This window comes from Alligator mississippiensis, chromosome 12 (assembly GCF_030867095.1).
Source record: "Alligator mississippiensis isolate rAllMis1 chromosome 12, rAllMis1, whole genome shotgun sequence".
Lineage (NCBI taxonomy): Eukaryota > Metazoa > Chordata > Crocodylia > Alligatoridae > Alligator > Alligator mississippiensis.
In genome coordinates, this window is record NC_081835.1 from 9227062 (window position 1) to 9515419 (window position 288358).

Below are 288358 nucleotides of genomic sequence, written 5' to 3' on the forward strand. Positions count from 1 at the left end.
TCAGATTGTGGCTACCTGTGACAGTAATATATTTTTGCCTATAGGCTGACAGTGCCCGAGGAAGGATACCGTCACATGCTTCCCTTTATCTACGCCCAGCTCAGTATGAGTTGTTTTCATCTTACATTTTATACCCTATAAAAGAGCAATGAGCTAGCAGTCAGAATTTAATTTCATAAAATAGCTTTCACTTCTTGAGGCTGGTACAGTGCTCCTGAGCTACTTCGCAATTCCACTGACTCCAACCCAGTATTCAGAGTTGGCTAAATTCCTCATGCACCTAATGGCCATTTTCTATATAGAAAATGACTGGTATAATGATGTTGTGTCATAAGCACATACTTACATGCAGCCTGTGGTCTTCTAGAGCATTTAAAATACTATTTCTTGTCAAATTAGCTGCCCTAAGCGCCAGGGATTCTGCTCCTCCTTTGCTTAGCTATTTCCTCACTAGCGTTTTTGCAGAACGCCAGCCGAATGCCAGGTGGTTCACAGAATGCAATACCTCTTCCCCAGTGATCTTACAAACTATCTAAGCAAATTATGAGTACAGGAATGGAGAGGGGGCACTATTAGTGGCAGCATATGCAATCATCCATAGAGATATGCCCCAGTTTCCTTAAAATGCATGTATTAGAGATCTTTCCTATTTGAGATCAACATTATTTTGCACCTACACCCTAAGGCCAGGATCCAACCAACTTGTTAGCAGAAACAGTGCCATCACAACAGATGGGTAGGAGTGACAGTAGCATAGGGAAAATCCATGTGTATCAAGTGTATTTACTGTGGATGGATTTCCCACTGGGAATGTCCCAGCAGCTGCCATCCTTAACTTGCGTGCCTCTAGTTAAAGGGATACAACATCACTAATCCAACTCTCAAATGTATTATGTCTCAAGAATGAAAATCTACCTTCTACCACCACTGGACATCAGTGATAAAGAATGAGCCTGGTCGGTTCCTAAAAATATTAACAGGTTTCAGTCAGCAAGAGATAACGTTATTATATTCTTCCTAGATGCCAACTTCACTATCCTGACTACACAATTTATATCTCAGTTTCCAAATCATATGCATTATTTATTCGTGTTATTTGATCTGAAGCACAGTGCAACTACAGAATAAGATGGAGGAGAGGTGTGTTCTCGACAGTTTTCACTTCAACAATATTTTAATAATCAGGAAAGTCACTCATGTATGGTTATGATAAATTGCCTTGCTACAGGGTAATATAAACGTTAACAAGTAAGATAAATATTTCTGCTTGGCCAAGAAAACTGAAATTGTGGAACCTGTTTAAATATGTGCATCAGAATGAATGAAGATGAAAAAGCAGGAACTCTATTTCGAAAGAAACTGTGCTTTTATACATTAAAACACTGGCTGGTTTTGTAGGAAAAGAGTTCAAAACCCTAACTTTCAAAAGGAAAAAAAGTGATACCTATATCCTGACCATCAGAGGTCAAGATTTTAAAATGTGATTTGTGACTTTGGGGTGTCTCAAATTTCAGGGTTAAGCTTGAAATACCCTATAGCACTGATCACAATGTGAAAATCTAGCCCTCTTAAGAAGCCTCCAGTTCAAGCCAATCCCAAATCACCTCAAAATTAAAGCATCCCAAATGACTGGGTCCATGTGAAAAATATCAGCCAGAGTAATTGCACTTAAAGAAAGAACATGGCAAAAAAATGTGTATCCGGGTCTCCCCCTCATTCATACTAAAGAGCAAAGTAAGAGGATAATTAGGTCTGCTTATAGCATTCTACCTTTAATCAGAAGGGTAACTCAGGTATAACAGATTTTCAAAAGTCTAACTAGATGTTAATCATCAAGATTATGGATGCATAAAAAACTGTGATAAATGGAATATTCAGTTCATTTAAAAAAAAAAATGTAAGTTCTGAAATCAATAGCAGTTTTGGTACCAAACCAAAAATTGGAGTTATTTATAAAATTGCTTCTCAGCCTTCTAGATTGATATTTTTGATAAGCTAAAGGACAATGCAGTGATTTGCCTGAAGCAGACTGTGCTGTTAAGCTCAGAGCCAGTCCCCATATTGCTCCTTTTCTGAGATGTACCGGGGACTATAGCCAGGTAGGTCAAGATGTTTTAAGCAATCTGAGGGGGTTAGCTGCTCAGTGAGTGCATATACACAATAGTTTGCTGACGAATCTAATGCGCAGTAAAGTGTCACCATCGACCATCTACCATCTTCTGTGCAGAAAATTCAGGTGCATTAACTGCATGTGTAGACATGCCCAGCTCCCATAAATTGTCAATAGGAACTGGGACCCTAACGCAACGGGGCCCTGAGGCATGATGGGAGCCTCAAAGGCCGACAAAATACATAGAATACATAACAACTGCTCTAGGTCTCTTTCTCCTAGCCATGATATCATTGCAGATGGGATAAATACTGGACACATGCCAAGCTGATCCTATGTACATGAAGCCGTGTTTCTTATGCACTTCTGCCCATATTGAAGGCTGTCTGTCCATCAGTCTCTAACTACTCATGTCCCAAGTCTTTGCACAACTTCAGAGCCCCGTTCTGATTCAGATGACCTCTGTGTAGCTGGACACCCAGTACCTAATTGTGGTGGTTTGCCTCGTTCACCTCTCAGCCCTTTGTTTATGAAGCCTTTCTATCAAAACTATTTTAATCCAGAGATTTTTATTATATTAGGGTTTTAGCCTCCATTTCGGACAGACCCCTCTCTGTCTGTCGCTGCAGATCCCTCTCTTGGATTTCAGTTTGGATTCCTGTCTTTCTCTTACTTTTGTGGTGGGTTTTCTTGCCGTTAGTGTTTTTACTCTCCCCATGACCTTTCCCTGCCTGTCCCTCTCTACCCTCCAACCATGTCTCAACAGGAGCAAAAGGCCTCATCGAGGGAAATCTGATGGGGTTTTACAGCTACACCATGAGAGTCAAATGTCATGGAAACAGGTACACAATGGCACTCTGGCAAAAGTATGAAACTTCACCATTGGAGACGATTATGAGGATCAAGTATAACAAAGATGTATAGTTCCAAATGTAGTCCTGGATAAGGGCAGCATAATTCAGTCTGTCACTGCTACAGGAAGAGCTGGATATTTGGAATTGACCTTTTGATCTTCAGACAGTAAGTTTAAAATAAAATCTCACAGAGCTTCTCTTTTAGCTTTGTTCTGTATCTATGTATATAGGCTGTGATGTATAGCTATAACCTCTGGGGCTTTATTTCACCCTGGAGAATGGCAGCATTTTGTCCTGCTAGCAGTTGTTTCATTTGTACATTACTACATTTCCATCTGTGACTCTCTCTTTCTCTGCCTTTTCAGCTGTGCTGAATCTTTTAATTAATTTTTGATGTTTTTAAACAAAAAGTGTCTTCCTAGAAGCAGGTACCATGCTCTCAACAGTCTGCATTAATTCCTGCACGACTGCAGTGCTTTTTTATATCAGGCATTTCAAAATAGAGAAACAAGATCTCAACGGATGAAAAATAAGGCATGGTTTGTGTGTCGAGATGCACCTTGTCAATTATGTGAGCAAGTGTCTAGACTATGTGTGTCAACTTGAATGTATAAGTGTATTTGGGGTACAGGCTGCTAAATTGAATTTGTTACGGAGATTGGCTTATTTAGAGTATATAGAAAGGCACATTCAGGAATAAGAGGTAAAATAAAACCATTCAAATAAAATATGTCATTTCCCTGACTCCTTCTGAATCCCGATAATGTACAAACTGAACGTGATTCCCAGAGGTCCCAGAGAAGTGATCAGAGCTCTTATGAAGTTGTGTGTTTATATCTCCCTTCATCTGTTAACATGATTTTTTCCCCTGGATGTTTTGATCCTGGGGCAAAGGGTCAAATTATACCTCAGTTCATTTTAGGGCAGTCTCAAGGCTCCCATAGATAATAATGACTGAAACAGATAATCTGGTCAGGGTCACACAGCAGTGTTGTGTCCTGTTCCTGCCCATGCTGCCCCAAGCCACTGAGATACCCCAAACTCTCCCACTTTCCCCCTCCACATCTAGGATGCTCTGTATCCTGGTTTGGTGGATGAATCTGGAGCTGCTGCTTTAAAACAGTTTTATGAATTGGTAGCAGTCTAAAGGGAATTGCCCCTCTGCCTCTCTGTGTTGTGAGGTCAACCTAAATGACCATAAATGTCCTTTTTGGTCTTAAAATCCATGAATCTATATATTTTGCTCCATGAACAAGTTATTAAATTCACCCATTTCAAACTGAAACAAAGACCAGCCTATTGCTTCTTTCGAGAGACTGGTTTGTCACAAGTCGTACCAGTGGTTTTAAAGCTTGAAACAACCCCTTTGTTAATACTTTGAACAATGAAACTTTCCATCATGTTCTTTCTTAGTCTGTTTTGGCCAAATGATTTCCAAAATATCCTTCCCAGCCACCATCCCTTTGAATACTGCTGTTTGAGAAACCACTCATATCTTGCATTTAGCCCTTTGAGATATGCACACAGTAGATCCTTCTTACAGGTAAGGAGGAAGAATTGGGATTAATTTGTTGTTGCAGTTGCACATGGATTCTCCTATCATTCAGAGAGATCTCACTGGTAGAATTAAGATAATTATCCTGAGTGAAGTAACATTCATTTTCTTTTTTTCTTTTCATGTCATTCAGTCACCCATTCACATGAAACCTGCCCGCACACCATCATTATTATGTGTATTGCAGTAGCAATTAATTCCAGATAGCTGTTGAGCTAGGCGTTGTATAAGGAGGGTTCCTGCCCCAGAGAGCTTACAAGCTCAATGGAAAATGCTGAGAAAGGGTGAAAGCAGAAACAGAGGCCTAAAGAGCCTGCCTGAAACCACACAGTGGGTGCATCTACATGCAATGCCACGTCATGGTAGTGACATGCTATGGCGATATAGCATCCACAGGTATTTACACGTGACTAGCAGCTTCTTCACTATAGTGATGCACTCCCCTGTTATAGCGTGCTGCTTCAGCAAAGTATTTGGTAAAAATAACCATGCACCATGCAGTATGGGTGGCTATTGTGTCTGCTTTAGTACTTCCTTTTGGAAGTACTAAAGCACAGTGCAGCAACAACATCACAGGGCAACATGTAGACGCACCTAGTAGGTCAGTGAAATCCTGGAAATAGAAGCCAGGAAGCCAGAGTTCTTAGTCTTGCACCTTCTCCATTGTGTCACAGTGCCCCTCCAACCCACTGAAACACAGAACATTATATATATCATCACCGTATATAATGATCTGTGTTACAATGGGTTGGAGGGGTAAAGTGACACAGCGGAGAGGCGGAAGGAGTAGGGATTCTGGCAACCTGTCCTCTGTTTCTAGGACTTCACTGATAGATAGATAGATAGATAGATAGATAGATAGATAGATAGATAGATAGAGCTATATCTATATAGCTATATAAATATATAGATACACACACACACACACACACACACTGTGTTCAAAATAATGCTCTGCCTAGACAGTTTTTCAGGATGTTACTTTAGAGGTTACTATTAGTGAACAGCTGGGAGATAAATAAAAGAAATCTTCACATGCACAATAAAAGGAAACAGAGAGACACATAGATTGGATGCTTGGGAAAGGTGTTCACAAAGCTCTTTTCTCATTTCTCTGAATAGTGCTGTCCCTCTTGAAGCCTGGCTAGGTAAAATCCCACAATGCAAACCCAGATTAAAAGAAAGCTTTCTTTTTTTAACCCTACCATTTATTTGGGTATTTGAAAGCTTTACAGTCAACGGAGGTTTACTGTGCCACATTTACATAAGCTCCTTATGTCAGAATATACCATTGTTAATTTCTGCACACAATCTATGGGGTTTTTTTCTTTGTTTAAATTTGGATTCACATTTGGGGGCGATAAAAAGGTTCAAAATTAAGCCATTACTATGTTAAATACAGTACCTTGTTTCAATTAGGCAGTTAGGCTTTAGAATAATCCCTAATTCAAAGCTATTCTACTATGTAAATGAGTGATTATAGGCAAGAATATTCCAGTACAAGATCACTACTCTTCAATAATGATTTATCCTCTCTCTGTTTTCATATAATGCCCCTCAATCTATTTGCACCAAGCTCCATTTTACCCTGTATGTATCCCCCAGAGGTAACACTGATGAAATCAAGGTTAGCCATGAATTTTTCCATGCAATTTTTTCTCAGTTAAACGTGAGCTATTGTTCCCATCCTCAACAAAACCAGAGGTATGAAAATCAATATAATGAACTGGTTAGGGCATGATTTAGAAAGAGCTGTTAAGGCTGTGTTAGGCAGTTCCACATGATTATCTTCTATTTATTCAGTATTTTGGAAATGTGTGTGTGGAGAATACAACCAGTAACTCTACCTTGAATGGGAAAACTGTATATATATTAACACTGATTACCAATTTTGGTCTCACACTGATTAATAACTTTCCATAAATATTAATTTTAATGTGAGGACTTGTCATTCATTGTCTTATGGGCCAATGTGGTAGCAAGTAGTAGTGTCTTCTTCTTGGTTAGAAGCAATTCCTTGATGGTGTTGTTTTTTAACTCATATTAGAGTATGAGTCTCTCTGCTTTTACTGGTTGCCTCACATAAAAAATTATATACTGCTCCCAGCTATAAGAGTTAGTCCTTTAGATCAAACAGCAGCAGCTCATGTTGGCTGGTGATGACAATAGGTTCAAATCCTGATCTTGCCCTAAGCAGGGTCAGTTATATGATTACCCATTTTGTGCCCCTGATTGTTCTCATGGGGAATAGGTTAGGGGCCCCAGGGAGCTGCTGTGAACAAGAACATGGGTATAGTAAGCACACGTATCTCAATAGAGAAAGGGTATCAGTAACTGTATTAAGTACTGAACCTCCATCTCAGGAGTGTAACTAAGGGGTGGTGACCAGGGCACTAATCCTGGGCATTAACTTGGGGCAGGAGGACAAAAATAGCAGCCACCGTGCTGTTGGCCTGGCCACTGCCCAACTACGGCTGCTGCCCTACTTGCCACCAAGTGCACAGTGCAGAGCTGCCCATCTCCATCTCCATCTCCACTCCACCTAATGGCTTCTTAGTTCCTTAGGCTTTTGCATCATCCAATTGAATCTCACTTCTTTCTGCATCTGGAGAAAAGCTGACATTAAATTAAGGCAGCCTGAAAAAAGAGGTGACTCAAGAGGCATTGAATGAGGAAACTAAGGAATGAGATGTGACTTCCTTGATAGACAACAGAGGACACAAAACCTATTTTTCACATTGGTTCTAGCCAAGTTATGGATATATTCAAAGTTTCTCACAGCCCAGTATATCTTTAAAATAAATAGACAACTATAAAGTAATACACTGTGCATTTAAAAAATATAACATCCACCCCCAGCTGACTCTGCTTTCTCTTTCTGTTTTGCTCTTTTTCACAGTACCTATTAGTCTCAGCTCAGCTTATTTTAATTCATTCCCTTCCCCAAGACACCAGCAGTTGAAAACTGATTTCTACAATTAGTGCAATCTTGCTCTTGCATGGTAATCTTTTCTCCAAGGTGCCAGCTGCTCTGTGAAATTGGCTTTCAACATAACTGATCCTCCAGTTCAATTCAGATTAATTTAAGACAGTGCAGCTTTTCAGGAGCAAACACAGGACTTCACTGCTGGAAAAAGCAGTCAGGTTTTCTTTTTTAGAAAAGAGAAAAAAAACCTGCAAAAAACAAAAGAACTGGAAAAAAGGGCAGATTTGAAAATATTTGATTCCACTGATCCTGCACCAACATTCAATTCTTGTTATTACGGATTGGCAATAAAACACTATCTTTGAGTTCTGTACTGTCATCCATCACCCTGGTATCTTTCAGTGCTTCTACCTAAATTAAACAGTGATAGTGGAGTTCCTAGTGGACTTTATGAAAACTCTGGTTCTTCTCTGCTGTGGCTAAAAACTCCCACCGGGGCAGGGTCTTATTTTTAAGATGTTATTAATTTCCTCTTTTTTGTAGGAAGGGGAGCTTCTAAGATTGGAAGAGACATCTGTCGTGAGTGTTCATCCCTATGATGAAAAGGTTTTGTCCATGTTTACTTTTATTCACCAGCTTTCTGTAGCTACCTGGCCTTTTTTGCAATCACTAAAACAATGCTCTGCATCCAATAGTTAACAAACCTGGGGCTGATACATCTCTAAGATCCCTACATCTGGAGTTTCCTGACTTGCAATAGAAGCTGGTACCTGCGTAGTCTGTGATGAGCTGAACTGTGAACCCCATGTTGATGGGGACTCCCTGCCTCATTACAAATGGGGCTTGGTAACAGAAAGTAGTCTCTTTGGATGCAAAGTCCCCTTTCATCCCTCAATGCAGGCTTACCTAACATAGAGATAAGTGGATATTATGAATTAAAGAGCTGTCTAAAATTATGTACATTAAATAGTTTTCAAACAAAAGCCAGCCTAGAATACTTTTAGGGGCACCATTTGTTTAAATTCAAGTGTTGCTGTATCTGGAGATTGATCATGCACAATGCTAAGTGCGTTTTCTGTCACTGGAGCAATATTAAAGGCTTCTAAATAGTAGCTGCCTATGCCTCCAGCATAAATGGGTTTCTAGGTAAGGCTGACACAGGTAGACATGATCATTAGCTCCTGGGCTCCACAGGTGGAGGCATGATCATGGTTATCTGGGGCCAAGAAAGATGGACTAGAAACCCTGAGTTTGCTCCAGTGGACACCCTTGCAAGTAGGGGTACATGATGAAAAAATGGTAGAAAATTACCATTTTCTCAGTGCAGATATTCTGCCCCCCCCCCCTAGACTTTACACACAAGTTTCTGAGGATCTAAACATTTTATTATTATTATTATTATTATTACCAGCCATAGCTCCCCAATGCCCTCTGTGAATTGGAATCTTCCTTAGCAGACAAGTGTTCATATAACACCACCATCCCCAGAGTTAGTACTAATTGGCATGTTGATTAGCAGTTTCAGCAAAGAAGCTGAGGATTTAATTGGTACGGAGGCTGAACTACAGGCAATCTCATTTTACTAAAAAAGGTGTGAGGCTCATTAACAGTATGGTGCTGGAAACCTTGTCCTGCTTCTCTTATCAGACTGCGGCCACAGAAATTGAATGGAGATGGCTTAATTCCCGTGCTTAAATATCTGAATACTATTTATAAAGAGTGGGATATTTCTGAGCTGATTCTGCAGCTGAATCTGAGTGCAATGAGGTAACCAATGTTTATTGTGGAAGATTTGGGAGGAGCTTTGGTTCTCTTCTGCAGGCGACCCACAGAGAAGGCCATTTGTCCTGAGCACATAGCTGGGGTCTAAGAAACCATCCTTATAGACTCCACTGCAACCCTTGGAGTAAATAAGCTTGCTGGAGATTTCACATGAGTCTAGTCTGCCTTCTGCACATTTTGTGCAAAAGGGATAGTGACTTATCACTAAATGAGAGCTCCTGAGTATCTGGCTTAGCATCCCATTGGTTCTAAAAAAAAGCCCTGGAGGTCCAGGCCCAAATTTGATTGGATGGGACACGCTGGCTTACGTGATGTGCCTCATCCAAGGTGAAATGATACACTTGTAATCCTTCCTAGTGGTACAAGCAGCAGAAATGATAACCATGAGCCAACTGCAGAAGCTTTTCAAGACTTTCACCTGTCTGTAGTGACAGTGTGCAGACTATGCCCTCTTATGGAGCCCACTCCACCATCAAATCTGTGTTACTGGGAACATCGGGGCTTGTTTAATTGTGAAATATATTGGTTTTGCCTTATTGAGCCTTTGGCCAGTCCTTCTCTTTCCTGCTGATGAACGTCACACTCCCCACTGCCCATTCCTCTCCTTTTCTCCATTTCAGTCTTTCTCTTTCCAACCTCCGTCAGCCTTCATGACTCTACTTCAACCAGCCCTTTGTCCCTTGGACCTTGTGCACCTGCCCACTAAAGAAGATGGTCAAAATGACCCATTAGAGCAGCATGAGTACAAACAACAAGATATGAAAATGGATTAAAAAAAGACCTGGATCTATTAAGGCACGTGCCTGCATCTTCCTGATGCCTTTGTGTGTTGTAAACTTCCCACCCCTTCACTCCCTGCTCTCTCTTTAATTTTTGAGTTTTTAGATTATAAACTCTTAGAAGCAAGGGCTGTATTTCCCCCCAGACAAAGGGAGCCCTGTTTGCTCATAACCATTGCATACACATAACAATAAGAAGAAGAAGTAATACATTATTCTGTGGTAAAATTAAATCTCCTGTAAATTGGCCCTGCAAAAATCGGATCTCTTTCTAAGCAGATGTAATTTAAAGTAATATCATTATCATTTTGGTTTTCTTGGAGCAAAACTGATTTGTTCATTTAAGCGGCAAACACAGGTTTAATTCTGATCATGTGAACTGCAGTTTTGCACTGACATAATCCCACTGGCTTCATTGGAGTTGCCCCTGCTTTACACCTGTGTATGTAGGGTCAGATTTAGGCACAGCTTGCTTCTTTTTTTAATTTAATTCGAACTTGACTTTATCTTTTTGGGGGATATCTAATTCCTAGAGGTCTTTTATAAAGTACAGGTGAAAAGGGGACTGTTAATTAAGGACCATTATTCACTGTCACTCCTCAATGGGATAAAGAAAGTGCCATTAGAACAATTAATCTTATTTGCTCCCTAGGTCACAATCTAAGCTACTAACCTCCTCAGAATAAACACCCATAATAATTTCTTATCCACTTTATCACAGTCCAAGCCATATTTTGATTTCACTTGCCTTTCAGTGGCATGCACTTTGAATATACTGCATGAATTTCCTCACTCCACTGCAAAACTTACCACACTGGCTCCCATACATCTCAGCTGACAAGCAGTTTTGTTAATCTAGACACCTCCTGTAAATTTATGACCTCTCACTATTCTAGCGGATAACCTTATCTTCTTTTGCAGACTGAAGGTAACATTTTCTTGGGCACACTTAGAGTAATATTGTCTTGGAGATGGTCAGTTAACATACAACTATGATGTGGGTCCCCCTAGGCCTGAATATTTTCCACCAAACAAATATAAGGAGAAGTGTGATGTTGTTCAATTTGTATAAATGCCTGGGAATAATGTTACAGCTTCTGCAATCCAACAATAGACCTTCTGAAGATCTTTTAATGAGGCAACAGCTTCTATATGTAATCATTCTATTTCTCTTATCCTTTGAATCAATCAATACTTTATTAATTATTATAAAGGCTTATTAAAACTAACGTATTTGAACTTGAATCAGAAAAGAGATATTGAAAATCATCTTTGCTGAGACTCATAGACCATCTGGTGGTAGTCATCATTAGTAGTTCATTTGAACTTTCCTGTGTCCTCTAAGTGGTTGTCAATGCTTTTGTTTTTTGGTTTTTTTTTGAAACTCATTTCTCTTGTTTGGTGTCCCTACATAATCTGAAGCAACTTTTGCTGCTATATTTTATAGAGAAATGAAGTCCCCTGGCAAAAATATATATATTTGGGTGAACACATACAATATTTCCAATGTGGTTACTACTAGTACCACACTGAAATCCAGTGAAGCGAAGCAAAGAACTTCAAGTAAACCAATATGATACACTTCCAATGGACTCCCAGTATGGGTTATATGTTTCCAGTGGAACCCTTTTGAACTTGAGGACCTAAGAACCAGTTCTGATATGCCTTTGCTATCCTTTTTCTCGTTTGAACTCAGAAGCATTGGGAGATCTTTCCTACTCAATACCAAATAACCATATGTGTTTGATGAGCTGCTATCCTTGGCTATTAAAATGTATAAATCCCATCTAGAAATATTTTAATAATCAACACCAATGCTAATCTGCAAATCTAATTTAAATCTCATTGTTCATTTATCTATCAGCTTGATTTGTATGCAAATGAAATCAAATGTGCAATCAAGATACCCATGGACATATGAACATATGCACATGCAGATTACATTACAAAATACATACTTACATTGATATATGTCACAATAACTAACATGAAATGGAACATGAAACCTAAGTTTGTCTGATCTAACACCTATACATTTATATTGGTCTCTTATGGCTGGATCAAAAGACTTGAAGGTAAAACTCTAAGACTAGGACAGAAATTACACATACCCTGGTATAAGTGATCAAAAAACAGTTCAAATCTCTAACACAACAGAAGTTCAGTGCACATAAACTACTTGCAAAGTGGCTGAAACTGGTTTAAGATAAACCAGGATGGATATAGTATCAGACTTACCTGATTTACGTTAAATTGGTTTATTGAACTTCTGTCCCAGATCCCCTCCAGATTCAACTTAACTCATAGTGTCCCAGCATCCCAGGATACTTTGTTTCTCCCCTGCAAATGTCCCCCTCGGGTGGGCAGGCTAGCCTTGGCCCAAGCTGTCTGCTCCAACTGAGCAGGAAGGCATGCTGTAGTGCCTTCCAGCTTCTGGCCTGGGCCACTGCAGGGATGTGGCTGCATTTCTGGAATCAAAAGTGAAAATGTCTTTTCACTTGCTTATTGGTTCAATCTATGCAGCTTAGACGATCTTGCAGAGACTGCATTGATTTAGGCCTTGGGCTTTTTGACTGTCCTTATTTAGCCTAAGTGACATTAATTAGGCTTTACATAGGGTAAAATGATCTTTTTCACTAATACCTGACTGACCTATGGGGACAGATATTAGCTAGTGTATAGATCTTGCATTAACTTTAAAGCAGTCCTGTGCAGGTACAAGGTTCAATAAAGATGCTACAGCTGCCGGATAAGGGCTTTAGGTATACCTACTCCTACGCAAAGCCCCACAGACTCCAGCTTCCTCTTCTTGACTGTAGCGAAACCCAGAGGATTCATTTTCAATTGACAGCCCTAATTTCTCTTATTCAGAATATATTTAGTTTAAGTTAACAATGGAAATTTCCCTGCTTGCATGGACATCCAAACTTTGGCAAAGGCAGAAACTTAGATCTGTTGCATTTTTATATATTGCAGACTTTCCTTTCCACTATCTCACCATCCCTATCACCTCTTCCTTTGGCTAAACAGGTTATCTCATGGAGATTTTGGTTTTAATTACTTGAACTTATTTCTGTTTGGCTCATTCTAGCTGCAGTTGCCACATTTTTCAGTCTTTCCTCTGTATTTGCACTTAAATCCAATCTCTTGGGAATCAGGGTTGAAAACAAAGTCATCCATCTTCAACAAATATACAAGATTACATCTACTCACTGCAACAGGGAGAGAAATTGCAATGCCGTCTGCAAACTTGGGGGTAATTTAACCACCAAATCCAGTAGAGATTTATTTATTTTGGAAAGCGATCTGGTCATGTTGGGGAAGGAAACAAAATACTTAATGATTCTGTATTTTATTTATGCTCTGAAACCATTTTAACCTCCTTTCTCTGACTCTCCTCTCCCCTAGCACACACCTAAACATTTTAGCATATTTAGCATACTGTGGCAAGATGATAATACAACATTTGCAAAGGAAAATGATTCCAATAAAGGTAAAAGTCAAAAATAAAAGGTAAGACTCTCCACTGTTTTGTACATGAGGCTGAGTGTAACCTATCTCTAGACAATTCCTTTTAGAAATGTTCCCTTTTTATGTTGGTGATCACTGTCATCAGGGCAGAGTTACGGCTTGCTTGCATTCCTTCCCAGAGTCTGAATGTTGGCATGGGGATTCCTTTCTTTATTGGTCATATAATGGATGTGTGCAATTCTTCAAGTGCACAGCATATGCTAGGCTGTGTTCACAGACCTTGTAAGAGGTTGGTTTTCTAAGCAAGCACAATGAATGCTTGCAAAAGAAACTCGCACCAGAATGTAGACATATCATTTCTTTTTGCCCATGTATCTTTATTCATTTTATATGAAATGTGTTTAACGTAGAAATGAAGTGAGAGATTTTTGAAGGATACAGTAGTGAATAATGCAATGGAACCCAATACATTTTACAAAGGCCTGTCACAGTAGTATGTATGAACACAGCAAGAAAGCACATGGCAGGAGGAAGAACTTTCAGTGAAACTAGAGGAGCTGTTGGAAAAGGTACATTGCAACAGTATATAGAAGAAATCCCTAGCTGGTATCAATCGTCATCTCTGCATTGACTGTGAGGACAATGCAGTGGGCCTAAGAGACCTTCTTCAACCTACAAATAAAACATCCTCGGTATACATAAGGAAGGCCGCTGCCATGCACCGGACTTAGATTGCGTAAACAGGAAGAGGAAGTCAATCAGGGGAGTGCAGACCAGAATAAAGGTGGGCTATTATAGATAAAGTCACCCCTTGGGATCCAAGCTGACCCAACCTCTGAAGACTTATATTTGCTGAATGGAGGAACTGAAGTAGGGGTCTTGTCACCTCGGGGTTTCCCCTCCTGGACGCATTTTGCAAGGGAACATGTTTTCGTTAATGTGGTTTTTTTGCTTCCCTAAACCTAATCATTGCCTTCATAGCACTAGTGCAACAAATCTGCTGTCAGTGTGATCATCTAGTCTGAACTTCTGCATGAGGCAGGGTATAGGATGTCCCCAAATGAAGTCCTGCTTGAGCCTTGGCAGGTCTTATATAAAAGTTCCAGTCTTGATTGTAAAACTTATGATGAAAAAAAATCCACCAAAGCCCTTGGTAAGTGTTAAGCTTTTGAACCTTATTTTTCTACCAATATTTCTCCAAGTACCATTCCAGCCATTAGATCTTGTACTACATTTGTCGGTTAATAAATAGAAGAAGTCTTTTTTTATCACATTTCTGTTCCTCATATGGGTACACAGAGATGGTCAATAAGACACTGTCACCTTTGCTATGATAACCAGGTACCCTAAGCCCTCCAAGTCTCTCACCATAACATCTGTTTTCCAGCCCTTTAGTCATTCTCGGGGTTCTCCCCTGAACTCTGGTCAGTTTTTGAGCATCCCTCCTGAGTTACAGATATCAGATTTAGAGCAAACCCAGATCAGTCATACCAGTGCCAAAACGAGAGGTAATATAAGCTATCTATGCCTACTTGATATTCCCTTGCTTACACACCCAAGGATCACCTGACGTCTTTGGGAGTTCAGGTTCATCTTCCCTAGCTCCAGTCCTTTTCAGACTTCTGTCCCACTCAAGTTAGATCACTGTCCTATAAGCATGATCTGTATTCTTTGTTCCTGTGTACATAGCTATTGATATGCTGAATTATGTGAGGGAGAAATGTAATGCTTAATTTGAATGCTGCCAGTTTCTCGAGTCTCATGCTTTTCTATAGCTTTGCCAATCAAGTCTTCTTTGAAAGCAGTCTAAAATATAATTGAAAGGATGCATTTTTCTATATAGTGGTTAGAAGAAAATTCTCTGGGCTGAAATTGGTAATGCTGTTGACATGCCAACTCCTCCAGAACACAGTGACCAGATTAAGTCAAGCGGTGACTGTAAGAGCTTCAAATGGTTCAGTCAACATGCTATCTATTTTCATCCAAAGTGGAATATAGGCATTTTTTAACAAATCTATGAGTGGGTGGACATAGAAAGCTAAATGGTGCAAGTAATAGCCTCTTCCACAGTTTATGCAATCCATGGGGTTGTTTCTTTTCCCACAGGGAATACAAACAAAATACAAAGAAACAGGAAACCTGCAATTACCTTGTTCAGATGATTTGCAGAGCCGCCCTGGTAATTCCAACCGATATGACTATTTTGAAGAACGTGTCCCTGCTCAGCAGTGACAGTGATAGCTGAAATCGCTTTTTTATATTAATTTTATGATATGCACCACACTCATTTAATACAGAAAGGGAAAAGTGTACAGTGACCTTTTCTCACAGTCATGCAATATGAGTGGGTGGCTGTGGAAAGTTAGATGTTAATATTGTCTGATGTAGGGCTGATCTTTTAGATCATCTGTGGTGTGTGAATTATTCTTGCTGTAGAGCAACTGGGGTCATTTGGTTTGTTGATCTGGAATGAGAGAATTTGGGTTAGCTGGTAAAAGAAAAATCTTGTCTTTCTGGGGTCTTATCTTCAATTCTCTTTCCCTGCTGGGTATGCCTATAACTTTTGGGAGCTTTCTTGTTCTCAAGATCAATTCCTTGTATGACTCAGAAATAATGATTCAAGTAGAGAAGTCTTTTACCTATGTTAGAAATCCTGGACTGACTCCAACTTTTCTTAACATTTACGTCCAGTACTTTCACTTGATCCTATCAGAGGTCTCATCCACACTGAGAAATAAAACTATAGTTTAAATATATGATTTTTTTTTTAAGTAGCTAAAGGAATTAGGCCTCCAAATACTAAGAAAAATAGAGCCTAATTCCCCTAAGCCCGTTTGAAAACTTTAGCCGAACTAGCTAACTGTTCTATCCCTTCATTTAAATATATTTCATATGTTATCCTTAGCAAGCCTTTGTTCTGTAACTCCCATCTGGACACCACATAACTAAACAGTGGAGTACCCTCAGTGAATGCTGTCCCTAATATTTTGACCGGTGTGCTACCTTTCATGTGCAGGAAAAGATGGGCTGTAAATCTTCTCCATGATGCCCTTTTTATCTTTCTTTATAGATGAGTGAGATCAATCCCATACTTGTGGCATAAGACAAGATTATATTTTTCAAAATGTCCTTGATCACTCCCCTCTCTCCTCCCTCCCCCAGATTACTGCCAGCTGTCCTTCAAATGATTTAGAAAAGACAGCTGGAAAGGCATTCACATGTGCAGTTTTCTTGATTTCAGTCTGGGTTCAGCTTATTCAGGCTCCAGGAATGGTTTAGACCTGTTGAGTAGGTGCACCTGGTCCTGGTAGCATATGTCAGCCAATGTAATGTTCTTTCGTGAAGCTCCATAAGGTGTAAGTTAACGGTGCTCTTCATGAAACCGCTAAGTGATAAGAAATAGTTGGATGCTTGAATCATGCTGGTTTGAAATAGATTTAGTTCATAACTAAGCTGGAAGACTAGGTAACAGTGCTCTCATTGCAAGTGGGGGCATAAGGACTGACCATAGCTGGACCATGTCACCTGTCCAAATTTTACAAACTAGCTCACTTTTGAATTAGGTCATTAGTTGGATGGATATTTAGAGAAAACTCAGGTTCTGAGGGAGGTGGAGTTGAAGATATAATGGATATACTGAACTGATGACTCAATGTGGTACTAACTTTGGATAAGACTCTTTTGGTTCTGACTTTACAGAGCTATGGTATATCTAGTGGGATTTTTGCAAGACTAAGAGCTCCAACAGCTTTGCCAAATTTTCATTTGATTATTTTTTTTTTTGCCTCTATAAGATTTCCCAGTTAATTTCTAACCTTACTAACACAAGACAAAAAGTGAAGAGTCATAAGAGTACCTTTTTTTCTTTAGAGATGGTTGCAGTTTTCAGTAGCTGAAGAAGCAGCATTTTATTTTGGCTAGGGTTCATATTCATACAGAAGGTTTGCAAAGCTCTTAGAAGTCCATCTGGATGCCAGGTACTTCAGATATGGCCATTCTTTCAGTTGCACAGCAGGAAAAAATCAGTTAATGGTTCTGCTATATTTGTATTTAGCGTATAGGAACTTTATTTTAAGTTTCAAGTATGAAGCATTTTAATATAGTTCCTTTCTGCTACGTTTATTTCAGAAAAATAGAACTGATTTCATATAGAACCTGTTTCTATTAAAGTGTGAGGTTTTTTTCCACCTAGCTCACTATTGGTTGAATCAGGTCCCTTGAATATGCCATCCGATATTAATAGTCAACATTAAATGTAGACTTTTATCAATCTCTGCATCATCGTCTAACACATTAGATTTATAACAGTCATACTTATGCCTTTGAAATCAGCATAGCTTTTCCACAAAGAGTTGAATAGCTTACCAAATTCATGGCTATGACTCTCTGTGTTGCCGTTTTGCAAAATCCTAAAATGAAGCCACAACGTTCAAAATAAGAAAGCAGGCTAGTTCTTTTGTGTCTGTTCCTATCAACATAGTATAGTACCTTGCATTTTAAGTTTTAATATAATGCCTTCTGTAATATTATTTAACCTTACTTTGCTTTCAAATCCTCATTTTGAAATATTCTGCATTCTAACCACCATGGAGTGAATTAAAAATCATTTCCATGCTCTGTTCCTACCACATAATGATAGTAAAATTTGGATCTGAACGTAGCATTCCCAAACCAATCCAACTGGCCTGACCACTCTATTGGCAGGTGGAGTCAGTATCTATTTGATATGAAGTAGTAAAACATGCAAATATAATCCTAACATTCTGTACAATATTTGTGTGAATAAAACACGGTAGCAAAGTACTTGTTTCAGTACTGAGATCATCAATACGACAGTAGTACTTACCCATCACGTTTATATATTTTGCATTTTATTCTCCTGCTTCATACTGCAGTGTTGGCAGGGGCATCAAAGCCTTTTTTGGGGTCTCTAATTTGGCAGTGTAAATTGGCTTTGGAATAAAGCTACATAGGATGCAATATTGAGGTGATTTTTTTTTTTTTTTGCCTGTAAATGTCTTTAAAAAAAAAATCTGCCTGACTCCTTTTAAGTTACAAAACACAAGAGAGAAATGGCAGCTTTTTAGAACTTGTGTCTGTGTTGTCCTTGTGTTTATGCCATACTGGCTTTTCTTTATAAAGGGAACCTGGCCCATTCTGAAGCACGTGCATGGACACACTCTGCTTTGGCACGCGGGCCTGAGTATTTCCATTTTGGTCTCATGGTACTCTCGTTGCATGCTCAGAGCTGGCAAATGTCAACTAGAGGACTGGGCAATGCACCAAAAGGGGAAGGTGACTAGATAGGAGTGACTAACTCCACTGAGCCAGCAAGTCTGTCCTTTCTGCACATGCATGGACTTGGAGCCCATGCTGCGGAGTCACTCTACCGTACAGCTCTGCTGCGAAGCGTTTTGTGGGGGACGTTGCTGCTGTTCAGTACCAACCTCCTCCTGACAAAAACATAACACAGAGATGTTAAAGGTTTTGCATACCTCTCCTCAAAAGTAATGGATTGGGCAGAAAGCTATGAATTGTAACTCTTGGATTAAAGCAGAAAGGAGATCTTCAGACAAGTTACCAGGATTTTGACACAATCATGAATTTGGTCAGAACTTGCATGAAAACTATAAGCAACCCTTGAAGCTGAGAGCAGGATTTTTTCCCTTCCCATGAGTGCCAGGACCACTAGGCTACAATGGCGTTTTTGTAAGTAATGGTAGGGTGAGATACTTCTTCCGTTTAGCACAGTGCATCTTGAAATCTTTCCGCCACAGTGAAATAGCTTTTAACAAGAAGCAGCAAGAAGTTCCCAGCCCCACAACAACCTGGTGGGCTGGGCACTGTGCTGGAGGGAAGGAGATGGAGGTTTGATCCCTTTTGGCAGATGGGGGAATAGAATATAGGTTTCCCACATTTTAAGTATGCGTCCTAGCTACAAATCTATTGCAGACAAGCAAGCGAATCTTCTGGCTGGGTTTCAAAAGAAAAGCAGGAGAACTGCTTCCCTTTGGAAGGAAGCAATGTGCTTTTACCTTCAGGACTGGATTTTGGATCCCAAGCGGAGAAAGATGCCCAAGTCCACCAAAGGATGGGGCTGAAGACACACCGCCCACCCCTTGTCTTTACTATTTTATAGGTTGGATACTTCCTTAGCTGCTCTCCTCAAGCACCAGTTATGACAGTTTAGGGAGCTTTCATAGATGGTAAGGCTGGAAGGGACCTTGAAGATCATCGGGTCCAGGCCCCTGTACCAAGCAGGAAAGACAACTGGGGTCAGGTGACCCCAGCAAGGTACTGGATCCCAGCAAAATCCAGGGTCTGGATCCCACCCTTGAGGCAGGTTTCTGAGTCCCATTTTTGGGATCCAGCTTTTGGTGTTTTCTTTTGTCTTAGGTGGGAAAAAAAAGACGTATTTCATGAGGATATGTGGGGAAGCGCTTCTTATTTTAAAAGTAGAAAATATTGCAAATTGGCAACTATAGTCAGGTATAGGTGATACCACTCTCAAAATAACTTTTTTAACCCAGTTTTTAAATGAAAAAGAGTTCAAGTTAATGGCATTTTTGTAAGTAATGGTAGGATAAGAACTTCAGGTTTTAGCTTCGGGAGGCCCGCCATTTTTGTCAAGCCAAATCAGACCACTGCTATACCTACAGTAGCAAAACCCTGAGTAATGCACCTAGTCAATTGTGAAATGGTTTATTCAGTGGTTAAAAAAAAAAAAAAATCATTCACAACCCCCTCAAGCAATCAATTTATGCCCTGAAGCATGAGATTTGATTACACTTGTTATTATCTTAGCTTGCATGGTTACAAATGTTATTAGCAGTCATAAAATTGCCCATCCTTTAAAAACAATGGTAGTTTTAAAAAGCCACAAAATTTGACTCTGTGACCTCACAAGACGCAATTCCAAAGGTTAATGCTAACTGCCTAAAGTGGTATTTCCTTCTATTTGTCCTAAATTTGCTGCCTTTAATTCCCTTGGCTTCACTCACATTCTCGTTATAAAGCAGTAAAATAAATATTTTTCACTGTCTTATTGTAATTTTCTTTTAGTCCTAAAATCAAGGCCCTTCTTTCTCCTTTAAAATCTAAAGATTAATGTTTTATACTTGTCCACATTTGCTTAAACAAGGAACTAATAAGATGTGCATCACCCCGTCCATTTGCTTAACGTTGTAGATCCTGTCCTCTTCCTTCATCTGTGGTTCTTTCCCTTTAAGGATAAATACTTTTCCTATGACTACTAAACAGTTGCTACCATAATTAGGCATTTCTATAATATTAAAAAAAGCAATAATATTCATACAAATTGCAATGGATGGGCCATTGTAATGAAACTATTTTCTGCACATCAGTGGCTGCTTGCCAGATTTGCATATTCCAGTAGATACTCTGAAATGCTGAGCTGAAATACCATTTTCAAAACTACTGTTGTTGCTGTGAAACATTTGTTTCGGGCATGATGTCACTTAACCATGCCATTTAACTTCTCTAACACTGTGATTCTCAGTAATGTTTTTACATAGGACATTACTTCTGGGATGATATCAAATTGTGTTTCTATCCAGCTGGTACCCAAGTGCATTCCACTCACTCTATACCTATATACAACCATGCCCAAATGTCTCTGAAGTTATTTGCACTGAGAAAATACATAACTTTCTATACCAACTATATATGGCAGTTGCATATATATTGACAATTATGAACAAAATGTTTCTTTCTCCAAAGGACCCATTCCCTAGAAGTTCTTTTGTCTCAAGGACCTAGCACTCGCATTGTCTATCCTTTCCATAAGACTTAGAAAATGAACTTTTTGCAATAAGCTAGCTGTTAAAATAGCCAGATCTATCTATATCTTTGAGAACTCTCAGATTCATTGGTGAAAACCTGAAATAAATTACCCTTTATTCTGCAGTTGACTGGGGGTGATAATATGCATTTAATGTGTGGTTTTTGTATGTAATTAATTTTGTCAGAAAGCCAATTGTCCAGTTTTATTTAGGTGCTTCCTATGAAATGAAGACCCCAGATTTAAGTGTCCACTTAAAGCACACACTTCATGTTAAAGCACATACTTTAATTTTCAGTGGAGAACTTCACAGGAGGAAGAGTCAATTGTGTAGAGCTATTCATATTACTGTTTTCCTTCCATATGAGGAGTGACTTGAGTGCATGTAACACATGTTCAGTGTCATTCTCCAATGAAGTCTGAAGCATGATGGCATGCACCACTTCTCAAGGATATATTGGCTTTGAGAAATAAAGGTAGTCGCTTGTGTTATATCTTCTTATTTATGATATTTTTGTTTTGGAATTGGAAAACGAATATTTAGCTGAAGCATGCATGTTACTTTCCATCTGTTTTTTTACACAAAGGAAAAATACTATATATAAAGGCCATGCAACAATATTAAAGCATCTTTCTGTTTTCCGTATTAACGCCTGAAGAAGCGATCAAATGGCCCTTCTCAAGGAAACTGAGTAAGCACAGCAGGCCTAACCAGCCTAGGTGCAGGATCCACACACTTCTGGTTACTTCTGCATTTGTGAGGACAGGTCTGGGTAACAGGCATAGTCAGCTATCTGCCCCCCAGGCTGATATGAGTAAAAATGGATTCACCACCTTATTAGAGGAGATTCTTTTACTGGTACCGCCTTTCACATTAGTTTACATATGGAAATGGAGGTCCATTATCTGAGCTCCAAGCTGCTTTGGAAAGCACCATGCTGTAAATACAGCACTTTTACTGCCGTTAGACAGAATACACTACCAAACAGCAAGCTGACATAGAAGTCTTTCCAGAGGATCAGTGTCTGCCCCCTCCTCCTCTCTTCCATTTACAGTCTATTTCCTTCTGTGAGCTAGGTCATAACTGAATACAAATCCAGACACTCAGCTTCCTGATTTTTTTCCAAGCAAACATCATTCCATTCCCTTGCACAATAAATAGGTTTCTACCCCCATCCCCCTTCTGCATACGGTGAAATTTAGGCCACCATGTAGCCACCAGTTGGCTGGCTGAGTGGCGGCGATAAGTGCGAAGTGCTTAGCTGTTTGTGTTTAGTGAATACAATATCACTCGTAACTCTCAAGTAGTGAAGATTTTTGCATTCAACTCCTTTGCATAGGGGGGGAAATAAAATTAAAAAAAAGAAAAATCAGACTATCAATTTGTAACATCTTTTCCTGAAGTTTACTTTATTCACTTTATGTCCAAAACTAATCTTGCCTACCAACCTTTGCCTGAGGTGGGGACAGCCTGGGTTTGCTAATATATCTACATCTTTTCATTATATCTATGCTAAAATCTTTTGGCCCCAATGGTAATAATCCCCATGAGTACCACTACTGATACTTTTGTACCCCCAAACTTGCAAAGAACAATTTCCCCAACTATTTAGTCGGTGTAATAAAAGATATCACATTTACCTAAAGAACCTTGTCGTTCTACTACCGACTCCGTATGTTGTAGCTTTATCAGTCAATGTCTGTGAATAGCTTTTTTATTATTATTGCTCATTTAATTAGACAAAGCTGGGGTGGGGGGCTGGAAACATGGGAAGGTCAGCAGCAAAATACAACATTAAAATGAGAGGTCAAATCATTCAGCAAACTCTTTTTTCTTCCTTTTTTTTATTTTCCTGGGTAGAGTCTTTAACAAGGTGGTTGACAGATGTGTGATCGGCAGGATGGTGGAGCCATACATAAACACCGGGGGAAAACAGCACCTACAATAAATGGAGGTATTAAAAGCAAACATACAGGCATCAAAGCTGACAGCTCAAAGAGACTTAATTTGACTTTGTGGGTGTCTCTGTCAACCTGAAACGGAGCAGGTAGAACAAAGAGGCCGGGAGGGGGAAAAAAAGTGACATAAAGAGAAAAAAAAAGAGTGTAGGGAACCTCAAACGAAGTTGGAGTTAATTTATTTCTCAGAAGATTTTCAAAGACTCAAGCTAATTTAAATCACTTTAGGAGTGATGGGGTGGAGCTGTGTCGGGTGGGCATCCAGTTGGGTGTGATCATACAAAATGAGGGTGGAAAGGGACCTCAGGAGGTCAGGTAGTCCAGTGGTTCTCAACCTTTTTTGGACCAGGACCTGTCTGTAAACATCGATGGCCAGTCCCGACCCAGTGCCCCTCGCTCCCCACCTGCTGCCCCTTACTCCCAGGCCCTCAGTTTATGGGGCAAGGCGGGACCCAAGCAACCCCTTGCAGGCTAAAACTCTGCCCACTTGCAAGGGCAAACCCAGGGTTTCCCACATTTTTCTTCTTTAAAGGAGAATCCATTTTTTAAGTTTGCTGAAGAAACCCTGCTTGATCTGTGCAACAAAGAGCACCCTCTCAAAGCCACCTCTCACAGACCCAGAGGGACAGCTTCTGCTTCCTCCCTGCAAAACAGAAGTTTCTTTCCTACTTATCAGGACTTTTTACCACCTTTAACCCGATGATGGGCGTGTGAGCTTGAAAGCTCGCAGAAAAAGATCTTTTTTTTTTGCAATTTCTCCGTCGGTCTAATCAAAGGTGTCCTTTCTGAACCACGAGTTCTAGATTTTGGCATTTCTTTAAAGTTTGCCAATTCATTTTTTTTGCAACCCTTTCATATATTGTGACCTTTGCATTGCAACCCCAAGGTTTGCCAAACAGTGATGCAGTGCAACCCGCTGCTCAAAGCAAGACCGGCCCCAACTCTCTCACCTCAGCCAGGACTTTATCTCCCCCGGGGGGCTTAAACCCCTGCGAGGTTGGAGAGCCCGCCTGCTCCCACTGGGGAGCCTCTTCCAGGGCTTTTCTACCCTCCTCACCGGGGAGTTTGTCCCCTGCTGCAACCGGAGCCGGCGGTGCCCCTTGTCGCGTCCCCTGCCCTCACTGACAGCACTCCAGCTCCTTGCTTTTTGGAGGGGAAGGAGTTTGCTTTCGGGGAGGGGTAAAGCCTGGTTCATTTTGTTCTGCCTGCCCCGGTTTCAGAGCCGTGGGCAGGGGACTGAAGCGGGGAGGCTGTGCAGGCAGGAGCCGGGCAGGGCAGGGCAGGGCAGGGCAGGGCGGTGCGGTGCGGTGCGGTGCGCCCGGGGCCGCGGGACGTGCCGGGACCGGCCCCACGCGCGCGCGGGCGGGCGGGACCGGGCGGCACCGGGCGGGCGGGGGGGATTTGGGAGGTCGGGGGGCGCGTTGCCATGGCTCCCGGGAAGCTCCGCCGGAGGAGATCTTGATGCCAGTCACGGAGCGCCCCTTCCTCCTCCTCCTCCTCCTCCTGCTCCTGCTCCCGCTCCTCCCGCTCCCGCTCCTGCTCCAGCTCCCGCTCCCGCTCCGCGCCGCGCCGACGGGAGCCGCCGCCGCCGGCCCCGCTCCTGCCCCGCAGCCAGGTACGGGCGTGCGCGCGTGTCACTGCGTGTGCATATCGGTGCGTGTGTGTGTGTGTGTGTGTATGGGGGGCGTGTAGGAGTGCGTGTGTGTGTAAGTGGATGTGCATCTAGGGGCTTGCCAGTGCATGAGTGCGTGTATAGGTACGGGGGTGTGCACATATGTGTGTGTAGAGGGGTGGCTGTGTAAGCGGGTGTGCATATGGGTGTGTATGTGTGAGTGTCAGTGTGTGTGTATAGGGGTGTGTGGAAGGGGGTGCATGTAAGCATGTGTGTGTATAGGGGGTGTGTGTAAGCGGGTGTGCATATGGGAGGTGTGTAAGTGGGTGTCAGTGTGTGTGTATAGGGGTGTGTGCAAGTGGGTGTGTGTATAGGTGTGTGTGGGAGGGCATTTGGTGTGTGTGCAAGTTGTGTGTGGAAGTGGGTGTGCATTTGGTGTGTGTGGAAGTGGGTGCACGCAAGCGTGTGTGTATAGGGGGTGTGTGTAAGCGGGTGTGCATATGGGGGTGTAAGTGGGCGTCAGTGTGTGTGTATAGGGTGTGTGTGTGCAAGTGGGTGTGTGTATAAGTGTGTGGAAGTGGGAGTGCACTTGGTGTGTGTGGAAATGGGTGTGTGTATAGGCATGTGTGGAAGTGGGTGTGCATTTGGTGTGTGTGTAAGTGGGTGTGCAAGTGGGTGTGTATATAGGTGTGTGTGGAAGTGGGTGTACATGTGGTGTGTGTGGAAGTGGGTGTGTGTATAGGCGTGTGTGGAAGTAGGTGTGCATTTGGTGTGGAAGTGAGTGTGTAAGTGTGTGTGTGCAAGTGAGTGTGTGTATAGGGTGTGCATTTGGGGGTGTAGAGGGGTGTGTGTGAGTCTAGGGATGTGTGTAGGGGTGTATGGTTGTGTAAGTGGGTGTGCATATAGGGATGTATATGCATAGGGTGTGTGTGAATGTGTGTGTGCATATAGGTGTGTGTGTAAGGGGGTGGGTGTGTATGTAGAGGGGGTGTTTGAATGTGTCGGGGGTGTGTGTGTGTGTGTCCATCTGCACAGCAGGGAGTGAAAGTGTGTGCGCATGGCAGAGGGGGTGTGTGTGTGTAAGTGGGGGTGGGGGTAGGTGTGAGTAGGTGGCTGGGTGGGTCCCCCCGCGCTTGCGGCAGTGGATCGGTGTGTGGCAGGCAGGGCAGCCCGTGGCTGCGGGCAGGGCAAGGGGGGAGGCAATGCGATGGGGGAGCTGGGGCAGGGGCGTGGATCAGGTGTGTGCCCCCCTCCCCTTGCAGCTCACCCCCCCTGCCCGGTTGGGGGAGGAGGGGTAGATCGATGCGGGCAAGCGCTCAGATGGCAAAGTAAGGAGGGAAGTCTCCTGGGCTGCGCTGGGCAGGTCTCAGCCGGGCTCTGCAATGAGCTCAGAGGGGAGAAGCTCCTAAAGGGCTTGGGCACAGGGAGCAAAGGGGCGTGGGGCGCTGGGGAGCGAGGGGCACAGCCTTGGCACTACCGGCAGCCCCCGTCCCCTCTGCCTTCCAGCCTCTCTGTGCCACACGGGAGACTGGGCAGGACTCAGCCCTGGGATGCATGGCTGTCCTGACGTGTGTCACAGTGCCAGGCAGTGCTCCCAACCCAGGGATTTGTGCCCACCTTGTCACAGTTGCGGTGGCTCTGGGGCACCTTTGCATTTGATACTGCGCTGGTGCTCGCCATGGTGCAGACAGGACACTGTTGCCCAGGCACAGCTGGCAGCACCAGGTGCAGGGAGTTCCTGAGGGACAAAGCAGAGCAGGTAAAGGGGGGATCTGCTTCTGCTGGCAGGCACTCAGCGTGGAGAGGCTTTTGGCTGCTTCTCTTGAGTGCCAGGCTGCTGTGTGCCAGTCTGAAGTTGGCAAGTCTTCGTTTCTTTTGGATGTGAGGGGTGGGGGGGCGGGAAGAGGGTCCTCTTCCTTCTCTGATCCTTTTGGGTAGTGGTTTCATCCTTCTCCCCCTTCCCCATAGCCATATTCTTTCCTTATCTGCCTTCAGCAGCTTGGGTGCCCATTCAGTGTGGCATTGAAGAGAAAGGATTCCCCCCAAGTACAAGCATCTCTGGGGATCCTGCAAACATAGACAACGAGGGTGGGAAGGGACCTCAGTCCAACCCCCTTGCTCAAAGCAGGACCATCCCCAATTAGATCATCCCAGGGTCATAGCGTGGTGTCACCATTCAGTACCCATCCCACTGGATGTCTCAGGAGAGGGACCTCTTGCTTCTGCCAGTTTTAACCAGGGTGCCATAGTTGTCCCGGTGAAGCGGTTCTCTGCTTCCAAAAGAAAAGCCAGCTCTAAAACACACACGCCAAAGAAACAGAAGTCGCCTTCTCTTTTTTGACACATGACTGGCTGCTAACAGGTTTCCCTCCACGGTTTTGGTTAAGCAGGTAGACGGCTCCCCTAGGATCTGTCTGAAAAGGCTTCACACCTTTCCTAGAGTATCCTTCATCGCTGCAAAGTCCACTGTTCTGGTCTCAGTGCTGCTGTCTAGAAGTAGTTTAATTAGCTGCGTTTTGTTGGAATAGCTTCTCAAGGGATTGGATGTCTTATTTTTTTGTTGTTTTATTGACTGGCAGGTGTTATTTTATCTGACACGGTCAAATTAGGCTACAGAATCTGGTATTAAAGCATAAAATCTGGGTGACTGGCATAAGCAGCACTGCTACATGGATACGTTGAATTCAAGCGTAGAAGGGGAGATTTCTTTCCTTTTTTTTTAAACCTTCATAAAAAGTCATTCTGTTTCTTTAAAAAAAAAAAAGTGCCTGCATTTTGAAGCATTTTTGTCATAGCTTTATTGGTATTTATTCTCATTTATTTTGCATATTTTTTCCCATGAGTCTTTGCTTGGAGGTTTTACTGACTTAATAAAATATGGTTAATGTGATCTATAATTGCTGGTGTTATATCATAACCTCTTGTGCTTTTTTTTTTTTTTAATGAATGATTTGCATTCAGAAAGGGGGATTTAAAAGGCCTGAGTCCAGTTTCTGCATTATTTACTCAGGCAAGGCTTCTTTTGTTGTCAATGGGAGTTTTGCTTGAATAAGAACTATGAGGCAAAATAATTAATGTGGGAGGTGCAGTAGAGAGGGGAAAAAATGGCACTATTTGCATGCAAATCCTGTTAAATAGCCATAGCCAAAAATGTAAGCAAACTGGGCGTATAAAAGTTTTAGCATAAACATAACTGGAGCTTTACATTAACAACAGCTTGTTTAAAACGCTGTACTGCATCATCAATTTTAGTCAAAATATGTGTAGCTGAATTCTGCATAGAGGTTGGAATAAGACAATGAGGATACTGTAATTTCAATTATGTGCATTTTGATTACACTTAACTCAGTGGCTCTGAATGTAAAGAGAATGTAATTATTATGGCCATTTAGTATGTGTTGCATTTGTAATTAAACTTAATGAGTGAAAACAATAAGAGTCCATCTCTTTGTTCCAGAAAGGAGGTAAGTATTCCTTTAAATGAAAGATTGTATTATTCACAGCATTTGATGCCTACCTAGAATAATTTGGATTGCAGCCATTTTGTTTGCCATTAAAAGTGTAATGTTTTAAATATTATTGGAGGTGGTGGGGGTTGAATTAACAAAAGCTGGCAGTAAATTACAACCAGTGGGGTTTTTTGGGTTGCTTTTTTTTTTGGAACAATTGTTTGCGTGATAAGGAAGCATCCCCCTTCATTTTCCCAGTGGGAGAGGACAGTGACTACTTTAAACAGTACTAATTACTCCAGTTTATCTTGCATGTGTTACAATGGTGTAGTTAGTTAATTATAGCTTTTCCCATTAGCAGTATGTTAGAATAATGAATTAACATATCACACGCATCAAAAGAACATCTACTAAGTTTATCTTCTAAGAATGAAAGTGTTATTGTGTTGCAGGAAGTCACAGTGGTTTTCCCAAGGCGCAAATTTGTTGGAATTCCTTAGCCTGGTGCTTCAGAGCCTGATGAATGACTTGAATTGATCACAAACAAGTGACACTGGAACTATTGGTTGCCTAGCAACCCAACATGATTCCACAATTTCTTCTGGTATATTTGTCCAGTAAACTAGAAAATTCTGGTTTGTTAAAGAACATTTCTTTGCCAGTGCAAAAGCCACACCATAGCTAATTCAGTTTATATGTTGCTGAAAACGATGTGCCTAATTCTGGTTTTCAATCTGGGTAGCAGAATGTGTATGAGAGAGGGGGAAAATAATTGTAACAAATGTTACTTGGAAACCACCATTCGATATTAACACGCTCTCAGTGTTTTACAATCAGTTGGAATTAAATATTTGTCCTTTCGCAGTGAGACATCTGTTGAAAGGAAAATCATCAGTGGGAAGAATAATCCCAACAAAGACTCATCTAACTGAACGCTTTTTGAAAAGTTTCTCTCATGCTGGTTTGAAATGTGAGGTCCTTCGAGGTCATGTTGAGTTACATCATGCTTCATTATGAGTAAATGGAACATAACATGGAACAAGCAGTTTGAAGATTGTCTGAATTATCTCGGGGCAGTTTGGCACATCCTGTAGTTCAGATGACTGGGGACCTTTTGCTAGGTACTTCTCGGGAGCAGAAATTGGTTTCTTAACAGACTCATTTTTGTGTATTGCTTAGTTCAAAGGAAATAACACTTAGCACTCAAGGAAGCACAAGAGAGGGAAATATCAGTGTTTTTTGGTCAGGTATGGCTTCAGCCATTTCCTTTAACCATTCTGCTCAACATCCTACAGGTCTGACTCGTATAAAAATAGTTCTTATGGAGTACATTGGGGTGAGGCTCAAGGGCCAGCATGATGTTTTTCCTTTGATTGCTGGTTTTAGGCGTGGGGGTGCTTAGATTGCTGGCTTCCTATTTGGAGTTTGTAGAGCACCTAATACACGATTTGGGTCTGGTCTGTTCCACGCCCTCCTGTCTAACAGCGCGATATTGAGATCCTGAGCGTTGGCCTGACCCCAGGGCAACAACTTTTCTAAGACTATCTTCTCTGTTATATCTAATGAGCAGTTAAAGAATGTGGTTGTTCCAAGTGCCTGCATAAGTGAGTCATTATATGTCCTTCTTAGGACTGTGGTTTGATAAGATACTTAAGACCATTCATGCCTAATAACTTCAGTGGTTTTGCTTGCAACCTAAGGGCTAGACTTGTGCTTAACTATCCAAGACCAAGGTCCAGACCTACCACAGGACTTAGCTAGGGCAATGCCTCACCATACCAAACTTTTGGGCAATCAACTCCAGAAGTGGAATTTGAAGATTCAAGTAATCAAGGGTGTATTTGGTCTAATAAAAGGTATAATTTTGGAGCCAAGAGTTCTAGTTTTTTGTAAGATCCAAGTAAGGTACCTAAGTTTCCTGTATAGTGAATAGGTAAACTTAGCTGGCTAAAGAGAGCCATGTAAAATTTGGGTCAGATTTCAACACCAATGAGATAATGAGGATGTGGCATGCAAGTGGGCAGCTGAGAAGCAGGCTCTTGCCAAACCTAGAAATGAAGCCACAAAGCCAGTGTGGGGTTGCCCTCTGCTGCTGTTCTTGAGCTCATTGTCTCTGATGTGTTTGAGACAGGTGGCAGGTTTACCTTAGCATGGTTATTTTCAGGTTTGGCTGATGTGGAGTTGATAAGAGTGGATGGGTCCATGCCTCCTGGCAGCTCATTCAGGAGATCTGGGGAAGCAGATAGATGTATCCTGGGATTCACAGCTTAAAAGCCCTTCCTGCACTTAGGCTGGGCTTAACCTTTTAAAACATGGCTGGTGATGGCAGTGGATCACTTGCTTGGACTTATGCCTAAAGGCTGGCTAAGTTGCATGATAGGTGCTTAAGACCTATTTTGGAGCTGACCTCAATTTGTTTTTCATTAGCTTTGTTTTACCTCACTTCAGATCTCTCGAGTAGCAAGCTGGTTTTAGGAACATGTCATTAGAGGGATATGGCCTTAAGGGCACATATACCCATTGCCCTACAGCGATGTAGTGACATGTTACATTGCCGTATGGCGCGCTACGGTGATGTAGTGATCATGTGGGTCCCCGCTGTCTGGTATAGTGTGCTACTATGGCGATTTAGTGGCAAAATCTAACTGTGCACAGCATACATGGCATGGTAGGGGTGGCTAGGGGCTGTAGCGTGGTGCCGTAGTAACATCGCCATACAGCAAACATGCAGATGTGCCCTAAAAGTCTTAAATTTGATCTGGTACTTGTCCCAATTAGGTTTAATTGGGTCTTCTCTGTCAAGATGCTCTTCTGCCACTAAAAATAGTCTACTACCTGTACTCAGCAGACTTATCGCGTGACAGTGTCACTGAAATGTCTCACATGCTTAGCTATTTTCAGTTTTTAGTTATGGGCAGATAGGAAAAAATGTACCTTGATATTTATTCTGATTCTTATCAGATTGCTCTAGAAGTAGCAGGTCATTGCAAACCATATGACTTCTCTCACAACGTACTTTGTTTGTCAGTGAAGTCAGTGGCCAAACTCCCACTGACCTCCGAAGAGGCCAATGTTCTCCATGAGTGGTGACAACAGTCATTTGTTGAAAAATAAATGTAATGGCTGGTATGAATCATTGTGATTATAAATCAATTTAAGTTGATTGAGTTACAGTGGCTTACACCATCTGGGAATCTGGACAGTTAGGTCATTTATTCCTTGTGGTCTCATCACATCAGTAAGCTTTTCCTTAAAGGCTACATTGGTCACTGCAGACAATGACATCATTTTTTTAAATGGTCTCATGCCCGCATCGTATCTTGACAGACAATAACTAACCGGGTAAGAATAAGGTTCATTTCTGTTTACTGACTCATAGGAGTAGCTACAATACAGCTATCTGTGACTTATAAAAATGGCACTGGTTAAAGGAGTCTACAGTGATACCACAAACCACAAGTCATTCCTGTTAAATCCTGTGCACACAGGGCACCATTGAAATCAGTGGTATTTCCATAGATAGAGGGTTTCCTGTGAAAGTGAAATCATATTACCAGCCACTGACTAAAATCCCAGATTTAAGCAAAATTGGAGATACAACTGACTTAGTTTGCCTGATTTATTCTCATGAATTCCAACATCCCTGCAGCTTGTATCTGCATAACATACTACCAGAGATCTTATATGCCCTGCTGTCAGGTGCTTTTAGGATAATACCTGCCCCAAACCATGCATACCTGCTGGGAGGAACTGTAATTGGAATTTGAGCTTCAGTTCCTGTTACAGGAACCCCAGTGGACTGCTGGCAATCAAAATCAATTTAAGTTATAATAGAGTTTAAGTTATCATACTGTTTTAATAAAGAAGGGCAACTATGGCACATGTTATCAAGAACAGAAAGAAACATATAATAACGTCTTGTCCTGGAGCTGCTGATGTCAAGGAATCTCTGTTTTTACTACAATAACACCAGGATCTGACCACTATAATCCTTTTACCTAATTATCTTTCTGGTGCAGCAAGTTTTTTGTTGTCAGCGTTTAGTCTGATTCATCATTGCTGTGTAGTTAAACCTCACATAATTCCACATCAAAATGAAAATGTAATCTTCTGTGCATCATACAGAGGTCTGGATGTATTTGGTGAGGGGGTGGGGTGAAAACAGGAAATAAATGTTACGGGTTCAATTCTGTTCTTCAAATCTGATCCCGTGTATTACCATAAACTGGACTTGTCTATGTATTCTTATGGGTTATGTTTCTTATCCTTTGTGCTTCCTGGAACAAACAATATTTGCAGACTTCATTTCTCTAGGCAAGAGCGCATAGTTAAGTCAGTTTTATACATATTTTAGCCACTGCATCTGGTGTTTCCCTGGGGGAGGGGGCACTCCCCGGAAGATTTTGGGTCCTCAAACCTGCATTCCAGGCAAATTTAAAAGGTACAGTGGCAAACTTTGAGGTTTTTTTTTTTCTGTGGGATATTGCTTTAATAAGTGAACTGTAATTTCAATATGGGTACATAGTGTAAGCCATGTCATTGTCTGGGTGTGGGGCTATATTTGGTTTGATCCAGACTTTTACATCGTTTATATATTACATTCATAGAATCATGGAAAATTAGGGTTGAAAGGGACATCAGGAGGTCACATCTAGGCCAACCCCCTGCTCAAAGCAAGGACCATCCCCAGCTAGATTATCTCAGCCAAGGCTTTGTCTAGCTGGGCCTTAAAAACCTCCAAGGATGGAGAGTCCACAGCCTCTGGTCACCTCTTCCAGTGCTTTACTATTCTCCTCTGACAAAGTGTTTCCTAATATCTAACTTAAACTCCCCTTGCTGCAACTTGAGCCCATTGCTCCTTATTCTGCCATCTGCCACCACTGAGAACAGTCCAGCTCCATCCTCTTTTGCACCCCGCTTCAGGTAGCTGAAGGCTGCTATTAAATCCCCTCAGTCTTTTCTCCAGACTAAATAAGACCAGTTAACTCAGCCCCTCCTCATTAGCCATGTCCCCTAGCCCACAAACCATTTTTGTTGCCCTCCGCTGGACTGGCTCCAACTTGTCCACATCCTTTCTGTAGTGGGGGGACCAAACTGGCCACAGTACTCCAGATGTGACCTCACCAGTGCCGAATAGAGGGGAAGAATCACTTCCCTTGACCTGCTGGCAATGCTCCTACCAGTGCAGCCGAGTATGCTGTTAGCCTTCTTTGCAACAAGGGCACACTGTTGGATCATAATTTGGCTAATTTAGAGTTGCTGATAGTGGGTTTGGTCTGTTTGATTGTAGTGGCCATGTGATTAGGCCCATGCTCTGAGTGTTTGCTGAAGCAGGGAGGTGGAAAGGGAGTGTTGCCTATGGCCACATCTGTGCCTTCCCTACAAGAGGGCAGAGCTAGCTTAGGTAAAGAAGAGCATAAAAAGGAAATCCTGAGTGACTGGTGGAGAGCAAAGTGGCAGCACTGGCCAGAAGCAAAGCTCACAGAGAAATCTCCTTGAGGGGTACACAGTGAAGGGGAGAGTTTTCAAGGTGAGTCACTCTTATAATTAAGAGTAGCCAATTTGGATATCAAGCCAAAGCAATTTTCAACTTAAAACTTAGAGTTCAGACCTTAGGTTTTAAATTAGACTTCATAAATCCTTAGTTTGTTTAGCCGGTAAACAGGACAGAGAGTTGTAATCATAGAGGCAGTGTAAAAGCATCATGAGAGCTACCCAGTTTATTGCACTGGGTGCAGCATGCAAGATTATCAGGCTAGGGAGGCAGAGTTCACACGTATGCATCTGTTGCAAGGGGCTTTGGACCCTAAATGGATGGGTATGTACTCTTGAGGATAGGGTGGTCCAGTGGAGCAGCTAACAGAACCAGAAGGGTTGGTAGACACACTTTTAGAGATGTAGTAGAGCAGCCCCCCTCTATTATAGCAGGCCCTGTGCTGTTGAGGAGAACAAAAGTCTTGGGAAAGACAGGCATCAAGCTGAGGAGGAGGGAAATGATCCTTTTGGTGAGACCTACCATCCAGATGCCACACTATCCTAGGTGATAGTAATGGGAGATTTGATATTTTAGACATATAGCTGGATTTGTGATATCTGGGAAGACCATGTGTTGACTTGTCTGCCAGGTGCAATGGTAGTGAACTTCATGAGAGGTGTACATAAGCTGCTAGGGGATGCTGGGAAGTAGCTCATGATCATGGTCCATGTTGGCACCATGGGAGATATAGGGAGAGAAATCCAGAAGCCTTAATTTAGGCTGTGGGTAGAAGGTTGAAGTGTAGGACTTGAAGGGTAGCATTCTCCCAAATACTTTCCACATGCAAAGCAAGAAACAGGCAGATCTCTAAATTAGACAGTGCTGCACAGAGGAGGGGTTTTGGTTTATTAGGAACTGGGAAAACTTTTGGGACAGGAGGAGCCAGGAGGATGGGCTCTACCTGAACCAAAATGGAACTAGACTACTGGCACTAAATATTAAAAAGACTGTAGAGAAGTTTTTAAACTAAGACCTGGGGGAAAGCTGGTAGGTGCAGAAGAGAACATGGTTTTCATTGATGCAACCCTTTAGAGGGATATTATACAACTTTTATGTCTTCTAGGAAAGGATCGGAGGGAAGTAGTGCACAGGACTTGATTCAAGAGGTATCTGTAGATGAGCTGCTCTGTAATAGTGACCATAATATAATCACATTCAACATTTTAACAGGAGGGAGCAAGCCAGAGCTTCCACCACTCCAACATTTGACTTCAAGGAGGGAAATTACAAAGATGAGGAAGTTAATTAGAAATACATTTAAAAGGAGCAGTCACAAATGTCAAGGGCTTACAGACAGCTTGAAAACTACTTAAAAACTATTAGAGGCTTAGGAAAAGCACAACTCTAAAAAGATACCATCATGGTATAACAGCAGAGTGAAACAAACTGTTGAAGGCAAAAATGCGTTGTTCAAAAAAAATGGAAAGCATGCCTAAACGAGAAAATGGAAAAGTCTGATTTTACATTTGACTTTGCCAGAGTTTGCACAATAAGGCAGTCAAAAAAAGGGTTTAATAAGTGTTTTGTAAAAGTTGTTAAGGTTTAATAACTGCATTTTAAAGAAATACATCAGAAGCAAGAAGCCAGCTAGAGTGTGGGTGGACCATTGGATGACCAGTGCGGTCATGAAAACAGTGCCATAGCAGAGGAGGTAAATGAGTTCTGTGCATCAGTCTTTACTACAGAGGATATTGGGAAGATAATAACAGCAGATCAATTCTTAGCAGATAAATTGGGTCCAGATGGTATTCACCCGAGAGTTTTGAAGGAACTCAAATGTGAAATTGCAAAACTGTTGGTAATAGTATATAACCTATCATTACAAATGGCCTCTATGCCAGAGGAATGGCAGGTTGCCAATGTAATGCCTATCTTCAGAAAGGGTGCCAGAGGTGATCCTGAGAAGTACTGACCAGTGAATTTCACTTCTTCTACTCTTTATAATAGATTTTATCAATCTGCTAAAAACATCAGCGGTCACTGATATTCTGGGGAAGAGCATGGTTCTTGTAAAGGGAAATCCTGTTTTACCAGGCTGCTGGAGTTCTTTGAGGGTGTTAACAAATGTGGACAGAGAAAATCAAATTGATGTAGCATATTTAGATTTTTCTTAAAGCTTTTGACAAGGTCCCTCACCAAAGACTCTTAAAAATGGATTGCCCTGGGGTTTGAAGGAAGGAACGTTCATGGATTGAAAACTGGTTAAAAGACAGGAAACCAGGGGTTGGGCTAAATGGTTGTTTTTCAGAACAGAGGAAGGTCAAACGTGGGGTCCTGCAGGAAGCTGTGCTTGGACTAATTCTGTTCAATATTTTCATAAATGTCCTGGAAAAGGGAGTACAGATGATACTAAATTATTCCAGGTAGTCAAATCCTAAGCTGACAGTGAAGAGCTGCAGAAGGATCTCATAAACCTGAGTGAGTGGACAAATGGGGGCAGAAGAATTTCAATGTTGACAAGTACCAGGTAATGCACCTGGGGGAAAATAGCCTCAACTATGTGTAATAATAACAATAACAATTTACATTTATATCCCTCCTGTGTAGAAAGGCTCAGAGTTGCTATACAGTGCTGAGCTCTGAGCTACCTGTTAAGATTCAGGAAGGAGATTTTGGAATCACTGTAGATGGTTCTCTGAACATATCAGCTCAATGTGCAGGGAGGACTAAAAAAACCAAAAACCCAGCAAGGAGACTAAAAGCACAAATGGAAAACATCATTATGCTACTGTATAAATTCATGGCATACCACATCTTGAATAGAGCGTACAGTTCTGGTCTCCACATCTCTAAAAGGATGTAGTGGAATCAGAGACAGAACGGAGAAGGAAAAACAAAGATGGTGAGGGGGATGGAGCAGCTGCTGTGTGAGAAGCTGCTGAAAAGGCTAGGACTTTTCACTTCGGAAAGAGAAGACTGAGAAAAGAGAAGACTGAGGGGGGATATAATAGAGGTCTATAACATTGTGAAGAGTGGGGATAAAACGAATAGGCAATTATTATCCACCAAGTGCCAGACCACAAGGACTAGGAGGCACCCCCTTAAATTAGCAGGAGCATAGTTTGAAACAGCACGAAGTACTCTTCTTACGCAGTGCATTGTCAACTTGTGGAATTTGTTACCAAAGGAAATGATAGAGGCAGATAAGATAGGATGAAGGGGAATAAATAAAAAGGGACTAGACAAAGTCTTAGGCCGTGTGTAAACGAAATGAGGGGCATGTGTGCATGACACTTTAAAGTGGGTTAAATGCTTTTGCACCACTTTAATGGTATTGGTGTTTGCACGCATCGGCGGCGTATTGCTCAGTAATTCCAGCCGCTGTAGCAAATTCAGTGATGTAATGTGCCTTAAATGACTAAGGGTGGAGCAAACTAAAACTCCTCCAAGGAGTTTTATTTTGCCACCCTACAGCCACAGAGCAAAGCACTGGACTCCATGCAGCTCAGGGGCTCTGCAGGAGGCCCATGTAGGCAGCCTGGCTGCAGCCCGGGAAGGCAGGCTCTGCCCAAGAAAAGTGGTAAGCCTGATCTTTTTTTTTCCCATGGAGCCTGCTGCCTGCGGGCGGGTGCTACCTGGGAGAGGGGGAGGAGGGGGCACCGCTAGCATGGAGAGAAGCACCAACCCCCACCTCTGCAGCCTAGGGACTGCTCCGCCCACCGGCAGCATGCCCTCCTCTCCCCGCCTCCGGAGAGGCAACTAAGTTTGGGTGTGTGCATGACATGGGGGTTTAAAGGGACCTAAATTGAAGCGATGTTTTTAAAAGCCCACTGCTTCAGATTAAGGCCCTCATTTCATCTACACACACCTGCATTGCCGCTTCTCCCTGCCCACCCCTGTCCCCTCTTTACGCGTCCCCCCCACAGCTCTGTTGCTCCCAGCACAGCTCCCCACCAGCAGGAAGCTGCATCTGTGCTGCAGCTGTGGAGGGAGGGGGAGAGACGCAGTGTAGGCACAGTTTGCAGATGCTTGACCCACTGGCTGGAAGCTGCACCTGTTCCACAGCCAGGGAGGGGGGACTGGAGGAAGTGATTTCATAGATTCATAGACACTAGGGCTGGAAGGGACCTCGGAAGATCATCGAGTCCAGTCCCCTGCCTCAGGGGCAGGAAGTCAGCTGGGGTCATAGGATCCCAGTAAGAAAATCATCCAGATTTCTCTTGAAGGTGTTCAAAGTAAGTGCTTGAACCACCTCTGGTGGCAGGCTATTCCAGACCTTGGGGGCTCTCACAGTGAAGAAGTTCTTCCTTATGTCCAGCCTGAAATGGTCTTGCAGTACTTTATAACCATTTGACCTCATCATCCTTTGGGGTGCTCTGGTGAACAAACGTTCCCCCAGATCCTGGTAAGCACCCTGATAAACTTATAGGTGGCCACCAGATCACCCCTGAGCCTGAGCTTTTCCAGGCTGAAGAGGCCCATGGCTCTCAGCCTCTCGTTGTAAGGTCTGTTTTCCTGACCTCTGATCATGCGCGTGGCTCTCCTCTTGACTCTCTCAAGCTTCTCCACGTCCTTTTTGAATTGTGGAGCCCAAAATTGGACGCAGTACTCCAGCTGCGGCCTCACCAAGGATGAGTACAACGGGAGAATGACGTCCCGGGTTTTGCTTGAGAAGCATCTATGGGTGCAAGCCAGCGTTTTGCTCGCTCTACTAGCTGCAGCATCACATTGAAGGCTCATGTTCATTTTTTGGTCAATCCTGACCCCCAAGTCCCTCTTGTCTATAGTACTAGCCAGCGTAGCACTACCAGGCCTATAAACATGCTGCAGGTGTTTCCTCCCAAGGTAGAGAACCTTGCGTTTTTCGGTGTTAAATACCATCAGGTTCTCATCCGCCCATTTCCTGAGCCTGTCAAGGTCAGCCTGGATTGCCCCCCTGTCCTCAGGTGTGGATGCTTTACCCCAAAGTTTGGTGTCATTGGCAAACTTGGCCAGTCCACTTCTGATGCCAATGTCCACATCATTAATGAAGATGTTGAACAATATAGGTCCAAGGACAGAGCCTTGAGGGACACCACTTCTGGTAGAGTGGGCACAGTTCCCAGCTGCCTGTCCCAAACTGGGCACAGGGAAAGCTGCCTGCTGCTGATGCACACTGAAACCACCCAGCCCATATCAGACTGGAGCTGGGAGGGTGGAGAGAAGCAGCAGCAGTGTGGGCACAGTAGGAAGCTGCCTGGCCCTGGCATGGGCATGAATGCAGGCATGGGCGTGGGCACAGGCAAAGCACCTCTAGCTCTGTTGATTGGATCTAGTGGCTCCATGGGTTGGGTCCAGCCAATGGGTCTTTTATCATGAACCCCTGACTTAGACACCGTGAGTATTGGCACCAGTCTGTTACTGGTGTATTTGTTAGGACTTTTACCACAAATTTCCTTAGGGCAATGCTGAGTCCTGCTCAAACAACACTAGAATTTATACTGAGATCAGCTGTCAGATACAGGTTCTGATGGCTTGCCTGTATTTGCTAATGCTCCTAGCTGTCAGGGTATAGCCTCTGCAATTAGTATTTACTCTTGGAAGCACTTTGGCAAGAATTGCCAAGGGACCGGTGCTTAGAAAGATAAAAATGGTGGTGGGAGGAGGAGAAGTCGGTGTTGAAAAGAATAATATATGCTTGTAAGGGGGTGGGGGCAGCAATCCCTGTTCAGTATTTTGGAAAGAAGCAGCTTGATTTTTATTGTGTGTCTGAGGATGATGATGCACTTCTGAAATCATTGGGTAAACTAAGGAAAACGTTGGACTACGTCTTTTAGAGATAAGCACTTTAAAGTAGCAGAATCAAATAAATTGCATTCAAGAATTTTAAAAGAGTTAGCTGAGAAGATCTTTGTTTTTTTAATATTAAGTTGTAGCAATTCTTGGCATACCAGAGCAATTTCAGGAACTGGAAGGCTGCTAATGGGCCATTATTCAAAAAGAGCAACTGGGATGATCTGGGCAACTATAGTCTGTGAATCGCAGGCAGATCAATGGCAGAGCTGATAGAAGGGTTACTTTAATTAGGAACTGAAGAAGGAGATGACTATAAGTAATGTCAGTCAACGTGGCATTATTTGACAAGTTTTGTTTTTAAATGTACTGGTTGCTATTCTTGAATGAGAATACAAATTTAGTAGATTGAAGTAATTGGCCTGATGCAATAGACTTGAACTTTTAATAGGTGTTTGACTTATTATCAACTAACCTCCTGATTAACAAAACAAAAAGGGCACTATGTAGTGCCAGTAGAGTACATGTAAAGTGGATTTGGAACTTGCTGAATAAAAGATTTCAAGGGTAATTTTCATTTGGGAATCTTCATTAGATGGGGGTATTTCTTAAGGAGTTTCATTGGGATTAAGTCCAGTCCAGTGCTAATCAACATTTCTTCTTATTAGTAGTAATAGTAGCAGTAGTAGTAGTAGTGATCTGGAAACAAATATAACATTTCTGCTGATAAATGTTATGGACAAAGGTTGGTGGAGTGGGAGATAAGCATGAGGACAGAACAAACTGAACAGCTTGAAAAACCTTGGCTCAGTCAAAGAGTGTGCATTTTAATAAGGGAAAAGCAAAGTTAAACATTTAGGAACAAGGAATGCAGGACGCCTGGAAAGCAGTGACTTGGAAAAGGATTTAGGGGTCAGTCATAGCAAACAACTAAAGATAAGCTCCCAGTGTGGCATCCTGATAAATAGAGCTAAGATGATCCTAGAGCACAAATGGGAAGTAATTAGAAGTTGTGAGATTATGTTAAAAGCATATTAGGAGAAAAACTGATATGGATGCCAAAACGAGACATGATATTTGAGTATCAATCTCACCAACCCCATGTACAAAGGAAAAATAGAGTGAGTAAAGAAAAGAACTATGAATCTCATTGGAAGGGTGGAGAAAATAATTTACAGTGTGAAATGTAGATACTCCCATATGTTTAGTTTATTGAAAAGAAGACTAAGAGGGGACTTGAGTACAGGGACACGTATTTTAATGGGGAAAATACCTAATTTTTCAATCTTTATGGAATGCTTAATAAGAATTGTTGGATGACACCAAGTTGTGAAGTAGTAGGTACGCTGGAGGGTAGGGCTAGTATACAGAGTGACCTAAACAGATTGGAAGATTAGACCAAAAGAAATCTCCTGAGGTTCAGCAAGGACAAGTGCAAAGTCCTGCATTTAGGACAGAGCAATCCCATGCACCAGTACAGGCTGGGGGTGACTGGCTGGGCAGCAGCTCTGCGGAGAAAGACCTGGGGGTTAGAGTAGACAATAAGCTGAATATGAGCCAGCAGTGTGCCCTTGTTGCCAAGAAGACTAACGGCATCTGGGAGTGCATTGGTAGGTGTGTTGCCAGTAGGTCAAGGGAAGTGATTCTTCCCCTCTATTCAGCACTGGTGAGGCCACATCTGGAGTCGTGTGTCCAGTTTTAGGCCCCCCGCTACAGAAAGGATGTGGACAAATTGGAGAGAGTCCAGTGGAGGGCAACAGAAAGGGTGAGGGGGCGGTGGACAGGGCTTATGAGGAAAGATTGAGGGAACTGGGTTTATTTAGTCTAGAGATGAGGAGATTGAGGGGGGATTTACTAGCAGCCTTCAACTACCTGCAGGGGGGTTATAAAGAGGATGGAGCTGGACTGTTTTCAGTGGTGGTAGGTGGCAGAACAAGGAGCAATGGGCTCAAGTTGCAGCAAGGGAAGTTTAGGTTAGATATTAGGAAGAATTTTCTCAGTAGGAAGGTAGTAAAACACTGGAGCAGGTCACCCAGAGAGGTGGTAGAAGCTCCATCCTTGGATGTTTTCAAAACCCAGCTAGACAAAGCTTTGGCTGAGATGATGTAGTTGGGGCTGGTCGTACTTTGAGCAGAGGTTGGACTAGATGTGACCTCCCAAGGTCCCTTCCCACCCTCATTTTCTATGAGTCTATGAAATGGAAAAGGACTGGAGCTGAACCAGCACCTCCTGCCTACAGAAAGTGATTCCTTCAGAAAAGTGTCTTGTGGCCTTGGGATGCATCAGGAGTGTTGGTACAATCTGAATCACCTGCAAAAACACTGGAAGAGTTTGGGATTCTGTTAGTGACAAGAGACAATACCCCACATCGGCTTCCCACACAGATTTCAGAAATCCCTTTAAATAAAGCATGCTGTTGCTTTGTAACTGTGCTCTGTCACATGTGAGAGAAGACAGCACAATGAAAACTGATGGCACATTACAAAAGGGAAGGGTGGCAGTGCTGTAGGACATGACATGCTTCTCGCTGAAGTGAAGGGCACGTCATGCATTGCTTAGGATATGTCATACTTTACCTTTTCAGCGGTGGACTGTGATTGTGGACTCTGGCATACCTTTCACTTTATTAGCATAAATGCGGCATGCCACAGCTCCCCTAAGCTCTTTCCGACTGTAACTTTTTGATGTTACTAGGAAGAAATTGTGGGGAAACCAGGATAGAAATGCATTCAGTTCAATCAGTTCTTAGCGTATAGCAAGTGTGGTACAGGTTTACCCAAGTTACATCAGCAAATAAGTCCATGTGTCCAGCAAGGCCCATGCTGTGGGTCTTTACTGTTTGTTTGTCTGTTTTGCTTTCTGCAGAAGCATAGTTGCTTAACGGGGTGATCATTATTTTTTAAATTACTATATAGCTGTTCCTGCCTGGAAGGCCAGCGGGGCTGGAACATGTTCTTTTCTTGCAATCTTAGGGCAAAACCAGGGTACAGGGGTATCCATCAGTCAAAGCCTGTTTATGACTTTCAGCCATAGGTCTGTACACTGTTCCTACTGCTGGTTGTAGGGAAAATAACACAGATTTCTCAAGAGGCTTACATAATTTTGCTAGCATAGATTGAGACAGGGATATTTTAGAAGTACAGGCATTTTTTTTTTCTGCAGTGGAGGAGAGCATAATTGCAAATGCCTATTTCTTCTTAAAGTAGCTTTGCAGAGAGGAATAACTAGCACATTTCATTTCGTACGTATCTTAAATACAGCAATTACCACTATCTTTAGTTGGTTAAAGACATTTCTTTTTTTTTTTAATGCTGGAGAGGGGAATTATTTCAGGATTTCTATTATGGAAATAACTTACACATTTCATGCAAGCCACTTACCAAAATGGCATGTAATAATGTGTTGCATTCTTTGTGATCAAGTAATATATAGAGTGTGCTGGAATTTGATGGGAGGTGCATGTCATAGGCCCAACGTGGGCACATTGGTTTTGTCCCCAGAACAATACTGGAGCTCAGATTCATGATAACGATACTCAGTTGCAGTATTACAGGAGTGCCACATTATTGGGTGTAATGGTCTTTGAAAGAAGCATGCCAGTGTCCTGACTATCCCAAGTATCTGAACAATTGGAAAGTAAATACGCTGCGCTACGTTCTGAAGTGGATTGAATCCTTCCAGCATTCCCTTCTCTATATACAGGCTCTAGCAGGTGACGGTCCCTTAGCCCTCATGAAAGTTAATGCTGGGCACAAAGCTGAATGCCCTTTATTTAACTCAATATGCTGTGAAGTACTTTAGGAACACAGGGAGGTGGGAATTACAGCATTAGATCCAACTAACAGTCCATTTAACCAGTTGTCTTTCCTTCGGTAGTAATCAATATCATCTGAGCGAAAGCAAGGTGTAAAGCTGCCATAATGGACAATTCTGCAATAACGTGCCTATAATGGAAGTTTCTTCCTCACTCTAGGCACTTAGCGCTTGGCGTGCGTCCTGAAACATAAGGGTCAATAACCCTTATAAATTCTAGTCTGTGCTTGTGAGGGTATTTTATTAACTACTGGATTGTCTGATTATGCCCTTTGCCTTCACAATGTTTGCAGCAGTGATATTTGCATATTGTGATTTTTTTCTTATTGTCCTGTCTCTCAATTTTACTGTGTAAACACAGTGCCCCATTCACCTTGTCCACAGCATTCATCATTTTATAATGCCTTACCATGACTCCTCTTCAGGCATTTCCTTTCTCAACTGACTGGCCTAATTCTTTTTATAACCTATTCACGAAATCGTTCCATATTTTTATTATTTGCTATCCTCTCATTTCTGTATTCTTTGGAGATTAGGTCAGGCTACCCAGACTCAGCATTCAAAATGAAAGAATGTCATTAATAGATGTTGGCATGTTTTTCTTATTTGACCACTATTTTAGTGCTTGAAGTGTGTATTTGTTTGCAAAAATGAAAGTACATGGGTTTCCATTATATTATTTTTATAGTAGTAGTGGTATTATTATTGGCTATCAAGACACTTGGGTTGTTGGGTGAATTAGCCCCTGGAGTATATGCAGTAATTAAACAATCAAACAAATATTGAAACAACAATAAAAGTTTAAGACATACTTTTGAATACAGCATGACATTTCATTTAATATTCCCATCCTAGGGACAGTACATTTGAGTCACTGAGTCTTAAAGAGTCTTCTCACCCCACCTACAATCGCATCTAGTGGAAGGAACCTAGTAGAAGCCTTTAAAAGGTTGATGCTTCAAATCATTAGCCACCTTCTAATTAGTGTGGGGTGGTGGGGAAGGGGAGTTGCAAAGAAATGTCCTCCTGGGCAAATTATTCCTTAACTAGCTCCTGCAACGCTTCTTATATTTTCCTTTTAAGCAACCGGCACTGACCACTGATTGTCACAGAATGGTGGCTTGCATAGACCACTGACCTCTGAAACATTATGGTGTTCCATATATTTCTCTACAGTTTGTTAGATACATTAATAGTTACCTATGTATACTTGCTTTAGTTGGAAGTATTTTGCAACTGTCACAACTGTTCTTAGATGAAAAGTAGTTGGCAAACCCTAGCTAATGCATAGCACACATTTTGCACAAATGATTTGGAAAATGTGCAGCAGCTTTTGCCCTGGGCTCCTGAATATGATGTTACCTTATCTTCCTGGAAAGTAATCAGAGAACTGGCAGCATCTTATATGATTGAGGAGAAAGCAAGGAAATATGAGGAAACCTGCTAGGGAACCATATATATCATCTAAATTTGTGCATTGTTTTTAAAATTCCCTTTATTTTGCGTGTATAGGCGTGTACAGCAGAAGTGCTTGAAAGTGCTTCAAACTTTCACTCTGTGTTAAGACACTTCTGACCCTTGGTTAGTTATGCTGTCTCCTAGATTGCTTTCTTTTAGGTTTTCATCTCCATAAGAGGAACTACACTAAGCTGCACTCCTACATTTGGCAGTAGAAACTCATTGTGGCAGATGTTATGACTCAGACCAGACACGCGGAGATTCAAGCTGCCTTTTTTCATAAATGGCATGCCCCCAGGCACATTCTGACAGGGAGGATATAATTTCAAATTAGGAAGTGAATGTGGAGGGCTTCCAGAGATACAAATTGCAGAGATTTCTCAGCATGAATCAAGGCAAAATGTCTTGAGCTTGCTGATCACTTTCTTTAGTGGGAGGGCATCGCCGCTGTGCGACTGTTGGCATTAGAACCGGTAGTTTGTTGCTTTGCTGTGAGTTCCTAGATCTGAAACCCAAAAATTAGATCACAAGAGAAGTGTCCATCAGTGCACTGGTTCTGCTCCATTCCAATCTTGATAATTTTATTTCTAGCATATGCTGCTCTGAGTACCTTTATTGTATCTGCTATTTAAATGAAGGCTATTGATGAAAATGCTCAACTCCTAAACATTGACATAGAATCTTGGAAGCTTCATGAACATCAAATACAGTGAAAATTGGGAAACATAGTGTGTAAAAAACAGAAGAGCTTCTAAATGTTATGGGAGAAAGGGCAAAGCAATGAAACCGAGGTCCAATAAGCGTGTAAAAGAGTCCAGGAGGAAAGCAGAAATCTTGTGCCAACCTCTTGAACTAGCCAGAGCTAGAACCCCACCTAAACTGAGTTGTTAAAGGCATGGGGGAGGCTGGTGTAATCCTCTGGTGAGAGGGAAGTTGTACTGGAGACAAGGAAGTCCCAAAGGAAACCCTGGAATAAGTTAGTTTGAAGAGAAAGATTAGGCTGATGTTCTGTTATGCTTAATGAACAAAGCCAAATCACAGCAAGGAACTTTCTATGTAGACCAGGGTGGGAGCATGACTTGCTGACAGATCCAAAGACCCTTGTATGTTGTATTTATCATTTTCTGATACTTGTGGCAAATTCAAGATTCCTGACTCTAACAGGCGAGGCATTTCATTAAAGTGGATCTCTGCAAAAGAGTGCAAGAGTTCTCCTGCTCTAAACGAAGCGCTGAAAGAAGAAACTTGGGGGCTGCTTGCAGACAGGTTGTGACAGATTAAACCTAGAAAAAGGAGTCTCAGTATCATTAGAAAAGAACAAAGTATATGAAAAATCAGATTTGTAGTAGCTGATTTCAAATGCACTGGGATAGTGATCTGTAATAGAAAACTTAACTTTTCCTACTTCCTATTTGATGTTAGAAATTCATCCAACTCTTTAACATCAAGGGTACTTTTTTACAAAGCAAAGAATCCTATCGAAGAGCGTATATTCTCCACAAAGAATTCCTTGTTGAAAACTTTCCAAGTGCCAGAGCAAGGCTTTTTTGTCAGTATCAAGAGAGTTCTCTTACCTTTTGAATTAAGAAAGAGGAAAGGAGCATAAAAAGTTCTTTCTAGTTGGGCTTTTCCTTATTTCAAATAAGAAAGGGCAAATTAAGAAAGGGATCATCCTCTCTCTGAACACCAGCACTGTCTATTTTAGCTGTGAGCTGTGATGCACGCAGCTGTTAAATTAGAACTATCAGAAATATTCGCAAATATTTACGACATTTTGAAGTTGTTCATAGGGTTGGAATTAAAATTATTTTATTTTTGTTCTGGTTATGTGATGCTGCTTAATTTTTGTCAATTCAATTATTTAAATGGTCACTTGTCTTGGTAGCCAAAAGTGAGTTCTGATGAACATAAACTATAGGTATCCATTTTTTATTTTATATATGTTACACACACACACACACACACACAAACGAGAACATTTTGTAAAAGCATATGAATCCAAGCCCCCCTCCCCCCCAACCTGTTGTTTTGGGGGAGAAGAGACATTTTTAATGACAAGACAACACTAGTTTGAAGAATTTTGATTATCTATCATTATAATTTTGTTTCCACTTTGGCAGAAACCCCATATATAGTACCTATTTGTGTACAGCATACTACAAGAACTCTATATACCCAAAGACAGCTGAAAGTCTAGATTTCTGATAATAGGAAAAAAAAAATTGAGAAGTAGAGTTGGTCAAGAGACAAGGAAACAGAGGGTGCATCTACATGTGCATTAAGGTGCTGTTTCTATTGCTACTTTAAGTATAGTACCTCTAATATAAGGTACTACGTAAATGCACAGTAGCTGGCACTACTGTGCGGTAGCAATGGTGCATGGTCTTTTTGTGATGCTTAATTCACAGTAGGCTAATTCTACTACACGTTAATGCATTAGCGCACTTTTTTGCCGCGACACGCTAATGCTCAGTAGAGTCAGTCTATTGCGTATTAAGCGTCTGATGTAGATGCACTCAGAAAAGATTTAGGTTTCATTAGTTGCCTCAGAAACAAAAGCCATTATGCCAGCTCTTTCTCCTCTTTATCACAAATATCTCTGATAGATATTTAGATAGTGCATATATGTTGAGTATTTGTTTTGTTTTTATTTTTCCTCAAACCCCACCTGTAGAAAATTGGCTTCCACTGAAATATGGTTTTTAGCTTTAGTGGTTGAGGAGAAAAGCACAGCCTAAAAACACAAAAACCAGAAGCTAAAAAAAAAAAAAAGAACCCAAGGTCCATTATTTATAAAATCTCAAGTTTTCAACCCAATTTCAAGTTGTGGTCCAGACTTGATTTTTTGGAAGATGGGGGTTTGGTAGTACTGAACTAGTCAGACATGCCAATTAATGCTTTAGACCCTGGGAAACAGATAGTGGTCCAGGTATAAGGGAACTATATATGTAGCCAGCAATCTTCAGGTCTTGAAGTTGTGAACAAGCATTCTCAGGACCCAGTTTAGGTAGAGGCAGCTAAGTGTAAAGTGGGAGTGGTATGGGCATTAGGGCTTTGCAAAGCTTTGGATCATGTTTCGGATTCAGAGATGATTTGGATGATTCAGAGGCCAAATCTATGAATCTGAATTGAATCAAATCACTGGAACCTTTAAGCTTTCTGAATCAATTTGGAGCTTCTGAATTGGTTCGGAAAAGATTTGGAGATTTGGCCATAGGGTATAATGGGGAATCAATGAAATATCTCTAACTTTGTTGTCTTTTGGCTGATTCAGATGAAACTGGTAGGGATGGTAGCCTCTGCTGATAGCATGAAGCCTGCCAAGTTTCAAGGAGATAGGTGTGCCAGCTGTCGAGGAGATGGGTGCAGGGGTTCTGAGTTCTGGGGCCCTGCACCTCTGGCTGCTGACAGACAAAATTTGTGACATGGGTACTTGTGCAACTGTGTCCGTCTTGGGGCATGGGGGGGAGGCGGGAGGGACTACTGCAGGCCTGACTGCTAAGCTACTGTGTTACCAATCAATCATGATTCACTCAGGGACCAGCTCAATACACAGTAGCTAGCTACTTGTAGCTACTAGATAATGAGTTAATGAGCAAGGATTAAACACCTACAAAACCACAGACTAAGGAGAGGAAATAATCAATACAGACAATCACTGCTCCAAGACAGAGACAGTCAGTTGCACAAGTATCCATGTTATGAGTTTTGCCTGTCAGCAGCTAGAGGTGCAGGGCCCCAGAACCCAGAAGTCCCTGCACCGATCTCCTCAACAGCTGGCAGGCTTTGTGGCTCCAGCAGGGGCTAGCAGGCCTGCAGCTTTCACCCTGCTGCACCGTAATACACACACAGTGTCACTCATGTCACAAGTTTTGCCTATCACCAGCTGGAGGTGCAGTTTCCCCCTCAGTTTGTGGCCTCACCAGGGGCTACCATCCCTGCAGTGCTGATCATGCTGTGGCTTAACACGTACACGTGACATGAGTTTTCCTTTCAAGAATTTGGGGTGCAGTTTCCCCCAACCCCTGTACCTATCTCCTTTGAACTTGAGATGCTTCATGCTTTCAGCAGAGGCTATCACCACTGAAAGTTTCATTAAAATCAGAAACAAAACAAAAAAGTTATAGATATATCATTGATTCCCCATTATACCCTATGGCTGAATCTCCGAATAGAAGCAGGAAATCGATTTGGAGCTCCGAATCAAATCGCTGGCATCCGAATCAGCTGAATCCGAACCCGAATCAAACAGTTCCCTATTCACACAGGCCTAGTGGACATATACCATTTGCTGGGAACAGTACAGGCAGTTCAAGGTAAGTAACTTCGGGAAGGGTAGGGAGGGGCTGCCAGGATTGGGGGGACTGGTGTGTCCAGGGTTAGGGTTGCCCAGTTAGGAGGGGTAGTCACAGGGCTAAAAATAGCCCAGTCAAATTTGGGGAGGCTGGGAGGAAACAGCACAGCCCCAGGGCTATGGTAACTGTCTGGACTTCCCAGACCCGGCTGTGCTGTGAACACATACAGGCATGCATTAGGCCGAGTTAACTCATTTTAGAGTGGGTTAACCCCAGGCCAATCTAAAGTTAGTTCAACTGAGGTCACTCTAGAGATGCCAAGTACATGGGGGCTCAAGGGCCCTGCCCCCCTCGGAAAGATGGCTGTCACCCAAAATATGTTGAATGCCTACATGTCTGTCATTTTAGCTGCCCCCCCGCCCCCCCACAGCAAAGTAAAAGTCAGTGCCCCTGGGTCATAGTTTTTTTTTAGCCCTGCGAATGCCTGCACACCCAGCCTTAGATTGACCTACATCTAAATGTAATGCTTGTATATACCCGAAGTGAGCAGTGGCTCTTGGTAGTACAAGCAAGGGAAAACAAAGGCTTTCAGTAGCAGAACTGAAAAGTTAGAAAGGCTTCCCTGTCTGGTGCAGGAGGAGCCCCTTGCATTTCCCCTGCATACTGGTGAAGCTGTTATGCCTTGGTTTTCTGAATTCTTATTCCAAGACTTTTCACTTGTTTCTGATCATGGGTGACTGGTGCCTCCTGAGTCTGGGGGGGCACCGGTGGGGCACAACCGAGGGGGTCCCCCAGTGGCCATCCAAATTTCAGGGGGGGCACAAGTGCTCTCCGTGCTCCGCTACCAGCCAGAAAACTTGCTCTTGAGGGGGAGGGGGGGGGCACCAGTGCTCTCAGGGGGGGGCACATGCCCCCTCTATGCATCGCCTATGTCTCTGATCTCCTCCTGACTTGGGTTATTTGGGATCTTTTCTTCAGAGCAGGCATCAGTCTCTTACCATGTGCTGCAGTGATGGACTCCTTATCTTGACTAGGGGCTTTTGGTGTGAAAATAATATAAATAATATATATTAATAAAGAATAATCTCTACCTTGTGCTGCTGATCTCATTCATACTGCAATACTTCCATTCACTTCAGCAGTCAGACTGATTTGCCCTTTTGCAAGACCATATGCTGACCCTCAAAAATTGAAGGGAGGGAGTTACACTGGTCATTTTTTAAACTATCTGAAGATTTGACTGTCTGCCTTTCCTACATTATGCACTATTTCCTATAGATTGATTCTGGCTATTCTCTTCAGGGAGACACGGCCATATATTTTTTGTATGCCACCTTCTCCTCCCCAATGAGGTACAGTATAGGAAAAGAAGTGACGGGGAAGCTGTGATGGGTTTAACCCATAATAGCCGGCTGTTCCTGAGGGAGTGCTGAGATTAAAGAGTCCAAATTCTCTAGGAGATTGTCACTCAGCTAATGATGATACTAGCCTATGGCAGTTGGGAAAGATATGGCTGATACTTGGCAGGGGTTGTGAACCAATTAGTCTGCCGAACAAAATACTTGGTCCGTTGGGTGCAAATGTGAAGAATATTTATAGGGACCGGGTGCAGAATCTCTTAATCAGAACTGGAAAACAGTTCTTAACAATAGGATGTCCCATATTCTGTGCTCTTAGACAGTACAGTTAACAGAGAGATGTCTTTGGCGCTCTTCAGATTTGAAGTTTATATTTGAATTCTTTCTGTTTCCCAGGATTGTAGAATCGATTGGGGACACTTATAACACTTTTGCTATTTTGAGAGCTGACTTTTTCTACTGCAGTACTTCCCTGGGTAGGGACTGCCTTCTCTCAGGAAGTCAGCAGAGCTAACACTAGGACTGAACTCATTGTAGAGCGTCTAAAATTGTGATCTTGCCTTTTGTGAGTGCTCTGCGAGGATGTCTTTCCAACGGTGCGACAGCTCTTTTGGCAGCACATTTTCCCTGGCAGCAATGTGTTATAGGTTTGTCAAGTGAACACAATGGCAGTAACAGTAATGACCATAATGGGACAGTTCCTAATAACTTTATTAACACTTAGTACCTTCTCAGCCTATGAGTAGTCCGTTAGCTCTAATGGTATTGTTTGTGAAATTAGATAGTACTGTTCAGTGTAGTCAGTCTTCTACCAGTACATACAGTGGGAGAAGTGAAATATCCCATCTAAACTGATATCACTAACACATTTAAAGGTTTCTTTTTATTTTTAATACCATTTCATTTTATATTAAAGGGAAATGGGTAGTTTTATTATATTTGTGACCCAAATACATCCCAGGCATCACTTAATAACAACGTTTTATTAGAGAGAGAAAGAGAGTAAAAAATCCTAAGGCTTAAACCAAACAGCCTTTCCAATCCTGAGAGTATTGCTTTTCTTGACTTTCAGACATAAATTTGGTGCTTCTTTTACTGAGAAACAGCAAACAAAAGCCAATAAAAAGTGAGATTTAATTCTACTGTCTCTGACATTATTGATACAGTACACTTCAATCAAGATATTATGCAGCACAGTTTTACAGTAGACAGTCAAACTGAAATACAGCCATTTTGAAGTCTGCACTGTAAAAGATTCATTCTAACACCTGCCTCAAGAATAAAATTCCAAACCGGGGAATTTATTACATATGACAAGCTGCACCAGTTAATTTATCTCTGTGTGTGTTGCATTATGGTTTGGTTTTTTTTCCCAAACCTTTTAAAAATATAAATTACAGGTTATACTGGCAAGTAGTGATTTTTTTGCTGGTGCATTAAGCCCTTCTTTGTGCTCCTGGTTTGTTGAATGCTACTGTCTGTGAGTGATATTAAGTACCGTTCTTAATATGCACATAATATTTCTGATGGGTCTTATATAGTGAAAATGACATAATGTCACTTTTTGATCCTCAGAAGTACAATGCTTATTGGTCCTGATAATTGTTTTAATAGCTTTTTTGTTCATATATGTATCAGAGATGTAACATAGTGGCAGTTAAATGGGGTAAAAATGTCCTTTTCAAGAAGAAGATTCAAGTCTGTATAGACTCTCCAGGGATCTCATTAAAGTGCTCTCTCCTTAATACAGTGTACTGCAATAACAGCTATCAGAATCCCCACAGTGTGGTTTCCTGATAGGTTAGTTTACACAGAATTAATTGTCTAATTTTGCAAGCAACCAGTGCAGTGAACATTGTTTTTTTTTGTATGAGTCTTATATGTTGCTTTGTGGATTTAAGTTCCTTTCTTTAAGGTAGTTTTTGCTCTTGGTGCTCATTCCCATTACTTTTTTGGAACATATATTGCACGTGGGGCATTATTTATTTAGATCATTTTTCCTCTTTCCCCCCTCCTTATAATACATCACAGAAAATTGGTTCATTTGGAGGATTTTTGCATAAACACTTGAAAAAACCTGTTTCTCAACAGGCCCCTTTCAGAAACAAACTCATGGTTTCATTGGCTTCTGTGGTTTATGTGCTCTGGAGCCTAATCCTGATCTGGGAATCAACACAATTGATATCCCTTGTTTTGAGATTCACTTTTGTCTTTTTATCCTCTATAGGTATTGTCAAATCAGGAATCATAAAAGAAACAGAAATTGCCTAAGAACAATAGGTTGCAGCCAGGTAGAAATGTGCAGAGGGATCTACATGGAACAAGCATTGGTTTCTGTAGGCATTTTCAATTAACAAATATTTTGAATATGGGTTTAACCAGTGGAGATGCGGAATTCCAGTTTGCACTTTATTAGAAATGTTACTGTCAGCATTTAGCTATATCCAGGAAACTATATGCAGTATTCCAGTGTGATGTGTGGGCTGCAGTCAGAGGGGTACAAATGACTTTTATTTGTAATTGAGAAAACTTTGTTAAAGATATTATAGGTCAGAAGCTCAGCGGGTGTAAATTGGAGTACAGTCATTTTATTCACAATGTCAGAAATTCCCAATTCTTCCTGGACATTGCCTGAGTGACTGAATCATAGCACCCTGAAAGCTGATAGTTTTTTTAAAGGAAACTTCACTGTATACAGAGAAGATATATTGCATTGTTGCACTGACAGGGTGAGAGATGGAGGCTCTGAGTAGGGGGATAAGTTCTTGGTGGTGACTGAATGTAGTTTGGGATAGGGTTGGAGGAAAGATCCCAGGCAGGTTCAGTGGGGAGATGACCTGAAGGTCCATTGCTCTTCAGCTAAAAGACACGTAACTCAAAAACCCGTGCTTAAATGAGGATACCTATTGTCTCCAAAGCTGGAGCCTGGCTGTTGTGATACACATTTAGCAAGTCAATATTGGGGGGGCTGAGGAAGGTTTTTACCCTGTATCTATGTAAAACCAGGGAGGGAAGGGAGGAAGGAGTGAAAGCAGTTCTCATAAGGGAACTGCTGACCAAAAGGAGAGCCTTTGCCAAAGTGATAATGTAGATAGGATTATCACATATCTGAAAATGGAGAAAGTAAGAGAAGTTTGTAAGTGCCAGCTGGGCCAGGTGCTAATAATAGCAAAATGAAGGTTCAGTAAGAAAGACTCAAAGTATGCAAGTAATGGGATATGCACCTGTGACCACTCTCAGCAAATGGCTTGCACGTACCATCACTTGCTTTCATTTTTTTATCTCTTTTACTCTCCGAATTAGACCACTCCAGCGCAAAGAAGGTGCTTTATAGAAGGTATTTATAGAAGGTGCTGTCCTCATTTTGGGCATTGCTATGATCCAAGGTGCCAGAGTGTCTATGGAGAGGGAATTATACTGGTAGTTAGGCAACATCATTTCCGTTTCCTCTGCCAATCTATTGCTCGACTTCTGACAAGCGACTCTTGTTTTCCTTTTGTCTGCCGCATCTAATTAGAGCTTGCCGGTGCGGAGAAGTTAGCAGGTGGTAAGAAAGGGTGTGAATTTCTGGTGCATCAGCTTACTCTGTATTAAATCTCCTATGTGGACTTTCTTAGCAAGCACTGTGAGCTTACAGAGCAAGGAGTCATACAGCTTATACCCACAGTACTTCAGTTGTATTCTTTAGGTGCCACAACTGTATACATAAAAAAACCCCCAAAACCTGTTTCCCACCTTGAACTACACGAGTGAAATCTTGCCTCAGTGAAGTCAGTGGAAATATTCCTATTGACTGCAAGAGAATCATGGATTTCAGCTCCTAATTTTTATGTGAGGAAGAATAAATCTCTGCCTAAAATGTAATTGTGTCTGAAACACAAAGGAACAGAATAATTAAGTGAGTCATGAAGCTGCCATCCTTATAATGTGATGATGCATAATAGAACTGAGTACAAGCGATATGTCACTTTCTGAATGGGCAAAACGATTTTAACGGATTAGCATGAGTGCAGGCAGCCAAGAAACACGGTACGAAAACGGAGAGTGAGATGGATTCTAAACAGTGGATGTCAAACTGCAGTCCATCTGGCTTCCGACACCTACCATATGGCTTAAAGTTAAATATTAGCTTGGATTAAATTTGGGAATCAAAGAAACAAAAAAAGATACAAGGTGAGTTTCTGTTTTTATTTCATTGTGATCAGTGTTGCATGGAGGGGTAGAAGCTGTATTAACCTCGCTTTTGCATCTTCCTGTGGCTTGTTGCCAGAGTTGCATTTGGAACTGGTTCCCAAATATTTCTGAGTCTATCGGAAGGATGATGTCAGTCAGATGGGAGAGGCCTCGCGTTGTACACCCTTCTGCAGCTTTCTTGCACTAGGGCTCTTGAATTCCTTCTTTCAACTGGTGTGTTAACCTCTGTCCAAACCAAAATATTGAAAGCCAGATTCTCTGCTGGTTTATTATGCTGTTGGATGAGGGGAAAGAAAGGTGCTTTGTCTGTCTGTCTTCTCATGGGCAAAAACTGAAATAGAAAAGAGAGAGCAAATCAGGGGTAGTTCTAGTCAATAGTTTCAGAAAGCATTTGCTTCTAAAAACGTACTTAGCTTTGTTAGTTATGTTCTGTAAGAGCATAAGGGTAGCTCTGTAAAACCAAGGCTTTTAACTAGGGCTATTTATGTATTGTGATAGGCCAAGCTATTGACTTTATATTCTTTCATGTTCTTTATGTTCTCTTATGTTTTGATGTTATCATGCATTGGTGCTGCTTAAGCATTAAACAAGAGACTACTTCAATATAATACGATCAAAGGGGGTGGAGGAATACAGGGTCACAAAGAATATATGTAGAGCTCTGGGAGAGTGATAAGTTGAGTGTAAAAGCTTTGCAAGCTGATTAATTCCTGCTTGGAAGATTTCTGGTGCCGCCAATTGGTAACAATCTTCTTTTTGAATCTTTAACTAAGAGGTCGCCTGGGAGAACTACTGCTGTTACCATAGTTTGGGGCCTATGGAGGCTGCCCAGAAGGTCAGACCCAGAGAGATTTCCTCAAAGAGCTTATTGACTCTGTTGGATCTAGCATTGAAAAAAGACCAGTCTCTCCCTGATCTGCAACTGATAAAAGGTTTCTTAGCATCTGCCAACATGTCTAAGTGTAGGGATGTATAAGTGTAGGGAAAGGGGTCTAAAGCTGTGGCATACAGTTAATGAAAACTTCAGTTTCTGGCACTAATGGCTTGGAATGGGACAATATTGGTTAGTGGTCCTTGAAAAAAAGCAAGCAATGTTTTATGGATGTTGGAAATGGACTATATTAGCAGTGAAATTGGGCAGAATAAAGATTTTTAGGGTTACAGCTTGAGTTGGAGTAAATAGACGAGAGGTCCTTTGATTGCAATGGAACTGTACTAATGTTTATCAGCTGAGGATCAGGGCCACAGGTACTCTGGGTCTGATTTTTTCCGCCCCCTCCCCCCGATGCATCTTAAATATGTGCGTGTGAAAATTGAATGCACAATTGCCATGACTAGATGCATAGACTGAAAACCATTCATGTCATCACAGCAATTGTGGGGCAACATGCATCTTGTCTCTTTTATCCTTCTAACCTGTCTGAAATCCCACCTTTGCAAATGCCCAGAATGATACAGGCAGTAATTAACACACCAAATGAGAAAAACATCTCCATGGAAGAAATGGTCACTGTATTCGTATTATCACTGACTATCCTATTTCCCTTATGCCTTAATTTGCTTGATTTTTTAAAAAGTTGCTATCTTTTTTTATGAAATATTAGGAAATAAATATTCTTGCATGTACCTTAAAATATGTCTGCAAGTATTTTACAGGTCAGCTATGCTGAATTGAAGTAAAACCTACACATTCCTAGAAAAAAGTAACATTCAGATTAATAATCTGAAAGATCTGTTTGTTCAGTTAGAAAAGCAATAACAGAAGACTATAGGTCTTTTAAATGCCAAAGGACATGATTTTGACAATTCATCCTTTTTTTTTTAAATTCAGAATTCCAAATTTCCCCTCAGCTATTTTGGTTTCTTATACAGAAACTATATTTTAAAACCTGTCATTCAACCTTCATGTTTTCCCTGTGATGGTGAGGAAATGAATAGTAATGAGAGTGAATAATAATGAATACATTATTCAGTATCTATAAATATCTTAGTAATTGATTTTTATCTTAATTTGCTATATTTCAGTTTGTTAGTGTGCAATGTATGTTTGAAATGCATTTTTTAAAATAAAGTTGAAGACAAGCTTTATTAAACCATGGCCAATCATTCAAGGACAATTTACTTATTATCATTTAACACTAATGAACTCATTGCTTTTGAAGTTTGTTAAATATGCATGCTTGTCATTCTTTCTATCTCATATTCTGCACTTGCAGTTGGGGTAAAGGTCGGTATCAGTGGTTGAAAATCTGAGCCTTGTTACACATTGATTTTAGGTGGTTCCTGGACCCCTGGATTGTCTGCACATTAATACCCAAAACTAGTTTTAAGCATATTTTAGGCGGCTTAAAGTTATGCCACTCCAAGGCAGTTTTATCTCTGATCCGTGTTACCCAGCTTGTGTTCCATTATTGTGTGGCTGCTCCCCACAGATGAGCCCCAACAAGTTGCAGGCCTCCAGTATCCCAAAGTGCTGTGTCCCTTTCCCCACCCTTCGGTTGTGTGCGCACAGACTTTCCAGTAACAAGGCAACTCACCCTCCTGCCCCCTCAGGTGTGACCTTCCCACCCTCAGGGTTGCACGCCTGTGCAAGCAGCCTGCAGAGCATGTGCTACGTAGCCAGGTCACAGGCATGGACAGGTCCAGGAGTGGGGTCTTGTGGGGGAGGGAGAGGACACAGTAGGGAGCCAAATCGGATTCCCATGAGCTGGGGCTTCCTTACCAGGGCAGGGCAGTAGCTCCCACGAAAATGCCTTCCCTTACCACTCCCAGCTACCCCAGAAAGCATGACCAGCACCCTCCACCCCCTAATCCCAAATGATTAAAACATGAGACTTTCTTTCATTTATTTCCTCTTCATTTCTTTTTAAATTATTTTTTCTTTGACTTGTTTTTATTTTATCCTTCAGTTGATGACTTCTTTCATTTCACCATCCTTCCCCCACCTCCATTTCCTTTCCACCTCCCATTTCATTACCCCACCCCCATCCCATTAACTCTCCACCTCCCAGCTTCATGTTCCCACCCCTGTCCAATATCGCACACAACCCCATCTGGAATAGGGAGAGCCTGTCCTGGCTTACCAGACCTATAGTGACAAATCACAGCTGTAGCTTTTCATCAGGCCCCTCCTTGCCAGCCCTCTAGTGGCAAGGCACAGCTGGGCTGGTGGGGGACAATCAGAGAAGGGTTTTCACCTTAAGGTATGACTGCTCTAAACTCAAGCTAGCACTAACGCCAGTCAACATTTGAGCAACTAAAAGTGCAATGTGTAAAAAGGCCAGCTAAGGTCTTCCTCCTACAGCAGTGATTTTTACTGATATTCTGTTTGGGCATTAATATTTTGTGATAGTTATATTTGGATTATGATCCCGGCATGCAGCAGCATCACAGTGGGAACTTTCCAAACCAGCTTTCTGCACAGAAGGAAAATGCTCATTCATGAGAAACCAAGTTCAAATAGGTATCTTGGTGTCATGCCAGGTCAGTCAGGTTTCAACTGGTTCTAACTGGCATTCTCATAGACTCTGATGTTCTTTAACCTACAGCTGAGTGCCTTTCAAGTATGTATGGATTTTTGGGGGGGCCTTTGAGAACATTGCACGAACTTAAAATAATTACTTACAAATTGTTCCTTACAACTGAATGCCCTTTGATCAAAACAAGTGAGGGGAAACACATTAACATCAGTGGAAACATCTTTTGAAGGTAATGTGGATCATTATCCTTTCTTGAATGGGGTTGGGAGGCTTTGAACTTGTACTCTGGACAGACAGTCTACCTGCTTGTAATGGAGTACTCTATCTCTACCATTAGAAATGTGTATTTGTGGGGTTTTACCTATGGGGCTACAGTACAGAAAATTACTTAAGGATATGTTGAGTTTAAAACAGGGAAATTCATATGCATGGGTAGTGTGAAGATGTTTCAGGGCTATTATAGAACAGGTTTGAAATAAGTTGTCTTGAAGTAACGCCTGTGTTCTGAAAGAAGAAAAGACCATCATAAAAGGAGTTGCGTTTATGTGCTTAGTTATTTTTACAAGGTTAGAAAATGCTTTTTTAACTTTTTCCTGAGTTTGTGTCAGGAGAAGTGCCAATGAAACTATGCTGATTTATGCAATTTGAGTATCTCCTCCAGAATACCTGTTCATGACTTTATTTTTAACATATAGTTTTTAATTAGTGCACAGTTTTATTAGTTTTTAATAATTGAAAACCAATTTTAATTCTCAAAAGACAGGATTATATTGCATTTTGTGATGGTGTCCTTCTCTGAAATCCCAGCATTATGAATATGAATGCACAGAAAAATCTGTGTTTTAACTTGTCATATAAAGCTGTAGTAGATAGATCCACATGATGCTGCATTACCAGCTTAGGGGAAAGCCTCTTTCTGACATAAAGGAAAATGCAAACTGCTCAATTTGCATGCACTTTATGTTCAAGGAGTCCAAGGAGAGGTGGTAGCAAAGTTATAGTAATAGAAATGACTTATGGGTTGGTATGTTATTAAAATTGAATGGAAAAGTTCTGTACACCATGGGGACTTTAAATGCAAAATCATTCTAACTTATAAGCAGATACTAAGTATACCAAATTCTACCCTAAGGTACAACCAGATTACTCCAACACTGAGAGCTGAGATTTCCTGATTTATTGACTATCAGGATTTAGTGACCTAAGAGGTAAATATTGACACCCGTGATTCCTACTACTCAGTTTTCCTCAAGGGACACTGTCTGTTGTTGTTCACTGAAATTTAAAGTCAATATGTGCACGTGTCAAAGCACTGGGTTTAACTCCTGAACCATTACAGTGATCTATGATACTGTTACATACAGAGCATGAAGAAACCTTAATGACTATAATCATGTGTCACGGACAATGCAAATATTGAAATATTTATGTTAGATCTGGTTTGGGAGGGAAGGGAGGAATCAAAATAGCATTTTTTCCCCATGAAATAGAATATTTGGCAAACATATCGGTTCTGGAAAGTAGTTCCCACATTAAATCTATAGCGCTGAGAAAAATAATCATCGGATTTGTCTTACTGCAATTTGAAATGGAAAGTGAGCGCCCAAATGTAGACAGTTAAGGAAGAGTAGGTTTACAGACTTTTTCTAAATGAGATTCTGCTCCTGGGGAACTGATTGGCCAAACCTAATCGTAAAAGAAGAATTGGGTCAAGAACATCATTTAAAAAGAACAAAGTTGTAGCAGTGACATTATATTCTTTCCGTATTAGCTGTTTGTGCAGAAGTGATTATATGCATATAGGATAAAACTCAAATTAATTTTTTTCCTGAGCTTGCAATTAAGCACAACAATTTACACAGTATATATAAACTGAAATCAATGTGTTTATTTTTCATTTCTATAAAGATAACTCTTATCCCTTCTTAAAGAATAAATATCCATAATATTTTTTTTTTAAATGACAAAGTTACCATTGTATTGGCAACTGTTAGTACTCCTGCAGCTAGGTCATATTTGGCATTCATGCTGGAAATGGGAAAATGATTTTTTTAACTAAGCCAGCACTAGGTTTTTATGTTAATAGTTAAAAAGAGCCCCATCTTCCTAGCCCATTTTTCCTGTCCATATATTAATTTCATAGCTTTTGAATTAGTCTGGACACCATCGCAAAATACTCACTAGTGCACTTACATTTCTTATGTGGTATCCAGAAACCCGCTAAAATACTTTGTCATTTTAAGGACATTAACCTTTCAAAAGCACTATGGTTTATTCATATGATGCTTCGCTGCTTTTCCAAGTTGGTTAATAAATCATTGACAAATCCCCTGCCCCCAAAAAGTCTGTGTTTAATATGCAGATGTCAGGCACTCCTCATTCATTACGCTTACTAAAATCAGTGGGAATTTGCCCAAGTAAGGTCTGAAAGATTTTGTCCTCCTCCCCTTCTGTAAGGCTTACAAGTTGAAAAACCTCCTGTGTCTCCATTATAGTATGTCCTCAAGAGACCGGGTGCAAAGAGGCAAGTGAGTGGGTGGGTTACTGAAAGAGAACAGCTCATGTGTCCACATCTCCCCATTTCCCATCCTTATGCTTTACACTTTTGAGACAAATCTTATTTTTCTCAGTAATACAAGACTGCTTTGTACCTGAACCTTATGTACAGCTCTGAAGTGGTGAGAGGAAAATATACTTTTCCACATCCTCTTATGAGTACCTGTTACCTCAGAGGCCAGAAAGGAGGTCCTCTCTCCTGGACCACATTGGATGTTGCATTGGATGTGCTTCACTTGTATATTAGGGTTTTGACTGCTCTTGACACTCCTTGATGGACAGTGCCACACTGCAGTATTCCCATCCATAAGGAACAGCATTGCCCATAGCAGCGATAATACATTGCCTTTCATTTTTGGCTTTCTGTGGCTGGTCTCCCGGCTGTTTTCAGAGATGAGTAAGAAATATGAAATATAGTTACATTACTCACAGTTGCACAAACAACCAAAATGCAGCAATGACACAGATTTCTTTTTCATAAGGTGTCTCAGACTCACCCAGCGAGCTCCAAATTTCCACCGTCCAAAACAAAACAACCTTCAAACCTTGAAATGAATGTGTAGGAAATCAAGTGTATATATAATCACAGTTTGTGAACTAGAACGCGTCTGCTCTTCTCTGCAGTACAATGCACTAGCTTTTGAAGGAAACTCAAGGAGGCAGAGACAGGCAACTGCTACGCCACCTGTGATGTGGCTCAGGCAAACTAAGGGGTGGTAAGTATAGAAAATTACTTAAGAATATGTACAGTGGCAAGAGTGCTGTTCTTCAGGTCCTCTGTGTGACAGGAAGTAGCCAGGGTCACAGTATTTAGACTGCTTTAACCAACAGCAGCAGTAGTGAAGGCTCACAGATAGTTTAAGCCATTGTGGCATTTCCCATGTTTTCAAACTTTCTCCCCCATCTTTTTCTGTTTTTGTACTAAGCATAGCTCAGCTGGAATACAGAATCACATTCAGCGAAGGAGCAGCTGACATGAATAAAACCTCATTTCCCTACTAGGAAACAGATCTAATCCCTCTAACCTTTTGGAAGACATAAGGCAACTCCACTTTAAAATATTACAAAGCAGGGAGCAAAAGAAGCAGTGGTAGAATGCATTTAAACACACACCCGTTCATGAAGGCAGAGAAGAGACTAGAGGAAAGGTTTTTAATTTGTATTTCCTGTTTTGATTTAATCCCTGAATGAGTACATTTTACCACTTAGACATGCTTACCTGGCCACAACATACCTCACACAAATGAGAAATCCAAATCTAAACGGTGTAGGTCTCTATGTATGTATTTTTAGTTTCAGCAGCCAGGGTTCAAACAACCAAAGAGCAGGGCGAGGTTTTGGCACAAGGTAGGAAACAGCAGCTCCTACCAGTACCACTGTTTCAGTAATGCTGCCCTTTCTGCTATGATACTAAGTGCAATCATTTGGACTTCTTTGCAGCTGCAAATTTATTGCAATTCAGAGTTGGCCACATGGCTACTTCTACACCCAATAAACACTTAAAGTAATAACAACCCTCCTCGCCCCATTTACGAACCATGAGCGCATAGCACAGATTCTCACAAATCATCTCCTTTAGCCGTCTGTGCAACAGACACTGTACTTGACTTCTAAACTCAAGCAGCTTATTTATTTAGATAGGGCATCATTTCCTTAGTGGGGGAAAATAGGCTGTCTGTGCCTGCCGGATAACCATCACCAAGGGGCCCTGGGGGACTGACGGCGGTGCATTCCTAGGCAAACTATCACTCCACACCAAAAAGTCTCAACTAGATCACAGGATGACATTTCTACCTTCATGTTACAAAGGAAGTGCAGGCAAGGATGATTAATTCTTTGCTCCAGACAGGTATTCTCTTTCTAATATTGCCAGGATCTTTTCCCCAATGAAGCAGTTTAATAAATAGTCTCCTCTTCCATGAAGAGCTACTAGATTCACAGAGAGGTTGAGGTGAGTTGTGGTCAGTAATGGTTAAGCTAAATTCTACAATGGGGCTGATTCTCAGACGCCTGATGCCACAGGCAACTGGTAGAGGGAGCATGGTGGGGGGGCACGTGCCCCCTGGCTCGGCACCGCTTATGACAGAGCAGTTTTTTTGCCACGCGGGCTGGTGGTGTGTTGTGGGCAAGGGTCACTAAGCCATGGCACAGAAGTATAGGAATGGATATGGGGCTTTTGGCTCATCCCTGGGCCACTCACAAATTGTTCTCCCACCCAGACTCAGGAGGCAGCCTGATTCTCAGGAGTCTCATAAAGTCTTTGGGCTGGATCCTTAGCAGCTACAGTTTGGTACAGCTCTTTTAAATCAGTGCAGCACTATTAAAGAGCAGTCCTTTATGGTAAAGATTTAAGGTCTTCAGGATAAGGATTGTTCCTTACTTTCTCTATACAGTACCTAGCACAATGGGGATCCAGTCTCAGTTGGCCCCATCCACTATTTTTGTAATAAATAAAAAACATGAGGCTGCTGAAAATGTCTCCAACCTTATCCTGCTGATGTCTCTAGATGTAGAAAATGTTAAGAAGCAGTCTCTATTACCTCTTTAAGAAACTCCTTCCCTCTGTCATATAATTTCCATTTATCCTTTACAGGGTCTTGATAACTTCAGTCCTACTTCCTTTTACCTTTCTTTCCATCAGCAAATCAATTTAAATTTCCCTTTTGCAGAAGTGAGCACGCCTATAGAGTTCTATTACCATTCCCTACTCTTTTCTGTCAGCTCTGTGTTCTCTCTAGGTATTGTCACGGATGACCCTAGTTTAAAGCTTGATTGATTGGCCTGGGTCTTAATTATAAAGGAGGGAAAGGGTTTATAAAGACTTTAACTGACATGCTTGATAGGAGACAGTCGGACTGCCCCGTGGTGAGTTACAAGGTAGATAATGATTTTACAACAAACAAACTTACAAATCCTTAGCAAAGGATTTTCCATTTTCCATCTTTTGATATCTTAAGAGTAAGACTGCGTCTGTCTGGAAGATAATTTTTGAGCCACATTCAATTTATGGGAGTCCTGCCTGACATAACTAGGTGAATTGTAATGGCAAAAGTTAACACAAGATGATGGAACGATAATCCCTTCAAGTCTTGGCTTCTGTGAATCTAGGGACATATTCAGGCATGAGGCTAAACCAGCCCCATTCTGGTTGCTAGCTGTGTAATGCTAGTATTTCAAAGGATCTTTGCTCTTTCATAAAATTCCAATATTGATATTTCAGTTTAACAGATTGCCCAATTGGGATGTGTAGACCCGTCTTGTATCAGTGCTGACTTCTGCCAAAATGCACCTCTTCCAAAATGTTAGGCCAGATCCTCAAATGGAAAAAACAGGGTAGCTCTGTTGACTTCACTGGGTTATGCCGGAAGAAATCAGCTGACAGTCGGGTCCCTGGCCTTGTACAGTGAGAACTCCAGCAAGTTGTATTACTGCTATATGGCCAAAAATGATCAAATGTCCACCTCATTTCACCACTAATTAAGGCCTTTTTGGGTTAATAGCTTCATTGAAAACAACTGGGCTTTTAGTTTCGAAGGGCTAGTTACTGCTGGAAATGAAACTTAAGATTCATGAAGTCACATGGATGCTTCTGAAAAAATTGCCCATAAACAATAGAGACTGTAACTTTGGTTTAAAAGTCAAAGCTTTCATTGACTATAAGGAGTGAAGTCTTAGTATGATTAAAGGACAAACAAACCTCATTCGTAGGCTTAGACCTAGGACCATAATGTATCAGAAAATGTAAAAAATGTCTTCTCAGAAATTCACAGTGCCCCCCAAAAGGCAAGCTAGACAGAGAGAGAACCAACTTCTGCTTTGAAGTGCATATGTGTGCACTGTGCACGTGTACTTGCATACAAAATTTGACTATACATATCAAAGAAGCAAAAAGCTATTTTAAAAAGTAGCTTCGGTTTGAAGTGCTAACGCGTGTGTGTTAGAGAAAGGGGGTAGGGTTTGTCTGCGGGGAAATAAGTCTGTCTGTAACTCTGCCAGAGTGAGTCCAGATAAAGAGATTATCAAATAGTGACAGGAAAGAAAATAGGCGAGCTGAATTTCTCTTTATCACTCCTATTCCCTGAAGACATCACATGGAGTATCTTGTATTCATACCGAGATTCCTGAAAGTAAATCACGCTGAAAGGTGACGTGTTGGAGATGGGAGGGGTAAAGGCAACCCGGCGTGCCAAAGGGTTCAAAGCAGTGAATCTGGCTCATAGTCTGTAGAGAGGTAGTTACCCATGTTTATATGAGGCAGGGGAGATATGCACCTTCACAAACTAACTAAATAAAATATAGATAGACTACAAGCTTTTGTGAACCCAAGTTCACCTCATCAGATGCGTGCACAGGCAAAACAATTGCAGTGCTATAAAGGGGTATAGGGACAATTTACCACTTGGGAGCATGTTTCAATTGATCCATTATAACTTTCATCTGCCCTCTGCTTTCCTGTTGTGGGTGAGGCTAAGCCACAATAATTTGAACCCCACTGAAACAGGCCATAAACAAGTGTGGTTTATCTTCCATTTACTGCAGGCGAGCGTGGACAGACTAAACAGGTGCATCAGATTCAGCTGAACCGCTGACCCTCAACGTTCCCTTTAAAGCATTATAATTGTTTCATCTCTCCAAACAGAGTTTGAAAGCTTCACAAAGAATCCAGTAGTAGCTTCTGTGTTGGGAACCCTAGCAGAAAAATGAGAAACAGAAATTAGATGGAGAGAGAGATGAAGAGCTTAGAATAAAGAAAACGTGGTTGAAGAAAACAGTGAAGACATACTCCCCTAATGTATTTTCCTTGAACATGGTCTTCTATGGCATTTTTTAGTATATTAATTTAAAGGGGAAAACCATTTCAAGGCTGGACCAGATTAGTGGACTCCAGTAGAAGAGACAGGAACAATATCGTTTCAGGTGCTTTGTCATAGGCAGAAGATCACAGGTCTCCCAAAGCATTCTTTACTATCTTTTGGAATCACTGCTAGCTTTAAAAACATTAACAGTTATAAACTTTAAAAAAAATTGTCTTTTGCACTGACTAGTACAACATCTTGATTAAAAATACATCTTTCTAATAGTATTAAAAAGAATGAAGGGTTTTTCTATTTGGGATAACTGAGATAACTGAGGATAGGTAGAGTCTGGTTTGTATTTCTACCAGTACTGGTAAGTATGATGAATTAGATGATGTCAAATACTTTATTAAGGCTATTTCTGATGAGCAATGGAAACCAGTTTTGCCAACATGTGCATGATTTTATTTTTGATTCAGTGTGTTGCATGAAGAAAGGTCAATAATGACTACTTTGGACTAATTATTTTAGCATGTTTTTTCTAGATTTACCTGTTATGCTTTTGTGACGAGTCATATTTAACATTCCACAACATTCTCAGGGTACATTTCGATGGGATCAAAAGAAAAAAAAGCCATACATTTATCTCATGATTTGAAATGCACTACCATCATTTTGATTTTTTTTTAACTTGTACCATAGGATCTAGAGGTCCCAATGAAAACAAGCTATTTTCTATTGGGTATCATATAAAAGCAAGAGAGATTTCCTACCACAAAGAGTCTTGCAATCAAAGTACACAAGGGAGACAAAGGATGAAAAGGGAATTGGAAACATAGAAAGTTAAATGACTTGACCAAAGGCACCAGATCAGCTTAGTGTCTGAACCAGAATTAGTAGCTAGGCCTCCTGGCTGCAGTCCAGATCTCTCTTTACTGGACCATGTTGCTTCTGCAGTGACATGGAAAACCACCAAGGAAAATGGAAGGGGAAAAGAGAATGAGTTTGGAGACATGCTCATTGACTTGGAGAAACAGGTCAAGAATAGAGATGATCTATAGGTATGCAGACTGTTTGTATGCAAATATGAAGGCTGACACATTTATCTGAGCGGGACTTCTTGTTGATTACTCAAACTATAACTCTGTCTTTTTTCTAGATGCTGTAAGAAGTGCGCACAATGATTCACACGTATGAAGACTGACCAGGAATTGATGAAGGCGGAGCTGCATTTAATGGTTAGAAAATGTATTATTTTTTTCCTTTTTAAGGATGAATTTTGAACATATATAGGCTCAAAATAAATAAGTAGGTCAGTCAGACGTATCCACCAAATCTACGATTCTCACATAATTAAAACAATCTCTGATGCATTCAATACCTGCATAAATTAGATAAGCATAAAGATATGCATAAATAGCATATAATTCAAGATAACCAAAAAGCATTGGTATGCCTTCCACGTCTGACAGGTTTCTTGCTGTCAGTCTGTGTCAGACTGTTTTGACTGACTATGTCATTCAGCCCTAAGAAAATATCTGTAATTTAAGCTGCGATTCCATTTTTTGTGACTAATTAGTTAAAGTAGGTTTTAGTGGATGTATCGAAATGAGATGCTTACTGCGGAGTTGCCTAATTAGCTCCGCAGTAAAGCGTCACCATCTACATGAGCGGTGCTGTTAGGCCAGAGTAAACTAATTAACTCTGCCATCGGACAGTACTGCCCAACACAAGTACTGCTAGCACTTATTTACTCCACCACGGCACACATGTCGATGGTGACCGGGGCTGGCTGGGGTGCAAAGGAGCTATAGTGTGGGACTTCCTGCTAGCTAGCCCTGCACTGGAGCACCCTCACGGCCCAGCCATCCCCTCCATGGCCCATTGAGCCAGGCAGGAGTAGCCCTTGGCTGGCAGGCGGACCCCAGGGACCCCCTGCCAGCCAGGGCTGCGCCGCCCCGGCCCAACATGCTGCAGTCCCAGGCATGTGTGTTAACACTGCGCCTGAGACAATAAATAAACTCTGGTGTGAACTGCACCAGAATTTATTGTGTCAAATTAATTTCACATGTAGACGTGCCCTGTGTAAAGCAAATCCTTCAGTTAGTTTGGCTGGTTGAGGTCCATAACTATTGTATTCTGATTACTCCCATAGAACTGTTCAGTTCCCCCCTGTAATGCTGATAATGGTTATGCCAGCCAATGAATGATATATATGCATTCTCTTGAATATCTGAAAATAGTGGACATAACGTTCTGCATTTGGGATTATATTTTTAAAAAGACTTCTGGGGCATATGGAAACAAAAAGAGTAAAAAACGTACCCCTACTGATGGCACTGCCGACAACTATAGTCTAGTTAAAGAAGGTTTTAAAGTGATAGTAGTATTTATCTGTTTTAGGATTTTCTGGAATACATTGTTACTAAAGGATCTAACTATCTAGGAACCTTAGTACAGCTAAATGTGCTAGTGAAGAAAATATTCACACTGTAAGGAAGTGGGCGTTTTATTCCACGTTTGTGCCATATTTCTATTGCAATAGAAGGGGGAATTTAATTTTTCGAGTATTGGGCTTAAATATGCAGCTCCCAAACACGTTAACAGGAGTTCTGTAGTTAAAAACCTTCATAGCATTCTCATTATTTACTTTCTGTTGATTTACCATTTATTGAAAGTGCCTTTTATTCAGCCTTGCAGCTTTCATTTAATGCAAAAAAAGAACGCAGAAAGACAAGAGCTCAAAAGGTTCTTACTTATCTGCTTTGAAACTTACTCCACTTATCTTAGTGAATTATAAAGTGGCCAGAGGTGCTGATAAATCCATGCTTTTAAAAAGACAAAGCAACATTGAAACAAAAGAGCCAAATATTTCTCATTGGATTCACTTTTGACAAACAGTTGCTTTGCCTTCCCACCAGTAACCCTTGTCAAGCCATACATTAGAAGTGAAAGATCCCAAATAACCAAACCATGAGGTGCAGATGCTGTCTGAATCTGGATGCCCAATTCTTTGTTTCAGTCCAATTCATTATCAATATAGGACTGAGCTACGAAAGTTAACTTCTGTTGTTTTTCTGGAAACTAGCACTCATTCATGACCAGCCACCTGGAAGGGGCAAGATCAGCCCTGTTCTAGTTATGCATGAACAAAGAGTGAAAAATCTTGCTTTTGCCTTTATGGTGAGAAAATGTTCCTGACCTCATTTTAAAAATTCAGAATATCCTTCTGGCCTCATTCTAAAAATTGCGTGAACAATACTTTTTCCCTCTCAGAATGTGCCCAAATATCAAGTAGATCACAAAGTGGACCGTTCTAAATATTTCACTTTCTCAAGTCAACGTTTTAAGCTATTGCTATTAGGAACAATGGAACAGAACAATGTGTGACCTTAAATATAGTTGTGATACTTCAAGGTATTGGATAATAGGAGCTATGCCTAACTTGACTGTCTATGCAAAGTTAGCCAACTTGGCCATGAATGCCTGAAACCTGTGTGTATAGGGTATGTTCCACTTTCCTTCTCTCTTATCTTTATTTTCGTCTGCTGATGTTTATATTCACATTCTCAACATTGTGCTCAATAGTTTCTCACCACACAAATTTGTCTAGTGACCTCTTTGTCCTGTGTGACTACAGAATGAACCCTGGTTAGTCATTCATATGACGGTTCAATCTCAAGCTCACATACATTATAAAACGCTGCCACAGCTGATAAGTGTGCTTATGTGTGTTCTTTACTTTTTCTGATTTCTCTTCATTATGGCATAGTAGAATCGTAATGGAGTTTTCATTGCCTTATAACTGAAAGAATATGTGATTACAAGAGTTTTCTTTTATTCAGAGTTCATGACTCTCTTCATTTTCAACTGGCAATTAATAAACGTTTGCACTTGCCAGTTTAGAAGTTACTATTCATCTGTATTCTTTAGAATTCAAGGCATGATTCATGTCCATCTATTTATAGATACAATGCCTTGATATGTCCTTTTCTACTGGCTGAAGAATCCAAACAGCTTGGCTAAAAAATGATTAGCTCTGGTTTTGGGGGCTGAAATGGCTCATTAAAATCATTAGCTAGTGTAGGAAAAATTGAACTTCAATGCCTTCCATAAAGGTTATAATAACTGTAATAATAAATGTATTAATAATGCATTAAGGGAAAAAAAAAAAACTCTCCAGTCAGATCTTCACACATTCATCTATGCAGTTGACCTCAATGAGGTGCATCACATGGGATAATGATCTCAGCTGACGTCCTCAAGAATCTTATACACTTCAAAATATGCTTAAGGCTACACTTCCGCATTTTGGATCATGGCATCTTCTGATAGGACTCAGGAAGAGTCTCTTTGAACAAAACTATTGTCCCTGTAGCAAGAGTAGCTGCTCCCTGTACTTTCTGTAGACCAGGATAAACCTGGTCTCAGGATGGGATGGGACGTTTTTCCCTGGCTCCACTCCTCCTGATCCCTGGAAGGAGTTAGGCCAGGAGAAAGTGTGCAAACGTTCATGAATCATAGGAAATAATAGAAAATTAGGATTGGAAGGGACCTCAACCTCAAATGTCTTGCACTTAGTCCCAGACTTCATGAACACACCTGGAAACAGGATTTTTGCATTTACAGAAGTACTGAATCTCTATGTGCAAATACTGGTTTATGCCTATCAAAAACATGAAAGAGAGAAATTTGTTGAGGGTGTGTTTTTGGAAGGTCTTTGAAAATTTGACACAGAGAGTGATTTTCCTAAAGAATAAAAAGCCTCATTCATTACCAAATGCCAAACTAAGAGACAACATAAAGGATCTTATCAGTAATTTGCATCATACAAGCATTGTAGCAGTGACAAATTGTATAAGGCATTATTTGGGACAAGAGGCATTGCATTGGTCCGCATTCCAGGACTTATTCTTTAGTTGGCTTGTAAAATCCCACAATTTAGGGCCCGGCTTATTTACTGGCAAGTGTAGGCCTAAATATTTGATCCCTGAATAATTTGGAAGTACCCTCAGCCTTAATTTGACACATCATTTTATTTGACATGGGCCAGTTACAAAAGCAAGTTGTCCAGCGAGGCAAGTGAATGTCCTGATCTATAAAACAATAACGGACGGGACATCATCAGTGTGAGCTTCCCTCGCTTTGCCTCCCCAGGTCTGCTGAAGGAACCACTGGCCGCTTCCAGATGGTATGAACGCATGGTATGTCTGCAGCACCACACACTGCACATGCAGGCATTCCCCGCACAGCTACTTTGCAAACAGAGGGGTTTTCTTGACCCTAGGAGAGTCTGCGGTAAAAAAAAACCAAACATGCTGAAAAAAAGTGCGATGGCACACTTGGTGGCAGTGCACGCTGCCCCAAACTGGAGCCTGGCTGGCCAGAGGCATACTCCAGCTGCCAGCCAGACTCCCTGCTGCAGGAGCGCTGCAGTATCTGCTCCCCAAGGCTGCTAGGACTCAGGTAAGGCTGTTGGGCCCAGCACAGTTGCTGGCCCCAGCCTCCCCTACCCAACCCGGGGTAACCTGCCGCATGCAGGAGTGCGCATGGCACTGGCATACCCCGAGGCCAAGTAGCAGTGGCACAAGGTGTACTGCTGTTACTTGTTCCCAGGGAAACACACATTCCCGCTTGTCTGGATGTGCCCACTGAGATCAATTCAGTCCTGGTCAGTTCTGTGTCAAAAAAGGGGAGTTAGCATCAATTGTGGTGATGAATTCTGGGGTAATGCAAGCAGCTCCCCTTAAAAACTAAAGCAAGCTCACTAGCCTCCCCATCAAGTGGCTTTAGGGTTCGAATTCATGGCCTTTGTATAAAGGTCTCTTTAGCCTATTATTTGCACCCTGAGCCATCCGGTTTTTGATGTCATATAGAATCTGTTTTAAAGTCTTTATGTCTTTGATATAACATTGTTGTGAATAATAATTGATTTCGATGCATCTCCTGGTTATCAGAGTATAGAATACATTTGTTGTTCCCATTATTTCATGTATCTCTTACATTCCTATTTAGGGATGCATAGATAGGCAAAGAGAGTAGATTAAATTGCTAGGATGCTATGAATTGAATACATAAAAAAGATGTTAGGGGAAGATCATAAAAATACAAAAGCCAAAAATAGGTGAAACAAATCCCATTAAAGTCTGTGTGTTATTTCAGTAAATTGAAACCCAGAATCCTATTTTGATACTGAAATCAGAATGTCTGGAAAGTACCGGATGGGATAATGGACTGTATTGGTTAAGCGAGAGAAAAAAAAAATCTGTAAGAATATGCAACACAAATCACTGGAGAAAAATACAATGAAGAAAGCCAATTACATACCCCCCATTAAGTGGCTTTTTGCCTTAAGGAGATACAGAGCAGGCCATGTTAATGGAAAATTCCAAAGAAAGGCCGTTCATAAGTACACCAAAAATTTTACGTAAATCAATTTTTAGGTGGGGTGGGTGCTGCTATTGAACGAAACCAGTCTTTAAACACTCATGCCCTAGAAACAAAGCATATAAATTGGTGTATAAAACAATGTAATGGATTAAGGTAAGGCTACCAAATAGATAAAATACTCACAGGGCAAGTAACTAATCAAACAATGCCTATATCAAACTAAAGCTTGTGATCAAAGCCTAATAATTCTTCCCACAAGTAAGCCAATGGTAATAGTATATAAACATCAAAGTTCATTACCTTTTGAACCAAACAAAAGAAAGGATAATGGAAAGAATATACATCAAAGCAGGCTTTGTGAGACATGCCTTATTGCTCCTGTTTATGTGTATTAGCTGCAAGGACACAAAAATGGAGATGAAACTTATTCTTTCCTTTTTCTTTCTCCCCCCTCCCCGCTTTAGTCTGAATGTAACTCTTAGGAACTTAGAAATGGGCAGCACTGATTAAAGGAAAATGCTTTTAGACATGTGCTGTGCAAACTTTCAGACATAGAGCTCTAATAATATAGCTCTGAGCTGACCCATAAAACACCTGCTGCATTACAAAACTAGCACTGTGCTGGATGGATACGGCCAGCAGTGCTAAATTATATGATGTTTTTGTGGTATGTTTTGTACTAGAGGCAATGTCAATTAACTAAGACTTGCTTCCTAGCTTTTGTGACTGAAAGCAAAGAAATCTCTCTCTAGAAATGACCTCAGGAGGTCATCTAGTCTACCCCAGAGCAAGCTCCGAGGCAGTATCACATATACCTAGACTATCCCAGAAAGATTTTTTTTTCCTCCTTTACTAATCTGCTCTTATTAAAAACCTCTAGAGATAAGGATTCACCAGCTTCCCTAGACATAACCTGTTCTATTAGTCTGTTCTCCTTTGAGTTACGAAAATCTTTCCTAACACCTAACCTACCATATACCCCATGGCACAAATTAAAACACTTGCTTCTAGTCCTACCCTTGGTGGATGGAGAACAATTGATTTCTATCCTCCTTATACAGCCTTTTAAATACTTGAAGACTGTTACACCCCTAATGTCCCTCCTAGTCTTCCCTTCCTCACTCCCTCCGTGTCTCTCGCTCCCATTTTTTAAGACCACACAGAAAGAAATCTTTAAGCCGTTCTTCCTTGGTCATAGTCTCTAAACCACTTGTTGCTCATTCCTGGATTCACTCCAGCTTGAAAACAGTGGCCTTGAACTGGACTCAGTTCTTCAGTTGAGATGGGAGATAATGATCTCATTCTGTTCAATATTGGTGCCATGTCTTACACGCCATTTTTGGAACAGTATCACGTGGTTAACATCACTTTAACTCATATTAATTTTACCATGCACTATTCTGGTTTTGACCCACTATAATTCCTAGATCCTTTTCACTAGAACTGCTTCCTATTTAAAAATATATGCATTTTCCCCCTTTCCTAAGTGGATGCTTCACTTGACCTGTCCTCCCAGCTTGATAGTATTGAAGTGATAACATTGGTAACTATTCCTTGAATGTTGTTTTTGAACCAGATATGGACTCATCTTGTAGCAGTTTCACACAGAACTTATTATCCTCATTTAGAGAAATATGACAAGAGAATATATCTGAAGTCTTAATAACATCAAGATATATCACATCTATTGCTTCCTCCTTATCTGCTAGGCCAGTTACCCAGTCAAAGAAGGAAATGAGATTGCTTTGACAGGGTTTTGTTCTTAACACATTCATGTTGGTCATTTATCACCATTTTTTTCTCCAGGTGCTTAGGAATTGATTGTTCAAAAATTTGTTCTAGTTTCTTTCTGATTAAGCTGAATTCCACAGGTCTTCCTTTTTTCACCATTACTGAAAGTTTAGAGATGACTAAAGTATTGCAGGGTAGATTTCATCAGGCCCTGCTGACTTGAACGATCTAACTTTTCTAAAAATCCTTTAAACTGTTCTTTCCCTAACAGGACCTCTGTTCCATGCCCCTTTTGTTGAAATGAATTGTGTTAATTAGTTAGTTAGAACGAACCTTTTTCATGATGACAACAGCTAAATATTTCAGCTTTCTCTGTCATCCATGATTTGCTCTCATTCTCCATTAAGTGCACTTTTCTTCATCTTTTATGTTCCTTGCTAGCTGGAGCTCATTTTGTGCCTTAACCTTTCTGGTTTCCCCCCTGCTCACAGTTGTCTCTACATTCATATTTGAACCCAATTTTAATGAGCAAAGAGAGTCAATTGCATTAGCTCACTGCCTTCCACCAACCTTCTAATCACACTTGTCTTAAAGTGATGAGATTGGAAGCTTCTAATTAACTAGATCAAAACAGCTCATTATAAGGCTGTGAAACTTAAAGGAATGAGTTTTTGAAGGAAATGGATCCATGTTGAAATTTATGTGGACTGTCCCCTAAGGAAGATTTTCAGTGGATGTCCTAGGTTTCCTTTCCGTCCATTAGGTAAGCAATTAGGAAATGACTTAAAGAGCCTTGCTGCATGGGATATTTATCATGTGTTTCATCCGGGATTGTAATGGATTGTAAACTGAGATTGTAATGGATTGTAATTACCGTGCCATATTAAAAGTTGCTCATTATGACTTCAGATGGCTCTGGACAGGGCTGGAGCTAGCTGTGCTCCCTCCCTCCCTGTGTTTCCCCCTTCCCCAAAACTGAGCTCCTGACCCCGGCACTGCAGCTTGCACATCCACCTATGAGGACTTGCAATCCCTATGCCCAGAGCCTGTGCTATCCCTACCACATATGACCAGTACTGCCCAGCCTCCACACCGCACCACATTGCACCAGAGTCTTGAACTTGTATCATCTCTGTGCAGCAATCTGACGATAGCTGAACACGTGTTACTTAACACAGTCTGGAGATACTCCTATAGTCATAACTTCACTTTGATACAACGATACTTAGCACATGTTTAACTGCTTGTAAAATGAGAAGAGGCTCACATTTGAAGTGCAGTTAACAGTTCATAAGTGTAATGAGTGACATGACCCTTAGAGTAAGGAGTCCTATTAGTATTATTAATACCTCCCCTAGGCAGCACTCTTATAAATGCAACTACTATACATATATGAATGTATGTTTCTCAGCTAGGGACAGAAATTGCACATAAATTGGTATACTTAATTGGAAACTGGTTCAACTCCATAACACAACAGAAGTTCAGTGTACATAAACTACTTTCAAAGTGGCTGAAACTCGTTTAAGATAAACTGACTTAGTATCAGACTTAGCTGATTTAGATTAAATCAGTTTATTGAACTTTTGTCCCAGATCCCCTCTCGATTCAAGATAACTTACAGTCCCCCAGCATCCCAGGATGCTTTGCATCTCCCCAACAAACCCCCATCTCAGGGTGGGTGGACTAGCTTTGCGCCAAGCTGTCTGCTCCAGCCAAGCAGGGAGGTGTGCTAGACCCCCTCCCCTCCACCCCCAGCTTCTGGCCTGGGCCACTGCAGGCATGTGGCTGCATTTCTGGAATCAAAAGTGATCTGTTCACTTGCTTATTGGTTCAATCTATGCAGTTTAGACTAACCTGCCTTGGCCTTGTTGACCGTCTGTATTTAGCCTACCTGACCACCTCTGCTCTGTCTGTTGAGTCACAAATTAGAACGTGTGTCCACTCTGAGGTACAGCCCACCCACACAGTCTGTCAGAAGTATGCAGGCAGAGCTTGACCTTTATGAGTAAAAGTAAATATGTAATAGTAGTATGGGTGACTGGTGCTACCTTAGACCACTCAGCGACTGGGGGGAGGGTCCCCCCATGAACCGGCAGGGTGGGTCCCCCGTGGCCGATTGCTCTGACCAGGAAGTGGCCGCAGCACTCCCAGAAGTGGCCGCAGCACTTCATCTGATGCTCCCGGCTGGCGTTTGCAGGGGGGACACTGGTGCTCCCTCTGACACCCCCAGCCATCACCTAAGCAGGGAGTGTGGCCTATCAGGGGGTGCACCAGCACTCTTAGGAGGAGTACGTGCACTCCCATACACCCCCTACATATCACCACTGCATAGTAGGACTGTGTTAACCTCTTAACACCTTTAAGACTCTGCATTATCTGATCTATGTTAAGAGGTAGACAGGTTCGCACCTACAAAAAGGGAACAGGGGGGTCTTCCATTTGCTGGGGATTTAGGGGAGCTGATCACTGAAATGGAAAGCTCCAGGTCCTACAGGTACAGAATGGACAACCTAGCCACTTGTTGCCAGTAGGATGTAATCACTTGCCTCCAGCTCTACACAGCTGGAGTGGCTCTTTATTTACTGATAGGACTTCTAAGCCTCCTTGATGAAGAAAGGAAAATGCAGCACGCAAGTCCCCTGTAGTCACTTCACAGCAGCCCTGGAGCAGGCAGCTCGCTTCAAGAAGCTATTCAGCTTTGTGGTCATAGGTCTGAAGGCTGAGGTAGAAATTCAGTCTCTTAGACTTCTTATCTGGAAGAGCTGGCTTCATAAATGATCAGGACAGGCTGCACTTCTGCACCGGGTTTGAGAGCTGACCGTGCTTTCTATCTGCATTGCTGTTGATTATGATGGATAATTTTATGCAGTAAATTTACACTGTACTCTGAAAGGGAAGAGACAGAAATAATCTAGGAGGCACACAGCTTTAGCACGACACAGTAACTCTGACAGCAGCACGGGTAACTTTTTAATTGTTTTGTTTTTGCTTTGTTTCAATCATTTTTTCATTTTTGGATGAATTATACTTAACTCAGCCAGAATTATAAAAAAAACTCCTTCAGAATTATAGCAAATACATTTTTTTAATCTCTTAATTTACCTTTACTAGTTGAACTGAAAGGAGATTTACAGATATGTGTATTTGTACTTCAAACAAAAATAGGCAAAATGAAGCCAGGAAAGCTGGGAAGTCAAGGACTGACAAGTTAGGAAATGCCAGAATTAAGATTGCTGGTGCATGGTGCATACACATTGTGATGCAGTCTGCAATAATCACACATTGCTTTTTCACAAAATCCCTTTAATTCCTTGCACAGGATGGACAGCGCTCGCTGCAGGAGAAGCTATTCAATGTTTTGTCTTAGCCACACGGCATGCTGAAGACGTGTTTACTTCACCCCACTCAGACCCTGCTTTAAGGATGGAACAAATGGTTTCCCCATGGGCTTTTCTTTGGTGCACATTATCAAAGTTTTTGAATGCTTCACAAATAACAATTAATCCATTGTGCAACACCCCTTCACAGCTCAGGTCTATTATTATCCCTCAGGAACTTGGAATTAGTGACCAGTTCTGAAAAGTTTGGCTTAAGACATTTCCTAAGTATTACACAGGAAATCTGACAGGAGCCAAGGTAAAATTTGGTTCTCCAGAACAGGAGACTCTGGCGTGTTTATACGTGCATTAATGTGCTTGTCCTAATGCACATTAAATTTAGCACCTCTAATATAAGGTACTAAATCAATTAACATTAAGCTGCACTAATGCGCGGTAGCGCAAGTGCATGCTTTTTAGGTGATGCTTAATGCACAGTAGCCTATTCTATTGCACATCAACATGTTAACACAATTTTTTTCTGTGCTGCTTTAATGTGCAGTAGAATAGTCTACTGCACATTAAAACACGTGTGTACATGCACCCTTTGTTCTCTTCCTGCCACCCCCTACCTCTTTCACTATGCACCTTCCAAGTTCAGAAACAAATGGGCCAGGGTCTTGCAGACAATATATTTTCCTGCACTACACACAGTTGTGATTCCTCCCTGCCTAGGTGTGTAGTGGAAGGTTAATTCTGTCTCAATGTGGTAGAGATGCAGAAGTTGTCCTAAAATTCTGCTTTTGGGGAGACAAATAAAGGAAAAAAGGTTTGAAGAGGTGAGACCTGACACAAGATATAGCTAAAAGCAAGGAAAGGAATATTTGGATGATTTACATATACAGATTAACTGAGGTGGCCTACTCACATTTTATGGAATGAAGGGAATTAAATACTGAACTCACTGTTGACAGTTATTTTAGAAAAGTCCTACGACCAATTAATGCAAATGGTACTCAAGATAAAGGTCTATCGAAGTCAGTAGGACCCAGACACAGGAGGCTATACAAATTTATACTAAGATTTATGTAGGGGTTTTTTTTTTCCTTCAAAAGTATGATTTAATAAAAAGCCTGAGAAATAAACTACAATCTACAAAATGGGCCTTTTCAGTTTTCTTTGAGTGCCGTTGGTAATGAACAATTAGGAAATAATATTAGAAGACAAATTTAATTATAGGACCAGAAATGATTTGTAAACCCAATTATTATTATTTTTAATATTTTCCCTGAGGCATGTCTAGCTTTTTAATCTTTAAATTATGGGAAATCGGTTTGCTTTCTGACAATCTGAAAGGCATTTCTGAGTGCTTGGTCCATTTCTGATTGAATTAAGTGAACTGACATTTTCCAGAAATGAGCAAACAAAAGACAGTATATCAGTCTGATTATGAGTCGATGCAGCGTTCCTAAATTCAGCCCCTATGAGCTGTGGTCATCCTGAATCGTGTCAGTATGCTAGCTCTTGTTAATAGTGGTCCTCAGGTTTTCAGCTTTTGCTCTTGAGTCACATCTGTCTTGCAGTGTGGTCATGACTTCTGCTTAAGGCAAGTGCTTGGTTTAATGAGGCAAAATTTTATGCAAAACTTGCTTGGTTTAATGTCTATATAAGTGACTGCTGTTTCCTTGTCTTTTTACAGCACACTGCTTTTACTGATTTCTCTCCCCTCCTCCCGCCCTATGATTCCCCCATCAAAAAACAATAGTTGGCTTTTATAGTTGTGTAGAAGTGGGTAGGCAGAAGTCGATGAAATGTTTGCTTCTAGTACTTGGGACTAATGTACCTTGGTTATAAAACCTTACAAGCAAAATAAATAAATAAATAAAATAAAAGCCTTCATGCAGTTGTTTAACACATGCCAAATTCTGTGCATAAATTCTGTCCATTTAGCATAAGCTCTTTTGCTTGTTTTTTTATTTCATTTCCAAGGTCAAATCACTTCTGAATTAGTTCCAAATTTCGACTGAGCAGAGCTCAATCGTTCAAGTCTGTGTGGCTCTTCAACTGGCAAGACTCTTCCATCTGGGGCTTCAGACACTCTCAAATCCATGGCAGGGTCCTACGTGCAAGCTCCAGGCCCAGAGGCCTTCAAGTTTAGATACCCCCTAGTCCTTTGTCCTCAAAAGGCTGAAGGAGGAAGCTAGAGGGAAAGCTGGATAGCAACCCCCCATCACCATAAATTGTGTAGCCAAGATCCTTGCATTTAAAGGCATTTATAGACCCTTGCAGGTGTCAGCCTGCCCGCAGTGCAAGGGACAGGCCTCACAGCAAGTCATTCAAGGCTGAGAAGAAGGGCATCTTTTGTTTTTATTAAATAAAGCTAAATCAACATAAACTACTCTTAACAACAAAGTAACTGGTGACAGATTTATCCTGGGTTCATTGAAAGTCTTTATTTAGTTATACTAAGGCAAGTGTGCGTATAGGAAAAGCTCTGTTCTTAACAGTGACAACATACCCTTAAAGAACATGAGTTTTAACAAGCAATTTATATTTTCTTTGTAAAACCTAGTGTGCTCTGCTTCCCTACGTGGTGAAAAAGAGGGAAATAGTAGATGCAGGAGATAGGAATGTGGCAATAGTTTCCTTCCGCTCTTTCTAAGTGTGCTGTTTGCCATTTTGGATTAGTCCCAAGCAATCCAGAAATGCAGGAATGGAAGGACTCCCATGTAGAGGGAGACAGACAATGGAGAAACACGCTTCGTTGTCGATTGCACTTCATTTCACCACCCCCATGCAGAGAAGAACAGGATTCTGGCCTTACTTCCTACATGCCTCTCCACCCGAGTGTAGGGGGAACCCCCCATCCCTAATTGTGTGGGACAGTCCCAGAATGGGATCATCAAGTCTCAGTCCTGAGTTGCATGACTCTGGGACAGCATTTGTCCCAGATTCACAGCATCATGCAGGGAGTGGGAGGCAGGGGCATCCTGGAAAGCAGCTCCCTGCCGGGAAACCTAGGGATGGATGACACTGAGGGAGGGAGTGGGGCTTGGGGCACTGCCCAGTCATGGTGGTGCATGGGGACTTGGGCCGGAGTAGGGAATAAAACAGCCATGGGTGGCTTGTCAAGGAGGCACAGGACATGTGGGGGATGGCTCCCTACTGCTGCACAGACCCCTGGGTGAGGGCATAGAGGGATATGCCCTCCAGATTTGTGCACGGGGTAGAGGTAGATGCAGGCTGCCTGCTGTGGCCTCAGGGCTCCCTGCCTTGCCATTCTCCCCTGGGAGCCCTGCACTACCATGGTGGCACCCCTTGCCCCCCCAGCAGCAGCCAGGGCAGCAATGGTGTGGAGTTGTACCCCCTGCTGCTGCTGGGCATGCAGGAGGCATGTGTCCAGCGAGGGCTCCCAGGGGAAGGGCAGCAGGGTAGGGAGCACTGAGCCCACAACGGGCAGCCCCCACCCATCCCTTCGACTCTCGGCTCTGCTCTGGCCGTGATGCTAGCAGGGGGAGGGAGAAGGGGAAGGCAAGCATATATCCTGCCTTCCAATTTGGAAAAGGTGGTCACCCTACCTGAGTGTGCCCTGCTAAGTGTAGACATAGGCCCATCTGAATTCCCCTGGAAAAAGGAGCACTTAACCATTGTGCAAACACGCGGGTAGGCAAGTTCTTCACCCCCTTCTCCCACCCCATTGTGTAGGCTGTCCACTCCGCATCTGTGCAAAGCCCACACCCAGTTGGGTCTCTCTCCTGCTAAAATGTCATGCACATTTGAAATTAGTGGATTATTTTGCTGTGTTAAATGAAAACAGGCTTCTTTTCCTCTAAGTGCAGAAGTAGAAGAGCTAACTAGGGGGAGGCAATCAGCGCGCACATTTTTATTTCTGTATTATCTTAGCAAAAAAAAGGGGTTGCTTGTCTCTAGATGTTTGTTAACTGGACTTGATGCTTAAAGGGTGCCAGTGAATGCTTGGTCAATGCCTGGGAGGAAGTAACAGCTTGAAAAAGAAAACAGAAGTGGTTTTAAACACATGGCCTGTCCTTCTAGATTGGTTGTGGTTTGTTCATTTCATGTTAATGCAGAATTATAACCATTCTGAGGTTGAAGTGAGTTGGTTAGAATTTATTATCATTAGTAGAGTGACAGGGCAAGCCCAATTGCCATATGAATACATTACAAGTGAATTATTTCCTTATATACATTTATTAAGAGTCAGCCCCAAGTGATGAGAGCTCATTAAATTCCAGAACTTGGATACTGTTTTCACTCCTCCAGCTATAATAGGCAAGCTCTTTTTTTTTGCAAAGGGTTGCTTTTTCTGCATAGCATTTAGCGGCACCTGACAGATGCTCCATATATTTTTGCATCTGATGAGGACTGTAACTTTGATAAATTTAGAAGAAGGACTGTTGGAAAGCCCTGAGCTGTGAGAGCATAAAGAGAGCAGAAATGGAAATTTTTGCCTCCATTAAGAATTTTGAAACACAGTGAAATAAACAGTTGGTGGTAACCAGCCATTTGAAACCCCCACTGGCTGGGGGTCACCAATCTGTGTTCTCATGCAGGCGTTCTTGGCTTCCAAATGTTGGTGAGAAACGCACTCACTAAAAAGGCACACAGCCTTATTTTCCAAATGTGTCACACTTTCTGGAAAACAAAGGCATACTTTCCCTGCTCGTAATCTGTTGTTTGAATATTAATGAAAGATCAGGAGCCCACAAGCACAATGACTATGAAACTTCTTGTATTAGGCAAGCATTAATTTCCCGGTGAGTGCTTCCTAGTTAATAATTTGAGGAGTCTTTGTTGCGGGACAGTGGTTGCAGGCAAAGTAGTTTGGGAGAGGGATGCCCTTTGAAGAGTGCTTTACATTACTAATGTAATAAAAATGCTCAATCTTTCATTTCCACTTAATTTTGAGAGGGGATATAAAAAAAAATATTGGAAGTTATTGATGCAAAAAGACCAATTTGATCATCTATTCAACTGCCATGTCACAGTCTGATTCTTTTACTTACTTTCAGCAGAAAGAACAAAGATTACAGCATGCTGGGGGGTGTCCCCAACAGATCGTTGAAATCAAGATCCTTCCACCATAACCACCACCTCCTTCTCTATGGCAAAGGGCTGATCTAAGCAAAGCCAATATTTCCCTGTGTTATTCCTCCAAAACGGTATCCCTTCATGTTTCAGATCTGTATCTCTAACAGGCACTCTGAACGTTCACCACTTACTGGACCCACTAGACCACATTTTCATTTTACTGAATACACTTGAGTCCTTTTAGGGGGGATGAGGGATTGTATTCCAGATTAAAAGGCATCTTAAACAGCTTGCTGCTATAACTAAAGAACTCCAGCTCAAGCAATCTTGCTTTCAGTTGGGCAAGTCCTTTATCATTGAAGGCCTGAGGTAACTCTCATTCAAGTTATTCTTACTGACTTCAATGGGAGTTGGATGAGACCCTCTGTGTTTAATGGGTTAGACCCAATACTTTAAGCTCTGCTTGGAAAACAGCAAGCAGACAGTGAAGATTTTGGCGAAACATGCTCATGCCAAAGCAAACTGCTAGCCAAGTCATCTTCCATCTTCTGCCCTGCTTCACATCCCAAACAGAATTCGAACACCACTGAAGTAGTGTACTCTGTCAAGCAAGAATAGACTATAAATTAAGTTACTAAATTGTATAAAGCCCTTTTTTCTTTCCTAACATGAAAGAAGGCTCTGAGGCCCTTATCAGCTTGAATCAATTGACCTTAAAGGGGGTGTACTGAATTTACACTTGTGGTAATGAAGAACAGAATCTGCTCTTTGGTTTTAATAAAGCATTGTGTTTAACGTCTTGTAAAACATTCCCCACTGTGCTTCGCTGGAACTCACTCTCAGAACTGAAAGTAGCTTCAATCAACACTTCACATTTATTTATTTAGGGACTAGCTGCTTTTTGGTAGATCAGAGAAGTAATGAATAGAAGGTATAATGAGTTGGGATGGCTATAAACATAGAGGGGATTGTTTGATAGGGTAGCATTTCTCAGAGGACTGGTAGTAAAATTTAAGAGCCCTGACTGGCTTCTATAGAACTTAAGGAAATGTTGCTATGGATGTCTCCAGGAGAACAGGGTTGGATTTGCTATTATTTTTTAAACCTTCTTTTAAAAACCTACATTATTAAAAGCTTGTACTACAGTTATTACTATAAAGGCATCATTAGGAGTCGCTAAAATACATTATTAAGAAAGTGCTGCCACAGCTTTTTCTGTTTTGTTGCACATTATGCCACTAATAGCAAGTGAAACCAGCTATAGATGCCACTCATTATTAAACGCTTTCTTTAGCAAATGGGCTTGAAGACAAATGTAGCCATTCATCTCTCTGTAAAATGCTAATGCTTTTGGCATATTTTTTTGAAGTTCCTATGTAGAGCCATTATCTATGGACTCCCTGTAGTGTGCTGGCAATTTGCAGACCCAAAACTTTTAATTTTTGCTGCTTGTAGAGGCTATTAAAAAATCAGGACGGAAAAATGTTTGTTTGGTATTAAGTTGAGTTTAAAATTCTCTTTATTTCCCTCCGTTCTGTATTCAGAATCATTCCTTCACTTTTGACACGACTGTGCTGTCAGTTCAGGGTGCTGGGTTGGGAAGAATGAGCCTGCTTTTGGTCCCAGTGGTGTCAGTGGCTGTAGTCCAGTTGCTGTCAATGGGAGCATGATGGTGCCCTCAGGAAGCAAACAAATGTTGTGCCATCGCTGTTTAAAAATACATCAGAAAAATGGACACTGCCCAGGGAAAGCAATAAGACCTGGAGAATATGGTTCAAGAGGAAAGATTAAAGGAAGTGAATATGTTTAGGATGGGGCAGGGGGAGTGAGAAAGACAAAGGGCAATACTTTCATCTACATAAAAGTCTTAGGTTATAAAAGGTTCTAAATCATACCCTGGCTTCTATTTTTTTGGATAGAGATTAAAAGCCTCTTTTCTAGATTTACCTGTGATAACACGGAAAAAAAATCATATTGAATAACTTATGCACCTCCTCAGCCCTCCTAAGCCTCCTGGGTGTGAGGCTGTATCATGCAGTTTTCAGTATGCAGCAAACTGACCTGGAAAGCATAGGTTAATGGTATCACACTTTTCACAGACCAGGATCAAAATAAACTCTCATACCTTTCTGCTTCATTAATCCCCTCAGACATCCCAACATACATCATCCTGTGGCCCATTGACAGCAAGCAACTAGAAGCTAAGCATATGGCTTCCAATCAATACTTTCTGGTTACTTCAATTTATACCGTGTTTACATTTTTCTGTCCTAAAACTACAGGCCACTTTGGTTCAATCATTTCTGCTAAGCAGTGGTCTTTTAAGATGAAATGCCGTCATCTAATAGTTTTGGTTGTAGACTAGATACTTGAGCTCTATTCTTGGTTCTTCTCCTGATTTATTGCTTGATTTAGAAGAGTCACTCGACTTCTGAAAAACGTTATGGCAGGTTCATCCTACTGTGCCTTCTTAGTTGCCTCATATATGGAACAGGGAAAATAATGCAAAAACAGGGTCTTGAGCAAGGTTTAATTCAATGTGAGAACTGCTTTGTCAGTGAATGGAGATTTAAGTTTATTTGTGGTGGTTGCAACTGAACTAAGATTAATGCTAGAGGAAAATTCTGAATATAGTTTAGCTAATGCAAATAATAGTTTTCTCCAAATTGTTAAAAAAAAAATCTGTGGATCCTAACTTGAGACAAAAAAAATACTAATTTTACAGTATTTTCTTCTCTTTTTTTTTGTTTGTTTGTTTTGGATTTAGCACAAAGACAAAACGGCTGAGTTGCCTAGTTTGGGGATTTTATTATGGTCCCTGCATGTGAAAGTATAGATAAAATTTTAGGTCCTTTGGATGCGTCCTGACAACCGCGTATGTGCAGGGGCATGCGTGTCCTGTGGAACAAATAGGAGTGGCACAAATATGTGCCGCTGCTATTTGTCCCCAGGCATGCCCCTGCACCATGCTCCAGCGTGTGGCAAAGTGACTTGGGTGGGGTAGGGGAGGATCTTGCCAGCCAGACTCCCTTTCTGGCAGTGCACACTACTGCCATGTGCATTGTGCCACTTTTTTCAATAGTGGCTTTTTTCATACTGGGATTTCCCAAATTAATAGTGTGGTGAACACCAGTATGTGCCCCACATGAAGTTTGCAGTGTCTCAAACTGCTTTGAGGTGTCACAAACCACACGTGCATGCTCTTTGGGATGCACCCTTTGACCGCATCCAGATGAACGTGACTTGTCTGGAGCACCACATACTGCACGTTTAATTGTTCTCCATGCTGTAAGGGAGCAGCGGGGGGAAGGAGGTTGACTCCTGGATATTCAGCAGTCAAAAAGCCCCATGCAAAAATGTGAAGCAGCGTACATGGGGGCAGTGTACACCACTCAAAACCGGAGCCTGGCCAGCCAATGTCACACTTTGAGCCTGCCAGCCAGGTTCAAAGTGGCAGAATTGCCACTTCTGCAGCCCCAGAAGGCCCCCAGGCTCCCAGATAAGGCTGCTGGGGCCAGCCCAGTCCTGGCCCCAGCCTCTCCTACCCCACCTGGGGTAACCTGCTGCATGCCAGAGGGCCTGTGGCACAGGCATTCCCGAGGGACAACTAGCAGTCACACAAGGTGCATTGCTGCTAGCTGTCCCTGGAGAACCAAATGTCCATGCTTGTGTGGATGCAGCCTTTTAGTGTAAAACCACCTAGCCAGTAAAAATATTTACTTAAAATATTTTGGGGTAGTCTCAGAGGTGTTCAGGTCAGGATTTTACAAGTACTGTATTTGGAAAAGTGTAGTACAGTATCCTTTCTGCTTGACATATGCATTAGACTAGACCAGGGTTGCCCATAGGCTACATGTAGCTTATAAGGGGTTTCTGTGCAGCCTGATCCAGTGCCCAGGGTGTCTGGGATCCCTGTTTCTCCTCTGGTTATGGCTTCCTGTTTCTGTCTCTGCCTCTTTGGAGGCTGTGCAAGGTAGCGTGACATGATGGAGGTGTCCCTGGGGAGGGGCATAGTTGTTGCATACATAGTGGCAACAGGGACTGTGGTATATGTAATGGAAGCCAGGCCGCATGCATGGCATAGGAGTTGGTGGTGCACAGCCGACCCTGGCCACACAGCATGTGGCACTGAGGGGGCGCCAGGCTACCTGTGCTATGCATGTGCTGGGGGGGTCCAAGTTGCCTGCTTGGCAGGTGGGATGGGAGGATGGGTGATGGGCGTTGGGGCACATGTGGCCTGGTGTCTTATTACCCATGTGGTAGGTCAACCCCAACACTCATAAACTGGATCCCACCATGTATATCCTACAGGGATTATCTGTAGGATAATCCCTGTAGGAAATGATTCTTTGAATTTTCAAATCCTAGCATGAAGAAAAATGGCTGTTACAAAATATGGGCTGAGTAGAGTCACTTAACATGTTATGGCTATTGGAGTTGTAGAGAAGTCATCCTTCCTCAAATCCTCTTATCAGCAGGGCACGTCTAAAGTCCAAGGGTGAATTCTATGAGATAACACTGAGGTCCAATAGAAAACAGACATCCACGCACACCCACATGCACACAAATTGCCTGCCTCCCTCCTCTTCCTGTAGGAGAAACAGAATTCTCTAAGTATCTTTTATTTTTTCCTTTGCATTTTCTTCTCGTAGGATTTTTAGGTTTGCTCAGAAACATTGCTCCTTTACTTCCATGCCCAGTGGGGTGAAGAGCTTGTTTAATCTTGCTGTAAATCCTGCTTAAACGTAAGGAACCCTGACACACTACTTTGGCAGTAAGGATCGCTAGAACATGGCACACTCAAGCCACACCCTACCTTTCACCCAGTATGCTCCATGTGCATGCCATGGCAACTAAAAAAATGCCCGCCTTCCTTATGAAGCACTTTGAGAGTTTCTGATGCACAAGGTTGGGCATTAGCAAGGTGTGGTCCTTCATTTTCTCTTTGATCTTATTTTTATCTGTCTAGTATCTGAGAGATCCACAGCCACATGCACAGTCCTTTCCCAATTATGGGAGCATTATTTTTTCCACCAAATGGGTAGCTTTATATTTATGTCTTATCTCAGCTAGGAAGGGACAACTTGTATTGTACTTTCTCTCCTCTTTCACAACTAGTAGGATTCTTGACAATGTATCTACCTTGTCTGCTCTTGATAACTGAACAGGTGAGAGTGAAACATGCAGTTGAACTAACGCAAAGCTGATAGCTGAAAGTTTATGTCTATTAGACTAACCAGTGGTATTTTAGGCTGCGTACAGACATTACACTTAGATCAGTCTAAATGATCAGAAGTTGATCTAAACCCATAACCGTACAGAAGTTTGGTGCACATAGATTGGTCTAAAAATGGCACAAGTGGTCTAAGATGGACCTGGTCCAAGGTACACTCAGATCAGGTTGATCTAGGTGAGACTGGCACACTGAATTTCTGTACTGATTTATAAGTTTGTACAAATATCACATTTCTGAAGCTGTTTATTTTTTTTTATTTTCAATTCTTCTTTGCTGTGGTGGAATTAACTGGTTTTTATTTTCCAAGTAGGAAGATGGGGGTAGGGAGAGGACATAATCCAGTTGTGTGGCTGGTTGAGTGCTTCAGTTTTGGAATGACTGAGATGCCTCAAAGTCTTGATTTTCAGAAAATCCTGAACCCTCAGCCCCTGAAAGACTAGCCACTTCAATGTGTTTGCCATTGGGTACTATAATATTCAGGCAACCAAAACCACCTGCAATATTCAAAAATCTTAGCTTAGTTCTCACAGCTTGTATGAATACAGGCCAACAGTATCATACCCCTAACGAGCTAAGAGCACAGCAAGTGTTGTACATTATACCAGCTTTTGATTGATGCCTTTTTTGCCTTCTTGCTTGCTGGTGAGTGGAGCCAAATTCTATCTTTCTTTTCAGTAAGGTGAGACAGCAGCAGATTGAGGTAGTGTTTTTCATGGCAGCTTTTCACTGCTTTTTTAGCTTCTGAACCACATTTGAGGAGGCTTTATTGAATTTCCAGTTTGTCTGTGCACATTGATGTATTTTTGCTCCCTATGTTCAATTATTCATTATTCTTCTTAAACTACAGCAAAAAAAAAGTTAAAGGCTTTGAAATATTGCAGAAAACCCGAGAACTCTTGCAATTCCTTTCTGAGGTCCAGATGCAAGCCTATTCAATTCAGTGTGAATCTTTCTGCTGACAACTTTTTCAGCAAAAAATATTTGTTATCAGTTATAGTTCATTAACCATATAGGGCCTAATTTCATGTCCAGTTAACCTATATGCAAACCCCCCCCCCCCCCGATAACAACCTTTATTTGCTGTCTCTGATACTAAGTAAAAATACAAGAGCAGTGCTATGCCACTTTAATAACACTGCAATTAATTTAGACTACTAAAAAGCAAGCCCCAAATGAGGGAAAAGAGGAGAGAATTGCCATTGTTTAGTCAAAGTCAAGGCAAAGCTATTTTCAATAATTGTAACCACTACTCTCAATTTTAGTGGGACCACTAATGAACGCTAGTGATAATAGTTAGAACTTTTACACCATACGTGCTTCAAAACAATTGGTAACTATGTGTAGATATCATTTTGTCCATCACTGAAATGCAGCTACAGCTTGGGTGAAACCTATTAACTCAGCAGCACTGAATACAACTGAACAAGAGGAAGATGCCTTATTTAATATATTAACATGTCAAAGGAGGGACATTTAAGTAGAGTAAATCCTTACATTGAAATGAACTCTACTACTTGTTAGAGAAATCTTCCTTGAAATGAAGGTAGAGGTCAGCTCTTGATGTTATTTTGAGAAACTTCTGGAAACACAGTTAACACCAGGAGGAGACATAAATTTGAATCAACTAGAGGAAAGATGCTTATTGAATCACCATGGATATTTGCAGCTGGCTCTTAGGTTTTGCTTGTGTGTGACCCATCCAAATACTTCTTTGGACTTTTATGAAGCTATGGTATCTAAAGCCATTGGGGTCCTATGATTATCGAGGAATCAAGCTTTCTAGTAGCAGTGGCAAACAATTTCTCATGTTATAGTACAGTATAGGAAATAAGGCTTTCCGTTATCTACAAATAGATATGTTGAGATTGTAGTAAAGCACAAGTGTAGATGTACCCACTGAATCTCATTAAAAACAATACTCCATTTCTTCAGAGTTGACTCCACAGTAAAGCAGCACCATCTACACATGAACCAGTATTAGGGCACAGTAAATTAATTAACTCCTCTGTAAAATAATACAGTATTGTCAGGGACAGTACTATCTTATGGCAGAGTAGTTAAATTTGTCTAAACGTACGTGTAGATGGTGACTGTGGCCACAAATTACACCCAGTCATTTAGCCCAGCCAGCCAGGGGCCACACTTCTGCCTGACCCTTGTGCCCCAGGCAACCCATCTGCCAACTGATACTGCCACCCAGAACCCGAGGCTGACCCCCTGTGCCCTCTGCCAGCTGGGGGCTGCACTGCCCTGGTTCAAAGTGCTGCAGTCCTGGGCACATGTGTAAATGCTGCACCCACGTGCAGTTGGCTCTAACATGAACTGTGCTAGAGTATATTGCTCCACCTTAATTTCATGTGTAGATGCACGTGTAGGGGAATGGAAGTGTCCCTATAGCAATTATGGAATTCTTTTTATTTTCAGTTATAAAATGACATCTGTCTCTGGTTAATAGATTCTTCTTCTTTCTTCTCTGTTTCTCATCATGGAACGCAGTATTTATAGAGCAGATTCCCTGTACACTCCACAGGTGTGTGTGTATGTATTGTAGTACTAATCCAATATTTTTCTCCCACAAAGTACAAGCAGAGTTAGATTGCCTCAGGTAGATTCTTCCTCTGAAAACCTACTCAGTGATGCTCCAGGGCCTTTTTCTCAACATAAAAAATAGTCTTTTTCTAAAGGTTATGTGTCAGTAGATTTTTGTGTCTTTTGACAATGGAAAGCAAAATCAGCAAGAATAATTATTCTTTTTTTTTTCCGTGGAGAGAAAGAGAGATGAAAGGATTGTTTATGTACTCAGTGCCCTGTAGTATTTATCCTGATCAGGCAAAATAGAAACCTGAACAGAAGCCAAATCTTTAGATCAGATCTTCTCCACTGGCAGGACTACTCAACCTTATCCTTTATGCCCCACTCTTCCCTTTACTATGTATTTATGTGTCCCACTACCACCATTTGAGGTTCACTCCTCCACCATTTTCTCCTCCCTCCCTCACTTTGGCTAAGTAAGTTGCTGCAGTTACGCGGGCTGGGGCCTGGAGACACTATCCACCGCAACGCTGGAATTTACTTGCATTCCAGAGATAGCAGCCACCTTCTCACATCAAATGGACCATTGGCTTGCTTTGGGAAGTTCCTGCAGAAATGCAGTGCAATGGATCTCATGTAGCTAGGTTTTCAGAATACAGTATACAGTGACCTGGTAATCAGCAGAAGGTGCATACATCAGACATCCTGGGTATATGCTTTAAATGTTGGTGGTGGGCAACATATGGGTTGGCCTAGCATTTAGCATAAGAAGGAAGAAGAGGATTTTTAGGTGAGATGGGTGCTCTGTTCCATGGATTTGGATTTGGTTGTCTGACAGAGGCAGCGGGAGAGACTCTAATGTAAGCAGTACCGCGAAGTCTATAAGCTCTGAGGTTTGGCTATGGTTTGAACAACAAAACAACATTTTCATTGGTTTCTTTTAATTTGCCAGCTGCATGTTTTAATTACAATATCAAGTGAAGAAACTTTGATCATTCTACTCAGTCCACGTCATACGTCTTCATTACCATTCTGGAAAGCCATTGTTCTTATGAACTAGGGTTTGCATATTTCTGTGACATTCTTTGTAGGCAGCTTCACTTCCAATCTTAGAAAATAATCTTATTTTCTCTAAATTACTATTTTGATATCTGGTATCTCCTTGTGAAGTCAGACTTCCTAGATGTTGGGCATAGTGCTGCATTTTAGCACAGCTAAGTATTAGCAAGGCATTCATTTCTCTTTTGCAGCATTCATGGCAATATAAATTCAAGGCTCTGGCTATAGATCCACAGCAGAGCATGTGATCAGTATGTAATTAGTTTGCATTTCTTTATGGTTTCCCTTCTAGACAGGGGAATTGCATAACTTAATTAATGTGAGTAACACTAATTATTTTGGATCTGTCAGTGCACATATGATGATGAATAATGCAAAGACCGCTTTGACACTAAATGTAATTGTTGGGGTTTTTTTGCCTTTGCTTTAAAAATCCCACTTGGATTGTTGTGACATTGGAGGACACAGATAAACCTAGATTTTGTAATTGCTTTTTATTTTAATATTGCTTCTGGAATTGTTCACATTTTTAGAGCAAAAGTAGTTTAATCAGTCTTTCAGCTTTCCTATGAGTTTAATATAGTGCTGGTATTTCTCCGCTGAAAAGAACACATAGTAGGCTATAATCTGCTTTCAAATGCTCTCCGTGGTCATATATGTCTGTGCATGCTAAAGGCTTGAATTCTTAGATTGAATCAACGTGGATCTTTCCATTCACATTAGTGGAATCAGGATCAGTCAAATACCACCAAAAGCAGGCAAAGCCAGCTATTTAGTTGCTTTTTTTCTTTTTTAGTGTATTTGCTTATTTTACACGGGTGCTGGGATCATTGGGTTTTCTACACATGACTACTGGTAGAAAGGAACTTTTAACCATGTATAGATATGTATTCACATTTTGTATAAATCAGTGGTGCTGGGCTGGATGACACACCTTTGTGGGCTAGATCTGGCCTGTGGGCCCAGGGGTTGAGCACCTCTGGTATAAATGATATAGGATGATAGCAAAGCTTGACAGACCAAGGTTTCCAGGCTCTCACTAGAAATGCATGCAAAAGGTCAAGTAACTACTAAAATGTTTTCCACAATGTCGAAGCCTCTCACGTCTTTACTCTTAAAGCAAGTACAGCAACGATCTGGTTTATGGTCTTGAAGGAAAGAACAAACTGCAGTGGGAGGAAGATGTACATGTACAGGTTGGCTTTCTGAGTTGATTCCTTGATTATATTACTCCTTGCCATAGCTGATGCCATCCAAATTGGGATTTTTTTCAAGTGAGGCTGAAATCCCCCTTTAGGTATTTTTTTTTATAAGTTTAATATTGTCTGGCTTCATTTTTCCCGTCGCTGACTGTTTCTCTATTGAATGTTACTTGTTTGAGGAATGGTGAGGGGGGAAAGTTTTCTCAGACAACAAAATGAAACCTAGCTTAATTTTAGAGTAGCCTGGTTTCTCTAGTAGTTGTGCCTTGGATGTGCCTTATGGCCTCCAGAAGGAAAAGGCTGAGTCACCAGTGCAAGGGGGGGGCGGCGATCAGGGTGACTACCCTGGGTGCCAAAACGAAGGGGCAGTAACAAGGGCACTGGGGCACAGGACAGAGCCCTGACTGGCTTGTTTGGGGGGAGGTGTGGGCACAGAGCAGGGGCGGTTCCCACTGCTGACTGCAGTCCTAGGCAAGCATGCGGGGGGTGGGGGATCTGTGTGTGGGGCGAGTGTGGGCTGCCCAGGTGCCTAACTTCAATGCTATAGCACCGCAAACCACATCCTGGTCTTGAATAAAGAAGTTTTGATCACTTTAAATCTTGCACAGCTGGATTTAATAATATTGTAGGGAGCACCCAGGTGTACGAGGATTGTGACTGGTGATCTCCTGGCTTAGCTGTAGGTGGCCCAGCCATGACTAGGGCCAGAGGATCCCTGCATCTGTGCTTAGTGACCCCTTGCTGCAGAAAAGTCGCTTGGCAGCTGCAGCTGGGCAAAGTTGAGAACAGTCTTAAGCCTGCTCTAGATCAAACTATGAACCCAGGGGTTATGGGAGATGAGACCTCTCAGCAGAGAGGCCTTCATGGGAATCATGACATTTTAACATTTTCCAAGAGGACATATGATATCAAGTACTGCAGTTTTTGGCTGCCGAGCTAGAAGCACTCAATCAAAAGAAATAATTTAGAAAATGCTATTGTAGCCATTGGCATTATGGATGCTGCAAGTCTTTGATCCAAAAAAATATGATCTATGGCAGGAATTGTCAATACTATCACATACCTTCCTTGTGGAACTATAATCAAATTGCAGTTAACAGGTATAGATATTTATGTTTTCAGTGGTTTGTAAATTATATATCAACATAACAGATTGATATATCATTTAATATATATGAGATATGTAACCAATTTCAGACACATTGCTTCTGAAAGATATCACCAATATACATACCTAAAAGGGAAAAAAAAAAAATATCACAGAAAATGGAAAAGGAAGTAAACTTCCAGGTAAAAACCTGTAAGAGAAAAAAAAATGTGTTGACTTATAATGATGTTATGATCTTTGTACTCTACTGCTAATAAATTTATTTCAAGCAAAATAAATGATGGCGACAGATTAGGCACTGAAATTTGAAGCCTGTAGGAATCTTGTTGGAATTGGGACTGGAAGTTATGGGTTTAATAATTACCATATATATAATTAATATAATTCTGTATGTGTATTAGATTACTTGTATATTAAGACATATTTCTGAGATGCTAAAGATTTAAGCATTAAAATACAATTTTATCAAAGTCAACACCAAGGCCATTTTATGCAATAGTCTAAAGCAAACATTGACTAAATAGTCAAATTGAATTATTAGGGATTAGCAACCAGTTTAGTACATAGAGAATCCAACGGAGAAAGCCTGAACTATTTAGCTAGCCATCTTGTATTCTGTTATCAGTAGCTCTTACATCAGTCATGCCTGTCTCCTGCACTGAAGCAATGAGACTCTCCAGGGACATCTTTGGCCAAATTAGTCCATAATCTCTCGTAATGCTCTCTCTAGAGGGTCCTATTACTAAATGCTCTGGCTAAGTAATAGTATATGCAAAATAGATCTGCACTCCCAGGTTATGGCACATAATAAATGATCAAGAACTGTAACAGTGCAGAAGCACCATACAATAAAACCTCTATTATCTGAACCCAAATGACTAAAACCCTTGTTATATGAAAATAATTCCTGAAGGCTTGCTCACCAACGCAGCCCTTGATTTTGAACGGCTATTAGGATCATGTCCAGTCTCCAAGGGCATGCTATTTTCATTGTGGGAATGTAGGTGGGTGATGGAGAAGAAAGTAAATGCATCAAAACTGAGGAATGGGAATACATCTGCTCTGCTGGACTGTCAGAATGGGATGTGGCTGGGGATAAAGGGGAGTTAGTACATGCCTTTGGGCTAGGGTTGCAGGAGAGTAGTCACCAAAAGCCAAAGTGAATGGTGCATTGATTTCATTTCCTCCTGGGTAAGATGCAGCTCTATACGAGTAAGGAAATGAAATCTAGGTCTGAGGAGGAATGTGTGGCTAGGGAGGAAAGAGTCAGGGTGGTACTTCCTATGATGCTCTTCTTCTGGTTCTTTCAGTCTTATCTGCAGCATTGGCTCTCCCACAGAGCAGAAGTCTGCAGACTTTTGAGCCAAACAGTACTTTTCTATATGTAGATTCATATTTAACCTGTTTTCCTATAAGTTACTTAAATAGATGGTCAAGCATAACTAGCTTTCAATTATGTTTTGACATACCCTTCCAGCCGTGGTGGTTATTATGGGGGCAGAGTTCAAGTTCATGGCTGCTGGCCCATGAAAGCTAAGCAGTTTCAGATGTTACTCTATATTTAGCACTTGCATAATGCTTCATTATAGTTATTCCACAGCTGCGGCTTTACTGAGGATACACAGATGAACTCTAGGCTCTGGGGAAGTGGGGATGATATTGAGACTCTTAAAAATGCTGGAACTGAAGGATAAACGGGTGTGATGCTTTTTGTTTAGGAAACCTTGAATTATTGACTCTTCTTATTAATATTGCTTCCAAGTTGCTTTTGTCTTTTATAGGTCATTCTTAATGGAGGTCACCAACAGGAACGCAAACAGCAGCCAGCTTTCTAAATCTTTTCCTCTTGTTTACTTACTGCTGCAGGGACTGAATGATTGGACTCTCAAGTGATCACAGATGGCCACTTGGGTATGCAATTAAACAAGACAAGAAGAATATTTGCTAAGGTCCAGCTTACAACATTTCTGCTTGCACGTCATATATGCGGCTAGAAATTACCAGCCTAACTTTCTCTCATTATGGACTGTGAAATAAAACATCACTAGGATTTTTAATATGGCCTAGGAAGTGAAATATTCATTATTCCCTATCACTTTAATGTCAGTATGCTTTTAATATGGCGGAATTTGAAGAAGTCTCACTTTTATGCCATGGCTGTCTCATTTTAGTTTAAAATCAGAAAGTTTAGATAGATGTTACTTCTGCTTTATTTTCTCCCCTGTCTTTTGCATGTTACAGGTATGTGTACTTGTGAGTGATCTGATTCATTGTGTGTATAACCTGAGGTCCAGATGGAGAAGACCTCTTCTTAAAGCTGAATTGATTCTTCAGCATCCTTAGGAACTGTACTCAGTTTAAATTGCCTAGAGAAGTTTGGTGGCATTTCAATTAGAAGGGGAAGTCTCACAGTTGCAAATAACAGACAGTAGCAAATATCATAGGTTGTAATGAACTGGCTGGTGTGTGTTATGTAGATATAACCAAGAAGTTAAACCCTATACATAGATGGGGCAGGCATAAAGGCCATAGTCAAGTGAGCCCACTCCTCCCTCCAACAGGAGCTGAAAAAACCCAGATCAAACTTTTTCTGCTCCCTTTCCTCCCTCCCATTCTGAAAATAGCCCAAGGCTGGGAGGCAGCACAGACACAAGTTACAGAAGTTGCTCTATTTTGAAACATCTTTACTTGACCCCTCATGCAATGAGGGTTCAGATTTTCACTTGATTGGCCATTTTTTAAGCTGTCTGCAGCTGTGCACTTGTGTTTGGTCACAGCTATAAACTGCTTTCTGTGGCCAGAAATTGTCACTTGTGTCTGAGCCCTAAAGGACAAAGAGTGAAGTGGCATCTGTTCACACCCACAGGGCCCCTGAGTGGATTGACTCTGAGCGGGTTTGCTAGCCTGAGGTGTTTTCAGCCTTAATACATCTGAAACAGGGTGTAGCTGTCTGGAATACAGGTAGGATTGGGTAGACAGTTTGGGCAGGGAAGGAGAAAGGCGAGAGAGGACAAGTGAAGTGGCATTATTTAAACAAAACTATTTTGATCCGTCTGGGGCAAAGCTCCCTTCCCTTTGTTTCCCTCTCCTCTTCGTGAATGCAATGATATGAATGAACTGGGCAGACATTATCAACCCCATGCTTGAGGAGAGTGTCAATCTCTGGCAGATCGAGATCTTTCTCTACATATTCAGCTGAAGTTCATCTTTGCTTAATTTCATCCCTTTCCTGCTTATTATGCTCCTTGTATTCTCCTGCATAATGACTTTCACCTCTTGGTGTTCATGGTGTTTAATTATCTGCGGACAGCTCATTCCTTCAGAGCCATCTTTCATTTAAGATTTCATCTTCAAATCCTTCCCTCCAGACTCTCCATGTTGTTTAATTTGATGCATTCGTGATTGTCTGCAGGGTAGTACATGGAAAACGGAGGCTGCCCTATTGTGCTACATCTGACACAAGAAATGCCTATTCAACAAATGGTTTGCATGAAAAGTGTAGTGGAATGCCACATACAGCTTGGTGACATGTTTCCACATAATATAAGCAAACACCAACTAATCATATGCAACATCTTTCTCGTTTCTATAATAAACTTCTTCAGAATCTAGTCACATTGATGGTAAAATAGCGCAATCATTCATTCCATAAACCATTCCCTCTTGTCATACATCATTCTTGTTTGTATTGGTGTAAATTAACAACAGCTCCATTTAAGCCACTGGCATTACAATGAAATAAACCCAAGGCTGTTGAGAGGAGAATTTTGCAGAAGTTGATGACAATGTCTTATGGACCGTCAGTCAAAGAGCCCACTCTTGAAGACCTCAAGCCTTTTAACTATATTTCCAGAAACCCATTCTTCCATTTAACCCAGTGAGCCTTTTGATGGAGAAAGCTAGGTAACAGCTGAGTAAGGATGCCATTATTTGATTAAGAGCAGAAAAGTAAATTGTCCCTTTTATACTATGCAACTAATAATCAAATGTAGATGCTTGAAGGTTTTTGATTTTTATGTGCTATATTTTCACTACCCTCTTATACAAATAAGGATTTATACCTTTCATACAAAATACATATGGATATACACTTGGGTAATTTAGGAAGTTGAGGATGAGAAAGGAAAGGTGGGTCTGAATTGCCTTTCTGACAGTCTCAATATTGAAGCTGGTTGACGAATGGCTGGAGCACCAGGTACTCAAACTCTGCTCTAGCAGGGCTCATCCCCAACTCTTTCTCGCCTCACCACAACCAGAGGTATGAAGTTATCTAGTAGGGCTGTGCGAAGCTTCGGTCCCTGATTCAATTCAGCGGAGATTCAGCTCCATTCAGTGGCCGAATCTCCAAATCTGAATCAAATCAGAGGACCCTTTAATCTCTCTGAATCGAATTGGAACCCTCCGAATCGATTAGGAGAGATTCGTAAAGATTTGGACATAGACACAGCTTTAAATGTTTTTTCTACATACCTCTAGGTACCAGGAGGCTCGTGAATGCTGCGATGCTGGGGCGCATGGAGCATCCCACACGAGTGTGGGGGGCTCCTCAGTGTGCTTGGCAGCAGACCTGGAAGTGGACCAGAAACATTTCCAGTCCACTTCTGGGTTCACCGGGGAGCATGCAGGGCCCCCCACCCCCGTACCCCCCTGGCTCTGTGACTGGTGCCTCCTGCATGTGGGGGTGGGCACCAGGGTCCCCCCTGTGGCCAATCACTGAGTTGGGGGGCGCGGGGGTGGGAGGGGCCCTGCGTGCTCCCCAGCAGACCCGGAAGTGGACCAGAAGTATTTCTGGTCCACTTCTGGGCTTGCTGCTGAGCACATGGAGGGCCCCCCCGCACTCCTATGGGACACTCCATCTGCCCCGGCATCACAGCATTCATGAGCTGCCTGGTACCTCGAGGTATGTAGAAAAAAACTCTTAAAGCTGTGTCTATGTCCGAATCGCTGATTCTCCAAATCAGCATCGAATCTTCAGATTCAGATTCGACCAAATTGAATCAGGGAGTGATCCGAATCAACTAATTGAATCACGGTCCCTGATTTGGGCTGAATCTGTATCTGAATTGAATAGGGCCCACTTCACACACCCCTAATAGCTAGTTGGTTGAATCAGGTATACTGACTTCATACCACCTGTGGGATCCCTTATGCCGGGGGATCTCTTATCCCTATGCTTTTCTGTCAAGTCAGCTTTCTAGCAGTTTTTCTCCACTGAGTGCAGTGGGAGCAATGATCTGATGCATCTTAATTCTCATGTTGTTATATTTTCAGGTCAATAAACTGAATTTTAGGTTGTTATAGATGTTGACAAGACCCCAGCTTTATACTACATGGTCTGGAAATACACTTGAGTTTAGGGTTGGTGGGTTTGGGGTTTTTCTGGTCTCCACAGAATAAGACTGCACATATTGCCTTCTTCAGTGAAACGCTTTTACTGCTGAAAAAAACAAACCAACCATTGGATTCATACAATAGCGTAAAGCTGCAGCAATGCAGACATTTAACGAGTGACTTGATTGCTTTTCTCCAATGGCCTGACTTTTTTCTGTGTAGTAGTATATCAAATGGTGAAATTAATTAAGTTGTCACTCTTGGTACATCCTTAGCTCCTCTTTGTTATGTAGAATGAAAGGCATTTTCTTTCCTTGCAAAAGGAGGTTTGCATTCCTAACATAAACCAGGGGTAAATGCAGATGCTTACACTGGGACATATTGCTTACTACTGCGAGTAAGGCCATTGATAACTTATCTCAGGTAGTAAGGAGCTGTAATAACAATACTTCTAGAAACAAGTTATCACTTAATGAAAAATAATACAACCAATTAATGCATTATTAATAACAGCATTAATATAATTAATTATGAATGGTATTCATAAGTCAAGTGCTTGAGGATGAATAATTAATATTTAAATAGTTCTGTCATATTAATAAAATTCATCATAAAGTTGCCTGTCTTCTGGATGTTTGCTACTGGCTTCAGAGTCAAGTTTAAGTCTAGCTGTTTTATTTTATATAGCTTTACAACTTGGCTTAATTAATACCAATCATTTTTCTTTTTCTTTTAAAAGTAAATATATCAACAATACTCTTTTTATCTTTTTTTTACTGTCTCATGTATCTTAAAGGTACTATGTGGAAAAGCCATACATATCAACAATGAAATATAAGGCAGGAAAAATAATTATTTCCGGGGATTTTAGAGTACAATGCATCATTTAGGCTTGGAAATCCTAATCCAAAATTGGCCATTATGCTTCCGAAAAATGATCTGTGTGACAGACCAACTTTGAAAATTTTTACATTGCTATTGAAGGAAATAGTGGTTATGGGTTTTTGTTTTTTAATCCCAAAACAAGAACTAACTCTTTCAGCACTGTATCAAACCTTGATAATAAAAGTTAATTTTATGACATTTGAATCTTTACTTCATCAGAATTTTTGGTTGTTGTGATGCCATTTATGTCATGGATGGTTGGATGGGCAGTGGTATTTGATAAGTTAAATGAAAAATGAGATAAGTTTACAGAAAGAGAGGGGTGTGTGTGTGTGTGTGTGTGTGTGTGTGTGTGTGTGTGAGAGAGAGAGAGAGAGAGAGAGAGAGAAAAATCTGTACTTAATTTCTAAATATGATGTCTTTCAATTTATAAAGTTCTTTGTTCTTATTTTTCTAAAAGCTGAAGCTTTTCAGAACTACACGTCTCTGCAATGAGAGTCAATACATTTTACAAGAATGCACTACCAAACTGCTGCGTTTGAAAATGAGCTTTTATGGATAAATATTGACAATCAGATGCTTGAGTTGCTTGCTTTGTTGTATTGGAACAGGAATTTCTCTGTTACCGCCTCTTTTCCCTCCTTTCCTTTTGTATTCCTGTAATAGATATAGACGTGGGTATTTTCTCGAGGGGCAGGTGAATTACCTCACATGCCATGTGATGCTTAAGTAGAAAAACAGCGCTACTCCACTGGGCTCTCCTGGCAATATCTAGTCTGCGGTGCCAAGGCCAGGTAGAACCAAGAGACTGGAGAGAGAATGGTTGCCTTGTGAGAAGTGGGCATCCACAAGTCATTGGGTAGTTTTTTCTTCGATAGATTTTTGGTGTGGGTTTATTCTGGTATGCAGTTGTTTGGTTTCTCCTACATATTTTCCATCAGGGCATTTAGAGCACTGGATGAGATACATTACATTTCTGGAGGTGCAGGTAGAAATTCCAGTAATGGGAATGGTTCTGTTGTGGGGTGTAGTAATTGTGGGAGTGGTGGAGATGGGTTGGCAGGTGTTACATTTTTTGTCCTGGCATGGTCTGGATCCATTCAGTGTGCTTTGGGCCACAGGAAGTTTGCTTCTGGTGATGAGATTGGCTAGGTTTGGTGCTTGTTTAAGGGTGAGGATGGGTGGTTCTGGAAAGATCTCTTTAAGAATTGGATCATCTTCTAGTACGGGTTAAAATTGTTTGAGGATTTTCTGTATAGGTTCTAGGGAGGGATGGCATGTCATAACTAATGGTGTGCGATTTGTGAGGATTTTCTTTTTGTACTACAGCAATTCTTCATGTGGTATCCGGTGGCTCTTTCAAAAGTGTGATCTATGTTGGTTCATGGGTTTCTTGTATATGATGGCTTGTATTTTACCATTCTGGATATTGATCATATTGTCTAAAAAGGAAATGTGGTGCTGCAGTATTTAAGAGAGAGACTGATGGAGAGGTGATGATTATTGAATTTGTGATGGAAATCAATCTGAGATTACAGGTTTCCAGTTCAAATGATGATGTCATCTATATATCTGAGGTATATCATGGGTTTGATGGTGCAGTTCTTGATACTTTTCTTTTCCTTGAGGAATTCTTCTTTACACATTTTCAAGCATTAACTTTGTAGCTGGTTGGCTCTTTTATAGCTTGAGGGACATTTTTATGGAATAATAATTACTTGGCATATGTGGCCAGTCTAAATGTATTGTGTGATTAACCAGTTAATTGCATTATATATGTAATGTTTGGCAGGAACGTTAGGTATCAAGAGACTTTTCTTCATGACACAGGGGACCTGCTCTTTGTTTGGATTACTCCCCTCTGTCATGTTTAAATGCCAGCACAACCTGTCCTGTCACACTGTGACAGGGGCCGTTACGAGGCCAGTCGAACATCGGCTGACCACCTGTCTAGGGCAGTCTACCCTGTTTCACCTGGCACAACTTGCTGTTTAATAAACTTAGGTGTAAATATGTGGGAGGCTGCCCATCAAAAGCCCCGACGCCTGGGATGTATTACACAACTCTGACTTTCCCTACATTGTGCCCCATGCCTCACAGATGGCATCGCAAGTTGATAATAGCTTTGGTGCAAGGCCAGGCTACACTCTGCCCCTTGGTTGACCTCTAGCATACTACTCTCGCCCTCTGCCCCCTCTCACACAGCCTCATTCACAATGCTCACTCTCACTGAGCTTGGCTCATCACCTGGGCCACTCTCAACCCACCATGGGTCCATGCAGCCTACTTACATTCCAGCCCACCCACATGCAGCCCTACAGACCCTGCGGCCACCGGCCTTATGCCTCACACTGGACTGAACTCAGCTACTAGCCCCTTTCCAGGCACTTTGCTCATGTTGTCATTCTTGTGCAGGTTGGCCCATGTGCAGCCCTTCAGGTTGCCTGAACATCCCTACTCTACACTTGCCCCAGTGCAGCCCTTCAGGCCCTTCAGGACTCAGGTGCCCATAGACATGCCTGGCCCCATTGCTTGTCCCTGCTCTAAAATTACCCACTGGGTAGTGGGAGCTGAGGTTATAAGGTGTCCCTACCCACCTTTCACTGGGAAGGCAACTGGCCTGGCATTTCTGGGGAACCACTCCACCATGGGCAGTCCCACCATCTCATCCTTCCCCAGCAAGGTGCAGTTTTATGTCATGCCCCAGGACTAGGAGCCTCCTGCCATCCCCATAGCTCCTGCCCTTCCTCCAAGATGTTCTGAGCAGCTCCAGCTAGGAGGTGTTCTTTCCTCCGCTGCTTGCAGCAACTGCTGGCTCAGCCTTGAGGGCTGAGCTAAAATGGAGGCTGCTCAACTCTCTCCTCCAATCACATGGCCCTCCTGTGGCCATGTGACTGCCTCATCAGGGCTGGCCTGCACCTGCCAGCTGTCCTGCTGCCTGCTTTGGCCCTTAAAGTGGCAGGCGCTCTGCCACACACAGTATTGTTTTCTTTTGATTTGTCAGACCTTCTTGGGTGCTTGTACACACTATGACTGCACCCTGTACACATGACAAAGAGTGATGACAAAAATCACCATTTGTCTAGCATAATGGTGTCACTGTGTATACTTGCATGGGGTTTTTGTGGCAGATTTTGTTTGATCGTGGCAACTTAGACCACCTCCGATATATTTTAGTTTGATCATCACTAATTGTTCCAGGAATCTTGTTAAGTCCACACAGTTGTGCTTGGATGTCCTACTTGGGAACCATTGGTTCCATCATCCTTAGCTGCTGGAGATTTGTCCCTTTGGTTCTGCTAAACTAACAGTAAGAATTTTGGAGTTTAGATACTTAAAGTGAACAGAGGTCCTTGATGGGGAGTATCCCTGAAATAATATTTGGTTGCAGACTAGCAGTAACATTAAGCTATTTAGGTCAACTTCCCTATGTGATTCACTCATTCCTGATCTAAAAACAACCATTTATATTAGCTTGTCTATGGTTGTGCCTGCACAAGATGCTAACTAGGCAGAAGCCTAATAACACTATGCAACAGTGTGCTGGGCAAAACCTGTGCAAATACACTACTGCGCAGTAAAGACCCATACACTGGTGCTACTGTGCAATGGTGCCAGTTACTGTGCATTAATTTAGTGCTTGGTTATGCAAGTACTAAACTTAATGCACAGTAACTACGACACATTAATCAACATGTAGATGGATCCTATGAGTACTATAATAAATAGAAGCAAAAAGAACACGATTCTTTTATAGTTTATCCTGATAGTTCAGACTTGTATTTAATAGCTATTTTAACACTTTTCCTTTTAAATACATATTCATATTTGTGAGCAGATTTCATTTTTGCAACTGTGAATACCCCCTCCCCTTTTAAAGCATTTAGGGGGGGTTTTGTCTGCTGTTCTCCAATCCCTGTGTCCAGCATTTGAGCTCCAGGGAAAAAATAACAACATTTCAGGATGTAACAATATGCCTTTTATTTAGCTGGAAAATTCTTGAAAATGGTCAGGAGAAAAAAAAATGGACTTACGAGAATATCCAGAGAGACTGCAGTGTTTTGCTTGTATTAAAATGCTATTGATTGCTGTCATCAAATATTTCATGCTTTATATTATCCAGATTTTCTGCTGTAGTTTGGTTTTGAAAGTATGTGAGTGATATGTCATTTGTTTCAGCCCACACTGCAATTATGTATCATTTGCAAAAGACAGAATCATGCATTTCTAAGTGTGCATATATCAAATGCTCCATCATCCAAAATTACAACTTTTAACATATGAAGCTATGAATGCTATTTATTTTAATCTATCTTGTTATCCATTTACATGGGATAACTGGGGAAACCTTGTGTAAGAAACTGTAGTGAATCAGAAAGATCAGATTTGGGATAATAGTGTGCTTTATTCTGATACATTTCCTTGTTCGGTGTTACAAGAAAGCAACTCTTCCTTTTGGGTTTTATTGAAAACTCTTATAAGGGAAAGGGGGTTTTTTGGGCTTTTTTTTTTAAATAAACTGGATTATAAGAAAAGTAAAAACATACAGCTTGATAAAGCACACATAATATAGTCTGATGCAATGAAACATTTGTATAACTGACTATTCAGCAAACTAATTTATTTTAAAATTACACACCTATGCATACAAAAACTTTAGACAGAGATAAGCAGGTTTTTATATCTTTGATTTGTAATGGCCTTACATGCTGGAAACAGTGGAATAGTATGGAAGAAGATATGAAGAATTAGCTGCACAGTATGAAGAACTGAGCATAAACGGTAATTAGATTTATACAGCCCTCTGAATGTTTGTCATTCACTAAAAAATCCACTTTGCATTTTTGAAGCATCTCCAAACTAGGAAGTAGTCTTTCTAACAGATCTTGTTGAGATAGCGACAAAAACAAAAGATGGATTTTATCACAGACCACATTCTGAAAAATGAGAGAAGCAAAGAACCTTTTCCTTTTTTGAAGTCGGCATTCTTATCTCGTCTGCTTTTAAGGCACTTGACTAGAGACTAGTGGCATAGTCCCAAAGGCTGCTTTTGTGTACGCTGCGATATTAGAATGCAAAAGTCTTCTTTTTATCATTGGCATATTGAAAACGAGTAATGCAGAATTTCTATTCCACGCTCCCTAGATCTAGCCAAGGAGTGGCAGAGGGAGTCACAATTAGCCAAAGGCATTATCTGAACTGAGAAGGGAAAATGCAATGTTTTTGTTTTTTCTCTCAAAGCCTTCTGTTACTTATGGAGGGTTTTTATATTCTGAAGCCACACAAAGCTGTTCTGAAGATAGCTGCACATTCTTGGTTATCTCCTTTTTAACCAGGCAGTGCTTTTTACCAAAATGTGAAGAATTCTCCCCTGACTAGGGCCTTCGACTAATCGTGAATCCAAGTCAGCAACACATCTCGTGGAAGTTCATCTTAACCATTTAGATAAGAAGAGATCAGTGACATAATACCTTATCAGGATAAAACAGCATAAGGAGTCTGAGGCAGCATTTTTTGCTGAAACAGGATCTGCTAATCAGATACAGAACAGTAATCTCTTGGTAGGTAAGCTCATAGAAATTGCAGATCGCTTTACCTCCCATTGCATTGCAGCAAATCTTTGTGTGGGGACAGGTAGGCCAACTTTTCTGTGCTGTTTCCTCCTCTGATTAGGCCATAATCTGTGTGCTAAGAAATATGCCTCCTTTAGCATCTTTGAACTTCCAGATATTGATTTTTATCCTTTCAGATGTAGTTTTATACATCTCTAGTATAGCAGTTCCTTATTAATTTGAGAGAGGGTAAGGCAGTACTCTGTTTAGCACACTGCTTTTATCTTTTGAAAGCTGAGATCCAGCTTTGGTGCTGTTCACAGTTGAAAATTAAAATATATATATATATTTATGTGCGTACACTCACGTGCACTCACAATAATATAACTTTATTCATAGATTCATAGATTCACAGATGTTAGGGTCGGAAGGGACCTCAATAGATCATCGAGTCCGACCCCCTGCATAGGCAGGAAAGAGTGCTGGGTCTGGATGACCCCAGCTAGATACTCATCTAACCTCCTCTTGAAGACCCCCAGGGTAGGGGAGAGCACCACCTCCCTTGGGAGCCCATTCCAGACCTTGGCCACTCGAACTGTGAAGTTCTTCCTAATGTCCAGTCTAAATCTGCTCTCTGCTAGCTTGTGGCCATTATTTCTTGTAACCCCCGGGGGTGCCTTGGTGAATAAATACTCACCAATTCCCTTCTGTGCCCCCGTGATGAACTTATAGGCAGCCACAAGGTCGCCTCTCAACCTTCTCTTGCGGAGGCTGAAGAGGTCCAGGTGCCCCAGTCTCTCCTCGTAGGGCTTGGTCTGCAGGCCCTTAACCATACGAGTGGCCCTTCTCTGGACCCTCTCCAGGTTATCCGCATCCCTCTTGAATTGCGGCGCCCAGAATTGCACGCAGTACTCCAACTGCGGTCTGACCAGCGCCCGACAGAGGGGAAGTATCACCACCCTGGACCTATTCGTCATGCATCTGCTGATGCACGATAAAGTGCCATTGGCTTTTCTGATGGCTTCGTCACACTGCCGGCTCATGTTCATCTTGGAGTCCACTAGGACTCCAAGATCCCTTTCCACCTCTGTGCCACCCAGCAGGTCATTTCCTAGGCTGTAGGTGTGCTGGACATTTTTCCTCCCTAGGTGCAGCACTTTGCATTTCTCCTTGTTGAAGTGCATCCTGTTGTTTTCTGCCCACTTGTCCAACCTATCCAGGTCTGTTTGCAGCTGTTCCCTGCCCTCCGGCGTGTCCACTTCTCCCCATAGCTTTGTGATACTAATACTAATAATTTCTCATAGCTTGGAGGTGAACTCGCAGAACTGATAATGACTTTACATATTATATCAATCTGGACTGGACTGTTAGTCGTCTAACTGTAGTAATTAGGAAAAAATACACTCACACACACACACACACACATACATATATATATTCTGTTTTATTTAACTTGGATTTAGTTGGATTTGCTGCACTTTCCAAATTAAATGAGTCTCATAATTACGTACTGCACACCATCTGGTTAAGTATATTTTATAGCCACAGTTCTTTCCCAATGCTAGATATGTATTTCCCAACATGAAGACAGTCCTTTCTTAGTCACTCCCCCGCTAAAGCTTGTCAGAGTGTTGCCTGAGTGAGATCTAAGAGGACTTTCATAACTCAGTTATAAACAAGTTGGGCTTGAGGGCTTTTTCTTAATACATGCATGTTTTCCAGAGAGCAACAGTGATTCCAGGTTTTCTAAGCATAACAGTGCTATCTTATTTATGAAGCCAGGTAGTGCACGAGCCAAAAGAAAATAGGTTAAAGGAAAAAAACGGTGCTTACTATAAGGGGGTGTACCATAAATACCATTCTGTATTCAGATACCAGAGAAAAGTTGCACACTGAGTGTATCACTTAACATTTGGAATAGATTTTATGCCCTAAGAAGACACTTCCAGGACCACATTTTACCCTAACTCGTACCCTGCTGCCACATGGTTGCAAAGGCAGAAGGCTGGACAAAATTTAGCCTCTTTTGCATTTCTCTTAGCTGTTAGCTTTTCTTTAAAGCTAGGATCATCATTTCTGAAGGGAATTAACTTTTCTTTAGCAATAATGAAGTGTGATGCCCAGCCTCGTCTTAATAGTCAGCAAAAGCCATGCCCTGTTTTGCACCTACTCTTGCCAGCAGAGCCCTCTTTCACTCCTTTGATTTCAGCGGGAGGTCAGTGTATGTTGTGTTGCTAAACTATCCTCCTGATGTGGTCTCAGTGCTAAACACTGTGTGAAATGTGAAATAAGATTAACTTGAATGTGCAAAGATTAACTTAAAACAGCTTACTGCATACTGCTCCGGCATTTCACTCGTGGGAAAGATGGGCTCTTGCTGCTATTCATTCCTGAGACCAGTTGCCAGTATTTAGCTTTTCTAGTTATTGAAGCACCTAAGCACCCAAAATAATTGAGTGATGGAGAGCTCGGAGGAAGTCATTTTATAAATTTCTGCTTGGTGGAAAAGAAGAGAGAGGGGATGGTCCGCTGTGGCCTGTGATTCTGAAATCCCATTTCTACCTCCAAGTTCCTGTGAGACCTTATAAAAGTCACCTAGAGCGGTACAAAAGGAATAATAACACTTCTGTATCTCGCAGGCCTGCTCTGAAGTGTTCAGAGGTGTGAGGTGTTCAACTAATTTAGAAGCAGGGGGCCGCACAAATGCCTAAGATAGCTAATGTTTACTGAATAGATTTCAATTATTGGAGAAACTGGATAGGCTCTTAACACTCCTTTCTTGAACACTGGCTTTCTTTTTTCGCAGCTTCTATTTTGGGAAGGGGAGAAAGTTAGTAATTTCTTTAATGTAACTAATATTTATAGGGTGTAATGAGCATAAAGCTGAGCTGGATAAGTGCTGGTGAGGCCATTTGGCTCTTTTGATTTGTTTACTCATAGTATGAAGGGGGCAAAAGCAAAGAAAAAAAGGGGGGGGAGGGAATAGCTCAGACATTGATATTTATCTGTAGGAGATGGACACCGAGATACTGAAAATATTGTTAATTTTAACACAAGCAGGATTTCTAAATCCCTTGAGTCTTTTAAGGAATGCCCTTGCTTCACACATTAGGGGATATGGCAGACTGGACGGAGTCATTCAGGGCCTTCTCACGGAAGCAGTATGTGTTCAGCTTGTGATTGAAACGGGGAAGGATCTGTTCCATCGAAGGCCACCTCTAGGCATTACAGGTATCTCACAGTTAACTGCTTGATTGTGCAATTCCCTTGAGATCAGCTATGCTTGCAAAGTACCTGTCACGCCATAAAACGTTCCAACCAACTATAAAGGTGGACCTTAAAAGTGTGTACTAACTATAGCAGGTTGCTATTGAGCTTTAACTTGCATCTATAGCAGGGCCTGCAGCTGCGGATGCTGCTTCCCCACAATGTGCCTCCCAGGGTCCGGGCCCACCTAAGTTCTGACAGCTGCAATCTCCCAGCCCTGGGAGTGTGTGGAGTCGGCCGCATCTCCCAGCCGTGGGGGTATGTGGGGCACCCCTGCAGCTGGGAGGCTCCCAGCTGTGGGAGCTTCTTGTTAGTGCAGGGAAGCCCAGGATCTGGATCTCCTTGCACTGGCCATAAGGGACAAGTCACACAATTGTGGGATTGATATGTGATCCCACAATCGCGCCTTCTGCCATGCATGTACCACGTGTCTTGTGACTTGCCTTGCTGAGCTGAGACCTTAGAACACAATCAAATGTTCATGGCTTTGTACTAGTCTTGGGGAACCTCCTTGACCCTGCCGAAGAATCACTGGATTTAATGATTAGATTAGAGTCCCAATACCTCCTTCACCTTCCTGGTCCTGTCAGTAGTCGCCCATTATCAAGACCCATCACCAAGTAGTAAACACTCTCCAAAAGACTCTTTGTGCACTCCATTTGCATGTTTCATTACTTGCATGTTTTATCTTAATGGATCTAGCATAAACTGTACTGTACTATTGTACTGCAGGGTATCAGTGCCCTTTCTGTACTGCTTTATGCTACATATCCCCCGTTTGCCTTGTGATCAATGCGGTATTTTATTCTAATAGAGTGAGACAGGTCCACACAATTTCTTGATGGATTTCTCCCCTGGAGGATGAAACACTCATTTTATTTTCACTTCTTCATTTTTCTTTGTTGAGAACTGATTTTAAAGAAGGCCACCTTTATTCAGTGGCGATTGGACATCTTGATTTGAAACGGATGCTTCAGAGGATCAGATAATATGATCAGACCAAAACAGTCCAGAGTCTACAGTTAGCTAAAGGTTTTGAATATGACAGACATAGATTTTCTACTTATTTATGGGGGTGGGCTGTGTCAGCCTTAGTATGATTTCCAATGCATTTGGTTTCAACACAGATTGTTTATACCCCTTTCAGCAGATGGCTGTGGTGCTGGAGATTCCTCATTCCACTCCAGTCCCATCTCCGTATGAATTTAAAGCAATTCAAAGAAGCAAAACAAAATGAAAATAAATATCACAGAGAACTGATACTATCCAAACGTCTTTCGAGATCCCTGCAACAGTGGGGAATTCGACAGAGTAATTGGTTTAGAAGGTCCTGAGCACCGATTTCAGGCCCGTATTCTTGCGCAAACTCAGATTCACTTTAAAATCGTCCCATGCCTTCATGCTATACTTTGGCGTATACCGAGAGGCAATGAGTAGGTGCAATGTGTTGCTTGGTGGCAGCTTCAGGATGAGAAGTATGGGCAAGATCTCTGAATCCGGGGGCCCTGGTGCTTGTCGCCCTTCTGTGCCAATGGCACCTCTAGTGGAGGAGATAATCTGGTTCAATATTTCTGTCTTAAATTTTATTTTTTCCATCTTTTTTCTATATGGTACATAATAGCCAGCCAACTTCAAAGGCCCAAAAGCACTTTAAATTGTATTAACTGCTTTTTTTTTTGTCTTTTTTTTTTTTTGTCTTTTAACAAAACAGTTGGGATTTGTAGAAAATCACAAGCCCAATACCGAATGATCCATATATAAATGCAACCTCTTCCTTTATAGTGTGTGGCTCATAAATCCAATCAAATATATGAATAATTGCAGGGCCTCTTGAGCTGATATTCAGGTAGCTATTAACAGCGTTAGTTTTAAAAGGAGCATTTTTTGCATCTGAAACCTTCTGAACTCGGTCTTTCTCCTTAATTTTGCAACAGCAAATGAAGAGCATGCAGTGGCTTTTGGCTTCTGGTTTGTCAAAATGATTGTCAGGGAACTTAATGAGCTTTGTGCCAGACCAATAGCTTTAGTAACATATGTCTTCAAAAAGAATCTCACTCCTGCTGGCTGGCCATGTAGTACTTCTCAGCAGGGATGCTGTATCTCCCTGTTAAGCTTATAAATTTAACCTTTAAGTGTTTCGAGCCGCCCATTTTGATTTAGGACTCATAATTACAGTTGCGCTGATGAAAACCCGAAGTGATATCTTGTGCAAATTATGCGACGTGAGTAACCTGCTTCTTTTTTTTTTTTCTCATTCATTTGAATTGTGTTTACTTTTGCAAAGGAAAAGTTTTCCCAGATTAGCAGGTTCTGAAATCGGCATTGTGAAACATGTCCTGGTTTTGAAAGACAAAATAAAATATGAAAATGCATTCATGCTCCTAGCTTCCTTTGGTGAAGAAAAATGAATAGACAGCACAGTGACTATCTTCAGTGAAGCGCAGTTGCTCTACAGGTTTGCATCACACAACGATGCACAGTGTCATTACTGTAATCTAACTAGATTGCTGTATCTCAAGGAAACAATTGCAGATTAAGTGTTATGTAATTTACTGGGCTATGCATTAATTCAATAATGTTGTGGAAATCGGCTGGGCATGTAATTAAAGCAGATTTTTACTTGACTTTACCAAGTAGTCTTGGAGTGATACTGCATGGATCTTTGTGCTTAAAGAAAGTGGTTATGGAAGAAGACTGCTAGGTAGTTAAAATACTAACTTTAGAAAAATATGAAGCTTTATAAATGTGTTTCCCCCCCAACATTTACTGAGGTTTATATATAAGCATTTATCCTATCTCCCGCTGATTCTGTGGTTTGTAGCAGCGATTGTTTCATACACATAATTTAATTCTCTTTCTTCAGACCCTGACAGTGTTAAAATCAGTGTGTCAGCAGTCTGAATAGCAGTCCTCCCAACAAGGCTGGGAGGAGGACGGCAGGGGGAGAGTATGATTGACGTACATTTTGAGCCTTTTTTGTGCTTTAGGATTAGTAAAACATTCACTGGAAAACCTGTTCAAATGGATAGTATGCAGGCTTGCAGCCATACCACGTCATGCTGTGATCCTGTCAGTTCTCAGAAGCTGAGTAGCCTTGGGCATGTTTGGTACCTAGATAGGAAGCCTCTGAAGAGAAACCCAAATGTTGCGTGAAGGGGCTTTGTGATGATGGCATTCCTCCTTGTATGTCACTGCTGTCCCTGACATTCTTCTCAGAGACTTGTAGGCCAAGGCAGGTCTGTCTGATAAAACTTTTTTGACCAATGTCCTGACCTTTTTTAAAATCTCAGAATCCATGGCACTGGGCGAGTAGGATGGCCAATCCCTGAGCAACGGCTAACCTCCAACATGGATTCATTTCAGTCTTGTTTGCTCATTGTCCTGCCTTGTGAAGCATTGCTCTGGGCTATCAGAGACAATTATGATATTATTATGAGATTTGCATTTCATTTCTCAGTGACGTGATCCCTCATCATGGTTTTTTTTAAGTCCATCTTTTAAGCAATTTGGCTGCCGTAGCATCGTTGTGAATATGGCCAGTTCATTGGACCCAAACGGTTGAAAAGTGCGTCGAAATTGTCATTCATATTTCATGTTAAGCAAACAGGGTGCATACAACGAATATGTGGACAAAGAGGTGATGTGATTTTCATTGCCCACGTTGTCCGTCTTCTTTCCAAATTCTGAGCTTACAGCTAATAACAGTTATTGGAGAGAATGGTAAGTGTTTGATATGGAGGAATGAGTGTGATGCCATAGTACCATCTTGGAGGCAACCTAGGACCCACTTATATGTTCAGGTTTGCAGGAAAAACCCTGGCTGTTGTCAGAGCTGCATAGCTGTTACTTCTTCCCTGTTCTCTCTTAACAGACAGGGTTAAATTCAACTGCCTGCTGCTTCTCTCAGCTACAAATACAGTCATGAAATAGGTAGATTTCCCATGGATGCACTAGATCAGAAGCTGCTTCCAGTCATGCTCCTGTCAATCAGGAGCTTCCACTTTGAAATGATGAGAGTTGGATTTACGTAAGTCTGGAATAACTGGGAACAGAAATTTCTCTTCTAATTAGTGTCACTAAGTATATTTGAGCAGATGTTATTTTTCACATATTCTCCTTCTAAATGAATCCTTGCATGGCACAATGCAGCCTTACTGAACTAACTCTCCAAAATACGCCTAAATTTGGAGAGCTCAATTCTGTGTCTAGGGCTCGGTTGAATTAAAAATGAGTGCCTTCACCTTTTGTGCCCCATCCGCCTCCCTAACGTTTGTCAGGAGAAACCTCTTGGTTGTGTGCCTACTTTCTGTGGCAAAAACATATGGGCATTCATTCTCAGTAGTTGCCCCTCTACTTTGCAACGCCTTCTCCCTTGATGCCCAGCAGAGCCCAAGTCTGCCCATTTTCAAGGAGCATTGTAAGACTTCCATGTAGGCTTGTGTAGACCAAGACAGGTTAAATCAGGAATTGTTGAGAAAGGCTTTTTGTTTTATATCTCATTGTAATATTTTACCTGTTTTTGAGGCAGTTTTCCTCTTATTGTAAGCTGCGCCCTGGGCCTTCATTGGAAAGGGAAGCATAAAAAGTCTAATGAATAAATACTTGAATGAACTCTTCTCTTTGACCCAGAAATACTGCTGTTGGTATGTGGGGGATTAATTCCATTTCTTTTTTAAATGACTTACTGCTATGGCCCTGCTGCTTCTCACCAACTGCTGCTCTGTTTATGCAAAACCATGCTGCTAAACTCATCTGCATTTCTAGCCATTTTGACTACTTCAGTCCTCTCCTTGCATCTGTTCAGGAATTTCCTGCCTCTCCACATCTAATTGCAGCTGTTTAAAGCACTACAAGGAGCAGCAACCTCCTTGGTCTCTGTTCTCATTTCCTCTTGTGGTCCCTCTTGGTTCTTTTCCCCGGTCCTCTCTTCCTTCATCTCCTTTTCCAGTTCTCAACTGTTAATTCATCCATCCTACTTCACTGGCGCAGAATGGTCTCTCACTTCAACCATTTTCATCCCACTCTTCCCACTCTCTGATTCCTCCTTTCAACAATCTCTCTCAATAATTTACATAACCAATCATTTTACGAGCCAAAAGGATGGCACACCTGCGTACTCAAACAGGGTTCATGATGGATGCTTTGCTCCTCACATGACATCAGTGGAAATGAGGGCTTTCCAGACCTATTTGGCTTCTAGTCATCCCAGTTGCCCTTATTGGTACTGCGCACGTATTGTTGACTGCAGTACAGTGATAGAATAGCATTCACGACTTATTTTGCCCTTGTGATAGAATACCATCCACGACTCAGTCACCCTGCATTAGGTCTGCAGGGCTAGTCAGAATATAAAACAGTACAAACCTATTTTTGTCTCTAATTTTGAATGCATACATAGGAAGACTGTGTGCTGAGTGACTGTGCTATCTCGGCTTTGTCACTGCCAAGAGCCCAACCACACTTGAGATCCACTTCTCCCAGGAGTTCTTCCTCTCCTGTTGCATTTTCATCTTGACATTCATCTCCACACCATCCTGTCTCCTGAACTGCTTTGTCTCTGCATATTATACTGTCATTGTTTATCTGTTTCATTATATATTGCAAGTTACTAGGGGGACATACCACGTCTTCCTCAGGTTGTAAAGCACCATGTCTCTTTTAGATGCAATGGACATTATTTGTAATAATAATTGCTGGGCTTAATTATGTAAGTGACATTTATCTTTAAATCCAGGCAAGAGTTTGTTTTCTTCCCTTTGTCTGTAAGTTTCTCTGGTAACAAATAACACATCCCACCTCATATTAATTTTAATGGACGCATCATGCCATTTCATTGCTTTGCTCTAAAAGACCTCGCAGGTTCCAAAGACAGAGGATGCTGAACAGATCTGCTATCTTCACAAGAACAAATGCTGTCCATAAGAAAGATGGGAGGGGGAAAAAACCCACACAGCAGCAAATATTTAATTAAAAGAGCTGCTTGGGCTACCTCATTGTGGCAGCAGCTGCTTAAACAGAGATTCGTCTTTTAAATAACTTCAGCTAAATAAAAGGAGAATAACGGGGCATAGAAGGAAAAGCTCAAAGGGCATATGCTGTAATTGTGAAAGTGGGGGAGCCTGGCTTTCATTTCTACAGGGTGATGTCTTCAGCAGCCAATGGCTCCTTTCTTTGCCAAATGCCCTCCTAGCACCAAAGTAATCAGAAATCTTTCTTCTTCTCCTTTTTTTAAATGCTGCTGGCAAAAAGTAGGCAGCAGAGGAAATAGAGGAGAGCAAGCCCTACGATTCAAATTCTGATGTCTGCTGAGTTTTACTGAGCCTGACTCCCACTGTCTTCCATACAAAGTAAGAACAGAACAAAAGCAGAGCTGTTGATGCAAATTAAGGGCTGCAGGATTTAGCTGTAGTACTAAATAACCTTGCATTCCAGGTGAAATTCAGTAGGTTGCAATGAGTCTAAGCGGGACCCTTTGAACCCTTGACTTAAGACATTAAAGTAAATTGTATCCTCTGTGGGGAAGCTGTCTTCATTTCATAACAGTTGGCTGGCTGTCAGTTTTGTGCCTATCCTCCTGATACAACATATTTTGTTACGTCTCTGAGGAATAATATAGTTTACTTGTTTTTATATAAGATACGGTACTACTACTATTACTACTGTAGCTCAAACGGTTTGGAGCAAACTGTGCTAGGTTCCATATACTTGTGTAATAAATTATATTCCTCACTTCAAAGAGCTGTGATATATCAGACAAGAAAAAAACATGTGCATTAGACAATGAGGCAGGTCAAATGAAGGTGTGGGAGACAGGGTAATGAATATGGTAATGTGCACACAATTCTTAGCTAGTCGATAGTAACAATAGCAGTTCTCAAACTTGCCAGTCATGTTCAGGTTGTAGTATCCTGTATGCTTTATAGGACAGGGGAATTGTGAAGGGGATGTGAAGGAGGATAAGATAGTGGCTTTATGGATTGTGACCTGGAGCTGTCCTAGTGATTAGTTAGTAGAGTGAAAGAAAAATGACCAACAGTGCATATTTAACTGTGCATATTTAACTAGTATGTTCTAAAGGGTGAGGCTAAGTATTGATAATAGAAAGACATGCAAAAATATAAAGGTTCTGTGTATATAATGCCATTAAAAATCATGCACGGGTCAATATGCCATGTTCTTTATCTGTATTGCAAATTTAACTCATCAAAAGCTCGTGCCCAAAGGACAAATTGCAAATAAAAAGATATCCTGTTCCAAAGTCAGGAAACAAGCTGATGCTCATAAAGGAGCTTAAGTTTAAGGTTGCCTAATATTTATCATTGTAAAATCCTTTTTTGGTGCTTATATCTTTTCCAAGCTTCAACCACTTGGGGCTAAAATTCCCCAGGCCTCATGGGCCATGTCCAGACATGCGTGTATGTTTGGTTCCCCAAGGACACCTAGCAGCGGCGCACCTTCTGTCACTGCTAGTTGTCCGTGGGGAATGCCCATGCCATGCATATGCTGGCACATGGCAAGTTACCCTGGGTGGGCTCGGGGAGACTGGGGCCAGCAGTGGGCTGGCCACAGTAGCCTTACCTGGGGGCCTCCCAGTGCTACAGCAGCAGCAATCCCATCATGCGGAGCCTGGCTAGCAGTGGAGTATAACTTCAGCTGGCCAGGCTTAGGCTTTGGGCAGTGCATAGCTCCACTTTTTTTCTTTGTTTTTTTGACCCCAGGTCAAAAAAATCCACAAAAAGTCAAATATACAGGGTTAAAAAGCCCTCCGCGCTGCTCCCTTGCAATGCAGATAACAATGAAACGTGTGGTATGTGGTGCTCCAGATGTGTCTGCGGCCCCACATCATACAGCTGTGCTCACCTGGATGTGGCCATTGGGTGCCATATATTTGCTTTCTCTGTCTTTTTAGTTGCAACTTAAGAAAAAAATATTTCAGCTGTTTTTCTTGAATAAGATTATGGAGAGAAAATATCTTACTGTGTTCAAAATATTCTTATTATAGAAGAATATTTTTAGATTCTTAGATTCTTATATTATTATAAGCATTAGCAATTCCATGTTTTTGTGCAGAGACTTGAAATTTAGTAGGGAGCCGTGCAGGCATTGGGGGTATTGGGGCCACAAGGCAGTGTGTCACCTGGCCTTTTTGATAGTTTGAACATGCTCAGAGTACTCAAAGCTGGATGGTTTTGGAGTTGCTGAAATCCTTACGTCTGAGGGTAAGGTATACCCACCTTTGTGGATAAAGGGGGCCAGTTTGGATAGATCTAAGCTCTCTGATCTGTGCTCTCTGTGTGCGTGGGGTTGACAGATGAAGACGGGTGAACGAGTGCAGACCTGAGAGGTCAGTCTCTTCCCTGATCCCTGTGTGGTTGGAGCAGTGTGAGTCTTGATGGTGAGGGAATGACAGAGAGTTGTGTAAGTCTAGAGCTCAAACACAGTTTGGATGAGGGCCCAGGGGAGTGATCCTGTCTATGAGGCACGTGGTCTGGAGTGTGTATTGGGTGCAGAAGGTGAGAGTCTCAGGGACCAATACCCTTATGGAGTAAGAGCCTGGGGCTGTCAGTGGGTGAACAGCGTGTGTGAGTGCTGTGGCGAGACAGAGAAAGAGCAGGATTGCTCTCTGGCACTCTCGCTGTTGGATTGCTTTGTTGATAGCTTTAATGGTCTGTTCTGTCATTATAGTGCTATTGACTATATTTAATATGTCTATAGTAGGGCTGTGCGAAGCTTCAGGTGGTGAATTGATTCAGAGGAGATTTGGCCCAATTCGGTGGCTGAATTTCCAAATCCGAATTGAATCAAGGGACCAATTCAAAGTTCCGAATCGATTCAAAGCTCTCCGAATCTTGGGAAAAGATTCGGAGAGCTTTGATGATTTGGGCAGTCCCCAGTGGCTACAGCAGGAAGCTGCAGCCAACTCCAAACTGGTAAGTAGAGGGTGGGGGAGGGGGAAGGGGACCATGGGGGGACCCCTGCCAGCCCCCCCTGCCCAGCCCCCACCAAGAGAGAGCATCCAAATCTGGTTAAGTTAATAAGTGGGTTGGTATGTCTAGACGTATCAATTGGTACCAATATAGATATCGGTATGTCTAGACGTCTCCTTTCCTAGGGTGCCTGTACGTGAGTGCAGAGTCTGCTCCAGCTTTGTAATTACAGCACATCAGAGCAGACTCAGGTAATTGAGTATCCAGAAGTGTGGTAATTACCTTGCTCCAGCGGCACTCGTGTCTTGTATATCACCATCCCTGTGGTTCAAAATGGTGGTGGGGGCACTTCAACTAAAGGTCACTGAGTGAGCTTCATTCCAAGCGCCCCTGCCACCATTTGATGCACGGGGACACTGATACACAAGACACTGCCCCCCCACCCATGGAGCATGTGTAAAAGTGTCCCTAGAGACTATTTTTCCATTATTTTGTACAGGAGGAAAGAAAAGGGGTAGAACTTTGTGTAAACAACAGCAGACAACAAAAGCTACTACTGCGTTTTCCTTCCAGTTCCTATAGCCAAAGTTTTGCCAGTGGCAGGATGTGTCTCTCTGCTATTGCATGGCTCATCTGTTGCTTAAAGATGCAGTGTGAGGCAAAGGGTGCACAATCTATTCTGACAAGAAGGTCTTTGGGCTTCAGGGAGGAAGTCAGCTGCAGGCTGTGATAAACTGCAGACCATGGCTTTGGTGTCATTTTTACGCTAAAAAATCCATTGCTAATACAAACTCTTATTACTTTACTGTGGAAATATCACATGTGCCCTTCCCAGTGTACCTGATGGTTGATTATTGCTGGGCCAGACCTTGGAAAGTTTTCAGTGCCTTCTACAAGGGCATCCGTTCTCATTAACCATGGCAGAGAAGGTCCTTAGCATTTGGCAGAAGGTGCTGATCCCCTTGCTGAATGTGGCTTGGAGTGCAAAGATACAATGGTGTGGCACAATCCTATATAGGAACTGAGTTCCCCCAGCTTCCTTTGAAGACAGTAGAAGTTTTTTGGAATCTAATGTACCTCAAAACCAGGTCCTTCAACACCCTTTCATCTACCTCTGTACTCTTGGGATGTAAGAGTGTACTGCTGGACTTCTGTACTGCCAAAGCTTTGGCCAATCACGTGTGTAGAGCCAAGCCCCATGCCATTCTCTATCCCTTTCTAGTATCTACCCACAAGCTTACAGGGTCAGTGTCTTAAGAGGAAGAAAAACACTACACAAGCAACTCAATTCCTTATTAGGACACCTCTTTGCTTGAGAGCGTATACCTAAGTGCAGTCGACTTGCAGAAATAGACAGTGTGCATGTGCATGTTGTACAGGGAGAGAACACCTTCGGATAAAGCAGTCACTGAAAATATTTCATCTTCCAGTTCACAATAGAAGGGGGAGATTGAGCAGGGATCCAGCCAACGTATGGCAATTCTTCTTCTCCAACTATTCAAGTAACATTTCCATTGGTAAAAGATTTCATCTTCATACTGCGTGGATATCAGCTAGATTGCCTCAGAATAGTCACTTGATATTTCAGAACAATGGTGTAAGGTGAAGGCATTAATCCAGAGAAATAGGGATCTAAAGAGGGAAAATTGGGGAAAAATTTGGAAGACCTTTTATTCCTTAGAGTATAAAAGCTAAACAAGAAAAGCAATAAAGCCCAAACCAAATAAAGTCGCTTCTGCTCATGTTCAGAACTAATTCTCATCTCATCAGTGATTCAGTTCCCCTGAAAGCTTTGATTCAAACATTTCCATTAACACCAGCTATTGAAACAAGATGATGACCCGATAAATTGTAATATTATGCTATTTAATAGAATGTTTTAGACTCTTCTATCAAGATTATGTACACTTTGCTCCACTGAGATCTCAGCTGAAAAGTTGTACTATAACAGTTTCTCATATACCTCCTCTGAGATCATAATAGCTCCAAAGGAATATGCATGTTGTTTTTATTTGCCCCCTGTCCCTTTAAAAAATATATATTTAAGCTGTTTCAAAAAAGGGAAATTTATTTAGAAAGATGGTTAGGAAGTTGAATTAAAATCACGACTGAAGAAACACAATGCAAATATGAATGCAGTGCAGATGCAAGGCAAAAGTGAATTTTCTATTCACTGTATGTAACTCCCATTTGTTAAAGGTGTCTTACCGAGGTAGTTAAAATACCTAGGCAAGCCAAGTTTGCTTTTTCTGGTGAAAGTAAAAATCCTTTTAATATTTTATTCCATGTACCTCTGAAGATTGCAGCTCACATTGATAATAATGGAAGATTATCTTTACACCAGAATTTCTAAATGAATCTTGGAAAACCTGGCAAACTATTTTCTGATGAGGGTTTTGTTTTCTCTCTTGATACAGGTAAAAGTCCCTAGATTAGTAAGGAATGAATATGAACTGCAGGATCTGGCTCAGTGTGGTGTGAATGAAGCTCAGTTTATACTCTTAATTTTTTTTTTTTATGTAGTTTTGTGGTTAAATCATTAAATTTTCCTTGGTTTTCTTAAGTAATCCCTTGTATCTCTTATCAAATAAGAAATGCCGGAAGCTTAATGGACATGACTTATCAGGAAATGCAAGCATTTGAAAAAACTCCATGAAGCTAGAAAAGCTAATCTTTCATTACATAGGAAGGAGGAAAAAAAAATCAGAGGGAAGCAGTAAGTACACAAGACTGTTGTCAAGAAACCCTCCATTGTCATGAGTGAGTGATTGCAATTTAAATTAGATCCACACAGTGTCCTGGTGGATTTCATTTTCTGGTAACAGCATTATGTTGAGATATGAGTAGCATCAATATAAGAAGAGATTTCCTCATTATTATTATTGGTGTTGTTGTTAAGATGTGTTTTCTTTTAAGTTTTCAAATCTAGAAACCACTAACAGTTTCTTCTGGTAACCCGCGGGGAACATGCAATGCTTAGGTATAAATATGTTTGCTGAATTGTAAGGCAGTATTGTGAAAGCTGCCCTTATAGCAGACGATGAGACAATACATTCTGACTCAATATTTTCGGGTTGTCTTCCACTAGCGATACACCTTACAAATAAATCTGCCTTCTTGGGTTACGTCAGAATGGATAATCTCTAATGGCTCACATGGGAATAATAGCTATTTTCTATTGTTTGTAGGGGTAATTCATTTGCAATTAAATACCTTTTTCTCCCATACTCGGTGTCATCTAGCTACTAGTGCAGGGAACTCTCAAGGAAACGCGAACCCCATGCTGTGAAAATCACTATACAAAATGGAAACCTCCTTTCTGTACAGTGGTTACCATTGTAGTCAAATGATTTTCATGGCATCAGAATTGCTCCCATACTGTGAGTTGCCACACTTTTAAATGGAGAGCATTATGTATTTGCTGGTTTTTGTTTTCTTCCTTTTCTAGCTGACAAGTGCAGCATTCGTCTTCTGACAAATTTACAATAAATCACATATATGCGTATAGGAAGGAAAAGAAGCTTTACACTGAATTAATGATCAAATTAGACCCAAAACCTGCAAGGAGCTATGTACAGCAGACCTCCTTGACTGTATTAAGAAGCCAGTCAGTCTTTGCATGGCTTTCCGCCTGGTGAATAACATCCTGAGGGTGACTAAAAACAGAGCAGCAGCTAAAATCCTATATTCATTTAAAATTCCCAGTGAAGTAGAGTTTGCCTTAAAAGGTTATGGCTGCAGTATAACACGTTCATTTTTAACCTGACAAAGATTTTACGCAACACAACTAATTGTGCTGTGCTTGAAAACAGACGCACAGAATATATTAAAAGGGAAAGTATCCTTGACACAAATTCATTTTCAGATCAAGACAATTTGCATCAGTTTCATGTGGGAAAACCTGTTATTAACAATCTTGTCGGAAAACAAGCGGCGAAACTGCTTTTATTTCCTTTGTGCACTGCTGCCATTCCATCTTCTCATCATCATGCCCTGTTGCCACTGTACTTTGTTTTATGCTTCATGGTTGACCTATGAGAGAAAATGCTAATCACTGGTAAAAATCCCAATTAACATAAAACTAGATTTGGCCAAAAACATTAGAGACTCAGTTGGGAAATGTATTGCAAGTCAAAAAGTAATAGCAGGAGAGCAACACAAGAAATGTATATTCAAATGCTTAATGTGCTTTCAGTTATGCCCATGACACACTGATTATGGTTGCTATGATATCACTGAGGGAGCAATTTGACTCTCCATTTTTTTGCAGGCGTGTGGAGGGGAGAGAAACAAATTCACACTATTTATCTTTTAATAAATATTGCATAATTGCCTACTTATTTTTTCTACCAGTGGCAAAAATAAAATAAAATAAAATAAAGCTCTGTGCTACTGACCTGAAAGTTAATAGGCCAAGATGCACAACAATGATATCAATGGAGCTGCACCAAGAATTAACCCACTCTCCAAAGAGTTGCTAGTTGTAGTTTGTCTCTGGCCACACTTTCTGGAACTTATATTCACCTATTCCCATTCTGCTACAGCCAGATTCAGCCATAGCAGTGCTTTCTGAGTATTTAGAAGGACAAGGATAGTTATCTAAAATCTATGCAAGTACTTAAAATGGCACTTACATCATGGCTGAATGTATGGGTTGCACTTACGTGTGTAAAGGTGAAATAGAATTTGGCCCTTGATGTTAGGACTAAGGAAATGAGCAAAGTTAAAAATAAGAGGTTGGTTTGACATTGAAGGGGCAGCTGGAGCAGCTGGACAAGTATTTAAAGTCTTTATTATATAAGATCTGACCCCAAATTCATGGCAATTGGTATAAAGCATATCGATTGCTTCAGTAGGATTTGGAGCTGGCCTGTAAAGAGGAAGTTCTTATCAGCAAAACCAGAAGACTGCAAGTTCTTGAGAAATGTGCATCCTTAGGGCCCTTATACATGTCATTACCACATACATGTGATAAAAATATCACTTTGTGTGACTTAATGGCATCACACTGTACAAGTGTAGGAGTTCAGGGGGGTTTAAATGAGTTTGCATGGTTGCAAACTAAACTACATGCTAATCTAGTTTAGTTTGCAATGATGCATTGCAGCTTTGAGTCAGGTTGCCCTCCAACCCCCAGTTCTGGGAGAGGTGGGCAGGCTCCGAAGAGGAAAAGGCTCAGGCCCCTCACCACTTCTGCCTTCAGCAGACATCTTGTTCAAGGCAGATGTGGTGAGGGGCCTGATTTTTTTTTTTTTTTTGGCGAAGTCTGCCCACCTCTCCCACGGCCAAAGGGTGAGCTGCTAGCAGGCTGAGTGGCCCCTGAGCTGTGGGGCCCCTGATCCTTCGCTCCATGGCAGCAATGCCCCCAGGGGCTGCCCGAGCAGGCTGGGTGCTGCCCCAGCTCAGAGTCGGGGAGGAGTTGGATCAGGCCAGGTGCTGCTTCTGAGCTGGGACAGCACCAGGCCCACTGATAGCCCACCTGAGTAGGCCTAGGGGGTGCTGATGCCATGGAGGGATGGACCGGGTCCCCCACCCCACACACAGCTCACGGGCTACTCAGCCCTCTGGCAATTCACACCCAACTCTGGGCAGGTTCTGTCAAAAAAAAAAATTAAAAAAAAGAGGATTGGGCCCCTTCCTGTAACCATGATGGAAACTCTTAAATTGAAATGGTGGATTTCAAATAGAAACTCATCATTTGAATTTAGGGGGCCTAGAATGCAACCCTAAGGACTAAACCCCCCATCACGTGTACAAGTGCCAATAAGCTCCTACTCCAGAAGTTGTCTTGTCGGTTATTGACAGAATATTCATGACCATTACAGGATACATTTTCTGTGTCGTTTCTTTGGTTGTCAGTCATCAGGGGTGAGTAAAAAACAGAAAAGGCCTTAAGAAATATGGCCCTTCTAGGCCCTGATTTAGCAGTGCCTCACAGATGAACGAAACAAATGAAATCTAAACTGTCAGATATGAAGCCATCTTAAAAGCAGATGGATGACTATGGAAAATGTCAGCCATTTATAAACCACTTCCAAGCAGATTGAAATCATAGGTTATTGTGAACCACAAAACAATAATAGGATTGCATTTTTAAAATTCATGGCAGCGTGACACAAACATATTTATTACTGCATCTACATCTAACAACAAATTATTTATAGCTTTTCTCCTAGCAACTTGAGATGAGGAGGTAGTCTCAACTAGGAAGACCTTCAGGAATAATATGTTGCTTATTCTCAGACATTATGTGAAGTCAGTAACTGATGAAGATCCTGTCTGTAAGTGTTTGAGTTTGCTGTGGTAAAATCATAATTATTTATGGAGCTTGGATAGATTTTTCAGTTCAAACGTTGTCGTATGTAACAGTGAACACAACTGAGGGTATTTAAACATCTAATGCTGAGATTTGCAAAAAACTTGGTGTCTAAAGCTAGGCTCCTAAATGCATAGCTAGGTGTCTAAGTAGATGGATGAAATCAATGTAATCTGTCACTTGCATGTAAATGGCCTAAATTTCCCCTTCACACTGCAACTCTAAAAGGGGCAGTGAGATGGGAATGATGATTCAAAGTCTGGCCTACTAAGTTGGAAATGCACTTCTGTTCGGAACAGTTTGTTCTCTCAGGGGCCCAAATAAAGTTTGCACATGATGCATGACATCAAATTTACACTCTTGACTTTATTGTAATGCATTCCAGTAAGAGCAGAATCTCAGCCATCGTAAACCTTTCAATCCAAGTACAGGGAATACTGACCTTGCCTCTTCTCAGAAAAGCATAATATACATACCATGACTATCAAAAAATCCTACTGAAACAAAATACTGCATTGCTCCACTGTGCACGCTTCTCACCCAGAAGAAAGGGTGAAAGAACAGACAATATGCAACAGATGGTAGTTACGTTGCTGAATGGGCCTCTGGAAGGTGCTTCGAAACTCTGGTACTGAGTGCAGTATGAAAACTTTATTGATTAAATTAGACTAAGCTTTCATCTACAATCTAATTATTCCTAGGGTTTCCTGTATGGCCTCTCTGTCTCCTACCACATGGAACTGTGCACTGCTCAGGTATGCTGGTAGTATTAACAAGTTGTATCTAGTGCAATGGGTCATTAAAACTTACTGGAGACCTTTAGGGTTCAAGGCTCTGAATTGGGACTTCATTCACACCCCAGCTCTGCCACAAACTTCTTGTGATTCTGGGTATGGTTTTTCACCTTTCCATCTCTCTGTGTTTTCTGTCTTGTCTATTTATCTGATAAGTTCTTTGGGGAAGGGTTGTATCTTGTATGTAGGTAAGGGGACAAGGAAGGCCTTTCACTTGCATAAAAGGACTAAGTAAGCTCAGAGGTGAGGACACATATTAAAGCTATCTGGAATCTGGATCTAGTAAAGTGGCAGCCATATTAGTGTTTCTTGCTGTAAACCTAAGAAAACAGTGCTTTAGGATCTGCATGCGCTAGTGGTAGAATTTAAAGTCTTGGATTTGACCTCAGTCCATGTACCTGAGCCTCCCTGTCTTTCTCTAAGATCAAGATTGCGGGGTGCATCTGGCATAAAAAAGAGGAGTCTGCTGCAGAGTATTTCCCTGAGAAGCACTGCCTTTCAGAGCCCTCTTTCTCCTTAGTCCCAAAGATGCCAAACATGTTAACTTCTGGGTCTGTTGCAAAGTTATTCTGTCAGAGTGGCTTTGGGTGAAGGAACATTAAAGGCAGATTGTGGGACTTGTCATGTAGGACACTGTGGTGAGGGGGTGAGTTTTAAATCAGAGACTAGCAATTGAAGCCAAGGATTTCAAAAGAGATGAAGGAAGATTGAGTTGATCCTCAGAGCTTTTGGAAATAAGGTTTCTTCCTCTCACATTGAACTCTGTTTTTTTTTTTTATTTCTATATAAATTATAGCCTTTTCTAGCATTCATACGATGGATTCTTTTTTTACCGACAATTTCCAGAAATAGACACTGGGGACATCATCAGGTGAAGGTTAGCTTTTTCCTGACATAGACATTAGGATGTCAAAAAACTTTTAGGGGAAATGTTCCCTGTGACATTGACAGCTGAAGTAAGTAATGATTCCCAATGGGTATTTTTTTCCTGGCCCTTGCCAAATCTGTGTGTGTGTGCATGCGTGCATGTGTCAGTGTACATGCACGTGCGCATGTGTGTGTATGCATGTGTTAAAGTGTACCTGCTGAATGTTGCAAAGCCACTGAATATTACATTACAATGCAGGCAGACAGTACCTCATTACCATAAATATGTATCTCACTGAACTAATCAGTGAACTAGGAAGACTGCAGTTGCTCACAGCATGCAGAAGTGCCAGGATAATTACCTAAGCATGCTCAGTGAGAGCCTGCCCGAGGTCATTCCAAGAGACCCAGTCATCACTTATAGAAACGAACCTGGGTACAACCATTATGTCTCACGCTCGTTTTTGAGGGGTGCAGAATGTCGACCAAAGCACTTTCTTGTTTCATCCATTCTATTTTTTTTGTCACATGCGCTCATTAGAACAGGCTTCATCGAGGAGAGAAGTAGGTCTGTGGGGCAATTGCTGTAGAGACTAATGCTTTTTGAGTAGGAGGTCAGTATCATTATTATTGCCCTCTACACGTGTCCTCCTAATCTGCAGTCTAAATATGTTTGCTTTAAGCAGCTAATGTGCAAACCGGTGAGGGAAATATCCAGGACTCATTGACGTCGCCAGCCTTCTTGGCTCTTCCTTGGGTCCAGACTCTTCCTGTTCCCTTCCATATACCTGGCTTCCCACAGGAAGCTTTGCCTGTCTCGTTGCTGCTGGAAACTCTCCCTCCACTTGTTCTCCACATATGGCCCACTTCCCCAGGTATTAGTTCAAAGCCAACCTCAGGCCAGGAACTCTGCTGATGGCAGAGGCAGAGGTGACTGTGGAGGGACCAGCGTTATGTAAAATGCATCGGAGGGAGGCAGAGCAAAAAGCAGTTCAAAGTGCAAGGAGGTTGAGAAAATTAGTCTGTACTAATGGATCGAGTGGAGAAGAGGGATGTCTTGGGCACATAAAGTGGAAAACAGAGGAGGGAATGGGAGGGAGTAGGGCTTCTAAAGTGAGGAATAAAGTAGGAGCAAGAGGTCAGAGCTTATATTTGCAGAAGTCAACAAAGGACGGGGACCACATATCCTTACGGTAATTAAGAGGGACATGTTAAGAGGTAATTCAAGTGTAGCATGCTGTTGCATTAAGCACATGGGGTTTGAGTTAAATGGTAGTCAAAGCAATATGATGGGCATCCCAAGTGTGATGGTACCCAAGAGAAACGTATATACTTTAATTAAGTATGCTCACCAGTGTTTGAGTATTAGTGATAGCTGAGGTTAAGTACCAGTAATAACTGCTGGCTAACTAGTCAGTGTGGGTGGAACCTATATTTATATCCCCATACAGCTGTGCCACATGTTTTCCATAATGGTAATGCACAGCTCCTATCCTTTGGGTGACACTACTACTGTGCTGGAGAGGGGGTCATTTAACTAAGGCTGTTTTTTAAACTCTATCTATAGTCATGCCTAAGAAAAAACAAAGGTGCTTAATTAAACCCTTGAGCTATATAACTCCTGCATCTTCTGACATGGTATATAATTAAATAATCAACTTCATTTCTGAAACCTAAAAGCATCCTTTTATTGGAAATTTGCTCTGTCATACCATAACTGGGGCCACCCCTAAAGGCTGTAATTTCTAGTTACCAATGACTTTTATTTAACAACCTTTTAACATAGAAGGCACTGGTAAATTAAAGTTGAATCTAGCTAACCAAAGGTCAGCTCTGAAATTAACCATTGCTAAGCTTTGGGAATCCAGCCTTTTCATTGATGTTTGCACTATAAGGAATTGAGTCAGAAACCAAGCCTTGAATATTTTTAGAGGAAACAAAATAGCTGGGATTGATGCGGTATTTAGTGATACAATATAATTTCATTTGGAAGCTGTATAGCAGTAATCCGGGATTTTTGGCTGTCACACTCTTAATATTTATGAGCTATTCTAATACAGTAATTACATGTAGTGAAAATTGCTCACTAGCTTTATGAGTTAAATAGAAATTTAGTATTTTTTTCTTCCATTTGGTTGTCCAATATTTTTACTACATATTTCTGGAAGCAGCAATATACAGTAGATGAATCTGGAACTGCCTAGCTTCTTAATAAAATCGGTATTTTGAAAGATATGCTTACTGTAAGTAAAGGGCAGCTCATTAAACAAATAAATGAGCTGTCCTTAAAGCAATGAGTATTTACTATTAACTGAACAGCCTACTAAATAATAAATCGCAGGTAAAGAACTATGTATATAATTAGGGTGAATTCAAATTACCTGCTTGGGCTGAGAAAAGCAAAAACAAAGAGAGTATTAGGAAGAAAAAGGATGAGTGATAGCAAATATGTCTTGGATTAGAGTACTCCCTATGTTTTGTTGTGCAGAATATTTTTTTGGGGGGGTTGCTCCACGTCTTCTGCTATTATTGAATGGGTTGCTTCAAGTCAGATTCCCTAGTGCAAACTCCTTTAGAAAACTTGCCTCAAGAACAAGCAAAAGCCAAATTTCCAAGGCAAACCAAGGCTGATATTGTTACCAGCTCAATGAACTGAATGGTTACTTACACCAAGGCCCGTTTTTTTTCTGTTCCATGTTTGACACATGCCAGACCTCGGTTGATTGGAATGACTAAAGCCTATGAATAGCTTCCATCTTTTACACTGTGAAATGTGGGATTGTTTTTGCAAAGTGTTTGGGCTAATTTTCAGATTTACAAGTCACTTATATATCATTGCAAACTTCCTCTAATTTACCTGTCCCATGTAAGAATACTGCTGCATAACATTTGGCAGGTTAATGAGTGTGTTATTGTGCTGGATGGTGTTATTGGAATGGATGAGGACGTCTGGAGGTTTCCTGGGATTGCTAGTTTAGTTGGATGTGTGCTGGGGTTAGATGGGAAATGGGAAGGGCTGGTGTTATCTCAGATAATCAAATGTATGTGCTTCCAGCTGTGCTGTGGGCACATCTACGTGAGATGCTTACTGTGTGGTAGCCTAATAATACTGAGCAGTAGCGTGCCAGTCAAAAACAGTGCTAATAAGCTCCTGCAGAGTGTTATTAGGCTACTGCACAGTAAGCATCACAAAAAACACATGTGCTGGTACTACTGTGCAGTAACTGTACTTACTGCACATTTTGTTAGTACTTCATTAAGCAAGTACTGAACTAAATGTGCAGTAACTACTGCACATGAATGAACATGTAGACACACCCTTTGAGCCTGAGATGTGATAGGGCTGCCAAATCACATCAGTGCAAGATGCCTATCTAGGCATCAACTTTCAGTAAGGTTAACTGATTAGTGTAGACCTCTTAACTGAGCTGATGCATGCCCTAACCTCCCTGCATGTATTCTACCATACCATTTTAGACTGTTGTGTGTGCTACGTAGAGAAAAGTGTGTTAGAGAAGGTGATATACTGAGCTGTGTGCATCTATCCTGTGGCTGGTATAGCATCTAACCTTTTAACACTGAACCTCAAAGAGGGCTAGGTCATCATTTTAGAAGCTGTCCTCAGTTGCTAGCAGTTTATTATTGAATTGTTCCTAGAGCAACCCCGAAGGGTAGGCTGTGACTCATAGTTTGCCTTTTGGTCACCTCCCACTCATTCTGAGAAAGAAGCTGTGTGAAGCCTATGCCGGAGGTATACGATTTATCTGCTGGCACATGACTGTAGTAGCCAAGACCATGCTCAGTCTTCCAGTTCCCAACCTGTGTAGGGATGTTATGGAATAGCATGTCTGAGATCTGCTTCTCCTCTACAACCCCCATGCCATGTGCTCCCCCCAAAAGCTCTTCCCTTGGGTAAAAAAGATAGAGACAGTCTTGTCCAAAGTACTTGTGTGAGGTATCGTAGCTCAGCAGACGCAAGAGTCTTGAGGATCTGACACACATCTAATATGAGATCAAAACTGGACATACCAGGCTGGGAATTAGTTTGGCCATAATACTATAGCAATCAAATAGAGCACAACTATGATAATGCTATTGCTACTCCACGAGGGTAAGAAATGTAACACACAAACGGCAGACTGTTTTGCTAGGTACTTATCACTAGCTAAATGCTTGCAAAAGATGCTATTGCTCAATTAACCTCTTCTTAGTGAGCTTTTACCTCATAAAAACCATCACAAAAATGACAATAGGTTAAATGCTGCTGCAGTTAGATCTCAAATTGGCTTTGGAAGTCTCCTATTGCTTTGTGAAAGTAGCATCATCCATCTTGACATGCTCACTGTTTCCAAATGCTGGTGCAGTCATCTTTCTGCATTAGTATTCAAAACAGGGAAGAAAAGGGAGAAAGCTAAGCCATGACATACCACGTGTTGAGGGAGATTATCTCCACACTGTACATTTCTTTTCTCTCCTGTTGCTATCAAAACTAACACAAGAGAATTGATGGGTTTAGTTATCGTAGCACTTTTCTTGAATTTAACCTGTACCTAAATTGGTTTGATGCATTACAGACAAAAGGAGTCCTATCTATTGAGTCCCTCAATGTTATCCAAGTTGCTTCCTGCTTAGGTCATAGCTCTCATATCTTGAAATAGCCTCCCAGATTTTAACAAGACTTGCTATGGATCCCTCGGCCACTGTGGGCAAAACTGGGGCTTTCCTTCCATTGGCACACCACCTGGTAGTCACTATCCCAGCCAGGCATTTGTGAGCAGACACCGCAGATGCTGACCAAGGAAGTTGCTCGCAAGAAATGCAATGCTATAAATATTACTGCTATTTTAAAAAAAATCATATTGTCCATATGCACAAAGTAAAAAGATGAGCAGGAATCCTATTCTTTTTGCATAATAAGTGCTACATAGCCATCTAGTTGCTGTTGTCTAAGGGAATAATCATGTGGCTGAGGATATATGTGGCAGTTTTTAGAATGGTGTGCTGTGATATTAAAGATTTATCAGCCTGATTTAGAAGAACTGTATTACTTGCAAAACACACCTGGATGAAATGCTTTTGGGAAAAAGTGCAGATGGGGGTTGACCAAAAGCATAAGCAAACTCCTGTCAGCTTCAGTGGCTCATTTTCTGTGGGAAACTTTCCTTCTTTAATTGAAATATTTCATTATAATGTATTCAAATTGTGTTTAAAGCAGCAAAACTTTGAGAAACAGCTCACCATGAAATAAGAAGTTTGCTATTTGGGGTTGAATTAGAGGTTTCTATTGATTTGAAACTTTTTGGGGGGCTTCTCAGCTTTCTCATGAGCCTGCCATTGACAGCTAAGACCTGCTCACTCCTTTGCCCTCTACATATTCCAAACCCAGGGATAAAGCAGACAGCCTAAGCAGAAGTAGCCCACACCGCTGCTCTCACCTCGGGCATACTTGTGGGCCACCCATTCACCATCCTCACCTTTGCCCTTCAAGGCTTGGAGTACGCAGAGCAGAAGTTGAGCAGACAATGACAGCGTCATGAGCAGCAGAGAGTTAACACAGACAGCCTAAGCCAGCTACACTGCAGGTGCATCTACACATGCAATTACCTTGATGCAATAAAGTCTGGTGTGATTCACTCCCGTCAGCTGTTCCCAGGCACCGTGTTTACACATGAACCAATGATTGTAGCAATCTGAGCTAGGATGGAGCAGCCCTGGCCTGGCAAGGGGCACAGGGGGTCAGCCCCTGGTTCTGCATGGCAGCATCGGGCATTGGAGGTGCTGCCTGGGGCATGAGGGTGCTAAAGTATCAAACTAGCCAGTAGGCAGCCCCTGCACTGTAGCACACTCGTGCCTCAACCAGCCCCGGTTACCATCTACACGTGCATTGCGGTGGCATAAATTACTCCACCATAGGATAGTACTTGCTGTGGACAGTGCTATCCTACAGCAGAGTTAATTAATTTACTGCATCCCGATATGGGCACTTTTATAGACTGTGACACTCTACAGTAGAGCTAATTAGTCGGCTTCTCAATAAAGATGTACCCTGTGGTGTTCAGTGTCCACTCTGCACTCAATGCCAGACATCTGGGCCAGGTACAGACATTACATGTTTACTGGTATACGTGATCAGAAATTGGTCTTTACTCGTAACAGAATAGAAGTGTGGTGTACATCAACTGGTTTAAAAATGGCAGAACCCAGTCTCAGATTTGAATTCCCCACCAAAGGGCAAACGTGTGGTCTGTTCACTGCCACCTGCGGCGCTTACAGAAAACTGTACGACTTACTGCAATTCTGCCACGGAGTTTTTCAACGTCTGTACCTAGCCCTCCTGCATTCTGGGTGCGTCTACACATTCATTAATGCGCTGTAGTTACTGCACATTAAGTTCAGTACTTGTATAATCAAGTACAAAATCAGTGCGCAGTAACCAGCATTACTGCGCAGTAGCACTGGTGCATGCCTTTTTAGTGATGCTACTGCACAGTATTATTAGGCTGTTGCGTAGCTAGTATCTCGTGTAGATGCACCCACCGTGCCTATTTCCAGCTGCCTGTGCAGAGCAAGAAAAGATCATAGCAGTGCATAGCTCAGGCTCCCTCTAGGAAGCCCAGTCCTGAAGATCACAGTTGCCAATGTAGCACTGCCTCCCTTTGCTCCCCCCCGCCCAGTCAAAATAAAGGAAACCTGTGCAGGGAAGAAAGGCTGCTTCATCTTCCATCATTTGGCAGTTGGCTGCTTTTAGCTCCCGTGCTGCCAGCTCTGCACTGGCACCCTGTTCTTTAGCCTGTCTGAGAACTGTTGTTAGCAGGCAGCCGTGACAACTGATGTCTAGGTATCGTGGAGATGGATGCCCTATAAGCAGCAAGGGAAGGCAGAAAGATGCACAGAGAGAAAGCGACTGTTTCTTATGTTGTTTAATATTTAATTGAGATGCTGCAAGTGCTGCTGACAACCAGATTCTTTGTATACCTGCGTGTTTAGAACGACCTCTCCTTTTTGCCCCTCTGAGTAGCAGTTAAATGCTCATTAGAGCTGAAAATTTCTCCTTTTTTGGCAGATTACTGACACCTATGTCTTGTAATACATAACCTTAGGATGCATAATGGGAGATGTAAAACTCTTATATAGCAGTACTGGGATTATGGAAGAAAAAGCAATGGTTTCATATTCTGGCCCTTATTAATGAACCAAATTGGTTTAAATGCCCTGTTTTAAGCATAAATGAAAGATAAAGAACTTGCGAGATTTATGAATAGGGTCATTAATGTAGAGACTCTCTCTCATTAGATCTGTTACATTGCTTTCCAAGCAGCAGTACTCTCAATTAGAAAAATTTATGAACTGGAATGATTACAAATATACCATATTTCAAGCCTACCCTGGTCTTAATGCAAAGCAAAAAGTAATTAGATTTCTGTGGAATAATTGATTTCCTTATAACTTCTTTTTTTGCTATAAATTTATTCTACTACCTTCCACAGGAGGAAAATTTACCTTTCAATACAATTTGCACTTTAGTTGCAAACCTGTGAGGGTTGCATTAATTTACTAACCTTATTAAAGCAGAGTTAATATTGTGAGCTAATATGGTTGGTTTTCTCCTTTGCTAGACTTCCAGGTTCACTTTCTTATGCCTGATCTGAACTGAAGGTGAGAGGAAACATAAGGCGTCTTTCATTCTGTTTGGACTGGCTGTTTGCAGAAGTGATGGAGACGCTATTCAGCACAAAAGGGATCACCATATGCCTGCTTTTTTTTGTTTTAAGTTTGGCAGCAGCTATTCAAATACCATTATCAGGTGAGTTGTTGCTATTTACATAACACTTCAACAGCATTGCCTATTTTTCTCCACCCCCTTTCCCTAAAAAACCAAATGTTAAACCTGCCATTCAGCTGCTCCACTGTGAATTTGATTCTGCCATAACATGATTTTTTAGGAATCCATGTGTTGGAAAAAAAGTAAGTTTCTTTCTTCTTCTTGTTGTTTAAATGCAGCAGTAAACTTACCTAACATTCAAGATCTGGCATATTGTCCAGCTCAACACATTCAGCCCTGCCCTCTCTTTATGCCCGAGTTTTTCTCTGCAGCTTGTCTGAAGTACAGATGCATTTATTTATTTGCCTTCCAACCTCCTGTTTCATTTTGGAACAAGGAGCAGGTGTGCATCTCTGGGAATAGTTAAGATCCCAGCGCAGTATTTCCTGTGACTTGCATATAGCCCTGGGGAACCCCTTCTTTACCCATAACTGGCTATGGTGCACATCAAACAGCACATTTTGCATGGCTGGTGCATCTTCAATGATTGCATAAAATATGTCATAAACCTCATGAAGGGCCAATCCTTCCTAAGTAAAAGCAGTAGCACTTAGCCCAGATCTAACATATCATTCCATATAGGCCTGACTGAAGTATCCATTTTTTTTCTGGGGGCAGAAAAAAAATCCCTGTGGGGTTTTTTTTTTGGTAAATAAATGATGTCAGCAATAGACATTGGCAGAAAGAACAAGCCTGGCCTTTTCCTAAGCTGTCAGACACTATAACATTAAAGGTCCTTAATTAGATAGTTTAGGGCATGAACTCTGGGAGGGCGGAGGTGGGGGATGGGGGTGGAAAGGCATTGTGCCTGTCAGTTAGTAGAAAAGTGCAGTTAGGCATTGCAGCATATGCTGCCTTCCAAGACTGTGTATACTGTGCAGTACTGCGTGCTCCTCTCTGTGTACTAGTGAGGAGGCAGTAGTCCTCCTCCCTTTGACAGTGGCAAGCACCAGTGGATAGCTAGGAACGGTCATTGTGCTCAACTGAGCACAAAAGTGAATATGTAGCTACAAAAGGTGCGTTCGGTTCCTTGTCCATAAACACCTACTCAGGAGAACCATCTGGCCCTTGATTTGCTTTAATGGTGTGTTTTATATTTTAATAAAGATGGAATTATGTCTAAATGGAGAAGCTGGTGGGAAAGGGTGGGCCCAGCAGAGCTGCAAGGGGTTGAAGACCATATGGTGCAAGATACCACCGTTTGTTTGAGTGGTGAGCTTTGTGGACTAGAAAGCAGAGAACAGAATCGTTTTCTTTCTCATTTATAGCAATGTGATGATCCTGTTATCATCAATTATTCCACCAGGCTCATTCTCCATTGTATCACTGCTGCACAGAGCCTCTTACCACTTCAATTTCCTTAGAAAGAAAAAAAGTCAATGAAAAATCATTGCCTTGCTGTATGTGCAGTAAGTATGCTTACTCAAGGCGAAGTCTGCTCTGCAGACCAGACCAGAGTCAGGTATAATGGAGTCTTGCCTATTTGTGATTGGAGATGATTTACCGTGTTGTAGACTATATATATGTATACTATAAAACACCCCAGCCACTACATTTCCTGCTCAAACATAGTAACTCTAGGCAAACATGAGACAGACTAATGCTCCAGCAAGCAGATAGGAATTGACTGATTTCGATGAGACTATTTCTGTTGTTACCCACAGCTCATCATTTCTAATTGCAATAAAGTTTTATGTAATATTAATGGCTACAGGCTGGGAAGTTAGTGTGTTCAGAAATGTCACTAATGAAATGCACAGCATGCTCTAGGAAGTATATACTCATGCATATTGCATCTTATTGAAATCCACACTTATTTTGCACACATTTGATTTATCCAGAGATGTGAAAATATTCATCTCCTGCCTGACTCATTAACAGTGAGTAGGACACCAGTCTTCTCGTCACCAAACTTAAAAAAAAAAAAAATCACTTTCAAAATCGCAGCTGGCAAATTAGAGTGCCGAGCAGTCATAAATGTTAGAAATTCAAACCCCACATTTGTTGTCTTGAGCTTTTGTTAGAAGAGAGACTGTGGTACCTATTAGGTCTCTGTGAGGCAGAGCCACGCAGAGCAGTGAAAGCAGGAACACCATCTAGGTAGTAATCTGTAGACCCATTATACTCTCAGACTGCTGAGGAAGTTAGTGCTTTACTGGGGAGAGAGAACTTCATAATGACAGGGCTGGCGTAGCCTGTACTTCTTACAAGGACCTGATCCTAATCCCTTTGAAGATTTAGAGCAGGCCTATGTACAGAAAAGTGGGTCACGCTGATCATGAGTCCACCCCATCACCCTCGTTCTGTGTGCCGGAGTGTCTCTGCCCATGCTCCTTATTTGTGCTGGGACAACAGTCACCCAGATTTCAGAGAGCTGACATTTGTAACGTCAAGAGGATATTTTTTTAAGGTAAGCCTGGCAGGTTTCTGGGAGCATCCAGCTCCCTGTGGTGCTTATTGCTTTCCCCCAAATAGTACTTTTAATCAAAACATCCTCCCTCTGTTCAGTCGCACAGCTTCCAACAATCACGGAGCAATCTAAGACTCAAGTTGCCTACCCCTTTGATGATGACTTTGCCATTAAATGTGAAGCTACTGGGAATCCACAACCCACGTGAGTATTTGCTTTCATTGGAGAAACAAATGGAAGTTGGAGCCTGCTGTTGTACCTCTTTTTTCGCTGTTGCCTAACAGGGTTTACACTGGAGCAGGAAGGGGAGAGCTGAGGCACACTAATCTGCTTGTAATCTCGGGGATACGTTAAGCTTTGCCTTTCCAGTTCAGGACACTCTATCTTTGTTGCCTGATCTGTTCCACTCGCTCTGTGAATAGAGATTAACGGGCCTCTTCCTCTTTGGAAATGTTTCATTTCTCTTGTATGTGTTACGTTCACCCCATGATTTACACCAGGCTGGCTCAGCTGTGCTGCAAAAGATATGAGGTGCGTAATGGTAATCAAAGGGTACCAGCTGTTCTTCTGCCTTTTGCACTGCTTAGCCTCCTATCCCATGAAAATACCAAGCACATTAAACCAAGTGCTCAATGTCCACATTTGCATTTAATCTGATGTTTTGTGTGTGCCTAGTATCACCATGGGTTTTCTCCAAAACCCATCATGTGTTTCGCATCAACGTAAAAGAAACAATTTTTGAATACGGATCTATGACTTCAATAACAGAATATTTTCTATGAACTTCCACCAATCAAGTTGTTTATGCAGCATGAGTTAAATTATTTGTTAGCTGACCAGGAGCCTTCTTTGTGTTTTTAATGTAGATATTTAACACTTAGCAAGGCATAATATGGTGTGAACTAATTTTAAGATTTGGTGTTAAAAAGATAACTTTGATTTTAACGCTACATTTACTTTTTGTAATATTAGTATATTATATGCTGATGTCATTGTTTTGGGTTGGCTGTGACTGAAAGCTGTGGAATATGGGTTTTTTTTAAAAGCCCATGTTTTTGTTTCACACTTTGTTGCTAATGAAAAGCTAAGTTTCCAAATGCTGAAAAAGTTTGCCAAGCTTTGATGGCCTTCTGATAGCCCTGGAAACTCTTTTCTACAGGAAAAACTGCCTTTATATTCCCTTTTGAATCAGAGTGAAAAGGCAAATATTTCCTATGGACTGAATTTTTTTTTAAATTTAACTTCTGGACCCTCAAAATATTGTTTTGAAACAGTGCAACACACTATATTAACTAGAACTCATATGATATAGCATTAGATATGTTATATAGTATAATAGAAATACTAGGTTAATATAATATTAAAGTAAAAACAAAATTAAACTAAAATAGGAATGAAATATATATATATTTAAAAAAATATACATGTGAAATATGAAAATTTGGTAGAAACCAACACGTTACCACGAAACATTTCAATATTGATGCACCATTTTTTTTGTAAGAAAATACAGTTGAGGACTGTGCTTATGTTAAATCTTATTCTTTTCCCATAGTGTATTACATTACGTCTTAATGAGTGTGTTGTTTTTCAGTTTTAATTGGACTAAGGATGGAAAACCATTTGATTTGCTATCTGACCCCAGGATAATCCCATTTAACAATTCAGGAACATTCATGATCCAAAACCATGGAATCATGGCTGATTTTCAAGGAAAATATCGTTGCTATGCTTCAAATGCACTTGGAACTGCCATGTCAGAAGAAATTGAATTAATAGTTCCCAGTAAGTTTTTTAGCTCAAAATATGTATTGCTTTTAATAATATGAGAGAGCATGGGTAATTCAGCTTAGCAAAATATGTGAGTCGGTTGTTATATGTTGAATATTATACAAGGTTTTTAAGTGCTGCATGGGAAAAGCTGATAGCAGCCGAAATGGTGAAGGGTAATAGTTGTTTGGAATTATATACATTTTTCTAAGTATCCTCCATCTTGCTCAGGGATGCTAAGAAAACTCCATAGATTTTCCTCTGTTTAACCACAGTATCCTCAAAGCCACATAGTCTAGCAATAATAATACCTCTAACCAAGGGAGGCTCGAGAAAACTTACTGTAATGATATGTATGCCATACTTGGGAGTCAGCTTGACATGCACTTTCTAGCACAGCGCTCTGACATTTTAATGTGATCTCATCATGTCGTATCCAACATCACAGCCTTGCAATAGAATGAGACTGTATCAAAGTATTATCATCTGGAGGTAATGTCCTGGTGTGATAGCTTTTCATAGGATTCAGACCTTGCGAATAGCTAATTACCCCATAAAACACATTATGATCTTGAAAAGCTGATGTGGATGGCAGTACAGTATATACACGGTGGTGCTGTCAAGTGTCACAAGGCCCTTTTCCCTTTCAGAGTCTCACTAAATTGTTTCTGCAGTGTCCCTGGTTTTTGCTTTCTAGGAAATTAGTCTGCATTACTAATGCAGAAGTTCAGACACCGCTAATGAATCATCAGCCTCTTCATAGGTTTTTTAATACCAATGCTAAAGCACACTCCCCAAACATTTTAATTAATTTAAAGGGCCTGGGTAAATTATGTACATATTTCCCTAACTACATGAATTTTGAGAACAAATATTGTTTATTGCTGCTTGCTGAATATCATCCACCATGCTCTGTCTCTAGAGGATAGACCAGCAGGCATATTAGTATAAACTTTTCCATGGCATCCACAGGAGAGTTCAGTGGCAGAAAATTATTTGACTATCACTAAACTATTTAAGTGCCTTTCTAAAGATTTGGCTTTAAATGTTTAATACAAACTTTATTTTTAGTTGTTTAAACCCTAATTTTGCTCATTCAGTGCCACTAGTCACAATCCTTGGTTTTTCTATAGAAAGGAGAAAGAATATTGATGGGAGTCATTGCTGGTAGGTGACAAAGTCAGCAAAAGACTGTATCAAATCTGGCCAAGTACATGGGAGAGGTCAGCGAGAAACAAGTGAAAGCACTTAATGCACACAGCCTGGGCAACAAAAGGTGATAATAAGAGGTATTGGTGCGGCACCCGAAACTGGGTATTTTAGGAATAACAAAACACAAGGGAAGAGCAATTGTTACTAGAATACAGCTATCACAAGCAGTGTAATGTTTAAGAAAGATATAAATAAGGGTAGAAATGGTGGTTTGTTGTTATACTTTAATGATAGGAGAGACTGAACAGAAACGATGGTATGATAACACAGAATTGGTTTGGGTCTCTTGAGGGAAGGATCGTAAAAGAGGTTCTGCTACAGAATCCCTGAATTGGATTTGGCTATGATAGAAAGCTCTCTAATATCAGACCAAAGAGAGAGAGAGAGTGATGCTGCCAGCAATTATTGGATCATTTAACTTCCCAGATATTGATTGAAGAACAAGTGCTACAATAGTGGTAGGAACCAGATATTTCTGGATGTGAGAACAAACAGATTTCTTCACCGAACAACAGGCGATGGACCTATGATGGACTTCTTTTTCCCCCTAAATAACAAGGACCTGATAGAGTGGTTAGAGAAAATTACATTGGATTGAGTGGTCACAAGTTGATTCTATTTAAATTTAAATGGAAGATTAAACAGGAATAAGCCTGTAAGTAAGGTTTTCAATTTCAAAGGGTCAGACATAGAGAAATCAAAAAAAGCTGTATAGTGAATTCAATTGGACTGAAGAGCTCGAGTACTAAAATATGGAGAAGACTTGCAGTTTCTCTAAATCAAAGGTACACCAACTGTGAGGAAATTGTATCCTAACAAAAGAGGAAAAACTCAAAACAGGGGCCCCAAATGTAGCTGGATGCATAATCCCTTTTAAAAGTATATTAAGGCTAAGCAGAGAGCCTGCAAAGAATAGGGGAAAAAAAGGCCTGACCACTTTGTAGTAATAAAGTGGAAATTACCAAAAGTCAAACCGAGTTATACTTCGCAAATCGTACAAGGTTTCTTACCACAATAAAAAAAGAGAACATGGATAGCAAAAGTGGGGGCAGAGTACAGTAAGAATGGGATCAAACTGGGAGGGGATGATAACAAATGTTCCCTGGGGTTCTGTCCTGGGCCTGCTATGGCTATATATGTTCATGAATGAGTTGAAAGATGGAATTGAGTCCATACATATTGTATTTGAAGCTATGCTTGCTACAATTTACCTAAAATGGGTAGCAGATGTTTTTTGGAGGGCAAGAAAAGTATTTGGGATGACCTTGATGACTTTGGACAAAATGTCTGATGCGAATGCGATGATATTTAGTACTAGATAAAAAAATGAACAAGAAGTTGCTTAAATACAGAAGAGAGTATTACTGGCTCATCTGCAGAACTGCAGAAAAGGAATCTGGAGGATCTCGTGGATCACACGGTGGAAATTATAATAACCTTCTGGGATGTAATGACAGCAATGTCTTATGCAACTCATGGGAAAGGCTTCTGCCATGCTGTTCAGTATTAATGAGAGTTCACCCGCTTCCAGTTTCAGACCCTGCATTTTAAGAGCAATGGACACATTGGAAGAGTCCAGAGGAGAGCAATAAGAGTGCTTAGATGCCTAGACAACATAATGTGTGATGAGAGGCTGGAAGAGTTGGGATTATTGAGTCTAGAGAGAGAAGACTACAGGATGATTTGATAATAGTCTTCAAAAACAATGAGGGTTGATATAAAGAAGGTAGTGATGAACAGTTCTCTTGTGTTCATAGGTACAGGATGAGAAATAATGGTCTTATATTGCAAAAAGGATGATTTAAGTTAAATTAAAAGGTTTCCCACTTTGAGGGCAGTTAAGCACAGGAACAGATTACCTACGTTGTAAAATCTTATCACTGAAAGATCTGAAGCCAAGATTAAACAAACCCTTCTCTAGGACGCTTTAGACAGAAGTGATCCTGCTATGATCAGAGGACTGGACTAAAGAGATTCCTAAAGTACTTTCCAGCTCTACATCTGCCAAGTTTCAGTAGTGCTACACAACATTTTGATGTTTAAGTTGATCTGAACTAAATGTGTATGATGTGAATTAAAATTATCTAGCTACCAGTAGGTGGGACACACCAGCTGTCTGGAGTCACCTAGAGGTTTAAACAGGATGAGATGAAAAACAGGCAGTCAAAGCTTTAGGCAAAACCTAATTAATTTACTGTGGAGTCTGGCCAGGGCATGGAGATTTATACTCTAATGCAAAGTGCCTTTGGCCTTTTAATTTCCTAAGGAGTTCAGGACCACAGTTTTGTGTCTCAAGTAAAGAATAACACGTCCAACAAGTCTTCTGATACTACAGTGACCCATTGCTTCTACTTTCAAAAGAGACTCTTAAATATACAAAAATCAGAACACTTTGCTTAGTTGATGCTTGCCTTGGAGTTTTGAGCTTATAAATGAGACCAGAGATGTTATCTGACAGATCGTGTAGCTCTCATGATATGTGCTGGTCAGGATTTCCATCATCGCAATACAGGTGCGAGGGTGTGTACACCAGAGGTGAACTTCCATTTTCTTTATTGCATTGAACTTCATGGATTGTAGACTATGGAGGAGGGAGTACTGAAACTGTGATTCAAGTCCTGGAGCATTGTACGGTATTCTGCAGAGCTACTTCTGTTGAAACTGCAAGATTTCAAGTTGATCATCTCCCTGCTAGCTGGACTGGAGGCCAGAAGGGTTTTTAACAAATGTAATCTAACAAAAAAAAAGCATCTCTTTCCATCTACACAGCTTTCAGTTCTACACATAGTTAAAAATTGGGGGGTTGTTATGGAGGAGAAAAGGAGGAGCCAGTGAAAAGTTGAGAGTATTTTTGAGTACCTTTTTTTCTTTTTGCCTTGGAATTGCAGAGTGTTCCAATAGTTACAATTACTACATTCAATTGAAGGAGGCTGCAAATGTTGAGCTGTCAGTCTAGGAAGTGGTAATCAACCCACTAAGGGAGCTCACATAATGGGATTGATGAGATGACTCTGACTCTGGGGAAGCATCTATTTGTGCATGTCTTTGTCAGGTATCTGGTTGGTTGAGGTAAGACCATAATCATAATTTTCAGGTGAATGCCAAGCTTGAAAAGATACTAGACACATGGCAGGGTAGACCTAAGTAGCAAATTAACTTGGAGAGAGCAGAATTATGGGTTCTGCAAGCTGTGAGAGAAGGTCTGGTGCTAATTAATGTGCAAAGACCTCACAAGAAGAGGAAATAAGCTGAAGATACTTTATATGGGATACTTACTTAAATCCCATGCCTATCCACTGTATTTACCCAAATCCAAGATGACATAAAATTTAAGACAAGCCCCTGATAATTAGATCCTATATGTGAAATATTAAAAATTTCTTAAATTCTTCTTGGACTTGAGCAAATATGGTATTAAGCCGACTTCATCTTCATTTAATCTCATTTGTATATTTTTGCTACTATTTTTCCATCAACCTGTACATCATATGTTGTATAATAGTTTAGGATTAATGAACAGAAGTAGACTTAGTTCTTCTGAGGTAGTGACAACAACCCATAATTCTTGTACAACTCAGAGTTGCTTGTGCATAAAACCTTTGTAAATTAATCTTGAATTTTTCACTGCTACAGAAGAGACCACAATGAACAAACTCTACACAGCAGTAGACACTAGAACAGGGACTGGCACATGAAAGATCTCTGCATGCTTTCATGATAATGATGTGGAGGTTGGCAGGACTCTGCCAGCTGTGCTCAGGTTTAATGCAAGCACCTTGGCAAGCCACCACTCCAATAAAAGTTAGAAAAAAACAAAAAAGATCAACAGGTCACACTGGGTATTTTTCAGCATAAATTATGTTAACTCTGCTCTTATGCACTTCTATTTAGAGTATAATAGTAGAGGGTTTATAAGGAAAGCAAGGCTGCTGCAGACAAAGGGAACAAGACTACAAATTGCAAAGGGCCATTTACAACTTTGCTGGGTGGGCGGAGGGAGAGGGAACAGCAAGAAATTGGAGATGCTTTTTTTACCACGGCACCCTTGGGAATAACCAGGAACAACAGCCACACGCTGACAGACAGCAGCTTTAGGTTGGACATCAGGAGGAACTTCTTTATGATGAAGGGTGCCAGAATCTAGAATGGGTTTCCAAGGGAGGTGGTGCTCTCCCCTACCTTGGGGGTCTTTAAAAGGAGACTGGACGAGCACCTGGCTGGGTTCGTATGACCCCAGTGCTCTTTCCTGCCCAGGGCAGGGGGTCGGATTCGATGATCTATTGAGATCCCTTCCGACCCTAACAACTATGAAATGATGAAGATATTGCTTACATACCAGTAATTCCAAGAAATCAGTGGAAATGTCAGGAGAAAAGGTCCTTACTTTCCACTCAAGTAATGACAATACCATGCATTCTGCTGATAAGAAAAATGAAAACAGGAACTTAATGCATCTTAACCTGTGATGTAAGTTAAATATTTTGAGTTAACTATCTTGTCAGATAACATCTCTAAACAAAGTAAGAAGAAAATCCTGACAGCATGCAGATTTATTATATTGCCTGTGCAATAGAAACTAATCAGTAAGCAAGAATTCAGATATAACCCACTGTGATAGTGAGTTTATGGGGTCTATTCCTTGTAATGACTAAAATTAGCTAGTGCCAGAAAATTCCCATAACCTAATAATTCCAATATTTTATTTAATTAATCATGAGCCAGCATAGCTTCCTTGTTGACCTAACACAAGATGTGTGGTCAGTGTATTTAAGAAGTCTTGTCTAATACACTTAAAAGCATAGGGACATAAATTGACTGAGGAATTTTAGTGAGGTAGCTGGCATAACTCAGAGGGTACAAAAATGTGCATGCTATTGTCTGTAGTGACAAGATTTTAAAGATTTGTGGAGTTGATGAAAACTAAGGTATAATTAAATTGCTCTAAAAATCTTGATGAAAACATTGTCCCCATTTTACAGATGGGGAAAAAAGGGAAGTTAAGTGATGACTAGGTTTATACCAGGTTACACAGAATACTTCTTCTCCAAGGTTTTTTGACTCCTAATAAATCCATAGTTACCACTTTAACCACCTCTCAATGATTTATGGGGGTAAACACCCCTTGCCTTGGGAAAGGGTAGTGGATAGAAACTTCCCCAGAGTCAAAGAGAGTCATCTCATCAATCCCATAATATGAGCTCCCTCAGTGGGTTGATTACCACTTTTGAGACTGACAGTTCAACATTTGCAGCCTCCTTCAATTGAATGCAGCAATTGAAGATATTCCACAAATAAGCAGCGTCGCCCCACTGGTCTGTCAAAGGGCGTAATGAGAATTACAAATATAACTGCATGCTGCACCAGCCAGTACAGAAACCAGCATGCTGTCATGGATCTTGGGCTGTGTCCAGTTGGTTCTCAGGTGGGAAGAGGCCATAAGTCACTTTTATAATAATTCTTTGATATGCTAGCCAAACAGACTGATTGCTGGCATTAAGTAGAGCAAACTTAGGGCTGCAGATGGCCAAGGGAGTGCTGGGGATTGCCGTGGAATAGAGTTCTCCTGGTCTGTCGTCTTGGGGATCTGTTAGCTGTATATCACAGGAGGATTTGTCTACACACAAGGCATCATTCACTAGCCGGTGAAATTTGCTCCTATTTTGCACCAGTTTACTGTTGTAAACCAGTCACAGTGCACCAGAGATTCTCCCCAGTTATATGTTACTACAAAATCCTCTCTTCCTTCTAAATTACAGCTTCCCACACTGGCTTCAAACACAAAACTGGCTTCAGGGGACCCTTACAATTCTTTTTTTCTCCTTAAGTGGTATAAACCTACAAAGTCTATAAAGCTATACTGCGTAAAACTGCTGTACTCTCTTCATGGTAGAACAGAGAATAAACAGTGGGGGCTATGGATTTTCTGACAAACAATATGTTGGCTTAAAAAAATGGGAGGAGAGATCCCAAAAACCCTTTCTAAATTTCCCTTTCACCATGTCTCTTTATCAGAACACTTGAAAACATTCTGCTTTGCTCTTAAGTGTCCCCAGAAGTGTTTGGTCATTAAGTTGAGTTATCCTAATGATTTGAACAGACGTGACATGCTCAGTGCGTGATGCCAGAAATCTTTCACTTCCTTTGTCACCGTTGTTCAAAAGAAGAGAATCTGGGAAGAGGCCAATGCAGTATCTGAAGCATCCCAGAATTTAACAATTGCGTAATATTAGAAAATTCGAGATATTCCTTTGGCAGGAGCTAATCCTTGGCATATGGACTCTTTCCTCAGACAGCTCTGAGACGTGTGTGTCGCAGTGAGCTTTTGGAAAATGTATCCATAACAGGCTGCATCTGACAGTGTTTTACCTCTCACCGGGGCTATTTGCTAGATGTCACTGGATTTGCATGTCCCACAAGAGGGTTCTCCTGCTGGCATTTCAGCAGGTCACTCTCAGGGTCACTCAATAAGCTTTTTCTTTCCCCTGTGTCCTGAAAATGCGAGATGACATACAACTATGCAAGGCTCTCTGGTCGTGCTCATTTAAGCCTGTATATGGGGGAATGCATAAAGGATTGACATGACAGAGGTGCTGCAAAGGGATCAATGGATTTCAAATTTCACGGTGTCCACGTGCTGCATTGATAATTCCATGCAATATTCAAAACTTCCATCAAGCAGTACCTCTTGGATAGTGCTGAATACCAATTTCCGGCTTAACTTAATTATTATAGTTCCTGTGATCAGTCATAAATTAGTAGTGATTGATTCCAAAATATTGAAGGAGTAAAATGGATGAGTACTGCAAACAAATATTGCACAAGGATACACACAAATGGCAGATAAAGGGGAGCAGTGTCTAAGACTAATAATAGCTTCTCCTGCACAAAGTGGAGGACAGTTTCTCCTGCAGGCTGATGAAACAGATTGGGCCTCAGCAAGAGCATCACTGGGAAGCTGGCCTAAATTTCAACCTGATATGCTTGCCTGGGAGCTTGGCTCACGTACTGGAATGGTCACTGGACCTGGACAGCAAACAGTTTTTCCATCCTGCAAAAATGATCGTATTCTCCATTAAGAGGAAACTGTGGTCTTTAACTCACAAACAGACTGAGAAGGGGAGCTGCAACATGCCAGGTAGCTTGGTGCTAGAAACCTCATCAGGGATTCAGGGGTCTGATTATGGACCCGGGACTGGAACCTGGGTCTCCTACATCCTAGGAGAGCACCTTACAGCACCTTGGCCCCTGGCTATCCTGGTTCATGCCTCTCTCAAACTCACCTCTTGGAGTTTTCTCTCTCTTTTTTTAAAGCTCCGATTAGAAATGCCTATTCTGGGCCCAAGAAGCTGCTCCTGAGGAACATTTTATTGTGACTAGTTTCTTTCCATGAAAAGTTGCAGTCCTGGCAAAAATCAGCATTATTCCTTCCTATGTTGTTATGCTAGCCTCAGCCGTGGTCACAATCTGACCCTTAATATACAAATGCAAGGGTCTTAATGATAACCGAGTCCTATACTATTGGCCTTGTCTGCAGCATATCTCTATTGCACTGCATGAAAAGTTGCAGTCCTGGCGAAAATCAGCATTATTCCTTCCTATGTTGTTATGCTAGCCTCAGCCGTGGTCACAATCTGACCCTTAATATACAAATGCAAGGGTCTTAATGATAACCGAGTCATATACTATTGGCCTTGCCTGCAGCATATCTCTATTGCACTGAAGACTTCAGTGTGACTGTGCTGATTTATTGTAGCTGAGGATCTTACCCAATATCTGGTCTGCAGTCACACCCTTGCTTTGATATTGAACATTGTTCCAGCAGAACTCCACTGGAATTCACTCGACTAGCATTGCATACAAGTCATTAATCTTTACTGACTCACTTTGGTTCTTCATAGCCATGACTCTCTCATTCTTTTACCCTGGCATAATTATATATTGAACTGTCATAACTGAAACTTGTACCAGTTTGGACTTGCTTGGAATATAAGTAGGAGGTAGTGCCTGGGTTTGTTTGAAGAGGGGTTGCATTTCACAGATGCATTTGCATGTAGCAATTCCTAACTCCTGGCTTTTCTTTGTTCCTTTGGGTGTGTTTCCAGCTCCTGTTACTCATGGACATAATCCCAGCGCCTGCTTGTATGAGATTAAGAGCAACAGCCTATAATTTATTTGCCAGTGAAATCCTGTTTGAAGATAGGCTGGTGGCTTTTCCTGCCCCTTTCAGATCCTGTTGATATCAGTGAGAGTTTTCCCATTGACATCACTGGCTGTTCATTGGATCACATCCTAAATCATAATACCTGGTCCCCGAAGGCCAAATCCTGCAGTCTTTGTGCAGATGCATCAGATTATTTAGGCCTGAAAACTGAGTGTAGACTCAAGCTCCTGAAAAACGTAGACTCACTAGAACCAATCTGCAGCTGGTCTCAGCAAAACTTGTATATCTGAGGTGAAGGGGTAGGGACATATCTCCATTTCACCTAAAACTGGGGAATCAGACCAGCCCCTGGCACAAATGATAGCCTGGTTTATTTTGCATTGTTTCCCAATGGCTCCCTGGCAGCAATTATGCCAGTGATGTTCCCAGGCCACATTGCATTCCAGTCCTATCCTTTGTGGTCTTCAGCCAGAATTGGTGGGGGGCAGGGGTGAGTATGCTGAAATGAGTCGGTATAGTAAAAAAAAGTATGCTGATTTTTTTTTTATTTTTTTTTGTGCCAGACTTCCCTGACAGGCAGGTTCATAGCTCAGCATATCCAAGGTGGTAACCTGAGTTTTCTTTTTGAAGCTGTATTAATAATCAGAAAATAGAAAACCTTTTAAAAGATCTAAGGGTTTAAAACCTTTCATGAATACGTGTTATTCAGAGCAATTAATGCACAGACCACAAGGAACAGTATAAGTGCAAAGGTGCTATTAGGACAAATGGTGGACAAGGGGACATAGTTGCAAGAGGTAAAAAAAAAATGACAGATACTATTTGTTCTGCTACAGGTATACCAAAATTCCCCAAAGAGAAAATTGAGCCACTTGATGTCGAGTGTGGCGATTCTGTGGTTCTGCACTGTAATCCCCCCAAAGGAATTCCACCCTTGCATATCTATTGGATGAATATTGGTAAGTAAGATTTAATTATACACGATACATGTGGCCATTTTCTAAAATGCCTGCCTTGAAGATCAGTTTCATTAAAAATCCACAAAGGCTGGAAAAAATAGAAGAAACACAAGGCGCAGACACAAGTGACAATTTTTGCCCAATCGACCCCTCTACAACTGTGACCAAACAGATATGCACAGCTGCAATGCACTTTAAAGGGGCCTGCTCCCACAAAAATCTAAACCCTCAGGTGAAGATGCTTCAAAATAGTGTCTTCTGTACTGTAACTTGTGTCTGCACTGCCTCCCAGAATGGGAGGGTGAAAGGGAGTGGAGGGAGTTTGGACTGGGGGGCTCCAAGTCACTCATGCCACCCTCCAGTACTAGAATGAGCTCCCTTTCCCCCCTCCCATTCTGAAAACAGCACCTAGGGGGACGAAGGAAGGACCATTGCTAGGGGAAATCGGCTGCTAGATTTGCTCCCCCCTGGAACCAACAATGAACTTCTGTTTGGTCCGGGGAATCGTTGTAATTCAGAACGCATCCTGCAAAGCATTTTGAGTTACAGAGGAGAGCTGCATTTCTGTCTGCACCCATAAGCATTCAGAAAAGCAGTGACATACCGTGGGTCTCCGGTGCCCGGGGGCCAGTGCTTGCATTTGTTTGCATTTCCTCCCACCCCCTGTCCTTCTTGTAGTAATACATTCAGTCACGTCACAAGATAAGAGCTCTGAGTCTGGCTGACGCTCCCTCCAAGTCCAGGGGCCATGACTCACCCCCCCAAAAAACATCGGTCTGCAACTGGATTTGGCTGTCATCGTTGATAGCTCAAAGAAAGCTTCTTCCTGGTGCACCACAGGAAACTAAAACTTAAGGAAAATGGTGGAGCATGAAATCAAGATTCTACTGAAGCCAGAGGCAAAATTTCTACAAGGGATTAATGAATGAAATAAAAGCAAAAACTGAAATATTATGATGTGATCCTCTAATTTGTGACATGGCTTCAACTGGAATCTAGTGTTTCAGTTTTGGCCTTCCTGTCTTAGAAGATAGATGAAGTTCAGAGATAGGTGATAATAAGAGCTAGAAACATGGGTAACTACTTGTAACACCAGACAACAAAGATGAAGAGGTGCTGCTTTTCAACCTTTCTACAACACAGGCAATAAAATTGAAGGCCAAACAAATTTTAAAATCAATTTAAGATACATTTATTTTTACATAAAGTATGAAGTCTGAGAGCTCAAAAGGATTTTAAAGAGGATAATAAAAATACTGCAGCCACAGTAAAGAGGATGTCAGTGATATAAACCTTCTTACATCAGGATAGGACAGTTAACAAAATTAGGAAGAGCTTTCCATTTTTGTTAGGTTATTGGCTTTTTTAAGGATATGGTTACCATCCTGTCTGAGTGTCTAAGGTAAAATTGTCACCCATGAAAGCCAATGACAAACTCCTGTTAATGTCAATGGGGCAAAGGTCCCAGACTGATCTGATCTTTTATAGTAATTGCCATACTCCTGACATAAAAAATTAATACTCTCTTACCGTTGTCTCATTTAACAATAAACCAACACAACCACTACATTATGTACTGGTTCTTTTATATTATGTGTCATTAAAAAGAATCATAGGTTTGATTTTTTTTTTCCTCACCAAAAACCTACAAATCGTCTTGTCAGTGGCACTGTTGCAGGCCGATGTTACAAGGAATTTTTACTGCATTATACCCCAACGATCACATCATTAAGATACAGGAAGCAAACTGTACAGTGAATCCTGCTTTTCTGCACAATGTTTACATGAATTCTTTCTCCAGATCAAACAAGCAGCCCCGGGTAATGTGGCCCTATGATGTGACTAAAGGCTACAGCAATTTAGCTTGGCCAGGAACTTTGTGCTCACTAGTTGCGCTGGCCATTCTGCTTCTTCTGGAAGTATAAATCCTCCTATTAGGGGCATGGCTGGGTATCATTACCATATCATAATTATTTTTTCTTCCTAGATTTGCAGCACATTCCACAAGATGCAAGGGTCTCCATGAGCCTTAAGGGGGATCTCTACTTTGCAAATGTAGAAGAAAATGACAGTCGAAGCGATTATTGTTGCTTTGCAGCGTTTCCAAGACTGAGGACAATTGTCCAGAAAATGCCAATGACGCTGCGGGTAACACGTTGTAAGTCCGTGGGATGGGATCCCCCCTCCTCCCCTGTTTAACTCCCCAGTTGTCACTAAAGGCAGATGCATGCCATGTGTCTCTAATCTGATTCTCTCTGAAGAAAATGCATGTTAATATGTTTGTTCCTGCATTATTAACCTTACTCTAAGGGGTAGGTCCAACTGATAAAAGCTTCTGCAGCTGTTGGGTTTCAAAAGCGTTGCTGTCCTCCCTCCTGTTCTTCATCACTATGAAAGCTAATCACGATGCATCAGGGAAATCAACTCCTTTCACAAGTGCATCATTAGGCATTTCATACCGCCTCCTCCCCCTTGAGCCCAAGCACTGGCTTTGCCTGGATATGACAATCAGGGTTTGGAGAATGGCATTAGGGACCTCCGGTTAGTGTGATTGGAGTATATCCCAAGCGTCCCATTAGAGAGAGAGGCTCTCACTTGGCTGACCGGATGTCAGAAAACTTGAAAGGAGTTACAGCCTGTAGTTCTTGGTTTGTACCTGAAAAAGCCTACCCCAGAGCTCAGCCATGGAGAGCCGTTTGCCTCCACTTTTGAGTAAGTCTTCAAGGAAAAGAAGAAACGAATCAGACGCCTGAGCTTCTGAGCTCACAAATGACTTGCCATACTTGAATCTCATTCAGGCACAACAACGTTAAGGATTTGTTACTTGTAGCAGTATTTCACGTTGGCCGTGCTGGCTGTGTCACATTCTTCTGACTTTTTGGGCCTACTTTATCCATACAAGTAAAGGATATTTTCTTCCGAACTTTAAAGCATTAATATGCGGAAGAGGGGGTTGTTTTGACAAAAGTATTTATGAATCCAGCATCAATTCTTCATTTTAATGCTTGTTTAAACTTTTTTTTTTTTTTTTTTTTTTTTTTTAGTGTATTAATTACGAAGAAAGAAATATCAGAATTAGATACTAAACTCCATGAATTTCTCAGTGTGCCCGGTCACAAAGCTCAGATTAGAGCATTAGTGTAAGGTCTGATCATATATACGGTTCTGAATACCCAAGCTAGTGAGATCTTTAAGCCTGCATACACTCTGCTTGAAACCAATAGACCTATGCATGTTCTTAAAGCGAAGCTCCTGTTTAAGTACTTTGCTGAATCAAGAGCAGACTGCTCGACTCTGTGCAGCAACAAGCCCTTAGCAAGCCACTGCATCGAAAAGAAGAAGACAGGTGGATAGCCAGCAAGAAAAGGGGACAGCGTTTTAATGGGACAGGGTTATAATGGAGGCCTCTGGTCTGTTAACTCTGCTTGAATTGCTATTTAAGGAACATCTGCCTGAATATTGTATCTTTTAAATGTTTCATTATATGTACAGAAATTCTCATTCGCAGTCTATTATTTTGGCTGTTTTCTGTAAGCTGTCATTGACAGGTCTTTTAAGGAAGAACTGTATCCATTTTTTCCCGATTGTTTTGTTTGTTTTGTTGCTTCTTTTTGACGCCGTATAAACACTTATGTTTGCATTTGGTTTTCATTTTTGTTTATTTCAGTTAAGCACACTAATGACTCAGGCTCCCCTAATGCTGCTGTTACTAAGGGTGAGTTGAATGTACTTGCTTGTTAGTTAGTCTTTGAATTGCAGCAATAATATTCGAGATGGGTAATCTGAGGCTTCATTAACATGAAACATCCCATTAGCTGAGATGAAATACTGGCTACTGCTCAGAGAAAACTTCAGATGGTTATCCCAGACATAAGCAATATATAGAACAGTACATATTCAGGCTTTTGCCTCTCTTGACTGAGGTGTGAAGTATTTCCTTATCACTACAACAACTCTATTATCCTGTGTAATAGAAGAAAGACAAGTGGCCCGGACTGATACAAATTATTTTTCCAAACTGGCAGTTTTCCTGATCAAAGAAGTGATTTCAAAAGTAGTTGAAAGCCACAGAGCCATGAAGAAGCTTTGCTGACTGGTAAATGTTGGAATATTCTGCTGATGTTTAACGCACAAGGGCTGTAGCGCATAACTAAAACAAATATCCTGTTTCTCACCAGAGTCTTTAATCATCCCTAAATACTGTTAGCATGGGAAATATTTAAAAATTATGGCCATGTTTTCCAAAAGTAACAATTAATTTTGACTGCCTCAGGTTTTTGTAATATCCAGCTTGAAATCCTGATTTTTCAGAGAGTAAGTATTCAACAGCATTTGAAAATCGGATGGCTTTCACATGCCTTGAGATGGACATCCAAAATGACTAGCCAATTCTAAAAATCTTGGCCTTGGAAGCTTGCATTTGCACATGCACTCGGTGGTAGATAGAAATATAAAGAAATAGACATTTTCAAGGAACGGGAAAAAAATGAAGAAAAATGGTTTGAAATGATTTTTTTTACTAAGTTATCAGGAAACCACTTTTCTTGAAGAACCAGTGAACATTGGAATAACATATTCATTATTAATGATTATTGAATAGTCATTAACACTATGAATTGTTACAATGATGTTGTAAAAGAACATATTGATTTTTTTGTAGGTCAAGTAAATGATCACCTGAAACAATTTTTTTTTTTTTTACACAATAGAGTTTTATTAACAGTTAAACAGTGTCTTTCTTCCAAAGAGTATCACAAAATACATTCCTCAGTTACTGTATTTTTTACAATTGTAAAGAGAGGATGAATTCTGAGGTGTATGTTTTCAGCTGAGCTTGGAAGGAAGATGGAGATTCAATGAAGAAGGAAGACAGTAGACTAATGCAGGTAGCAAGAACATTAATGGGCAAGATTCATGTACCAAATTGCCCTTGTGTCTGAGACAAGAGTGGGGGAAGAGGAAATGGAAAGGGGAAAATACTAGAGAAGCAGGTGGAATTGCCTGGCAATCAAGACAGAGGGAAGCTGGAATGAATCATGGAGAGTTTTCAAGGCATGGCAGGAAATTTTGGATGGGATATTGATAGGCAGTCAAGAAGGGAATGAGTTCATGTTCTTAGGTCATGTGAAGTGGGAAAGTAATTTTTCTTCAGACTGTTGCTCAAAAAGACAAGAATTTAGGTTATGATTGAAAAACATACAAGGGATTTCAACAGAGTCGGAACAGTGCAGCTTACCTTCACCCCCGCATCATCTGGGAGTCACGCGCTGCAACGTGCAACATCTGCAATTAGGATTTCATGTACCAGCCCAACTTGTTTGCATCTGCGCATGTTTGCCTAATCAAGGCACCCGCAACATCAACTGGAGATAGGAGCTGTTTCTATAGCATGGCTTCATTCCAGCTATTTCTCAAAGACTGACTTAAACTGGAATTACTCTTGTGATAAAGTTATGCATATGCTTAAGCTTAGGAAGCAAGGGGGTTCTAATATTTTTGCATTTACTTTCGTTACTGTAGTTGTGCTCTGAATATAAGCAGATAATATAACTGGGTAGACCTCTTAACAAAGCATCTTAGTATAAAATCTAAGAAAATACTAAATATATACTCCAACCATCTTCCGACAGCAACAGCATTTGTGCCACAGGGTAAAGGTGACTAGGAAAATTCAGGGGTGTGTAGAAACCTTTTTATTGAGAAGTCTGAATCTTCTCTTTTCTCCTTTTTTAGCAAACTTTATTAAGGAACGAAAACCCAAACTGCTGATACCACCTGAATCTTCCGGCATTAGCTCGTCAGTCACTGTCATCAAAGGGGGGGTCCTGCTACTTGAATGCATCGCTGAAGGGCTGTGAGTATTGCTTGTGCTTAATAGTCTTCTGGAGTGAATTGGGAGAAAAAGAAGCAGCAACGCTATATTACCTTCAACCGATGCATGTTTTTATATCAATTTTTTGCTTTGGGTTCTCTTTAAAGAAAGTTACACTTCTTATAATGTAGCACAGAGCTAGAATGGAAAACTCAGAAGGTGATTATTAATGTTTAAGTTTTAGGACCATATATTTGGGAAAAAAAACCATTTACCATGAGAATTTAGATACCATCTTTATTATTCTAGACTAAGCTTATCTTCAGATGCTTCAATATGATGACCACCGACAGTTATGCTGCATTTAAACACATTATGAATTGAATAACATCACATTTTACTTGCAAGGTTTGGCAGTTTTTCTGTTTTTCTTTCCTATTTGAGCCAGTTCAGATTTTACCTCTCTGTTTCTTATGGAAAACGTTTGGTAATTTAATTAAGTTTCATGTTCTCAGAACACCTTCCTTAATACCACTGTAGTAGATAATATTTCTACTGTGATGCTCTACTAGATCTAACCAAACCAAGGGGTTTTGGTTAGATCCAGAATGAAGACAACATCTTCTCTGCAAAATTTGTCTAGCGAGTACCTTCTCTTTATTCTCAATGGCATAGAACAGAAGCAGTATAGAAGAGGGAAGATTAACTAGATACTAGTTTAAGTGCAGCTCTCATCGTGGTGTGATGGTTGCTTGTGAAGGTCTCTAAACCCTACTTCTGCTCCAGGGCAGGAGTAGCCACACAGCAGTGCTATCAACAGTACAGGGTCAAGTTCATCTATGCTCCCCATCCTGATTATCACTTTATCTTGTGGCTAGCATGCAATATTCTGCCCTAAAAGCATTGCCACTGGAAAAAAGTTCAAAATCCTGCAGCCACTGAACCTAGAAGGAAAAAGTATTTGCTTCCTCTGGTTTATACGTGACAATATTTGTTGAACAGGGTTTTAAATCATGCTGTTTTCCACCTGTAGTGTCAGACTCTGTATTGCTGTTTGTTGACCAGCTAGTAGAGAGATCATCCATATTAGAGTGCATACAATTATTACCCACTACAAACCTCAAAGTCAGGATGATTATTTTTCTGAACAGACATGTTCGGGGCACCTTGTTTGTCCATGCTGAATTGATAGGTAGGGACCTACATAAATCGTGGCTTTGCCATTTTCACAGAAACTGAGAAAAATGCGGGGTTCTGCGATCACCATGAAAAATGGCATTTCTCGTGATTTTGTGCAGAATCACTCTTAAAAATATAAGAGTTTACTGGAATGCAAAGAAAGCACGGCAATCCCTGACGCCATAGAGCACATAGTTTGAGAGAGAGCTACTGAGAAGCTGAGCTAGAGATCTAGACTCAGCGAAGGCGCCAGTCAGGAAAGCGAAAAGGGTTTCAGTGCCATCTTTTAAGAAGCCGGATGCAGTGCTGCAGACTGGAGATCATGAGTGAAAAGAAATAAAAAAAAACTAAATATTTTTCAGCCCAGGATCCTGTAAGGCAGCTCCCTATAGGAATCTTGCATGCAGACGGTGGTAAATTGTTACGTTCATCATGCAACGTAACTGGATGTGTCAAGAAAAAACAGCATTGATCCGCATTTGGAGTCCGAATTGTGTATAAAGTGACAGGATTCTGCAGAGGCTGAAGGTCAGAGTAAGAAACAAGTGACTATGTCCTCAGTCTTTAAACGAACCGCTGAAAGAAGTCTGACAAGAAGAGAGGCTACATTTGCACTAGTGGAGGCATTAATGGCTGCCAACATACCTCTGGAGAAAATCGATAAATTAAGGGACTACCTGAACAAATACGTCCCAAACGCTGGCAGTTTCCCGTGTGCATACAAGCTTCACCAAGATTATCTACCAGGAGTAATTGCTTCGCATGTTCAGTCTACAAGATCTGCGCTGGCAGGATATGAGTCGATCTCGATTGCAGCAGACAAAGGAACAGGTGCCCAAGATAACTATGTTCTGAACATTTTATTTGTACCTGGGAGCTGGAAAGACTGCAACCTGCCTCTTCCTCCAACAGAGCCAGTTCACGTCACATCTGTCAATTTTTCTACCATGGCACAAGCTGTAGTGAAGGCCACAGTGAACTACAGCTTAGAATGTGACAAGATTGCAGCATTTTTACCTGATAATGCCATGTATATGTGCAAAGCTTGCTCTAATGTGCCCCATGGAAAGATGCCCAGTACAGTTCATGTTACCTGCAATGCACACGTCCTTTCTTTAGTAAGTGACATCTGGCGCATATATTCTCCTGATGTTGATAGTCTGGTTTCCTTTTTTTAAAAAATATTCAAATATTGTCCAGGCTGTAAGGTTCAATACAGAGAATGCATTGCCAATCAAAGTTGGGACCTACATGTAACTGCATCACTTAGAATCATAGACTCATAGAAAATGAGGGTTGGAAGGGACCTCAGGATCATCTAGTCCAACCCCCTGTTCAAAGCAGAACCATTCCCAACCACATCATCCCAGCCAAGGCTTTGTCTAGCAAGGTCTTAAAAACCTCCAAGGATGGAGTTTCTACAACATCTCTGGATGACCTGTTTCAGTACTTTACTACCCTCCTAGTGAGAAAGTTATCTGATATCTAACTGCAACTTCCTTTGCTGCAACTAGAAACCATTGCTCCTTGTTCTGTTATCTGAACAGCCCAGCTCCATCCTCTTTGTAACCCTGCTTCAGGTACTTGAAGGCTGCTATTAAATCTCCTCTCTTTCTTCTCTTCTCTAAACTAAATAAGGCCATTTCCTTCAGCCTCTCCCTGTAAGTGATGTGCCACAGCCCCCTAAACATTTTTGTTACCCTCTGCTGGACTTTCTCCAATTTGTCCACATCCTTTCTATAGTGCAGGGCTCAAAACTGAACACAGTACTCCAGATGTGGCCTCACCAGTGCTGAATAGAGAGGAATAATTACTTCCCTTAACCAGCTGGCAATGCTCCTACTAATTCAGTCCAGTATGCCATTAGCCTTCTTGACAACAAAAGCACACTGTTGACTCCTATTCAGCTTCTTGTCCACTGTCACCACCAGGTCCTTTTCTCCAAAGCTGCTGCCCAGCCAGTCACGCCCAGCCTGCACCAGTGCATGGGATTGCTCTGTCCTAAGTGCAGGACTTTGCACTTGTCCTTGTTGAACCTCATGAACTTTCTTTTGTTTCAATCCTCCAATTTGCCTAGGTCACTCTAAATCCTAGCCCTACCCTCCAGCATATTTACTACTCCCTCCAGTTTGGTGTCATATGTAAACTTGTTGAGAGTGCACTCTATGCCGTCTTCCAGGTCGTTGATGAAGATATTGAACAAAACTGAAACACTTCCAGCAGAGCTAATGGTTACAAGGTGGAATTCATGGTTTAACACACTTTGTTATCACACAAAGAATATGCAGTACTACCAGCAGCTTGTGTGCGAGGAGCTTGAAATCATGCCTGGCACACAGGGCACGCTTATACTGTACAATCTCTCTTAAGACAGAGTGACATTGAAGATCAAGTGAAGTTTGCAGCTAAAAATGCAATAGGGTTCCTGGAGCTTCTAACCTGGTTTGAATGTCATCAGGCATTGATCCACCAAGCACACGATGGATTTGATAAGTTGGGTCACGGCAACTTTTAAACTGTCGGTGTGAAAACCAGCAGAGACAAGAGCCATTGCAGGTCATAGCTGCGAAGTTGAATCAGTACTACAAGTATGATCAGTCATTACCACCTTGGTTTAAGTTATTAGCTGCCTCCTTTTTATAGTTCTGTTCACATTTTTTACCCCAGTCAGGTGCCTTTTCTGAGTTTTGATCCTCAGCAACTAAAATCAATCCCTAGATAGCAGAGAGAGCATGACAACGAATGTGCTGCTTGCATGGACTTTGTCAGAGTGTCAGATGCCTTTGACTGTGACTACGTTTTGGGAGTCTGTTTCTGATCGGTTTCCACATCTTCACAACTTGGCAAAATCCTGCCCTACCATCCCAACCAATTCGGTGGATGCAGAAAGTGTAATCTCAGTGTATGGCCATGTGTTCATACCACAGAGACAGAAGAGGTCAACTGCAACTGCTGGTGGATGCTGAATGCTATCATTTAACAACTAACATGAATTGTTTCTATTAAGGTTAGCATTGTTTATTATTGTTAAACTTTTTGTCAAACACATAATAAATAATGATGATATTAGTTACAATTTATATTGTATAAATTTATATTCACAATATATTTCAATTTAGATTTAAATTCAGTACTTAGAGTTATAATAATGTGGCCATTTATTTGATATGTTCATGAACTTTGCTATTTAATTGTGCCGCAGTTTTTGCCTCTCGGCCAATCAGTGGCAAAGGGGAGCTCGCTGCACAGGCCATGTAATAGGCTCCACGTGTCACAAGTGGCCCATGAAAATCCTTTTGTCTTGCTGCAATTTAGGTAGGCCCCTACTGATAGGGCATCAGTCACTTTTGAATTGGCAAGATTGTGTCTCTGCAGTTGGTTGCCATTTTTGTAAAGCAAGTGAATGACTTCTCTGTTGGATTCATGCCAAGTAACCATAATGGATTCTTATTCTTATTCTCTTTTGCAATACATCTTGTTTAAATGGGCAAATATGCCTGTGAGCCATAAAAATCCAGTAGATTTATTTTTATATAAAAGTGTACATTTTTAGGTTCGGGAAAGCAAGGAAATTATGACATGCCTGAAGCAAGAATAAATAAGGATTTATTCTTTATATTTCCCTGTAGGACTTTTCTAATGAGCTATAATTAGAGCAGGTAAAAAAATAGGAGTAGTAAATTTAATGAAACAAATCAAATTCACATTTTCAATTAATTTTACCATGATATTTTTCAGTTTCATTTTCCAATAAAGCATTCAAATGAATTTTTTTCAAGGGGGGAAAAAAGCCCTGTTTTGCAGGGTAAAAAAAGTACTTATGCTCCTTTTATTTTGCATTTTTTTATACTAAAAAGAAGTGGAAGTTGGATTTAAAAGAGAGACAGAGAGAAAGAGAGTACTTTCACTCACCAAAACCCCCCATATATTAGTAATAATTTTAAATCAAAAGAAACATCCAATGGATTTGAGGAAAAGAATATTTTTTATTAATTTAATCAGCTCCAATTCTATTCTTACCATACTTCCATTTTATGAAACGGTTCAATGTACCCAGTCTACTTCTTTGTAAAAATGTAGGTCAATCACCTAAGACTCAGGACAGTCAAAAAAAACTAAAGCAACTAAGACCATCCTCACATTATCTTTTTGTGAACAATTTTACCCATCTCTAAACTATTTAAAGCAGTCTTCCTGGTATGTCACAAAGATCTAAACTGGTCTCAGCAGCATTAATGAAATGCAAGGAGTTTAAGTGTGTCATTGCTTCTGTACAATATCAGCAAAGGGAAGTCTTACAGGCAATATGACACTGTCATGGTGATGTATGCTGCTTATAGAAAACCATAATTTCTTGGTACCTGGGGCTTTGAGTAACTCATGCCTGGGCATTTTGCCATCTTAACAGATGGACATGAGAGTAAGCAGATATGACGCTGTGTATGTGCATCATGTCTGGTGCTGGGGTCAGGGAACCCAGCTGGGACTGTTCAGACAACAGTCTGTCCTGAGTTTGTGTGTCTCTGGTTCCAAGTAGACCGTTAACTTACTAATATCATAAAGTACGTTTTTCAGGCATATCCAGCATATGATTAGGAATTGGTCTGATCAGGCAGGGCTCTGGGCAAAGTCATTTTAATGAAGCCATTTCCCTTTGACTGTCTGCAAGGGTCCTTATGGAATAGGACAAACAAGCTTCATTCCCTCTGCTACGGTTCATGCCAATATGTTTACAAGGTATGCAAACGTGTGTCATGACCTCCTGTTGGCAGTGGAGGATTCATTGAACATGGGTTCCTTTTAACCAAGAGGCAGTACAAGCCATGAACAATATAAAAGCTCCAGGCTGGGTGTTTGAATGGGGAAAATGTGCAAGCTGTGCACACCAAGGGGCATGTGGGGGAATTCTGCAAACGCGTTCTCACAAAGGGGCTGCATAAACGCTCATTATTTCTTATGCTGACCATGGAGGGTTAAGATACAGCTTCAGCCATCCCCACTCTCCCACACACATCAGACTAAAAAAACCCACCCTAAACTAAAATAACCCCTCCGCATCCTTTTTCTTTCTTCTCCCAATAGCCCAACTCCTCTTCTAACCTGGAACAGAGTTGGTAGAGAGATGCCCGAGGACAAAGCAGCGACAGAAAATTACGGAAAGGTTTTGAAGATAGGAGAAGTGTCCGCAGCCGATGAAGGAACTTACCTGTGCACGGCAAGCAATTCTGTGGGGAAAGTGAAACATGAGTTCCATGTCCATGTGGAAGGTGCTCCATATATTTTTAAGTAGTTTTATATGTTGAACCAAATGGGCAGTCGCGAGGTAACAAGTTAGAATCGCAGCTGGTATAAAGTTGTCTCATTGCATTTGAGTTGGTGGTACTGCATTAATTAATACAGCTGAGGAATGGGCCTCAGCTCGCAAGAAGTTTGTTCCACGTCGCATGAAAATGAATGAAAACTGATGTTTTCTTCAACCGTTAATATCTGGGTTTCCCATGCTATACTATTAATAAATTCAAATATATGGCTATAACTATTAAGATCTGTTTTAGTCGAAACATAGATCCTATCACCTGTGTTATATTGGATGTCAGGTTAGATGATGTAATTGCATCATCAGGCCATAACATCTATAAAACTTGAGTTGGTTTGTTTTTTAAATTGATGTGAAATAGGGTAGCTTCGGACCAGATCTAGACACCATTTAAGCAGGCTTCTCTCACTCCATTGAATAAATTGCAAAAACAATCTCTGTATTTAGAGAGAGAATTTGAAGGCATCTTACAAAAACAGGATAAATTAAGACTAACAGATTATAAGGCTTCACAGAAACATTGTTACTGATGGTTAGTCTCCCTCATATTAATCACATTTATCACCAATTAAGAAGTGTGAATAATTTCATATTCTTTCCTTCTGGCCTGACACTTGCCTCATTTCCCTCCAGTTTGCTCAAAATGGCTCTGCCAGAAAATTATCTGTATTTCCTACCACTGTAACTCCTCAGTCGTTTCTTTGACTCCTTCCACATCACGCTTAATACTCCTCAGCCTCAGGACTCTGCTTCTGCTTATATCTCCTGCCATAACTACATTCCCACACTCATATTTTATGTTGCTGATCTGTCTTATCTCTATGCCCACTTGACATCCTCCCACTGAAAACCCAGAGTCGACTTTCACACACTCCTACATGCCTGACACATCTTCTCCTCCACTAAGTGTGCATGCTATTCACACCAGCCTTGAAGTTTGCCAGCGGACTTTCTTTTGTTCATCTCTGTAGGCTGTAAACTCGTTAGAACAGGGATACTGCCAACACTTAAAGAACAATTAATAATAATAGCAGTATCTGCCTTTGCTGTTATTCTTAACAACAGTTATGAACACTGATACGGATACTACTGCTACTACTAATGATGTTGTCGTTATATCCTGCAATAGTCTCCAGACACACAAATGAAGAGTCAGAGAGGCCCCTGGCAAGATGGGCAAGGGAAGGATCAATAGGATCTGCTGTGGGATCTGCACAGTCATGTTTTTTACTATGCCACATGTGCATGGCAGGGGGTGTGATTGTGGGATCCAGTATTGGATCCCATTGTACCTTACTGCTGGTTCAATGGGAGCCAGGATCACAATCCCCCTGAGCTAGCAGGTAGCGAGGCTCTGCAGCTGGGAGCCCCGTCACCTGCTGGAGCTTCCAGCCACAAGGGCACACGCTGCACCCCGGGGGCTAGGAACTGCATCAGCGTGGACACCCTGGCCATACATTCAGTTAATGGTGAGATAAGAACCAACCACAAAGTTACAACACATTTTTTGTGTCATAATTTTGTGGCTTATTCCTTGTTTTATGACTCCATTAATTGCATTAACGCTTGGCTGGGTAACAACTTAAGACATGATTAACTGGTTAACGTGTGCCAGGAGCTGCTGTGTTTACCCAGCAACAGAAAAGCAATGCACCAAAGTGGTTTAGAGGAGCTGAAATGACAAATAGGTGCTCCTCTTTCAGAGTTTATAGGGCAGTTCAATGTGTAGCTCTGTTGCCTCAGGAGCAAAACAGGTACCGGACTAAGATTTACAATGTTCCTGGTCAGTGGTGCATCTCAGCCCCCTTTCTGGAGGAGGTTACCTCTCCTCTGGCCCCTGGAAAGCTGTAAAAGGGGGGGCACTCCAAGTTCTTCCTGCCCCAACCCACCATCGGCCCAGGAGGAAGCAGTAGCAGCTTGATGCCTTTTGCTTTTATAGCCTTGTCTTCTGTGCAAGCTGTAGTGATGCAGGCAATGCAGAAAAACGTGGTGACTCCTCATTCCCAGGTGTAGAGTCATAGTTGGGCTCACAATACATTCCCACAGGGCAGAATAAAACCTTCAGAGGCGTCTCTTGGTAATGCTGCTCTTTCAGCTCTGCTAGCATAGCTGCTCGTTTGGTTTAGACACCCAAAAAAAAAAAAAGGCTCCTGAATGAGGATGTAGAAACCTAATTGAAAGACTTGGCAACAACATTTTTCACTTGCGTCAAGGAAAAAAAATAAATAAATAAAAACCTCCACTCTGCAGAGAGAAATGTGCTCATACAGTATTAAACCATCCACATCTGCCAACTGCTTGATTTTAATCTCTGCCGCCCCATCTCTTCTCGCTCCTCACAGGAAGGAATAACCGAAAGGAATAAAGCCTTGCAAACGCCTACCCTGCATTCAGTTGTTAATACACAGAACAGCCGTTTGTCACATTATTTGACCATTAAACACAATCCTGTTTTGTGTACGTGCTGCTTTTCCCAAGTGTGTGCATTGTGTCAGAGGGGAGATGGAGGAGGGGGAGTAGGCCACCAGGTTGCGGGGAGTTTGCAACTGCTACTGTATGAGAAGTTGCTGACTCCCAGAAATCATTCCAGATGGTTTGGAACATCTCTACTGTAGCTGAATATTTTAACAATCTGCCCATGGTTTTTTCAGCTTTAAAAATTGCAGCTTTCCAAGGAATTGCAGGAGCAGCAAAAAGTAACGTACCAGAGAAATTACGTTAATTAAACAGTTGAGAATGTTGACCCCCAGATTTTTACAGGGACCAAAGCTTCCTGATTAATTATCAATTCTGTTATAATTAAAAAGTAATTCTCCACCCTTCCAAAACCCCCACCATAACCCCCCCCCAAATAAAACCCCTAATAATCACTATATTGTATTAGAAATGCTTTTATGTGAGCTTTTAAACCCTTTTCTCTATCATGTAAGTTGATGTCACTAATAGGAATTCCATCTTTTAAGAGTCTCCTCACATGTGGCATAAAATTGAGGTCAAATACTCTCCTTTTATTGGGTTTTGAATGATGTCACTAACATTAATCACAGCTCAACATAGATTCATAGACGTTAGGGTCAGAAGGGACCTCAGTAGGTCATCGAGTTCAGCCCCCTGCCCTGGGCAGGAAAGAGCACTGGAGTCAGTCTCCTCTTGAGGACCCCCAAGGTATGGGAGAGCACCACCTCTCTTGGAAGCCCGTTCCCTTCTGGCAACCCTTACTGTGAAAAAGTTATTTCTGATGTCTAACCTAAATCCTGGACCTGTTCATCATGCATCTGCTAACACATGATAAAGTGCGGTTAGGCTTGGTGATCACTTTGTCACATTGACGACTCATGTTCATCTTGGAGTCAGCTATGACTCCAAGATCCCTTTCCACTGCCATGCTGCCGAGAAGGTCCTCCCCCAGCCTGTAAGTGCGTTAGTGGTTCTTTTTGCCCAAGTGCAGCACTTTGCGCTTGTCTTTGTTGAACTGCATCCTATTTACTTCTGCCCATTTTTCCAACCTGTCCAGATCCACCTGGATCCATTCCCTACCCTCTGGTGTGTTAACTTTGCCCCATAATTTGGAATCATCTGCAGACTTGGACAGGGTGCTCTCCATACCCTCCTCCAAGTCCTTGATGAAGACATTGAATAGCATTGGTCCAAGGACCGAGCCTTGCAGGACCCCACTGCCCACATCTTTGCAGGTCGATCCCAACCCATCCACCACCACTCTCTGGGTGCAACTTCTAAGCCAATTTGCCACCCACCGGACTGTGTAATCATCTACAGCACAGCCTGGCAGTGTATTTATGAGAACATGTTCATTCTCATCCTCTACATACATATTCAGGGCAGATACTTACCTGGGGTAAGTGAAGGTAGCTTTGTTAACTTCAGCTGATTTCACTGGAGTTTGCTGGTAGGTAGCACTTGAGGATCTGATAATCTCTTCTCTAAGGGTGCACACAGGAAGATAAAATTCACATGTAAAGTAGAAGGACTATCTCTCTTATTCACTACCTCTGCTACTCCACCCATTCTCTTTCCTATTGCTAGTTCATAGATCAGAACCAAGTTATCATTTCTCCTGTCTCATACCTATCATTCTTTTTTCTGATATTTGGGCATGAGAAAACCAAACCCTACTTGTCATAACAGCATTTTCAGGTGCCAGTATTTGCATGCAGCCCAATTATTTATCCTACAATGCACTGAGCGCAAAGATTCAGGCGATTATTAACAAATATAATACCGCAAAAATGTTCAGCCAGGAAATTGCTTGATTGCTTGAACATTTTAATCTCTCTCTGAGAAGAGGTTAGCTGGGAACAGTGGAGTAGGCACAGAAATACCGATAGGGAAAGTCCTTTTTAAAAAAAGTCTCAGGATTTCAGGGGTTTCTAATTATAATTTAACATAGTCATATAACCTCTAAATGTTTTGCCCAATACAATCCGTAATATAATGAGGCTCCAGTCTTGACTGAAGTGCTTCTTGTGTCCACAGTTACCAATTTTGCTTGTGTGAACAGATGACACTTGGATTTTGTAGAAGCACTTGGTGTAGGTTCCTGTTTCCTTGCTATCTCCAATGCACCTCCTCTTTCCACAGAAGAATTTCTCGGGCTTTTTCAGGCAGGGGGCTGCAGTTTAGTACTTGGAGGAAGTCACAGTTACATAATGTCCTGAGGCAACTGCAACCATTTCTTATTTGGAAAAGTAGCATTAGAAAACCAGGTAGACTAGGAATTTTTAGCTCTGATTTTAAAGCAGTTTAGCAACTGGGTATAAGGAGAAACTAGCACCATATATTCAGTTTATTTGGGTAGTTTATTTCTACAGGTTCTCCATGGATAGTGATCCTGAGCTGTACTTTGGTTATCTGTTGACACTATAATTTCATTGTAGTCTTGATCCTTTCTTAGCTCCAGCATAATTAAAGGGATACCTATAGCTCCATCATGAGCACTGTGGTTGACAGTAGTGCTCCTTAGGTATAGCCAAACTTTCTAGTAAAAGAGCACAAGTTGTTTGGATAGGAGACAAAGCTTTCATAGGGGCTAGACCCACTTTATGGACTGAATTTGCACAAGAGCCAAGGATGGTCACAAAACCTGCTCACCTGCTGTTCCGTGTGCATTCTAGGATGAGAGGAAAAGTCATGCGACATATGTTCGGCATGTTATTTAATGCACTACTAGATGGTATGGTGATAAAGTAGAAGAGCCTGGATATGATGGAATACAGTATGAATACAATATATATTTTAGATACATTTGAAGTTGGGTTTTACTTCAGTCCTTTTACCTGTAGCATTGCAGAGCAGTGACTCTCAACCAGGTGATGTGGCACCCTAGAGCCTCCTGAGATCCTTTTAAGGGTGGCCACCGAGTGCCCATGCAATGTTTGTACTGTTAGGTGTACAAACATGATTCACAAGATAAACCTGATGATTTCAAATAGGAAACTATAATGTCCAAAACATTATGACCTATTTGGTTTTTCTGAGCTCTTTGCCACAGAAGAATTGCTTATTATTTTTCTGTCATCAAAAAACCCATAGAGCTGGTAATTTCTGAGAGGTGGCTTTCTGAGGGGGTGTGCCAAGTGTAACAAGAGGGATTTTGAGTCTAAAAAGATTGAGAAGCACCATTGTAGGACATCCTAAGAGACTTCTGTACAGTAGAAGACCATGAACTTTTATAGAATCTGTCATTGAATCATACCACCTATCCATAGTCATTAATAGTGCATATATGTAAAGGCAATTCTTTTTGGTTCTAATATGTCATATCAAACAGATCTCTAGCTATATTAATAATCAATAGTCCTGCTGATCTTCAGAGTATTCTATAAACATTAACTAATTAATCCTCATAGTCTGCATTCATTAATTCATCTTTTCAGATCAAAAAACTAGGACAGAGGGGTCAAGGGACTCAACCAAGGCCTCAGATGGAATTAGTGTCAGAAGTAAGCATAAACATACACGTTCATGGGCCCTTCGTTCAGGCCAACTGTTTCCTTACCATACGGTGGAGTTGGGGAAAAGAACAATATAGATTATTTTTTAAAGTCATGTTTCATATAGTTTCAGTGAGGGGGCTTTGAGTTCTTTCTTTTGTAGACACCAGAAAGGTTTCACAAGACTTCATACAAACTCTTTCTGCAGCTTAAAAAATGTGTAAGTTAGCTCCCTCACTCACATTTTGTATTTTTGGTTGAACTACATATAGTATTTAACTAACACACAGTGCTTGCTATTAGAAAAACATTGGTTGTTGGGTTTTGTTTTGTTTTTTAATAATGGTTACCCTGCTGGTAGAATGTAGCATTTAGTTCCTGATCTAATAACAGGGAAATTTAGTGGTAGATCACAGCTCCACCGTGTGGACACCTTTGTACAACTGTTGACTTTTGAGTGATGACTGCTCTCTGCCCATTAGAGACTGGTCCAAGCCCACTAAAATCATTAGACCTCTCATTGACCCAAAGACAATCCAGGGAGGCCCCATGGATCCCAATGGACATAGTTAGTATGTGCAGAATGTGAGAAAGCACAGGAATCCATCCAGACCACACAGAGAAGCAAGCATAGGCACAATCCCTAAACTCAAGCTGTTGAAATCATGAAAATATTGTCATTGCAGCAGTGCATAGCTCCCATTGAGGCCAGTGGAAGCCACATGCTTCCATTCAAGTGGGAGGATTTGGTTTCAATGGACACTTTGCATTTTGGTTGCTGTTCTGACATATCCAAATATCATTCCAGAGTTAACAACCCCACATTTGAAGGGCTTCATGGAAAAAACACATACATCCAACCTGGCCATTTTCACCAACCTGCCAGTTGCCAGTCACTTACAGGTGGACATTTATACCCAAAATATATTGTGCCCACTTCCCACAGCCTCTCCTTCACATTTAATTTTGGCAGTTCTAGTCTGAACAGAGGATGGTTTCTCGATTTTTTAACTCCAGTATAATCAGTGTATAGGCCAAAATGAAACATGACTGCATACTAATACAATATTCTTTAAGAGAAACTCTTCTTCAGTAATAGTTGACAGAGTTTGCCATCTGCTGGGAGATGATAGTTTTAGCAGTTTTGAGTGCATTGCTACTTCTCTTTGTTGTAAGGTCTGCTGAAATGTTATTTCTCTCCTTAACAGAACCTCCTCAGTGGGTAAAGAAGCCTGTCAGCAATGTTTACAGCGTTGGGTCAAATCTTGTATTGTTTTGTCAAGCTATTGGCAACCCTGAACCAACCATAAAGTGGAAACTTAATGGGATGCCCATTGATGGTAAGTGCAGAGGACAAGATATCGTTTTACCAGGCTCCACATGTGCCGTGCTCCCAGCCAAAAGTGGCTCATTGATCCAAATGTGTTGTGAAGATTGTTTTGGTCAAAGGTAATACTTCATAGTGGTAACAAAGGAAGTAGAATTAGCGACAATTCAGAGACGATGTGTGCAGTAGTTCCCTCAATTTACTGACTGTATCCAGTCAATATAATGTTTGCATTTTAAGGAATATGGATCCAACTCTAGTGGCACTAGCTGGCCTCCGAGATTTACCACCCTACTTTTCTGAACCTGGACTGGTGGTCATAAGGACATCCAGAATGGGGCTGAAGCATAAGGGCTCTGCCCCTTCCCAGTTCCTTCTCAGGCACTAAATACCTGGAAGAGATGTTTCAAAATATAACTGTGTAGCTACCATCAAAAGTAAAATATTTATGAAGGGCTCTAAAAAATTCTGCTGGTAACCAGAGTAGCCACAGCCCCATGTTTAGTCTACCAGGACAGTTTTCTGGCTGTCAGGTCAACTGTTATCCTAATGGTGAGGACATAACCCACTCCTTGTGCTTGCATTTGAAAAGGAACTGCTGGAACAGTAGTAATAACAGTGGTTCCTTATCCTACTGGTATATTTGGTTTCCTTTCAGGGAGGACATACAGGGGCCAAATCCTTCCCAGAGAGATCAGCCTTATCAACCTACAACTTCAGGACAGTGCCGTGTATCAGTGTGAAGCTACGAACAAGCATGGCACCATCCTGGCGACTGCCAACGTGAATGTTATCAGTGAGTACTCTCACAATAGGAAGATGTTTGTGAAAAGGGCATTGTGAACTTCTAGCTCCTTCAGGGTATATTGCTGCAGTCAGAATTTGTAGACGGGATCTAAGGTTGCTTATGTTCCCATTTTTTATCTAAACTAGCACTCGTGCTATATTGGTTGGTAGTAACTTCATGAATAAAAAAAAAATGAAACCAAAGGGATGGAACCTGGACCTTGCCCTTAATAGTATAGGTATCAACAAACTATTCAGTTATTAAATATTTGAAATCTTGATGTCCCATTTCAATTATCAACCTCTTTGGGCTGCAGCTGCTCAGGTATCTTTGCCCAGAGGTGGCAAGTATTTCTGGTGTGCAGAATTTCTCGGTCTTGCAGTCACCCAATTACTAGAGTTGGAGGCTCTGAAAAATGTTTCTCACTAACTTCAGTGCCCAGTGCACAATATCATTAATATATATTCTGTTTTTCAGATGTTAGTCCAGTAGTGCTAACCCCAGAGGGTGAAGACTATGCCACAGTTGTGGGCTATAGTGCATTCTTGCACTGTAAAGTTTTTGCCTCCCCTCCTCCAGTTATTAGATGGTAAGCCTTCGATAACTGGGTTTGTGTGCTGCTACTTTTAAATGGCTGTTTATAAACAAACTATGTTAATCTCAGAATACAAACACTGAAACTTCTGCTAGTTGTCATGGTTATTGAGTTAAATATAATAATGAATAAGATGATGCCAGTGTTCTGGACTCATTGTGTGTTTTCCCTAGTGAATCTCAAAACATTCTGCTGAATAAGGATTAAATCCTTCCTTCCAATATCTGCTCAAGGCAGGTATTGTAATAGCCCTTAGATTGGTAAACTGAGGGATTATTGGCTGTATAAACCAGTATATCAGGTGCTTCCATCCTCGCTGGATGAGTTGCTTTCTTTGTATGAACGTATAATTAGGACAGAAGATTACCGAGCTGTGAAGCACGTTTACCAAGAAATGTTCCTATGCTATGCAGTCAGTGATTGTGTGGTTTCCAAAACCCATGAAGGATTCAGTAACATCACCAATGACACACACATATTGACCACCTTAAAGAGGTGGTCTGTCCAGGTAGAGATCTATTGAAGTGGTGTTTGCACTGCAAAACCGTTATGTCCCACTGAAGAGCAAACCATCTCAAACCCTCACCCAATCAATAATACTAGAAAATTCTCAACCAAAAAACTGCTGTGTATATATGTGCATTCAACTATCTGCCCCTGTATATGATCCTTGTAATAAAAACCATTGATTCATACTAGAAACATTCACTTCACTTGCCTCATACAAAACCCATCGCCACTCTACAAAACCCACCAAAATACATTCCTACAATTCCAGAACATTACCCACTGAACCAATACCTAAAAATCCTTAATCTTCAAACACAAATGAACTTAAAACTTAAGTATTTCTTCATCACCAACTCATGCGAAAGCATCATCCTCTGCACAAAAGGTACTCAGTTCCTAGTCTCACGTCCATATCTGTATCCTGAACACAACTCACTCTTTCCAAGTCTTCTGGTTCTCAACTTCGTGGTCGACCCTACTCAACTGCCTACTTATTTGTTACTCTTTCCAAGGCCTTGGCTTGCACAACTTGCTTTCACTCATTTTAGTCCATGATCATGGCATTTTAACCATCTTACTGGCGTTTGGTAGTGTTTATATTTCCCAGATAGCTTCAGACCCACCCACCAAAGGTATACCTTCAATTAGCTTTGAAACTTGGAACCATTGGTTTGGTGATAATGATGGTATGATTAAATGACTTGCTTAGAAGTTACAGAGGTAGAAGTGAAAATAGAATCCATGCACTCTGATGTTAATCTCTTGAAATAAGTATTAACGCTGAATTCCTCTGTCTGTATGAAAGCCCAGTTTCAGAATGCCTGAAAATAATTGATGAGCATTATTGTATTATTAGGGTGAGAGAAGACAGTACACAGTCACTTGAAGGTCTACGTTATACCATCTATGAAAATGGCAGTCTGGAAATAAAAGAAACAATGAAAGAAGATTCTGGATTATATACTTGTTGGGTGACAAATTCCGTTGGAAAAGGTGCAGTCAATGCCAATCTGGATATTAGAGGTAACATCTTGTTTTATAAATGGAGATATCTTAGGTACATGCTAAGGCTTTAGATTTATTAATTATTTCCTGGCGAGTGCTGTTTAAAAATACTATGTTCTACACCTTTTGCTTCACAAAATTATCACATGGCTTTCAGACAATACTGTATTCAGAAGTACCAACATTTTCTCTTTCTCTTGACCTAAATTGCAAATGCAGGACTATGTTTTTTCATAGTCTGACACACTGAAGAAACTATATGTTCCTGACCTGTTGCGCTAGTGCTTCTGGGAACCCACCTGGTAATACTTTTAGGTTCAACCTTCCTTCTATATTCTTTAGCACATGGAACAAGGCTGTCTTCAGTGATATGCTCATCCCAACCAGGTTACACAATATTACTGAAGACTTCACTGCTTTTTTCCAGTTTCAAAGTGAGGTCCTTGCTTTACCAGGCATCAAAATCCAGAAGCCCTCCCTTACCTTCTTTAGAGTTCTTTTTACCCCATCTACACTTCCCGCTTTATTTCATCGAGGAACCAAACCTCTTATTGAATGTATGGGCTCCTGACGGTCCCCTACTCCACCCATTGGGATTAGACTGGGATCCAGGCTTTGGGATTTTGCGGTTGGCATTGTTCTACTCAATTTATCAGGGTTAGAAAGGAAAATTCCACATTACTTGATTAATTTGGACAGTCAGCCTTTTTTTTATCATTCTGTCAGTGCCCCAGGAACCTGGTGAAATGATTGATTTTGCCTAGTGGCAGCATTCCTGTAAAATTTTTGCTCTTACATTAGTAGTGCATACTAGGGCTGTGCAAAGCTTCAGTCCCCGATTTGATTTGATGGAGATTCGGCCTGATTCGGTGGCTGAATTTCTGAATCTACGTCGAATCGGAGGACCCTTTAATCTCTTCAAATTGAATTGGAACCCTCCGAATCAACTCCGAGAGGTTGGGAAAGATTCAGACATAGAAACAACTTTACATGTTTTTTCTACATACCTGTAGGTAGCAGGGGCTCATGAGTACTGTGTTGCTGGGGCACATGGAGTGTCCCACAGAAGCCCGGGGGCCTCCCCAGCATGCTCCCCAGTCCACTTCCAGGTCCGCCGCAGAGTGCGCAGCGTCCCCCCCACCCTGGTACCCCTCTCGGGCTTGGTGACTGGTACCTCCTGGGTCTGTGGTGGCCCCCTGCAGATGATTGCTGAACCGGGGGAGCTCAGGGGAGGGGAGGGCCCAGCACACTCACTGGCAGATCCAGAATTGGACTGGAAGTACTTCTGATCCACTTCTGGGTTTGCCACTGAGCACGGGGGGGCGGGGAAGGGGGGGGGGCGCACTCCTGTGGGATGCTCCATCCACCCCAGCATCACAGCATTCACAAGCTGTACCGGTACCTCGAAGTATGTAAAAAAAAGTTTTAAAGCTGTGTCTATGTCTAAATCGCTGATTTTCTGAATCAGCATCGAATCTTCAGATTTGGATTTGGCCAAATCAAGTCAGGGACAGTGATCTAAATCAAAGGACCAGATCACTGTCCCTGATTTGGGCTGAATCCAAATCTAAATCGAATAGGGCCCGCTTTGCACACGGCTCGTACATACATATCCCATTTTAATTTAGGGGGTGTTTTTCTTGGCTTAAAATGAATGATGGATTTGGATAGATTCTTTTGAGACCATATATCATTGAGTGTCACTGAGGACTTAATGGCACTCAGAGTCTCCAGGGCTGGTAGTTAGAAAAAAGCTCTAGTGTTTTACATGTCATTTGGGCATAGATTCATAGACGTTAGGTTGGAAGGGACCTCAGAAGGTCATTGAGTTCGACCCCCCTGTCCTGGGCAGGAAAGAGCGCTGGGGTCAGACGACCCCAACTAGGTGCTTGTCCAGTCTCCTCTTTGTTTACAAAATGATTGAGAGGTAAGGAACAGGGAAACACACAATTATATTTTCACAAAGATGCTTTTTGCCATATATGGCAATATACAGCCCGTAGACTTTTCTTACTTATTCAACTACTTCTACATTCAGATTTGTCATTTAAAATAACCAGCTTGATTGTGATATTTTTTTCTCACTTGACTTTAATAAGCTTGTAATTTTTTTCCTGGATCATTGCCAAAGTCTATTTCAAATGGTAATTGGGCGTATAAATTGTATTCATATTTTTTCTCTCCCTCATTCATTTCATAACACACCATTAACTAGGATTTTCACCTGTGACTTTTTCCTATAAACTCCAGATTGGTGGTATGATCTTTTTTGACACAGACTGAACTCAGAGGAAAGTGATTAGATAGTAAACTATATTTTGGCACAACTCAAAGTAAACACAAAAATCTCCTCTGTGCCCATGTCCACCCAAGTGATGGACTGCACAGTTGTTACAGCGCAGTACCATTGCCGCAGGTTGTTTTTTCAGACAGTACTGCACAGTAGCTCATTACTACTGCGCAGTAGCATTGCATCATGGTTAATGCCCACCAATGCTACTGTGCAGTGGTAATGAGATACTGCACAGTAGCATCTTTTATATACAAGTTATACCGGGCGCATCTATACAAGAGGAATACACTAGATTGCTGCCAGGATTGTTCTCTGTTTTGTTGGAAGGAAATGTAGTATAATCACTTGTATATTGTCAATATAAATAACTTTCTGTGATCCCTCAGATGCTACAAAACTTGCAGTTACTCCAAAGAACCCACAAGTACTGAAATCGCATTCAGTGTTATTGAAATGTCTTTCTGAATATGACCCACACTTGAAACGCAGCTTTAAATTATCCTGGAGAAAAGACGGAGATGAGCTTCAAATCAATAGCACAGAAGACGGGAGGTAAACAAAACGAAACAGAAATTTCTGGTCTTTATACTCTGCCTTCTGTTGTATATAGCATAGTTAATTTTATTTCCTTATGACACAAAACATAATAATTTGAAGAGTAAATCTGGGTGTCTAACAGTGAAATACTTCATTGTGACTGAATCTGCATTGTTTTTCCAATACATGGATATATAAAAAATGTTTGGAGTTTGAAGCCATGATTTCCAGGTAGGTTCATATTCAGTTGCTATGCTGTGGAGCAGTGCATCTCATTAGGGGTTTATGTGGCATAACAAAACATCAAACTCTGCCTTTTAAACTTATTCAAAGAGTTATATTCTGGTCCAAATGAAGTCATTGGAAAGTTTGGCACTGACATCAATGAAACCAGAATTTCATTCCAGCCATGCAACACTTGGGTGCCAAGTGTTGAGCAAAATCTGACACGTCATCCCAACACTCAAAAAGTTAATAGAATAGAGGTCTCTGGCAGCCTCAGTTTAAACTGTACACGCTAAAAGCAGCATACGTGTTTTATATAAGCTTTATGGATGAGTGAAGTCTGGCTGAATTTTGCTCCAAATATTAATTTGCCGACGACTTAAGGAGGACCAGGACTAATCCCTTAACCGTGCCAGACGATTTAAGGCTGACTAATGGATGTGTGAATTCCTGTATTATATTATTCTATTCCTTGACATTTTCTCTTTCTCCTCTCCTCTTTAATTTGTATATGTATTTTGTCCTGAAGGATAATTGCTGACATGGACACAGTGTTCATATCAAGCGTAACAATGGAGGATCAAGGTATTTATACCTGTGTGGCTAGTACATCTCTAGACCGTGTTACAGCTGAATCCCAATTGATTGTCCTTGGTAAGTAGTATTTGTTGCCTGGTTTGCAATAAGCTAAACACTAATACAGCCTTTTTTTTTTTTTTTTAAACTTGCCCATTAACTTTATAGAACCTCTGTGGCCTGATTTTCTAAGTTCCTGCAAGTCCAATTAACTCCAGTTAAGGATATGCTTTCTCAGCACTTCTGGAAACAAGGATCTCAGAGGCAGAGTATTTAATAAAAGATACCTATAACATATCTTCAGCACACTGAACAGGAGGAAGCCATTTTCTCTTGTAAGGAGGCAATCTAATCATTTACAGTGGCTTTAGCAGGCCAGGCCCTTTATTTGAAATAACAAAACAGCCCCGCTGTTGCCTTGCAGCCTCAGAGGACTCTTTCACCGTAGCCTCCACGTAGTGCTCCATTGTGTGTTGCCTGTAAAGTATGGCCCAATGGGAACTTTCTTAAGAGTTGGATAGATTTAACATAGATAAAGCCACCTTGTACTTTGAAATACATTGTATGAACCCCTTCTCTTCACATTGGGGAACACTAGCTTTCTAGAGAAAAAAAACCCTTAAGGAACTGACATTTAGCTATGCAAAGTCCTGCTCCTAAGTCCATTGTCTAGTATACTTAATATGTATTTACGACATCTTTCAACATCTTGCATTTCACAGAAATATGAAACTGTAAGTGGCCCATGCCCCTTCCCAGAATATCCTGGTAGCATAAGCATACACCTCGGATGTTGGGACATCTTTACATGTGCTCCAGTGGTGGGGGATAGGGGGATGCTTTAATTAGGGCAGCTTTCAAGAGCCACTCTAATTTAAGCCCCCACAGCGTCTCATGTATTCAGCATCCCATGATTCAAAATGGTAGCGGGGCAAGCTTGTTTGATGAGCTCGAGGTAAAGTGTCCACCACCAGTTTGAAATGCAGGGACACTGAACACATGAGATGCTGAGGCTCCTGGAGCATGCTGATTGGCCCACTCCAGCAGACTCGATTAATGTAATCCCTTGTGGTAGCTATTGCAGGCCAGAAGCTTTATTTGTAATAGTGAAACAGTTCTGCTGTTGCCTTAATTAATTGAGGCTGCTCTGACGCGCTGTAATTACAGCACTTTGGAGCAGGTCTCCTGCCCATCTACAGGCACTTTGAAGACTTAGGTTCAAGTTTTAGTGCTGCCTGATTCTGAACAGGGCTTGAACTTGGGTTTCCATAATACAGGTAAGTGTCATGGTCTCTGCACTATTACATATTGGGGAGGAGGGGAGGCTCTGAATCTCTTTTCTTGAAGCTGTTAAATCTGAATCCCTTGTTTTGAAGCTTAGTTAATTATTTTGATTAGACTAGAGGCAGACTGTTTAGAGCTCCGTGCCTAGAGAAGTCAGACCTGACTTGGACAGAACAGGGAATTTAATGTGGATCTTACCATGAAGCTTTTCTTGGCTAGGACTGAGTCCACATATTGTTCTGTCTCTTATTTGTACCACTTTTTGGAATCAGAGATTTAGGCATCAAAATTAGAGTTAGGCACCTGAACTTGACTGACTTGCATAAGGTCATAAGAGATGTCTACACCAGAGCAGGAGCCTAAACTCAGTTCATCCAAGTCCCAAACCAGCACTCTAATCACTGAACCATACTTCTCACTCCTGACCCTATTCTCAACTTGTGCTGTGCCTGCCCAAGCCTCCTTGAAGCTCTGGGGGGGGTGGGGGGGGGGTGTCCAGTGACACTCAATTCCTGGTATCCAGCCTACATATTTGTGCAAGACAACCATGGTACAGGGTCCTTAAAACATCCTTTTAAGGTCAAGTTATTGTTTTCATTTTAATTTCATCCATTTATTTTCTGGCAGAGACATACTCAGGATTTAGGACCCTGCAGGTTGGACTGATTTGCGGTTATTTTGTGCTTTAATAATAAATATGAGTTTTCAACCAAAGTAAATTAACAACGTGACTTGCAGTTTCTTTACAGTACTGTACTTTATAGTACTGTACGTATGTACAATTCATGAAGGGCTATATCTCCTTTTAAAAACTGACTTGCACAAAAAAGGGGAGGGTGGGGAGGCAATCTTGTGTCCTGTCCTTTCTCGGTCTAGTATTGAAGAGGTCTATAGTTTTTGAAAACAGAAGTTGCAGTAGTTTTCTCCTGTGAGAAGCCATTTTGCAGCTAGGTAACTAAACACTGCTAATAGAAAGATACCACAATTTTAGGAATTGGGAGCAAAACATATTTGTACTGACAGTCCTTAACACCCTTTTTTGTTATTCATGATTAATGAGCATATTGTATTAATCTTTGTTTAAGAGACAGCCCCTCTGCTTTTCCATTTATGATATGAAAACTCAAAAAACCCCACAAAAACCCATGTGCCACCACAAGAGGGCACCTAGCAAAACTCAGGGGGATTGGATTTGGCTTGCTTGACATTTCAAATGTATTTTCCAAGCAGGGGAGAAAGGTAGTATAAACCAAAAAGGTATTTCTTTATGTTTTTCATATCAAAAGGAAAGTGTGAAGGCACAAATCAGCTATTTTACTGGTTTCCTTTTATTCATTTATTTTTTTAGTTTACCGTGTTATAGTGATGCAGGTTTCAAATCTTGTTTGCTGGCAGTTTGAACTTGCAGGTTTGGCCAATTGTAAATGTGATTTCTCAGGGAAGGAGAAGGAGGTCAGGAGAAGTGTTAGCACAGTGCTCTACTCAGGATAATTTGCCTGCACTTTTCAGCAGGATATATTACCCTCATGGCTATAATGATTCCAGTGCTGGAGGCAGCTCATTTAGAGCTAGTTTGCTATCTCCATCCTCCAGCGCTACGTGGGACAGTATAAACGTGCTAAAAGCTTCGCTCAGGACTGTGGCACAGTTTGGATGGATGCATGGATTTTACATTTTATCGTCATATATACTGTACCACAACACTAATGAAATGAGGAAGTGGGGGCTAGTATTATTAGGCCATCATCATCAGGAGAGCTAATATCTGCCTATATGCATTTTATTTCCCATATCACCCTATTGTACACTGACAAAGAGCAAGTCACAAAGGGCAAAGATCACCATCCTCTGTGTGACTGTGCCTCGTATTAAACACATTCAGCATAGGAAAGGAAAGACATTTTAAAGACACAGGCTGATCCCCATCTTGGATTGTCTCTGCTGCCTTATATAAACTTCCTGGGGGAAAAAGTCATTCTGCAAAAAAAAGTCTCTCCTCCCATGCTGTCTTTCCAGCTCCCTGGTTACTCCTCATTTGTATGGTTTATTTGGGGGTTAAATCTCAGTCAGCCAAGTTATAAGATCCAGTAACATGCTTTGATATGCATCTTGGAAAATCAACTCTGATAGATGCATTGGAGGCAGTTGAAGGCACAGTCCCTTTTCTTAGAGCTTAAATAATCTTATCTAGGGCCCAAAGATAAGCGTTCTAGCCCAGTCCTTGCCATATACTTGTCACATTGGCATTTGAGTGCCCTGTTAGCTTTTGGCATGGTTTCTGGAGAAAGAATAAACTGGGAAGACGAGGCATATGCTTTCTGGTCCCTTCCTGGTGTGGGGCTAGACTGGAAATCTACCCAGGGCAATGAATGCTCTATTCTCATTTATCCCAGAGAATTGATTTTCTGTAGGAGGTCAGATTCTTTCCCCAACCTCTGGTTTGGACAGAGCAAAACCAAGTGAAGCAAATACGACTTTCTGTTCAAACCATATCAAGATTAATTGACATTTAAATAGACTCTAGGATTGACTTAAAAAGAAAAAAAAAATCCCTATAATGGCAGATACTATAATGTGATTCGATGCTAATGCTCCTGAGAATGAACACAGTCTTAATCGGAAGGTGGCAAAGTGAAAGGATTCATCTTGCCTTTGTATAAAAAGGTGAGTTTTAAAAGTAATAGTATTTGGCATTTCTGGGATTTCTGTCTGGTTACAAAACTGATTTAGCCTAGCCAGGTTAGACTAACTTGCAAAGATTGAGTCAATGCAGGCGCAGGCTTTTTGAATGTCTGCCCCTAGCCTTAGAGAAGAAACTGTAATATTCTGAATACTTTTTCAGATAAGGTGTGGGGTCTTTCAGAGTTGGCTTTAGAAAAAGTAGTGCTCTGTTCCCACCAAAGTTAAAGGGAATTTGACCACTGACTTGAGGCTGATAGGCCAATACCCAATGCTTAAAAATATAAAATTTATCTTTGTTCTCCTCTTTCCTCTGTTTTTAGATATTCCTGACCCACCTGCAGCCCTTCATCTCTCAGAGAAACAGGACAGAAGTGTTAGATTATCCTGGAGAGCTGGAGACAGTCATAACAGTCCTATTAATGGTATGAAGGATTCGGCCAACATGGTTTGCTATTTTTAGAGATATGGCGTGCTGTGTCAGTTAGAATAAACATACGGTGCTTATAGAAACACTTAATTGGTTGTACTGCATTTCTTGTTACTTTGTTTTCTTCCCTTCATGCTACTCGGTTTATACGGGCTATTTCTCTTTCTTGTCGTTTTCCCTTCCAGAGTCTATTATAGAATTTGAAGAGGATCGGTGGGAGCCTGGGAAGTGGCAAGAACTAACCAGAATCCAGGGGAATGACACGACCGCTGTTTTATCCTTGGCTCCTTTTATAAATTATCACTTCCGTGTTATATCCGTTAATGCTGTTGGGAGAAGCCGGGCTAGTGAGCCATCAGCACGCTATGAGACACCTCCAGCTGGTATATACTGCCATCTAGTATCCTGAGTGTTCATTTTTTAGCATAACATGTACCCTGGTTTGTTGTATAAGGATATGCAATATGCCAGGACAGCTTTTGATGTTTTCTCAGCCCAGGTAATGTGGTTTGGAACTAGATTCTTATACTTTTACAGATCCTGAGCGTCTTATTCCCTGAACAGTTCTCATTGAAGTCAAATTCAGCAGATGCACTTGCAGTGAATAGTTTCCAACAACAGAAGGGTCTGATAGATAGCCCTCCACACCAGCCAGCAGACCCAGAGCCCTACATTAGGGAATACTGCATTTTGCCAAGGGTGGCAATGCAGCAGACACACATGTGCCATGACAGCAGCGTACAGAAGTCAGGCATGATGCTTCCAGGAGTTCTGGCTGGTGCACTGGTTCAGTGTAGCCCTGTGTACAGAAGCAGGAGTTGGATAGGATCTTTAGCAAGATTTACGGTAAGCCTTCCAGCAGCACTCAGCTCGTCACAGATTTCCATTCACAGTGCATTTCTCATTGTAACATTAAATGACTGATTCCTGAAAGTCGTTTTATAGGCCAGCTGTTCAGCGTTGCATTTGCATTGCCCTCGCTTTCTTCTTTTCTGTAACTCTAGGGTTATTTTTTCTCCTTATATCGTCTCCACTCCTTACACAGCTTTTCAGCTCTGACTCACGCTAATGATGCACCTTCTGTTTCTCCATGCCCATAGGGGGAAATGTCTCTTCTGAATAATCCCCCAACATCTGGTGCTTTGAAATCCAAAAGGACCCAGTTTAGCATCAGCTGATACCTCTAGGAAAGAAGGCTGCCATAGAGTGAAACCATCTAGACAACATGTTTGTTCACTAAGGGCCATGCTGGACTCAAAAGGACCCAGAGAAAAATTGTGGTCTTGCTGGTGGTAGATTTCCTGACAGTCTCCTGTGTGCGACATGCCAGTCAACCCTGACTAACACCACGAAACAAGGGGGACCCAGAAGTGAGCAGAGCCAAGTGCAGCTCCGCCCTTGAGTTACAGGAGGGCTTAAAGGCCGGGGCAGAAATTTTTGTGGATCAGGACTTCACCATTCACTAAAGCATGCGCCTATCTCTCAGTATAGAAATATTCTGAAGTTGTGCTGTGTCAAGTAATTTAATCAAAGACACGTGACTTAATCAAAGACACTTGTTCTCAAAATCCAAGTCAGAGAATTAACACGTCACTTCTCATATTTATCTGTTTGTTTCATGAAGATGTTGGACATGGGGAGATGTGTGTGGGGGGAGTGGTGGGAGGACACAGAGAAGATTCATTGAAGGCAAACTACACAAACTAACATCCTGGCTTTGATTTTACAGCTCCAGACAAGAACCCAGAAAACATCCGAGTCGAAGCTTCTCAACCCAATGAAATGATTATGAAATGGGAGGTAATATTTAAATGTTCCTATCAGTGGTACTGAGAGTGGCTAGTTGTGTTAGTATGTAGTCAGAAGGAAGGACGGGGTAGCACCTAAGACCATGTCCAGACGAGCACAAGCCGCACAGTTGGGGGCAGAATTTGCTACTGGGATTTCAGGTAGCAAAAATAAGCACCAGAAGAAAAAGTGGTGCAGAGCACGCTTCAAAAGCATATGCCAGAATAAAAAAAAGCTTAGTCCTCCAGTGAGATGCTCTGGCTGCCAGCCAGAATGTCTCTACTGCTCCATTTGTGCCCTGGCTTCTCTACCACGCCATGAGGAGCTGCGCAAAAATAGGTTGCCTACAGTGGGCAAATTTGTCTCGCAACAAAGCACATGTGTAGGGGCATGTACTGAGGCACAAAGTAGTAGCATAAATTTGTGCCGTTACTATTTGTGCCATTGTAAGTGCATGTCCCTGCTTGTCTGAACATGGCCCAAGACATTAACTGGCTAAGAGTTGTGTGAGCCTCATAGGCAACAACCTGCTTCATCAGATGCTACTTCATCACTCTGCCTATCAGTGATGCAATATATGAAATGGTTTCTTCTCCCATGTTTTACTTTCTGAAGCATTGTTGAGATTGAGGGTTATCTTAAAAGAGTATACACACTTTCAACATTATTTCTTGTCTTTTCCCCTGGCAAAATATACTGTTTGTCTTGCAGGTACCATTAATAAACTTCCTGGGTGTGAAATCCTCAGACTCATTGAAGTCAAAGGGACAACTCTAATTGACTTCAGTGGTGTTAGGACTTTTATCTCATATTTTTCTATCTTTTGTTGTCAAGATGAATTTTTGTTTCCTAAATGTCAAGTATTACGGAGAAAGGCAGAAGGTTCATAATATATAAACCCCTCATGTAGTGTGGGGAGAATAAACCCCGAGAGTACACTCTTACACTACATAAAAACAAATCTAAAAATGGTAACAAGCATCTAAGGATTCCTGTAAAATTGTCAAGAGCAGAGTTCCAGCCTTCAAATGTCTACCTGTTTGCTATTTATGTGCCAGCACTTTCACAGAATATATATTATCTCCCCTTCAAATCAAGTTTTAATATTTGTGGAGGTAACATATTTAGTGCAATTGGCATTAAATATTTTTGCACTGGGTGTAGAGAGCCTATGTTTGACCCTGATTCTATCTGAGGACAAAATACATTTCTGCAACCAACATTTTCAATTTAGACTTGGGTTTCTTTCTCAGAGGATGTGGTCTTCTGGGTCTATTGACTTTCCTTCTAATAAGAAGCTTCGTTCTACAGTATATTCCATAGTCAGTTAAAACCTTCTATTTTTATACTATAGATGCATAGTGGTAGCTACCAGCACAGACACATGTTGTTCTGAATTATTTGTTCCACACCCAGCAATGTGTTAAGTGCCTCATTGAGCAGATAGATAGAGATGTCAGCCAAAAAACTTACAATCTTTAGTTCAGATGCTGCACAAGTGTAGGTGAGAACAGACTTTGAAGGGAATGGAATAGGATTGGAGAGGCTTTGATACATAAGGTCATGTTGGTTCAATTAGGGATATAAATTTGTGACAGCATTTGTATTTGATTTGCTTTCTTATACACTTCATGGCAGAAATGCTGTGCCTCATATGCATGAAAGACTTTCTGTCCAGGAAACAAAAGCCAAAGATATATACACTGATTCTGTAAAATGATGTTAATTTGCCAAGTTTGGATTAACACATGAGATGAGCATTAGCAGCAGGGTTTTCAGCCAAGGATCTGCAGCATCAAGTGAGATCAAATAAATAGTCAAGCAGTGCTGAAATTTAACTCTAAACTAGAATTTATTTTCCAACATGAATTTTTATTTTCTTCTCTGAGTGGGAAGCCAAAATATGCTTTGGCACAAGCACCAGAACACCATTTTCCCTAAAGACAACTCTGTAATATTCTGAATACTTTTTCAGATGAAGTGTGGAGTCTTTCTGTTTCTTCTCTAAGGCTAGGGGCAGACATTCAAAAAGCCTGCACCTGCATTGACTCAATCTTTGCAGCTTAGTCTAACCTGGCTAGGCTAAATCAGTTTTGTAACCAGACAGAAATCCCAGAAATGCAGGCACATGCCTGCAGTTGCTCAGGGTGGAAGCTGGAGGTGCTAGTGCATCCCTCCTTCCTTGCATAGCATGGAATTGAGGGGGGCATGGCCAGGCTTTGGCAGGATGCTGTGACTAGCCCAGCAAGGAATTGATAACAGTATTTATTACCCAGTTCAACAAAAGGACATTACAAGCTACTTGTTGATTCTACCTGTTGATTTAGGAGGGACCGTAGCCAGTATGTGGTCTGCTAGCTAATACACAGACACCTCCTCAGCAAGGCAGAGGGGAGTGGTGAGGGGGAGGGGGGAAAGCAGCCCGCAGCCTCTGGAGCTGCAGCCAGGGAGCAGAGGAGAGGGGCCAGCCCTGATGTGGAGCAAAGAGCCCCACCCAGCCCCAAGAGCATGCTGGGATGATGGGGGAGTCTGGTTTATCTTAAACCAGCCAGGGGTCTGGGACAGACATTGCATAAACCAGTTTGAGCCAAATAAGTTAAGTCTGATACTATATTCGACCAGGTTTCTCTCAAACCACTTTCAGCCATTCTCAAACTGGTTTATGTGCACTGAACATCTGTTCTGTTACAGGTTTAAACCAGTTTCTGATCACTTAAACTGGTGTATGTGTAATGTCTGTCCCTAACCTAAAAGTACGTGTGTTCCTCTACTTTGTCTAATGGAGTTAAGATATTCATGAAAAAAACAGTTAATGTGTATCAAAGAGTAAATACCCTGGTTCTACCCTGGACCTAAATTTAGTCTGAATGCAATTCATAAATCCTCCATTTGGCTTTGGGTCAGATTTGTGATTTGTTCCATCTAGCTAGTTAAAAAGCCATAACATCAGACAGGTGAGTAAGTGAATTACCTGAATCAGTGCTCATTAACTTTGCACTTTGTTTAACCCCACGTACTTTTCCAAGAGGGTATTATTTCCATATATATCAAATAATTAATTTGCCACTTTTCTTAAACCTTATGCTCCTAGAGAAAAATTCAAAATTACTTAATATTTTAAATGCTAAGACAGTTTGTTTTACTATCTTAATACTTTCAGAAGTCCCTTAAGCTTTTTATTTTGTATGTAGCCAACCACAATCTTTCTGCAGAGTCTTTATCTAGATGGGTTTGACAGTATATAGAAGAATATTTCTATCCCTCTCCTACTGGAACCAGTAAAAGCTTATCTAGGGCAGTGGTTACTCCTTTCTGTCATTGAGAATATGGAGGGTTGTTTCCTGCAGCTTTCTTCATAAAATTGTGAATTGCTATTCCCTCTATCTAGCACCTAGATCAGAGGCTCAGTTTGTTAGGGCAATACTTCAGTCCCTATTCAACTTGGACCCTGTGTTCATCATCTATTTAAAGACTGGCTGACCAAGCAATCCCACGTGCATGAGAATACAAAGTAAATTCATAGAAATGTAGGTTATTTGCAATAGGATTTCTTCATTGTAGACTGTATAGGCGTATTTCCTGCTTATTTCCCTACATCCTTTGAAGACCTATGAAATTGTGCCTCTTGAAGGAATTGAAGCAGTAGAGGGCACCATATCTCTTTTTAGGGCCTTGTCTTCAGAAAACTGGTGCTTAAATCTGTGTGGTGTGGCGCTGGTCTAGCATGCAGAGTCTGTCTGCTGATGCAATCCAGCACGTAGGCATGATCTCACAGGCCAGATCCAGTTGCGGAGGGACCATGAACTGGATCTGATCCAGTGCATGGGACCATGTCATCCTGAGTGTGGAGCTGCCCATGGGTCCAGATGGCATGGCTCTGTGTAAACATTATAATGGACACAACTATGAAAAAAATACCATTACCTAAGCTGTACTGGCTGACACTTCCCATGAGTACAAATATATTGAGTCTCAAAGAGCTCCTGTTACAAGTCATTAACCTCTATTTTTATTTCCTTTCAAATGTAACACTGAACTGAAAAAGTTCTGTAAATTCGCTGACAGCAATGTTAAGTTTCCATGACTGGAAACCCAGGCAGTGTTTTGAACAAAGTCCCTGTTGCAGGGCTTTATCAGTGCAAAGGTCAGAGTTTAAGTACTCAGCAATCATTTTCATTTAGTCAGTTATGCCCATATATTATATAAAACTTGTAACAAACATGAATTAAAAGCATAAAATTTAAAGTTTGTTTAAGATCCAGAAAAAGCATGTTAGTACTTTTCAGGGGGAGTTCATGCACTTTGCTGGATTTGAGCCATACTGTATTAATTTATACTTATGTCTGGGGAAAAAGGTTGCTTGAGTATTAATTATGTACCTATATTCTGGGGGGAAAGTTGTTTGATGTTTACTGTATTCTTCAATGGTTATCTAAATTACAAATACATTTTAAGAGTGGCTTGACATAAGGACTCAAAGTTCAAATTCAGCCCATGGTTGGTCATGTCTGTCCGTGGTCCATGTGAGATGAGTCACAAGCACCAAAAAGAATGGTGAATACAGAAGCATTAGGCACTATTTTGATTGAATTTATTTTGACAGTACTCAGGAATCAGTTACCATGGTGGATTTGTTGTACTGTCCATGCTTTTTATTTATGGAAAAGACAAGCCTTGTTTTGGATTTTTTTTTTTCTTTTTCTTGATATGCAAGAAAATATCCTCAAGGACCCATCCCTTCCCACCAAAATCGGGAAGAAAAAAAAAGAAAATGAAAAATTGCATTTCTTTCACATTTTTGTTTCACAAAAACGTCTGTACTACTCACAGTCAGTTCTGACACCAGCAAGGTTCACTCTTGCTCCATCACCCCAGAGAAGATGTCATGGACAAAGAAAGTTTTTTCCAGCTCAAAGATTAGAAGAACCATGGCAGAGGAGTTTCAAGGCTCCTTTGCATCTTGCCTGCAGCACCCAGCCTTGTGCAGCTCCCCAAATACATCTGAACATTTTTTAACCTGGATAATTATTAATACTCACTGTGTACCTCAATGCAATAATGGACTGATTAAAATCATTCATGTTTAATAGCACAGTTGGCCAATTAACATGTTAAACGAAAAATACCTTTTGAACTAAATAACCTTAATCAGAGTGTGTCTCATGGCCAGCCATTGCCATACTGCTTACGCTATTCATAGATGGTAAGGCCGGAAGGGACCTAGGAAGATAATCAGATCCAGCCTCCTGCACCAAACAGACAAGACAACTGGGGTCAAGTGACTCCATCACGGTGATGGTCTAGTCTCCTCTTGAAGATTTCCAGGGTAGATGATTGCACCACTTCTGGAGGGAGCTTATTCCACAGTTTGGACACCCTGACTGTGAAGAAGTTTTTCCTAATGTTGAGCCTGAATTGATCTTCCAGAGTTTGTGGCCATTACTCCTAGTTTTTCCCTCGGGTGTCCCGGTGAACAGTTGCTTCACCGAGCCCTTGATGTACTCCCCTAGTGTCGCAGTAAGCTGCTACCAGGCCCCCTCTCACCTTTTCTTCGGGCTGAAGAGTCCCAGCTCCCTCAGCTTTTCCTCGTATGGCTTGTATAAATTAATGTCAGTTGGTTGAGGAATTCAGGCACAACATGGTCACTAACTAAGCAGTAAAAACAGTAGCACAGCACTTACCTATTAAGTATGAAGGCTTAGTTGGGGGAGTTTTGGTGCATATTTAAAACACTACAGGGTAATCTAAATTTTAATGGCCCAACTTGCTGTGATTCATAAAAATTTGAAATAGCATGCATTTTAGATGTAATAAAGATCACACATTTTTATGTCACCATAAAACAAAGAAAACTTGCAGTGAAACTAAAGTTAGTGCTTTTAATATGTAGAAATATATGCTTTAGTATTTAACCTGCTTTTAATCCATCTGTTTTGCAGTCCATGCTGCTTTAAACTCAGAACAGCTTAATGCAGTTAAAAGTAGCATGACAGCAAAGGTTACATTTTTTTTTCCTCCTTTCTCTCCTAATAGTATGAGCTACTGCTCCAAAATTATTCACCCCTTAAGCTGCTGTTTTATGATTACAACAACAAAGGTAGTTCAGTATCTCTTTTAACTTCTTCTGTAGCCACTGAAACCTGTGGAGCGCAATGGCCCTGGACTGGAGTACAAAGTCAGCTGGCGGCAGCAGGGGGTGGAAACTGACTGGAATGAAGAATTGGTGAAAAAACATTCCTTGCCATTGGGGAATACTCCCACATTTGTGCCTTACGAGATCAAAGTCCAAGCAGTAAATAGTTTAGGATCTGGTCCTGAACCAAATATTACCACTGGATATTCAGGCGAGGACAGTAAGTAACTGGAGTATTTTTGTAAAACAAAAATATGTTATGCGAACAGTTTGTACATTGCTAAATAAATGCATGTCAACTAATGATTAGACAGTATTACAACTTGTTCATCAGTCATATTTAAGCACTTTTTACCTGTGTACTAAGAGAAAGAGAAGCTTTCCATATCCATTTGGCTGCTGAGAATTTTAGTTACAGAGGGCTTGACTTCCAAAGTGGTTGGTTATGCTTCCACATGCAAATGTGTTTGTAAAATTGCTAGTCTAATTCATACACTTAAAAAAGGGCCTGATGGAGCAAAGCATTTAAACTCATGTGAAATGTCAGGTTTGTTAGTTGATGTCAGTTGGATCCAGAAATTAAGAGCTTTGCTTGACTGGGGACTAGCAGTTGTGCTATCTGGTAAATTTTCTTCATTGCACCCCAGATGTGTGGCCTATTCTAAAGGAACAAGGACCAAGGTGGGGCAGACTTGTATCTTTCCACCAATTTTTATATTAATTTAAAGACCAGGTCTGCCACAATGGGGAAGCAGGTGGAATCATATTTACAGTTCCAGGAATACCATGCAGCCTGAGAAAAATGGCAGTACCAGGATTAAAAATGTTGGTACCGCCCCATATCCACAGCAGACATCATAGGACATTTTACATTCCATGATGCAAAGACATTTATTTGTCGTATGCACTCATGTATCCTCCCCGCATTGTGCAAGAAATAGTAGCATGCTTGTCATGTAGTCAGCTGGCCAACCATCCCTTTTCAGGCTGGATCTATTTGCAAGCACTTCAGCTGCTCCCAGTAAGTACAGCTAGCAGCAACAGCAATATTTTACAGTTCATATGATTGTTTCAAAAAAGCTATTCTTACAGTAACATCTCAGACCTCCGATGTTGCAGGTGCAACTTTGAGCCTGTAGTTAAAATAAGGACCTAATTTTGTTGCCACCATAAGTGGTGACCACTTCTCAAAGTGAGATCTACCTTTGATGATGATCAGGTACTCTTCTTCCATTTCTACATTGTGCTTTTCTTCTTAATTGGCTGTCTTAATACAATTTCTCATTCGTGTACCACAGTGTCCGTTTGTAGAATCATCAATTTTAAGATTAAGTGGACATCTAGTACCGTGTCTACTTGTTTCAGTCTACTATGGGATCATGTTTTTTGTTGTCCTGAAATAACAGCATCACCGTGTGATACCAGCCCCATTTCTGTACCCTCCAATCCATGGCACCATAGTGCTACCTAGTAATTGTGTCTTTCCAGTTGGTTCTAATAAAGCAAGACAAGAAGTTATCCTGCTCATGAAATTAGTGCTGGTGCCCCGGGTGATGGAGTTCATACAAAGATGCTTGTGCCTAGCGTAAGATGGTTGAACGCCCTGCTACTCTAGGATGCCAAACCAATCCCTGCCCAATCAATAGCAGAATTGTTCCTTCCTCTGTTGTTTACAAAATGAAATTGTGAGAGATATTTGGAGGATTATAATTTCTCCAGCTGCAATAATAAAAAGCTAAAAAGCACTTTAGTAAGCAACCCAGTTCAGCAACGACAACAACAACCAAGTCCTTTTTTTAGGATTTAGGGATTTAAATCAGCAAGGGAGTAAATACCACTGTAGCCAGCTCACATGGGGAGCCAAGATTTCCCGGTCCAAATTACAAATGCCCAATCTCTTAGTCCTTAGCAGCAGGGTTTGGAGCCTGTTGTAGTAAGACGGGGCCAGTGGTGTCTCCAAATTGTACATCTTTCCGATTTTTCAGATTAATCTTATTATTGAAAATCAGGCAGCTTTCATTCCATGTTGAGTCTGAAAGCTTCAGATTATTTCCTTAACTACAAAATAGACAGGGAGCCTGAATGACCTAACAAATAGCCTTCAAGAGATTAGCCAATTCAAGCAACTGAGTGTTTTATACAATAAAAACACTTTCTTAATCCATCATGGCATGCACTAGCCATTACTGAATTGTATTATCTTGTAAGCATTGGCCCAGGACTGTTCTTCTAGTTTCTGCTCTTTTGTTGCTTCATTACATGAGATTAGTCCATACTTTCTTTGGGTCTGGTATTGTGGAATATCTTTGGAAGTTTTAAGCAGAGGGTAGACAAACATTTGTCAGGGTTCGTTTCGACAGGAATGCTCCTTCCTCGAGCAAGAGACAGATAATCTCCTGAGGTTCTTTCTTTGTTTCTGAAAGCCTAGTTTCTTTTAATTGCCATGAAAACAAACATCGTTATCATTAACATCAAAAGGGAAGTTCTGATATTTATTACAGAAGGAAATGAATTCTCTATCAGGCTTCCTTATGTATTCCAAGGCATGACAAACTCTAAATATGTTTGAAAAGTTGCCATTTTACCTGACTCTTTGGGGGTTTTTTTCCCCCTGTATTTTAGTTTTCTCTTACTTTTATTAGAAGCCTCGTGGGATCATTCACAAAAGTAAGCAACTCCTTGAGAGTGAACGGAGAGTTAGGGACGTTTTTTCCCTATGGCCCATGCATGAACCATTGTACAGTATAAGATATAATGAAAAATGAAAGTGAATTTAGAGAGGTTTCTCCTTGTGTTTTATTTCTTTTGAAATATGCTCCCTATTGACTTGATTCACACCTATGTATATCACTGGAAAGACTCGTTGGTCAGTAGGTCTCTGACCAATGCCTCATTAATCCAGGCACTACAATAGATTGCTTAATGCTTTTGTGATGATAAAAACCCTACTGTTGGATTATGAATGGTAATTACTTACAAAAGAAACTTTATGGTTGCCTTTTGAAATGGTATGTCAATCCCAAATTTGATCCCCTTAATGTAATAAGGGTGATGGCCACCATCTTGGCTGATCTCGGGTATTGAACTGGAACTCAGCATGAGTCACTAGCTTGCACCAAGGATCCAGGGGTATCCTATAAGATATAGGATACCCCAGCTACACATATTATAAGAATATGGACTAGTAAGTACCTATAATATGTAATACTTGTGCATTTACAGTTCCAGATGCTGCTCCTTCCAGTGTAATGGTGGAGGTCCTGAACAGCACACTAGTTAAAGCAATGTGGTCCAGAATTCCAAGAGACAGAGTTCGTGGACGCTTAAGAGGCTATAAGGTTGTTGTTTTGGGGGGTATTTTTTTTTGTAATAAATAACCGTCTATCAATGTTCATATGGTTAAATGAATCCTGCCTATATGTTATGTGATTTTTGCAAGGATGACCAATCCCTGACCACTCAATCTGAGAATCTACTATTTTCAATACAGGTCATTTGGTGGAAAACAAGGAGTTTGCTGGATGGAAAAAGACACCACCCGGAGAAACACTTCCTAACTTTTATAGGAGACAGAAACCATGGAATGATTCCTGGTCTAGAGCCATTTAGTGAATTCCACTTAACTGTTTTAGCTTTCAATGGAAAAGGAGATGGGCCTGAAAGCTCCCCAATCATGTTCCATACTCCAGAAGGAGGTAATAATATGAAAAAAATTGGGGCAGAGAATACTAAATAAATATCTTTCATGACCTAGATCAAGTAATTTTAGAGAGACCTATATATGGACCTTTATTATTATGCCTGTGTGGGCAGATTTAGAATTGCCATAGTTAAAGGCAAAATGCAATCTCCCATCTTCTGCATTCAGGTTCAGATTTTTAAAGACCATTTCACTGGGGAAGGGGAGAAGTGTCTTCCTTGTTAAGGCAGGACATGGTTCTCCTCCTAGGTTTATCTGAGCCTATTTTAATCTAAATCCTATCTCCTCTGCCCTTTGCTTTGGTGTCCTTTTGTGACTGTGGTGTGACAGAAGTGCTAATGAGGTCTTATGGACTTTTGGACAAAAAGTTCTCTGAAAACGATGGGGACTGGGCTCAGTGACTCAGACGGCCAATTCCATACCAGTCTTCCAGTAGAGGTATCCATCCCTGGGAGATGCTGAGCACACTTGACTCCCTGTTAAGTATATAGAAGTTAATAAGTGGAGCCCTTTTAGGAGGTGTGCAGAACCTTTCTTGAGTGGAGAATAGCACATGTTGGATCAATATGGAAAACTATATGCTTTGGATGGAATTATATTCCAGTGTGATGGGAATATGGAGAAACAGAGCTGGTAAAATGCAATCTGCCTTCAATAAAACTAAGCTAATTTCTTGTGTTTACAGTTCCTGAACAACCACATTTTCTAAGGATACTAAACTTTGATAAGGATTCTGTCACTCTGTCATGGGGACTTCCTAAGAAATCAAATGGCTTTCTTACTGGCTACAATTTGCAATATCAAATAAGTAAGTAAATACTCGACTTTGCCCTAGAGTTTTTGCAAATAATGTATGGTTTGTGTAGAAACAGTTAAAACAGATGCTAGCCTACAAACTGTTTTTAAAACTCAGATAACAACTTGATTAGCAAAGAAACAATGTTCCAAAATTACAGATGTTAGTTCAGTCTGCTAGGGGGCAGGCCTGCTTCATTTTTCAGAGAAAAATGTTTTTGACGTGTTCGTTCCCAATCTGTTTAAACTCACAGTGTAATCATGCTATATTTAAAGTTGCATCCACTAATCAAACACTGTAATACAGGATTTGAAATTTGCAAAGGCTATTTAATCCAACAGTCAAAGGACGCTCAGAAAACTCTGAGCTGTTTTTAGAAAGACACCTAATTTCAAAGAGGAAATAATTTGCAGTGATGAGGCAAGAATTGTATGCATGGTTATGGATCAGAATAATTAACCACACATACTTAGCAGTGGTGAGCAAAGATATAAACACTTTTTGTGAATTCAGGTTTTGAAATGAATTCATTTTAGTGTGTTCTCACCCTGTTTGTGAAACCCTGCATTAAGATTCAGGTCCATGTGACTTCTGGAGTAGCCACCATCAGCTGTATTTCATTACTGATTTTCAAGTTACCAACACTACCAAATGTTACGAAAGGGATACGTTTGCATGCTAATTCAAGGCATTGCGTTGAGAAAAAAGTACAAGTGCACAACACAATTGTATTATCAAAGAAATTGCTGTGAACTCTTCAGTAATTTCTCATGTTTTCTAAAACAGCAGCATACATACCTTTGGAGGTTACATACACTCCCTATCCTCTAGTTCTGAGGTGGGTTTCATTTTGCCAATCCAACAGGCTTCGGAGGAGCCACTCCTTTTGCAAATAGCAGTTGATAGATGTCGAACAAAAGGAGGGGATTTGTCATAAACTTGCATGTATGACTCGGAGTTTGAGAACATGGGTAGAAGTTTTGGAGCAAAAAATCCACAATCACCTTCAATTTATGTGTATTTGAGGTTCTAGAAAAATATTTTGCTTAACTGAGTAGTAGGGCTGTGCAAAGATTTGGGTGGTGATTCAATTTGGAGGAGATTCGGCCTGATTCGATGGCTGAATCTCCAAATCCGAATCAAATCAGGGGACCAATTTAAAGGTCTGAATCAATTCAAAGTTCTCTGAATCTTCGGAAAAGATTTGGAGAGCTTTGATGATTTGGGCAGTCCCTGGTGGCTGCAGCAAAGTGCTGCAGCAACTCCAAGCTGGTAAGTACTAGGGGTGGAGAATGGAGAGCTGGGCAAGGGGGGAGGGGACCATGGGGGGACACCTACCAGCCCCCCAACCCCACCCGCTCCCCCAGCCCCACCATGGCTGCCCTGTCTCGGTACTTTAAAAAAAAAGCCCCACCCGCTCCCCACTGCCCCCCAGTGCCCCACACTGCATTGGGGGCCCTGCATGAGCCCCCTGACCCCCACCACTTTCCCAGCCCCCCCCCACAACGCGTGCCCCATCCAGGTCAATTCTGTCTCTTTAAGAAAAAAAAGCTGAGAAAAGCCCCGGGACTCTCTGCTCCTGCAGTGGCCTTGGAGCTTTGGGGGCTCATGCAGAGCCCCCCACATGGTGTGGGGCAGTGGGGAGCAGTGGGGATTGTCCCCTGCCAGCAGGACCAGTGAGTCCAGGGGTTGTTTTATTTTCTTTTTTATTCTTAAAGGACCAGAACTGGCCCAGGTGGGGCACCCATGGGGGACCTGGGGGAACAAGGGAGGGGTCATGGGGCTCATGCAGAGCCACCCATGCAACCTGGGGAAGTGGGTGGCAGTGGAGATTGCCCCCAACCCAGCAGCACCTGGTGAGCACCGGGGACAGGTTTTTTTAACAAATGCCAGGTGCTGGGACATCTATTGCCGGACTGGGAGAGGGGTGGGAAATGGGCCTGGCCTGGCTGATTCAGAGATTTGTCAGCAGTCAAAACTCCAAATCAGATTTGGCCAAATCAAACTGGGAAAGTGATTCGAATCACCGAATCGAATCACCGTCCCCTGAATCGGCTGAATCTGAATCCAAAGTGAATACTAGCCACTTTGCACAGGCCTACCTCAGTAGACCTCTATAGTCACTACCTTTTCAACTGCAGAAACAGCCAATCAAATAATGTAAATCCTGTTCAAGGACTCCAAAACATATCAGGGTAGTAAGATACACATTTTTTTTTCAGAACATCATCCTTTCCACTTATTTCAAACTGCCTCCTTTCTATCAGCTCTCTTGACATTTTTGCATTTTGTAACATTTGGTGGCCATGCCTGACTGAACGCTGCTGTTTGTTTTTCAGTCAATGAAACCGATGAGATTGGACCTTTGAGTGACGTCAATATTACCAACCCTTCGACTTTCAGTTGGAGGCTTTCAAATCTGAGCTCCAGTACTAAATACAAATTCTATGTGAGTGCCTGTACTATGAAAGGCTGTGGCAAGCCAGCCACAGAAGAAGGACTAACAATAACAGATGGGAGTAAGTTAATAGGCAGTGTATTTTTACACTGAAAAGTTTTGAATGTAATGGAAAAAAAATCTATTGAGATTTTCAGCTTTGAATTCTTTCTCTCTCTCATTTGAGGACTGAAATTGTTTGCTTTGCATTAGCACTATCAATGAACTTTTAAACGCAGCAATTCTGTTCTTCAGTACATTTGATTTAGCTATTTCATGTTGCTCTTTGGCTTCACCCACCAATGAGCTCAGTGGGTTTTATGAAAATTAGAATTTAGCAGTCATTAAAAGGACACTGGAGAACTACTAAAATATTAGTGTGCCAAATTCTGCCTTTTTTAACAGTAATATTAATGGAAGCCATGTGTTGCCATTTGAGAACAGAATTTGAGAGTCCCACAAATCCATTAGCAGAAGGCTGATTCGAATGTTTGTGCTCCGAGTCGCATTATTTTATCAAAAGCTACAAATGGCCAACAGTGAAGCCCATTCGTAGGCTATTTACCCTGTCTCCTAAACATTTTCATATTCAATGATTTATTGGAAAATTAGAAGTAATGCAGCTGGTTTGCCTCATTGGGCTGGAATAAAATAAACACACTATGCTTAGCAAGTTTGAGCAGACAAGTATTCCAGTGAACATGTTCCCCAAAATTGTTCAATAATAATGGCCATGGAAATGCCACAATGAAGGACAAGGACAATGTGATAAGCAAAAAGTGGCCTTGCTTCATTCTTTTTAGCAGTGATAACATACTGTAACAATCTTGATACAAAATGGGCCTTGCCACTTACATAGTTTGGGAGTCAACTAAAATATTAATTCCTTTGGTCATTGAGGCTACAGCATAGGACCCACTAAAAATGTTCTGCATTCTGAGTTATTGTCCCAAGACCCTAGTTAGGATGTATTGTCAAATTGGGCTGACAACCAGTGAAATAGGGACTGCATCTCTTTCCCTTTTCCTCTGCAAGATTGCAAGGGTCCTTACAAACACGTACTCCAGCTGAAGTGCTTACAAGGTACTCCAAACTCATACGTGGCTGCATGTGGTGCCTGCCGGTTACTTTTTGAATCCACGCAGAGTTCTCCAAAAAGAAGTCCTGTTTTCTCTCTCCTTAACTGGGACTGCAGAAAAATCTCCTGTCATATTTGCAGTCTGGAAGAAATTGCATCCAGGAATGTGCATGAGCACATCTGGGGTCAAGGTTTCGTGCTGAACTGATTTTATACACATCTCAAAAAGATACGTCCCTAATTCTAGGGAAAATCATGACGTTCTTTTGCAATTCATGTGGATTTCCCCTCTTCAGATATTCACTCTTCAATAGTGCTTGAATAGTTTTCCCCACTTCCCTCATCCCAGTACCTGTTAGATAAAGTTTTCTGTCAATCCTTATTTCATATAGGCAGAGTGTTGGCTGATCTACTTTGACACATCCCTTTCCTCCGGTAACAGGCCGCTGGTTGCATTACCACAGTCTCTTAAGTAGTGCCTTTTCATTGATCCCATTCAAGATCATCCAAGCACCCAATATATCCTCCACACATACCCATTTTGTGCTGTGCAGAATCTGATGCTATCATAACAAATTCTCTGTCCTCTGCCCAGCATCCTCTCTGTTCCTCCTATTGTTATCAATACTAGTCTTCAACAACATAATAAAAAACACATTTTTTTTAAAGAAAAATGCAATCCTAGTTTCTCAGATATTGTTACTTTGTGAGGTCAGGAGTTCTACATTTGGCCATTTAAAAAGCTGTTTGTAATTTGAACAACCTTGCTTAGCCCATTAATTTTTAGATGAATTTCTGGTGCTGACTGGGGTCTGCCAAGCTCCAGAATGGACTCCCAAGGGAAGTGGTGCTCTCCCCTACTTGGGGGTCTTCAAGAGGCCTTTGGATAGATAGCTGGCTGGGGTATCAGGATCCCAGCACTCGTTCCTGCCCAGGGCAAGGGATCAGCCTTGATGATCTGTTCAGGTCCCTTCTGACCCTAGAAACTATGAAATTATGCTTAAAACTAGAGTAAATAGAATATCTGACATTCTTCTTCCTTTTATTTTCCTTCTTTTCTGTCAAAAGATGTTGTTTCAACAATGTCAGCAAGAGATTCTAGTGGAAGTAAGAGTGATGGATTGCATGATGAACAGAATAGTGTAATTTGTGCTCGCTGCAAGGGTCCTATTCTGCTGTTGCTTTTGTGCCCCGTACCACAGACTTTTCAAGCGACTCAAACAAGAGCCACCTGACTGTGTCCCATTTCACTCTCTGATGTAGCCCTCCAGCTCCCATTGAAATCCCAGGGAGGTTCTGCGTAATTTTCACAGGGCTAAATTGGTCCAGGTTCATTTAAATTGCACCAGATCTGTGTCCTGTGGCTGACAGAATCACACACATCTCAGTGACTTTCTCACATTTTAAGCTGTTGCCTGGTGGGCGCTAAAAATTAAACTTAATATTGCCTCTTAAAAAATGGAATGCATTTTAAAAGTCAAGTCATATTATTCAAAGTTCCCCAGGTAAGTGGCAGATTTATAGTGCAGTCCTACTGTGGAATGAAACTCCATTAAAATAGCACTGTAGGCTTTTAATGGTTATTGTGTCTCAGTGATTTTCCATATCCAATGAATATCCATAAGCAAGGCAGAAAAAAAAGATCTTCTCTATCCATTTTACAGATAGAGGTAGATACCCCTCCTGTAGTATATTCAGTTCTCATGGACGGGATTCTGGACCTTGCACGTTGCCTTGTCCCCAAGAAGCGCAGACATCTGTCAGTTTGAGATGCTGATAGAGTCCTGTTTGTCCCCTGCTACTTGACAAGTCTAATGATTTTAAATTAAATACTTGTTTGCTTATGTAGTCTGGATCTGAGAAGAAAGGAAGGCTCTTTTCTTGGCATAGATCTTCATCCAGAATAGAAGTGCCGCAGGAAAAGCTATGCTTGAACAATAACTTTACAAACCCCTTATCTGTGTATCACCAGATTTTTTGGCGTATAATATGCTCCCCCATCGCCACACTGCGCAGAGCATGGAAACAGTCCTGCAGGCCTCACCATTGCACCCAAGCCTGCCTGAACCAGAGTACTAGTGACCGCCTACTAGGATTACTGCAAGCATTAACTAGTGAATCACTGATACCAGTTAATCATGTCCCTGCCACCCAGGACACACAGGTTTTTTTTACATTCAGAGCACTAACTGGAGCTAAAAAGATACTCTCTTAGCAAGACTAGCCTGTCTTCTGTGAGATACCAAAGTACAGCTAACAACCCAAAGTCAGAGTGGATGGTCTAGAAAGCCAGCTACTGTGGGTAAGCCATTAATTCTCACCTAATGGATTCTAAACGCCAACTACCTCTTAAAATCGCTACAACTCAGCATGAAATGCCTCCTGGACTACAAAAGCCCAGAAGGTGCAGGGTAATTATGATGCATATTTATAAGCTTTTAATAGCCAGTCAGTGGAGGAAAACTGATGAAAGTTTAACTTTCCATTTATTTCAAGCAGATGTATTGAGACAGGTACAGCTATAAATTAAACTATTATCTGCAATTTTTAATTCAGCTGCATGATTGCCAGCTTTTTTTTTTTTTTTTTTTTTGGATGCGTTTCATAACAGATGCGCTAATTTTAGGTGAACTAGTAAAGACTGGTAGTAAATCCATGAAGGAGGTTTATCTTGTTCCTTCATAGTGTAGCTTCAGTAAAATAATAATAAAAAGCAAGTTCCACTGTTCTCATCCATCTCGAAGCCCACTAAGCACATTGTCAAATTGCAGCTCAGTGTTTAATGTTCATGTGAATCCCATGATGTGACTGATGAATAGTAGGGGGGAAATGAGATATGCTGGTGATATGTTTTCATTACTAATGCTGCTTCTCTCCTGTGGTACATTAAAAAACTAACCTACTTGCTTTCAGTTTTCTGAAGCTAATTTCTGACGCTCACTGACCTTTCAATAATGGGTAAACATTTTGTTTTCAGTATATCTCTGGGTTTTTTTTATTTTTCAGGACTCTACACTACTTTTTCTATTCCACCTATCAACTTTTCCTCAGTTACCAATTCTTTTTCCTCTATAGGTATTATATTTGGTTGAATAATACAGACTATTTTTATATGGGATGACACCGCACAGGCAGACACTCCTGGGCTCCTGTGTTGAATTTTAGGATACGGAGAATTATTTACAGAGAACCGGGATATCAATTTTGGTTCCAGGCTACTCAGACTGTCTATCCCTGATGTAGCAAAGCTCTGACGCATGCATTCAAAGTAATATATATACATCATCTCATTGAAATCAATTATTTCTACAGTTAAGCACATGCTTAAATGCTTTGCTGGCTTGGAACAGTGAATAAATCTACAAGATCAGACCTGGGTTGTATACAAATTGCAATATATGATTGCCTTGTCTGGCTGACATGTTTTAAGTGTTATATGGCATTTAATGAGTAATGAGATTAAAGTTCATATAGCAGAACATTACTTCTGGTTCCTTTATGGATAGCATTTTCATTACATTCATTGTTCTGGTGTCTCTGTTTTAGAAAATGTAATTAAAATTTACCTGTAAGTCCTGTTGCTTAATCTGCAGTTTGATTAAAAATTATTGCTTAGCCTCACGTAGTTCATTTAGCAAAACCTACCAGTAGATGGAATAATTTATGCTAATGCACCATGTTTCAACATCGGCATTATTCCAGTTCAGCATGTTCTCTCTGGTTCTCGGTGGCCTACTAATTTAACTGTTTATTGTAATATTTATATAGTTGAATTGAAAAACTTACTATGTACTGTTCCTTTGACAAGGTCTATGCTGTTCTTAATCTTTTTCTTTCTTTTCCTTCAGGTACCAACCAAATTCTAATCTCTCAAAGTTTTCTTGCTTACTGTGTTTACTAGTTTTGGTACTAATAGCCATTGTTTTACTGTCTGTGCAAATCGGTCCCGCAGTTTTGAAGCTATGCTGTGTGGAAATAACCATGCCGTGCTTTCATTGAGATTACTTTAGAACTGCAAACAGATACATTATGCAAATTAAGCAACTGAACAGAATTAAATAGCATGTGTATTAGTATTTCCCCCCCCCCAAATCTGGGGAATGTTAGAAGGTTACGTTCCTAATTTTAGATATGGGTACTATTGAATAAAGTCTTGATCCAAAGCACATTGCCATCAGTGAGACACCTCTATTGAGTTGAATGGGTTTTAGATCACTCTCTAAAAGTGGATGCTGTTCTATCATTCTTGTATCATTTCTATTACAATTATTATTTAAAAAGCCTAAAACAAGAGAACAGCTATGAAGTGTTAGCATAGTGTGTGCTATATGTTAGGATAGTTTATGCTTTATATAACATGGAGCAATTCCTGCTGCACTTCCTGAATACTCCCATTGGCACAGAGAAGTAAAGTAACTTGGCAGAACACAGAACAGAGCCTGGATTTTCTGACTCCCAGAGATGGATCTTTATCTAGAAATGGATGCTGCTGCCTTTACATAGGCATGCTCCTATAAGGCCCTTCATATTGTGAATAACTTTCGTCCTAAATGTATACTTTTCATTTTGGAGTTAACATGAAATATTATTTTATAGGAATATTTTTTATTAATAATGGAATATAATTTATAAGGAAAGGTACACGATGCTACCTTTCAGTTTCTAATTTAGGCAAAATACCTAATGGGCCAATGGAAGTTTTGAGATCAAGACTGGGCTTACTAGAAAACCAAATTTAAACAAATACTTGATTATGATTACAAATACTTTTCTTATAAAGATCATTTAGAATATGCAAAGATTACGTATGAAAGTCATATTAAAAAACCCTTTAGTTATGTCTAAAACAGTGCTCCACTTGTAGGTGCTTTAAAATACTTGTGCAAAAAGGGAAGTGAGGAGCTTCTTTCTAGGGAAAAATTAGTATACTTCCCCATGTAAATTATTCCTATAAGTGATGTAATTCTCTTTTTCTGGATAACTGTGTATTTAATCCTGACCCAATGAGTTCAATTTAATGAGAAAAGGATCAGAGCCACAGATTATCTAACCAAAGCAAAGCCACATTCAATTTGTAATTTTTAAGGCAGGTATTAATTAAAGCAAATCTATAATCCTACATGTCATTTCATCAATATCTCCTTTCATCCTGGAAATTGTAGAAAATCCTCCCTAAATATCAGGATTATTTCAGTTTGCAGTTGACTTTAACTTGTGAAATATTAAAACAAGCAGAGAAACTGTTTGTCTACTTTATTTTATAGTCTCTCCAAAATATATATCCCAGAGAGACGTTAAATATATTCATGTATGCGTGTTGTATAGATCATTTTGTAACTGTGCATTTTGGAGTCTGACTGTTCAATGAATAACTCATTAATATGACTTGGCTATGTACGTTTCATAGGTAAAGGGATCGGGAAGATTTCAGGAGCAGTAAATCCTACCCAAAAGTTTCACCCCATTGAGGCACTTGAGCCTGGAACTGAATATACAGTTCGTCTAGTGACTAAGAATTGGGTTGATAACAATAGCATTTTTGAAGATGTAATTGAGACGAGGGGGAGAGGTGAGAAATGAAACCCTTTAAGGTGATAAATCAAAATTTCTTTTTAAATTTAAATAAATATTAGTTTTAAATATGGTCTACAATGAAATATAATATTGAAATAATGGACCCTGAGCTTGTATCCAATGAAATCAAAGAGTTTCTTACTGTAGATTTCATTAGTTTTCTGTTCAGCTTCCAATGTTACCGTCTAAAGTACTGGAATCGTTACAAAGCTTTCCAATACCTACTATTTACAGGTTTTAGCTTGTATGCCATTTTAAAAGGGTAGGTGCTGCTCCTTCTCCATGAATGCGGCTAGCTGAGCAGTTTGCATGTATCCTAAAAAACACTTTTAACTCTGTCTTTGCAAAACTGCTTTGTGCATGAGAGGCTTAGCAATTTTCTGTGCACCTTTCCTATTTCAGTGTTAATCCTCTGAATCAAGCACTCCTTTGGAAATGTCTTTCCAAAAACATGTATTGTGTGACACACTTCATTTGCCTTATATGTAAATAGTGTTCTTTGGACATTTTATTTCTGTCCTTTATATCTTAAAATTAAAAATGCTAGCTTGATATCAGTAACAAGAGTTTGATCATTCCAGATCAGTAAAGAAAATTTTAAACATTCTTTTTGCAGTAGGTTACTCTGTTTTCCCTACTTAAATATTTTTGTTTCTTTTCTTCTACAAAGCTTATGCTGGCATATATGAGGGAATTTCTACACAAGGCTGGTTTATTGGACTGATGTGTGCCATTGCTTTGCTTACCTTATTGCTGCTAACTGTTTGCTTTGTCAAAAGGAATAAAGGAGGAAAATACTCAGGTAAGTACAGCTATTGTCCTTTTTTGTTAAATATATTTGATAACAGCAGGCACCTTCATAGCTACTTAGTTGAACGGAAGAGTCTAAAAATTCACGCTTCCGTCTCTGAAGGCTGAATATTTACAACCTGAAAAATACAGTTTGGATTTATGTGTTGTAATTTAAAAAAAAATAAGTTGATTTAAATCAATACAAGCAAACCTATACTTGGTGGGTGACATTCTGTGCGGTGTATGTGGCTTTGCTGCCTTGGCACTCCAGTATCTCCAGTGTTATTAGACTTGTCCTCATGGAAATCCTAAATTTACAAGTAACTCATGGCCAGTGTATATGCCTTTCTTCTTGTGCCAAGATTTTGGCTTAAGTAATCCCTTCTCTTCATTGTTTCCTCCTCTTGCCTCTTCCCAAATGTATTTATAGAGAGAAGTGATATCAGTGAAGCCCAATAGGCTTCATTTTGTGAGACTAAACAAGCCAAGTCGTTTTAATATCCTCTTGTAAGATAAGCTGCCTATTCCTCTAGTGGCCCACTGGGTTGAATGCATCTTCTGGGTGACTAGAATTGTACACAGTATTACAGATGAAGTTCCACCAGGGCCTTAAATCTTACAGGATCACATTTGACCCTGTGATAGCTGCATCGCTTTGGAGGTTCATTGTCATCCTGTGTCATAGATGCATAAAGTAGGGCTGGAGGGACCTCCATAGATCATCTAGTCCAACCCCCTTCCTCAGGCAGGATCATCCCTATCTAAACCACTCTATATAAATCCATTGTCTAAGCTCTTAGCAAAACCACTGAGTCAACCCTGACACGAAGAAAAGACGTAGCCCCTAATAAGCCTGTGCAAAGTGTCTAGTATTTGCTTCAGATTTGGATTTGACCAATTTGAGGGGCAGCGATTCAATTTGGTGATTCAAATCACTATCCCAAATTGATTCAGCCGAATCTGATTCAGAGATTTGGCCACCGCTAAATTGGCCGAATCTCCAAATCAAACAGGTTCCAACCTCTGCCCGCTCTTCCAGCCTGATCAATGGCTGTCCCGCCTGGCTCCAGCATCTCAGCTTTTTAAAAAAAACCCTAAAATTCCTGCATTTGCTGGCTGCTGCAGTGGCTGTTGGGGCCTCTGGACGCTCAGGGCAGAGCCCCCCATGCAGCACAGGGCAGTGGGGGGCAGCGGGGATCATGCCCCACCTGGCAGGAGCCAGTGAGTGAGGGGCTTTTTTTTTTTTTTAAGTGCTGGGATGTTAGGGCCGGGTGAGGCAGCCATTAATGGGGCTGGAAAAGTGGGAGGGTGTGGGGGACACTCATGGGGGCTGGGGGAGCAGGCAGAGGCAGGAGATGGGGCCTGGCAGGGGTCCCTCATGGTCCCCTCCCTCCTCCAGCCCCCACCCCTGCCCCCTACTTACTGGCATGGAGCCCAGGTCCAGCTCCCTGTGGCAGTGAGCAGAGACTGCTGGAATCTCTGAATCTCCTCCCAATCTTTTCCGAATTGATTTGGAGGGTTGGAATTATTCAGACCTTTTTAGTGATCCCCTCATTTAATTCAGATTTGGAGATTTGGCTACCGAATCTCCTCCGAATCGAATCAGCAACCAAAGCTTTGCACAGCCCTAGCCCCTAACCTGCCCACACAAAGCAGGGAGACCACAGCAGCCAATGTCCTGCTACTGTAGAAGTTGTTGATATACACTCAAAAGATCCCAGGAAGAATGCAAATCCCTGCTGCCAAGGAAGGAAAACCCCCCACAGTCCATACCAATCTGACCATGGCATGAAATTACTTTCTGACCCCAAATATGGTATTGGACTGACTCTGGACTGCGGCTGGCTGGGTGCTACAGTGTGGGGGCTGCCTGCCAGCTAGTCCCATACTGTAGCACCCTTGTGCCCTAGCCTGTCCCTCCACAACACATTGATTTGGGGAAGAGTGGCTTCAGGCTGGCAGGCTGACCCCCTGGGACCCTCTGCCAGCTGGGGCTGTGCTGCCCTGGCTCATCCTGCTGCAGTCCTGGATACGCATGTAAACGCTGCAACCAGGGGCAATAAACTCTGTTGCAAACTGCATCAGATTTTATTCAGCCATGCTAATTGAACATGTAGATGTGCCATAGTTACTAAAGCTGCACTCTGTGGATAATTTTGTACTGAGATACCTAGCATACTTTGCATGTGCACTTCATATTTTGCATGTCTTGCTATATTCTTTGTGTGTCTCCTTTTTTTTTTTCCCAATTTGACCATAATTACACTAGAATAAATATGTTATGGTAGCAGATAATACATGTAGTGCAAGTAGATCTTTAGCTGAAATCAGAATTAAATTTCTTACATATATAATAGTATTGCACAATTACATTTGTTATTAAATAGATTTAGCACCTCCTTATGTAACATCCAGGCTTTTACTTATTTATTAGAACTAGGATATTGGAGGTCTTTGTTTCTTTTGAATGTGAATTTCCAACTAAATACTAGTTGCACGTCCTAATGACAAACATACCATGCTTCCAGATACAGCCTGAATTTCACAGGAAAGAAATGAGTCTTGCTAAAAGAAATCATACAGGCTAACTTTTCAAAGACGTGAAGAAAGGTCCTCTGTGAAACTCTGATTGTGGTCATTGTGAATCAGAAAGCCAGCTATTCTACACGTCTTGACAACCTAGCCCTTGTTGTACTGTGAAACACTTAGCTATAGCTGTTGTCCTCTGGGTTGAATGGTTGATGATGACTGACAGGTTCCCACATAACCGAACCCAAGCATGCTGAAAAGGTTTCTGCTTGCTTTCATTTGCACAGTGAAAGAAAAAGAAGACTTGCATCCAGATCCTGAAGCCCAATCAATAAAAGATGAAATCTTTGGGGAATATAGGTAAATATAACCTGCAATAACAATATAACAGATGTGAGGGTTTTCTTCCAATATCATCACAAGTATTTTTTAATGAATTTTTATTAGCGCCTCCAAGTAACACTATTTTTCATTTTCAAAGCATGCCTCTTGGGAGTGGATGATAATATGAATATAAAGCTATATCCAGAACACTTTAATCCACCCAAGTTGAGACATAGGTAATTGCTGATGGAGTAGCACTTATTTTTGCCTTCTTCTTATTAAGCATCTTATGTGTAATATAAAAATCCTTTTACGTTTTAGTCTTGTGGCTGCTCAAAAGTCCACTGAATTCATCAGAAAGTCACCTATTGGCATCAGTGCGATTTGAGTTAGTAGGTGTTAATTCTGGAAAAAAAAGAATGAAAAAAGGATGAAAATTAACAACTGAAAATGACAATAAGTATAAGTATTTTCTGGATAAAATAATTATGTTTGGCTTCAGTTAAAATAAAAAAAAGGCTAATTCTATTACATAATTATGCTAAGTATAAAAAGACAGTATTGTACAATTGGTTTAATTGGCTATAATGTTACAAGTTTCTGGCTAAGTCCAATTTGTATACTTCATTATTTGTAAAGGATGAGGGGTTTTCTGCATAATTTCATCTTTATTTAATTTTTAATGCTTTCTAATGGGACAAATATTTAGAAAGGTAAGAAAGTCATGTGGTTAGTAACTTTATCCCCTCAACTTATAATTTTCTATCAATACAAGTCCTGTCCATGGGAAAGTAACAGACATCTTAAATATTGAAACTGAAGGTTCAAATTTAGGACTGGCTACTTCCATCCTTATTCAGAGAAAGTTGCCAATAATTTCAATATTAATTTGGAATAAATGATGATTGAAGATGCAAGTGGGTATGTTCCTAACTTAGAGGCCCAACTCAGTGTTAACAAATTGGGGGTTAGTTTTTGCATCTGAACTAACGGTCCCACTTCTTTCAAGCAAATGTACCAGTAAATGTCCTGTAGATTTATATGGACATATTTTGCTTTCACTTTCATCTGTTCTTTGACTTCTGTTCTGTTGACTTCACTGGTGATACTCTGGAATGATTACACTGGCATAACTGAGAGCAGAATATGTTTCAGCAGGCTTCAAGGATGCCAGTTAAAGTATGAAACTTTTGACTCATATATGCTTCTTTGTCAAATTCTGACGGTACAAGAATTTCAAGTAAAATTATTTATATTATGTGACAGATGGAAAACTTCTGTGACAAACTCCCAGCTTTGTTGAAACAGGAAAATGCTGGGCCTTCCAAAATACGCAATAGCAGCCTCACTGCAAGATCTACCTGGAGTTCCCAGGCTATTTTCCACTGGACTGTCTTACTCAGAAATTTTCTTTACTGCATTATTTCCCACATCTCGGCGGGGGTTGTTGTAGCCTTAGAAGTTCCATGGGAACCCATTATAAATTGCCTCTTTCCAATCCTTCTAGGTAATTAGGCATCCTATTGATTCTGCTGTGCATAATAAGAGATTTTAATTAATATTGTTAGGATCCATTTATTAAAAATAACTTTTGCCAAATAACACTCAGTGTATTTTAACACTTCATTTAATCATTCTTCATATACATATGTAAATTCAGAGTTGTGAGCTGGATACGTAACAATATAACCAAGATACAAATACCAATGATATAGATGGGCTCCAACAGACAAGACCTTATGCTTTGCCAGTAAGACGAGAGATCTCTTAGATACACAGAGAGTTGGCATCACCATTTCCTAATAAAAGGGGAACTGGCTGAAAAAATATATATATATATTTCATGGAAAGGTTTTCAAAATTTTGTCCCTTTTTTCTGCGTATATTTTTGACTGGCTCTTCCAAAAATGTAATGGCCCAGATCCTTCAACACCATACAATAGGCTTAATGCTACCATTCCCTTAAGCCTCTAGTTTTGTTTCCTGACCCTGAGATGCAGTGAAAGAGAGAGCAGTCGGCCAAAACGTTCCAGCAGTTAGACGTCAGCTGTACAGCCATGCTCCTTAATCTGGATAAGTAAGTGGTTGAGTAAGGCAAAGCCAGAGCAGCCTAAGCCAAACTTAATGCAAATGAAGACTACAGAGAAAAGGAAATGTTGTACTAAAGACATATACAGTAATATGAAGAAGTAGGCTTGGGCCTGAGATTATAGAGACTCTTGAGCTCCAAAGCATTGTGGCACATGCAATAACTGCAAATGCCTATCAAGACTGGAGTTTGAGGACCAGAGATATCTAAGTGGTAGCTGTTTATGGATATAAATCACTTTCTTGGCATCAGCATTATCTTTGTTGGATCATCTCTGAGAGGGACTGACCCTGAGACTTGTGGACCTTAAAGAATGAGTCCATTTTGCTTCAGCTAAAGACCCAATTTTGTTCGCCAAAATTGTAGCAGGTCCATCAGGCTCTCTAACACAGTCCAGCCACCCTCCAAGAGAAGAGACCACCATAGTGAGTGGGTATGAATCATTGTGCTGCTCTACCTGTTCACAGAAATACATGCTTCCTTATGCAAATTATTTATATTTCACTTAGAATAGATAAAAGTTCCCAAGACCCTGCCAGTTATTTAAAATCACAACCCGTACATGCAGTCCCATCCGTGTACCCTTCCACCAAGCAGCAGGATGTCAACAAATGCTAACAGCCCCATGTATTAAGCTAACCTCGATAAGCCCACACCATTTCAGAGGACCAGTGAAATAAATGGAGCCTTCAGCAGGCTATACAAATGGATCTCTGCTTTCCAAATGAGACTCTTTATGCTTCTCTCTTTAAAGATGATGTGAAAAATGAATTACCAAAGCTGGTTTTCAGCTTTTCTTCTTTTCTCCTTTCTTCCTGCTTTTGTCTCCCCTCATCTTTCGCCCACAGTTTCAGTGGCAAAAGGAGGCAGGGGGGAAAACAAAGAGCAAAGATCCAAATGGGTATTTCTCAGTGAATCGCAGCAATTCAAACAGTCCACAAACCACCACGCACCAACTATGTAACATCCACTGGCTCAAGCAGGATAATTTTCCATGCACCATGTTCAGAAATTTTCCCTACATTATTATTATTTTTAAAAATATTTTGCTCACTCTTTCTTGGACATTTCTCTTCATTTGCTAAAGTTAAATGCTCAATTGCCAGAGCTGTAATACAAAGCTAGGTTTTAGGAAGATTTTTCTTTATTTTCTAGTGACAGTGATGAAAAGCCACTCAAAGGCAGCCTCCAATCAATTAATGGGGACATTAAAGCTACAGAGAGTGCTGATAGTTTAGTAGATTATGGAGAAGGGGACCACGGGATGTTTAATGAAGACGGTTCATTTATTGGAGCTTACTCTGGATCTAAGGAGAAAGGATCAGTCGAAAGCACTGGAAGTTCTACAGCAACTTTTCCTCTCCATGCATAAAATATTAGCATGAATGATTCATTTTGAATTGCCATATTTATCTTTACTAGTAATCAACTCTTACCATACATGATCAGAAGTAGGTTACAGAATGAGTCAGTCAGGAATTTGACATCTGTGGATAGAGAAATAAGTCACTGCCATTAAAAGATGATTTTTGAGACTTTTTTTTCTTTTTGGTCCTGATTGTTCAGGTATTTTCGTTGAATAAAACCAGAAGGTGTAATGTTCTGTCATGCAAGAGATGTCACTCAGTCTGACCAAAACTGCAGCTACTCAGTGTTACATATGTATATACATACTTGTTCTTCTACACGTGTCTTAGTTATATTACATGTTTCTCAGTATAACTTCCTCTTTCTTGTATGCTTTTGTTACTTTGTATATACCTTGCATCCAATATTTCCTAATATATAATGGCCTTGGCTTTGTAGAGGTTGGAGTGTAATAAGAAAAACAAACAAAAACAAAAAAGGTTACTTTATAAAGTAACATGCTATATCTTAGTGAGAAAAAAATATATATCATGTAAAACACTAAAGAACTGCATTCCATGTGCTATTTAATTTTTCATATTGTCTTCTTGTTTCAGTGATTCTAGGGTTAGTGACTAGAGCTGAAAGCAAGTACTTAGAGATGCAGTTTTAGCTGCAAGTATTTGATATCAAACCTGCTGTCAAAAGGGGAAAAAAAAAGTCTGATCTTGTGTATATATCTTCTAGCCAGTAGCTGGCACTCTTTCCTTAGACAAGTTCAGTTGTAGTATCTTGAACAAGGGCCTTATTCCAAAGTCTTTCTATTTGTCAAAAAAGCAGGATCAGGTTTTCGGACATAAAAAGGCCACCTGAATTTAATTCCCAAGATCTTTGAAAGCTGCATTTCTAAGCGATTTGCTTTCCATATGTCTCTTGTGTATATCTGTATGCTAGCATACATTTCACGAATGCATTGTACATATTATGTTAATATTGCCACACCTGAAAATACAGCCTTGTTTTATTTGGAATTGAGATGTGATGCTAGCATGCGTCTGTATAGCTATATAGTAATAGAGCTGCTTCCATCTTTACGGGCTTCAATTAGTTTTCAAAAAGCACAAATTGTGTAAAAAAAAAAAAAATATTTAGCAGTTTTGCTGCTTTCTTTCTTATGTAATCAAAAGGTGTTCCCTTCCCAAAAGGAAGTTCTGAATTTAGGGATTTTTAAAAAATTTATTTCCAAATGCTATATTCTTAAACAAAATAATGGGTTACAGTACAGTGTATTTTATGTAGGGTGCTGAATGCTGTTTTAAATCCCCACCAAAATTGTTCGTTCTTTGCTACTGATTAAAAACTCAGCAAAGCTACATGGTGCATTTTTTGTATTGCTTGTATATTTGATTTCATGACTGTTTTTAAAAGTTTTGTATGGCCTTGCTAACTTCAGTACACAGTTAATGTTACTTGCAATTGTCCGTTCTTTTTATATGGTGGTAGCTACCATTAAAATACATTTCTGCCATGATGATGAGACCTGCTAAATAAGGAAAAACAGTTTTCTGTAAAACATTTTCCATGCAAGCAGTACTTAAGCAAGTATTCCCATGGCTTCTGTGGAAACAGTACAGATTGGTATGGTCTTGAGTAAGGGTTTATGGGATCAGGCAAGGAATTCCCACTTTGTGATTTGCACTTAAAATTAGAAATGGTTTCACTCAGTTTTTACATGGACAAGGGCTAGGTTTTCTAAAGAGTTGAACTCCCCTTAATGTACCTGTATGAGATGGCAAGATTTTGGGAGATGTTATACAACCTTTGAAAACAATAGTACCTGGCGGTTGCTGAATGGTTTTGCAAATCTGGTCTTATTTTGAGCACAGTAGTTGAGGAGCTGTATTTGCAGAGCGTTACTCCTCTTTCAGAGCTCAAGATGCAGAAGGCTCTGGGGAGGATTTTTTCAACAGAAGTAAACTGTGCGGTGATGATGTTATCAATAGCCCTCTACAACTTCACATGGTTGCTCGTATCTTATAATGTGTACAACCCATTTGCAGTTAATGAACACCCATACTGCTTGTATTATGGGTAGTAAGGATTAGCTGAAGTCATGGTCCCAGGAAAAACAAAAAGAGAACTATGTAAAACAGACACAAATTTCAGATCCGATTAGCAGGGTGTCATATTATCAAATAATGAATAAACACCCTGTGCTCCTGCCTGCTCAGTTGTTACTAAGAGATGTTGATGACATTCCTATGATGTGTTACTCATCTGCCAGTATGAGTGCTTTTTCTATTAAAATTTTAATTCAGACTCTTACATCTTAATGTTAGTATTTCATTATGCCTCAGGGCCTAAAAATTACGGAGTGACAAAAAGATGTGCAATGCAATTTTTAAAATGTGCACTGATTTTTATTTTTCAGGAATATGCCCAATGAATATTAAACAAACATCAAAACTTCCTAGGGACTTTGCATTCTTGTGAATTTTTTTTCAGCATCTTTTTTTTTAGCTGCTGTTGTATCTTGTGCATATCTTGGACTGTGAAGTAGGTTGAAACTTGCTGCTGAGATATGTTTTAAAAATGGCAATTCCTCCCCCCTCCCCCCCTTTTCGAGTCAAATAGTCAAATCATTCTTTCATTCACAATGAGATGATAACATTTTTCTAAGTGGGGTTGCCTGGGTATAAATGAGAGAAGAAGTTGGGGATTTATGTTGGATTTATAATATTTGCCATCAGTTCTGTACTATATTGATTAAAGCAAGTGTTTCTATGAGTCTGCAGTGGGTTTTGAAATTCCCTTAATCATATAGCATTTGGATGTGTCTGTATGGGACAAGGGAATGTTGTACGGAGCCACTCGGAGCTGTCTGTCTCTCTGTGTTAGCCCTGAAACTAGAAGCAATATAGCTGTGTTATTGCTGTGCTCTGCCTGGGGACAGGGTAGACAGACCTAGCTTGGGGTAAGTGTAAAATAGTCTCGAGGGAAAGGTTTACAAAAGTCTTGATACTGAAAAGTGTTGGCACCCAAAATATGGGGTCACTGCCAGTTCCACTGGGTAGGGACCAAAAGTTTTATATCAACTCCCCAACAAGTCCCACTGGGGTCATCTATATGAGACACTTATTGCGGAGTCGCCTAATTTACTCCGGCCTAATAGTACCGTACATGTAGATTTTGTGGAGCTAACCAATTAACTCTGAAGTAGGATAGTACTGCCAAACATAAGTGCTATCCTATGGCAGAGTTATTTACTGCACCATAACACATATGTAGACAGTGATGGGGTGACGGGATACAAGGGTGCTTCAGTGCAGGGGCTGCCTGCCAGCTAGCCCCATATTGTAGCATCCTCGTGCCCCAGCCAGCCCCTGGGCAGCACGTTGAGCCAGGGCGAAGCAGATCCAGGCTGGCAGGCTGATCCCCGGAGCCTCTTCCAGCTGGAACTGCAACGCCCTGGGTCAGTGTTTTATGGTCCTGGGCACATGTAAATGCTGCGCCTGAGAGCAATAAACTTCAACCTGAACTGCCCTGGAGTTTATTGTGCTTCCCTAATTTCACATGGAGATGCACCCACTTTCTTCAGTAGTACAACTCGGATTAAATCTACTGACTAAAGCTATCCAATATAAGAAAGAGAATCAACATCTGTCCTTATTGATTAGATTAGTATTGTTTTAAAGCATGCACAATATATAGTAATATTCTTAGAAATGGCCAGCCTATTAGTTAAACCTCTGGAAGATGGGCTGTGAGGCCCCCATCACAAAATCCAAAGGATTTATTCATTTTAAGCAGTGATCATGTCCCCATCACTGTGCACTCTGCTCTTAACTTCAGCTTAATTTTACAAGGGTTTGTACTAGTGGATACTAATATAGGGTAAAAGCCTTAGCCATATCTGCTACCAGGCTGTAGAACGGCCTTTGATGAGAGAAGAATTGGAACCCATATCAAATCAATTATATATTCCCCTGTAAATCACGGCATGTAGGTGAGTGTAAATACATAATAGGTCAACTGCAAACATACCTAATGATAAATAATTTATCTGTCACATCATTTTTGGCTTTGTTATGGCCTGGTCCTCCAAACCCTGGTGTGCAGATTAATACTACCATTGACTTCATGAACCAAACTATGTGATCAGGTGGTAAATTAAAGTCTGAAGGATCAATATTATTTTCCAAACGAATTAGGTAAAAGTGAGTAGGTTATTTTTCTCCTGTCCAAAATGGGTTCTGACAAAAATTTCACACACAGCTTCCTAAAGGAATGCTAATAAATGTTTTATTCTGACACCTGCATACATCTGAAGGGGTATTTTATTGCAATCTTTTTCATTTGGTCATAGTTATACTTCTAAACCAGACATCTCAGTTACTTTAAATAGCTCCTCTGCAAGAAGAGAGTTACTTAAAAGAAATCGTCGTTGGTGCTTGCTGGCAGAAATTCCATTAATTTGACAAGGGATCAAGTCCTGAAAAGCATCTTTATATTTTTTTTTATTGCTTAATGTTTTGGAGTAAATCCTGATTTATAAGTTTGCCATTTGTCTGGTAGTACCTGTTTACATTTCAACAGTGTATCCTTCATATTAATGTTTTACATATGCTATCAAGTGACTGAGCTTTGTGATCTGCAGTAGTTTGTTCAACTTTCATACATACGGGAAATAACGTGTGGGTTTGAGCCAAAGCATACTTTTTTTTTCTAAATTTCACACACAATATTTTGTTACTTCATGAGAAGAGATCAAGACAAATGTGTTACCAAGTTCTCACTGTTACTTTTTTGAGATGAATGTTAGCGTAAATTTATTAAGGTTTAGAGAAATGTGTTTGTACTGTAGTTGCCGTTTGTATCATGCCTATGTACATGTATGGTTTTAAAGGATATTTTCATTATACATGAAATTCAACTTTGCTAATAAAAGTTTGACTTGATGTAATCTTGAAAAGCCTAACTTGTGATCCCCCATTTTGTTATTATTATTACTACTGCTACTACCACTACCACTGCTACTATTCTGACTGCTTTTTGGTCAGGAATTTATTGTCATTTTAAACAGGTTATGGGCTAAATTTTCAGCTGGTGTAAAATGATGGCGCTGTCTTAGCTTTAGCAAAGCTATACTAATACTAATGAGGAATATGGATCTGGCCCCTAAAGTCTATTGAATCAGAACCTAGATATCCAGTGTCCAGAGCAGAAAACGCGAAGTCATCATGATGCCTGATCTTCACTGTACATGCTAGAACATTGTAAATAAACTGTGAGCATTAATATAAAGCAATAAATGTGACCAATATTTTCAAAACCACTGATAAATGTATCTTATATTTAGTTAAAGTATACCTAGAGATGCAGGGAAGGATGGATGGGCAAGGCAAATAGCATGAGAATCTTGGCTTTAGTATACCGAGCCATTCAAATCGGATACACAACGAGCCATTCATGTGATCTACTCACAATTTAGGATGAACCTCATTCATCAAAGAAATAAATCACTCCTACATTTGAAAATGTAAGAACATATCGTAATGGTGTTCACTTACAATGTAGCCATAGATGCAGGCTCAAAGCACTTATAAAAATGAAGGAAAGAGATAAGCAAATAGTTCAGTAACCTGATGTAATCCAACAGTGATATGCATTCACCTCTGATATGATAATACACTTATTTAGCAGAATATGTCTGATCTAAATGGAGGGGAGTGGGGAATTGTTTATCTGATTGGAAACAGTGGAGTACAGATAGGTTACATGAGCTATATTCCACGGCGTTTAAATACAAGTTTACACAAGTTCACGCATACACACAATTACCTGTGCAAATGTTGCAGAAGGACTATGAATGCAACACCTCCTAGACATCCAGCAATTCTTGCTTTTATCTTTTGTGTCCCTTAATCAGGAGGAAATCTAGATGTTCGAAAACCCAAGGTCTCTATGCATAGCTAAATATACTGGGTGCTCTTCCTTTACAAACATGTATTCATTACTAACAGCTGGCAGGCAACTCTGCTCTAATATTTTTATAAATCCAAATTGTCAAACAATTATAAATAACAGATACATTCTTAACAAAAAAAGCCAGTCTGCTCATGCACAATGACAGATCTAATGGCCAAATTTGAATAATAAATTGCTCACGCTGGCGCATGCTATTTTAAGAACTATTCTACACATTAATCAGGGCTCTGAATATGCTGATCCAGCAAAAGCAAGATTATCACTTGCTTTGTTTTGGGTTTTTTTTCTCCATCATCTTTTCAGCTATTTCACCGCAGCAGAAGGTATGAAAATTTTTTCTAATGCATTCTCCACCTGTGTCGACCCAGAGAGCCTTCAGTACAAATAAAGAGTACAACTAGGAATATAATAAGTAGTATTAACCTTTCAGGATGGCATCAAGGGCATTCAAGGTTTTGTTGTTGTTATTCATATTCCAAAATAATGAGATTTACACTTTTCTCAGTCACATAATGGAGAGGAAAAGCCTTACAATCATGTGCTCCACTGGAGTGAGAATAAAGATGCAACTGCCACCCTCAGGGACAGATTTTTATTCTCCGCAATATCACAAGCTTCACTGACACCAAACCTGGAGGTTCTTTAACTTGAAGGAAAGGTGAAATATTTTTGGGGTGGGAGGGAAGGTTGTGGGTTTTTTTTTTAAATCAAGAGTGGGCTGATTGGCAATGTGTTTAATTAAATCAGCACATGATTCTCCATCTTCTTTATGTTGATGCTGAAAAGCTCCCAAGAGCATTATTTCAAAAAGAAAAACTTTTTGAAATCATTTTCAGGTCTCCCAAGACTTAGGTCTTCCATATTTCCCAACTGGATGGGGTGACATCTTCCCCCTTCAACAATAAAAGTGATCATTTGAGTCATACTAGCTTGCTATAGCTCTAGTCTGTGTGGGGATGCAGAGATCAAGTTAAATGGCACTGCAGGAAAAAAGTAGCAATGAAAGTCTGAAAACCAGGTGATATGTTCAAGCTTTGAATAGAAATGTGACAGCCCTGCTTTGCAGACTAACGTTCTCTGGGGGGAGGGATTCAGGACCTGTGTTACGGACAGATTGCGACCGAAGAGGATGGCAGGAGGAGTCTGCACCTTAGGACATCTGGGCAAAGACAGGTTGTGACAGCCAATCCTGTACTGAAGGCAGGAGAAGGATTGTTCCTTCCAAGCACCAGAATAGGACATACTGGGCATATCTACATGTGCAATTTCCATGCCTGCATAAACTCTGAAGCAGTTTGCGCCAGAGTTTATTGCTCCCAGTTGCAATGTTTACATGTGCTCCTGGGACCACATCATGTTGAGCTGGGGCACTGCAACCCTGGCTGGCAGGGAGCCTGAGGGGTCAGGCTGCCAGCTGGAGCTGCTCTGCCCTGGCTCAGCATGTTGCAGAGAGGCTGGCTGGGGCACGAGGGTGCTACAGTGTAGGACTAGCTTGCAGGCAACCCCCACACTGTAGTTGCCTCGTGCCCCAACCAGTCCCAATCTACACATGTGTTTTGGCACACTAAATAACTGCTGTAGGATAGTACTTGTGTTGGGCAGTATTAGTCTACAGTGGAGTTAAATTAGTTTACTGTGGCCTAAATGCACCACACGTGTAGACAGTGATGCTTTACTGCAGAGCTGATTAGGCAACTCTGCAATTGCTCCTCTGCTTACTGAAGAGGGCACACAACTATGTCCAGCCCCAAATTGGCACAGCTCGGCTATTATAACACCCGCAGCTCTGGCTGATTTCTGTTACTCAGCTTCTCTCTGCACTGAAAACCCATGTTCCATGGCTTTCTGAAGCCATGCGGAGAAGAGCAATGTGAGCGCTACGCTAAGCTGAAGGATGTCGTATTCGTATCACTACAGAGATATGGACCAGCGCTCAAGTGATGTATTACATATCAATCTCATAACACCATGGAAAATGTTAGCCTTTTAGCTCTGCACAGCCTGGATCCAAATGAGAAGCTTTATTTCCTTTGATGCTATGATTAAGCATTCAGGGTGTATGTTCTGTGAGATAGGTTGGGAGAGATGGAGGTGAATTGCAGAACATAAAAATCTACGCTGCTGTGGTATGCCACCTCTGGTGATTCACTCACCTTGTCAGTGGCTACATATTCCTTATTTCCAACATGCCTTTTCTTTTTAAATACATCTTGAAGGCACATAGTCCTCTATATGACCATTCTGCCTCACTGTTGCATCTTCTAATCCTCCTGCTAACTCCTGTTATGCTTCCCCTTTATTTTTGTTGAGCAGAATTGGCACAGTCTGAGAAGACATGGTCACCTGTTTAGCACTAGGACTGTGCAAGTCTTTTCTGACTAGCTTGTAAAATCTGCTTATCTTGCACTACCTCATGTTATGTATGAGGGCTTTAAACTAGGTTCACTGGGGGATGAAGACCAAAGCCCTGAGGTAAGCAAGGAAGTGGGAGACCTGGAGGAAGAGAAAGCAGGAGGGGGGAGTAGGGGAGGTGTACTCATATTTCCAGAGAAATCAGAGCAATTCACGGGTTACCTCAGGTGTCTCTACATGAATGGACGGAGCCTGGGAAACAAGCAGGAAGAATGGGAAGTCCTTGCACGGTCATGGAGCTATGATGTGATTGGAATAACAGTGACTTGGTGGGAGCTCACATGCCTTGAGCACTGACATGGATGGGTCCAAACTGTTCAGGAAGGACAGGCAGGGGAGAAGAGGAGGAGGAGTTGCACTGTATGTAAAAAAAGCACAGGATTGCCCAGAGCTCTGGTATGAAACTGGAGATAGGCTTGTTGAGAGTCTCTGGGTTAAGGTGAGAGGGGAGAGCAACAAGGGTGATATCATGGCGGGTGTCTGCAGTAGACCACCAAACCAGGAGGAAGTGGTGGATGAGACTTTCTTCAAGCAGCTAGTGGAGGTTTCCCAGTCACAGGCCCTGGTTCTCATGGGGGACTTCAATCACTGCAACATCTTCTGGGAGGGCAATACAACAGTGTGCAGGCAATCCAGGAAGTTTTGGGGGAATGTTGGCGACAACTTTTTGGTAAGTGTTGGACAGACCAACTAGGGGCCATGCTCTTCTTGACTTGCTGCTCACAAACATGGAAGTATTGATGGGGAACATACTAGTGGATGACAAGTTGGGCAGCAGTGACCCTATGAGATGACTGACTTCAAGATCCTGAGGAAAGGAAGGATGGAGATGGCTAGGATTCAGAGTGACCTAGACAGATTGGAGGATTGGGACAAAAGGAATCTCATGAAGTTCAATAAGGACAAGTGCAAAGTCCTGCACTGAGGGCAGAACAATCCCATGCACTGATACAAGCTGAGGGATGACTGGCTGGCCAGCAGCTCTGCAGAAAAGGACCAGGGGGTTACAGTGGACAATAAGCTGAATACGAGCCAGCAGTGTGTGCCCTTGTTGCAAAAAAGGCTAACGACATACTGAGACTCATTGGCAGGAGTGTTGCCAGCAGGTCAAGGGAAGTGATTCTTCCCCTCTATTCAGCACTGGTGAAGCCACATCTGTGGAGTCCTGTGTCCAGTTTTGGGCCCCCCGCTGCAGAAAAAATTTGGACAAATTGGAAAGAGTCCAGCAGAGAGCATCAAAAATGATGAGGCCACTGTGGCACATAACATATGGGAAGAGGCTGAAGCAACTGGGCTTATATAATTGGGAGAAGAGAAGACTGAGAGGGGATTTAATAGCAGCCTTCAATTATCTGAAGGAGGATGAAGCTGGACTGTTCTCAGTGGTGGCAGGTGACAGAACAAGGAGCAATGGGCTCAAGTTTCAGCAAGGGAAATTTAGGTTTGATATTAACAATAATTTTCTCACTAGGAGGGTAGTAAAGCACTGAAACAGGTCATCCAGAGAGGTTGTGGATTCTCCATCCTTGGAGGTTTGTAAGACCTGGCTAGACAAAGCCTTGGCTGGGAAGTTCCAGTTGGGGCTGGTCCTGCTTTGAGCAAGGGGTTGGACTGGCTGTGACCTCCTGAGGTCCCTTCCCACCCTCATTTTCTATGACTCTACGATATATTACATCTTGGTTGCACCATTGTAAGTATTACCCACTTTTTTCAGAAAACGATCATGACAAGGCGGGGGGAAAGCAGAGCTGAGAAGTGTGTAACCGAGTGATTTATTTTTGCCACAATGGGATCATTTCAATGCTTGTGTAATAACTGCATTTTCATAATGGTTTTCTGCCCAGCATTTTCTGTCTCTCTAAAATTCTGCTATGCTAAGGGTTGGCTGAAACCTTCTGGAAAGTGGAGGCCCTTTGTTTAAGCTAACTGAGAGAAAAATAAGCAGCAGCTGAAACATAGGAGCCACCACCCAATGCACAGCATACCTTCAAGCATGGTCAGAAACTTATTTCTGAGTGAAGGGTTTTCATCGTGTGTCGAATGTACTTACTGAACACTTGATATTGTCCTGGTGTGTGTGTGCATGTGCCTGCAATAAGCCTGCAATTAGAAACATCACAGGGAAGGAGTGGAAAGCCAGTCATAGTCCAAGGAGCACTTATAGAACGACCCTGAGAATAAAGCAAAAGCAGAGAGATGGAAGACTCTGATATAAGCTGCTGGTATAGGCTTGAATATTAAGTGAAGAACTGTATCCTATAATTTAAGTCCTTCAAGATGCATCTACATATCACGCTATGTCACTGCAGCGAAGTGCTACGGCAGTGTAGTGAGTACATGGGTGTGTGCATGACTGGCAGTTACTTCACTGTAGTGGCGCTCTCTCTCGTTATAGTGCATCACTACAGCGAAGTAGTGGTTAAAAATAACCGTGTGCCATGTGTACAGCACAGTTAGTGCCATGCTTTAGTATTTCCAGAAGGTTGTACTAAAGTACGGCACCCTAACAACATCACCATACGATGATGGGTCGATGCGCCTTCAGTTTTCAGAGAAATGGGATGTTGTACACGTCCTATTTAAACAAGCTGGATTCTCTCAGAGAAATACCCAAATCTATTATCAGTTTCTTTTACTAATGGAAATTGCCTGTTGACCCTGAATATTAGCTAGCCATGAAGGTGCAAATCGGTAACAGGACTCATGTTGCCTCTTGTGCTGTAGGATCTGAATGCCTTGCAAGCTGGAGCATATTTAATTTCACAATGGACCTGCATAGGCACCCAGGATGTGCTATTATCCCTGTACCCATTCAGAGGGAAAACTGAGCTACAAAGAAACAAAGCTGTTACAGGAGGGCTGTGATAGGACAAGGAACTGGAGGTCCGAATGATCGAGCTAGCTTTCTAACTACTGACACATCCGTCTTCCTTTGTTAGCTAGGATAATGGCACATGCAATATTTTTTATTCTCTTTTTAAAGTACTTTGGGACTACTCTTGTGGATCTCAGACTGTGGTGGTTCCCAATGGCCAACTGTATGCATGTGGCTTTGTTGTTCTGCTTACCTGAGCGGGCCTACCCTTGTGTTAGGTGCAGCAGAAGCCAGTTTGAAATGTGTCTTCCAGTGCACTTTGCTTATTCTCTAGGAATCATTTAGAAATAAATCACGGAGGCCACCAGCAGAGAACAGCTCAATGCAGCTCCTTCCTCGAGTGTGAAGATGGGGTTGCTTGCCTCCCAAAGGCCATTCTGCTGTGCATGTCCTGTGGCAGCTTGCCAGACATATGGAGGTGAGGGTAATCTATGAAGGAGTCACTACGGACATTGTGGGCCATTTTGTCCTTCCTTGCGAGATTTCAGTGTCAGGTGACAGTGAAGGCAGAGTTATGGGACAGAAGCCTGGGTGGACTGGAGAGGTATTTGGTTCAGAAATGCAAGTAATTCTCTTTTCTAAATTGCTTTATCTCCTGTTATATAGAGGTACAATACATGGGAGTAACAAATACTAAGAGGAGAAGTGGGTAGAGTTGAGGTTAGCAGTACTAAGTGTTTCTTCATGTCTAAATGCATACCAGTAGGTGCTAAGATGCCCTCAACAAAGCTACCTTAGAAGACTGATTCCTTGTAAGCTTGCCATCAGATGTGGGTTTTGTGGAAGCACTTGAAAAAGGAAGGGGCGACTACCTGAGCTATAGATGATGCTAAACACTGCGTGGGTCAAAATCTAGGTTGACTGACTTGATAAGGAGAACAGACTTTGGCCCAAATTCTCAGTGATGCTGACAGTACATCTCCCTTACTATTTGCTTCCTAGGAACAAGGGTGGTGGGCAAACAGCTAAAAACACAGAGCTGTCCTTCTGATATAATTTCCAAAGTATAGAGAGGAAGTATAATTCAGGGTGCATAACTGAAGTAGCTTTGAGATCTCCAAGCTAGCTTATTTAAAACTAACTTTAGGTACCCAGATCAGTGAGACATAGCAGCACAAAGTGCAATGCAGATTAATTTATGCTGTTTCTCTGCAGTTTAGCAGCTGTTTTGGCATGACCAAAATGTAGCCCTACCTCAGTGAATAGAGCACTTGCTGCTGAGTCACAAGGCTTAGGCTCTATTCCCAGCTCTACCTTGACTAGCAAATTATTTCAGTTCCCTCTGCCTTGGTGTGCCCATGTGTAAAGACCAATAACTGGGCAGTTATCTTTGTGAAGTGCCATGTGTGAAAAAGGTATATTTTATTACATGTAGAAATGCTCTGTCTGTCATATAGGGAGAGAAATCAGAAATGTATATGGCGGCTTATTACTCAGTTGTATAGCTCACATTCAAGGTGATCCATCGAACCTGCAGGGGAAATTCTCGGTAGAACCATCTCAGATTCTGGTTCCAGATCCCAAAATGCATATCCCACATTGAAGCTCATTGTGGTCTGTCCAAGAAACACGAGTCCACACGAGTGAAAAGGAGGCACTGATCCTGCTGACGTGGCAGCTACCAGACAAACAAACATGGTCTCCTTCGAAGTCAGGTGGATCCCATATGCTCTTAGTCTCTAAACTTGCAGTCCATATATTTCACTTTTCACATGCTGATCTGAAAGAAGGGAAGGCACAGGACTGCCCTGCTAATCATCGAGTGTTATTCAGAGATGGTGGAAACAGCCTCCCGTCTGCACCAGACATTCAGAATTACCGAGAGAGATTCAACTGAAATCACTGTGGTTAGACGTTATTTACTTTGTTCAAAGAGAAAGAAAATATCTATCCCACTGGTGTCTAATTTAGTTCATCATAGGGGACAATGTTCAGAAGATTTATTCCTGGCGCATCCGTGTTGTCTGACTTTGTAGAGTTTCTATCATGCATTGTTCCTACCTGCCCAGAAATTTTAAAAAATATTATTAGAGGGTTGTTTTTTTTTTTCCACAAAGAAACTGTTTGTTGAACAGTAATGCAGCTAATTTTTTTCCAGGACTCCTATAACGTGTCAAATGGTCTGTCATTACAAATGATTCCAAATCAGTTTTGCTACAGCTGGATGCTAATCTGGTATTCAGTTAAGAAAGTCCATAACAATTTGCTTATTGTTTGTCTCTTGAACCCACTGAGTATAATTGGAAGCATTATGTTTCCTAAATGGCTCCTACTTTGAAACAATACCTTCAATCAATTCTTATTCTATCCCACACGTGTAGTTTTGCTTCCCCAAGGTAGCTCTTCATGCCTCCCCCTCACTGCTGATTAATTTCTGTTCTCTTCTATTGACTCCACGTCAGGAGTCCTCTTCTCTGGTTCTTCAACCTCCTGCTACTCCAAAACCAGTGGGGTTCTCTGCTGTTTGAGTTAAGGGAGAGTGTCAGTGGTAAGTGTCAGCTTTGTATTTTCCTTACGCCTTATAACTTCCAGTTCTGTTTCTTTGATACTTGCTAAGCACATGGGTTTAAAAAAAACATTGTGGCTTTAGAGGAGACTGTGGGGTTAAAACCCTTAGCTATTCGGAAGTAAAATCTGCTAGCGTGCTTTTATCCAAGAGTCCACATATTTCTGCTTATCTTCAGATCTACAACATAGTGGGCGCATCTACACGAGACACTAATGTCGCAACAGAGTAATTCTGTTGCAACAGAGTAATTCTACTGCGTATTCGCACAGCTGGCAAAAACCATGCGAATGCACAGTAGAATTAATCTATTGCACATTAGAGTCACATAAAAACCATTCATCTGCACTAATGCGCAATAGCACCTATTATGGTGCATTTAGTACCTGTCATTACAGGTACTAAACTTAATGCACCATAATTATGGCACATTAATGAACATGTAGATGTGTCCAGTGAGTGTTCAATATATAGCAGGCCAAAATAGGTAGGGCTTCCCAGCCCCTCCTTTGAAATCAATCTTCTAATCCCTCTAGTCCTGAGCCCTGCTGTCCTCTTTCCCCTTTAATCATGGGGTGATGGAAGGAGTAACTGGGAGGAGACTTTGTCACCCACATGACAACACTTGCACCATTCTGAATTTTTTCTCCCCCTGCTGAATTGCAGGTATTTGCTGGTCTAATTCCCATTGGCTGTGTACTTGCCCTGCCACATTTTCCTACTTTCCTCCACATCATTTTGTCTTCTTTTTAGCCACTTCATCTGCTTATTCCAGAATTCTTTTAGTTGCTTTCCCTTGTTTCAAACATATGCAAGTGCTCCTTGACCAAAAATGCCATCTGGAAATAGGACTCAGTCAGTATGTCTACATGTGCTATTAATTTGAAGCAATGAGCTCTGGAGCAGTTTGAGGTGAAGTAAATTACTCCTGGGTGCAGCTTCTACACATGCACCCAGGACAGGAGTAATTTGAGCTGGGGTAGAGCAGTTTGTGCCAGGGCTGCTCCTGCCCTGCTCTGCCCTGGGCTCCAGGTGGCAGGGTTGGGAAGCATTGGGGCTGGCTGAGGCACAAGATGCTGAAAGTGTGGAGCTGCATAGCTAAGTGGCAAGCAGGAGTCTGGCCCCATGCTGGCAGGGCTGAGTGGGCCCAATTTACACCCATAGTCAACATCTACACATGAATTTAATCACAGTTATTTACTTTTGCAGAACTGTGGTGGTATTAATTCATTTACTGCAGCCTAATACCATTGCATGTTACACTTCATAGATTTCAAAGACATTAGGGCTGTAAGGGACCTCGGAAGATCTTTGAGTCCAGCCCCCCGCCCCAGGGGCAGAAAGTCAGCAGGGGTCATAGGATCCCAGCAAGATAAACATCCAAATGTCTCTTGAAAGTGTTCAATGTAGGTGCTTGAACCACTTCTGGCGGCAGTCTATTCCAAACCTTGGGGGCTCAGACAGTAAAGAAGCTCTTCCTTATGTCCAGCCTGAAACAGTCATGGAGGAGTTTGTCACCAGAGCGCCCTGAGGGATGACTTGAAGGCATCAAGCCTCTCAAGGTGTTCCTTCACAAACTCAGCATTGATGGAGGGTAAGGAATCTCCCTCATCCAGGCCTTCCCATCTCGTAATGGGCAGCGGCATCCCATGGGACTGGTGAAAAACTGATGCAAAGTACCCATTTAGCAAGTTGGCTTTTTCCTGGGTGTCGGTCATCAATTGTCCCACCTGGTTTAGCAGGGGTCCAATGTTGCCCTTGCTTTTCTTCTGGCTCCCCACATATCTAAAAAAGGAGCTCAGTCACAGCCTTGGCTTTCCTGGTGTGCTCCCTGCAGGTCCGGACCAGTGCAGAATATTCCTCCTTGGAGGTGGATCCCATCCTTTGTAGACCTTTCTTTTCAGATGCCGGAGGTCTGCTAGTTCCCTGCAGAGCCAAGGGGGCCAGTGTGCCCTTTTGCTGCCTTTCCTCTGAGATGGGATAGACTTGGCTTGTGCATCCAGGATCACTCCCTTGAGGAACAACCACTCTTCCTGAACTCCCCTCCCCTTTGGGTCATGGTCCCTTAGGGCCTCTCTGACGAGCCTCCTGAGTTTGTCGAAGTCAGCTTTCCTGAAGTCAAGGACTTCTGTATTGCTGACTGAATTGCCAGCTTTATGGAGGATGGTGAAGGTGATCAGCTCGTGGTTGCTGTCACCCAGCTTTCCTGCAGCTTTACTCTGCTTTACTCCTCTTTACTCTGCAGCTAATTAGTCTACTGTGCAGTAAAGCACATGTGCAGGCAGGCAGGGTCTTGCCTATTATTTCTTTGGCCATTTTACCTGCACTTTATATACTTTTTCTTCCCATTCACTCTGTTTTTTCATGCAAAGTGATAGATACCGTATTCCTCACAGGTCGGTAGAACTTTTGGTAAAGTAGGGCACCACTGCACTATAAAAAATTTAAATTATTATTATTATCTGTTTAAGATTTAAACCTTTTGCCTGGTGCAGTGTCAGTCTGATATTATGAAGTACAGTAGTTCTGTAAATGAATCATTCATATTCCTTTACTTGGAACATGGAATGGGCAAAACTGCAGGGAAGAACAATATCCTGTTAGCTTTTAAAAAGCAATTTTATGATCTCCTTCCGATTCTCCTTTACTGATACTAATCTGCAGTGTTTACTTTAGCTATTTTGATAGGCCTCAAGCAAGAAGTCAAAAGTGCTGCTGTAGCTAGACTTACTTTCTGTCTTCATTTTTTTCCTCAGGGTGTAAAGGGTTGGGGATTTTGCTTCATACCTGTCAAGATGAGTGGCCATATTCATGTATCAAAAGTATTTTGATGCTGGTAGAATAACCTGTAACATTGAGCTTTTGTTATAATAAAGATTGCCCTGGTATACCCACTATCACTTGATACATGATGGATCTTGACCAGCTAAAGAGTAGTTAATTTAGCCTACTTATGGAGAGATGCATCCAGTGTACATGTTCAGGACAACCTTCCTAGCAGAAGAATGAACTATACATCATTGATTTCTACATCTACTATGTGATTAGGGTGATATAATCCACTGCCAATTAAATTTGGTGATAAACACTGAAAGAAAAGAACGGTTTCAGCAGAGAAATGTAGAAAGTAAGCCACAATTAATTTAATCTTTAGGGGAAAAAAGAGAGTCAGAATCTTAAGTATTTCTAAATCATCAGGAGAAATAATGTGGGGAGATTCCCCATGAATTTTTATTTAATCCCATTCTTGCAACATAATGGTTTATACTTCTGTCAACGTTTAGCCTAAATAGTGACTAGACTACTGCAATTATCATGTTCATAATGTCCCTAAATTCTTGAAATATCTTTATTCTGTGATGCTAAAAAGTTCTGCTTCACCCTGGGAAATGGGAATGACTGCTAGTAACCTGTATTAGATGCAGTCATTACTTTATTCCCATTCATCACCAAAAGCAATGTCTCGATAGGTCCTGGTGGAATCACAGGGCTCACGGAAACCTACTAATTGCTCATTGCGCTCCCTATTGCACAATTTATTTTATTGGAATATTACCAGTCTGTGTGTCTGCAGATGGTCGGACACATGGTAACTAAGATGTTACTTATGTTTTAGAGTGACTTATTTTTATGATAATTTGTTAAATAATTAAAACTGCAAATAAACATTTATCACATAACAATTGCTTTATCCTTTAAGGGTGCAAATTATTTCAGGTAGTCATTATGTGTTCATGTATTTTCCTCTAAGTGGCAATTTATTAAAAAAAAAAACACAGCAAAAAACCCCAAAAAGTATATATAAAAATTACCCAGCTATTTCAACTGACAGTGGAGCAATAATTCATGAGAAAGGATGAATGCTGTTCAATTATTTCTAATAAAAACACTTCATTTATCCAAACTCAGTAAGTAACTGAGATGCCATTAAGTTAATAAATCAACATAAAGTGCAATGAAAGTGGATCATTTGATGTATTAGTTCACATAAATGTGCAAAAATTAACAACAAAGAAGGAGTATTCTTTGGAAACAGTGTCATCAACAAACAATTAGATTTGAAAGCAACAATAAATGAAAGCATCAAAATTTAGGTTTGCATGGAAATGTCAGTCAAGCCCAAATGGATATGTTTTATAATGTGCAGTGAATCTAAACACTAAACATGTTTTTGGTCAATCAAAACACATTTCAGAGTGGCAGGCTTTTTAGATTTTTTTTTCAATTTGGGGAAACTTCAAAGTAAAATGTCATTCTGAAACAAAATGTTTAAAATGAAACATGTTGACCTCTCTTTGGCTTTCCTAATGTGAACACTTTGGCATAATTAAGATTTGTAAAACTTTGCAGTGTCATCCAGTCTACATCTCCCAGTGAAAAAGTTTTAACTGGAAAATGTCTTCTTTTCTTTACCTGTGATGACTTTCAACATTCATATTAAAAAGAAAATAAATTCTAGCCTTTTGGGTTTTGAAGAAAACCCCCAAGGCATGTATCCCAGAACCACAAGGCAAATGAAAGGGCCCTATATTAAGTATTTATTTAGTTTGACTCTTATGATTCAATGTGTTTGGAGGGAACAATTCAAGATCTTGAATCCTATGGTTTGAAAAATCTGCCAGCATCAGCGCAGAGTTTACAACCTAGTTCAATTTTAGTGGGGGGTGGGGGATCAATGCATGTGGTTTTTAAGTCTTTCTGGATGCTTAAGTAATTTTTGTACAGCTCTTCTTGTAAAACATGCTGAGTCCTAAAATTTTCTCAGATCTGTCATTTAACTTTCCAGCTAAGGAAAGGAAACTTTAAACTCTACTGGCTCATTCCTTCAGCGTATTTTCAACCCACGTTGTATTTCCAGGTTCTAGACAGCTTGACAAGACAGAGCTGAATCCCTTTCTTCTTATAATCAAGATAATAACCAGTAAAAATTGATAGATTTCACTGCAATGAAAAAATACAGATTTATTCTTGCCATAATTATCAAGTCTATAGAGAGTAATTGCACACAATTATCCTCTATCTGCTGTCAAATTTATTTTAGTAATCGGCTGCATAGTCCAGGAATTAGAGAGACAAACTTTGATTACTGGTTCAATTAGCCTTAAAGCATCATGTCTTTTCTTTTTGAGCTACTTCAGTGTTCCAGACAGGCAGGGAAGTTACTATGCATGCTGCTAAGTAATGCTTATCACTCTTATAGACTGCTTGATGAGTTTGCTTTTAATCAATTTAATATGTCTTGATGAGGTTTTTTGATGAGAGTATTGACAGTGTGTTTGTTTTAAATGCTGCCGCTTGATCTTTTCAGTTATTTCTCTTCATTTAATAAAACTTGTCTTAAAGACTGAGATGCCCTGGGCACTGACTCGGGTGAGGGGAGCACCAAAAAAACCCAAACATCTGCCACCACAGCTCCATGTCCGGTGCCACTGGAAGTTGCCCCTGCCCCTGTATGTCACTGCTACCCCAGGCACCCAACTGCTCTGCCCCTCCTCTGATGATGCGATATTCCCATTGCAGCCTGTGCAAGGCCTGTGTACCACAAAAGTTCCACTTGAGCCCAAAAAATAAGTTACCTTGGTGAATCCCTCTGCATAGGTATGATTTTTAGCCATAAAAAATCATTGGTTGCTTTTAAAAAAATGCAATAAATAAATGAAAGAAGAAAACTATGAACACCTGTTTTCAGCTACCTGCTCGAGAGCTACTACCACACTGGAGTGGGGAAGAAAACCCACCCCCTCCAGCCAGCCAGCCAAACAAACCAGACAACCCAAATGTGCAATAGATACGGTGACATGGTTATTTTTAATATTTCTTGCTCCAGCACATTATTTCTTCAGGTCTTGCTTCTTCCAGTCATTTAATCCTGAAGCCTCATTAGGTTTTACTTTTAAATCCAAATCCTTCTGAAAGTAAATAACAAGAGTAGTATGACATATCTCTGCTTTTCATTTAATCTTTTTTCTATAGCCCTAAACACCCCGCTTCATCATGCAAGCCACAATCTCCTTTAGCTTCTTAGTTTCAGATGTCTAAAAAATGTGAAGGTTTTACACTTTAAAGGGTAGCTAAATGTAATGAAACTATCCTTTCAGAGCTTCATGTCCCCTGATCTTCATTTTTAATTCTCCCATCTTTTCTTTTCATCATCCCTTCCCAACCCTACCCCTCTGCCCCATCCAGGATCTCTTGCTACTTTCAGAAGAAAGGAAGGCATTACAGTAGGTACACTAGGGGATATAAGCAGATGCTACAACATGCATGATGACTCTTCCAGGAAATGCTTTAAGATAATTACAAGTACTGACAGTACCGGATAGATTGCTTGTTCTATGTCACTTAAGATAATAACTTTTATGACTTCCTCGTCTATGTCCTCTAAAAGGATTTAAGGACACACAGATCATAAGAAATCACCTGAGACTATTATTTTGCTGGGTTTTTTCTCCTTCCTGGATGGCTGTGTATTTTCCTGACCATAATAAATTCTCTTTCTTGCATTTTGTGCCCCAAAGCTAGTCTAACATCTCTCCCTATTATAAGGTTGGTCCAATAAAGTTATTACTGAACCAACCCTACTTCATGCATATTCCCCTGGAGCAGAATGGTTAAACAACATTACTGCATAGCTTAGCACACGAAGACATGGTTCAGTGGTTCCTGATAAGCCTTTTATCCTACAGAAGAAAAAAAAGGTTTAGACAGTTTCTAGGGGTGTGTGAAGTGGGCCCTATTCAATTTGGATTCAGCCCAAATCTGGGACAGTGATTCAATTCGTTGATTCAGATCATGGTTCCTGATTCGATTCGGCCGAATCCATATTTGAAGATTAGATGCTGATTTGGAGAATCAGTGATTCAGACATATACACAACTTTTAAAGTTTTTTCTACATACTTTGAGGTACCAGGCAGGGATCGTGAACGCTGCGATGCTGGGGTGGATGGAGCGTCCCACAGGAGTGTGGGAGGCTCTCCATGTGCTCAGCGGCAACCAGAAGTACTTCTGGTCAACTTCTGAGTCTGCCAGGGAACACATGCACCCCCCCTGCCCCCGTGTCCGCGATCTCAGCGATCAACTGCAGGGGACCCTGGTGCCCTCCCGACCTAGGAGGCAACAGTCACCGAGCCGGGGGGGACACAGAAGTGGATCTCATGCCAATGGCTTGGATTTGGAAGTGCCCTCATGACCCTTACTTTTACCCAAAACATGTTATATTCTTGCTGTTTCAGGTATTATTCCTGGCAGATGTGGGCTCGAGTTTGAAGGAGGGTTAATTTTTGCCTGTGAATGCAGGGGATATGCTTTGATGGCCCTCCCAGTTCCTATATTATGACAGCTAGGGAAATAGGTTTGATGAGAAGAAAACCTCCAGGGAGAAGATGCCCCTGTTTACGTTGCAGTTTTGAGTCCCTTTGTGGGTCCCTGTAGCAAGTATTAATTAGAGCAGCCTGAAGGTTGCTCTAAGGAAGGATCAGTCATGCAAGGAGCAGCAGCAGGATCAGGGGAATGGAAAGAAAGGCTTAAACCTGCATTTGCACATAGAGCATCCTTGATTTGCATTTTGGGTATATCAGCCATGCTTCAAGACCTAGGCAAGCTATAAGAATCATATGAGGAATGCAAAAGGATTATGAGAGTATGAGAGCCCATGGGGAAAGCTCTGTCCTGGTTCAAATCTCTTGCTACTCAAACACCTGTAGAACACAGATGCAGTGGCTTCTAAATCACTCAGCAAGACATCAGAATCAGATCCAGTCTGCAAACCACTTCATTGCTACGAACCTCCTAAAGGGGTCTTAGAAATCACAGTGCAAGCCTAAACCTATACTGAATTTTAAAGTCAAGTAAAGTCAGATACTCAAGCGGAGGCTCCTCTATTGTTAAATTTAGTCAAGCGGTACTGATGAATGCCGATAAAAGAATTTGCCTTCAGGTTTACCAAGCTGACCCTTTTTACAGGTATTTTTAAAAACGGAAGTTTCCCTCTGAGGTTTCAAGAGCTGTTTAGATGATTTTTATGTGACAGTTTAATGTCACTTATTTTATGACTCTCTTCAAATAAATTAGGAACAATTTGCTGTTATACCAACCGTTTTTCCTATTTTTGTGGGAGTCAAAATCTTTTTATACGCTTTTCATGAGAAGTAAAATGTGATGACTTCAATTTCGAGGTGAATGAGACATAGAACAATCCAAAAGGGGCTGCATACAATACACTTAGTGTGAACTGCACTTTTGTGGTCACACTGCATCTCTCTCCATCCAGAAGACTTGTGCGGAGGGAGGGTATTAAATACATTAAGTCTAGTAAGTTAACTGCTATGTTGACTATCATCCACAGACTTAATGTTACTCTCGCATGTTTTAGACCATTTAATGCTGCAGAGGATTCGACAAGACAACCCCTTGAGGTCCCTTTCAAGGCCTTTCCTCCCTGAGTCCTTATTCAGAATAGTCTTTTTTGTGAGACAGCAATTCCACACAAACTAGACCTACCATCAATGCATGTAAAAATGAAGCATATACTTTATTGTATCACTGCACATTTGCAAAGTATGAGAAACAAACAGAAAAAAAGTGAATGTTTCATGAAATCTAACAAAGAAGTGAGTGTTTTACTACTGACTACTACATGTATGGCATTGAATGCATGGCAAGTGCTTCATGGCCTGAATCCTCAACCCTTTCTCTTACAGTTTCATTTCACCCTCTTTATCCTTCTCTGTTGACACTAGTCACTTTGCCTTTACTCATCTCGTTGTGTCACTCATGCTGCTCTACAAAAGCATATCACCCTCATTTCAATCACTTGCTTTATAGGTGTTCACTAAGCAAGTTAATGTAGAATCATACCTGTTGTCTTTAACCCAAACTATAGTTATCTTCTTCTTCCTTCACTTTTAGGAGGCAGGGTGGCCTACTGGCTCAGGCTCTTAGTGAGGCCTAAGAACCACCACCCCACTATTTTTCCGTGCAGGTTTTTTTGACCCTGGGATCTCCTGGGGTCAACCCACCCTGCCCCCATGCTTCAAGGTAGCAGCATGGGAAGTACCTGGCTGTGCGGTGTGTGGCACCACATATGGGTCTGGGGCATCACCTACCACATGGCCACACTCATCTGGACACAGCCCTGAAGTCCACACCTGGGACTTCACAGGTGAAGGTGGTTACTGACATTGATGCTATTGCTTATATGGTACTTCATGAATTATAGATGCTTTCAAGGTCAAGTATAGACAGTCAAAAAGCCCAAGGCTGAATCAGTTCAATCCTCACAGGTTAGTCTAAGCTGCGTAGATTGAATTGATAAGCAAGTAAACAGACATTCAACTTTTGATTTCAGAAATGTAGCCACATACCTGCAGTGGCCCAGGCCAACAGCCTGAGGGACATTAGAGCACACCTCCTTGCTTGGCTGGATCAGATAGCTTGGCTCAAGGCTAGCCCAACCAGCCAGGAGAAGGGTGGGGTGGTGGTGGGGAAGGTGCAAGGCATCCTGGGATACTGGGGGACTGTGCGTTAACTTGAATCTGGAGAGGATCTGGGCAGAAGTTCAATAACCTGATTTAACCTAAATCAGTTAAGTCATCCAGGTTTGTCTTACATTCATCCAGGTTTGTCTTAAAACAACTTTGGCCATTTTGAAAGCAGTTTATGTGCACTGAACTTCTTTTGTGTATAGATTTAAATCAGTTTTCAAACACTTATACTGGTTTGTATGCAATTTCTGTCCCTAGCCCAAAAGATTGGTGACAGGAAGTCCAAGTGGCTTTTCTTCAAAATCTACATATGTGAGTGAAGAGCAGACAAGAAGAAAGGTTTTGGAAGTGATCTGATAAGGCTAGCGGTGTAAGGTAGAGGGTTTGGGCTTTGTAGAGTATGGTTGTCGGCATTCTCTGGAAGGAAAGGAATGAACAATTTCAATGGCCTCTGCCTCCGTGTACTGGGAACGTATCGTCTATGGGCCAGACTGGCTAGATCTGGAGGAGACGTTAATCTAAGAGAAGAAGGGGAAAATGTAAAGGTGGGGCAAAACCACATGGTTAACCTAAAATCAAGGTGTCAAGGAATGCAATTAATCAAGGCACCAAAGCATAAAAAAGAGATTTAAAAAAATGACTAGAAATTACATTTATTGGTCTGTATAATGCACAGGAAGGATGTTATATAACTCATCACTGTATAAGTACACATTCAACCTAGTTTGTGTTAGTGGAACCTGGTGAAAAACTCTTATGATTGATATGTTAAAATGACTAGAAGCAAGCATAGTGGGTGTGGCACTCTGTCAAATGTCACTGTGTGTTTTAGTCACTAATCCATCAGCACTGAAGATCATTTGCCTCCCAGCTGTCAGCCTTCTAACAGATGAGGCACAAGACAAGGTTCATATCTGCTACAGAAGACCAAATCACATTAGAGAACAGGATGACTGACTCTTTAAACACCCATGCATGGAATGTAGGCAGTTCGAACGAACTGTGCTATGCAAGACCTCGATCTGAGTGACGTGTGGTGGAGGTCTCTGATTGCTTGGTGTTTGAAAACTGGCTTGAAAACTTGCAGCCAACACGAGAGAAGTCTTGGTTAAATTTGCTTTGACAGATATATAGGAACTGATCACAGAGCTAATAATGCTTGCTTGGGTGCAACCATGCATGCTTTTTTCACCACATTTTCTGGCTGCTAACAGGAAAAAGAATTCCATTAATACACACATATGCATATGTGCATAGCATGTTTGTATGGAAACTTGGTGCCTTGAAAGGAACAGTTCACAAAGCGGAAACAGTTATGGGCCCAATCTGCAGGAAGATGTGGGAAGGGAAGCTGATGGCACTGGATATACAATGCTGCCAATTGTAAAAGATTTTTTACAAAAGTTGAGCGTTACCAGTATACCAGGAACAAGCTCACAGACCTGGGAGCCTCTGTCTTAATGCCAGGCTGCTTCCAGTTGATCCAGCAACCAGTAGCTGCCTGGTTATTCAGGATGGATGGAAAGCGGGCATGCCCAAACCCAGAGGCTGGCAACATTTTGGGGCAGAATGCCAGAAAAACCTGCAACCTTGATTTGTACGAGGTTGGCATACCAGGGGTGGACTGTGGGGGAGACACGAGGGGCCCAATCCTTGTTGTTGAAGTGCAGACCTGGCCCCTTCCTGGCCATCTGCTCAAAGGCACGTGTGTCAAATAAAATGTCTTCCCATGCCATGCTCTGGCACCCATGCTGGGGGTTGCCTACTCCTACCCTAATCCCACCAGCCCAGTGGGCCTTCTAGATTCAGGTAGATCACAATTGACTAGCCAGAAACTAAAAGACGCCTGATGATATCAGCCCATTTCTGTGTGCTATGTGGATGCAATAGAATTGTCAAAAATAAAGCAGAAATATTCAATAAATACTCTATTTCTAGTCTAATTGGTGTAGGAGAGAGCCAGCAATGTTCTTGTCTAAAAGTGAATGCAATGCAACTTAAACTGGGTCATCCTGACTGACCTTTTGAAGAGTCCATATCACAATCAAACACTGTTTTATTAAAGCCAAACAGAAGGCTGTATATCTAGGAAAAATGAATATTGACTATTCTAACACGATGAGAGCTCTTATCTTAAAAAGATGTATATGACAGGAGAACTTGAAGTGTGAATAAGAAGGATGTATTTTCTGTCTATCTGGCAACGATGCCACCAGTATTGGAATTTTGTCCCACTTTGGTGTCACCATATGAAGGAAGCTGAAAAAATTGAGGCTGGCTCAGAGAATATCTGTGAGAATCATTACAGACTTGGCAAGCCTGTTTTAAGCAATCTAGTTAGTTAGCTTAGAAACCTGAACGTTAAGAGGTCATTTCTTTTTTCTGGAAGTAGTACCCGTATAGCAAAGAGAGGGCTCATAATAGGAGGGCTTCAGTCTGCCAGAGAAGCATGCACTATCCTCATAGAAAGTTGCTTCTAGTTCACTTTTGTCTAGTTGCATTTTAGCAGTGAGTGCTGTTTAGGTTTTCCAGTGATCGATTAGTGGGGTGGTGGGTTTTATGTCTGGATATATTGTTAATATAGATGTTTTAATCCAACCACTGCAATTGGATTGGAAACAGACTTGTGGAAGTTCTTGGGTTTGGGTTATGTAGATAGTCAGACTAAATAATCACAATAGTCCCTTCTGGCCTTAATTTGTCTCTGTTGAGGACAGAGTTCATTTCAATAATTTGTCATGTTTTTGCAAGCATTTTTTTCTTCCCCTCTCTCTCTCCATCAACCACTGTAGGTTTCATCTGGCTTCTACTGCAGCCAATGGGAGATTTCCTGTTGACTTCAGGGGAGGCAGGACTGAGCCCACAGCAACCCAGTAGAGAGGTACTCCTATTGTAGGACGCATTTTTCATTGTTTCGGTATAACAGAGCGGTGCCTAAGGCACTCTACTGAGCCATGGAATAAGAGGGCAGTTAACACAGCAGCATTTAGAAAGAAGAAAGACTTGTCAGAAAAAATGTGAAATTGTAAATGAATCTTTCAAGTTGCCAAAATACAATTAGTGTTTGACTACAGAGTTCTGAGTTGATACCTACAAAAGCCATTTGATTATTCATGACCATCTGAACAGCTATCCATAGTCAAAGGATTTTGTATGAATCTAACATAAAGCAGCGATTTACTACTTTTCAGAGGGGATTAGAAAATACAGAGTTGTCCAGGACTTTTGAAAAACGTTCCATCTTTCCCTGAAATTTGCTAAATTTTCTCTTAGAAAAACTGAAGTTTTGGGAGGAGGATGGGGGTAGAACAAGAACAACACTATCCCTTAATTTGTTGGAAAATAATATCTTTTCTTTTAGAATTCACCAGCAAATAAAATAAATTAGCAAAACTACTTACAGTACTGAGAATACCCTTTTACCAGAGTCATATGGAAAAATATTTCTTAATATTGTGACTGTTCTATAACATTTTTGAGTTGCAATTTTTCCCCTGCTGCTAAGTAATTTAGCAGAACATGTTCTCTTATCACTGTTCAATATTTATCGAATATGGCTTCTCAACCCATTAAGTGCTTTCCTCATGTATAATTATACTAAGTGAATTACCTGCAATAACAAAAAAGCATGCACAAGTGTTTAGAGGGCCGAGACCTATGTAATATTAGTATACAACATTTTAAAGGCGTACAATTTTTATTTAATTATTTGAGGAAACATGACTTCATGGTGGCTTGAATGGAAAGGTCAGATTTACAAGGTTCAAAGTTTAAATATGACCCATTCAGATACATTACTAACATCAACATCTCAAATAATAACAGAACAAGAAGCAAAAGGCATAAATAAGGCTTGGAAATCTGCCTTAGGGAACCTGTTTCATTTGCTGTAAATAGTCCTCATAGTAGAAAATTGAGTACTTGCTTCTCACTGGCATTTCCAACCTGGAAAATGATTGGAGTGGCATTTGGAAGGGATGGTTTGTTCAAACTAGGGTGCATCACAAGTGGAATAGGAAAGAGGAAGCAAGATATCCTGAATGAAAACATCAATCTGCATCTCATTGATTTACTAGAGTGCCCAGAGAGAAGGAAAAGCATGATAAACTATTTCATCGTGTGTCTCACAAAGAGGCTGTGAATGCAGAGCCTTCCTCCAGTGCATTATGTGGTCGTGATTTTGCCATGTGTCCTGGAAAAAACAGTATTATTTCCTCCTCTCTGGCTGACTTCCACAGATCTGAAGCCATCTATCTGTACACTTTACTATCTTCTAAAGCATACTCTCTTTGCCTACCCTCACCATTTCCAAAGCACATATTTCCCAAAATCTTCCTTTCTCTCTACACCTTCTCTTTTTCCTCTCTTCCTTGACAGCAAAATGCATTATTTGGGCTTTAATTCTACCCCCTCCCTTCACTCTGCTCCCTTCTGACCTACATGTCATGCACTCTCAATCTCTTTCTCTCGCCTCTAACTTAAAATAATCTTCTGGTCTCAAAAACTATCCTTGACCTCTCGTGCCTCTTCAAATATTGCTCCGTCTTCCTTATTTCTTTCACCTTTACATTCATTGAATAAGCCATCAATAATGCCTGCATTGCCTCTCTCTCCTCTAGCTGTAACCTGGATCCTTTCATGTCCAGATTCTGCATCAGCTAGGTGAAATTTGTCAGCAAAAAATATAGCTTTAGCATTATCCAAAATTATTTGCACATTCAACATTTTCTTGCTGGATTATTCATTTAATAATAAAAATCAAGCAAAAACCCCAACAACTTTGAAAGAGATCAAATATTTTGCTTGAGCCCCCCCCCCCCCCCCTTTTTTAATGGGGTTTTGTTTTGACCTGCCATTCAACTGTATTTTAAACATTAAAAACTTGTATCCTGCAATGTTTAATTCAACTTGAAATGAATATTTTTCTACATTTTGGAATGACATTGAAAATATTTTAGTTGAGTTGCCTTAGGTAAACAAATCTCATGGCTTCTGCTTAATTTTCATTATTCAGGTCAGCTCTGCAATTTGAATACTACCCACTTATGGCCTCAGCTTTAAAAAAAACCCTCCTCTCATTCTCTTCCTACCTCTGGTGGTTTTTCTCTTTGGGGTTATCCATCTCGTCTAGTGCACTCTGAGACTTTAACCGGGTGTTTTTCCATAAATAAATAGTGACTATAACAGGGAGAGTGGATCTCACAAATCAGAATGGTCTCTTGCACTTTTATACACTGAAATTGTCTGTCTGTCTCTCCATCTAATTTACCGAGCTCTGGTTGCAGCCACATAACTGATAATTATACTGTAACATAACACTGATGTCTCTGTTTTGTCACAACTGCAATTCACTTTTGGAAGGAATTCGTATCTGCTCTTATTTTATTCCAAAGTGCATACTGTAAAGAGGCTGATGAGTATCAGGCATAAAATAACAGGCGAGCATGTGGCTGCTGACAGAAGCATAGGTTTGATAGGCAATGACATGTTGCAACATTCATGAGAAAAGTAGATTTGTCTCATGCCAGTCAGTCACTTTCCAACAATTCTTAGCGTACCATCATCAAGTCAGGGCATCCATCTACAGTGGCACAAAAATTATAGTAATAATGTCACTAGGCTTCCCAGAGAAAGGAGAAATGTATAGGTGAAGTACAAAATGGAAGCTGAAGAACATTGGTTCACAATAAGTGACACTTACTGAAAAGCCAGCACAAGCCATGGGGGGAAAACTGTGACTGTCCACAAGGGTGATAAAATGCTCACTCACAGAGGTTAAATCCGTCAGTAGCAGGAGAAGAGAGAGAAGCAAAAGCCAAATGAGCGTGAGAAGTTCATTCAGTAGGACAAGACTGCCGCGGTCCTTGGAAATGAAGCCATTGTGCAAACTTGCTCCATGTAAAAGTTTTGTATGTAGAAGGAAAGATGAGACGTCTCAGTCTGAATTTAATAATGAGGGACTTTATAGCTTTATAGCTTTTTATGCAATATAGAAGTCCCTGCTGAGCTTCAATAGACTAAAGCTGGTTTGACCTTGAGTGCAACGTGCCATCCTGATACAGATATAAAACTGTTATCTGATTGCTGCTACTACCGGAGCTGTTAGATATTTTTCTACTGTATTTCTTTCATTGTAAATATAGCAATATTGTTCAGGGGAAAGGGTTGATTTTTAACACATTTCCTGTTTTAAAACATTTTGGAGAAGGTTATTCCATTTTTTTTTTAAAGTCCTGTTTTCATTTTTTTTCACAACGATAATAACAATCTAATTTGGAGGTTAAAGGATGTTTTATTTGGAAATTTAAATCAATTTGTAGTAAAAAATAAATAAATAAAGGGACAAAACAAAATGAAGCCTTTCAAAATTAGCAACGTGAACAAAATATTTCAATTAAGTCCAGCTATTTCTTTATCCTAGTTACATTTTGTAAAAATGACTGAGGCTTTTCATTTCCGTTCAGGATGGAAAAGACAATGTAAAGATATTAAAAATGCTCATACAATGTGAAACTGATTCTCACTCCCCTTTCCTGCAACTAGAGAAAGAGATGTTCGTTCATGGAAATCCCTAATCATAAAGAATCATGCAAGTATATAGTTCTACCTGTAGTATCTATAGTCTCTGACAGTTGTGACAATTCATTTTTCAAACCCCTGCTGTGCTCAAGTTTATGTTTTACTCTAGCTCCTAGAATATATTTGCTTTTCCTTTATTTCTTTCCTTCATCTTCCAAAATACTTTTTTTCTTTTGCCTAGGGTGCATGTTATTGACCTTTTTAAATTAAACCTTGAACCTTTTTATTTAGCTGTTTTGTAAGATTATTTAAATAGCAATTGCAAGTAATACAAGTCTAGAAGAATTTTTTTTTTTTATTAGAAAGGTTACTAAAACCAGCAGTGATACTTGGGGCCTGATTATGTCCTCATTAATGTAAATCAGGTGTCACTCACTCAAAGTTGGGACCTGATTGTAAGGTCACTTTGGTTTGATATCAGTTGAATTCCATTGACTTGGAGGTACTCCAAATTTACGCTAGCATAGCTGACTAGCAAGAATAACAGCCTGATGGACTAAATGATAAACTAGCAAAACCCCTGTCAGCTCTATAAGGTTAAGAGAGGTCTTGTGAAACCATATTTAGAGTGGTATCGAAGACTTCCTTATCTATATGTGCTTTTAAAAAAAAGGTATGGTCTGTCTCTCTTTCTCTCCGAGTTAACCATATTCTATCTGTTTAAGGTCTCTAATATTTGCTATTCAATTTCTAGAAGAGTTTTGTAGTGTTGTTCATTCCTGTATTTGTGAAACTGTTTGCCTTCAGGCCTGAAAAGCTATTATTTCAGTAAGTCCATTCCTTTTTTTCTGCAAGTGCAGTATTGGTTTAATGAGATCAGGCATATGCAGAACAATTAGACAATTAAGTGTTGATTGGCATAAAGTTTTAACCAAGCAATAACTGTGTTGTCCCTTATGGGAGGGAGAAATTTAAGTCACAGGAGTATCATTTAACCTATGCACCGTTTTCTGCCTTTGTTATTTCTAAGAAAGATAAAAGATGTTGTTTTACTATTTTAATGTTGGTAAATGTGCTTTTTACAAGTGAGGGAAAAAAATCAATAAGAAGATAACATCTCATTTTTGCTAGACATATTGCAGGCACAATTTATAGGGTTTCTAATGAAGGTTTCATCATTGTAATATGTACATATCTTCTAGCATGCTGTCTTTCATTGGGGTTTCTGCAAGCATACATTAATAATCAAGTTATTATGAATTACATGCAGCTGAAATTTAATTTCAGAATTGTGGTACCTACATTAATCACTTGCGGGCAGGACACCAGAACCATAATATGGGATGTGAGCTCGTATCAGGGTCCAGGGCCCAGCCCGTCCCCGTCAGGGCAATCCATCCCCTGAAGCTGAAGGGAAGCAGATGCCACCTGCATCAAACCTGGATCAGTGCCCTGGGCCCAGCTCAATTAGGGCAACCAATTCCCTGAAGCCACAGGCAAAAGGTCCCATCCATTCCAGCCTTAAGGTTAAGTACAGACAGTCAAAAATCCCTAGGCTGAATTGATTCAATCTTGACAGGTTAGTGTAGGCTGCATAGATTGAACCCATCAGCAAGTGAACAGACATTCACTTTTGATTCTGGAAAGGCAGCCACATGCCTGCAGTGGACCAAGCCAGAAGCCGGGGACGGGGGAGCGCTGCAGCACACGACCCTGCTCAGCTGGAGCAGACAACTTGGACTAAGGTCAGCTGCCCACCTGCAAGGAGGGGTTTGCGGGGGAGGTGCAAAGCATCCTGAGACACTGGGGGACTATGACTTAACTTGAATCCAGAGGGGATCTTGGACAGAAGTTCAATAATCTGACTTAACCTAAATCAATTAAGTCTGATACTTCATCCATCCAGGTTTATCTTAAACTGGTTTTTTCCATTTTGAAGTGGTTTATGTTCAGTGAACTTCTGTTATGTTATAGATATGAACCAGTTTCCAATCATTTATACTGGTTTATGTGTAATTTCTGTCCAAAAGCTAGGCCCAGCTTGCAGTGCTTTGTCTGGACAAGGACTCTGAGCCTACTATGTGTCCTTGATTCACTTAAACTCTGGCTCTGAATTCTGGGTTACTCTGACCTCAGTATTGACTTCTGGCTCCTTATGAACCCAGTTCCTGGACTCCATTTTAATATCAGGGAACCTTCCTGGACCATCCACATCCCAGTCCTAACAGTGGGAATAAATGAAGGAATCTGGTGCCAAGAAACTGAGGGTTTGCAGACCGTGTACTGAGTGCTTTCTTTAATGGGCTTATGTCTGAGAGTACTATAAGGAGAAGGTTGATAGATGGTTATTCTTATCACTGCATCAAAGTGGGGATTTGGATAGACCATACTGGGCAGCTTGTGATCCAAGGAAGTCTTGGGACACATTTTGAACACGGTGCATCTACACATGTTCCTATGGCACCGTTGTTACTGTGCCATCATTTAGTACTTCCTTTTGGATGTACTAAATGATGGCACAGTAACAGCCCTTATTGCACCATGCTGGTGGGACATGGCTATTTTTAGCTGGTACATTGTTGTAGCAACACACTATACTGAGGGACTGTGTTGTTATGGTGATGTAGCTGTGGCATCACAGTTTGTGCCCCCCAACACTTCGTTGCCATAGTGCATTGCTACAATGACATAGCGTCATGAGTAGACACACCTAGTATCACCATAAAGGGTAGCATAGTTGTTTCCAGAGACAGAGAGACTCATCTTACTGTTGAGGGGGAAACTGAGGCTGAAGCCTGGTGACCACAAGAACAGGTTAATGTAGTTGAACTTCACAATGGGTGCATTTTTCTTTTTAGTGGTGCTGATCTGAACTGACTTCTGCAATGCTTGCCTCTTCAAGGAAATGACAGTGTGGTACAAAACCCACTAGATATCACAGTATGGAGTTCAAGTACCCCAGGAAAAGGGCAGATAGAAAATACTTATTGCCCGTCCTTAAGATGTAAATTGAACTGTGCTACCAGAAATGATATTGATTAGCTTTCACTGTAAAAGAATTAGTTGAGTTTGCAGCAGACATGTTCAGCACCGTTGTATATTGACAAAATGTTTTCGTGATAGATAACACACAAATATGATGGGCATATCATCTTATCTGAAGCAATGGCCTTCACTAGCTTTAATACTGCAGCAAAGGCATTACCATTCTAGTCACAAAGCACGTTTATATCCCCAAGAGGTGAGTGTTTGAATCTTTTACTTGACGGATACCCAACACAAATTCCCCATGAGTATTATCTTTGTATAACATGTTTTACACCTCTTTAAGAGACAGTTCATTCATCTGAGTATCCTCATATAGGGAAGCAAAGGCAGAAAAGCATGTAATATCACTTGCCTTAGAAACAGCGGCCTAAACTTGAGCAAAACACATTTCTTTCACATTAATAATCCTTTGTTATTCATTTATTTTTAAAGTGTGAAATCCATGACACTTTGCACAGAATCCGAATCTGCTGCAATTTAGTAACCCATGGTTGTTAACCCCTACTGCTGCCAAGTGCTCTTTCCTCCTTTCTCTGTAGGAGAATAGCATTCAGGCTATTACAGGAGGTGCCCGGTAAAACAGAGGGTCTAAGACCTGGTTCATAGTTTATATCTGCATAGAACTCAAACACTGGACCCTATGGAAAACAGTAGCACTGTTTATGTTCTGCTTTGGGACTGTGAGAAGGATTTTGTACGCTCATGTTTTCTGAATGGGAAGATCTCCATGAAAACCACTCTCCTTCCCCAAGAAAGAAATCCATCCTTTATGGGTTCCAGGACTTCCAAAACCTTCCTTTTCTGGAGCAGTTGCCTTGTGTTTAGTCATTCTAGGGGAACCTTTGTTTGAAGGAGTCATCTGTAGTTTGCTTACCGATTAAAGGCTGAAGGAGCAGGATTTCAATGAATCCCATTGAAATCAATTGCAGAACTTCCATGAACTTCAATGGCAGACAGGTGCTCCAATGGAATTATGTGCCTAATTCCTGATGAAGTCCTAAGCCTTCTGGCCCAATCCATTTGCAGAATTATGGTCTTCAGTCCTTTATTTATTTTTTATGGAGCATCTGCACTTTTTCTCTGCAGTGTGATATGGATATTTAATCCATATATTAGGGTGATATCAGCAAAAGAATCTACAATTTCAGCTTTGCTTATTCTATAGCTGACTTCTGTTGCACTGCGCTCCAGTTGATTTGGAAGTCACTGCCTTTTTTTGTGTAAGTCCCTATATCATATATTTTAAAGTATTTTTTTTAAATAGATATTTTGGCAACTATTTCAAAACATCCATTTTGATTAAGCTTTAATGCAGTGTTTATAATCTCCTATTTCTATGTGACATGATCTCTATCCATTAATAAGCATACAAAAATACTGCTGCTAGGATGAATATCCATAATAGACAGGTATGTTGCTGTTGCTTAATGTATTCACATATCTTCAGCATTTCTTTGAAGGGCTAGAGTAGATGGATGAAGGACCTAGTTTGTGATCAGGTTTAGTAGTTTTGGTTAAGTGTATTTATCTACAGGTCATTGTTCTAAACAGAAAGTGCTAACTAGCCGTGGGTCAATTTTGCCTATTATGGAGCTCATGTTCAGTTAAATATGATCAGCATTGCAGCAAATCAATGGGGCAAAGAATGTGAACTGACTCAGCCGTTGTTGCAAATCTGAACATAAAATCCGACCCATGGGGAAGGCCTAATATCTTTGGTACAAGGAGTAAGAAAAGTTCTACTGCAAGATACAAATGATAACTTACTGCCATAAAGGTTATCTCTGCTGGGAAATCTGGAACAAGTGTGAATGGTCAGACACCTCATAATTGGGAGTAAATTCAGTTTGTAAAATCTGGGAGGATGTCAGCCTAGTCCTTCATCAAAATCAATTTACGCTTTCCCTTAAGTTTGTACAGATACTTTCTCTGCTGAAATCTATAGATTCTTCTTTCAGAAGATGCTCTGCAGACTAACTACTCTATCTATTCAGAGTATGAGGGCAAGGACTTATCCTGTGAATAACATATTTGGCTGCTGAGAGCTTAGCAGTATCCTTCTTTATAAAATACTCAAAAATTGAATAAAATCTGAAGCATTATTATGTATGTATAATGCTGTGCCAGTGGGATTAAGTAACCTGTTATCTCCTATGTAGCCTTAAAATGTCTTTCTAGAATATATTTTAGTCTAGGAGAGTTCTGTAACGTGTTTATAATCTCCTATTTCTGTGTGACATGATCTCTAGCAAATGTCAGAGGGTCTTAACTTATCTCAGAAAAATTGTATAGGTGTCCAGTACAGGGTGAGTATAATTTTAAACTGAAACATTTTGGGTTAGCAAGCAGCCTCTGCGGACATAAAAGTTTTATGTGGCAGTATATTACGTCAATCATCTGGTCTATATTGTTCCCAAGTTTCTTTTTGCCATGTTTGCTTGAGATGTAAGGGAGTTTTATGGCAGACCTTATTAGTGGAAAACATGTATTGGGGATAACTGGATCAGATACTACACAAGTTTTTGGTGAGGAAAGACAACGATTGAAGATACAATATAAAATGTACTCTCTCTCTCTCTCATCACTTGTGATATGGAACAGTAATTTTACCAGTGGCATGCCAATAGGACATGCCACAAGGACATTGTTAAGTAGACTTCTGCTAATTTCCCAGGTTTCTAACAATAGTTTGGTTTTTTTTAATAGATATTTTGGCAACTATTTCGTGTGTGAAACAGCACATTTTGTTTTGACTTCTGTTTCGCCGTTTCGAAGGGACAGTGTTTTGATTTGATGTTTCATTTCATTTTGAAGCACTGTTCCGTTTCGTTTCCTTGAAACTGTTTCGCTGTTTCGACGTGTTTCGACATTTTGCCCATAGGCTATAATGGGGAACCACAAAACTGCCTAAACCTTTGTCATTTCTTTCCTGATTCAAATGAAAACAGCAGAGGCCACAAATCCTGCCAAGTGTCAAGGAGATAGGTGCAGGGGGTTCTGGGAAACTGCACCTCAAAGTCTCGAAAGAAAAACTCATGTCACATGTAAGTGTGAAGGCACAGGGTGGTGAAAACAGCAGAGATGGTAGCCCCTGCTTGGCCATGAAGCCTGCGAAGTTTCAAGGAGATGGGTGCAGGGGTTTCTGAGAAACTGCACCTCAAGCTGCGGACAAGCACAACTCGTGACACGTGTGATTTTGTGTGTGTTAAGGCACGCCCTCACTGGCGCTGGGGCCCCAGGGCACTGGAACTGGAAGGGACCTCAGGGAAGGATCACAGTCACCGGCCAGCTACACAGTCAATACGAGAGCAGTCCTTCCCCCCTCTTCCCCCTCCCTCTCCTTACGTTCTGTTTACCTACAAGCAAGCCCAGCTTCAAAACTCGAAACGTTTTGAAACTTTTGAAAGGTTTTGACTGCCCTCATTTTGTTTTGAGGCTGTTTCGAAGCCTTTCATTTTATTTTGATTTCGCTGTTTTCAGCTCTAAATGAGTCGAAACAACGTCGGAATGAAATAACCGGAGAAATTTCGCACAGCCCTATCTAACAACTCAAATATCCCACTCAAACCTTAAAGAAGAGTGGGCCTAACTCTGAACTTTATTGATTTCAGTTGATAAACCTGATGAAACAGGGTTGAAAACTGGGCTCACAGCAATCATCTGTTATGTCCACTTTCACTTTGTGAAAATTGGCTCCCCTTTCCTCTTTCATCGTGACTAGAAACCCATATAGCCATCTTAATGGGGGGGGGGTTTCTCTTTGCTTTCTGTACAAACATTATGTCAGCAGAATAATCATAGTCAACTAAAAGAGTATGCTTCAATTTCCGAGTTCTCCCTTCTTATATTTCTGTTTTCCAAAAAATGCATCCCATATGGCTCATTAGGCCAGCATTCATTTTGAGAAAGTCAATACATGCGTAACATTTCAAATTCAAATGTCAAAACCAGACTGATAATTGAGCCTGTTTCAAGATGCATATCCAAAATTAATCTTTTTTTCAGGATATATGGTAAAAGTGATTCAAGATCAAACCGCAAGAGGTGCTCATGCTGTACCAAAGCAGCTGGATACAATCCACCACAGGAAATCTCTCTCAAGTAACTGCCTAAGGGACTGACCAAAAGTACAATGGAGTTGCTATCCCTGTAAAGCTACAGTGGAAATATCACAGGGGAATTGTTGGAGTCATTTGTTAATCAGAGATGGTCGCGTATCATTTTCTAAACTAAAATTTCAGCAAATTTTATCCTGCATTTATAGTCACAATGTATTTGCAAATCTGTCCCATTATTTATGAATCAGTTTGGCATTCAGTCTGTTGACACTAACACAAACAAACACATGGTATGTAGAGCTTGTTTGCAGTGCACACGCTGTTGATATTCAGTATTTGAGAAGTGAAGTTAGCTCCCAAGTCTCTACTAGGTAGATGACCCATTCCTGTTGCTGGACAATGAACCTGCTAGCAAATTTTGAAGTGTTGTAAGTTCACAGGTCTGAAAGGACCTGCATTAAAGCACAAAATCTTCTGCGCAAAAAAAACAGAAGTCCTAGAAGTCAAGAAATCATTTCACCTCTTACAATAGGAATTTATCTAGCAAAGGGGGCCCTTTGAGTAAAACACAGCACGATGAAAAGTGACATCAGGTTTCATCTCCTATTAACATTGCATGAGAAGTTGAGGAAGAATGCAATTGCCTAGGATGAAATCAAGAAAATAAGAAAAAGCTCCCGTTAACTTTCATGGGGTCAAGATTTCACCCCCGCAATGTTACATGAGGGGCGTATCTACTTTTCTGTGGAAAAGGTGCCACAGTATCTACAACGATTGGTGTTTTTTGTTTGGTTGGTTTTGGTTTGGATGCCTTATCTGAATAAATATCCTACCTGTTTCTTTTAGTATGGTGGAGATTTTTCTCCATTACTACCCCATATACTGGCATGTCTCTAGGCTTGGCAGAAAAATGTTATGGTATTATTCAGAAAGAAGCTGCTATAAAAAAAAAAATGATACTGCTGAGAAGTCAAAAGCCAGACAGAACAGCTTTTTATCTTAGCTTAGACGATGCAAAGGTCCCAAAATATTTTTTTCCGATCCTCTTAGCAATGCCTTTCACAGCTAAATAATTCTATTATATTTCAGTATGAAACACACAAAGATGATCACCCTGGTGATATGTGTGTGTATATATATTTTTTTTTCTTTTTTCCCCATTTAACTGTTTTTTACTGCTCTCTTCTGGATGCTGGAACTGAATCCATGTCCAATCAAACTGATCAGAGTTTTTTGGGCATGACTTTTCAAACACAGCATGATGCACAGGCATTTAATGTAACTTTATACGACAGAGCTGTTTGGATTATTCTCTAAAGATTATCTGCAGGATCTTTAAGAGCCCTTTGGATAGCTTGAAAATCTCAGCACTATATATATTTTTCATTACTTTCCTGCTGCTTCTGTAATGTTTCCAAAGTGTCATTTCTCAGTTCAATAACAAAAGAGACCAGCACTTTATTTTACGGAGATGGGAAAACTAGTACTGCAAAAGAATGGCGGTCTAAGGTGACAATAAAATAAATTTCAATTATTTGAGGAATTAATTATTAAAATGTGCTCAACAATCATCTTTGTTTGTCGGCTGAGCTTACAATAATTTCTTTTAATGCAAATGACACCACAACATTTTTTCCATGGTGCTGAGTTGCTTTTCTATTAATGACTACGCCCCTGTTTGCCTGTTGCATTATTTATAACGTCTCTTTTATGAGTTATTCGGCAATGAATGATTTGTAAAAGGGAGAAGAGGTACAGTATATAACCAGATAAGTAATATCTAGTTTGTATTTATTCATATTTATGACTATACGTTCAGTTTCTTGCTCCTTTTCATCTCTGCTGCAGGCTTAGTATTCCTGCTCAGTGGGATGAACCATCAATGACTTAAGCCTTATTCATTTATGGATCCAGAGCACTGCATCAAAGTATCAAATCCTGCAAATATGGGTAAAACTCAAAGGCTTTAATCCTTGAACTGTCAATTTTCATTGTGTTACTGCCAGATGGCAGTGCTGGAGTTTGATTCAACGTATAAATCTCGCAGGTGCTGTTAACAGGGTTGGTTGGTCGATTGTTTCTCAAGGAAAAAACCTGAATGTGTGTGCAGCACCAAGTTATAAGAACAGGGCCAGATGCTGATCCAGCTTATACCTGGCCTGCTTAGGAAGAATTTTGCTGACTTCAGTCAAATTACACCCGTATAAGACTGGTAGGACAGGAGACATTTTGTTATTAGTCTCATGAAAGGACATCTGATAATGATCATATTAATAAATTGTTTTGACTTTTTAAAGCAATGGTCCTTTGAACATGCACTCATGTTGCCATATGACCTAATTTAATAACATTTTTTAATAAACGTGTTTTTAGGAACTAAAAGACACGGGGGTGAGTGGGAAGTCAGGACATTTAGAAAGCTCTCTGCTGTGCAGAAACAGGTTGAAAGGTCTAAAGTTTCTCAAAAGAGATCATCTTTTGATATCTTCTCTATCAGTTCTCTACACATTCCAATTTCAGTTTTATAACACCCCTCACTGTGCAAGTCTTGGCAGGAAACTTGCCCATCTTGCAGAGCCTTGCATGAATAATTCATTTAAGTGTCATGCTGATTCTCAGAGGTTGGAATCCTTCTTTGGAGGAAGTGTTTAATAAGATTCTTCCAAATAACACAAAATATAGCTTTGTGTAAATTTTATGTGGGACTCTCTCTTAAAAGGTTTGGTGCAAAGAAGGATTTAATGAACTGAAACCCAAAACATATGGTAGCCCATTCTACCTATTTGTTTGTTAGGCTGAAATATGGAGATGAAGCCGCTTAATTGGGGTCAGAGAGTTGTGTGTGTCACATCTGAGGATGTAGACAAAAGTTTGTGAAATTGGCTACAATTCCAATTTGCTTTCTTGTATTAGTATCTTCATTTTGATTATGCTAAGTGACAATGGAAAAATCAAGCAGAGAAATAAGCACCGAAGCACTTCTACTTCTTTTCACTCTGACTAAAAATATCATAAACCTTCTGTAAAACACTCGCTTTTGAAGAGTCCCTGTTGTAAAGCATCCCAGATGTTGTGAATGGCAAGACTCTTACTAACCCATGCACACTTCATAAACCTGCCACCTTAGAGTCTCACTGGACAAAGAGTGAGTCCAGTGCAGGTTTAAATGATTGATAAACTAATCCTTAGAACAGTGTTTTGGGGTTCCCCTCCCCCCTTCGGAAAGGAAACTCTTAATATTTCTTTAGAGACTACTGGAGTACACTTTTCTCTTAGAGGAAACCAAAATGATGGCTGGGAATAGAATATCTCTGTGGGGTACGATCATGGAGTTCTCAAAGGAAATCCTCCAGATTTTTTTTTAAAGTTCATCATTTATTTCAAAGACACTACACTTCCCTGTGGATAGACGTTTACTTAAAAAACACAAACTCAGGTCAATAAAGCATAGTGTCTCATAGACCTAGCTAGTGTTCCCAGGAGCACTGTTCAGTGGGTGTATTTACATGAGACATTTGCTGCACATTAGACTAATTAGCTGTGCAGTAAATGTTGTGTGCTTCTATTAGGATGGAGTAAACTATTTTACTCTGCAGCAGGATAATACTTGTTAGTAAATACAACTACTACCCTGCCGTGGAGTAAAAAACTCCACATCAGCACATGTAGACACCAAGGGTACGTGAAGTGGGCCATATTCGATTCAGATTTGGCCCAAATTGGGGGACAATGATTTGATTCATTGATTCGGATCACTGTCCCGATTTGATTCAGCTGAATCCAAACCTGAAGATTTGATGCTGATTCAGAGAATCAGCAATTCGGCCATAGACACAGCTTTACATGTTTTTTCTGCATATCTCGAGGGTACCAGGTACAGCTCATGAATGCTGTGGTAGGACAGATGGAGCATCCCACAAGAATGTGGTGGGGGCGTTCTGGTCCATTTCTGGATCTGCCACTGAGCACAGTGATCGGCTGTGTGGGACCCCGGGTGCCCCCCCACACCCACCCAGGAGGCACCAGTCGCCAAACTGGGGGGTGATGGGAGGTGCCCCCTGGTAGAAGTGCATCTGGTCCACTTCTGGGTCTGCTGCCAAGTACACTAGGGACCGCCCCCCCCACCCCCGTGCTCCTCTGCATTGCCCCATCCACCCCACCATCTCAGCATTCACGAGCTGCCTGGTACCTTGAGATATGTAGAAACAACATTTAAAGCTCTGTCTATGTCCAAATCATTGAATCTCTCCGAATCTCTCCAAATCGATCCAGAGGATTCCAATTCGATCTTGGAAAGGTTAAAGGGTCTGCTGATTTGATTTGGATTTGGAGATTTGGCTGCCGAATCTCCGCTAAATAGAATCAGTGACTGAAGCTTTGCACAGCCCTAGTAGACACAGCCCAGCTGGCTGGGGCATGAGAGTGCTTCAGTGCAGGGCCTGCCTGTTCGCTAGCCCGTGCACTGAAGCACCATCATGCCCTAGCCAGCCACTCCACAGCACATTAAGCCAGGTCAGAGCAGCCCCAGGCTGGCTGCATGACTGGGTCCCTGCCAGCCAAGGCTGCCTCAACCCAGCTGAATGTGCTGTGATCCCAAGTGCACATGTAAACACGTGCCCAGGACCAATAAACTCTGGAGCAATAAGCACCAGAGTTTATTGCATTGCATTAACATTCACATGTAGATGCTCCCAGTGTGTATTTCTCAGCTGTGTATTTGGAGCTAAGCAGGCTTTTCATGCATCTGAGGGAGTAAAAGGACGGTGTCTACAGTGTGGTTTGTAGCATCGTACTTTGGTACATACTGTGTTTTTATCACCATCAGGGGCCAGAACCCCAATGCAGTGTGGCCACTTTGTGTCATTCAACTTGTATAACTGTTTAAATCAAATTAATCAAGCCAAGGACTAACCATTTAAGTGTAATCCTTCAATAGTATGGACCCGAGGGTCAGGTCTACCCTGCTTTTCTACGTGTACAATGACAAGAGGAAGGTATGTTGAGAGCACTATAATGCCATGTTGTTCATACACTCTTGTCTTTTTTCTGTGGCCTTTCAACACTGATGGAAATTAGGACAACTCCCACATTTCTCAGATTCAGGGGGCTTCTTCCATGCCTGCAGAGCGTTTAAGGCTGGGGTTGTGCCATGGTGAGCTTTAAAGAAGTTTCAAACAACACGCTTTGTTTTGCATTCTCTGGGCCAGGTCGTTAAAGGGTATCAAACAGCATTGGTTTTAATGGCACTTTAATGCAAATTTTTTTGTTAAAGCTAAGTGGGGGTGTGGCTTTGTGTAGGGATTGGGGGAAGAGGTTTGCTATCCTCAGGGATCTGGCCGATTTTACGGACAAACTTGTAGCTTGACAGACTATAAGGCTTGTACATTCATTCCTGTTGAAATATCCTCCTACACCAATATTGCTCCTCACAGTGCCTTCCAGAGATCTTACTTAAAGATTATAGGGGTGTTCAGTGGCTTGCTGTGTAGATGAAGTGATCTTCATAAAGTGGATGTAAGAGGACTGAACTCCTTAGACTAGCTAGTGTTTTTTTTCTAGTTGTCATTTAGCTGAAATTAATCTTGTAATTACTTTCTCCAGAGACTACAGAACTGTATGCACTCTCATTTCTGGAAAGAAATATGGATGATGGGTGACTAATGCTGCTTAGTTAGGCAATTTTAATAAATACAGTATGTGTCAATCCTCTTTCTATCTGACAGAGAAACAGCTCCTGATTTCATGCAGTCTCTTCCTTCAGGGGATTCTGTCTTGGAGTCTGCTATAATAGGGAGCATTATGGGTTTTGACTTCCTTGGCAGATATCACCCTTCCTTTGCAAATATCCTTCCAATTTTCACATACCTTCTTTGGGGATAAGGGACACATTGTCCCTTAGAAATACAGAACAAGAACTTTTTAACTTCTCAGAACAAACTTTGAAACACTATTGCAGGGCTTCATTCTTTGGCTTGTTAGTGAAGAAAAAATAAAAGGAAGCCTTCAAAAAGCTAATTATGTTGTTCATCTTAGTTGCATTCAAACCCACAGAATGTCCATTGATTTATATCAGCTATGGATCTCTTCTTAAGTGCTTAGAGAATTTAGATTTGATAAGTCTGGAAGTCTAATTTTTTTTTTCCCCCACCAATACTGTCACAATTGATGGATTCAAGCAAAATATTTAGAAAGCCACATTCTGACAGGACTGCAAAACATTTTGATTCTTACAGCAGCCTCTTATTTTAATTTTAGAGGGAGAAAAATACACATGAATAAGAGAATTCCCCAAGGAGGCTCCTCATACAAATAAGCAGTTCCCTCTTCCTCCCTTCTTCAGCGCAAACTTGCCTTCAGTTATTATATATATATTAAAAAAAGTCAACTTCACCATGTCAGTTTAAGGGTTAAGCTCCCATGCTGAGATCTGACAGGCTGACAAGTGTGATGTGGTAAGGGACAATGAAATAACTTCAAACAAAAAATCATTTGGGCTAGTTCTCTTTGCAAAGAGCCCAGCTCGTTCTGAACTCCTCGTCAGTGCAAGAGAATGGCCTGGGGAATGGCTGCAAGGTGAAACTCTTGCCATTCCCCCATTGCTATGATTGTCCCATCCACCTGGCCTTCCTCCTCCTGGTTTGGTGTCTGCATATTTGCTTTTTCAGTCTATGTCCTCTCCCCGCTGCTGATTCCCTCAGTTCTAGTGCAGATGTTACTGCCAGCCCAGCCCCAGGCTTGCCTCATGCGCCCCTGCAGAAAGCAAAGCGTGCGCTCTAAATGATTGCACTGCCTCTGAACAGACTCCTCATTAACGAGCACACATTTGTGTCTGTGGCACTGCTGGCCTAATGAGTCTGAATTGCAGGCCAGGTAGGAAATGTGACTAACTCCTGTTCCTTGTCCTCAGTGAAATGGATATCTTCCAGCTGGGGATGAAGAGCAACAGCCTGGACCTTAAAATCCATCCTCTCCACTAAGACCCTTACTATGGCTAAAGTTTGTGGGATTGGGCCTCCAGCCTGGTGGGTCTGATGAAAGTATCCGAGTTACTTTGTAAAGGAGCCAGTAAGTTCATGCAGGAAAGCACTTCTGCAGCCAAAATTAGTTATCCTACGGTTTTAGAGTGAGTTCTTTGGTCCTGCTGAAGCCTAGAAACTCCGCTGGCGTCCATGGGACCCTGATTTAATTCCTAGTGTTCAGGGTGGGATGCAGTCAAAATGCAGCCCCTCTCTGGAGATGAAGGGGATGTCAACTGCAATGGAGCCATCCCACAGCCATGACCCCATGCAAAGGCAGGAGAGTTGCACGTACTCTCCCCAGGGGCCTGTGCACATTTCAGGGATCTTGGCACCACGGTGTCAAAAGCTATTCACACAAATGCTGCAAACTGGCCCCTCACCATCTCTATTGGGTACTGTAATTATGCCACGGAGATCTGTGCCTGCAGACAAAAGGACCAATCTTGTCTCTTTCCCTCTACCGTATTAGGAATAAGCCCTCCTCCATTCATTTTAAGGGAGCTGAGCAATTGTCAGCAAATGTTGTTAACAAGTAGCTAAATTTATGTGCTCGTGGAGCAGGCCCCACACCAGAGATTTATGATAGCCCCTTTTCAAGCTGTGGTGCTGCTGTTGTTTTACAATTAGAGATGTGCCGACATTAAAAACACCTGCTATCCATGTCTGCCCATAGTTGCCAAAATCCTCTGTCTTTTTCTGCCAAGCAGTACCTTGCCAACAGTAAGGTTGCGCTTAAATGTTAGCTCCCAAAGGTGATGCTGGCAGACAAGACGCATTTGGTGCCACTGAATCAGTGCTAGCACTGACATTTCAATTAGAGAATTCGGGAGACTTGTGAGGAGGCGGCACTTGGAGGCGATCGAAGAGGCAGGAGATAAATTGTCTCACAAAAAAGGTTGATTTCCTGAGGATTCCCAAGATCTAGCCTTGAAAACATAGCAGGCACTGGGCTTCATGACTGAGCTGCAATCATGGTCGTGGATGGGCCACTTCATTCAAATACATTTGGCTCCACATCTTGAGATTCTCTTTGACCAACAAGATGAAATTTGAATGCAATTTTGGGGTATAAAGAATTTTAATTGGAAACAAATTAAAGACAGACACTGGCTCTGTATTGGCTATAAGATTAACTGTATCATGTACAAGAGATAGAGAACATCAAGAGGGTGAAATTAAAAATATCTTTTACTTATTGCAAATAGCACCAATTTCTATTCTGCCTCAAATGCCTTCACAATTCATTTTCTTCATGGCATGTTATCTTTTTTTCTTTTAAAGCTATTATTCTTTTCCTGTAGTAATGCCCAGAGCCTTCATTAAGGGTTAGGGATTATGCTAAGTGCTATACAAGAATGAAGTGATAATTTATACATATTTTTGTGCTATTTAAAATTATTCTAAACAGATGAAGTAATTGTCAGCTGTCCTCTTCTGTTTCTCGACCTGGCTGCTGTTAATTGTCTCATCATTGACCGTGCATCTAGATTTTAATAATGCAGAAAGTCGAGTTGTGCCAACCTACTAGAAATACTGCAAGATTGTAGTGATCTGGAAACTGAAAATATTAATGAGTACCAGGAGCATTTACCCTTTCTCTGTCTTCTAACTAAATGTGAAGTACCTTTGGGATACCTGAGGATAGTCAATTGGTGTAAGGAGGTGTAAGAAGGACTCAGCTTTGAACAGTGTAATGTTATTGATAACAGGGCAGAATGGATTATGTAGCTTTGTGCTACAGGGCTTTGTGACACCATAAAATGAAGTGATGTATCATAAGGAAAGATATGCTAGTCTGCAATCACCCAGCCAGAGCCTATATTTACTAACCATCAGGGAAGAAAAATTCTACACACACACAACCATTTAAGAAATGTTTTCATCACTAATTTCCATGGACTATGAGACTAGCTGACTTTCTGCCCCTGGGGCAGAGGGCTGGACTCGATGATCTGCCAAGGTCCCTTCCAGCCCTAATGTCTATGAAATCTATGAACTCTCTACTAGTGAGAATTGCATCTGATATTTTCCAAAAGAGACTGCATTACTGATGAGTACATTTTTCCTAGGGTACAAAGGGCATCTGCCAGGTTTAGCTCTGCTGGACACATTGCATGTTCGGCAGTTACGGTACTTTAAATTACATACAAATTAATTTTAAAATGCTGCCTATATTTTAAAATCTGTGTGCGGCAAGCTTTGAGCCAAGGCTACTGCCAGCTCTTAGCGATGGCTCCAATTGTCTTCCCCTCCCACAACACTTCTAATTATTTACATCTCATTTTTTCAGATAATAGTTCCTTGATCTGTCACTTGGCTTCCATGGGGCTGTATGTAGTCACAGCATTCAGCCATCTGCTATCCACTGTAAGAACAAAGCCAAGCTGTATAGGCATTCCCAAATATTATCTCATTTCTAGCTCAAATGGTGCATACTATCAGGGGTTCTACTACTGGATTTTATGGTATAGTGACAAATATACCTGAATCCTATCTAGAGTATTTTTTCCCCCAGTTTTAGCACTTTGTCTATTAGCTAAGAAAACCCAATCGAGTGCTATCAAGTATAAGGCTTAGATTCAAATTTACAAATGTGAAAGCAAGTTTTCTAAGTTTTGCATACCATTTACATTTGCCTCAGTTAAAAAATTAACAGATTTATACAAATCATATTCAAGTGGCTTCTCATGTATGTGGGGCTTTAGTGTCCCAGTGTTGTGCTGCCCTTACTCACCTTTACTACCTTAACTTGTGAGTAACCTCGTTATTATCAGAGACTGGTTGCAAAGTAAAATAATTGTCTTGAGTGTCAGGATCTGTCTTTTCACCTTGATTTCACTTTCCTGTACCTCCTCCTAATATGCTAAAATTGTAACTTTTACTTTAGTTCATGAGAGAGAAAAGAATACATTATTTTAACAGTGAAGAAGTAAGCAGAGGAACCATGTTTCCATCTTAAATTCAGTCACTAGACTCATCATGTATAAGGAGATGATATTCCCTCTATTTAGGGAGTGGTCCCTTTGTATATTATTGAACCCAAATTTCCCCGGAGCATGTAGCTGTGTTTAAAAAATGGTTATTCAGGGTGAAGTATGTGTTAGGGTTTCTTCTAATAGTAATGCTGTGCTCTCATGCTGCAATGGGGATTGGGTATGAGCAGTTGCTGTGGGAAGTGAGCACAAAGAGCTCATGTGTGGTTTAATCTAACAAATGATCAGTAGAGGGCAGTGATCTAACAGTGCATGGAATAAACTCAGATTGCAATTTCATCTAAAACGTTGTCTAAAAAAGCTCAAGATGAAACTGTCACTATGCTTGCAACCTGTTTTCCACCTGCTTCCCTCCCCGCCCCCCTCAACTCCCTTCCCCGCACTCCCGTTCTGTTAATTTTTAAAGCTGTGACAACTTTTCTTTTTTGTATGTTAATACTGGAAGTTAGCACTACTATTGTGGATATGGTTACTATCAAATAAATTACACACCCATCTGACCCCCTGGCAGCTTAAGCATTTGTAATGTGGGGTTCCTACATAATAGTGTGTGTCCATAAACTGAATTTAGGCTACATATAATTTATTGCAATCTGCATCTGGAAAATACGGTGACCTACAGAGGTCATTTGACACTAGATTCCTCCTCTTCTACTTACAGAGGTTTACTCTAAATTCAGTTTCTCCATTTCTTGGTGTTTTTTTTCCTCCCACAGGTGCTTTCCCCAAGGTTTTTAGTGTTTCTTTTAATGAAGCATTCACAGTCTTACATAAGGACTGCTTTAAACCTGGTGACAGTTCGCTTGACAAATAAAATTATGACCGAGTCTTGGCAGACGTAGCAATCATAAATGGAGCCATATAAAAGCTTAAGTTGGATAGAGTGGAAAGTTAAATGGCCTGGCTGAAAGAGCTGGGTAGAGAAGAATGAAAATATTGTCCATAAGCCATGGTTGGTGTTTCCCTAGTAGCCAAGGGTGCAACAAACCTTTGAACTGTTGTATGGGACAATCACAGCGGCAGAGAGGGTTGTAGGCAGTTGAGTTAGTAAAAGCGATAACAACTTGGTGAGTCTGGAAACTGCACTGACAGCAAGAGGCCTATAACATTTTAATTTGAGAAATGAACCTATCCTAAAGTTTTAGAGTCAACTTTTAGAGCAGCTTTTACTCCGGCAAAGCTCCCATTCTGAATGGAGAGAGACAAAGGGCTGTAGTAATAGTGGCTGGGTGAAACCCTGTTAAGTGTTGGAAAATAACCCTTTGTGTCCCTGATCAATGTCATGTGATTGCAGTAAGTTAACATCAGTTTTAAGACAACACTTCTGCATTTGGCAGCTTTATCTAAATGCCTTACAGGTTATTGCCCAAAGGAAATAAGGTCAGGTAGAAATCAGAGTCTAGTAATGAAAGCAAACACTGCCTTGTTACCTGAAGGGTCTCTGTTGCCTTTTGTTTTCATCATTTGGTGCATTAAAGTGTAAAGTGAATTACATTTTGGGTATTAGTGAAGGTTCTTTGTTGCTAGCACCAAAGAGTTTCAGAAACTAGGAGACCAGACCCTTCAGGCTGCTGTTCCTGGAGAAATAGGAAGCAGGGGTCCATATGTTTCATTGAACATTGCAAGCAGAAACAGAACCTGAACCCAGGTCTGAACTTGTTCAGTTCCTAATGCACCTCTGTAAATGTCCTGGGAAATTTTCTCCCTTCCTGATAGGTAAAAAGGATGCCACCTTTGAAGCATCACAATTTATGGGTGCAGAAAGAAGTGACAATTGTCGCTCGGATCTGGCCACAGAAAGCAGTCTATAGCCATGACCAAACACAAGTGCACAGCTGCAGACAGCTTATAAAAATGGCTGATTGGATGAAAATCTGACCTCTCATTGCATGAGGTATCAGATAAAGACATTTCAAAATGTAGCCTCTTCTGTAACTTGTGTCTGCGGAGCTTCCAGCCTGTCGCTGTTTTCAGAATGGGAGGGAAGGAAAGGGAGAGGAGGGAGTTCAGTCTGGAGGTTTTTCAACCCACCCTGGAGGGAGAGGTGAGTGTATTGGAGAACCCCTCCCCACCCCCCCCACCGCCAAGGTGGGGAGGACTCCAATTCACCCTTCCCACCCTTCAGCACCAGCTGGGGAGCCCCAAGAACAAGCTCCCTCTGCTGCCTTTCCACCCTCCCATCCTGAAAACAGTGAGAACTGGCAGAAAGCCATGGCCATTGCAATGGGAACCTGGGTGCAGGCTCCCAGCTGGCATCTATATTCCCCTCACCCCTGGAACCAACAGTGAACTTCTGTTTGGTCTGGGGTAACGTTGTAACTCAGAACACTTTTCAGAAATTGTTTGTTCTGAGCTACAGCTCAGAGCTGCACTTCTGTCTGCACCTGCCAGGCTGTGAATGGGACTCAGAATGGTTGTTCCTTTCTTTATAGACTGTCTAGCTATAGCTAATGCCACTAGAACTGAGCGACTCAATTCAGTTCTCAGTTTCCTTAACTTATCTTAAAAATAGAATTTAGCAAAGGAATTCAAGGCCAATACTATCTTAGTAGAACCCAAAAGTAACATCCTGAAAATGGTATTACTGAGAGAGAGGACCATCTCAAGTACAGAGTGGATTATTTTGTCTGTAGCTTATTGCAATGCATCTGTGTCAGTACAGTGTTTGTGATATATAGTCATCATTCAAATGTCAGTGGGGAAACTTGAGGGATGTATGTTTATTTTGGTCCCAGTTCTGCCAGCCTTTTTTTGTACTGGATGACAGCTTTCACCACAAATATAAGTGGACTGGCCTTTGTACTTAATTAGGTTCTGTATATGATCCACCAACGTGGCTTTGATTAAATAAACTTGTTTACCGAGGTGCATGTTAAGTATAACCTGGCTGCATTTCAGGAAGGAGGAGTGGACAGATTTACTCTGTGCTTTATCTGTTATGGTCTGTGTATGTGCATAGATTCATAGATGTTAGGGTCAGAAGGGACCTCAATAGATAATCAAGTCCGACCCCCGAATGTATGTGTGCATTTGTTCAGTTTGACCAATAAACCTCAAAAGAACTTATTCAACTGATGAATGAGATCTTTTCAAGTGAATTCAGGCAAAGTTGATTACACAACCAAGGCCAGGAGCAGAAATTACACAAACTGATATACGTGATAAGAAACCAGTTCAAATCTGTAACACAACAGACCTTCAGTGCACATAAATTGCTTTTCAAAAGGCCAAAACCAGTTTACGATGAACCTAGGTGGATGTAGTAGCAGACTTAACTAATTTAGGTTAAATACGATTATTGAAATTCTGTCCCAGATCCCCTCTGGATTCAAGTTAACTCACAGTCCCCCAGCATCTCAAGATGCTTTGCACCTCCCCTGCACCTCCCACAGGGTGAGTGGGCTAGCCTTGGCCCAAGCTGTCTGCTCCAGCCAAGCACGGAAGGATTTTCTTGTGCTCCCCCCCAGCTTCTGGCCTGGGCCACCGCAGGCATGTGGCTGCATTTTCAGAATCAAAAGCGAATGTCTGTTCACTTGCTTATCAGTTCAATCTATACAGCTTAGACTAACCTGCAAAGACTGAACTGATTCAGCCTTGGGCTTTTTGACTGTCTGTGCATAGCCCAAGTGTCTTATTTTCAAACCATGCCTAATAATGGCAGAAGAAAAATAGGATAGATTCTCTTCTGTATAGAGTTTGGTAGGCACAGTGGAAAAGACATTTGCCTAGTTCTGGCTGTGATTTAGAGCGTGGGCCAGCTGAGTTTAGCTAGAGCGCTTATGTATATGTGAATTGATCTACGTACCTGTACCGAATGATATTAGTTTGAAGGAAAGTAGGGAGCAGTAAGAATGTGGAAAGGATTACATTTGGCAGTGGAGTACTGGCTTAGAAGTACTGAACAAGGAAATCCTTTCAAGTGTACATACAAATTTAGAAGACAGTAGACACCCAGGAAGCTCTGAACTACCACCAACTACTGTGGAAATTGCCACTAAAGAAATGCAATCTGAGCTCAATTGGAAGCTGGGGTTATGAGTAGAAAAAAAAGTTATGGAAAAAAATTGAAGCCGGGGGTTATGGATGGAGAAATGTTATATGAGGAATCCAAGAGTACATGAGTGGGTTTGGGTTACCTGCAACTTTATGTCTGTTTGCTAATCACATCTAGTAATTTATGTTGTAGCTCAGTATATTTTATGGCTACACAAGGAGTGCTGTGAAAGGGGTTCTCAACTCAAGAGACTACAGAGATTTTGAAAGTTGCATACTACTATACTTAGCTGTTTTAAATCCGAATTTTTTCTCAGTTAATAAGGAACAAAAGCAGAATTCAATAATACAAGATTTTGCAAATCCCTTTGATACAGGTGGGACCACTGGAAAAATACAACAGATTATGAATTGGACTCTTAAAAGTCCATGAACTGATTAGTTTATGTATTATCGTCTCATTCTTGTATCATTTTGGAAATATACAAGGTATTTTTTATGAATTGAAAAACTAGAGACAGTTGTTAATGAATGACTATGGTAGACTTTTCTGCTTTCTGATATGATAAAAACAGTTGGCTATGGACAGACAGAACAATTGCTGTTCTATTAGTGGCAGAACTTGGGAATACATTGGGCATGTCTACATAAGATGTTACTGCGGAGGTGACTAATTGGGGAGAGCAGAAGTGTATGGATTTGGACTTCAGAAAAGCAGACTTCAACTCACTCAGGGAACTCATGGGCAGGATGCCCTGGGAGGTTAGTCTGAGGGGGAGAGGAGTCTTGGAGAGTTGGATGTACTTTAAAGAAATCATACTGTGGGCACAAGAACAAACCATCCTGATGCACAGGAAGACTAGGAAGTATGGCAGAAGACCAGCTTGGCTTAGCAGGGAACTCTTCAGTCAATTAAATCACAAAAAAGAAGCTTATAAGAAGTGGAAACTTCAACAAACAACCAGGGAGGAGTATAACAGTATTGCCCGGGCATGCAGGAATGAAATCAGGAAGGCCAAAGCACAATTGGAGTTGCAGCTAGCAAGGAACATAAAGGGTTTCTGCAAGTATGTCAACACCAAGGGAAGGATCAGGGAAAGAGTGGGTCCTTTACTAAATGGGGGAGACAACCTAGTGAAAGAAGATACAAAAAAAGGCTGAAGTACTCAATGCCTTTTTCACATCAGTCTTCACAGGCAAGGTCAGCTCCCAGACTTCTGTACCTGGCAGCACAGTTTAGGGAGGACCTGAGAACCCAACCATGGCAAAGGAACTGGTTAGGGACTATTTAGAAAACTTGGATATGTACAAGTCCATGGGGCTAGATGCGATGTATGCAAGGGTGTTGAAGGAGTTGGCTGATATAGTTGCAGAGTCTCTGGCTATCATCTTTGAAAACTCATGGCAATCAGGAGAGGTCCCAGATGATTGGGAAATGGCAAATATAGTGCTCATCTTTAAGAAAGAGGAATCCACAGAACTACAGACCTGTTAGCCTCACATCAAGTCCCTGGAAAAATCATGGAGCAGATCCTCATGGAATCCATTTTTAAACACTTGGAGGAGAAGATTCGGAACAGTCAGTATGGATTCACTGGGGCAAGTCATGCCTGACCAACTGATTCCCTTGCATGATGTGATTACTGGCTCTGTAGATGCAGGGAGACCAGTGGATGTGATATACCTTGACTTCGGTAAAGCTTTTGATACAGTCTCTCACAGCATTCTCACAAGTAAGCTAAGGAGGTATGGGTTGGCTGAATGGACTGTAAAGTGGACAGAAAAATGGCTGGATCATCAGGCTTAGAGGGTAGTAGTCAATGGCTTGATGTCTAGTTGGCAGCCCGTATCAAGCAGAGTGTCCCAGGGGTTGGTCCTGGGGCCAGTTTTGTTCAATACTTTCATCCCTGGAGGATGGGATACAGGGCACCCTCAAAAAGTTTTCAGATTACACCAAGCTGTGGGGGGTAGTAGATATGCTGGAGGGTAGGGTTAGGATTCAGAGTAGTCTCTAGAAATTAGAGGATTGGACCAAAAGAAAATTCACGAGGTTCAATAAGGAGAAGTTCAAACTTCTGCACGTAGGAAAGAACAATCCCATGTACCTGTATAGGTCTATAATTTTATGATTCTATGAATTAGCTCTGCAGCAAACATCTTGGCATCTACACGTTTGGCCCTATTAAACTGGAGTAAATTAATAAACTCTTCAGCAGGGCAGTGCTTGTAAATGCAAGTGTAAATGTGGAGTTTTTTTACTCTGCAACAGATCACACGTAGACACCGACACGTCTGGATGGGGCACGAGGGTGCTTCAGTGCAGGGGCTGCCTTCTGGCTAGCCCCGCAGTGGAGCATCCTTGTGCCCCAGCCAGCTCCTCCGCATCACATCGAAACAGGCAGGAACAACCTTGGGTTGGCAGGCTAACTCCCGGGGCTGCCTGCTTGCTGGGGCTGTTCCAGCCCAGCTCAACCTGCTGCGGTCCTGGGCTCATGTTCAAATGGTGCACCTGGAAGCAATAAACTCTGATGCAATAAATGCGGGAGTTTATTACTTCACATTAATTGCACATGTAGATGCACCCAGTGTGTTCAAAGCAATATGATAGATTACAATGAGTCTCTGAAGAAGCTCAAGATAAAGAGTGTAAAACTTAATTTTTAGGGGGGAAAAATGTCATGGAACATTTATTGTGCCAGTATACTAAGTAAGTTCATAAATTTTAAGGCCTTTTTCAGAGGCAGTTTGAAGAACTTTTTTTTGAAGAACTGATCCATTCTGGTAGGAGCTGTATTTCTTATTGTGTGGATCAGCAAATTTTAGATATAACTGGGTATCCCCAATGAATGGATTGGATGAAACAGAAGTGAATATTGTGAATAATGGCCTATATTCATAGCTTCATAACATCCAAATGAAAATCCTCTCTTTTAAAAACAAAAGAACAAATGGGTAGTACACCACTAGAGTGTCTGGGTCTCCTGAACCATTTTCTGAAGATATTCTTCTGAAGGAGCAAAGAAAGAAAATTGGACAGAATACTTTTCTTATACCACTCTTGCTCCCAGAGGCCATGAACACTTTCCCATTGTGTGTTGAGCAATATGACTAACCTCCGTTATGTGAAGTTGTTCTTGCCTTTTTCTTTTCTCCCGGGGAAGAACGGCCTGTGCTGTAGACAACATTAGAGAGCTTTGGGGACATTTTTTAAAGCAAACAGACTGCCGTGTGTTTATGTGGCAAAAAGCAGGTCAGAGAAGTATGCTTTGCACTCGTATTGAAAAGTTGCTGGGGTCATTGGTGGTTCTTAGTTCCCAAGGTAGTTTGTTTAACAGCCTCTTGACTAGCCATTGAAAAAGCTCTGTATCCCCCACAGCTGAGCTTTACTTTTATAGCAAAAAGTTTCACTTTGTCAGAGGGGTAACATTTTTAAGGATACTTGCCATCCTAAGGTCTTACGTCTTTTAAATAATGCAAGGTTCAGACCACTGAGTGCCTTGAATTAAGTTTAAAATCTTATATTAGCCTTCCATGGGAAAATATTGTAGAGAACAGGTCAGATTGGACATGTCCATAGCTATACTGAGGCAAGCTACTTTTCTAGCTGGAAATTTCTAAGGATGATGAGTTCAGTTTCAGTTATATTGGATGGCTGTAGTCAAGGTGAGAGGCAAGGCAACCGAGTATCTGTAACTGAGGTCTAGTTATCCTCCACCAGGATGGGTAGACTCTCCTAATAAACAGGAAATTACAGCATTATTTGCAGAGGGTTCAATAGGAGTAGATGGCATCAGTGAAGAACCTAGGAGCACATCCTCAACTGATTGGTTCAGAGTGCGATTTATGTATATACTTTCTACCAAAGGAAACCTCACTGTAGCTGCAAAGCCTTCAGAGTGCCATTTTTGCACTCCAGCATGATTACTTCATTGTTTATTTTCAGGTTTCATGGGCTGTTCTTCCTGAGCACGTTTTGTCCACATATCGGTTCATCTTGCTATGAGGCATAACTAATACTGTGTGTCCTCTACACATTATTCATGCTTTAGTTGAACTCTTTTAGCAGTTGACTTAGTGGGGCTTCATATTGATTTTTATATAGGCCCAAAGAGAGAATTTGGATCCTCAAATGAAGAGTCTAGTGGCAGGGGTACAGATTCCCCTCTGTATCCATTGATTGTCTCTCTTCAGGTTGAACTTTATCATACTTTAGGTTGTTTCTTGGTTAAGGGAGGTTGGGGGGGCAGGGTAATATAGTCTATCAACATGCTGTGGATTCTGTTTAGTATCATTTTTTAATAGAATTGGATTCTTTCCAACAGAAAAGTCATCTGTTCTTGCCACCCCTACTGTTCTATTTGCAGAAACTAAAGAAGTACTGAGAATAATTGCTTTAGCTTTTAGTTCTGAGTAGAGTTTTTTTTCCCCCCAGGTTTGAAATGAGCCAAGCAAACAGCAGTATAGCAGCTTATGTAAAAACAGACCAAGCAATCTGAGAAGAGAAATTCAATAAAGATAACTTTATTTCTGCCATGAAATAAAAATATATATATTTGATCCTATCTATGTTAAGTTTTTTTTTTTTGCTATTCCTAAAAAAATATAAAAAAAATCTATATACAAAGCTCTAGAGTAGTATTTGATGCCATTATCTTCACCCCTTTTTCTGTTTTGTTTTCTCACTGACAAAAAATTGATACAGAATGTAAGGTTGGGTATTTGTAAAATGAGTTGCATGGGAAGTCTGCCTTTACCGTTTGCTTTGACATGGAGCAAGAAATAACTGAGCACAACCTTTACTACGATAATTGGATTTTTGCCATCAGGTAAAGCTTGTTACAATTGTATCCTCTGAGAAATAATACACTTTTTAGGTTTAGTTTTATAGAATCCATTTTCTGTAACCTTAAAGGTCTTAAATTCCATTGAGAAATGGGTTATATACAGTGGGTTAGATCCTCAACTGATGTAAGTCAATGTAGTTTCATTATACTGATAGAACTGGCCCTCTTACACCAAGGGGGATATGGCACATTGTTTTCAGCCTTGTTTATGACCTAGTAGAAACCCAGACTAATTTTCAGAAGAATTGTTTTATCTTCATCTTGTTTCTTCCAGTGCTTCAGCTCTTACTGAATTTCAAATTAGGTTGCTTTCTGCATATTACTTCCCTGAAGTAAAATTCCTCTAAAATATGAAGTATATCATTCTGAAAGATAATTTATCTTCTCAGGGGCAGATTTTTAAAGATATGTAGACATCCAAAGATGCAGGTGATTGCCTTTTGGGATTTTCATACACACCTTGAAGTTATATATGCTTCTGAAAATCCTAGCTGAGCCTAGCTGAATTCTTTGATGCGTCAATGCCATTCAAAATTTGTCCCTAATGCAATAAAACACTTAAGCATGCGTGTAAATTGAAGTATGTGAGTAATCCCATTGACATCACTGGGACAACTGAGTCAATTAAGTTAATATTTATTGGCCACAAATATGAACTCTTCTTTTCCTGCTATTTATAGACTTGTTTTGTTAGATTTAACTTTTCATAGTGTGAACTACAATTATAATTTCAGAAAGGAGCATATAATAAATGATGTGGTTTCAGATATTTACTTTTTATTTCAAGAATTTGAACAAGTTATAACATACAAATTCCTGCTTTACCCTCCCAAACTTTTAGGGCAAAAACTATAATTAAAAAAAAAAAAAGAATTTCTTATTCTGAAAAAAAGTTGTGGTGTGAGGGATGCTATTTAATATATCCTTTTTGATTTCCAGGATAGATTTTTAAATACGGGATCTTGCAGGCTTCATAGTAGAACACAGATCATTATCGTCAAATACATGCCACAAGTAATTTAACTTCAAAATAAGACTACTGCATGCAAGGAGTTAACAGAAATACTTAAGGGATTAAAAACTCTAGCTGCATGGTACTCATTAGTGCAATGGGTCATAATAGCTTATGAAAGTATGAATAATCTGTGGAGAATTAGTGCCTCTTACAAATTCACTTCTCTTACGATCATAATGTCATTGAGGAAGCCATTTTGATCAGAATTGCAGTGGTTCTGCTGAGAGCAGCCTAGTCTCCAAGGAGCTTAATCATTCCAGTAAAACTTGTGGTGGGTGCAACACAGCAATATGATTTCAATGACAGTATTATAAGTCCTTTGAAGACACTGTGATGTCACCCAAGATGAGAAAATTAATTTGTGCTCAATAACATTCAAATACAATAGACCTCAGGAACATTGTGAAAGTAACCTAACGATGAAATTTGAAGCTAAGTCTACAGTAAATAGCGGGGAAAAAAGAAAAGCCTGGGGATAGGGGTAGAGAATTTTTGTAAAGATGCTTTGGGCCTCAATGCCAGAAGTACTTCGAGCACTCAGTAAGTCTGGTTATTTCTGTATACAGTAAAAGCTCTGTTATCCGGCATCCCCCAGGAATGGGGGATGTTGGTTAATCAAATATTCCGGTTAATCAAACGTGCAACATCTGGAGCACTCCCCGGAGTCAGTGTGCTGGGGGACAGGGAGGGGGGCCCCACGCAGGCTGCTTTGCCCTGGGCTGTGGGCTGAAAAAGTGGCAAAGAAAAACTCAGCTCACAGCGGCAAAACGGGAATTCCCCCGGAAGTGGTACTTCTGGTTTTGCTTTTGCTGCATCACTCAAATGCCAGTTAATAGAGTTTTTCGGCTAATAAAGTGCCAGTTAACACAGCTTTTACTGTACTACAAAGTAGGACTGGTTCTTTAACATACCTTAGTCTAGGCAGAGTTGTCCATCCTGTATAGTGTGAAAGTATATGGGAAATGTTTACCCCCCATAGAAATAATTAAAATTCATATTTCTGGAGGTGCACAAACAGACAACTCTATAATCTAAACTAAACCTGTGCAGTAGCAGCCCATCTTCTGTGTGGGAGTTATACAGCAGATGAGGGAAGATTTCAAGTTGCAGTCCCTTTCAGTCTCACAGTTTAACACATCTACAACATTACTTTATCATTTTTTAATAGCAAAACAAACATGTTACCACCTGCTCTTTAAATTCCTTTTTACCATGTATTCACTTTCAAATATCACCGCGTATATCAGACAAGTAGAATGATGCCTTATATTGCCTTTAATAAGGTAGAAGACAAAAGTCAAAAGAAAGAAAGAAAATCTTCCTTTTTCATAAGCATACTAGCTTTAAAGGCAAGTCAAAATTTCTGATTTAGAGGAGGAGGGGTTTTTTTCGTCCGTTTTTCATTTGGACATTTAACAATTTAACATTTACTTTGATCATATGCCTACATATCAAAAATTATGGCTATTTGCTGACTTACAATGCTAGGAGATTGTGTTTGATAGCATATTTAAATGATCCACTCTAATCCACGTGGAAGGAAAGAGGGTATCTGGTATTATTTTATGTCTTTTGTGCTGAATATGAGCCCAAGTTTTGCTTTTATTCATACCTGAGCGCTGAGGCTAGATTTAGGTTCTCATCATTAAGGATTACTTAAGTTTGCTCCTGAATGAAGGAGAGAGCTATTTTGCTACATTCTTCCCCTGAAACTGCTCTTTACACCAGCATGATAGAGAAAAATTGAGATTTTCCTTATCATGATTGTACAGTATGAAACAAATTGCTTCAGATTATGATTCCCTCCACTTTAAATTGTTCCATTGTTTAGACTGGAGTTGGCTGACAGTTTCTTCATTTATCTTTCCTACACTAACACAGAAGTGAACATGTTCAAGGCATTAGCCTTGTGCTGATTTGTCAACCTTGACCTTCTGCCACATTAGCTCATTGCAAACCTGACACACTTCATTTCTCAGCCCTAGATTTTTGCAGAGTACACTGAGCCAAGATTAGATACCACGGTTTGTATGAAAGATGTATGGATAGGTATCAAACGCTGACTTACATGCTTGTATTTCTTATGCTGGGATCCTTATTCAATAACCTGTCTTTAGAGTGTGCTGTCCTTAAGCACCTCCAGATTAACTTTTCTGCTTGTTTGTTTTTTCTGGTGTACATTAAAATCCATCTCTGCGAAGTGTCCTATCATTCAGACTGTTAATCACATTAATGACATTTACTTGCCATTTAAACTCTAATTTATTTCTCTAGACAGCTCTGCAGTTGGAAGCAGTTCTTCTTTCTTCAGGAAGAAATGTTTCCCCTAGGTCAGTTGGGCAAGGACTTGGCCTTGCCTGGCCTCTGGACAGAAGGGGCCTTGTTCTCTTCCTAAGATCCCCTGATCATAGTTTAATCAATGACTTCTCATTGCAGTATTAAAACACTAACCATGCACTTCTCCCCTGCTTTTATCTATGGTGTAGTGTTGGTGTTCCTGAGTTTTGTCTTTTGTAGTTTTGCATGAGAGTTTAGGAAACCGCTGGGTAAATGTGTGTCTGTGAATGTGGGGGACTGGACTCTGCCTCTCCTCTCCTATGCTCTTGTGCTCCAACGTTTAGCAATTACACTTGAATAAGTGCTATTGTAATTGATAGGAACTCAATATAAAGTGATGCTAAATAATCTGGGACAGGCCAGCTAATATAAGCTATATTAGCTGTTTCTTCAGAAAGGTGAGCAGAGCTGTCATAGTATGATCTACATTGGGTGCATCTACACATGCCCCTGTGGTACCATTGTTGCTGCACCATCATTTAGTAAGCAGCTCTCCACTCAAAATAATTGCCCTCCCTTGTACTGAATTTGGGCAAACCATCTAGGGCCACATGACAGGCAGCCAGGGGCAGATAAATATTAATTTTCTAAATTTTTTAGGGGGCCCGCGGGCCGGATACAATGACCTGGTGGGTTCATTCGACCCGTGGGCCGTGTTTTGCCCACCCCTGATTTAGTACTTCCTTTTGGAAGTACTAAATGATGGCACGGTAACAGCCTGTACTGCACCATCCTCATGGCACATGATCATTTTTAGCCACTACATCACCATTGCGATGCACTATACTGAGGGAGTGTGTTGCTGTGGCAACATAGTTGTGGCATCACGGTTTATGCCTGCCAGTGCTACGTCTGCAGTACATTGCTACGATGATGCAGCATCACGTGTACAGGCGCCCACTCAGACTTAGGTTCACCATTCATTTGCTTGATTCAAAATCCCATGAAGTAGTCCTGTAATATTGTACCAGATGACAGTAGAAATGGAGGTTTGCTTTTCTATCTTCTAACTGGAACTTCCAGTGTTGGACTTCAGATTTTGGATCCAGCCACAACCCTAGAGGTGATTTTTATCAGGAATGTCAAATGCTACACACACTCCAGTTCAACAGGTCTGGATTTAACTCTGTGGTCTCATTCAGGGCTGTCCAACTTCTGGGTACCTGGGAGCTGTGCTCCACATGGGTCATCGGCTCAGTGGCTGCAAGCTTCGTGTCTACATAACTTGAGCATGGGTGGACAGGGGCACATCCAGTCAGTCAGTCCCTCCCCACAAAGTTTCCCTTTATTGCATGCATATTCCCTCCTGGCCACACACACCACCCGCCTGGAGTGTGAGCAGTCTGGCTTTCTCTTTTGCCATGTGGGCACAGCACAAAAAGCCAGGCCCTCCTCCAGTGTGCACATAGTATGGGCACTCCACCCCTTCCTGCTATACCACCCTGCCTCCAGGAGCTGGGGCAGGAAGGTGAAGCTGGAAGAGGGGGAGCCTGAAGAACCAAGCCTCCGCAACGGGGAGCTACTGTTCAGGGAGTGCCAGCCCAGTAGGAACCAGTGGGCCACATGCTAACACCTTGGAGGTTGCATGTGATCTGTGTCCTTCCAGCTTGACAGCGCTGGGTTAGTTTCTCTCTTGCACGCTCATATGTAGTGGAGAGAAATACATAGAGAAAGTATTGCCTTAAAACTGAAGCCATAAGAATGAGAAGGCTCCTGCTTTTCACTTATAGCGATTTCAATGCCAGACTCAGCTGGCAGGCCAACAGTCTGCTTAAGTCTGTCAAATTCAGTTTTATGCCAGTCATTGAATGCATTTCACCTCACTTTCTACCTGTTTCTTCTTTAAATTCCTTAAACTTTTCTTCCCAGTTTTGTGCAGACACAGTCTTTGTGGGTGGACTGATATAACCCATGCAATCTCCAAAGAGCACTTGTAAGTAACTCAAGGCCGAATATGTGGTTCTTAATTCATCAAAACACCGACTGAGGTCAATTGAAATTTAGTTCAATTAAATACCAGAATGTGGCCCTAAATTAATTAAACTGGGAACCTGCAGGAAACTTACATCAGCCCTGGAGGAGTATTTTTCCAGTGGTCAGCTCTGTGTTTGATGTAGTGATAGATATCTAAAGTGAAAATAAGGGTCATCTCTCTTAACTTGAGCTGCTGTTTCATAAATCACTTCTCTTTGTAGTGCTTTATTTCTTAGCGTATGCTGATCTGACAAAAGGCAACGAGACATAATGATGATTTATTTTGGTTGGCTAAACAGACCAGGGGGTAAGAACCGGCTTTTGAGTGAATATTTAGATTTTGATTAATTAAACATCTAAACTCTCAATATCGTGAAGATTTGAGGGTGTTTTTCTGAACGTAAATTTTGTATGGGGAGCTGTAACTTTTTAACGAATGCTGGTGTTTCGTGGCCTTCTGCTCGCTAGTAATATTGATTTTTGCTTTGTTTGAGTGGCAGGGGTCATGATTGTTGGTTTTCTATAGACTGGGAAATGGGTGAAATTTACAAAGAATGAGTATGAATAAATATGAAGTGAGTAGGGACCCTCCGAATGGAGCCTGTACGTTGTGCCTGACAGCTGGGTTTATGGGAGGTCAGATATCTGAGAGCTGCAGGTTGCCACTTTCAGGGGGGTCTTTTACAACTGTCTGAAAGTACATGGGTTTTTTTGTTCACCTTTGCAACTGCTATTCCCAGCATGGCTGAGTGCAAAGGCTGGAAACTTTAGGTATCTCAGGGACCATGCCTTTTATCTGCTGAAAGCCCCATGCACAGGTGTGCATCTTAATTAAATAATATAAAAATCCTTGCCAGAAAAGATTCAAAGCATTGGGTGGAAACTGCAAAGCAACTGGTAATTTATTCAAAGCCAAGCTCAGAATGAGGTTCAGATGGCCTACACCCTTGAGTACCAAAATTAATGAGTTTCCCACCTCTCTGCGGTAGTCATACAAATATGAGTATTCTCTGAGAAACAGGCAGTGGTACTTAGGGACTTTCCTTAGCCTATGCAGTCAGATCCTCCCACTGTATCATCTCCAAAGACAGGCACACAAAAGTTCAGTTCTGTTCATTGGGGGCCAGATGTTCTCATCAGCTGTCCCAGAGCTGTGAAACAGCCAGATCTGATCACTTTCATTTTGAAATGTAACCAACTCCCTTGATCCCCTCTCCTTCTCCAAACCCCCTTTCTCCCCAAGTAAATGGTTTAAATAATCTGATGATGTGGGGCTCAAGAGTAAAATATTGGTATTGTTGAGGATGGATGTTCAAGAGACTATTTCCCAGTTTGACATTTAAAGGCTAGATTTTTCCACGGTAATGAGCTTTTCCCCTCCTTTAAATCATCTCTGTATTTGTTTCTATGGGATTTGAACTCCTTTAGAAATGTGACACTCGGTGTAATCTCTTTACAGTGTGTAATATACGTGCAGATGAGAGCGACTGACATACCTAGGTAAAGAGATGTGTTTATCCCATTTATAAACTGATGTTCAGCTCTTACCAGCTCTACTGCTTTTCCCAGTAGTTACCTTTGTGAGCATGTTTTGGGGGGTTTTGGGGTTTTTTTTATGGGTGGGGGGGGGTTCAAGATAAAATTAGTTAATGTATCTCCGCTGCCATTTTTAAGCACAGGGACGCTGATACACGAGATGCAAGAGGCGGTAATTGCCACACTCCAGCGGACTTGAGGTTGGAGCCTCCACACTCATGTATAGGTGCCTTTCCAGAGTATTTATAGCAGTTTAACACCCCTTAACTAATGGCTGCTTTTGTTTTAAATGGCTTTATGATGTTATGATGTTTTTAAGGTAACCTGTGCCAAAGGCCTAAATTTAAAAATGCTCAGAATTTCACAGGAGGTTTCATAGTTTCATAGTTGTAGGGTCGGAAGGGACATGAGCAGATCATCAAGTCTGACCCCCTGCCATGGCAGGAAAGAGTACTGGGGTCAAACGACCCCAGCAAGGTGTTCATCTAACCTCCTCCTAAGACCCCCAAGGTAGGAGCCAGGACCACTTCTCTTGGAAATTGGTTCCAGGTCCTAGCTGCCCTGACTGTGAAGTAGCGCCTCCTGATGTCTAGTCTGATACTAGAGGTACTCAGAGTTATTCTGAGTTCTGCTGAAGTAAGTGAGAGTTTTGCTATTGGCCTCAAAAAAGGCAAAGATTTTACCCTGGACATTTTTTATGTATATTTGAGCCTTATGTTTAGCCCCAGTCATACCATCCAATACCATCAGTGCATTCTCCCTTTAAGTTCCTCCTTTCCCATGTAAAAAAAATTATCATCCTCATCTAGTATAGAAAATCAAGACAGCAACCATTAGTGTGGGCCACGTGTTCAGGGTTAAATAATTAAACATTGCTTTGCATATTTTCTGCCCATGAAAAAGAAAATGAAACAAAGTTCATTGAAAAAGCTTTAGTTCAAGCACCCCCGCCACCATTTCTAAGCATGGGGATGCTGATATAGGAGACACAGAGGCACTTTAATTTGATTGGCTTCGAGAGCCACTGTAATTCAAGTGCCCCACCCCCCATCCCTGAAGCATGTGTAAAAGTGCCCTAAATGTTTCAAACATACACCACTTCTGACTATTGCTGAGGTTTAGCTTTGATTTGTTTTGCCCCAGGCATACCAGGGTATTGTATGGGAGTCTGTGGGGAAATAAAATTCCTCGTTTTCATTCCTCCAGCATCCCAGGATGCACAGGTCCCAACCACTCTACCCCTTCCCACCCATCAAATCTCTAGTGGTCTTCTTGTGCATTGTGATCCCCCCCCTGCCCCAACACACACACACACACACACACACACACACACACACACACACACACACACTCCACATCAGTATTTTAATTGCAGAGAGACCCCATAACCCAGTTTCATGGTCATTGCATGGGGGCTCTACTCAAGAGAGATGGTGCAGTGGGGGAAACTTGCTTGTCTCAGTTGCATGACCTCCCTGCTTGTAGGCTTCATGCTAAGCATTAATCAACCAGAGACCATACATTGCAGGGACCCTTCAACTCAAAGCTGTTCTGCCCCATGAGAAGGCACTTAGGCTGGGAAAAGGATGCATTCCTACACTCCAGACTCTAACCTCTCAGGGACTGCATACTGAATGTCGGGCTGCCAGGATTAAGTGCAGCAAAATCCTGATTCACAGCTCTGGGATAGCTGATAAGAACATCTGGTCCCCATGCTCTCCTTACTAACTCTCAGTGGTCTAGCCTAGCTTCCCTGTGGCTCTTCTCCCAGGGCCTGGGGTTTATTGTTTCTGAGGTGATGGCCTAACCCCTCTCAGCCTTCCATAGTCCCCTCATCTGGGACCCACCTGGCATGGAAACATATAGATTTAATAGATTTTAGGGTCAGAAGGGACCTATCAGATCAGCAAGTCCGACCCCCTGCCCTGGTCAGGAAAGAGTGCTGGTGTCAGATGCCAGAAGGAAGGGAATAGCCCCACCTCCCTTGGAAGCATATTTTGGCAACCCTTCCTGTAAAAAATGTTTTCCTGATGTCCAATCTAAATTTGCTGTCCTTCGGTTTGTGGCCATTGTTTCTAGTTACCCAATGGGCGCCCTGGTAAACATCGTATCCCCTATTTCCTGCTGTCCCCCCCTGATGAGTTTGTAGATGGCCACAAGATCACATTGTCTCTCAGCCTTGTTCCCTGGCTATTCTTGCCCTTCCTAAGTCCCCCAGGCCAGGACAGCTCCCCCATCCCAGCCAGCATGACCACTACTACCCCTAAGTGAACTCCCCATCTCCAACTCAATCTCAATTCAGGGAGACATATGCCAGATTTTAGTCCTTTAATTAAAAAAAATATATCTTTTTTCAGTCCTTTCTCTTTACTCCCCCCAGCCTCACTTCAAACTTTTTTTTAAGATTCCTCCTCTCCTATCCTCTGTTCTGGCTGGGTTTCTGCTGGCTGTGGAGGAAGGGAAGCCACAGACCCCATACTGGTTCTCCACCTCCAAGCTACATGCCACCCTCTCCCCTCCACTCCCACCACAGTGGGGGCATAAAGTCCTGGACTCCTGTCCAGGCCTCTGCTCACCAGCCCTCTAATGTCAAGTCACAGTCATGTAGGCATGAAATGACATGAAGTCTTCACCTGAGACTGTTCTAAAAATGCCATAATTGTATGACATCACAACTTGCCACAGATTGTTGATATTACACAGGTAACCTGTACCAAAGCCCTTATAAAAACATTGAGCTTTACTAGTGAGCAGCATTGGTACATGTTCTGCTACCTTTTCAGCCTCTTGAACCTCTTGGTATGTTTAAGGAATCACTTATGTTTTTACTTGAAGAGTATTAGCCCAGGATGTGTCATGGGTTAATCATTGTCTGAATGAATGTGATTTTTAATTGTTATACTATATTAATTTATATTAGTCTCTATATCCAGAATATATTAATTTCTACTGAAAAATATTTCACATCCAAAAGTTTGTTACTCTTATTTATTAATTCTACTTGTCTAGCTTGATAGTTAGGTCTTGTTGGCCATTCTAATTTTTTGTAACTTGGCTAAGTTACAAAACGAAGTGAGATAGCTCTGTGCACTGAGGTCCAGTCTCCAATGCCACCAAGATGCATAACATTTTAATAGTTTATCACTGTCATCCTGAAAAAAACAAAAGAAGAGGCCACGTGACGCACATACCTCTCCTTTACCATAAAGCCATTTATGTTGAATTGTAAATTAACAGAAAATTGGGAACTTGACTGTGTCAAATGCTGTTTAAATACTTTAATGTGAGAGCTAAAACAGTAATATGTATTAATGACTGCTTTGGTTGTTAATCCAGTTGTCATACATTATATGTGTAGGTGTTCAAACATGTCGAACTTCATAAAATGTGCTGTAACGAGTTGAAATAACTGGAAGATTGTGTTAGTAGACTGAGGTTACTGAAACAAAAACAAACTTCAAGAATCTTTGTACAGCAGGTTCAATGAGCTCTTCTGCTGATTGTTTAATGCCTGTATAATTTAAATATCATTACTCTTTTGCCAATGTGGAGGCAAATTCTACCACATCACTAGTGGAAACCTTGAAAACATTAAGTTTACTTGATGAAACCTATTAAAAATGGGTGGCATGAAACTAAACTATTTCAACCAGAATTTATACACCAGGGGAAAGCAAGATCTTGAATATTCACATTACAGCTCATTGAAAAGGCAATGGGCTATGCAACAAGATTGACAACAAAGGGAAAAATGATGAGGAAAATTGCCTTACTTATCTGCTAGAGTGCTCTTGACTGCCAACTGTAATTTTATGGTTCATTATATAAAAAAAATACCATTAATGTTAGTACTTGTGTATCATAATCATACAAAGAAGAAAAAAAAAGTTAGTTGAAATGTGCTCCATTTTTAATCAAGACACTATAATTGTGTGTTTTTCAGGCATCATCAATTTCCATCAATTTTACTGCTGCAAAAATAATATGCTGCTATAGTTCTTCAAAAGGTCAATTTCTGCATGACGTGCATCGACTATCGGGATGTAAACTGTAAATAAAGTGACATATTTATCTTCTGTGCTATTGCTGGATGCATCGTGAGCCTTAAGTTGATAAGTGAGGAAAATGGAATCACTGTTTTTAAACCTCCTGCTATATTAGATAACATAATGACAGTAACTGCTATTATATGACATGTTGTTTTGTAAAATGTCATGTAACAACTAATAGGAACATTCAAGGGAATGGCCCAGATTTATTTGTCAACCTGTTCATGATCTTTATCTGGTTTCAAAACTCACCATCTATAGTGACTATAATCTATTGAAATAAAGGGCAGATTGATGATCTCAAACACTGTTGCATACCGGTGGAATTTGCAACACCCAGGTGAAGAAGGTATAATTATTCCATTTTTTTCAGAGGAGCTTTGTGGTTGGCCTGAAGCAGCATAATTGTCCTCTTTGTCTCATGTCTCCACACCACATTTGACGACATTGTTACACATGCTTGTTTTTGTTTATTGTATTTTGTGAAGTTTTTAATTGTACGTGTGCTTTCAAACAGTGGGCATTGCAGCAGGTGTTGCATAGTCTGAGGCTCTGCGTCATAGTCACAGGTGGTCGAATCAATGGTATAGACTCACTTCTTCATTAGTTCCTTGGAGCATTCAACTCCAGTACATAGGCGATTGAGCCATCACCACCTTTACCATGGTTCATCAACCCCTAGTGGTAAGGATTTGGCCGCTGGAAGGTCCATTTTTCCACTGTCAGGTATTTTCTTCAGCTTCTTGATCCACACCTGTAGCTGTTTCTTTTTGGAGGTGCCATCGAGAGGTTGTGTGCTGGTAAGGAAACTCTTGTGTGACTTCAGATGTTTGTGTACTGTGGGATGGTCATACAGTGGGTGTATAGCAAGGGGCCATAACACAAGCATTCGTGTTGTGACCCCTGTCAGATAATACCTGGTAATGCCTGCAAATCCTGCTAACAGTCCAAACCAAGAGTTTGACCTTATAAATTACCATAATTTTGAGCACCAGAGTAAAAATCAAGATCTAGGTATAATTATTTATATTAACCTAAAATATAGGTGTTCAGGTCATCAGCACCACCATTGGGCTAAGTTCAATAGAAACACAGATTAGAAAGATAATCCTAGAAAGTTTACAATCTGTCTGTATTTTTCAGTAGAGATATGTAGCTTTCAGATGATATATAGCTGACTGCTGGATGCCCAAAACTGACTTATTGTAAGATTGTAAGGAGTAGTCTTTGAGAAACTTTGCCATCTTCTCTTGGGAACATGCCCTAAGTGTTAAAACAATGTATCGTCTGCAGGTTATAGAGTGAGAATTGATCAAATGAGTATGAACAACCTATTGTCACGGTTTTAATATAGTCATTTCATAGGCTGTTCCTCTCCCTTTTGTTTGAAATGCTGACATGTATCCAGTGCTTCTATGAGCCAAATTCTTCCCAGTCTATCTCCACTGAATTTGATTTTTTATTTATGTCTCTTATTCTGAGTAATGCTACACATTTCTCTTTTCAACCTCATTTCTATAACTTCAGTCCAAGTTTCTGACAGATTGGTACCAGTTTATAGGTTTCAGAGGTTATGGGGGGCTCTGGTGATGGTGGTATTTGCTATTGCTAAATGGCTTAGATGCAGACTTTCCACTGCGGCCGTAGAGAATCTTAAATGTAGCAAAATCTGTGTCCTATAACACGCTCCCTAGGGTTTCTTCACACAATGTGGTTTGAAAATAGAGCCAGGGCAAGGCTGATGTATCTATTTCCATAATTTTGTGGATCACTGAACGCTTTTCCCTCTTGGAACTGAAGAGATGTTTGTGAAAAATCTTTCCTTTTATAAAAGCACTTCCACTATGCCCAAAAATCAAGCTCAGTTGGTTGAGTTCAACAAACATAAGGAAAGTCTTTGAAACTGGAAAAAGGTAGGGAGAAGGGCTGGTAACGGTAACAGATCCTTGTTCAAAAGAAGGGAGATCTGTGTTTTGACTAGCCTAATGTTTGCTCTAATGCTATTTCTATTCACCTATCTCAACCCTGAAAATACTCTGCAAGGTCCATTCCCAACATGGTATAAATATACATACTCTACTTTGTGTCCTAAAAGGATTCACAAAATAAATATTTATTTTAAGTAAACCTTGAAGGGCCTAAGCCGCTAGAAAAGGATTCTGCTGGCAAGCTCATATTAGTGCAAATACATCATAAAAATGACATTACTTTCATGATATATTAGTGCAATACTTCATCTATACCAGTGTAATATACTATCAGACCTGTGTTGCTTTGATATATTACTTGGTAATATAAGGTCAGCTGTCAAAAACCCATTCCAGGGTATGAGGCTCTGAAAGTTTTGTTGGGGAGAAAAAAAAGTTCATTTTATTCCTACAGAATATGTTTTTCAATAGAGCGAAGGGAAGGATGAGAAGACTGAACCTGAAACCCATGCAGATCTGACAGGTCCTTAAACATTCCCTTACTGACAAAGGTGGCAAGACCCAAGGCAATGGAACCAAAGGCCAATATTGGCTGGGAGGCCTCAAATAACTAAGTTCTTCTATCTAAATTCAGTTAAATATTTTGTATTCATGCTCCTGCCAAAACAACACCCTCTAGAAGTGGAGGTTGGGTATAATTGATAGGAAAAATATCCACGGTACTGGCAATTTCTTTTTTTCTTCCTCCTTTCTCTCTCTCTCTCTCTCCTTTTTTAACCTTAGGACAAATAAACATCTGGGGCAATGCTCTGAAAAACTTACTATACAACATGTGGTTATTCATAGTGTGTGATTTTTATTCCCTGCTTTTTTATAGATCTATAACAAATGTTACTATGTTATTGTGTAGAGTGCGATAATATATTCTAATGTGATCTTTAACACTGATATTTAAAAATCTGTTCCTAAATATGCGCAGTTTAAACTCCATCCATATGTGCATCCAGTATATCTTGTTGCTTTTCAGCTGAATCTCCTCTAGCTTTAAAAAAGAGAGGATTTACATTTCTCCCTATGTTTGCCTTTAATGTCCTGAGTTCTGTGAATTTAAACACGTCTTTGGAGTGCTAAGGATAAAAGAAAATTATTCTAAAACAATACATGCTAACTAGCTCTGTATTGGTAAATCACAACACAAATATTTATATGAAGGCATTCTTATTTGTTTTCCACTTAGCTCTTTATGTGACATTTTAGCAAGCATTCATAATAAAAAGGAGCTCAAGGAGCTGGAGAAATTATTTCTCAGTTAGACAGCAGCCTGCTGTTATCTCTAATCTAAGAGGCACTGGATAGAGGTCATCTTTTGATCAATGAGGTGAATTTCATTTTATGATACCGAAAACAGACAGAGAATGGTACAATCAAGTGCTTTCAAACAGAAAACAGAAGCAGTCAGAAAGTAATGGAGGAACCAGAACAAAAATAAACAGATTTATTGCTAGATATCGGGTGTTTTACAAGGGTTCTATGTGGTGCAAAAATGGGATGTTATCCCACTGCAGCCCCTCATATATACAGAATAATGCCAAGATTTATAATAGTTTTATCTGCACATGACAATTTTCAAGGCAGAGAGGGCTAATTGAGTGCAATGGTACATTGAAAAGTAATCTTTCCTGAAAGATAAGCTATTTCATGCCCTGAGTTCAAGATCTCTGTTAATGTGACCTACCTCTGCTACATAGGGAGTGTGTCTACACATGACACTACATAGTTGTAGAAACGCACTATGATGATGTAGCATCCACGGGTGTCTACATGTAACCAGCATTTAGCTTGCCATAGCAATGTGCTTCCCCGGTATAGAAGGCAGCTGCAGTGAAGTAGCTGCTAAAAATAATCGGTGTCACACATGTGGTGCACAACACGGGCTGTTATTGCACTGTGATTTAATGCTTCCAAAATTAAGTACTAAATCATGGTGCAGTAACAATGTCAACATAGTGACACATGTAGACACTCCCAGGGATTCCTGCATGCTGTGTACCTATGCATGACAGGATAAATACATTGATCAGTCTTTTAATTTTTATTGTACTGCTTTAGGGGTTTTACAAATGTTGATTTGATTAGGAGGTGTTGCCACCTTAGGAAGCATTCTGTCTATATTACACACATTGCCAGGCCAGTAAGTGAAGAACTGAACTTTCACGGTACTTCTATCAGGAACAACATAGCACTAACCCATGTAGCGCTGAGTCATCCAGGACAGTCTACTTGTATAGAAACTTTCTGGAACCCAGTTAAAATGCCTGCAACTTGGTTTCTCCTATTATTTTTGGAATGGTATTTTGAATTGGGATGAAAGATTTAGAAGAGCTCAAACTTACAGTGAGGTTGACATGGGGCAAGTCTTGCAAAACTGACTTTTTCCCAACAATTACATAGCTTTTATCTAATCTAATAGGGTAAATGGCATGTAGCACAGCTATAGGTTTAAAATATTCATGACTGTATTCTAAAGTGTCTCCTATGTAGAGTGCTGGAAATTGTAGCATTCTTCATTTTAGGCTTTCTTTTTTGTGATAGATCGGACGGCTCTGCCATATGTTCAAATTAAGGCTAGATAGAAACCATCTATAGAGTGGTTACACATTTCTAAGCACTAATTTAGTAGCTGGCTGCTCTTTTTATAGCTGGATAGTCATTTATATGGTATAATTACTTGGCACATGTGGCTGTTCTGTTTATTGTGCAATTAATCAGTTAATAGTGCAATAATTACTTTGCATGTGCGGGCATCTTACTTTGCATGTGGGGCCAGACTAAATTAATTGCAAGAGTGACCAGTTAATCGCGTAATATATGTAACGTGTAACAGGAGCCAGAGGAAAAACAAATACTCCAAATTGTGCTGATTGTTATATCTTCAGGGGCTTTTGATGTAAAATCAGTTATAGTATCAGTGGGAAAAAAATGATGTCTGCTGTAAAATTAAAAAAAAAATAATCCTACAGAGATGTTGAGCTCTATAATATTCCCATCTATCTATTCAGATGCAGTCAAAGGGTCTCCCATCCAGCTTTGGAATGATGTAGTCAAACTTAATCAGAAAAGCTGAGAGTGGCAAGCTGTATTGATAAAGCTAAGTGGAAAGAATATAGCAAGGAGGAAGGATCAGTGAAAAAGAAAATGGGAGCTGAGAATATACTTTAGAAGTTACCCATTTACTGGTACATGTACTATATATTTGACAAATTACTCCAGGAAGGCATATATATCTGTGCATCTGGCCTACCATCTGTAAAATCTCCATGTGTTTGAGATTTTAAGAACAACGTCAGAACCTGGCTCCCATCACACATAAACGTGTGCAGAAAGGTGTGCTCTCAGATGCAGTGCTGCCGGCTATACTTTCCCGCACCTTATTTTATCAGACCCTTTGTGCAGAGGTAGCATCTGCAAGAAAAGTACCCTTAAATACCATGATATCAGAGCACAAAGGAGACTAATAAAACCGCTTTCCTGCAGTTATACCCTCTTGAGGGAACACACATGGAAAAATAAACTGTACTGCTTCTAACTGAATGCACAGGCCATTTGAGGCATTTATCATCAGGCCAGATCAGGACATCATCCTTCATACAAACGGTATTGATACCAGTAAAATAGCGCTTGCTTTGTAAAGGTACAGTAGGGGTCAAGGAAGAATATTAAAGGTCAGACCTGACTACTACTGAAGTTAGCTCGAGTTTTTCTGTTACTATGCTTGAGGCTTGATGTGAAGCCTGCTGAAGTCAATAGAAGCATAGCCGGAGTGCACTTTAAGCACCGAGGAAGTTTTCCTGTTACAGGTTTTGTGGTAGATAAGAACATCCTGCATTGAGTAACCATGCTTTTCCTTCTTCACATTTCTCCAAGTTTGATTTAACTTGGGCCACCAAGGGGCTGAGAGAAAAGGTAATCCATTATAAAATAATTGACAGTAAGTGGATTACCTGTAGGGGAGGGAAAGTGTTTATATAAAACTAAAAGGATCCAATTCAAGGGAAAAAATATTGAGGTCCCTCTTTAAGAACATATTGATCCAAATAGCAAGAAACTTCCAGCCCCATTCTCCCTCTCAAATTAGCGTATTTAATAAATATTAAAGAAAGCTAATGACTTTGCATCTAGAGGTCCCATTCAGAAATGGATGCATTCTGCTGAATTCTGCATAAATGCAAACTAGCGCGTAGCCTCTGCCCCAAGCAGATAACATTAACAGTTAACTTTTCCCATCATATCATGCAGCAGACAAAATTTTGTTTTGGAGGGCAAAGGCAAGTTAATTCCACAAGCAAACTCCAAGAGCACAATCAATTGCATTGTAAAAGAAAGAGACCTACCTGTCACTGTGGATTAACCTGGACTCTGACTGCATCTTTCAGATCTTTGTGCATCAAAACATTAGTTTGCATCCGATGTCCCTGCACTGACTCTAAGCATTCAGGAGTTCAGGAAATTACAGGAATAAATGGACTAAAATATCTTCAATTTATATGACTTGAAAACTTCAAAAAGTATTATTTCATTGAACAAATTTGATCTCTGTAGTACTGTTCTATTGACTTTGATGTCAAATGCTTCCACTTACTTCAATCAGATCCTAAAATGTTAGGCATCTGAATTCACTATACCCAGACTAAAGGCATATCATATATCTCCTGGCCATGAACTCTTCCATATCCATCAGCAAACAGCTATGTTTGTTAGTAAAGAAAAAAGGTATCCCACTGAAAGCTACAGATTTAACTATCACTCAGAAGAACCCTGGTAGCAGTTCTACAGCAGTAATTAATTAGATATACTGTAATATTGACTATCACAGTTGAGAATAAATTGGAATTAAGTTGCAGTTGACACTGGAAAGCTTTCAAAGGGACACTAGGGAGGAGACAGGGCAGAATGCAAGAAATGTCTGGGAGGAATGAAAGCTTTTCTCAAGGGCTTGTAGGCAGGGCATTGCAATCCCATGCTCTTTTGTACCGTAATTTAGAGATCCCATAAAAAGTAACTCTTGGGTGTCCATTTCTCTTTCCTTTTCTCGCTACGGAATTTGCAGTCTTGTCTTCCAAAGTTCATTTATGTATCATGGAGGAAGGAGTGCTATCACCAATGTCTGCTTAGGTTTACTAAGAAGCAAGAACACCCTTGGTGTTTGGCAACACTCAACCAGAATGGAGTGTAATGAGGAAGGTCACTTGTAATGCAATTAAAATGACTTAGTTGCCATGAAAACCAGTTCTTTCAATGAGAAATCATCGGAGCTACATAATCTCAAACAAAGCCAGCACCAAGAAAAGTTAATGATGAAGTCCCTTTATCCACCATATTATTTTCTGAGTATGTGAGAAAGGGAAGCCAGGCGGTGAGGTGCAGAATGCAAGTGTTTTATTCAAGAAGTCTTTAGACTTCATTTAGCAGTACATACGTCCCAAACATCAAATACCATTATTTCAGCATGTGAAGCTAATGGTGTACTACTGTTCTGCTGCAATAACTGTTCAAGCAGCTGGCAGTAATGGGTTCAGCAGAATTTGCTTTGTTCCTATGTTCACGACCATCTACAGACACAAAGCTGTTCTCAGAATAATACAAACAGCTGCTATTTTTAGTGATAAATATCAACTTCCAAAATTTCATGTATGGCTATGTGAGATTGAAGGGACCTTTCTGATTTTGACTTCTGAACCATTTCTACATCTTTAAAAGCCAGCCAGGGTTCAACGCTGACCTAGTGATATGCTGTCATAGAATAGGATGCCTAGGTTAGTATTTTGCTGTAATTTGGTGACATATAATAGTAAAACAAAATGATGTATGTTTTTTCTAGATACACACACAAACACACACACGTGTGCATACATATATATGTATACACTGTGTATATGTGTGTACATTTCTATTTAAACTTCTAGAATAATAATGATTTTACTATGTATAAAGATTCTATTCATGCTTGCTTAAGCTACTAAAAACATGGCACGATTCAGATATTATATTGCATTATTTCATATATATACTATGTGGGCATGTAAAAAAGTCCTCCTGATGAACACCAGAGTATACTTAAGAATACTCAAGTATACAAGCAACCTGTAGTTTTAACTGTGTCATTTCTGAATGCTTTACTTAACTTCTGTAGCATTCCTTTAATAGGAAAATCGTATATGTAATTCAATAAGATGACTTCACGTGGACTTAGAAAGGTCCATCGTTGGAATTGATGCTGGATAGCCCTTGTACTGTCTAGTGCAGTGACTCTCAACCCATCTAGAGAAGCTGCCAGATCCTTTGAAGAGTGCCTCAAGACTTGTTGTGAGGGAGGTGTGAGGAGACAAGCAGATAAGGAAGTTGGCTCTGGATTTAGGACCCAGACACCTTGTCCCCCATCCTTCTGTCTCCCTTTGTGGGACCTTTCTACTCAGTACTAAGCAAATTTACTGTGCATTTGGCCAGGGTGCAGTCTTCACTGTGAGGCTTTTTCTTCGGTGCCAGATATCAGCATGCCAGCAGTCTGGAGGTGGGATGCTGAAGCCCACACCCACCCTCCAGTGGAGTAGATGAGACGGGCTGGTAGTGTGCCCTCTGCCCATGGTGGCCTTGGATACCCTTCCCCCTGCCAGGGAGAAGGAGGACCGGGACAGGACGGGGAGGAAAAGATGAGAAGGAAGGACCCTTTATTTATCTCAAGTCTCCTTTCCTCCTGATGACTCTTGATCCATGGTTTGTTTCTCTGTGTGGTTCTAGCTCATCACATGCACACATACTAATTTGGTCTTTCCAGGCCTTCTCATAATTTGGTCTGTTCCCTGCAAACCAAGACTCAGGCCACCCTGCTCTGGGGCCTTGTTAGCTGGTGCTACCCTTATCTCATGTTATGGAATAGTATGTTACATGCTCCTCTCTTTCACAGGCTGTGTGTCGTTGTTGGCTTTGCTGTGTTAGACAGCCTATCTGCTTTGTAGGCTGTATGAAACTGTGTGAGAATGAGGCTTTTTAGATATCAATTAACCCCTGCTGCCCATTCTGAACCATTGTACTGCACATGCATATATCTATAAGCCAATTTCCAAAAAGCAAATCTTTATATGCCATTTCTAAGCCAACAAAGAGCAGACTTAAACTTGTCCCTGCCTGGTTAGTCTCCCACCTGCATTGTGTCTAGCCCCTTTGCAAGGAGGTAAACACTGTAATAAACTAGGTTTTGAAATTGGGTGCCACTTAGTCCACAAAAGTTATGGAGGGGTGCCTCCAGTCGAAAAAGTTTGAGAACCAGTGGTTTAGTGCATAGGGTGGTCCAGCTTGCAGCAATAGAAAGTTAATTTAAATTCCTCTTATAAAGGAAAGAATGGGGACATCAAGGAGCAGCAGAGATCTAATTTTAGGAACAACCTCATAATGAATTTCCAGGAAAAAAAAGAAAGGAGGTGTGGCCAGAATTATGAATAAGTTTCTTGACTTAGTGGCCTCCCTCAGAAAGTTGCACCTGTGTAGTCCCTTCTTTCCACTGGCTCAAAACCAACGATGAGCAAAAATTCATCCTGAATTTAACCTGCTCAAGACTGACTTCCTACAAGGTACCATGAGTTCACCGCTCCATTCATCACCTTTTCTTCATTTGCTTCAGTCTATATCCCTCAGTGGGGCAAAATATTACTGGAAGCTTGGAGCTGACATCTTTAAATTGATAATAGTCTAAGGTGTTGACTTTGCATATACTTATATTAAATATTTTCCCAAAATTTGAACACATAGGCAATTGTTAGAAGTTCACAATGCTATTCTTACCAGCCACATTTGATCCATCTCCTTCATGTCTATAAATCACATGCCACATAGAATATTCAGTAGTTATGTGAGTCACTGATGGGTCCTTTTTGTTGCATCAGCACTCTGAAGTTTAATGCAAATGGAGAGCAGTGAGGAGTTGCTTTCATTATAAGGGGTCTATTCTTGAATATTTACTTCCAAGAGATAAATCATGCTTAACACATCATTCAGTGTAATGGGCTCCTGTAATTAAATGAGAACTTTATTGAATAAATTACTGCTGTGGTAATTATATGTGGAATACTATTGCTATATCTCTGGCAATTCCTTTGACTTCATTGCAGATAAAACAATGACCTTGTCAATTTTCATAATGCTTGATAATTTAGAAAGGATGAAAAAAAATAATTATGTATTGTCTATAGAGTCTTTAAAAATGCTGACATTAATAGTATTACCTCAATACTGAGACAATATTAGGACAGTATTATTCCTGATGGGAATACCACATAAAACAATACTATTAGTATATGTTTTGAGCTTTCCTTTGCCTCTCCTGCCCACTCAAATGTGTCAGTATGATAAATGGAGTTTGAGTGTTTAAAGAATACATGATGGTGCTTTTAGTGAATTAATGATAGTTTGTTTTGTGATGTCTTAAAAAATGAAACAAAAGAGACCAGAGCTTCTGAAATTTTCCCTAAGCAATCAGAAAGGTCCCCAAGTAAATTCTTGAGTAAATTAAAATAGCTGAGTTGTAACTCAGGGTTATTGGTAACTTGCTTGAGACATTTATTGTGTATTAATCAATTCTAAATTAATTGCTACGTTTGTAGTCCCCCCCCCCCTTATTTTGGTTGCATTTTTTTTACAATGCCAATGAAACTGTCAATCATATGAACACACCGACCAGATGTTTGCAACTTTCAGTAGTAGTCTAGTTTCATTAACTATCTTCTAATACATACACATATTCAATCTGTATGGGGTTTACTCTGTTTTGTATAGAATAACTTGGGTAATTGCAAATAGTAACTGATAATTGGCAGACCCTACAGAAAGCTGCACATGATATTACAAATGTACTTTAATTAGACTGTGACTTTATGGACCTAGGGTACCTGGGAAACTATTAGAAATGGTATGAAATGCCTTGATTAACGGTGTCTTTTCTGGAAAATGCTGAGTTGTCTATGAACAAAACTGTTTAAGATCAGTATCTGGTGCAAAAACTTAATTTGAAAAAGAACTGGTAAAAGAATGGGCATTGTCAAAAACTAGAAAGTTTGGTCTTTTTCAGCGAAATGATTTTTTTTCAAAATGTTGGTCAATGTATACTAAAGAAAAGGGTATAAAATCAAAAGCAAAAACCAAACAGGACTTTTGTATCGACCCAATTGCAATTTTCGTCAATTTGTAAAAATCTGAGACTTATTTTTCCCCAATCTTAGATCTCTGCATGAAATCAAACAGGAAATAATTTCTCAGGTTGGGCAGGCAGTACCTGGCAAACACATAGTAAGTGAAGGCCATTCTCTTTTTGCCGCGATCTTCTACTTATTCTTGAGGCAAGTAGGGCTTGGGTAGTCCACTACTCCTCAATATGTTCTTGGTGCTTCTGTAAGAAGGATCTGCCCACAGAGCTTTTCACAGAAAAGTTGGCTCGCACTGGAAACATGGTCTGCACCTACTCGTATTTCTTTCCAGCAACTTCTGCACCCTGGGGCAGCGTTGCCTTTCACAGAGGAAAGAGATTATAAAGTCTCCAGTCAGGTGTGCAGAAATCAAGGAGCCTCTGCTATACTCTCCCATCTGGTTCAGGAGCCAAAAACATCCCCATGAAGAACCCTTTTGTCCCAGACAGACCCTCCACATAAGAAGAGTATTGCTGTGCAGAAGACTTTATGGAGAACTGAGGGGTAGATTTAATTCAAATTGTCAATTCAACCTAGAATTAATTAATGTGACTGACATTAAAATTTGGGAGGGAGGGGGGGAGCTTGGAGTTTGAAACACAATTTCACTGTTTACCCTTCAGCCTATTTTAACTAAAATATGTAAATGTCTCCAATTACAAGCATATTCCGATGTTATATATTATTAATAATTTGGAGTCCGTACTCAGTACGGCTTTTCAGAAAACTGCTGAGTTTTTGACTCTGTGCTTTGAAAAGTCATAGCAAACCTCCCAGTAAAAAAAAATAAAAAATCTAATAACAGCTTTTCTACGGAAATTCACAGTATCTCTCAATGTTCAATGGTGTGTGAAAATACACGCGCTTTGTATGAATATAGGAATGAAGAAATAATTTATCAAGCAAACATATTTGTAGTTCTTCAAGAATTTGTATTGCTTTGGAAGTATTAGTCTTTTTTTTTTTTTCCAGACATAGCACTAGTGATCTGTGTGTTGGCTGAGGAATAGATCAAAGAATGGAAAAGAGATTATTTTCCTGCCATGATAAAAAAACAAACAGAAAAGAGAAGAAAGGAAAAAGCAAGCCCTGCTAAACATTAAAACACCAGCATATGTTTTATCTGCTTCAAACCCACCTGATAGGTGTAAGCTGGGAAGAGAATTTTTCACCCACTAAACCAATCATTGCATCCCCCACCTCCACCCTCAAATTTCCAGTGCTTTCTTCCAGTGACATTTGTCTGGTACCTTTAGGAGAGCAAAACATCTGTTCTCTATCAAAGATAATGCTTGCAGTTCAATAACCAATGTGAACTGAAACAGGTGTTGAATTCTGTATGGGGTATACAAAGAGCCACCATTTGGAAGTGGTGGTTGCATTAGAGTTAGGTACTTTGGCACACAGGGTACTTTTAAAAGATATTATCTGTATATTTAAGCACCTAAATTCCTTAAAGTGGCTATAGGCAAAGAATACAAACATTTGGAAATCAATTCCCAGGGTGTTCCCAGAGCTGAAATAGTCCAGGTGTTGCTCCCTTATAACTTTATCTGTGCTAAATTGGTTAACAGGTCATTATTGTGTTGAGACACTTCTGTTTGAGGAGCCAGGTGTCTCCATCTATGGTAGCTCCAGTGCAATCTGAGGATGCGTAACACTTAGCTCTCAGAACATTCACAGCAAACCAGATCTCAAGGTCGAAAAGAGTATTTATCATCTGAATCCCTGCCACTTCCAGAAGCTTATAATTGTGAAGCCAAGGAAAGTTGAGTGCCTTCATCGCACTCCAGAATCAGTCCTTGATGATGATGGGAGGAATGCTCTGATCCTGGCTGGTATCTGGATGTAGGAGGCACTCTACAAAGTGAGAAGAAGACTCAGCGTCTGCCCCACAGTGCTAGCAAAGCAAATCAAAAAGGCTTGTGACTGAATCAAAGTCCCTGGTTTCTTTCTCTTTCGAACCTGCCAGTCTACCTTGTTGGGCACAAAGTTTCCATTACTTCCTAGCAGGTAGACGGAGCATGGGGTTTTTTTCCCCCCAAAGAGGGATGAGTGATTTATCAGGGAAAGGGAAACTGAGTCAGAAATCAGCTGCCTTTTTCCTTCTGAGAGAGAGAGCAGATCCTGGCCTTATTTGCAATACCTCCATTACCTGATCTGAAGCTATATAAGGTGACTGAAAAGCTGCTTAATTAGTTAAATAAACCCAGCTGACTGCAATGATCACAGTATAAGTATTATATCCCTGTTGGCTAAATCTGTCATTGTTACTGTGCAGTTGCATATGGAAACAAAACAGAAAGTGGTTTGGTATAGAGTACAGCAAAAGCCACAGAGTTGGGGTGGGCTGTCACTGGTCACATTTGTTTGCACAACAAACCCACCAAAAAGATGTTTTGTCAGAGATGTCCTTATGTGCGATGTATGCACCTTTGGCATTTTAACAAATGTGGGATCTGTCACCCAAAGATTTTGTGACTCTTACTGTGCTCACATAATGGCCAACTGAAACTTCAGCAGATGAGCTGCAACCTTTAATCATACAGGGTCTGGGACCAGCAAGAAACTTTTGTTCTGTCTGGTAGGGAGCAGGAAGTTTCTGCACATAATAGCCCATTTACTTTGGTTAGTCCTCTTTGGGGAAAAAAAGAATGGGGGATTTGAAAACTTTGAAGCTTCCATTTTGTGTGTGTTCATATTGGGAATTTTAACCAATTCTGTTGACATTTCAAAATGGAAATAATGTCATTCTGTGCAAGCTATTTAAAACACCAAAAGAAGGGCACAAAAAATCTGAATGGGTTTATTTCTCTATTTAAAAAAAAAAAAATCCAAAGTAGATCATTATATTTAATTAGCAGCTATATCCCTGTGAAGAGAGGGTTCCCCGCTGACCCTTAACACAGTAGAAGCAAATGAAATGTTTCAACAGAAAACATTAAAAGACTGATTTAATCTAGCTCATTACTTTTTCCAAAGTACATATTTGTCTACCTTTCAGAAGTGTACTATCCTGTCAAGTAGTTTCCATATGGGCACTTATGACTGTATGTGAGTAAGGCGGTCAAAAAGGCCGGAGGCAGAATCTATCCAATTTATGCAGGTTTCTCTAAGCAGCGTAAATTGGACTGTTAACGAACAGAACTCATGTTCACGCTTCGTTTGGGGGAGGCAGACAAATGCCTGAACTGGTGGAGACCAGAAGGTGGAGTGGGGGTGCTTCTGCATGTCTCCCAGCCTGCCGGACATTACCGAGGCCAGCCGAACCCAGCCAAGCAGGCCAACCCTAATTAGCTGCCTGGCACATGCCTCCCTCCCTGCTGCCCTGGCATCTGCCAGGCAGCTGCAAGCAGCCAGTGGAGGGAGAAGTGCTCCCTCCACTCAGCAGCATGGGGGTCCCTGGGCTTTATCTAGAGTTGGGGCATGGACGTCAACCCCAGGATAGAGGTGGGGGGGAGGGGAAGAGCAGGGCTCACAAGTTGCTGGGGGGAGGCAGTGCATCCCATTTTCCTGCCTAGGTCAGCAGGGCATAGATTGTCCCTCCCTTGTCCCATCCAAGCCCTGGGATCCTGCGACAGAGCGGCTCTGGGAAGGGCTCTCAGGACTCCCCCTAAATTCCTGTATTAACTTTTTAAAGTAAAAGACTAAAGGCTGTTCCTGCAGAATACGAGTTACTCTCTGAAAACTGACAGAGATGTCAACCCAAGACTCTGACTCAGGGAAGAAAATGTAAAAGGTGCAGAAGCTGACCAGAACGATTTATTTTCCCATCCCATGATCAAGCAATATCCTTGATCCATTATTTTATATTTACAAAAAGGCCACAGGTAAAGTACTAGGTAGCTCCTATTTTTAACTACAAATAGAAAAGATATTTAGCTCAGCAAGAATTGATTTCTAAGACAAATTTCCTTCCAGAGCTGAGTCTATGAGTGTGTTTCAGTGTTTCCTGAGATCATCTAGGAGTTTAAAGTTGCAACTCATGACCCTTCAGACGGATACTGACTCAGATCTTCAGCATCATTTCCTTATTTTGCTCCATGTCTGATGGTGTT

At 41.0% G+C, this 288358-nt stretch overlaps 1 protein-coding gene and 1 long non-coding RNA gene across 15 annotated transcripts; one reads left to right on the top strand and one right to left on the bottom strand.

The window, feature by feature from the left end:
• Window positions 1-23104: 23104 nt before the first annotated feature.
• LOC132244540 (uncharacterized) lies at window positions 23105-24600 on the bottom strand. The gene is made up of 2 exons (XR_009456101.1): window positions 24188-24600; window positions 23105-23218 (listed from the first exon to the last, which is right to left on the bottom strand). It is a non-coding gene; the product is annotated as an uncharacterized LOC132244540 (long non-coding RNA).
• Window positions 24601-24652: 52 nt separating this feature from the next.
• Window positions 24653-211467, top strand: CHL1 (cell adhesion molecule L1 like). 14 transcript variants are annotated; one of them, XR_009456100.1, is made up of 30 exons: window positions 24653-24852; window positions 66655-66733; window positions 132678-132865; window positions 135392-135497; window positions 136888-137078; window positions 147273-147395; window positions 149383-149553; window positions 151063-151110; window positions 153129-153249; window positions 159469-159653; window positions 165598-165663; window positions 166863-166994; window positions 167640-167777; window positions 168246-168357; window positions 169730-169896; window positions 172558-172723; window positions 173463-173587; window positions 177796-177897; window positions 178088-178285; window positions 179632-179702; window positions 185821-186043; window positions 189046-189161; window positions 189314-189518; window positions 190209-190331; window positions 192659-192838; window positions 199242-199403; window positions 200079-200210; window positions 203017-203089; window positions 203211-203766; window positions 206298-206382. XR_009456100.1 is itself a non-coding variant. In XM_019499716.2 (29 exons), the coding sequence occupies exons 3-29, from the start codon at window positions 132775-132777 to the stop codon at window positions 204354-204356; spliced, it is 3564 nt and encodes a 1187-aa protein (XP_019355261.1). In that variant the 5' UTR covers window positions 24653-24852; window positions 66655-66733; window positions 132678-132774; the 3' UTR covers window positions 204357-206291. The 14 variants fall into 14 exon arrangements, 13 of the variants coding, with proteins under 13 accessions (XP_019355261.1, XP_014460774.1, XP_014460803.1 ...); XM_019499716.2 differs by lacking the exons at window positions 203211-203766; window positions 206298-206382 and adding an exon at window positions 204320-206291; XM_014605288.3 differs by lacking the exon at window positions 203211-203766 and having other exon boundaries at window positions 24654-24852; window positions 206298-211467.
• The last annotated feature ends 76891 nt before the right edge of the window (window positions 211468-288358 follow it).

Excerpts from the sequence above, each read along its gene's own strand:
- CHL1 (XM_014605288.3), top strand. The coding sequence starts at position 132,775 with ATGGAGACGCTATTCAGCACAAAAGGGATCACCATATGCCTGCTTTTT. Across the intron at positions 192,839-199,241 it reads ACTAACAATAACAGATGGGA|GTAAAGGGATCGGGAAGATT; the intron begins GTAAGTTAATAG and ends TACGTTTCATAG. Across the intron at positions 199,404-200,078 it reads AATTGAGACGAGGGGGAGAG|CTTATGCTGGCATATATGAG; the intron begins GTGAGAAATGAA and ends TCTTCTACAAAG.